This window comes from Gorilla gorilla, chromosome 13 (genome assembly GCF_029281585.2).
Source record: "Gorilla gorilla gorilla isolate KB3781 chromosome 13, NHGRI_mGorGor1-v2.1_pri, whole genome shotgun sequence".
In the NCBI taxonomy this organism is placed as follows: domain Eukaryota; kingdom Metazoa; phylum Chordata; class Mammalia; order Primates; family Hominidae; genus Gorilla; species Gorilla gorilla.
Genome location: NC_073237.2, coordinates 67,996,703 through 68,262,382, shown reverse-complemented (window position 1 = coordinate 68,262,382; position 265,680 = coordinate 67,996,703). Strand labels below are relative to the sequence as shown.

Here is a 265,680-nt window from a genome sequence, read left to right as displayed (position 1 = left end):
CCTCCCAAAGTGCTGGGGTTACAGGCATGAGCTACCGTGCTGGGCCTTAGTTTTGTTTTTGTTTTTTTTTTAAGACGGAGTCTCGCTCTTTCGCCCAGGCCAGAGTGCAGTGGTGCTATCTCGGCTCACTGCAAGCTCCGCCTCCCGGGTTCACGCCATTCTCCTGCCTCAGCCTCCCAAGTAGCTGGGACTACAGGCACCCGCCACCACGCCCGGCTAATTTTTTGTATTTTTAGTAGAGACAGGGTTTCACCGTGTTAGCCAGGATGGTCTCGATCTCCTGAACTCATGATCCTCCCACCTCGGCCTCCCAAAGGGCTGGGATTACAGGCGTCAGCCACCGTGACCGGCTGGCTTTAGTTTTTTTTTAAATGGTACATTATTTACCTGATATCACAGTGCTGGGGAATGACAAAATCACATACACCATCACTAATTCCAGAGTGCTTCCCAAGCCTAATTCACAATCTGGGTGATGTAATGAGAGGAGAACTAGGGAGCAGGTGCTAGTTTTTTGGTTCACTAAGTATTATAGCTGTTGACCTCGGCAAGCCCCGTCAGCCTCTCTGCACCTCATTCTTGGATCACACCATCTCTTACATTTCTTCAAATTCTAGCATTTTATGACTCAACATCGAATAAAACCATTTTCTTGTTTTCTTAGATTAAAAATAAGACCTGGTGCTGAACACAGCCCCTGGGATAGGTCCTGATTAAATGACCATTGTGCACCTGTTACCAAAACACCAGGTTTGGTCCAGGTCCTGCTACTGACTGCACAGAAAGCCAATCACTGAGACGAGTATTGCCAAGGAAGAAGGCTTTAGCAGGGTGCTGCAGCTGAGGAGATGGGAACTCAGTCTCAAACCCTTCTCCCTGACCCACTGAAACGAAAGGTTTACATAGCAGGGAAGAAATGTAACGATATGTAAGAAAACAAGAACTAGGGAGGGGCAAGTAAGCAGTCATGATGAAAGAGGGGTCTGGCATCTCATTGTCAGGACCCTGGTGCTCTGGTGAGTTGCAGTTCTTTGATACCCTTTTGCAGAGGTCTGAAGGTCCTTTCCTGAGGAAGGAACTCAGATAAAACAAAAGTTTCAAACTTTCAGACCAGAAGGATCAATTTCTGTGTTTATCAAAAAGAACAGTCCATGGGACTACTGGGTCAGTTTCACACCCAGCTCTGTATAATCTATGAAAAACAGAGGAGAAATGCCAGCCACCAGAGCAGTGACAATCACAGAAGCAGTTTACCTGCATGCCAGTTTGACCCAGCAGTCACCATGGAAACAAAAATAACTTTGACAACTTTGGTGTGTAGACTGAATGATAGTTCCCCAAAGATGTCCACGATCTAATCCCTGGAGCCTGACAAAAGGAAGTTTGTGGATGTACTTAATTTAAGGATTTAAGATTAGGTAATTATCCTGGCTTATTTGGGTAGGCCCAACATAATCACAAGGATGGAGGAGAGCCGAAGAAAGAGGAGATGTGTTTATGGAGGCAGAGGTCACAGATTTGAAGGTGCTATGCTGCTGACTTTGAAGAGGGAGGAGGGGGTCACAGCCAAGGAATTTGGGCGGCTTCTAGAAGCTGGAAAAGGCAAGGAAGCGGAGTCTCCCGAGAGTTTCCAGTGGGAATGCAGCCCTGCTGACGCATTTCAGACTTCTGACCTCCAGCACCGTAAGATAATGAATTTGCTTTCGTTAGACGTGGTCATTTGTTACCGCAGCCACAGGAAATGGCTTGGTCATGCAGTGGGTGGTGTGGCATTTCTCTTCCCGCAAGGTTAACACAGGCCATACTGGATTTTTGTGGGATCTAATTTCAAGAGACACCTCGGTGTCATATGGTCTTCGTTTCATTCTCACAACCTCTCAGTCATAATTTCCCTCGAAATACACAGATGGCCTACAGACATGCGATCACATCTTTTCAGCTGACACCTCCCACTCAAGCCCCTATCCATTCAGGATTTATTTAGCTAACAAGTTTATTTTTTTCAAGTCCTTCACACCCAAAGACAACGTGATATGAGATTAGCCTGAATGTGATCTATTTATAAGACATCAGCCTGAAGGGCCTGTGGATCCAGGAACCTCCCTTGATCCTCTGAATACTAGGTTGGCTTCCTTGTTGATTACGTTTTTCCTGCAACTGAAATAGAAATGTCAGTGGTTAATGCCTCCTAATTTATTTAAATGTCTCTGCAGTCAATACATTAGGGGCATTTGGAGGATGTGGCACGGAAGAGACTGAAATGATTCTATTAGCAAAGGAGAGATGTAACATTTGCCTGCGAGCACTCAGTTACATCTTCTGAAGTTCCAAGAAGCACACTTTTTACAACTGAGATAGCCATTACCGGCTATCCCACTGTACTGATAAGGAATCTGAAGCTTCCAGAGCTGACAGGTGGCTGAGAGGAACTTGCAGTGATCCTCACTCTTCCACAAATGCCAGCCTTTGAAAGAACCACGTGGGGGGCCAAGAAGCTGAGCATCTGGGATGCTGCTACTCTGACTCTTCAGTGTATGTTTCAGGCCTCTGAGAAATGAGACATAGGGGCTTTTAAAGGAAGCACAGGAGGCCGGGCACAGTGGCTCACACCTGTAATCCCAGCACTTTGGGAGGCCAAGGCGGGTGGATCACCTGAGCTCAGGAGTTCTAGATCAGCCTGACCAACATGGTGAAACCCCGTCTCTATTAAAAGTACAAAAATTAGCCAGGTGTGGTGGTGCATGCCTGTGATCTCAGCTACTTGGGAGGCTGAGGCAGGAGAATTGCTCGAATCCAGGAGGTGGAGGTTGCAGTGAGCCGAGATCACGCCACTGCACTCTGGCCTGGGCAACAGGAGTGAAACTCCGTCTCAAAAATAAAAAATAAAGGAAGCACAAGAGCTAAGAAATAGAAGAAAACAGTGTTAGCAGCAGAACGTATCCGAGTAACACGGCACCAAAATATGTTACTGGCGGCAAATCTGTACGGGTCTGCAGCAACCTCAGTTCTTGCCTCCTCAGAAGAAAGAATTCGACTGGGGGTCATAAGGCAGAAGGAGAGACCGAGGCAAGTTTTAGAGCAGGAGTGAAAGCTTATTAAAAGGTTTTAGGGCAGGCTAGGTGCAGCAGCTCTGCCTGTAATCCCAGCACTCTGAGAGGCAGAGGTGGCGGATCACTTGAGGCCAGGAGTTCAAGACCAGCCTGGCCAACATGGCAAAACTCTGTCTCTATTAAAAATTAAAAAATTAGCCGGGTGCAGTGGCGCACACCTGTAGTCCCAGCTATTTGGGAGGTTGAGGCATGAGAATTGCTTGAGCCTGGGAGGCAGAGGTTGCAATGAGCCCAGATCACACCACTACACTCCAGCCTGGGCAACAGAGTGAGACTCTGTCTCAAAAAAAAAAAAAAAGAGAGAGAAAAAGAAAAAGTTTTAGGGTAGGAATGAAAAGAAGTAAAGTATATTTGGAAGAGGGCCAGGCGAGCAACTTGAGAGATTAAATGCACGGTTTGACCTTTAACTTGGGGTTTTATATGTTGACATACTTCCGGGGTCTTGCATTACTTCTCCCGTTATTCTTCCCTTGCGGTGAGCTGTCTGCATGTGCAGTGGTCAGTGGTCTGCTAGCACTTGCAAGGGGCCACATGCACAGTACTGGAGTTTGCACATGCTCACTTGAGGCCTTCATCCCTTACCAGTCAAATGCTCCTAGAGGAAGATCATATACCAGTTAAACGTCACCATTTTGCCTCTTAGTGCGCATGCCCAACCCCACTCACCCAACACCTGAGATCTCATCAGGAAGCTAATCACTAGTTTCAGGTTTTACCACTTTCAGGTTTTTCTATCTATTGGAAGAATGCCAGTCCCTGGTACCAGCTGCAACCAATTAGTATTTTAGCACAACAGTTAACAACCACCTGACTATCACCTGATGGTCACCTGGCATTCCCAGTAGGGGGTAGGGTGGCCTTCTCCTGCTCTGCTCACGTCTGCCTGACTACCTACTGTAATCATAGGATGGTTGATGATTGACCCCAGAGCTCCACAAACAATTCTGTATCTAACTGAGGACTTTGGACAGAAAGAAATAGTCTGAAGAGCTGAAGGTTGCAAGCTAAGTAAATAGGGAGCCATCTTCTAGTTCTTGATTTTCTGCAGTGAAGGATTCATATGCTAATATCTTTATGGCTAAAACTGCTAGCTGATGTATGATGTTGGCAACTTAGTAAAACATCACCATCTTTGAGGAGGTGTGGGGCCATCCCAGTACGGACTGTTTAAAGTCCTTCCCTCTCTCTCTGCTAGTGGCTGCTCCATGGGGGTGCAAATCCTAGAAGTGCAGGCATTGGAGGTGGCTGTACCTGTTGATGGACACATATTATCTTGCACATTTCATTGACCCATGCAGATCAGCACCTGTAAATCATGCTGTATCTTCCTTTGATTGAACCTCAAATCCTAATTCTCCAATTAGCAGGACAAATACAAAAAGGCAGGTCTAGGCTGGGCGAGGAGGCTCACACCTGTAATCCCAACACTTTGAGAGGTCGAGGCAGGCAGATCACGAGGTCAGGAGTTTGAGATCAGCCTGGCCAATATGGTGAAACCCCATCTCTACTTAAAATACAAAAATTAGTCAGGCGTGGTGGCATACACCTGTAGTCCCAGCTACTCGGGAGGCTGAGGCAGAAGAATCACTTGAACTCGGGAGGCGGAGGTTGCAGTGAGCCGAGATCATGCCACTGCACTCCAGCCTGGGTGACAGAGTGAGACTCCATCTCAAAAAAAAAAAAAAAAAAGAAAAGAAAAGAAAACAAGGCAGGTCTATCTTCTATCCTACACATAACTTCCTGGTGTAAGTATATTTTCCACCCTCCTTCCCCCCACACACTGAATGAAGTTAATAGATCTGCCACCAGAAAGTATTGTGTACAATGGAGTGTCCAGCTGTAACCAGCAATTTTGGTGCCAGGGCAAGCATAAAACACAGCCATCAAATCGACTTTGTGATTCATGTCTCAGCTTGCATATGGGTGCTATTGAAAATCCTTTCCATCTGGTAGCTTCCTATTTTAACTAGTTATTCTCACTTACTAGCTGTTAAATTTAGTGATACTACATGCTTGTGCTATTGAATTAGTTGCACGATCATTTTAAAAACTGGCACACTGTGGCCGGGCGCAGTGGCTCATGCCTGTAATCCCAGCACTTTGGGAGGCTGAGGTGGGTGGATCACCTGAGGTCAGGAGTTCGAGAACAGCCTGGCCAACATGGTGAAAACCCATCTCTACTAAAATACAAAAATTAGCCGGTGTGGTGGCATGCACCTGTAATCCCAGCAACTGGGGAGGCTGAGGCAGGAGAATTGCTTGAGCCTGGGAGGTGGAGGTTGCAGTGAGCCGAGATCGTGCCTCTGCACTCCAGCCCAGGCGACAGAGCTAGACTGTCTCAAAAGAAAAAAAAAAAAAAGAAGAAACTGGCACACTGTAAATTTCGGAGCCCTAGTTACAGCTCTGATTATGGAGAGAGAAGAGAGAGAAAGAAGTAGGCAATGATGGGAAAATTTTGAAGAACATGGGAGTCATTCATTCAATTAATATTTATTGAGCAGTTCTTACATGTCAGGTACTATGGAGGTAAGGAAGATACAATAGTGAACAATTTAGATGTTCACAAAGCAAGCTTCTGGTGTGGGGAATAAGACCACAAAAGGTGGCGTTTTGTAATATAGTAAAATAAATCTGTGCGATTTATTTTAAGTACGAGGAGTCCATGGGGCTCAAAAGAGAGAACAGGAAGAAAAGACTAAAAGGACTAAGAAGCTGGCAAAACTATTTAAAAGGGGGGTAGCTCACACCTGTAATCCCAACATTTTGGGAGGTCGAGGCAGGTGGATCACTTGAGGTCCGGAGTTCAAGACCAGACTGACCAAATGGTGAAACCTCGTCTCTACTAAAAATACAAAAATTAGTGAGGCATGGTGGTGCATGCTTGTAATCCCAACTACTCAAGAGGTTGAGGCAGGAGAATCACTTGAACCTGGGAGGTGGAGGTTGCAGTGAGCTGAGCTCATGCCACTGCACTCCAGCCTGGGCAACAAGAGTGAAACTCCATCTCAAAAAAAAAAAAAAAAAAGAGAGAGACACCTATCCCCATGTTGTCATAAAAGGCTCTCAAAGGAGGTATCTAAGCCAATGTCTGAAAGAAATTAACCAGAAGAGTTCGGAGGTTGGAGGGAAAAGTTTTTCTGATGTGTCAACTTGACTAGGCCACAATATCCAGGTCTGGTCAAACATTATTCTAGATGTCTCTGTGAAGATATTTTTTAGATGAGATTAACATTTAAATGAGTAGACTTTGAGTAAAGCCAATTACCCATCATAAGGTGGGAGACCTCATTCAGTTGAAAGCCTTAAGAGAAAAATGACTGCCTCCCTGAGAAAGAAGGAATTCTGCCAGCTGACTGCCTTCAGACTTAAACTGCGGTGCTTCTCTGCATCTCCAACTTGTCTGCCTACCCTGCAGACTTTGGACTTCCCATCCTCCACAATCATGTGAGCCAAGTCCTTAGAATAAATATCTCTCCCTCTCTATATATATGCACACACATCTATCAATCTTATCTCCCTGGAGAACCCTGACTAATACAGCTTCTAAATAGAGAGGTCCACGTATGCCAGGGCCTTTGAGGTACAAGAGAATCATGGCATGTCTGGTGACCACAGGGAGAGACCAAGACCATGCTGAGCTGAAAAAGAAAATTCATATTGCCTGAGCAAGCTCAGGCGTTTCTGTTGCTTGAGACAGAAGGTCCAACCAAACTAAGACAGAACCTCCCTGAAATGTCTGAAAAGGGCAGCAGACAAACAGTTCTGTGTTTTCAAAAGATCACATGGGCTTCAGCTTGGAAAATAATTGGAACTGGAGCAAAGAAAGCATTTAGACTTTTGCAGAAAGCCAGGTGAGAAATAATGGCCTGTGCTAGAAAAGTGGCAGTGAGCCTCAGAAAGTAAGAAATACTGCTTGCACTTCCTATGTACAAGAACCCTGCTAGGTACCAGGGGGCAACAGTGAACATGTCCTTGCTCTCAGAGATCTTACAGTGGAAGAATGAGACAAGAAACCATAAATCACCTAATTTCAGAAAGCAAATGTTATGGAAATAAAATTAAGTGGGTTAAGGTGATGGTGGGTGTCTATTTGAGACAGGTGGGCACAGCAAGGCGTCTATGAGCAGAAACCTGAAAGGGCTGGGAGGGTCAGTCAAGCACCACATGCAAGGTGAGCACAGCAGGCAGCAGGGACCTCAGTGTTCTCTTTGGACATACTAAGTGTGCAACACTGATTAGACGCCCCTATGAAGATGGCTAATGTGTGATAGGACATGCAAGTTTGAAGCCCAGGGGAGAGATCTGGCTGGAGAGAGAGATATTTGAGATCCATCAGTAAAATCTACGCTTGAAAATGCCTTTAAACTCAGTGAGACCACCTAAGGCATGAGTGAAGGAAAGAGGGATTAGGACTAAGCCCTGGGGCCCTGAGAAATTAAGGGGTAGAACAGAAAAGGATCATGGGAGCCTCTGCACTGGGGAGGTCCACCAAACACAGGCTGGAGGACATGCTGAAAGAGGCTTCCCACAGAATCTGCTACAGCAGCTGAAGTGGTTGGTAAGAAAAGGTGCTTGGAAGTGAGGCCAAGGAATAAAGTCCGGCTAGTTGGATTTTAGTCCCTGTGGAACTGACACTAGGCATTTGGGCATATGGGTTTGAAGCTCAACAGGGAAATCCTGGCTTGAGATAGATTCAGGCATCTGGCATATAGGTGCAAAAAATGAGGTTAGAATGAAGAGTGAGAAAAGAGAAGAGACCACGACAGAACTTTTAGCAGGACATACATTAAAGGGAGTGGGTAGAAAATGAGAAAGAAATCTGTGAAGGATCAATTCCAGATGATTGCAAAAAAAGGAACATATTTTGAGATGCAGCAAATGCAAAGATGCTATGCCTCAACCCTGAGGCTATGTTGAATAAAGTCTGTGTCATAAGAACAGAGGCACTGGAGCACAAACAAAAAAAAGACCAAGGCTAGCAGTTTAATTCCACCGTTTATTAACTGTGTGACCCTGAACACATTACCCAACATTTTAAACTTTAATTTTCTTACTTGTGAAACATGGTCAACAGTATCTACGTCACTGAGCCTTGCAGAATATCCAGTACATGACCAGTGTTCATCACCTCATTCTCTTCCTTCTTCCTCTTGGCTTTAACGTTTGAATCGTGCTAACAGGATAGGATACGAGAAGCAGCAATACTAAAAGTGGGAGTCTCCAGGAGGAGTGAGGCTCTTGTGGTTAGAAGAGGCTATATCTCCCGGGCGCGGTGGCTCACGCCTGTAATCCCAGCATTTTGGGAGGCCAAGGTGGGCGGACCACAAGGTCAGGAGATCAAGACCATCCTGGCTAACATGGTGAAACCCTGTCTCTACTAAAAATACAAAAAAAGTAGCTGGGTGTGGTGGCAGGTGCCTGTAGTCCCAGCTGCTTGGGAGGCTGAGGCAGGAGAATGGGGTGAACTCGGGAGGCAGAGCTTGCAGTGAGCCAAGATCACGCTACTGCACTCCAGCCTGGGTGACAGAGCGAGACTCTGTCTCAAAAAAAAAAAAAAAAAAAAAAAAAAGAACTAGTGTCGGTGGAACTAGTGTGGCCCTTCAGGAAGGGCAGGACTCAGGTCTGTGTTTCGCAAACATTCAGAGCCATTAGACCAGTCAGTGAAGCTTAATAAAATGCAAGTTTTCAACACCCACCCCCATGTAGTCATGAGGCTGGGCAGAGGGCCAGGTGATCCTGCTAAAAGTAGTTCTCAGACCGCACGTGGAAGAGACGCTAATGTAGATACATGGAAAAAAAAAAAAAAAAGAGTGCACCACCAAGAGTGCAGCGTGTTCTTGGGGTGAGACATAGGCATGTACACGGATTTATGATCTAAGCAGAGGGCTCATGTGAAAAGTCACAGGATGTAAATGAGAACAATGAGGCCCAATAAAAAAACTCTGGAATTGTGGGTAAGAATGAGAAAGCAGTGAGTGTACACACGGCTTTGGTTTTAAAGATCTCCATTTCATTTTATGACTAGGAAGAGTCATAGAAGAAGAAAAAGCCATGGAGAAAGAGAGAAGCAGACAGATGTACTGGAAGGAGAATGAAAGACAGACAATGGAAAGGAGCAGGGAAACACTTAGGGAAATGCCTTGCCACCAAAGAGCCATGTGACCTTGGGCAAGGACCAAATGTCACTCCCTTCCCTTCCACCGTCTGCAAAAGACAGGCTTGGTTAATATTCCCTGAGATCCTTGCAAGCACCCGCTTCCCATGGTTCTCAACAGTGGGAGCTGGGCAATGTAGGGGAAGTTGTCCATGAACTTGGATGGGAAAAAAAAATACTATTCCTTTATTTTCGCTCATTTCTAACTGAAACATGGCTTTTCCTTCCATAATGCATAAAAGCAGCAAGCCATGAAAATATTAGAAGTACCTGTGACTTTGTTACCAAAAAAAATAGCAATAAGTTTGTTTTTGGGTTTTTGTTTGTTGTTGAGACAGAGTCTCGCTCTGTAGCCCAGGCTGGAGTGCAGTGGCGCGATCTCGGCTCACTGCAAGCTCCACCTCCCTGGTTCACGCCATTCTCCTGCCTCAGCCTCCCGAGTAGCTGGGACTACAGGCGCCCGCCACCATGCCCAGCTAATTTTTTGTATTTTTAGTAGAGACGGGGTTTCACTGTGTTAGCCAGTATGGTCTCGATCTGCTGACCTTGTGATCTGCCCGCCTCAGCCTCCTAAAGTGCTGGGATTACAGGTGTGAGCCACCGCACCCGGCCAATAAGTTTGTTTTATCACAGTTGTGCAGATACCTCCAAATATCATTTATGCTCACCAACACTTGAAAGTTACAGTAGTTATTATAGGCAACACTTTATCTTATTTAATACATTATTAAAGAAGCACATGTATTATATCTTTAAAAATATTTTTATATTTCTTTGTAATCATATACATACTATTTTATGTATAGGACTATTATTATAGTGGGAGCCGTTAGAATGAAGATTCAAAAATACAGGGGACATTGTCCATTTTATTACTTAGGTCCAATACAGTATGGACTATGTGGAAATATGATTAGACAAAAATGGAATGATCTAATGCCGATAGACTGAGTAAGGCCTGTCTGTCTAGATTCTTCTTGGCTTCTCTGTGCAGTATTCTTTCCTTCTGTATATGGGGCAGGATCATCTCTGAAATGGGGGTCTTATGACCAAGAGTCAAACAAGATAAGCCAAATAATTTATTTATGGCCAGTTTTTATACAGAAAGGCAGAGGGGTAAAATAGAGTAATATTTTTAGGTTTTATGACTAGCTTTAGGGAAAAGGAGTTCTGGTTTCACATAACCCAGGGGTCCCCAATGCCAGGGCCACTGACCGGTACTGGTCCATGGCCTGTTAGGAACCGGGCCACACAGCAGGAGGTGAGTGTGGGTGATCAGACATTAGCGTCTGAGCTCTGCCTCTTGTCAGATCAGTGGTGGCATTAGATTGTCGCAGGAGGCCAAACCCTATTGTGAACTGCACATGGGAGGGATCTAGGTCGCGTGCTCCTTATGAGAATCTACATAATGCCTAATAGTCTGAGATGGAACAGTTTCATCCTGAAACCATCCCCACCTCACTCCGTGGGAAAATTGTCTTCCATGAAACTAGTCCCGGTCCCTGGTGCCAAAAAGACTGGGGACCGCTGCTGTAACCCATGTTGGGGAAGAGGGATGTTCGTTTCCGTGGCTGGCCTCGGGAGAATGTGACTGAGAGATAGGAGGGCAGGAGAGTGTCAGAGAAAAACTTCTGCTTCTGAGGTCTCCATTTTGGGGTATTATTTTCTGAGCCCCAACATATGTGATCCTTCCACATCGTTTCTAACGTGGCAGCTTCCAGGTAGCCTGGCTCCTCACATGGTAGCTCGGGGTTTTAAAGTGAGGGTCCTGAGAGAGAGGAAGCCGTACAGAAACTGTACCGTGTTTATGACTGAGTCATGAAAGTCATGTATGTCACTTTCACTGTGCTCTGTTAGTTGAGGCAGTCAGGAAGCCCTGCCCAGGCTCACAGGGAGAGTACCTAGACTCTACCCCTTGTCGGGGAAGTACTAAGCTTCTGGGGAAACATATGACCCAAAATGTGTTTAGGGCCATTTCTATGAAATACGGTCCGCTACACGGTCATCTATGGGGCAGATGGTCCCAGGCATAACCAAGGTTCACTCCCTTCTGGATGCTCAGCCTACCCTGAATTTCACTCACAGCTCAACCGTGTCTTCGAATGCCAATCACCCGTTCTCGTTCTCATCCTGCCTGCAGAGCGCATCCAGCCTGTTCCCCAGCTTATTTATGTTGTGTTTTGATCTTGAGCCTTTGAAACGTTCTGTTGCAATGATCCCATCTCCAGCTCACTCTCCCTATTTCTCTTTCTGGTAGAACCAAAGTGGGCCTGTTTGAATCTCACCAGCGCATCCCATATTCTAGCTGTCTGAATTATATTTACCTGAACAACTGGCCCTCCCTGCTGAGAACGCGCTAACCTCTGGATCTCGGGCCTGAGGCTTCCCCTAAGCCCTTCAGCACATCCTTTGCCTTCTCGCCACGATTCCCTGAGTGCTTCTGCCATCTGGTGGCCAATTGTGGTAACTGCACTCTACAGTCCAAGCTGATAGTTGCCCTGGCTCTTTTCCTGGACCTATCAGGCCAAGATGTTCTACTTACTGTCTCTTTAAATCCTGTAATCCCAGTACTTTGGGAGGCTGAGGCGGGAGGATCGCTTGAGCCCAGGAGTTCGAGACTAGCCTGGGCAACATAGCGAGCTCCCATCTCTACCAAAAAACAAAATTTATCTGGGCATGGAGGTGAGCGCTTGTAATCCTAGCTACTCAATAACACGGCCTGTGAAGGAGGTCAGCAGTCTGACTGAGGAGGACAAAGTGTAAAATGTAGGTTAAAAAATAAGGAGTGAAGATGAGGGAAGATGATTCCTGAGCCCTAGTAAATTCACCCGACCCAGTAGGCTACATAGCTCTTAAGTTCAAAAAACAAGTGGGAATTGTGTTTGCACTGTTGAGGACCACAGCTGGATTCTATCCTAGCCACCCAGCTGACTAGCTTGGCAAGTTGCCTAACTTCTCTCATCAACATTGTTGTGATTGTAATATTTACTCATGTAATTGTTCTGATAATTAAATAAAATGCCTTATGAAAGGCCAGACGCGTTGGCTCACGCCTGTAATCCCAGCACTTTGGGAGACCAAAGCCGGCGGATCACTTGAGGTCAGGAATTGGAGACCAGCCTGGCCAACATGGTGAAACCCTGTGTCTACTAAAAATAAAAATAAAAATAAATTAGCCAGGTGTGGTGGTGCATGCTTGTAATCCTGGCTACTTGGGAGGCTGAGTTGGGAGGATTGCTTGAACCTGGGAGGCAGAGGTTGCAGTGAGCCAAGATTATGCCACTGTACCCCAGCCTGGGCAACAGAGTGAGACTCTATCGAAAAAAAAAAAAAAAAAGTACCTTATGGAAAACACCTAACCCAGGAACTCATTTCTTGTGAGGGCTTGCTGCCTGGTTCACAGATGTTGGCTTCTTACTGTGTCCTCACATGATAGAAAGGGCTAGCTAGTTCTCTGGGGTCTCTTTTATAAAGGCACTAATCCCCTTCATTACCTAATCACTTCCCAAAGGCCCCACCTTCTCATACCATGACCTTGGACGCTGGGTTTTAACACGCGAATTTTCAGGAGACACAAACATCTATACTATAGCAATCCACATGTCACCAACCTTCTAATATTGCTAGTTTCACACCCTTGGTCAACAAACCATGCCATCCTCCCCTAGCCAGAAGTCTATGCATATCTGAATCTCGGGCCACTTCTTCCATACACAGTGAACAACCAAGTGTGCCGGTTGCAGCTCTGTCCACTGAGAGGATTTCCCCCACACTCTGTCCTTAAGGTCAATACTGAATGAGACTATAATGTGGCAACTGTCCATTTTCTCCTTCCCTTCATATGCTAAGCCAAACCATCTGTGAACCAGATGCAAGAGTTTTCCTCTTCCACCACTGGATCATCCAGAAGCTGTTGTAAGGCCGTGTGTGTGAACTGAGGAAGAGGCATTAGTGCCACAAAAGTGACATACCCTCTGGAGCTGCTTGGGCCTGATCCTTATGAACCATTTTTCATCATACAATAAATTACGAAAGTTCCTTATGATTCAGTGGTTATGACGATGCCCCATCCGTGGTGAGCATCTCCATTCTCATCGCCACTTGACAACCTATAGTTAGATACTCAGTCTCTACAATGGCACAATAGCCCTCATCGAGCTTCTTTTCCTATAGTGCATGGTTCTCTGCTTCAGAAGGCATGACTGTATCCAGAACACTGTGGGTCTGTGCTGTGCCTCCCCTGTTGGAGCTTGCCGGAGACTGAGCAGCATCCTTTCCACCATGGGTACCTCTAGCACCATTGGGCCTGCTGGGTCATTTAGCACAAGACTCAGGGCAGACTGCAGCACGACTCTAACCTGCTATAAAGTCCTTTCTTGCCCTGGTCTCCACTCAAAATTGGCTGCATCTGAAATCCAAAGATGCTCAACAACCACTAATCCTCTTTGTGGTGGAGGGTACACGATGCTATGATTTCTTTCTCTCCTGGAGATATGTGGGTGTCCCAGCATATCTCTAACAACTGGGCCCCTAATAACTTCACCAATATAGCAGCCACTTGAATCTTTTTCATTTTATCTTGGACCCCATATGTCTAACTAGAGCGTCCACAATCTTTGCTACTTTCTGTTCCCCAGATCCAATTAACATAATATCAATGAGGTAACAGACCATCATGATATGCTGCAAAATGTCAAGATGATCAAGGATCATGAAGACTATTTTATTTCAGAAATCAGGATGCTTAATACAACCTTGATCCAATTCAGTGAAGGTACATTACTATACTTCCCACATTCATGTGAACTCTCTTGCTCACCTTTACTGACAGAATGGGGGGAAAAGTATTCTCCAGGTTAATAACCAAATACCAAGTACCAGACCTGTTACAGTAAAGATGCCACATATAGCGGAGCAGCTATAATTGGGGCCATTTGTACAAATCTATCGTAGTCCACCTTTATTGCTACAGCCCATTTGGTTTTTAAAGGGGTCATGCAATTGAATTGAACAGGGATATGATGGCTCTCCTTTAAACTTTGCAGCTGAAATCCTGTATCCAACAGCCCTAGACAGGGTTCATAATAGAAACTTCCCCAGCATGTAGTTCTGTTTGGGGGAGAATTAGAGGACCACGTATTATATATACTTGCTGGAGAGCTGCAGAATCCTCCCTCCAAGGACCCACAGTCCTTTTTTTTTTTTTTTTTTTTTTTTTTTGAGATGGAGTCTCACGCTGTCACCCAGGCTGGAGTGCAGTGGCAGGATCTCGGCTCACTGCAAGCTCTGCCTCCCAGGTTCACGCCATTCTCCTGCCTCAGCCTCCCGAGTAGCTGGGACTACAGGCGCCCGCCACCACGCCCGGCTAATTTTTTGTATTTTTAGTAGAGACGGGGTTTCACCGTGTTAGCCAGGATGGTCTCGATCTCCTGACCTCATGATCCACCCGCCTCAGCCTCCCAAAGTGCTGGGATTACAGGCGTGAGCCACCGCGCCCGGCCCCATAGTCCCTTCTAAGTGGACTTTGGGTCTGAAAATTACTCAAATATGAAAACAGGGATGGAGCGAATTTATAGTGGTAACTAACGTCAGTCTTTCTCTCATCGTTTCTTTTTTTTTTCTTTTTCTGGCTATAACTCAAGCATCACCCTAGTTGGCTACCCATCTGCCTCACCTCTAAGAACACCAAGCTCTGTGAACCATCATTATAGACTCTTGCAGGTCAAGGTGCTCTACTTGACACTCCACTCTTACTGTTAATTATGATAATTATGTCTCCATGCATCTGATGCGGATGCTTAAGCACTGCCACTGGTCTCTGTCATTCTGAAATCTTACTGTTCCCATTGACACCAGAAAAGAGATCAGTTTTGCAATACCACCTAAGATAATCAGCCCTCACCTACAGAGGACAGACACCCCTGAGCTGTCAGTGATTCTGGCGCCCCTCACCAGCACATTCCTTATCTCTTTGATAAAAAGAGTACCCCTGGGCCCTCTTTGAAAACCTAGTAGGCAATAAGTAGTCTTATGCAATAAATCCATTCTATCACGCCATCTTCTCTGAGCCTACTAACCTCCTCCTCTGTACATCTCCACCTCCTTTGCTGAAGCTCATCATGTTCAAGCTTCAAGGAGCCATCCCAGCAGCACATTGGACCAGCTTCATGTTTCCTTGCTAGAACATTTAATCCTGAATCATGAAAGAGCATTCCAGTGTTATTTCACTCTCCCCCAATCAGCTTTATATTTTGCTCTTCCACCCTCCCCTAACCCAGTACTCTCAAAACCATTCCTGCACATGCTCCGCTGGTTCCAGACAGTACATATTTCGCATGCCAAGTTCTGCAGTTATTTTGGTGAATACCTATTTCTACTACAGCAGATATTAAACCTTCCTTTTTGGGTTATGCTGAGACCTGACCATAGTTATTGGTCTGGAGGCAATGAGCTGGAGGGTGGGGTTGAGAGTGTCAGATCACGAGAACAACCATTATCTTTCATTTTATTTATTTATTTACTATTATTATTATTATTATTATTATTTTGAGACAGGGTCTCCCTCTGTTGCCCAGGCTGGAGCACAGTGGTACAATCATGGCTTACTTCAGTCTCAACCTCCTGGCAAGTGATCCTCCCACCTCAGCCCCCCAAGTAGCTGGGACTAGAAGCATGCCCAGCGATTTTTTTTTTTTTTTTTTAGTACAGATGAGGACTTGCTATGGCACCCAGGCTGGTCTCAAACTCCTGAGCTCAAGCAATCCTCCTGCCTCAGCCTCCCAAAGTGCTGTGATTACAAGCTTGAGCCACCACACCAGCCTTTAATCACCATCTTTTGACACAACCACTTCAGGTGAGGTCTTTCTTTGTCTTCAGGCAAACGGAGGCTCTTCCCTTTTAGTAAGAACTGTTGGTTCTGCCAGCCAAGAGGGGTCAAAGGAATACAGCAAAAAGTTCAAGGTTCTCAGACACATCCATGCAAATTTTTTCAAGCTGGCAGCCTAACACAGAAGAGAAGTGGAGGCTACACATTCACTTGTTCTTGCAGCTTAGTCACCTTATTATTAATTCCTAGGCCTGATCTATAGCCCAGGCTGTCCCACAGCTGCAAGAGACAAGATTCTTTTTATATGCTTCCAGGGAAGCTGTCTGGCTTTCATAGATTCCCTTAAGTTAATAGTTGGCTGACCTGGCCAGGCATAATGACTCATGCCTGTAATGTCAGCACTTTGGGAGGCTGAGATGGACAGATCATCGAGGTCAGGAGTCGGAGACCAGCCTGTCCAACATGGTGAAACCCTGTCTCTACTAAAAATGCAAAAATTAGCTGGGTGTGATGGCTCACGCCTGTACTCCCAGCTACTCGAGAGGTTGAGGCAGGAGAATCGCTTGAACCTGGGAGGCTGAGGTTGCAGCGAGCCGAGATGGCACCACTGCACTCCAGCCTGGGCGACACAGCAGAGTCCATCTCAAAAAAAAAAAAAAAAAAAAAAAGGAGTGAGTCAGACCAGGCACGGTGGCTCACACCTGTAATCTGAGCACCTTGGGAGGCTGAGGCAGGCAGATTACTTGAGGTCAGGAGTTTGAGACCAGCCTGACCAATATGGTGAAACCTCATCTCTACTAAAAATACAAAAATTAACTGGGCTTGGTGGAACGCACTTGTAATCCCAGCTACTGGGGAGGCTGAGGCATGAGAATCGCTTGAACCTGGGAGGCAGAAGTTGCCGTGAGCTGAGATTGCACCACTGCACTCCAGCCTGGGTGACAGCGGGAGACTCTGTCTCAAAAAAAAAAAAAAAAAAAAAAAAAGTGCATCAGCAAGATTGTTCCTACCTCCTATCTCGATTCCTCTGGCACCTCTTGAAAAGCGTACAAAATGCCTCCTAGAATTGTCCGTCTAGGGGGTGGACAGCCAGAGCATTTGGTTGAGGACATCCCTTAGGGCCATTAACTCCCCTCACTTGCAGGCTACATTTGGCAAAGTTGCCTTTCAACATTAATTAATAATCTACAGAAATAGTAAAAACTCATGAGTCTTCAGCTCCTTGGACACAAGTCCTCTCTTTAACCCAAAAGACCTACATAATCATATGCTTATAGATAATATTCATGAAGGTTTTTTTTTTGTCTTTTTTTTTTTTTTTGAGACAGAGTCTCACTCTGTCACCCAGGCTGGAGTGCAGTGGCGCGATCTCGGCTCACTGCAAACTCCACCTCCCTGCCTCAGCCTCCCGATTAGCTGGGACTACAGGCGCCCACCACCACGCCCGACTAATTTTTTGTATTTTTAGTAGAGACATTCATGAAGGTTTTAAGTTTTGTTGCCTAAGATTTACTGATGGCCACATGACCTGTTGACTACATGGATTCAATAAAATGGACCTTTTTAAAGTTTCTTTTCAGTTCTTTTCATAAGACTGAAAAGCCCCAGAAAAACAGCAGTAGAAACTTTCAGTGAATGTTTCACAAGATTAAAGATAGATAACAATTTAACTAAGATTTCAATAGGTCTTTTATTCTTTAACCTTATTGTCTAAAATGTCAGTTATCTTGGCACTGAACTCAAGATTTCAGAACGCTGTTTCTGTATTAATTTCAAGGTTATTAAATGCTACAGTAAAAATCCAACATGAGCATGCAGTAGTCACTATAAACACTCTCTTCAACACACAATTACAACTAATAATATATTTGGAAGGATTTGACTGTTAGAAAACAGTCATAAGGGCCAGGCGTGGTGGCTCACACCTGTAATCCCAGAACTTTGGGAGGCAGAGGTAAGTGGAGCAGTTGAGGTCAGGAGTTTGAGACCAGCCTGGCCAACATGGTGAAACCCCATCTCTCCTAAAAATGCAAAAATTGACCAGGCATGGTGGTGGGTGCCTGTAATCCCAGCTATTTGGGAGGCTGAGGCAGGGAGGCGGAGGTTGCAGTGAGCCAAGATCATGCCACTGCACTCCAGCCTGGGCAACAAGAACAAGACTCTGTCTCAAATTTAAAAAAAGAAAAGAAAAGGATAAAAGGAAAACAACCATAAGAACTATTTAAGACTAATGAGAAATGTGATAGTATTCATAGAAGAAAGAGATGAAGCATTTGTATACATACGTGATCATGAAATTCTCTTGGTTAGAAACCAAAGTCACTATATGCCTGCCTTGAGGTCGTTATGAAAGGCAAGAAGTATTAAGTGCATCAAATCCTTGGGAAAATATGAAAAACACAAGACTAGCTGGCTAACAGGTTTGACGCTATGGGTACAGGGACAGGTTCCCCCTGAGGTAAATTCATATCCCTTCCCAGTTCTCTAGTGGTTGCCACTATATCCATCTCTTCCTTGTGGAGAAAATTGTAGCTTTAGGCTTTTGAAACCACATCTTTGGCCATGGTCCTCTGGAAGGGCCCTGCCCCTTAAATTCTATAACTCTCCTCTTGGCAAGTCTCCAGAGCTGCTTTTTTTTTTTTTTTTTTCAATTTAAGCATTTTAGTGGATTAATAACAAGAACACCTAAGATGTTGCTGACCTTAGGTTTGGGCATTTCACTTCAGGTTGGTAAAAGGCCTACTATTTTGTCCAATTTAACAGACAGGATCTTGTTTTTTGTTTTTTGTTTTTTTTGAGATGGAGTTTCACTCTTGTTGCCTAGGCTGGAGTGCAATGGCACAATCTTGGCTCACCTCAACCTCCACCTCCTAGGTTTAAGCAATTCTCCTGCCTTATCCTCCTGAGTAGCTGGGATTACAGGCAGGCGCCACCATGCCCGGTTAATTTTGTATTTTTAGTAGAAACGGGTTTTCTCCATGTTGGTCAGGCTAGTCTTGAACTCCCGACCTCAGGTGATCTGCCTGCCTCGGCCTCCCAAAGTGCTGGGATTACAGGCATGAGCCACCGCTCCCGGCCCAGACAGTATCTTTTTGAAGGTCCTAAGAGGTGGCAGAATGTAAAGCAAAGAGCATGAATTTGGCCACTGGGCTCATCTGGATTGGATTCCCAGCTCACTGAGCAGCCTTGGGGCAGTTTTTTTTTGCTTTTGTTTTTGTTTTGAGATGGAATCTCACTGTGTCACCCAGGCTGGAGTGCAGTGGTGCCATCTCAGCTCACTACAAGCTCCGCCTCCCAGGTTCACGCCATTCTCCTGCCTCAGCCTCCCGAGTAGCTGGGACTACAGGCAACTGCCACCTCGCCCAGCTATTTTTTTTTCATTTTTAGTAGAGACGGTGTTTCACCTTGTTAGCCAGGATGGTCTTGATCTTGACCATGATCATGATCTGCCTGCCTTGGCCTCCCAAAGTGCTGGGATTACAGGTGTGAGCCACCGCGCCTGGCCTCCTTGGGGAAGTTATTTATACTCTCTAAAGAGTATAAATTCTATTAACTAACATATGAGGAGGCTAATAATGGGCACATTGTCCGGCTGGGTCATAAATAATTTGTATAGCACTCCTGTACATGATCCACTCAATAAATAGCAGCCTATTATATGGTTGAAAGTGTGTGCTCTAGAGTTCTTGCTACTTACTGGTTGTATAATCTTTGGCAAATTATTAACCTCTCTAAGCCTCAGTTTCCTTATCTGTAAAGCTGGAATAATGACAATACCTTCCAGCTGTAAGTACATTGACCTCTTTCTATTCATCAGACATACCAAGCTTCTTTTTATCTCAGGAACTTTGTTCTTTCCTCTGCCTGTAATGCTCTCTTAAATAACGTTTTGTTTGCTTATTGGTTTGGTTGGTTGGTTGGTTGGTTGGTTGGTTGGTTGGTTGGTTGGTTGGTAAAACATTTAGAACAGTGTCTGGCACATAGTAAGCTCTCCATAAGCTTGAGCTATTGCAGTAGTCACCATTATCCCTTAACCCCCAAAGCTAGCTGAATTCCTGCTGCATATACAGATCCACTAAGAAATGTTTCTCCAGGACACACCCACATGTGCACTCCAACTCTATCATGCACTTAGAATATTTACAAATAAAATAACACATCCATCTCTCATTCTTACCATGAATCTTACTTTGCTCTGGGCTGGTACACAGGAAAAAAAGCACCTTGGGACTTTGAAGATCCAGCTTTCAGGCTCTGCTCAGACCCTTATTAGGTGACCCTTGAATCCATCACATAAATTTTTAGGATCTTCTTTTCTTTATCTTTAAGTACTAATTACCCCACTATTTGTTTAGAGGATTAAATAAGTAATATAGTTTTTATAAATGTAAATCATATTGGGTCACTCACCTGTTCAATGGCTCTCCTTTATCCTTGGAATAAAATCTCAGCTCCTTATCATGGCCTTGGCCTGAGGGACCTCACCCACCTATTCCCTCCCACTCCCTCCACTGTAAGTACATTGACATCTTTCTCTTCCTCAAACGCACCAAGTTTACTCACAGCCCAGGAATTTCCTCTTGCATTTTCCTCTACGTGTAATAGTCTTCCTCCGGATGGTTTCAAAATTGGCTGGTTGGTTGATTGGTTGGTTTGTTGGTTGGGTGGATGGATGGTTGGTTGTTTGGCTGGTTGGTTGGGCAGGTAGGTGAGTGGTTGGTTGGCTGGTTGGTTGGGTGGGTGGGTGGGTGGTTGGTTGGCTGATTGGTTTGTTGGGTGGGTGGTTGGCTGGTTTGGTGGGTGGGTGGATGGTTGGCTGGTTGGCTCGATGGGTAGGTGGATGGGTGGGTAGCTGGTTGGTTGGGTGGGTGGGTGAATGTGTGGGTTGTTGATTGGCTGGTTGGGTGGGTGGGTGGGTGGGAGAGTGGTTGGCTGGGTGGGCAAGTGATTGGCTGGTTGGTGGATCAGTTGATTGGCTGGGTGGGTGGGTGGTTTGCCTTTTGTACTCAGGTATCTGGTCAAATACGCATCTTCAGAGAGGCTTCCCTTGCCTGCCTGGTTAAGTGGTGTCATCCATCCTCAGTTGCTTCCATCACATAGTCCTCTTCTGTTTTCTGTGCTTATCAACATCTGAATTTATTTTGTTTACTTATTTTTTTAAAACAATTCACTCTGAAGGCAGGGACCATGTCTGTTGGTTTACTGCTCTCTTCCCAATGTCCAGACAGTGCCTGGCCTATAGGCCTCTCTAAATATTTGTGCTTAAGTGTACTTTTTTGGTAATAAATGTGCTTACATAAGGAGGCAGGTATCCTGAAGGATGTATTACAGGGACTGGCTGTCGCCAAGAGAGCACAGCAGCTCTGCAAGTTACAGACGCCTTCCTTCTTAGGGATGCCTGGAAGGAAGTATCACTTCAGATAAAAATGTTACCAGAAAGGAGTCCCCATCCAGGCCCCAAAAGAGGGTTCTTGGACCTCACTCAAGAACTTGGGGCGAGTTCATAGAGTGAAGTGTAAGCAACTTTATTAAGAAAGTAAAGGAAAAAAACAATGGCTACTCCATAGGAAGAGCAGAGGCATGGGCTACTCAACCAAGTATACTTCTAGTTCTTTCTTGATTATATGCTAAACAAGGGGTGGATTATTCATGAGTTTGCCAGGAAAGGGCAGTCAATTCCCAGAACTAAGGGTTCCTCCACCTTTTAGACCATATAGGGTAACTTTCTGACATTGCCATGGCATTTGTAAACTGTCATGCTGCTGGTGGGACTGTCTTTTAGCATGCTAATGCATTATAATTAGTGTATAGTGAGCAGTGAGGATGACCAGAAGTCATTTTGTTGCCATCTTGGTTTTAGTGGGTTTTGGCCAGCTTCTTTACTGCATCCTGTTTTATCAGCAGGGTCTTTGTGACCTGTATCTTGTGATACCAGTCCTGCTGACTTCCTATCCCATCCTGGACTAAGAATGTCTGACCTCCTGGGAATTCAGCCCAGTCAGTCTCAGCCTTATTTTATCCAGCCCCTATTCAAGAGGGAGTCACTCAGGTTTGAACACCTCTGACAAAGCAGGTGAATAGCTGGGTATGGAAAAGTTCTCTCATGAAGAGAAGAGCTGTGAACCTCAAAACAAGGAATAGAGCTCCTCATAGCACCCATAAAGAGACAGCAATTACTGGAGAGAGAAAACAGACCCAGGGGAGACCATGTGGAAGACATCAAGTATAGGTTCAAAGAAGGAACAAAAAGGTATTGCAAATTGGATTTGACATTGTTAACAGCCACCTACCAGGGGGATTTGCTATGGGAAGGGTCTGCCCCGCCCCTGCAGGAAAGGGTTTGTTTGTCTGCTTTTTATCACTTTTTTTTTTTTTTTTTGAGACGGAGTCTCACTGTGTTGCCCAGCCTGGAGTGCAGTGGTGTGATCTCGGCTCACTGCAAGTTCCACCTCCCAAGTCCATGCCATTCTCCTGCCTCAGCCTCCCGAGTAGCTGGGACTACAGGCGCCCGCCACCACGCCCGGCTAATTTTTTGTATTTTTAGTAGAGATGGGGTTTCACTGTGTTAGCCAGGATGGTCTCGATCTCCTGACCTCGTGATCCACCCACCTCAGCCTCCCAAAGAGCTGGGATTACAGGCGTGAGCCACCGTGCCCGGCCTTATCACTTGACTTTTAATCAGCTTTATTATTATTGCTAAATTTTCTACAGAGAGGCAGCTTCTGTTGCCTATATCTAGGGTTCACCTTTCTTCCCCATTCCCCATTTTCTTAGACCACTCAATTGGAAACAAAATATTCCCTGGCATGTTTTTATCAACAGATTCACCCTCACCTGGACCTCACTCATGATTCTTGATATGTCCATAAAGCACCTGGGTATTGGATTTTCCCACTGTAAGAGTGCCATTACTGAGACCGTGACTTGGTTCTTACAAAATTACTCTGAAAAGGCAACAATATAGGGAGATATCTGGTAAACAGAACCCTTTGAGAAGCAAGTCCTTCCTAGACTGTGTTACTCACTTTATTGACTTTTTGGGGAATGGTTTGATGATATTATTTAATGATGACGCTTGCTTTCACCCCCAAAGTCATCTACAAACTTGATTCATTTTCAGACACTGCAATAGTGGCACAGATGAAAATATTTAAAGGGGTAAGAGAATCTGCTTTCAACTCAATCCTGCTTCCTAGATATGGTAATTGACTCACTTGTTTTGGGCCACTCACACCTGGGTTTTGTTCCTTCTTTTATGGAAGCTGTGTCCAGAAAGCACAGCTTGATCCAGGGTCAATTCCACTCAGTGGTTTCTGCATATTGGCTCCTCTGTTGGTCTTCCTAGCCTCGGGACCTTTGCACTTCCTCTTCCTTCCTTTTGCCTGAGACAGGCTCTTCCCAAATCTTTAAATGATGGCTCCTTCTCATCATCCAGGGATTGGCTCAAATGTTATCTCCTAAACAGATTATCTCACTGGAAAGTAAATTCCCTGAGAGCAGAGACCTTGCCTATTCATCCACTCTATCATCCTGCTCCTAGAACAATGCCTGACCCATAGTAGCTGCTCAATAAATATTAATTTATTCATTGACTGGCATATGAGTTCAGGTTTCTTGCTTGTCTGTTTAGATTTGCAATTCTGTTTTGTCAAGATCTCTAATATCTATATACTTTATCAATAATCTATTTAGTTTCAAGTTAAGAGCATTGACTTTGGCGTCTACCAGACCTACATTTTATATTTATTTATTTACTTATTTTTTAGATGGAATCTCACTGTGTCACCCAGGCTGGAGTGCAGTGGTGCGATCTCAGCTCACCACAACCTCCGCCTCCCAGGTTCAGGTGATTCTCCTGCCTCAGCCTCCTGAGTAGCTGGGATTACAGTCACACACCACCATGCCCAGCTAATTTTTGTATTTTTAGTAGAGACGAGATTTCACCATATTGGCCAGGATGGTCTCGATCTCCTAACCTTGTGATCTTCCCACCTCAGCCTTCCAAAGTGCAGGGATTACAGGTGTAGGCCACTGTGCATGGCCCAGACCTACATTTTAATATTGGCTTCAGCCAGGTATGGTGGCATGACTATAGTCCCAGCTATTTGGGAGGCCGAGGAGGGAGGATTGCTTGATCCTAAGAGTTCAAGACCAGCCTGAGCAACATAGTGAAACTTTGTCTTTGACATTTTTAGCTATATAACCTTGGGCAAGCTGGGCGCGGTGGCTCACACCTGAAATCCCAGCACTTTGGGAGACCGAGGTGGGTGGATCACGAGGTCAGGAGATCGAGATGATCCTGGTTAACACGGTAAAACCCCATCTCTACTAAAAAAAAATACAAAAAAATTAGCCAGGCGTGGTGGCGGGTGCCTGTCCAGCTACTCGGGAGGCTGAGGTAGGAGAATGGTGTGAACCGGGGAGGCAGAGCTTAGAGTGAGCCGAGATCGTGCCACTGCACTCCAGCCTGTGTGACAGAGTGAGACTCCATCTCAAAATAAAATAAAATAAATAACCTTGGGCAAATTATTTAACCCCTCTGTGCCTCCATTTCCTCATTCTAAATTTTTACAAATAACAATACCTTCTCCATAAACTGATTTAAGAATTAAATAAAATATAATATGTAAAAAGCTTAGCGCAAGCTTTGGCACATGATAAGATCTTAACCAATACAACTGATTGATATTATACATAAATGTCATTATTCTTATTTGTGCCACTTTTTATCATGTGCACTTTGCCCTAGGAACAGTGTGACTTAATGAACTTACCAGCTGATGACTCTGTTCGATCAAGGGCACGTTCTATACAGTTCAACTCCCACGTGTTTATTAAGCAGCCACTATGAGTAAATCTTAAAGCATGGGTGGGGTTTTGAGAGGCTAGAGATGGACATGTAAGGGCATCTCACATTGAAAGGAACTGCACAAAGGAAGACAGAGGTAGAAAGTTCCAAGAACAGCAAATAGTTCAACACAGCTAGACCGCGCATAATATTCACCCACTTACTCATTTTTAAAACAATTTCCAACCAGCTATGATTAACAGGCACTGTGCTAAATGCTGGGATAAGCAGGAACAGAATGTGGTGCCTGCCCTTAAGAGCTTGGTTTAGAGGAGAGACATAGTTGTCAACACTGTGTGGCCTGCCGCTGTTGCACGAGCTATGCTACATGAACACAAAAGCAAGCAAGCAGCATTTTTCATGTAGGGAGGAAGAGAGAGAGAGCTGAGAATGAGGGCTGGACCCATTGCAGAGGGCTTAAAGACTAGGCTGAGATGACTGTTTAATGAAGAACCAGTAAAAACGTTTTGAATAGGGGAATGATATGAACACTTGAACTGGAAAAAGCAAATAGAACAGTATTTATTTTAGAACACACCCATATTCACCCATGCTGAGAGCCTGGACTATTATAAAGAAAACAAGGCCGGGTGCGGTGGCTCACGCCTATAATCCCAGCACTTTGGGAGGCCAAGCTGGGTGGATCATTTGAGGTCAGGAGTTCGAGACCAGCCTGGCCAACATGGTGAAACCCCGTCTCTACTAAAAATACAAAAATTTGCTGGGAGGCTGAGACAGGAGAATCGCTTGAACCCGGGAGGTGTAGGTTGCTGTGAGCCGAGATCACACCACTGCACTCCAGCCTGGTGACAGAGCGATGCCCTGTCTCAAAAACAAAAAAGAAAAAAAAAACAGCAATATCCTTTAATTAAATCAAGTCAGGATCTCTAAAGTTGACCACCAGAGAAGTCTCTTTGCATGAGAAGGGACAACAGGACTTGGAAACCTAGACTCTTCCTCCTTTCTCTGGATGCAGCTGCTTTTCCATGGCTGCTGTGATCATGTGGCCTCCAGAGGGCGCTGTCCCCTGCAGCTCTTCAGATCAAGCTGTGGTTTTTAACCCTGAGCAGCATCGGAATACCCTGGACGGCTTTCATCATTCAGTCTCACACCAGAGTTCCTGATCAGTAGATGTGGGTGACACACAGGAACCTGCATTACTCCCGAGTCCCCAGGGAGATGCTGCTGCTGCTGCTGCTGGCCCTGAGACCACACTGTAAGAACCCTGCTCCCAAGGATCTAAGGCCCTTCTTTATGTCTTCAGAAGCAGGGCCAGAACTTTAAAAGGAAACCTTACTAAAAATAATGAGGATATATATATATATATATATATATATATATATATATATATATATATCCTCATTATATATATATAATATATATGGATATATATGAGGATATATATATTATATATATAATATATATATAATATGAGGATATATATATCCTCATTATTTTTATATATTATAAAATATATAATATATATCCTCATATATTTTATATATTATAAAATATATAATATATATGTGTGTATGTATATATACATAGACCCATATATAGATTGGGTCTAGCTCTGTTGTGTGTGTGTTTTTTTTCCAAATGTGTTGTACGCATTTGGAAAAAAAACACACACACAACAGAGCTAGACCCAATCATATAATATTGCTTATTCTTTGTGCCTCTGAGCTCTGAGAATCGCCTGAGCTCTGGTTTTCTGATTGAGGATTGGCCTCTCTTCCCCAGCTCCCTGCTTTAGGGCAGATGAATACCCCTCATGAATAGCATAAGAGGTTTTATCCACTGGCCTTCACAGGAACAAAGCCAGTGAGAGCGTTACACAGAATACAACACAAGAACTGTGTAATCTGAATGAGGAACATACATATAAAATAGCAGAAAGCTTTTATTTCCTTAACAGTTGATATAGTTTGGATGCTGGCCCCACCCTAATCTCACATTGAAATGTAATCTCCAGTGTTGGAGGTGGGACCTGGTGGGAGGTGATCGGATCACGGGGGTGGATTTCTCAGGAATAGTTTAGCAACATCCTCTTGGTCCCATCCTCATCATAGTGATTTCTCGCAAGATCTGGCTGTTTAAAAGTGAGGCACCTCTCTCTCTCTCTCTTGCTCCTGTTCTCACCAGGTGATGTGCCTGCTCCCACTTTGCCTTCCACCATGATTAGAAGCTTCTAGAGGCCTCCGCAGAAGCAGATGCCACTATGCTTCCTGTACAGCTTGCAGACCATGAGTCAATTATACCTCTTTTCTTATAAATTACCCAGTTTCTTTATAGCAGTGCAAGAATGGCCAAATACAACAGTGTTTCATTTATTTTGTAGCACCCACCAATTCCTAGGGCAGAGTTTGTACCTGATGAGTGCCTAATAAATGTCTAAAGTGAATTGAATTATAAGACACAACATTTCTTCATGCATAGAAACACAACCTACTTTATTGATGTTATTCATTTGTTCTCATCTATCTATATTTATCTGATGAACTTTGAATCGTTTATTACTTTTAACATTGCTACAGCTTCCCAGATAGCATAGCTTAATAAATACCCATTCATTCTTTCTTATTTCTCTTTTTTTTTTTTTTTTGAGATGGAGTTTTACTCTTGTACCCCAGGCTGGGGTGCAATGGCACAATCTCGGCTCACTGCAACCTCCACCTCTCGGGTTCAAGTGATTCTCCTGCCTCAGCCTACCAAGTGCTGGGATTACAGGCATGCGCCACTACACCGGGCTAATTTTTGTATTTTTAGTAGAGACGGGGTTTCACCATGTTGGCCAGGCTGGTCTTGAACTCCTGACCTCAAGTGATCCGCCCACCTTGGCCTCTCAAAGTTTGCAAACAGCTACTCAATTTTTATTTTTTTCTAATTTATTTGTTTTTGTTTCTCTTACCTGGTCTAGGAACAAGGAAATATTTTCAATGGTTTTATTCCTGGATGAGAATCCCAAGGCCACATTCTATTAGACTCAGCTTCTGAATGGTCTTTTACACACAAAAATGGCTGCATGAAGTTCATGTCACAAATTTGATGTCATGAAAGAGAAATTTAGTTCATTAGTCATCTGGGATGGATAAGACGGGTAGACACTGCATATATAAAGGAATAATCCATGAGCGATTGAGGCTAAAAGTAATCCTCTTCAGAACTAGGTCAAGCAGTTTATATAGGGTTTGGATGGTGAGTCAGCCTGGAGAGGCTTGGACTTCTAGGATGAGGAACTTGTGAGGGGTGTGTGTGTGTGTGTGTGTGTAGCTTGGTTAAAATAGTGATTCATCTTTCTGGAAGAGCCTCTGTCTCTCGCTCTCTTTTTCTCTTCTTTCTCTCATGCTCTCTTCTTCTCATTCTCACACATTTGCTCTTGTTCTCACGCTTTCTAGAACAACTCTTTCTCTCTCTCAGGCCTGCTTTGACTCCTGTTTCTTTCTGGCACCCCTTTTTAAGAACTAGTGCAAGGCTTTTGCCTGAGACATGACAGAGCAGGTGTATTAGTCTATTCTGACACTGCTATAAAGAAATACCTGAAACTGGATAATTTATAAAGAGAAGAGGTTGAATTGACTCATGGTTCCACATGCTGTGCAGGAAGCATAGCTGGGGAGGCCTCAGGAAACTTATAATCATGGCAGAAGGTGAAGGGGAAGCAGGCACATCTTTACATGGCTACAGCAGGAGGAAGAGAGAGAGTGGGGAGGTGCCACACACGTTTCAACAACCAGATATCATGATAACTCATTCATTATCACGAGAACAGCACCAAATGGGAAACCCACCCCCATCATCCAATCACTTCCCACCAGGCTTCACCTCCCATATTGGGGATTATAATTGGACATGAGATTTGGATGGGGACACAGACCCAAACCATATCAGCATGGGATGGAAAAGAAGTGGTGAGCCCAAGGCCACCCCTGGTGGGACTTGATCTGAGTCCCCATTGTTACTCCTCTACCCATTCCACCTGCTATCCTGTCCTGCCCTATTTGGACTCCAAACAGGTTCACAGAGAAGCTTTCATGGGCATCTAGACACTACTGTCATCTCCTGTCATCCACCCTCATTTCTTCCTATGCATGCTTTAGTCTATGTTTTGAGGATCCCTGGGCCTTTGGAAATATGAGGGAGCTTTGCTGGTCCTCTATCTGCACGGGGAAGACAACAACAAAAAATAAATAAATAAGAAGGAACACATAAGAGGATCATAGATAATGTCAAAGGGTAACTGGTAATTGTATAGCTTTAAGGGAGAAGTTTTATGCCTATTTTTCTTTCAAAAGCAACCTATGGTCTTCACAAGCCCTGGCACTGAAATAAACATGAAACTAATAATTAAGCACAGGTTTCTAAGCTGTAGTTTATGATCTTTGGCAAGATAATGATCCAAGGAAGACACGGTACAGAAATAAGAGAGAATAGGTAGGCCGGGCGCGGTGGCTCATGCCTGTAATCCCAGCACTTTAGGAGGCCGAGGCGGACGGATTACCTGTGGTCAGGAGTTTGAGACCAGCCTGGCCAACATAGTGAAACCCCATCTCTACTAAAAATACAAAAATTAGCCGAATGTGGTGGCAGTCACCTGTAATCCTAGCTACTCAGGAGGCTGAGGTAGGAGAATCGCTTGAACCCAGGAGGCAGAGGTTGCAGTGAGCCAAGGTCGCACCGTTGTACTCCAGCCTGGGGGACAAGAGTGAGACTTCATCTCAAAAAAAAAAACTAGGTCAGACATGGTGGTTCATGCCTGTAATCCCAGCACTTTGGGAGGCCAGGGCAGGTGGATCACCTGAGGTCAGGCGTTCGAGACCAGCCTGGCCAACATGGTGAAACCCCATCTCTACTAAAAATACAAAAATTAGCCAGGCGTGGTGGCAGCCACCTGTAATCTCAGCTACTCAGGAGGCTGAGGAAGGAGAATCACTTGAGCCCAGGAGGCGGAGTTTATAGTGAACTGAGATTGTGTCACTGTACTCCAGCCTGGGCAACAGAGTGAAAAAAAATACAAATAAAAATAAAAAGTAAAAATTAAAAATGTAAAAAGAAATTTTTTTTTTTTTGAGATGGAGTTTTGCTCTTGTTGCCCAGGCTGGAGTGCAGTGGCACAATCTTAGCTCACTGTAACCTCTGCCTCCTGGGTTCAAGGCAATTCTCCTGCCTCAGCCTCCCAAGTAGCTGGGATATCAGGCGTGTGCCACCACGCCTGGCTAATTTTGTATTTTTAGTAGAGACAGGGTTTTCACCATGTTGGTCAGGCTGGTCTCGAACTCCTGACCTCAAATGATCCACCTGCCTTGGCCTCCCAAAGTACTGGGATTACAGGCATGAGTTGCTGCATCCGGCTTTTAAAAAAAATTCAAAAAAAGATTTTTTAAATTAAAATTAAAATAAAGAATAAAATAAAAATAAATAAACATGTCATTGGATACCCGTAATACTTTAGTGAGAAAATGGGTTTCATTTTATGCATAAAGAAACTGAAGTTCAGACAAGGTAGATGATACGCCTATAATTACACAACAAGAACCTGTAACTAGATAGAGCCCAGTCCTTCTAACTTACAGCCTAGTATGCTTACAAGTACATATGGGCAAACTGTTGATCTTCATAAAACTTAAGACATATAATCATACCATTCAAAATCTCCCCAGAAGGTTACATCTAAATTTATATTCAGCTATAGAAAACAGTCTTATTATTGAAAAAAAAAAATAAGGGTGCTTGGATTTTCTCCCTACGAAGACAATAACATGTGAAGGTGAAAGAAAGATGACACTCAATAACTAGATGTTTAGTTCAAAAACAATTAGCCAAAGCAAATACTTTTTATACTATAACTTCTTCTCAATCTTTCTTTATAGGATGTTTTATTGGTTTTGAATCAAGAATAGTTAGTTATTTGTGGAAATCTTCGAGTAGAAAAAACAGGTGGGTGCACACACACCCACACCCCCTCAGAGGAAAACCACTATAATGCAAGAAACAGAATAAAATATACATCTTATTTTATTCCGTTTTATTTTATTCTGTTATCTTTTATTCAGTTATTTTATAAGTAACTGTCACTACTTTTAGCAAGACACAAGATATTCCACCCATAAAAAGTAAACAAGATGCTATAAAAAAGACATTGAGAAAAATGAAAAGTTCTTTAAAACACAAAGTATGACTAACAAAATTTAAAATTCAATAGAAGAGTTGGACAATGAAAATTAAGTAAGTCTTCCAGAAGGTAAAACTATAATAGACAAAGAGATAGAAATAAAAGGACAAGAGACTTAGAGGAGAAATCAAAGCAATTCTAGAAAAAGTAAACAGATAAGTTGAAAGGAATCAAATTATCAAGGGCTAATACCCCCCAACAAAAAGCAATCCAGAGTACAAGAATGTAAGTTTCCACTTGGAAGGAGGTCACCAACAGTCCAATTTAAACAAATGAAAATAAATTTTAGAGAAACAAAGTGAATAAAAGATTCTAAAGTCACTTTCGGAAAGGAAAAACAGGTCACACACAAAGGATGGGGGAATCGAAAGGGCATTTAATGTTCAACAGCAACACTGAGAGGTGTTAGGACAATTACTTCAAAATCTTTAAGGAACCATGCCTGCCAAATCCTATATCAAATTACAAATCAAATGTGAAGATTAAATAAGGACACTTATAGACATCCACGGGCTCTAAAAATTTACCTCATGTGTCCTTAAGGAAACCATTGAAGAATATGCTTCAGCAAAATAAAGGAATTATACCCCCCCCCCCAAAAAAAAACCCAAAAACCAAAAACCAGAAAAACCCAAGGCAGCATGAGATACAGAAAACAGAACCTACATAAGGCAGCAGCAAAGGGAAATCTCAGAATTGAGCGATGGGCTCGAGGCCGACTCAGTCCCCGAATGGAACAAGAGGATGGAACACATACTAATTAATCTAGAATCACATACTCGGTAAAACTCTTTGCTTTTTCAGAGAAACAAAGACTAAAATTTTTTGTCATCAAAATAACCTCTCTAAACAAACATTAAAAGACAGTCCTGAAGATGGAAAATATTCATAAAAGACAGAAGGAGATTGAGTGAGAGTGGTGGGGAGTGAGCTCACATGCTGGTGTGAGCCGAATGTGGTGGCAGTCACCTGTAATCCTAGCTACTCAGGAGGCTGAGGTAGGAGAATCGCTTGAACCCAGGAGGCAGAGGCAGAGGTTGCAGTGAGCAAAATAAACTTTCTAAATTAATGGAGATCTGTCTCAGATTTTCTGGGTTCACAACTTAAAGCACAGCTCAGCTATTAACAACTAGAAAACCCTCCCAAGGCAATTGTTGAACAACTGATTCAATTAATGAATGAAAGGATTAATTCATTGAGGCAATCAGCTCAGAATAACTGGGTCAGATTGGCCTTTCTCTTTCTTCTTGCTTTTCCCTCCCAACACCTACCACCCCCCAGCCCCCAAATCCCCGTACCCTTCTTCCCACACTGAGCCATGGCCAGCAAAGGCTTTTAAGAGAGATATTAAAACTCACTGGTTTTCTCACCCTAAGATATGTAAAATACAGGCTGCATCAGGCTTACTGATTTATTTTGTTTGGCCTGAAGAGCACTTTATTTATTGAAAAATTTTAAATTAAAATCCAAGTTTTCAGTTTCTTTAAAACAAAACAAAACAAAACAAAAACACTAAGGCCAGGACACTGGGCCCCTCATTCTTGAATGACAACACGTGCTAGACTGGAGTTTCTGCCCTTCAGGGGCTGAAGTTCCTGCCAATCAGCTCCAGTTCTTTGCCTGTCTGGCCCCTGCCAGCATTTTTGTTTTCTTCTTCTGCCCTAGATCTATGTTTTCTAGACTCTTCGGTAGTGCTTGATAAATATACAATTTCCCAGGCCTTTTCTCTGGAGGTTCTGATTTGGTGGCTATTATGGGCTGAATCGTGTTCCCCCAAAATAAATATGTTGGAGTCCTTACCCCCGGTACCTCAGACTGTGACCTTATCAGAGGTTTAGGGGCTTTACAGAGATAATCAACTTAAAATGAGGTCATTAGGGTGAGCCTCATCCAATATGACTGGTGTGCTTATAAAAAGGGGAAATTTGGACACAGAGACACACAGGCACAGACAGATGATGAGGTGAAGAGATGTAGTGGAAAGACAGGCAGCCATCCACAAGCCAAGGAGAGAGGCTTGGAACAGATCCTTCCCTCACAGCCCTCTGAAGGAATCAACCCCTACAATACCTTTCATCTTACACTTCTGGCCTCTAGAATTATGAGATGATATGTTTCTGCTGTTTAAACCACCCAGTTATGGTACTTCGTTATGGCAGCCTTAGCAAATGAATACAGCGGGTTTGGCACTGAGTCTAGAACTTTGTACACCAACACCCACATGGCTGCTGATAGGAATGACCTGTGGAGATTTACCAAAATACTGATTCCTGGGTTCCGGGTCTAAAGACTCTTGACCTCAGGTGATCCACCCACCTCAGCCTCCCAAAGTGCTGGGATTACAGGCATGAGCCACCATGCCTGGCCCAGAAATTTCTACTTCTAATTAAAAATAGGTGAATAAATTGGATTCTCTCTCTCTCTCTCTTTTTTCTTTTTTTGAGATGGAGTCTCACTCTGTCGCCAGGCTGGGGTGCAGCGGTGCGATCTCATCTCACTGTCACCTCCACCTCCCAGGTTCAAGTGATTCTTCTGCCTCTGCCTCCTGAGTAGCTGAGATGGCTAATTTTTTGTATTTTTAATAGAGATGGGGTTTCACCATGTTAACCAGGATGGTCTCAATCTCCTGACCTCGTGATCTGCCCGCCTCAGCCTCCCAAAGTGCTGGGATTACAGGCATGAGCCACCGCACCCAGCCCTCCCTCTCTTTTTTTAAGTCAGGAAAGCATGATCAATTCACTTAACTCTATTTCAAAGATAATGAAAAGTAAAGCAACATCATAGCATATAAAACAGCTCTGGTGAGATGAGACAACGATGGGCGTAAGCTCCTATGAGTTCTCTTTGACATGTTTAATGAGACACCCTGGGTTAGGGATCCATTTCTCCCAGTGGCTTGAGGTTAATGGTTCCCTGCCATGTACACCATTATTACTTTATTATATATTTGTCACAGTTCCTGCCATTCAGTTTCCAAAAGGATCACATCTCATCTTTGAGAGTTCATCCATTCTTTCCATTTCACATTTACCATGGGCCCAGTATATGCCAGACCCTATGCCAGGCACTCAGGGTGCAGTGGGGACCTGAACAAACTCACTCCCTGCCCTTGTGGAGCCTATAGCCTAGTTCATGAGAAGGTCAGTGAGATCCTATAGAAAATTACATGATTTTACAAATTCCCTAAAGAAAAAACAAGATGCCAAAATGTAGAGTTTCTGGGGAAGGACACTTCAGATACGGTGGTCAGGGATGATCTCTCTGAAAAACGAATATTTGAGTTGAAACCTGTAGATTAAGAAGCCAAAGAGTTGGGGGACAGCAACCCAGGCACAGTTCACTGTTCATGCAGTTCCTCAAATGGGAATGAGCTTTGAGGCCAGCAAAGTCTGGTGTGGCTAAAACACTACAAGTAAAGAAAAGGAGCCTATCAAATGAGGGAGGGGTTGGACAGGCCACAGATCACACAGGCCTGAGTACCTTGGTAAAGAATCTGGTTTCTACTTTAAGATTAATGAAAAACCAAGTAAGTAGATAAACCCATTTCCCATTTAGGAAAAAAAAAAAAAAAGTGCAGCTTGCTGCCAGTGCAGTCTCCTCAGGGCAAACGGGAAATGGGTTAAGCAGACAAGTCCTCCTCAGTCCCTTGTCAAATATCAACCCCACTTTCTCAAGAACCCACTGCCAGGAAGGCCAGGCTATAAGCTGTAAGAATAAGGTATTGGGACTTTTAGCAAACATCATAGGTGGTTCTGATCCACCCTCAGTTAAGAATCACTGTGCTATTAATAGCAGATCAAAATCTCAGGGAGATGGTACATCCCATTATCTGATTCTCCTATGCCCATTGCTTTTTAAAAAAACTCACAAAAATAACAATCCAAGAAAAAAATTGTTAAATTATTTACAACATAGATAAAACAGTGAGTGGTATTAGCCTACCAACTTTCAGAAAAGTCGATCAAAAAATGGATATAACTTCCAGGGTTCAGTTCTAAAACCTGCTTCTAAGTTCTTCCTAGTTAAGAGAGGAGCTATAGAACCCCGGCTGAGTCATCTCCTTGGCTTGGCCTTAAGACACCCTTGGGGACACTGTATCAAAAGATAAAAATCCCCAACAGGACTTCAGAATAAAAATATTCATCAACAGATATGCAGACTCTAATTTTCAGTAAATGTCACGTGGTTGAGAACACATCACCAGCTAGTACAAATTCATGACCCCAAAACTGAACTTTGTAGCCAAAAGAAAGAAAGTAGAACAAAGCCTTCACTGAGACTGGGGATGGGCTGGGGGTAAGGAGGTGAACAATAAAAATATTTAACCACTTGTAGCACGTGGTCACAGATCCATCAGCACAGAGGCCAGTTGCCAATGCCTGCTATGTGTACAAAGGTGCGAGCATAAGAGAGGCGAATGTCATACTAACTTCTTCTATTCCCACTTTCCTACCTACCTGGAAGAGACAGGATAAACCAAAGAAGTGGGCCACCCAAAATCATGGAATCTCTTCTGGGGCAGTTGGGGCCTCTGCCATATCAATAAACCCAACTATTACTTCCTTTCAATCCATTCTGAGTCTACAAGTCCTAGACATTCAAGAAGTCGGCCAGGCACAGTGGCTCATGCCCAGCACTTTGGGTGGCCAAAGTGGATGGATCACTTGAGGTGAGGAGTTCAAGACCAACCTGGCCAACATGGTGAAACCCTGTCCCTACTAAAAACACAAAAATTAGCTGGGCATGGTGGCACACACCTGTAATCCCAGCTACTCAGGAGGCTGAGGCAGGAGAATCGCTTGAAGCTGGAAGGCAGAGTTTGCAGTGAGCCGAGATTGCGCCACTACACTCCAGCCTGGGTGATAGAGTGAGACTCTGTCTCAAAAAAAAAAAGTGCTTGTTCCACTCCAACCTAAGCAAAGAGGACTTCAAGAGAACAGTTTAGAAAACCAGAATCTCCCCCTGCCTCAAATTTTGGGGCAACAAGGACTGGTGCATGAATCCTGACTGGAAGATTTTGGGAGTGAGTCTTGCTGGAGGAGGTAAGCATAAAACACGACAGTGGAGCACCCCATGCTTCTAGAGATGGAAACTCACACATTTGAATTATTTTCACACACCCTTGAAAGAAAGTGAATCATCTCTTTAATACAATTTAAGTATAACATAGAAAAGTGCACAAATCACAAGTGTACGTATTCATGGATTATCACAAAATAAACATCCTATATAACGACTACCTGAGATCAAGAACATAAGCATTATCCCAGAAGTACCTGCCACATCCTTCCTATTTCTCCAAAGATCATCACTATCCTCACTTCCTTTTTTTTTTTTTTTTTTTTTTGAGACAGAGTCTTGCTCTGTACCCCAGGCTGGAGTGCAGTGGCACGTTCTTGGCTCACTGCAACCTCCGCCTTCCAGGTTCAAGTGATTCTCCTGCCCCAGCCTCCTGAGTAGCTGGGACTACAGGCGCATGCCACCACGCCCGGCTAATTTTTGTATTTTTAGTAGAAAGGGGGTTTCACCATGTTGGCCAGGCTGGTCTTGAACTCTTGACCTCAGGTGATCCACCCGCCTTGGCCTCCCAAAGTGCTGGGATTACAGGCGTGAGCCACCATGCCTTGCTTTATCCCCCCTTCTGATAACAGATTAGTTGTACCTGTTTCTGAAGATTTTGTAAATATAATTATTCAGCAGATAAGTTTGTGTCTGATTTCTTTCATTCAACATGTTCCTTCGGATTCATCCATGTTTTCAAATAACAGTAGTATACACGTTTTCATTGCTGTCTAATATTCTACTGTATGAATTGTGAAAGGAAAATAAATCTCAGGACCCCCAAATCACTAAGCCAAAGGAAAAATCAAGCTGGGATCTATGTCAGGCAAACCTGCCTCCCATTTTATTACTAAATAAGATAGCTACAAAGATAAAAAGCTACATACCTCCCTCACAATTTTCCCACATGGAAATTCCTTGTGGAGAAAGGTCAGAAAGAACTCAGTCATCCCTCTGAGGTTCACCTGAGACAAACGCATATTTGATTGCTTCCTCTGCCCATTGTTTATGTTAAAATGCAGATTCACTGAGCCAGATTAAATTGTGTATTTGATATGGAAGGGGGCAGGGAAGTGCTGGGAGGAGAAGGGCAGGTCCCTGGTGAGGGCTCCACCCCCAGGCCTGTGCCCATGGACCTAGATGAGGACAGGCACCCCTGCCTCTGTGACCAAATGTTGCATTTCCCAAGACCACCCTGGCCTGCCATGCCGCCACCCTGTGGCATAGGAACCTCCAGGATCCTAGCGGGTATGCACACAAGCAGCTGGACGTCGAGAGGAACACACTGGTGTAAGAGCACATGGACAGATGCTGGCAAGCCAGCAGGCCATCGACCTATGGAACAATGTGGAGTTTGGCCAGGGTGGTCAGAGCAGAGCCCGGGCTGCTGAGTGGCCTGACTCCAGCGGAAAACCACCTTCCCACTCCATCCCCTTCTGGCTTCCCCATCTGCTGAGAGCTACTTCGACTCAATAAAACCTTGCACTCACTCTCCAAGCCCATAGGTGATTCAGTTCTTCCGGTACATCAAGGAAAGAAACCCTCAGATACAGAAAGCCCTCTGTCCTTGCGATAAGGCAGGGGGTCTAATCGAGCTGACTAACACAAGCCACCTACAGACAGCTAAACTAAAAGAACACCCTGTAACACACGCCCTCTGGGACCTCAGGAGCTGTAAACATTCACCCCTAGACACTGCTGTGGGGTTGGAGCCCCACAACCTGTGTGTCTGCCTGCTCCCCTTAGGGGTTTGAATAGCCAGGCACTGAAGAAGCAAGCCACACCCCATCGCATGCCCTGTGAGGGGGATAAGGGAACTTTTCCCGTTTCATATTCAGTGGAAAGCTGATCAAGGACTCAAAAGAATGCAATGTTTTGTCTTTTATCTACTTATGACCTGGAAGCTCTGGCTTCAGGTTGTCCCACCTTACCAAACCAAACCAATGTACATTACACATATTGACTGATGTCTCATGTCTCCCTAAAATGTATAAAAGCAAACTGTATCCCAGCCGCCTTGGGCACACGTCATCAGAACCTCGAGGCAGTGTCATGGGTGCGTCCTTAACCTTGGCAAAATAAACTTTCTAAGTTGACTGTGGCCTGTCTCAGATACCTTTTGGTTTACAGAATATATCACATTTATGTTTTTTTAAATTTTGGCAGACATCTGGATTGTTTCCAGTTTGGGGATGTTGTGAATGGTTGTGATATAAACATTCTTGTACCTGTCTTTTCCTTTGGCATATATTTCTGTGTCTATTTCATACTCAGGAGTAGAATTCTACATCTATGCAGAATGTGGTGTTCAGCTTTAGAAGACACTGCCATACATATTTGCAAAGTGGATATAAATAGTTTATACTCCTATCAGCAATGGATGAGAATTCTACTTGCTATACACTCACATCAATACTTTTTTTTTTTTTTTTTTTTGAGACAGAGTCTTGCTGTTGCCCAGACTGGAGTGCAGTAGTGCGGTCTCGGCTCCCTGCAATCTCTGCCTCCCAGGTTCAAGGGATTCTCGTGCCTCACCCTCCTGAGTAGCTGGGATTACAGGTGCCTGCCACCATGTGTAGCTAATTTTGTATTTTTAGGAGAGATGGGATTTCACCATGTTGGCCAAGCTGCTCTGAAACTCCTAACCTCAAGGGATCTTCCTGCCTCAGCTTCCCAAAGTGCTGGGGTTACAGGCATGAGCCACCAGGTCCAGCCACACCAATACTTTATATTGATGTCTGTTTAATTTTAGCAATACCAGTGGATTGTCATTGTAGTTTTAATCATAAATTTCCCTAAAGGCTAATGAGCATCTTTTCATATATTTATTGGTATTTCAACATTGTCTTTTGTGAATTGACTGTTCAAGTCTTTTGCCCATTTTTATGTTGGTGAGCTATCTTTATCAAGCTTTCTATGTGTTCCTTTTTATATTCAGATATAGGCATTGCAAATATCTTCTGACTTGCCTTTTACTCTCTTAGTGATGTCTTAGGATTAACAGAATTTTTAAATTTATTTTAGTCCAATTTATCAAACTTTTCCTTTATGTTAGTGATTTTTGTGTCCTACTTAATAAATCTTTGCCCCCACTCAAATACCTCTCTCAATAACTTTTAGGAAAAGCAGGCTGAAAACCAGTAAGAATAAAGAGTATTTGAGCAACACTATTAACAAACTTGAGCTAGCTGATATCTTTAACATAACAAAATGTATCTATCTCAGCCAATAAATAACCAGTGTTATGTTTAATGGGGAAACACTAGAAACACTCCCACTATATTCAGGAAAAAGACAAATATGCTCATTATCATTATTTTTATTAAACATTGTATCAGAGATATTATCCAAAAGATTTGGTGGAAAAAACACATAAAAGAAAGAAAAAGACATAACATTTGCTAGTTGCAAATGATATGGTTCTATGCTAGAAAATACAAAGCAATCAACTGAAAAATACTATAAATAAAAATTAAATTATGCAAGGTGATATAGTATAAAGTAATATACAAAATAAATAGCTTTTACTTAACCAACATTTGGACACAATGGAAGAAAAATCCCCAATTTTAATAGGAAAGAAAAGCCTAGGAATAAGTCTAATAAGTAATATACCAGGTCTGTAGGAAGAAAATCTTGAAACATTATTGAAGGGCATAAAGGAAGACTTGAGCAAGTGAAAGACATACAATGTTCTTAAACTGGAAGATAACATCAAAGGTGTTAATTTTCTCCCAAGGGAATTTATAAATTTAATCTCCTCTTTGTCTAACGAACAGGGTTGTTTTTTTCCGGGCAGGGGCTGGAGGGTGAGGACTAGATAAATCCTTAAGTGTATACTTAAAAAAGCTCTTCCCTACAAAGGCAAGCACGAGGAGCAGCAGGACGAGCATGGCTACATCTCCCGGTGCTTCACGCGGAAATACACGCTGCCCCCCCGGTGTGGACCCCACTCAGGTCTCCTCCTCCCTGTCCCCTGAGGGCACACTGACCGTGGAGGCCCCCATGCCCAAGCTAGCCACGCAGTCCAACGAGATCACCATCCCAGTCACCTTCGAGTCGTGGGCCCAGCTTGGGGGCCCAGAAGCTGCAAAATCCGACAAGACTGCCGCCAAGTAAAGCCTTAGCCCGGATGCCCACCCCTGCTGCCGCCACTGGCTGTGCCTCCCCCGCGCCCACCTGTGTGTTCTTTTGATACGTTTATCTTCTGTTTTTCTCAAATAAAGTTCGAAGCAACCACCAAAAAAAAAAAAAAAAAAAAAAGATAGAAAAACTTTTTTAAAAGAAGAGCAGGCCAGTGCGATGGCTCATGCCTGTAATCCCAGCACTTTGGGAGGCCGAGGCGGGCAGATCACCTGAGGTCAGGAACTCAAGACGAACTTGGCCAACATGGCGAAACCGTGTCTCTACTAAAAATACAAAAAATTAGCTGGGCGTGATGGCTGGTGCCTGTAGTCCCAGCTACTCAAGAGGCTGAGGCAGTAGAATCGCTTGAAACTGGGAGGCGGAAGTTGCAGTAAGCCGAGATCACGCCACTGCACTCAAGCCTGGGTGACAGAGCAAGACTCTGTCTAAAAAAAAAAAAAGAAGAGCAGTAAGCAGGAACTAACTGTAAGAAATATTGAAGCATACGAAAAAGCTTCAGTAATTAAAACAGTATAACAGATAGACCTGCAGAAGAGATTAGAAAGTTTATAAATAGATCTAAATACATGCAAATTTTTACGTTAGCAAGTGATGCATCTCAAATCCGGGAGCAGGGTAATGATTATTCAATAAACGGTGTTAGAATAACTAGTTAATGTCTGGGAAAAAATTAAGTTGGAACCATATCTTACATCTTACTCTCAGAAAATATCAAGTGGATCAATGATTTAAATGTAAAATATGAAGGCATACAACTTCTAAAAAGAAAACCTATAGAAATTCAGAAATTCTTTTATAACTTTAAAGTGAAGACCTTACTAGTTATGTTTAATAGCCATTAAAAAAACGGCTAATTGTGGAAATAAACAAGAAAAGAAATAACAAAAAACAAAAAATGGCTAATTGCTAAATTCCAGTACATAAATACAAACAAAGGAAAGCTTCCTCATGAGGTGGAGTGGGAGACATTGTAAGCCAAGTCAACGAAAATCAGTGACCCTCCTGAAAAATCTTGGCAACGAATATCACAAAAGAACAGTTTATCTCCCCCAGTATTTAAAGAGCTCCTAGAAATTGTGGCTGGAAAAAGTCAGACTTTGTAAAATATTCAAGGAGATTTATTCTGAGCCAAATATGGGTGACCAATGGCCCGTGACTCAGCCCTCAGAAGTTCCTGAGTGCATATGCCTCGGGTGGTTGGTGTACAGCTTGCTTTTATGTGTTTTAGGGAGACGTGAGACACCAATCAACACATGGAAGATGCACATTGGCTCAGTCTGAAAAAGCAGGACAGCCAGAACAGGGGCTTCGAAGTCGTAGGCACATTCAAACATTTTCTGATTGGCAATTGTTTTAAAGGGTTTATTTTCAACAGAAAGTAATGTCTGAGTTATAAGGGGTTGTGAAGACCAGGGTTTTATCATGCAAATGAAGCATCCAGGTAGCAGGCTTTACAGGGAATAGATTATACATATTTCTTTCTTTTTATTTTTCTTTTCTTTTCTTTTTTGTGAGACAAGGTCTTTCTCTGTTGCCAAGGCTGGAGTGTAGTGGCGTGGTCACAGCTCACTGAAGTCTCAACCCCCCAGACTCAAGCGATTCTCCCACCTCAGCCTCCCAAGTAGCTGACCTAACAGGCATGTGCCACCAAGCCTGGCTAATTTTAGTATTTTTTGCAGAGCCAGGGTCTCACCATGTTGCCCAGGCTGATCTCAAACTCCTGAGCAATCTGCCTGCCTCTGCCTCCCAAAGTGCTGGGATTACAGGCATGAGCCACTGCACCCAGCCTTATAAATGTTTCTTATCATACTTAAATAGTTTGTTCTATCAGTAATTCCTAAAGGAATTATACCCAATAGGGCCAAATGAGGCATGTCTGGCTCCCCCTTCTTATCATGGCCTGAACTAGGTTTTTGAGCTAACTTTGGAATGACCTTGGCTGAGAGAAGGGGTCCATTCAGATGGCTGGTGGGCCTTAGAATTTTGTTTTTTTGTTTACAAAATCAAAAAAAGAAATACCAGCAAACCTGTAGAAAAATGGGCAAATATGAAGACACTGTTCACAGAAAAGGAAGTACAAATGACTGCAAATTTATGAAGAGTTGCTTAGCCTTACTCATTATAAAATAATTGCAATTAAAACTAACCTACGATACTATTTTCCCTTGTATTAGATTGACAAAAATGGAAAACAGTAATAATAAATTCTGCTGACAAAGCAATGGGAAGACAGGCACTTTTCACACATTGCTGGTAGGAGTTTAAATAAATACAAGTCCAGTGGAAGGCCACTTGTCCCTATCAAAATTATGAATGCAAATCTCTTTAACTCAGCAATCCCATTTCTGAGAATTTGTTGTGCATCCACAAGTGTATATTCTTAAAATGACATGTGTATACAAGACTATTCATTGTATTAATGTGACAGCAAAAGATCAGACACAAACATCAATAATAGATGAGGGTCTTGTTCTGTTTCCCAAACTGGAGGGCAGTGGCATGATTGTGGCTTACTGCAGCCTTGACCTCTTGGGCTCAGTTGATCCTCCCACCTCAGCCTCCTGAGTAACTGAGACTACAGGCATGCACCACCATGCCCAGCTAATTTTTGTGTTTTTTTTATAGATGGGGTTTCGCCATGTTGCCCATGCTTGTCTCAAACTCCTGAGCTCAAGGGATCCACTCACCTTGGCCTCCCAAAGTGCTGGGATTACAGGTGTCTGCCACCACGACTGGCCAAATGGGGAATTATTCTTGAAGCAATTTGAAAATGTCAGGCCGGGCACGGTGGCCCACGCCCGGCCTGTGCTGGATATTCTTAATGTTTTTTCCTTTAGCTCAAATCTTCAACTTTCCGTTTCCCTCTTCCCCAGCAGGCTGAGTGCTATGCTTCAGGGATGCCCTCTCAGCTTGGGCTGGATTGGGAAGATGGGAGGTAAAGCAGGAGGCGGAGCTCGGGAGAGTGTGATCAGTGGTATTCATTTGGCAGGTTTTCCCTCAGTAGGTCAGCTGCAAGTTGGCAGTGGCTGTTTTTCTGTTTTGTTTTGTTTTGTTTTGTTTTGTTTTGTTCGAGACAGAGTCTCACTCTGTCACCCAGGCTGGAGTGCAGTAGTACGATCTCAGCTCACTGCAACCTCCACCTCCCAGATTCAAGATATTCTCCAGCCTCAGCCCCCTGAGTACCTGGGACTACAGGTGTGTACCACCATGCCTGGCTAATTTTTGTATTTTTAGTAGAGATAGAGTTTCATCATGTTGGCCAGGCTGGTCTCAAACTTCTGACCTCAGGTGATCTGCCCTCCTGGGGCTCCCAAAGTGCTGGGATTACAGGTGTGAGCCACCGCCTGCAGTAGCTGTTTCTCTACTTACAGCCACAGCTACTGCTGGGCAACAGTCTCCTAAAACTGTCTAGTTCTAACAACTGCTCCCTCCTCTTTCCCCTTGAGCCCTAGCACCTATACATTTTTCCCACAGCCCTGCTTTTGCTAGTCCTGATATGCTTGATCATCTTTGTTGCTTTTCCTTAACTATACACAAAACGTTATAAATAGTCCCTCTATTAAATTTTTCTCAGCTGCCCCATTTGAGCTTGCCATCTAACTGCTGGGCCTTTGACTGATTCAGCTATTGAGCTGATGGAATGCGGAAATAAAATGGAGATTTTTTTCATTGTGTACTGCTTTACACTTTTTAGTTTCTGAATCCTGTGAATCTATTGCATACTCTAAAATTTTAACATGTATGTTTTTATTAACTTTTCTTTTTGTTGAGATAGAGTATTGCTCTGTCACCCACATTGGAGTGCAGTAGCGTGATCTTGGCTCACTGTAACCTCCACCTCCTGGGTTCAAGCGATTCTCCTGCCTCAGCCTCCCCAGTAGCTGGGATTAGAGGCACGCGCCACCATGCCGAGCTAATTTTTGTATTTTTGGTAGAGACAGGGTTTCACCATGTTGGCCAAGCTGGTCTCGAACTCCTGACCTCGTGATCTGCCCACCTTGGCCTCCCAAAGTGCTGGGATTACAGGTGTGAGCCACAGCACCCAGCCCTTATACACTTTTCACTTTGAAAATAATCATATATTCATGGGGAATTGCGAAAAATGGTAGAGACAAGTCCCCTGTAGCCTTCAGTCTTCCTCAATGGTTACACCTTATGTAACTCTAGCACAAGATCAAAATCAGGAAATTGACATTGATATGATGTGTGTGCATATAGACCTATGCCATTTTATGATGTGTGTAGATTCATGTAAACCTACTGAAGTTAGGATACAAAACTATCTCATCACCACAAAAACCTCCCTTGTGCTATTCCTTTACAGTCACACCCACCCCCTCACCCTCACCATCCTTAACTCCTGGTGATCCCTAATTTGTTTTCCCTATCTATGATTTTGTCATTTCAAGAATGTTATATCAATGGAATTATATAGTATGTGGCCTTTTGAGATTGGCTTTTTCCCACATAACACAATGCCCTTGAGATCCATGTTGTTGCATGTATCAACAGTCTGTTCCTTTTTATTACTCAGTAATATTCCATAGTATCAATGTACAACAATTGGTCATTCACATAGCAAGAGTCATTTGAAGGCTGAGTGTGATGGCTCACACTTGTAATCCCAATACTTTGAGAGGCTGAGGTGGAAGAATCTCTAGAGCTCAAGAGTGTGAGATCAACCAGCCTGGGCAACATAGTGAGATCATGTCTCTACAACAGCAACAATAACAACAAAAGCCCGGCATGCTGGCACATGCCTGTAGTCCCAGCTACTTGGACGGCTGAGGCGCAAGGGTTGCTTGAGCCCCAGAGGTCCAGGCTGCAGTGAGTTATGATCGTGCTACTACACTGCTGCCTAGGCAACAGAGTGAGATCCTCTCTTTCAAAAAAAGGGCATTTGGGTTTTTTGCAGTTTAGGGCTATTACAAATAAAACTTCTATGAACATTCCTGCATGGATTTTTGTGTGGACATGAATTTTTATTTCTCTGGGGTAAACGCCCAGAAGTATGACTATAGGTCATACGTTAAGGTGTGCTTAGTTCTTTAAGAAACTGTCAAAGTATTTTCCAGAAAGGCTGCATCATTTGATATTCCCACCAGAAATGTATGAAAGATTAAGTTATCACTATTTGGTATTGTTACTATTTTCTATTTTAGCTGTTATAATAGATGTGTAATGATATCTTATTGTGGTTTTCATTTGCAGTTTCCTACTGGGTAATGATGTTGAACATCTTTCATGTGTTTATTTGCCAACTCTATATCCTCTCAGCTCACTGAAGTTCAAGCGATTCTCTGCCTCCTGGGTTCAAGCGATTCTCCTGCCTTACCCCCTCCTGAGTAGCTGGGATTACAGGTGCCCGCCATCACACCTGGCTAATTTTTGTATTTTTAGTAGAGACGTGGTTTCACCATGTTGGCCAGGCTGGTCTCTAACTCCTGACCTCAGGTGATCTGCCCGCCTCAGCCTCCCAAAGTGCTGGGATTGCAGGCATGAGCCACCGCGCCCGGCCCACAATTGTATTTTACAACAACGTAGGTATAAAGATGGATCTGATCCAGACTGTATTCATTTTATATATTCATTATTATTACTATACTCATTTTTTCTTCTTTTGAGATAAATTAAAATTTAAACATTTTTATGGGCTCCTGAAAATATCCTGGGTCCTAGACACTGGACCTACTCTGCCTAATGGATAAGTCACCCCTGTTCCTCCACCAGTCTCATTATTCACTGAGATCTACAGTCTGTGGAACAAAGTCCTAACTTTCTATCCTGGAAAATAGAAAACTCGTTGCCTTCAAAATCTGACTGCCACTTGCCTTGTAAGTCTTATTGACTCTCCTTTCCCAAAAGGATGCTTTTCCTCTGTTGGGCTGGACTGACTCCTGTTTCTCCAACACAGTTGTTCCTGCTACCATTATTAGAGTTGCTTCTCTCCTTTTGGAATCTCCTTCCCCAAATTCTTACATCTGTCATATGGGGCCCAGTTCAATTTCTGGTGAGACACACACACACACACACACACACACACACACACACACACACACACACACGCAGAGAGAGACAGAATGGTACAGGCAGAACACATGAAGTAGATTTAAATAAGGTTAAATCCCTGCTCTGTCTTGAATGAGTTACTTTTCCTCTCTGAACTAAAGTTTTCTCATTTTTAAATTTCTCATTTCTATTTTCAGGATAATAGTACCCTTCTGTTAGGATTGTCAGGAGGATTACCTGAGATAAAGCAGGGGTCCCCAACCAATCCCTGAGCTACAGACTGGTAGTGGTCTGTGGCCTGTTAGGAACCCGGCTGCACAGCAGAAGGTGAGTGAGCATTGCCACCTGAGCTCTGCCTCTTGTCCTATCAGTGGCAGCACTAGGTTCTCATAGGTGTGTGAACACTATTGTGAACTGCACATGCAAGGGATGTAGGTTGCACACTCCTTATGAAAATCTAATGCCTGATGATCTGAGGTGAAAGAGTTTCATCTGGAAACCATCCTCCTTCTGCATCCCCTTCCCCCACCTGCCCACCCCTTAACCCAATCCGTGGAAAAATCCCTCATACCAAAAAGTTGGGGACCACTGAGACAGAGTACAAAGCAAAAAACCCTAGTAAAGTATCTGGCACATAAACCAATTTCTTCCTTTCCCTTGTCACTTCTTCCTAAGGGTGCAAGCTTTCAGTGATCTATTTCTCTGCTGCAACTCCTATACTATGTGTTTAATCAAGCCCAGGCAATCTTTTCCTGGATTGGGTTAAAAATATAAATAAATATAGGGCCGGGTGTGGTGACTCATGCCTGTAATCTCAGCACTTTCGGAGGCCAAGGAAGGGGGATTGCTTGAGGTCAGGAGTTCTAGACCAGCCTGGCCAACATGGTGAAACCCTGTCTCTACTAAAATACAAAAATTAGCTGGGCGTGGTGGCAGGTGCCTGTAATCCCAGCTACTAGGGAGGCTGAGGAAGGACAATTGCTTGAATTCAGGAGGTGGAGGTTGCAGTGAGCCGGGATTGCACCACTGCACTCCAGCCTGGGTGACAGAGTGAGAATCCATTTGAAGAAAAATACATAAATAAAATAAAATAAAATAAAATAAAATAAAATAAATATAAATAAACAGCTTTATTGAAGGATAATTGACATACTATAGATTGCACCTATTTAAAGATACAATTTGGGTCAGTTCCAAGATGACCAAATAGGAACAGCTCCGGTCTGCAGCTCCCAGAGTGATTGATGCAGAAGACGGGTGATTTCTGCATTTCCAACTGAGGTATCTGGTTCATCTCATTGGGACTGGTCGGAAAGTGGGTGCGGCCCATGGAGGGTGAGCCAAAGCAGGGCAGGGCATAGCCTCACCCAGGAAGTGCAAGGGGTTGGGGGATTTCCTTTTCCTAGCCAAGGGAAGCTGTGACAGACTGTACCAGTAAAATCGGGACACTGCCACCTAAACACTGCTCTTTTCCAATGGTCTTAGCAAATGGCACACCAGAAGATTACATCCCATGCCTGGCTCAGTGGGTCCCATACCCACGGAGCCTTGCTCACTGCTAGTCCGAGATCACGCTGTGAGGCAGCAAGCCTGGTTGGGGGAGGGGCGTCCGCCATTGCTGAGGATTGAGTAGGTAAACAAAGCAGCTGGGAAGCTCGAACTGGATGGAGCCCACCTCAGCTCAACGAGGCCCACCTGCCTCTGTAGACTCCACCTCTGGGGGCAGGGCATAGCTGAACAAAAGGCAGCAGAAACTTCTGCAGACTTAAACGTCCCTGTCTGACAGCTCTGAAGAGAGCAGTGGTTCTCCCAGCACAGTGTTTGAGCTCGGAGAACAGCCAGCCAGCCTCCTCAAGTGGGTCCCTGACCCCTGTGTAACCTAACTTGGAGACACCTCTCAGGAGGGGCTGACAGACACCTCATACAGCTGAGTGCCCCTCTGAGACGAAGCTTCCAGAGGAAGGATCAAGCAGCAATATTTGCTGTTCTGCAGCCTCCGCTGGTGAAACCCAGGCAGACAGGGTCTGGAGTGGACCTCCAGCAAACTCCAACAGACCTGCAGCTGAGGGACCTGACTGTTAGAAGGAAAACTAACAAACAGAAAGGAATAGCATCAACATCAACATAAAGGGCATCCACACCAAAACCCCATCTGTAGGTCACCATCATCAAAGACCAAAGGTAGATAAAAATCACAAAGATGGGGAGAAACCAGAGCAGAAAAGCTGAAAATTCTAAAAACCAGAGCACCCCTTCTCCTCCAAAGGATCGCAGCTCCTCGCCAGCAACAGAACAAAGCAGGATGGAGAATGACTTTGATGAGTTGACAGAAGTAGGCTTCAGAAAATTGGTAATAACAAACTTCTCCAAGCTAAAGGAGGATGTTTGAACCCATCGCAAGGAAGCTAAAAACCTCGAAAAAATATTAGACGAATGGCTAACTAAAATAAACAGTATAGAAAAGACTTTAAATGACCTGATGGAGCTGAAAACCATGGCACGAGAACTATGTGACGCATGCACAAGCCTCAGTAGTTGATTCGATCAACTGGAAGAAAGGGTATCAGTGATTGAAGATCAAATGAATGAAATGAAGCGAGAAGAGAAGTTTAGAGGAAAAAGAGTAAAAGGAAATGAACAAAGCCTCCAAGAAATATGGGACTGTGTGAAAAGACCAAATCAACCTTTGATTGGTGTACCTGAAAGTGATGGGCAGAATGGAACCAGCTGGAAAACACTCCTCAGGATATTATCCAGGAGAACTTCCCCAACCTAGCAAGGCAGGCCAACATTCAAATTCAGGAAATACAGAGAACACCACAAAGATACTCTTCGAGAAGAGCAACTCCAAGACACATAATTGTCAGATTCACCAAGGTTGAAATGAAGGAAAAAATGTTAAGGGCAGCCAGAGAGAAAGGTCAGGTTACCCACAAAGGGAAGCCCATCAGACTAACAGTGGATCTCTCGGCAGAAACCCTACAAGCCAGAAGAGAGTGGGGGCCAATATTCAACATTCTTAAAGAAAAGAATTTTCAACCCAGAATTTCATATCCAGCCAAACTAAGCTTCATAAGTGAAGAAGACATAAAATCCTTTACAAGCAAATGCTGAGAGATATAAAACTATTGCCACAATCAAGATACTAGATATACCTATCACCCTCAAAAGTTTCTTTGTGTTCCTTTATAATGCCTGTCTCAATCCTCCCACTCCCCATGCCTCCTTCCCTGGATAAGCACTGATCTGCTTTCTGTCACTATTGGCTAGTTTGCATTTTCAAAAATTGTATATAAATGAAATCATACAGTATATACTCTTGTTTATCACATCTTTCATTTAGCATAATTATTTTGAGATTCATTTATTCATCATGCTGTATACATTAATAGTTTGTTCTGGCCAGGCACGGTAGCCCATGCCTATAATCCCAACACTTTGAGAGGCTGAGGCAGGCAGATCAATTGAGGTCAGGAGTTGGAGACTAGCCTGGGCAACATGGTGAAACCCCGTCTGTACTAAAAATACAAAAATTAGCTGGGCATGGTGGCGTGCACTTGTAATCCCAGCTAGTCATGAGGCAGAGGCAGGAGAATCAGTTGAGCCTGGGAGATGAGGTTACCGTGAGCCAAGATGGTGCCACTGTGCTCATGCCTGGGTGACAGAGTAAGACTATCTCAAAAAAAAAAAAATCATTTATTCCTTTTTATTCCTGAGTAGTATTCTACTGCATGAAAATACTACAATCTGTTTATCCATTCATCTATGTATAGACATTTAGCTTTCCCCACCCCTCAGCTTTGAACTATTGTAAATAAAATTGTCATGAACAACTTTGGGTGGACATATGCTTTCATTTTGGGTGGACATATGCTTTCATTTATCTTGAGGAAATGACTAGGAGTAGAATGACTGGACTATATGGTAGATGAGTGTTTAACTTTTTTTTTTTTTTTTTTTTTTTGAGACGGAGTCTTGCTATCACCCAGGCTGGAGTGCAGTGGCGTGATCTTGGCTCACTGCAAGCTCCGCCTCCTGGGTTCACGCCATTCTCCTGCCTCAGCCTCTGGAGTAGCTGGGACTACAGGCACCTGCCACCACGCCCAGCTAATTGAATGTTTAACTTTTCAAAGTGTTTTCCAAAGTGGTTGTCCTATTTTACATCCCCATGAGCAACGTATGAACATTTAGTAACTACTCATTGTTGCCAACACTTGACATGGTCAGTCTTTTTAGTTTTAGCCATGCTAGGATATTTAATATATGTATGTGTGTTTATATGTATTAATATATTGCAAGGTTCATTGGTCAGTTACTTTGAACACAAGATACATTTCTCCTAGAAGTATTGCCCTGCAACTGACACACCAGCCAAAGGCAAGTGGTTACCCATAGCTGAATTAGTGCTCATATTAATTGATTTTTTATCGGATTTTAAAATAGAATTTCTAAGCCTGAGACTCCTAAGCCCCAAGCTGCAACTTTAGGACTTCTGAACCTAAGTACCATACCCCCTGAGCTATGATTCCCTCTAAGCCCTGGTCTGATTGATAGAGGAAAAGATAAGGAGAGAAAGCTAGGCTTATTAACTACTTTTTTTTTTTTTTTTTTTTGAGATGGGGGGTCTCACTCTGTCACCCAGGCTGGAGTGCAGTGGTGCGATCTTGGCTCACTGCGGCCTCTGCCTCCTGGGTTCAAGTAATTCTGTCACCTCAGCCTCCTGAGTAGCTAGGATAATAAGGGCATGCCACCATGCCCAGCTAATTTTTGCATTTTTATTAGAGACGGGGTTTCACCATGTTGGCCAGGCTGGTCTCGAACTCCTGACTTCGGGTGATCCACCCACCTCAGCCTTTCAAAGTGCTGATATTACAGGTGTGAGCCACTGAGCCCCGGCCTTTTTTTTTTGGTTTTTTTTTTTGTTTTTTTTTTTTTGAGACAGGGTCTTGCTTTGCTGCCCAGGCTGGAATCACTGCTCCATGCAACCTCTGCCTCTCAGGCTCAAGCAATCCTCCCACCTCAGACTCCTGAGTAGCTGGGTACACCACCACACCTGGCTAGTTGTTTTTTTTTTTTTGTATTTTTTGTAGAGAGGGGTCTTACTATATTGCCCAGGCCAGTCTTGAACTTCTGGGCTCAAGTGATCCACCTGCCTCACTCTCCCAAACTGCTGGAATTACAGGCATGAGCCACTGCACCCAGCCCTTATTTGCTTTTAAAATTTTAATGACTATCGCCGGGCACGGTGGCTCACGCCTGTAATCCCAGCACTTTGGGAGGCCAGGGCGGGCAGATCACGAGGTCAGGAGATTGAGATCATCCTGGCTAACACAGTGAAACCCCGTCTCTATTACAAAAATACAAAAAATTAGCCGGGTGTGATGGCGGGCGCCTGTAGTCCCAGCTACTCAGGAGGCTGAGGTGGGAGAATTGCATGAACCTGGGAGGCGGAGCTTGCAGTGACCCGAGATCGCGCCACTGCACTCCAGCCTGGGTGACAGAGCAAGACTCCATCTCAAAAAAAAAAAAAAAAAAATTAATGACTTTCATGTTTTACAGAAACGTCCACATAATGTGTCTATAAGGAATCTGACAAGCAGATGGCCCACTCAAATTGGGTAATTTGAAAAATTTAAGTAAATACACAATTTAGAAGGTCAGAATAGGGTATAGGGAACTCATAAGAGACAGGACAATACCCCAAGCCTAGTCCTGCCTAGGCCTAAAGGAGAGAGGGAAAGAGTGGTTTCTAGTGATTACTAGAACCCAGAAACTTAGCCAATTGTGTGGAGAGGGCCTTCAGTTGAGGGACACTACCAGCCTGCAGCCACCTTTAATGCAGGGAGACAAGGGAATAAATCCTCTAACCTCTCCTTCCTCCAGTTCCCTGTGGATGCTTCCCAAAGACCAAACCCACAGGAAATCAGAAATCATAGAAGGCGGGTTGCTGTGGCCCCTAAATGTCAACCTCTTTGGGAATAGCACTGGGGGAGAAGGGGACAGTGTGTATCTGCAAGGCCAAAAGGAAACTTTCGTTACAATCTCTCCTCTCTTCCCTTAAGCATCCACTCCTGTCCTCCAAGTGAAAAATTCATGTCCCCAACATAAGAGATATGCAAAGGCTCACCAGTAATTGTATCATCTTCTGGCGATGTCAATTCAGTCTTTTTTTTTTTTTTTTCAAGGCAGGGTCTCACTCCTGTTGCCCAGGCTAGAGTACAGTGGTGCGAACATAGTTCACTGCAGCCTTGACGTCCCAGACTCAAGGGATCTTCCCTCCTCAGCCCCCTGAGTAGCTGCGGCCACAGAAGCACGCCACCACGCCCGGCTAATTTTTTGGTATTTTTCATAGAGAAAAATACCATGTTGCCCAGAATGGTCTTAAACTCCTGGGCTCACGTTTTACCATGTTGCCCAGACTGGTGTTAAACTCCTGGGCTCAAGTGATCCACCTGCCTCAGCCTCCCAAAGTGCTGAGATTACAAGCGTGAGCTACCGTGCCCAGTCTCTGTTTTCCTCTACCACCTGTTTCGTGTTTTCTGTCAGAACTCAGCTGGTTGGGATTCTTTATCTTGTGGGTAGCTCTATCATTGATTCCTGGTGAGTCTGAGTTCTTAGTGGTCTTGTTTTATTGGATGGCCATGTTTTCTACTGAGTAAGACTATTAGGTAAGCGAGAACTAAAGAGATGCCCCCGTGAATCCTCTGCATTCCAGCTGTGGTTCTCTTTTCCCTTATTGTGAAGTAACAACCTAATTTCTTCTGGTATCAGGATCAGTCACTCTGGCCAGTAGGATAGCTCTCTTCTCTGCCTGTTTGCTCAGAGGCATGAGAAGCCTAAAATGGTCAGGGCTACCAAGTAATTGGAATCATCACCATATTTCCTGGTGGAGAAACTTCTACAGGTTCTAGCATCTTCAAATCCTTTGAACTCAGGATAGTGGGGAAAGGAAGCAAAATCTTAAAAGGGCTGTTCGGTACAGCTGTGAGAAGGTACTCCCACATCCACCTCTTGTTTCCTATGCATTCTGGCTCTGGGGAAGAGGGCCTCTTAACGTTCACTGATGATTTAAAGCATATACTGGTAAGACAGCAACCCAGGATGGGCACGGTGGCTCACGCCTGTAATCCCAGCACTTTGGGAGGCCAAGGCAGGGGATCACCTGAGGTCAGGAGATTCAGACCATCCTGGCTAACACGGTGAAACCCTGTCTCTACTAAAAATACAAAAAAACTAGCTGGGCGTGGTGGCACATGCCTGTAGTCCCAGCTACTTGGGAGGTTGAGGCAGGAGAATTGCTTGAACCCGGGAGGCAGAGGTTGCAGTGAGTCGAGACTGCACAACTGTGCTCCAGTCTGGGTGACAGAGTGAGACTATGTCTCAAAAAAAAAAAAAAAAAAAGACAGCAACCCAAACTTACAGAGTTGGTTCCGTTGATTGAATCTACAGTAGTCTAGACATTCTACTGTTTATCAAGCCACATTAGTCTAGGTAATAGGGCACATATTAAATCAATGAATTCCTTGAGTGCAAACAGATTTCTTTCTTTCTTTCTTTCTTTTTTTTTTTTGAGATGGAGTCTCACTCTGTCGCCCAGGCTGGAGTGTGGTGGCGCTATCTAGGCTGACTGCAAGCTCTGCCTCCCGGGTTCACGCCATTCTCCTGCCTCAGCCCCCAGGGTACTACAGGCGCCTGCTGCCATGCCCGGCTACTTTTTTGTATTTTTTAGTAGAGACGGGGTTTCACCATGTCAGCCAGGATGGCCTCGATCTCCTGACCTCGTGATCCGCCCACCTCAGCCTCCCAAAGTGCTGGGATTACAGGCGTGAGCCACCGCACCCGGCCGCAAACTGATTTACTTTCCTTGCCACAACATGAGTCCCTTGATTAGAGACAATGTTGTGTAAGATATGGTGGCTACAAATCAGGAATTCTCCAAATCCAAAGACAGTGATTCTGATAGAAGTGCTGGAAGCAAGGAAGAGAAATCACTATTCAGAATATGTGTCAGATCTTGTGGGGGACAAACCACTATTCCCTCCATAATGAAAGAATCCCAGTGTAATCAATGTATCACCCGATGGCTGGCTGCTGGCCCTGGGAATGGTATCATATCAGAGGCTCAGATTTGGCCTTTGCTGTGGGCAGGTGGGGCACTCAGCAGTGATGGTGACAAAATGAGGGGAAGTCTACATCTCTGAGTTCATCACTGGCTCTATTCCTGCCACTATGGCCACTTTGTGCATAGGCTCATTGAGAAAACACTAGAGTGACTGGAGAAAGAGATTACCTGACATCCACGGGACAGGTTATCTTGTCCACCATTTGTTCTGAAGTATCTCTTCTCATGCTTTTGTCCCAAGCCTTCATGACACCAATTTTCCTCAACTGTTTTCTCCAAGTCCCTAACAATCTGGAAAATCTACTTCCTACTGTTTATAAATCATTTGAGATCTGAGCCATCTCTTCTTTCACACAAAGTGGACAATCAGAAGTACCATTCAAAGTTCTGCCCATTGGGAGGATTTCCGTTTGCTATGGTTTTTCACGGCTATCCCTGAATGAATCTATGCTACAGAAGCCAGCATACCTGGAAGACCTGTCAGTAAACTAGACCCATTTTCCTCCATCAAGTGGTCACAGAAATCTTCCCCTGGGGCCATGTGTATGAGGTGAGGGAGGGCAGTGAAGCAGAGGACCAGGCAATGCAGGAGGCCAGGCCTCTTGCTTGTGCAGTTTGCTTCACTCATGTAGGTTCGGGAGCCAAGTAAACTGCACAAGCAGGTTGATTGCATGTATCCCACTTCCATGTGTAATGTAATAAAAGAAAAACTTCAGCCAAATTCAATTTAAAGAAGTTTAATTGAGCAATGAAAAACTGGCGAATCGGGCAACCCCCAGAATCACAGCAGATTCACAGAGACTTCAGTGCAGCCACATGGTGGAAGAAGATTTATAGACAAAAAAAAGGGAAATGACATACAGAAATCAGCAGTGAGGTACAGAAATAGCTGGGTTGGTTACAGGTTGGCGTTTGCCTTATTTGAACACAGTTTGAACACTTAGCAGTCTATGAGTGGTTGAAGTATGGCTGCTGGAATTGGCCAAGACTCAGTTATTGTTACAGGCGCATACTCTTAAGTTAGGTTTTCAATTTTATCTGACTATTAAGCTAGGTTACAGTTCATCCACAAGGACTCAAATATAGAAGTACGGAGTCCTTCTCAGGCCATATTTAGTTCGCTTTAACAAATGGAATGCTGCTGCACATATAAACAGCTTTACGGTTCAGTGGATATTCCCATGCATGGTAGGTAGTCTGGGTCATACAAACATAGGGCAGCCCATGATAAGGCTTTCAGGCTCTACCAGGGTGCAGGAGCAAGCCAGAGCCACCTTCCAACGATAATAATCACCAGCAGGTCATAAGTTTCCTATTGAGGATTGCCAGAGGCTCCATAAGACACCTCTGTTGGTCAAAGGTATTTTGAGTATCATTGAATCTGTGGGGTCAGAAGGCTCAAGTGACAAGACAGCTGGTACCACAGCCTGGATCTGCCTCAGAACCCTTTCGTGCTCTGTATCCCACTCCAAACTGTCAGCTTCGCAGCTTCCTAGGTGATGGGTTCAAGCAGTATGCACAAATGTGGCTTGTTGCCTCCAAAATCTAAAGAAGCCCCAAAAATGTTGTGCCCCCCTGGTGATCAGTGCAAAGCAGGGCAAGTTACTCCTCACTCTTAGAAAGTGAGAGACGTACCCCAGGCTATTGCACCCCTCAAAACATTACACACACAGCAGGCTCCTGAATGTTCATGGACTCTATCTCCTATCCTCTGGCATGAACGTGACTTACTAAGACATCTAGGATACTTGCTGCTTTCTGTTCCCCAGTTCCAGTTAGCATTATGTCATCATTGTAAAAGATGAGAGTGACACGATGTAGGGTATCAAGTTGATTACAGGCCCTTTGGACTGTTTTATAACAGAGACCAGGAGAGTTCATGTGGCCTGGAGACAACTAAGTAAAGGTATAATGTTGCCCTGCCTTGAAAATATGAACTTCTTCTGATTTTTGTTAATTATGAAAATAGGGGAGAAAGGAATATGCCAGGTCAATGACTGTAAATGGACACTAGGGCCGTATTGATTTGTTCCAGTAAAGATACTACATCCAGATCATTGTTATGTTTGCCGTCACCATCTGTTTAAGTTTGCAGTGATACACAATCATTTTCCATAACCTGTCTGACTCTTACACTGGCCAAACAGGTAAGTTGAATGAGCATGTGATAATAATCGAAGCACTGCATCTTCTAAGTGTTCGATGGTGGCACCAACCTCTGCAACTCCCCTAAGGATGGGGAATTGCTTTCAGCTTACTATCATGAAGGAGGGTGGTGGTGCGGTTCCAGGGTCTTCACTTGGCCCTTTCTACCATAGTAACTCTCACTCCATAAACAGGTAACAAATATGGGCATCTGCCTGTTACTAAGTATATCTAGCCCCACTGTATATTTTAAGGCTGGGAAATAACCACAATGTGGATCCAAGGTCCTACTGGACCAACCGTAAGATGAACCTGGGCCCAGACTCCACCAGTTATCTGAATGGTGGACCCCACTGGCATTTTTCAGGTCTCCAAGGATAAATGTCGGTTCAGAGTAAGTATCTAGTAACTCCTGAGAGGGTGTGTTATTTCTCTTTGCTTTATGTATAGTTTCTTAAGTAAATGGCAGTAGGCTCTTCCAGGGAAGAGGAGATGGATCATTCATGATAAACAGCTATGCCTCTACTATAGCATCCGTCCTCAAAGGATCCACCCTTTCCCTCTGTTGAGGGGCTTTGGCTTAGATCTGGGACTTAAGAGGCCAAGATTTCCCATTATGTAGATTTGAGGTTTTCCCAGTATAGCCCCAATTTTTTCACCTGTATATATCAAGAAGAACTTCAGTAGTGACCATAGATTTCATTTCAAGAGATCCTATAATCATTTAGTTATTGCCACAGATGCCTGTGGGCCAAAAATCTCTAATTACCTCTGTCTCTGTGGCTTACTGTAGCTGGTGTACTCAACTGTCTTTGACAGTTAAATGCTGCCATTTGGCCTCAAGCCTCTGGGATCCCATATTCCCATGAGATCAGAAAACCCAGTCCTTTTGCAATTTCCCCCAAGGTTATCTCTGGCCTCTCAAGGAGAGTCATCACCTTTTCAAGCAGGTTGGTATCTTCCCACTGATGCACTTCCTGAGGCTTTGGTGACAAGCACATGAGAGGGTGGCTGAGTAGTTGTTTGTAAAAGAGAAGCACTGCTCTTTGGTATGCCAGGGAAGTTCCAACATTTTGACCTAATTAACTATAGGCCATAAGCAGGTCATGAAACCGACTCAAACGAGATTGTGCATCAGAATCCCCTGGAGAGCTTGTGAAAACACAGATTCCTGCGCCCTACCCCATAACTCTGATTCCAGAGTTGCATTTCTGATTCAGATTGCATTTCTGAGTTCCCAGATGATGCCAACCCTGTTGTTTGGGAACACAGTGTGGAAGCCACTGTTCAATATTTCAACCTCATTATATCAGAGGCCTAGAGAAGTTTTTCTCAATCTTTAATATGCACACAAATCCCCTGGGAGGCTTGTAAAATACAGAGTTTTGCTTCAGTAGGTCTGGGGCGGATTCTGAGATTCTAGGATTCCATTCAGCTCCCAGGTGATGCCACTGCTGCCGATCCACAGACCACACTGAGTTTCAAGGCTCCAGGCCATGAATTCAAGCTCAATTAACCAAGGCCATGAGTTCAAGCTCAATTAGCAGATCATTAATGTCACTCTTGGGTGGCCCATGCAATACATTAAATCCCAGCCCATCTCTGTGAGTGTGGCTCAATAAAGCCATGTATTTTTTCTCCTTGGTCTGACATCCTTAGGATTCACTACCCCTACTACCCCTTAAGGGCTTCCCAGGCTCCTGACAATACAGTTTGGTACAATCCTGATCTAAACTTCTTTCTGTGTACAGGCTATCACTACTCACTTCAGGACTTGTAATTCCTTTCCGTAAAGGCCTAGTAGTAATGAGGGGCAGGTGTTGGGTGGAGGGAGGTCCTGAGGGGCACTGGCCTCAGCTTGTGTGACAACTGCCCCAGGTGCAGGTATTGAAAAATTTTTATGTAGGTAAGAACTGCTTCTCTCAAATAGTGGAGGCAGAGCTCCCTCGCATAGCTAGGGAAGTCCAAGGGAGTCTGGAGTTTCAAAATTCTGCTTTACCCACATTGATCCAACCCCTGTTTTAAGCTCCACTCCTCTACCAGTGCCCTCACCTTGGCAGAAAAGGCCTAGCGAAGTTGGTGTGCAACCCATTTAAATGTTATAATGCTCAGCATTAGGGACTGGACGTGGCCCACAGTGTCATCTGCTCTGTGAGTATAGGAGACACTTCATCCTTCAAAAGCTGCCACCCAGGCTTTCTGATTATCCACTTACAATCTCAACTGCAAACTCACAGTTTCATTTTTCCTTTATTCTTCATATACTTTCTAGCACTGTCAAAAGAAGCCAGGTGGTCCCATGGTCTATATAATCATTACTAATCACCATAATGTCAGTGCCACAGTACTTGATCTTCCAATGCCTTGCCCTCTTCCTGCTCTTTATCTCATGCCCACACAGTGATAATGTGAATAACCATGATGCTGCCCTATGACAGGGGTTATCTGTGTCGCATTTACCACTGACAAGTAAGTAAATGCGCTATCCAAACCAAGATTCCCAATCTGAGTGTCTTTCTCCTGGGGCCACCTGTAGTAGCAATTTCTATGTCAGTCAAGATCCCACAGAGGCTGGATGCAGTGGCTCAAACCTGTAATCCCAGCATTTTGGGAGGCCGAGACAGGTGGATCACGACGTCAGGAGTTCAAGACCAGCCTGGCTAAGATGGTGAAACCCCATCTGTACTAAAGATACAAAAATTTGCCAGGCATGGTGGCAGGCACCTGTAATCCCAGCTACTTGGGAGGCTGAGGAAAGAGAATTGCTTGAACTCAAGTGGCAGAGGTTACAGTGAGCCAAGATCGTGCCACTGCACTCCAGCCTGGGCAACAGAGTGAGACTCCATCAAAAAAAAAAAAAAAAGAAAAGAAAAGAAAAGAAAGGCCAGGCGTGGTGGCTCACGCCTGTAATCCCAGCACTTTGGGAGGCTGAGGTGGGCGGATCACAAGGTCAGGAGATCGAGACCATCCTGGCCAACATGTTGAAACACTGTCTCTACTAAAAATACAAAATTAGCTGGGCATGGTGATGCATGTCTGTAATTCCAGCTACTTGGGAGGCTGAGGCAGGAGAATTGCTTGAACCAGGGAGTTGGAGGTTGCAGTGAGCTGAGATCACGACACTGCACTCCATCCTGGTAACAGAGCGAGACTCCATCTCAAAAAAAGAAAAAAGAAAAAAAAAATTCCAGAAAGAAATAGATGACATACTCTGGATAGCTTAAAGAGAGTTTAATAAAGGCACTATTTACAAGGATATGAGTAGGGCATAGGGAATTCGCTAAGCATGGTACAGTACCCTGGGGCTAGTAACAGCATGGCACCATTACCACTCAGCATTAATATTAAAATAAAGATCATAAGATTGATAGAACAGACTCTTTGTGGCAATAAGATACCAAATTATAAACAGGACCTAGGCTATGCCAGGCAAGCGTTAAGTCATGCACTCCTACACTTAAAGGATAAACTGTGCTCTAACTGCCACAAGGGTTTTCTTTTTCTCTAGCAGCTAAACAAATGCTAGTCTTGAGATAAGCAATAGTAAAAAAAAGTTGCAGCTCATGCCAACCGTGACTAACTGAACCCCTGTTGCACCAGCCACAACTATAGCCTTGATTGGACAAGAGACTGGTTTCAGTAACTTTCCCCTGATAAGACCACCGATTATGGACTGGTTCTGGCTGGTTTACGGAGGTTGTGCATTTATGTGCGTTCATGTCCTGAAAAGACCTTCTGATGTACAGGACCTAATTTTTAAATGTTACGTATAGGGCCTAACATTTAAATGTTTAAGTCTCCACCCCAAAGTGAACATGGGTTGTACATAACATGCATGCTTGTTCAATATGCATGCGTCAGGACCACCTTCATGAATATTTATAATCCTCCTGTAACCTGTTGAATATGTATGTTTAGCCAACCCATTCATCATAAAGCTCTTACCCTAACCCCTCCTCCTTCGAAGTGCCTGTCTCTGGTCTTGCCTGGAGGCTGTGCTTCCCAGCCTGCAGGATGCCACCTTGCAAGCTATAACTCCTTATAAGAAATAAAGTCTCCTCACCTTTCCAAACTTGTAGATTAGTGATTTTTTTTAAGTTAACAGGTGGCATGTGCCTGTGGTCTCAGCTACTCATGGAGGCTGAGGTGGGAGGATCCCTTGAGCCCACAAATTAGGAGTTCAAGTCCAGCCTGGGCAACATAGCAAAACCCCATCTCTTAAAAAACCTTTTTTTATCTAAAAAAAAAAAAAAAAATAGCTGCCCTACGTGTTCTACCCAACTCCAACAGAATGACATCAAAGTAACTGGAACATAATGGCACAGAGCACAGCATTTCAAAAGACGGTATCAGGTAAAACTGACAGCATTTAATACAGTCCCAGCTGAACAAAGATTTCGGCTCTCTTTGAATGATTTCATAGGTAGACATCAGCCAGTCCAGCCCGTGTTTTTGATGAACAGTGCTTAAGATGTGCTCCCTGAAGTGAGATCACCCAGCCTGTGGCTTTAAAGTGATAGCTGAGTGATGGATGGTAATTTCCCATCTATTATGATAAGACTCCCTTTCCAAAGGATTTTTCTGCATTCTGCTAAGTGACTCTGGTTTTCATTTCCCTAACACATTTTTCTTCCCTGAATGCCTTTCTGATATGCCTTGTTTAAATAGTCAGTGGCTTATTGAAATTTGCAGGGACTTGTTTCTGCCTGCTACAGAATGATTTTTTTTTTTAATGTCACCTTGATTTGTTAGGATGCATTTGACCTCCTGTCACTGACAGGAGAAGGGGTGAGGTCTTCTTCTGCAGACAGTAAAGAGCAGGCAGTTTTATTTCTTAGATCCTTTTACAAGATTTGAGGAGTAAGGAAGAGACAGCAGATGGTTTTGAAGAGATTCAATCACCCATGGGTACTGCTGCAGAATGTGGGTCCTGCAGGCACGCAAATATTCAAAACAAACTAAACCTTTAAATAAATAGAGACCATGCCATTACCTTCTCAATTTGGGACCATAGACATTGATATATACATTTTAACTTAATATCAACATGAAATCAAAGTGCTATGTTCATCTTTTAGTGACCACAGATGGTACAAATACCAAGGTAGATGCCAAATATACCAAGCAATGGTGGGCTGGGGTACCGGTTACTCCACCTGAGGATTACATTTTATTTTTTGTAAATCTTTACTACTAACAAGTAATGCATATACAGTAAAGTGTGCAAATTTAAGAGTATGGCTCAGTGTATATATATATTTATGTGCAGTGTGTGTATATGTACTTAACTATCATCAGATCGAGAAGCAGAACATTTCTAGCACTCTGGAAGGTTCCCTTGTGCTCTCTTCTAATTATTACCACCCTACCCTCAAGGGTAATCACTATCCTGACCTCAATCACCATAGATGAGTTTTACCTGTGTTTGATTTTCACTTAAAGGAATGATAAGGTATTACTTCTTTTGTGTCCAGTTCTTTCTGGTTCATTATGTTGTGAGATTCAGCCGTGTTATAATGCGCATCACTAGTTTATTTCTTTTTATTGCTAAAGAGTATTTTATTGTAAATATATATCACAATTCTTTATTCTTTCTGTCATTTATGGGCATTTAATTTCTTTGAATAAATTTAACAAGTTGCAAATGAATATTTAGCAAATTGCACTCAGATTAAAATAACAAAATAATCTCTTATCAGAAGCTAAGAAATACATTTTCCTCCTCCTCATCCATATCCAGAGACGGTTCTGAAAATGCCTTTTCTTCTCTATTATAGCAACACCTAGTGGCTTGAGAAGGCCAGGTCTAGAGGTATGCATTTACGGCTGGGAAACACTGACCTTTAGTTTTGAAGACCTCAGATAGCACCTAGACGTCGGCTATAACCACATAACAATGGTCCCCATCTGAAACCACTTAAGTCAGAATCTTTGGAGGAAGAGGCCAGGATTGGTAGGTTATAAAAGTTGCCCAGATGATTTTAATGTGCAGCCAAGGCTAAGAGCTACTTATCTAGACCAGTGGTTTGCAAACTTTTGTCAAATAATCAGAATCGCGTTTCAAACACAGATTGCTGGGCCCCGCCCACAGAGTATGTTTCAGTAGGTCTAGGGCAGAGCCCAAGAATTTGCATTTCTAACAAGTTTCCCAGGTAATATTGATGCTGCTAGTCCAGAAACCACATGATAAGAACCACTGATCTAGACTAAGTCTGTTATTTAACGCAAGAAAAAAACTGCAGGCCAGACAGTTGAAGCAATTTGCTGGAGTCATGGAGTCAGGTAGTGACAAAGTTGTAACTAGAACAAAGGCCTCACAATTACTTTCCTCTCATCAGATATATCTAAGCTTGGATACTGCTGAATGTTATGCCATTTGAAGCTATGTTAACAGATCACTCCCCCGCAATAAAAATGTAAAACAAATAGATGTTTGGAGAGGTGGGTGAGCTAACTCTTTTCCATAAATGTATTTGCAAAAACGTAAACATCCTGAGAAAGCGGAAGCAGAACACATACACGAGGACCAGTACTTGATGAGGACAAGAGAGATGGGAAACAGGCTGTGGAATTCCTTTCGGCACCCTGAATGTTAACCCCTGCTCAGGAAAGGGTGCATCTGTCTTCATCATGCCTCTCTCTCCTCCCCTCCTCCAGCCACCTCCCAAAGGCAGAGCTGCCGCAACATGCCTGGCCCATGTGGTGGCAAGTCACCCAGTCAGGAGACACCCTGGCCAGTAGTTTATCTCTTTCTTCCACATCTCTCCTATAACACAAGATTTACTGTGTTGCTATATTTTCCCATGACTCCTAAATCTCACTCACACTTGCCCCTTACAATAAGATTTTCCCAAATATGGCTGGCTTGTCTCCAACAGTTGTGGCCCACATCTGCCAGTTAGACAGCCCTGTGCCTGAGTCTGTAGCGCAACAGCTGTGGGGCTGGGTGTGAGCCTGTCCTCCAAGCTATGCTAAGCATGCTGTAATGGCACAATACCCTGGCAGCTTGGACCTTTGCCTGCTGAGCCATTTTGGCCTGCCTTAGTGGCTCCTTGAACTGTATCAGGGTGTCACATGGCAGGAGAGCTTTGCCCGTGGAGCTGGGGAATCTGTATTTTAAATACATGTTACAGGTGATTCTAAAGTACACTTCTGGGAAGTGTGGACATTTTCAGCTCAGGATTTAAGAAGGAACTGATTTATTCTACCAATGGGAACAGAGAAGAGAGAAAGGAAACTGCATCAACCAGAGATTGCAGGTGCAGAGCATTCTCATGTAAGATATTTAAAAAACTGTTTTCTGCAGAAAAAAATTGATGAAGATTAATTTTTGAATAAGGACATATGCAAAGACTTAAGGACTGTCTGCTATGGAATAAAAGGCAGCCAGTCTAGCGGTGGACAAGAGCAACTTGAGGGGGAAGAAACCCCAAACAGAACAAAACAAAGAGGGTCTAGAATATACCAAAACAATCTCTGCAACTACAGTGGTTACATCAACAGTTTCTTAGGAAAAATCGGGCTAATACCAAAATTCACATTTTGGCTTTGATGGTTTGCTGTATAAACAGTTTTCATCATTAAAAGAAGGTCCAGTTATTCTTTTTTTCTTTCACAAAGTCCCTGATTGAATCACCTCCTCCTTCCAGCATGTTTGTTTATTTACATACATACAGAGACACAAGTACATACATACATATATCCTATTACTGGCATCTCACTTTGACTTAAAGATGATGAAAGCCATTTCAGTCACTATCTTAGGGGATGCCACTTCCCTTACCTCCCCTGTCACGTTGGACATACCCACAATAGACCCAATACAGAAGAAAACAAAAATTCTTAGAAGTTCATACTGACTTACCTACTGAGGCAATGTACCAGAGATTATGTGTTCTTTACATGCCTTCCAATTCTAAAAATCTATAAGAAATCACAACTGCACACACAACAGGTGCTCTACAGTTTTGTAAATGATGCAGTATGTGCCCAGGCGTGGCAGCAGATAGTCTTTCAGGCTTCAGGAGTCCAAACCTCTGTCAATACCAGGATTATTATCCACACCGTTAGTTTCTTAACGTGAAGGATATCTTAAAATTGATGTATAACACATTACAGACTGTGAGAAAATATTTCCAAATTATATCTGATAAAGGACTTGTATCTAGAATATATATAAAAGACTCATAACTCAATGGTAAGAAAACAACCCAATTTTTAAAATGGGCAACACATCTGAATAGACATTTCACCAGTGAAGATATAGGATTGGCTAATAAACACATGAAAAGATGTTCAGTCGGCTGGGTGCGGTGGCTCACGCCTGTAAGCCCAGCACTTTGGGAGGCCTAGGGGGGCGGATCACAAGGTCAGTAGGTGGAGACCATCCTGGCCAACATTGTGAAAACCTGTTTCTACTAAAAATACAAAAATTAGCTGGGCATGGTGGTGTGTGCCTGTAATCCCAGCTACTCGGGAGGCTGAGGCAGGAGAATCACTTGAACCTAGGAGGCAGAGGTTGCATTGAGCTGAAATGGCACCACTGCACTCCAGCCCGGGCTATAGAGCAAGACTCCATCTCAAAAAACAAGGAAAAAAAAAAAAAAAAGAAAAGATGCTCAGTCAACATCATGAGTCATTAGAAATATACAAATTAGGCCAGGCATGATGGCTCACACCTGTAATTCCAGCACTTTGGGAGGTTGAGGCAGGCAGATCATGAGGTCAGGAGTTCGAGACCGGCCTGGCCAACATAGTGAAACCCCATCTCTAATAAAAATACAAAGATTAGCCGGGCATGGTGGTGTGCGCCTGTAGTCCCAGCTACTCGAGAGGCTGAGGCAGGAGAATCACTTGAACCAGGGAGGCGGAGGTTGTGGTGAGCCAAGATCCTGCCACTGCACTCCAGCCTGGGCAACAGAGGGAGACCCCATCTGAAAAAAAAAAAAAAAAAGAAATATACAAATTAAAACCACAGTGAGACTTCACACACACTAGAATGACAATAAATCAAAATGCACTGACAATTACAAGTGTTGGCGAGGATCTGGAGCCTCCTCAGTGTGGAGTCCTCACAAAGCTCTAAGATTGTAAAAGGGTGCAGATATTACCACAAGTTTGGTGGTTCCTTAAAAACTAAATATGAATTTACCACACAATCCAGCAATCTAATCTCCCTCTTAGGTACATATATCCAAGAAAAATGAAAACATATGTCCACACAAAGAGTTTGCATGCAAATGTTCACAACAGTATCATTCATAATAGCCCAAAGTGGAAACAATCCAAATTTGAAGGGGTAAACAAAATTAGTATGTCCATACAATGGAATGCTATTCAGAAAAAAAAAAATGATGAACTATCAGTACATGTTTTAACATGGCTCTACCTCAAAAATGTCATGTAAGGTGAATGGAGCTAGACTCAAAGACTACATATTTTATGATGTCATTTATATGAAAGGTTCATAAAAGGCAATTTTATGGACACACAAAAGATTAAGTTGCTTGGGGCTGGGGAGTGGGAATGGGGAGTGGCTACAAATGAGCATGAGGGATCATTTTGGGATGATGGAAATGTTCTAAAACTGGATTGTGATGATAAATGCACAATGCTTGTATATTTACCAAATCATTAAATTATATACTTAAAATTGGTGAGTCTTATGCATGTAAATTATGCCTCGATAAAGCATTTTAAAAATATAGAGACAATTATCACTATGAAAAAAGCTTTCATACAATTTAACTGACTTTACAGCACAATGAAGGCTGGTATTTTTATCAGTAATTCCCAACCATTTCCAGGCCAAGAATTCCTTTTTAACAGCAAAAAAGTCACAGCCCCACAATAGTTAAATTGAACCTTAAGCATAAATTGAGGAAATACATAATTTCAGGAATACCATGATAATTTTAATTGAATTTGGACTTAACTAATCACATCTACTACATATAAAAATAGAATATAAATAGCAAGATATAGTAGTCAGTCTACTAACAATGTTAAGTGCAGATATAGAATCACCAGCTCCTCCATACAGGTGGGGTCTCACTCAAGGGACAGTGACCCCTGAGTTGAAACTCCTTCTAAAGCTTCCATCTCCTTAATGCAGCAGTGAACCAAGAAAAGCAAAATTGCTGCTTTAAGTTCAATTCCATGATGTTTTTAGTCATCTCTGCAATTAGTTTACAGCTGGGAAGAACATGATTTATTTTTTGGACTAGAAGCATGTCCCACGTGTGGGCAAAATTTACTTGAGAAGTGGATCATAGAAAAAGAGGATGCTGTATGACTGGAAAAATATACAAAGGTTGACTGGTTAGATGCTGGTCCAAACATACTATGGAGCTGTTTTGTGGATTCCTGATTTGTCTCTAATCTATCCCCTAGAGCCCATTTCAGTTGTACCTGCTTGTGTAACCACATAGCTACAATGCAAACTTTATATCAAATGTTCATGACCCTGCAGAGACAGCCTGGCCCCTCACTGTGGCTTGCTTCCTCTGGGATTTTCATTTTCTGTTGGATATCCTCTCACATTTAAGGACAGTAGTATAGCATCATTAAGCATTTCCAGCATTACCAGTTGAGGATTTCCCACACATAAATCACTTAATAGGATCTGAAATGTACTATTTCCATGGCCAAGAAAGGGATTCCAAAATTGTTTCCAAATTATTTATGAAACACTTGTTTGTTTCAGTAAGTCTTGTTTTTGTCACTGTCCACTGGCAGCCACTCACACTGCACCTGCCTTGTGTCAGCTGGCAGCCACAAGTGTTGCAGAGATGAGAAACATAGGAGAAACTTATTTTTAAACAGTGTGTAACTGTTTAGTTACACTTCTAAATAGTGAGCTCAGAATGTTTTTGGGTGAAGTATATAATATACTATTCTCCCTGTGTTTCCAGATTACTCATTATCTGTTTTTCCAGAGTCACAATTGGACCTATTGCTTTAAATTTAGAGTACTTAGCCAGAAAACATATTGAGTACAGTACACTGTTTGGAAGTGTAAATAATATAGTTTTAAAAATCAATTTATCTTATGTTTCCTGACTTTGCGGACATGTTGTAATATCCTCTGCTAAGGGATGTCAGTTTTGTCCTGTTCTAGACCATCTTTTCTAACCTCAGCTGGTCACGGCAATTTCCCCAGGGCCAATTCATTTCCTGTTTCAGTTATTTAGGTCATTGTTCCCATGTTATGATTTTTCTTCATAATGGCAAAATAAATAAATAACTCTTAGAGATTAAAGAAAAAATATAGGCCGGGTGTAATGGCTCACACCTGTAATCCCAGCACTTTGGAAGGCTGAGATGGGCATATCACTTGCAGTCAGGAGTTCGAGACCAGCCTGGCCAACATGGTGAAACCCTGTCTCTACTAAAAGTACAAAAATTAGCCGGGCATGGTGGCACGCACCTGTGATCCTAGCTACTCTGAAGGCTGAGGCAGGAGAATCACTTGAACCCGGGAGGTGGAGGTTGCAGCGAGCCGAGATTGTGCCACTGCACTCTAGCCTGGGTGACAGAGTGAGACTCCGTCTCAAAAAAAAAAAAAAAAAAAAGAAAAAAGAAAAAGAATTTGTCACAATAAATTTGTAACTATATTAAACAAGTAAAAATAAAAAGTGGAATACATAAGGTCATACTGAATTATGCTAAAAATGTATTTGTAATTTAAAATGCAAATTTAGAATTTGAATAAAAGTTCAGTGTAATGGAGTATGTTTTTCTAATTCACTATTTTTAGTTCAATTTTGTAATTTTAAAATATCAATTTTTTGATCACTTGATTTACTCAAGTTCCTTGGTGTGTGTGTGATATCAATTACAGTTAGCAATAGTTATAGTTTTGACAAAGAAATAATGGACAGTTTATAAAGTTGTTACTGTCAATATTTTTTCTAAAGCTTGCTATTGCACTCACACATTTATGGGTGGTATTATTTAAGGGTCTATAACTCAACAAGTATTAAAAACTGTGAATAGCAAGCCTGACTTTCCTGTATAAATGTTTTCATTGGAGGGGTTTGCTTCTGCCCTTTCAGTGTAATAGGAATTCCGTCTCCAGGTTTCTTTCTTTTACCTCCATCCAAGAGTTTCAAGCTTACCTGCTTCCTACGCCCATAAAACCCCCTAGGATGATTTGAAAGGAATGTCTCAACCAAAAAGTATCAAGTAATATTTATAAACATCATGAAAAGAGTACCTACTATGATAAGTGTTTTCTACATATTTAATACTCACAATAAGTTTACACTGTAGAAATCACAGCCCTCATTTTTCAAAGAAAGGCACACACAACATAACGTCACGAAGGTAAAGAAATGAGAACAGGGTCACAGCGGTGAGATTCAGATCATTCTGCCTCAGAGTGGTTTTAGCTAATACTCGTTTAAATCAAGATTTATGTTGTTTCATTTTAAGGCATGGATTTCACAACAATACATTACTACTAATTTATTTTTAAAAGTGTTATTACTTTTTAATTGAGGTAAAACTGATGTAAAACTAAATAAGCAAAAAAATTTTTTTTTTCTTGAGACGGAGTCTCGCTCTGTCGCCAGGCTGGAGTGCAGCGATGCAACCTCAGATCACTGCAACTTCCGCCTCCTGGGTTCAAGCAATTCTCCTGCCTCAGCCTCCCGAGTAGCTGGGACTACAGGCACGTGCCACCATGCCCAGCTAATTTTCGTATTTTTAGTAGAGATAGGGTTTCACCATGTTGGCCAGGAAGGTCTAGATCTCTTGACCTCGTGACCCACCAACCTTGGCCTCCCAAAGTGCTGGGATTATAGGCCTGCACCACCATGCCCAGTCAAAATAAACAAATTTTAAGTGCTGAATTTTATATTTCTGTACCTGTGTAGCTACCACCTGGATCAAGATACAGATGATTCCAGCATTCCAGAAGTTCCCCTCTTATACACATTCCCAGTCGATACCACCTCCCCAAAGATAACCACTATTCTGATGTCTATCACCATAAGTTACTTAAAACGATTTCTGAACTTTGCATAATGCGGCCCATAAAGTATATAATATCTTGTGTCTGGATTCTTTTGCTCAAGGCATCTGTAAAAAAAACTATATTTTTAAAAATGTTAGTTACAACTTATGTTTAATTCAAAGACATTTGATCTACTTTAAAAATGAAAAAAAGTGACTGGGCGCAGTGGCTCATGCCTGTAATCTCAGCACTTTGGGAGGCTGAGGCAGGCAAATCACCTAAGGTCAGGAGTTTGAGACCAGCCTGGCCAACACTGCAAAACTCTGTCTCCATAAAAAATACAAAAATTAGCTGGGCATGGTGGCGGGCACCTGTAATCCCAGCTACTCGGGAGGCTGAGGCCAGAGAATCTCTTGAAACTGGGAGGCAGAGATTTCAGTGAGCTGAGATCGTGCCACTGCACTCCAGCCTGGGTGACACAGTGAGACTCCGTCTCAAAAAATTAAAAAGTTCATTTAAAATATTTAAATGATTTACATATAAATGTTTAATATTAAAATTTAATCCACATACTTCAAATTAACATTGCTAGAGGTTATAGAAATGTTTAAACCAAGTTTTGATGAAATACTGTACCACTTGTACCACTTAAAGGTGCAACCACATTAAAGTTTCATGCATGAGATTTGGAAAGGTATGATTTTTTTCAGTAGGTATGATGATTGACAAAATTGTGGGACTCACTAGCATAGAGATGAGTAAGCAATTCTAACCCCCTAGATTCCATCAGCGTAGCCAGTAAAAATTGTGGAAAGTGGTCCTGTAACATTCAGTATTGCTGACAAATCTGAATAATACGACAGAAAAAAATTCTATGCCACAATTACAGGGCAATCATTCAATACAGGATTAATGTTACAAGGAAAGGAAAAGACCTAGAAAGAGGGGTAAAAGGAAGGGACAAAGATGTGTTAAAGGTTAATATTGTTATACATTTCACTTAAGACAAAAAGTTTAGGATCATGGAATATTTATAACTTTGCATAAATGTGACATCTATCAGTTTTAATTTTACTTATAAATGTATAATGTGTATAAGATCTATCTTACATAAGATTTAGGTCTTACATATATAATCTTGTATACATGGTATATCAATTCTTCTTTTGCAGAATGTAATCAAACAACCAAATTGATAAGCCTTCATTACTAATGAATCATTTTTTGATACACTGATCTTTCTCTTTTTGCCATAGCACGTAAGTGCTATAAAATAGGGTTATAAAACTTGCTGAGGTATCAGCTGGGAATGCATTTGACTGAAAGTAACAGAATTTCTAATTAGCAACAGCTTATGCATTAAATGTCTAATGAGACATGTAATTAACTTTTTTTTTTTTACAACAAAAGAAACTTTATTTAAAAACTTTTTTTTACAGATATGGGTGCTTGAAAAAGCTCTGGACATGTAATTATCTTACAAGAATTCTAGAGGCGGGTGAGCCCAGGGCTCGTTAGTTCAGCAGCTTCACAATGTCAGGGCTCTGGATCACTGTCTCTGCAGCTCGTTTGGTATCCCTATCATGGCTGCAAGCTCTAGACATCATGTTTCCTCACAATCATATTCAGGTAGAAACAGCCTGTTAGAAAAGTGCTTTCTTCTCGTCAGTGAGGTAAGTCTTTCCCAGATTGTCTCAGCAGATTCCCCTCATATGCTGGATACTCCTAGTTGCAAGAGAGGCTGTGAAAGAGAAAACGTGACAACGGGGATACTATATTCTAGTATGTAGAGAAGTAAATAGGCATGGGAATGGCTTTTTGCCATATGCAGCTAATTGTTATTTGTTACAGTTGATGATCAGAATCACCTGAGGAGTTGGAAAAAAAAATCCTGGGCTATATTCCAGACCAAATGAACCACAATATCCCAGGAATAAGAATTTTCTTTTTTTTTTTTTTTGAGATGTAGTCTCGCTCTGTCGCCCAGGCTGGAGTCCAGTGGCGCGATCTCGGCTCACTGTAAGCTCCGCCTCCCGGGTTCATGCCATTCTCCTGCCTCAGCCTCGCAAGTAGCTGGGACTACAGACGCTCGCGACCACGCCCGGCTAATTTTTTGTATTTTTAGTAGAGACGGGGTTTCACCACGTTAGCCAGGATGGTCTCGATCTCCTGACCTCGTGATCCACCCGCCTCGGCCTCCCAAAGTACTGGGATTACAGGCATGAGCCACCGTGCCCGGCCAATAATTTTCTTAAAAGCTCCTCATGTAAGTTTTATGATCAGAGCTTTGGCACTTCTATAATAAAGCACTGTAATATTTCAGAATGTGTGAATGCAGTCTTGATATCCTCCTGCCAGATATCAAGGTGCAACAAATCAATGCACTACATTAAAGTGATTCATTTCATTAAAACAAAACAAAGCCTTCATCTCATTTCTGTATGTTATGATACAAACAGCTTTTGGACTAGAAGGGTTAATTCCTAAAAATATATGTAAAGGAACTAAATATAATAAAGTCTGCTTAAAATACAAAACAATCTTTCTTAGCACTAAGGAATGAAATGCAGCTATTAATATATGTCACTAGGTGATGCTCTTTGTTAAATTTTTTTCCTGGTAAAGTCATCTGAGGAATTAGTATTCATTCACATGGGAAAGAATTTATGGTAGGTCCAATAAGACTTTAGTTGGCTCCTTAATCACAAAAGTTAAATAGTCCAGAAAATAAGTTTATATGCAAAAAAGGAAAGCCACACAAATTTATGGGCAGAAAATTTATTTCTTTTGAGACAGAGTTTCACTCTTGTTCCCCAGGCTGGAGTGCAATAGTGCTATCTTGGCTCACCACAACCTCTGCCTCTTGGGTTCAAGTGATTCTCCTGCCTCAGCCTCCGGACTAGCTGGGATTACAGGGATGCGCCACCAGGCCTGGCTAATTTTGTGTTTTTAGTAGAGATGGGGTTTCTCTGTGTTGGTCAGGCTGGTCTCGAACTCCCGACCTCAGGTGATCCGTCCGCCTTGGCCTCCAAAAGTGCTAGGATTACAGGCGTGAGCCAACGCGCCCAGCGGGACAGAACATTTCAGTCAGGCTATATGTTTAGAATACTGAGACTTTCAAATTGTGAAGATAGTATTTCTATTCATTTTTGTCTCCACTTTCTTTTTTTTTTTGAGATGGAGTCTTGCTCTTGTCACCCAGGCTGGAGTGCAATGGCGCGATCTTGGCTCACTGCAACCTTTGCTTACCAGGTTCAAGCGATTCTCCTGCCTCAGCCTCCCGAGTAGCTGGGATTGCAGGCACCTGCTACCACACCCGGCTAGTTTTTGTTATTTTTAGTAGGGTTTCACCATGTTGGGCAGGTTGGTCTCAAACGCCTGACCTCAGGTGATCTGCCTGCCTTGGCCTCCCAAAGTGCTGGGATTACATGCATGAGCCAACTCACCCAGCCTCCACTTTCTTTAATGTCTTGATAAGATTTTATATTTTTGTTGACAGAGTTCTTGAATACTTTTTGATGTATTCCCAGGTAATATTTTCTGATGTCACTGAAATGTTATCTATGTCTGCACTTTTTTTATGCTGAAATATTTTACAGTAAATTAGTATTACATCCTTAAGTATTTCAGTATGGATTTCTAAAATAACATTCCACTTAAATTATTCCCTAATATCACCTATTATCAAAAGTGAAATAGCCAATAAACACAAAAAGGGGCTCGAGCTTATTTGTAATTAGAAATACAATTATTAAGACAAAGAGATACTATTGCACACATATTCAACTGGCAGAAATTTAAAAGTCTGATACCAAGTGTTAGAAAGGATGCAGAGTGCTGAAATTCTAATCCATTTCTATGAACGAGGGGATAAAATCTCTCCGGAAAAGTTTTGTTTTACATAGCAAAAGTGAAGATGCATCGACCTGATTCCCTCTACCACTGCTAGACACATATCTAACAGAAATGCACAGGTCTACCAACAGACACATGTAACAATGCTCATGCTAGTATTGATGTAACAGGAAAAATTTGAGATAACTCAAATGTCTCTCAACGTTAGAAAAAACAAACTATGGGCCAGATGTGGAGGCTCATGTCTGTAATTCCAGCATTTCGGGAGGCCAAGTTGGGTGGATCGCTTGAGGCCAGGAGTTCGAGACCACCTGGCCAACGTGGTGAAACCTCGTCTCTACTAAAAATACAAAAATTACCCAGGCGTGGTGGCACAGGCCTGCAGTCCCCGCTACTAGGGAGGCTAAGGCAGGAGAATCACTTGAACCCGGGAGGTGGAGGCTGCAGTGAACCGAGATCATGCCACTGCACTCTACCTGGGCAACAGAGCGAGACTCCATCTCAAAAAAAAAAAAAAAAAAGTAAAATAAAAAATAAAAAATATGGCCTGGCATGGTGGCTCACACCTGTAATCCCAGCACTGTGGGAGGCCAAGGCAGGTGGATCACCTGAAGTCAGGAGTTCAAGACCAGCGTGGCCAACATGGTGAAACCCCGTCTCTACTAAAAAGACAAAGATCAGCTGGGCGTGGTGGCGGGCACCTGTAATCTCAGCTACTTGGGAGGCTGAGGCAGAAGAATTGCTTGAACCCAGGAGGTGGAGGTTGCAGTGAGCCGAGATTGCGCCATTGCACTCCAGCCTGTGCAACAAGAGTGAAACTTTGTCTCAGAAAAATAAATTAATAAAATAAATAAAATTAAAGAAATAAAAAAATAAAAAAGTAATAAAAAAAGATAGAAGAGTTTAAAAAAAAAAAAACAAAAAACCCAGACCAAGCTAATTTATATTGTTTAGGAGTACAAACATGGGTAGTAAAAAAATTAAGACAATAATGATCAAAATTCAGAATAGTACCAACTATGGGAAGAAAGATGAACTTTTGCTGAGGGAGAGCCTCACTGGGGTGTCCTGATGCTGGCAGTTTCCTCACCGAGGTGTGTAAATGCATGAACTTTCCTTTATAATTATTATAAAAAATGCATACACTTATAAAGTGTATAAATTATATGCACTTTTTCTGTATGTACATTTCACAAGAGAAAAAAGTTAAAATGTGATGAAATATATAAAAGTACAAAGCAGAATTGCTATATGCTTGTTAAACATTATTATTTTGAAAAAATTGCTTTTACTTTGTAAAAATTAAACATAAGTGACAGGGCTTTTGCTATGAGTCATTTATTTGAGATCATTTATCAAAAGGCACTTACTGAGGACCAATTTTTGAGGCAATGTAATAATGTTATTTTATTTTTACATGAGCTAGTTCTTATACAGCCATCAATTCTGAATCTTGTTTAGTTTAGTTAAGTAATATACACAATTTATATTGTTCATGTATGAAATTTGTCTATTTTTTCATACCTTTTTCTGATTTCCTCATTAGGATTTCAAACATCTTTTGGAAAATACTCAAAGCCAAAAAAGGTGGTCAGAATTTCACATTCTAAATTGACTTTCTATTTTATTTTTTTTGACACAGAGTCTCACTCTGTCACCCAGGCTGGAGTGTAATGGCACGAACTCAGCTCACTTCAATCTCCACCTCCAGGGTTCGAGCAATCCTCCTGCCTCAGCCTCCCGAGTAGCTGGGATCACAGGCATGAGCCACCACGCCCAGCTAATTTTTTGTACTTTTAGTGGAGATGGGGTTTCGCCATGTTGGCCAGGCTGGTCTCGAACTCCTGACCTCAGGTGATCCACCCGCCTTGGCCTCCCAAAGTGTTGGGATTACAGGCGTGAGCCACTGTGCCCGGCAGACTTTTAACACAGTGATATTAATTCATTTCATGGTCTCCTCCTGTGTCTTCTAAATCAATATCAAAATCTAAATCATCATCACTTTCTTCATTTCTTCTGCAGCTTCTTCTATGGTTGGAACTTAGATTATTTTCAGTATGTTCTATTTTTTCTGTTTCTTTATTCAACCTAAAGATGAAAGAAAAAATTTCTATTTATTTCCCAGGCTTTCATTATTTAACCATGTAGATTGAAAAGACTTTTACCACTACATTTCTTGAATAACAGAAACCTAATGAAGTAAGTATAAAGAAAAAGATCCACCTGGGAGTGGTGGCTCATGCCTGTAATCCCAGCACTTTGGGAGACCAAGGCGGGCAGATCACCTGAGGCCAGGGGTTCGAAACCAGCCTGGCCAACGTGGCAAAACCCCATCTCTACTAAAAATACAAAATTAGCTGGGTGTGGTGGTGCAAGCGTGTAATCCCAACTACTTGGGAGGCTGAGGCAGGAGAATCGCTTGAACTTGGGAGGCAGAGGTTGCAGTGAGCCAAGATCGTGCCATTGCACTCTAGCCTGGACAACAAGAGCGAAACTCCTCAAAAAAAAAAATCATTGAACACTAACTTGAGATCCAACCAATTATAATACTATTGTCACTAAAGTAGGCTCAAATAAATTAATATATGATGTCTATTAAAAGAAAAGTTGTTAAATAATGTGTAATTCTTTTGTAATGAATATGAATCTCACACATAAATATTTTATTTTCTTAAAAATATAGTTTCACTTTTATTGTAATGATAGAAAAATAATTTTAAAAGTCTATATTAGTTTGACATACAACTTAAGTCTAAGAGTTATGGATCACGGATCATCTCTTTTTTTTTTTTTTTTTTTTTTTTGAGATGGAGTCCCACTATGTTACCCAGGCTGGAGTGCAGTGGCACGATCTCAGCTCACTGCAATCTCTGCCCCCCAAGTTCAAGCGATTCTCCTGCCTCAGCCTCCCGAGTAATTGGGATTACAGGTGCCTGCCACTGTGCCTGGCTAATTTTTTTGTATTTTTAGTAGAGATGAAGTTTCACCATCTTGGCCAGTCTGGTCTTGAACTCCTGACCTCGTGATCCACCTGCCTCGGCCTCCCAAAGTATTGGGATTACAGGCGTGAGCCACTGTGCCTGGCAAGGATCATCTCTTAAAAGAAATTCATGTATCAATCACTAACAGTAAAATTCAAACATAAAAGGAAACACTCACGGAATAACAATGTCTTCTTTCTTTCCACATTTTGCACAAACTTCAAGTTCACAGGCACATGGCCTACACATTATGTGATAAGAATCCTTCACTGTCTTTTGTAAACATTTAACACTAAAACAAAAAATAAAATGTTAACTTATTTATATTTATTTCAGACTTATTTGATAAAATAAGATGTGTCTAAATGTATAGTTAAAAAGCCTAAGAAATCAAAATTCCTAGATTTCAATTTCAGGTGTTTATCTTATGTCACTCTAAATTAATTATATCACATTTCCAGATAACAGTTTACAGCTGCAGAATAAAACTGCTGGATATTTATCCACTCTTAAAATTTTTTAAAGTGTCATTAAAAATGTGTTAAAACAAGATCAATATACAAAACTCAACTGTATTTCTATATACTACCAATAAACAATCTACCAAAGAATAAAGGAATAAATCCAATAAAAGAAGTGCAAGACCAATACACTGAAAATTACAAAACATCACTGAAAGAAACTAAAGACCTAACTATACGGAAAGACATCCCATATTTTATATGAAAATACTTAATATTGTAGGCCGGGAGTAGTGCTCAGGCCTGTAATCCCACCAGTTTGGGAGGCTGAGGCGGGCAGATCACCTGAGATCAGGAGTTCGAGACCAGTCTGGCCAACATGGTGAAACCCCATCTCTACTAAAAATACACAAATTTAGCTGGGTGTGGTGGCATGCCTTGGAGATGTGCCACAGTACTTCAGCCTGGGCAAGAGTGGGACTCCATCTCAGAAAAAAAAAAAAAGACAATATTGAGAATATTGAGAAGATAGTAATACTCCCCAAACTGATCTACAGATTCAATGAACTATTAAAATTCCAGCTGGCTTTTTTGCAGAAATTGACAAGCTAATCCTAAAGTTCATACAGAAATTCTAGGGACCCAGGATAGCCAAAACAATCTTGAAAAGGAACAATAAAATGTGAGGATTCACATGTATTGATTTCAAAACACACTACAAACCTACAGTAACCCAGACTGTGTAGTACTGACATAAGAATAGACGTATATAGGTCATCAGAATAGAATTGAGAGTCTACAGGCAAAATAGTGGAAATATACTATGGATTTATAGAATATGTAAAAGTAAAATGTATGACAACAATAATACAAAATTGGCCGGGAGGAATTGAAAGTATATTATTATAAGGATTGTGAGGTACTTATTCTGTATGAACATTATCAGCCAAAATGACAATTTTAGAACACTCTATACAAGAGCAATACGTTGTCTTCAAGTATACATGGAACATTCTCTAAGATAGACCATATTCTGGGCCATAAAACCAACCTCAACATATTTTAAAAAAGAAAAAACTGGCCGGGTGCCGTGGCTCATGCCTATAATCCCAGCACTTTGGGAGGGCGAGGTGGGTGGATCACCTGAGGTCAGGAGTTTGAGACTAGCCTGGCCAACATGGTGAAACCCCGCCCCTACTAATAACACAAAAAAAATTAGCTGGGCATGGGGGAGCACATCTGTAATCTCAGCTACTTGAGAGGCTGAGGCAGGAGAATTGCTTGAACCCAAGAGGCGGAGGTTGTAGTGAGCTGAGATTGCACCATTGCACTCCAGCCTGGGCGACAAGAGTGAAACTTTGTATGAAAAAAAAAAGAAAAAACCCTGAAATTTATATAAAGTATATATCATCTTGCCACAGTGAAATTAACAAAAAATCAATAACAGAAAATATCTAGAAAATGCTCAAATATTTAGAAAATAAACAAAACACTTCTAAATAACCCACAGATCAAAGAGGAATTCATACACACAAAAAGAAAATATTTTGATTGAATGACAATGAAAATGCATCAAAATTTACAAAACGGAGCTAAAGAAGTCCTTGGGAAATTTATTTTAATACATGATTACAGATTATATTAAACAAAAAAGTTACCTAAACTTTTACCTTTAGAAAATAGAACAGTAAATTAAACTCAAAGCAAACAAAAGGGTGCTGTAATAAGAACAGAATCAATGATATTGAAAACAGAAAAATAAAATCAATGCAGCCAAAAGCAGGCTCTTTGAAAAGATCAATATAATTCATAAACATGTATACTGAAACATCAGGAATAAAAGATGGTACAGCACTATAGATCTAACAGACATTGAAAGAATAATAAGAGGCTGGGTGCAGTGGCTCATGCTGGTACTCCCAGCACTTTGGGAGGCTGAGGCAGGTGGATCACTTGAGGTCAGGAGATTGAGACCAGCCCAGCCAACATAGTGAAACCACATCTCTACTAAAAATACAAAAAATTAGCTGGGCATGGTGGTGTAATCCCAGCTACTTGGGAGGCTGAGACAGGAGAATCACTTGAACCTGGGAGGCAGAGGTTGCAGTGAGCCGAGATTGCGCCACTGCACTCCAGCCTGGGTGCTAAATACAGTGAGTTCTAAGTTTCTCTTCAAAGAATCAGTATGTCAGTATGTTCAGTTCTTTGTTCTCCATTTTAAAGTTTAACTTCCTTGTTCTCTTCATCTCCTTGCCCCTAGTTTCAGTAAACAACCTTCCCGCCAGTTCTAATCAGTAGTTCACATCTGTTCCCCGGTCACCTGCTCTGACCTGAGTCACCTTTAGTCACCTGTTCCATAACCGTCTTTCCTGCCGAAACTGCTCACCCCGCCACTCTGGCTCATATCCCTGCTCTGTTTAAAATAGCCAGTGGGAATTAGCTTAGACTGTGTGGTCCAACCCTAGCCAATAGGGGAACGACACAGCAGTAGAGGCTACCTGCGTCAGGGATAAGAACCCCTTCCCCTCCTTTGTTCAGGTGTACTCTTGCCACTGCTCCATCCGCGAGACACACCCTTCTATAGAAGTAAAATTGCCTTGCTGAGAAAATTTATGTTTGAGTGCTATTTCTTTTGTGGCACCCAAAATTTATTTCTAACAAATGACAAAGCAAGACTCTGTCTCAAAAAACAAAGAATAATGGGAAAATTTTAGTATTAACTCTATGTACATAAGCCCAACAACTCTGTAGAAATAGCCAAATTTTTGCAAAGAAAGAATATCAAAACTCACTGAAGAAGAAATAAATACTCCTCTATCCATTAAAGAAAAATTTAATCATAACTCTAAAAAAATCTCCTAATTTTTTTTTTTTAAGGAAAACTCCAGGCCCAAATGGCTTTACTGGTAAATTCTATCAAATATTTAAGAAATAATACTGATCATATACAAATCCTTCCAGAAAAACAAATGGGAAGAAATATTTTTCAACTCATTTGATAAGGCTCTAATATCAAGACAAAAAAAAAAGCAAACAAGAAAATGACAGATGAGTATTTCTAATGAACAAAGATGTAAAAATCCATGACAAAATGTTAGCAAATCAAATCCAGCAATATATAAACATCTTGCACACACGCTTGCTCACTCTCTCGCATGCTCATTCTCTTGCATGCGCTCTCTCTCTCTCTCTCTCTCTCTCTCTATATATATGCACCAATGGATTTATCCTGGGAATACAAGGCTAATTCAATATATTCAAAGCCAATAAATAATATTCACTAAAGCAATGTTCTAAGAAAAACCATCTGATGATGTTAATAGATGTGAAAAAAGCTTTACAAAAATATAATATCCGTTTATAACAACTCTCAGTAAACTATGAACTGAAGGAAACATTCTCAACCTAAAAACAGATAACTACAAAGAAACTACAGCTAATTTCCTACTTAATGATGAAAGACTGAATACCTTCCCCGTAAGATCAGAAACGGGGCAAGAATATCTGCTCTCACCACTCCTTTTCAGTATGATATTGGAGGTCCTAGGTAGTGCAATAGCAGCCAAAAAAAAAAAAAAAAAAAAAAGGTCATAGAGATTGAAAATAAGTGTCTTTATTAAGAAGAAAAAATCATTGTCTATATAGAAAACACCAATGAATCTATTTTTTAAAATGTACTGGACATAAACAGTGAGTTTAATAAAATCATAATATATGGGGTCAGTAAACAAACATAAACTGTATTTTTATGTTTCTAGCAATGATTAATTACTTTTTATAAGAAAAAGCAAAGAAATTATAACAGCCAAAAGAGTTATGAAAATGAAAAATGAGGTTGGAGAATTCTCACTATGTGATTTCAAGACTTATCACAAGGTAGTGATCAAGGTAGTGTAGTACTGGTGAAAGGACACACAGATCAATGGAATAAAGACCAGAAACAGACCCACGTACATATATGACCAACTGATTTTCAAGATAGTAGAAAGGTAACTGAATAGAGAAAAGACAGTCTTTTCAACAAACAATGTTGGAAAAAACTGACTATCCCTAAAATTAACAATAAATAGAACATAAATTCAAATATAAAATCAAGAATTATACAACTTCTAGAAGAAGAATCCTCAGCTAGGCAAAGATATCTTATCTACAACAACAAAACCATGATCTAGAAAGAATAATTTGTTAAATGGACCCTCTTCAGAATAAAAAATGTCTCCTCTTCAAAACACACTCTTAAAAGAATGAAAAAACAAGCCAGAGGTTGGCACAAAACTTAAGTATTTTGAACATCTTACAAACAGCCAGCAAAGCTGTCTTTTGTGAGGATGATTTGCATCTGCAGAGGAAATAAAGTGAAGTAAACAACAGATATAAACAGGCTTTCTCTGAATCCCGCCCTTATCTGGATCTAGGAAAGATCAACTCAGCTCTAAAACTTAAAAGGTCTGACAGAAACATTTACCAGAGGCCCTGCTGGGCTACCACCTGTGAGGTTTCATCTGCATAACAAGACTGCCTTTGCCCAGGTTTCTCCTCTTCTCGCCCACTCATAACTGTCTTTCCACAATATCCTGCTTTGCCACAATCCGAGCCCCCCATTCTCTCTGTAACTTCAAGATGATACAAAAGCATTAACCATCTTGCCTTTGCGTTTTTTTTTATAGTCATGACTCCTGTGCACACGTATGCACACAATAAAATTTGTACACCCTTTTCCCTTGTTAATCTATGTATTATGTTTGTTTTATAGATTCAAATTACCAAACCTTCAGGGGAAAAATTCAAACCTCCCTACAATGGTAAGCAAAAATTTTAAATTCTCCTAAATAAAAATTTTTCCAAATTTCCCTAAAAAATGGCTATATTGTATTTTATGAGTCCATTGCTAAGAAAACTTCAGAAATGTCAAAATGATGATACTTTTGCCTTCTTTTCATTTCTTTATGGAATACACATGTTAAAAGAAAAAATTCAGCTAAATTACATTTAAAGGAGTTTAATTGAGCAATGAATGATTCACGAATCAGGCAGCCCCCAGAATCACAGCAGATTCAGAGAGACTCCAGGCATGCCTCATGGTCAGAACAAATTTATAGACAAAAAAAGTAAAGTGCAGTACAGAAATAGGAAGGGAGGTACAGAAACAGCTGGATTAGCATTTGCCTTATTTGAACAGTTTGAACACTCAGCAGTGTATGAATGGTTGAAGTATGGCTGCTGGGATTGGCCAAGACTCAGCTATTGTTACAGGCGCATACTCCTGTTAGTTAAACTTAGGTTTTCAATCTTGTCTACCTATTAAATTAGGTTGCAGTTCATCCACAAGGACTCAAATATAGAAATGGGGAGTCCTTATCAGGCTATCTTTAGTTCACTTTAACACACACAATTCCCAGAAACAATCACTCAAACAATTCTGACCATACATATACCACAACTAATCATTTTAGTGGAAACTATGGTCAAATAAAAACACAGGTCACCACTGTTTACATGTTTCTTGATAAAGGAAACAATATACTTCTTAAAAATACTACTATTGGGTGGGCACAGTGGCTCATGCCTGTAAACCCAGCACCTTGGGAGGCCCAGGCAGGAGAATTGCTTGAGCCCAGGAGTTAGATAACTGCCTTGGCAACATAGAGAGACCCCATCTCTACAAAAACCAAAAATTAGCCAGGTGTAGGGGTGCACACCACCTACCAGAGTGTAGTAGTCCCAGCTACTCAGAGGCTGAGGTGGGAGGATCACTTGAGCATTGGCAATAAAATAGTAGCAAAAGAACACTAGTTTGGGAAACTGGAGACCTTGATTCTAGCCCACCCTTGACATGTCCTTGTCATACTGAGAGACAGGACTAGCTGGATTTCCTAGGCTGACTAAGAATCCCTAAGCCTAGCTGGGAAGGTGACCGCATCCACCTTTAAACATCGGGCTTGCAACTAAGCTCACACCCGACGAATCAGGTAGTAAAGAGAGCTCACTAAAATGCTAATTAGGCAAAAACAGGAGGTAAAGAAATAGCCAATCATCTATTGCCTGAGAGTGCAGTGGGAGGGACAATGATTGGGATATAAACCCAGGCATTCAAGCCGGCAATGTTTGGGTCCCCTACCTTTGTATGGGAGCTCTGTTTCCACTCTATTAAATCTTGCAACTGCACTCTCTTCTGGTCTGTGTTTGTTACGGCTGGAGCTGAGCTTTCGCTCATTGTCCACCACTGCTGTTTGCTGCCGTCGCAGACCCACCACTGACTTCCATCCCTCCGGATCCGGCAGGGTGTCCGCTGTGCTCCTGATCTTGCCAGGTGCCCATTGCCGCTCCTGACTGGACTAAAGGCTTGCCATTGTTCCTGCACAGCTAAGTGCCCTGGTTCGTCCTAACTGAGCTAAACACTAGTCACTGGGTTCCACAGTTCTCTTCCGTGACCCACAGCTTCTAATAGAGCTATTAACACTCACCACATGGCCCAAGACTCCATTCCTTGGAACCCGTGAGGCCAAGAACCCCAGGTCAGAGAACACAAGGCTTGCCACTGTGTCCGGAATTGGTGGGTTCTTGGTCTCACTGACTTCAAGAATGAAGCCATGGACCCTCGCGGTGAGTGTTACAGTTCTTAAAGGCGGCGTGTCCGGAGTTTGTTCCTTCTGATGTTCAGATGTGCTCGGATTTTCTTCCTTCTGGTGGGTTCGTGGTCTCGCTGGCTCAGGAGTGAAGCCGCAGACCTTCACGGTGAGCGTTACAGCTCTTAAGGTGGCGCGTCTGGAGTTGTTTGTTGCTCTCGGTGGGCTTGTGGTCTCGCTGGCTTCAGGAGTGAAGCTGTAGACCTTCGCGGTAAGTGTTACAGCTTATAAAGGCAGTGCGGACCCAAAGAGTGACCAGTAGCAAGATTTATTGCAAAGAACAAAGCTTCCACAGTGTGGAAGGGGACCCCAGCGCGTTGCCACCGCTGGCTGGGATGGCCTGCTTTTATTCTCTTCTCTGGCCCCACCCACATCCTGCTGATTGGTAGAGCCGAGCGGTCTGTGTTGACAGGGCGCTGATTGGTGCGTTTACAATCCCTAAGCTAGACACAAAGGTTCTCCACGTCCCCACCAGATTGTCCTCACCAGATTAGCTAGATACAGAGTGTCTACACAAAGGTTCTCCAAGGCCCCACTAGAGTAGCTAGATACAGTGTCGATTGGTGCATTCACAAACCCTGAGCTAGACACAGGGTGATGATTGTTGTATTTACAATCCCTGAGCTAGACATAAAGGTTCTCCACGTCCCCACCAGACCCAGGAGCCCAGCCGGCTTCACCCAGTGGATCCCGCACTGGGGCTGCAGATGGAGCTGCCTGCCAGTCCCGTGCCGTGCACCCGCACTCCTCAGCCCTTGGGTGGTCGAGGGGACTGGGCTCAGTGGAGCAGGGGGCGGCGCTCATCGGGAGGCTCGGGTTGCACAGGAGCCCATGGAGGGGGTGGGAGGCTCAGGCATGGCAGGCTGCAGGTCCCGAGCTCTGCCCCGCAGGAAGGCAGCTAAGGCCCGGGGAGAAATCAAGCGCAGCGCCAGTGGGCTGGCACTGCTGGGGGACCCAGTATACCCTCTGCAGCCGCTGGCCTGGGTGCTAAGCCCCTCATTGCCCGGGGCCAGCAGGGCTGACCAGCTGCTCCAAGTGCAGGGCCCGCCAAGCCCACGCCCACCCGGAACTCCAGCTGGCCCGCAAGCGCCTCGCGCAGCCCGGGTTCCCGCTCACGCCTCTTCCTCCACACCTCCCTGCAAGCTGAGGGAGCCGGCTCCGCCCTTGGCCAGCCCAGAAAGGGGCTACCACAGTGCAGCGGTGGGCTGAAGGGCTCCTCAAGTGCCGCCAAAGTGGGAGCCCAGGAAGAGGAGGCACCGAGAGCGAGCGAGGGCTGTGAGGACTGCCAGCACGCCGTCACCTCTCACCACCATCTTGGAAGTGGCAGGCCACCATCTTGGAAGTGGCCTGCCACCATCTTGGGAGCTCTGGGATCAAGGATCCCCCGGTAACAATGTAATCTCTGAAAGTCACTTTAACTTCTCTGAGTCTCATTTTTTATAATGGGCACTAAAAGTCCTGGCAGCTTAGCATGAACAAAAACAGTAGCATCAAATTATACTACTAATCACTGTATCATCCCTTCCACAACCCCAGTTAAAAAACAAAAAACACTTAAGATTTTTTTATTACACTGTTGTCATAGTAACACAACCTTTTTTTTTTGGTGAGATGGAGTTTCACTCTTGTCCCCCATGCTGGAGTGCAATGGCGCAATCTCGGCTCACTGCAACCTCCACTTCCCGGGTTCAAGTGATTATCGTTCCTCAGCCTCCTGAGTAGCTGAGATTATAGCCACGCACCACTACACCTGGCTAATTTTTGTATTTGTATTAGAGACAGGGTTTCACCATGTTTGCCAGGCTGGTCTCGAACTCCTGACCTCAAGTGATCCGCCTGCCTCGGCCTCCCAAAGTGCTAGGATTACAAGCGTGAGCCACTGTGCCCGGCCAGTAACACAACTTTTTGTATTGTATAATTAAACCTATCAACATCTGGAAAATCTGTTTGAAGGAAGTAAAATTTCTCCTCTATCTTCTTAGGGTTTCCCTTTGGGACTGACATAAAATAGATTACTACTTGCTAGAAATAGAAGACTTTACGTGATTACAACTCTTCTGGCACTGCCTTCATTTCCTGGTTATTACACTTTAACCTTTAACATAATTTAGCTCCTGTCGTACTTTCATGTATGTGATGACGAGGTACTTTCGTAAACAGTGAGCCACAGTACTCCACCCTTGGTGTACAAAACAGAAACGCAACATTGCTGAAGTTTCATAAAGTCCTATTTTCCTGCAATGGCTCTAAGTCATCTGTAGTCAACATAGCAAGATCATAAAACTTTACTATGGGACAACATCATATGTTACTTAGAGAATGCTTTTAAGGAAACAATATCCCCAAATTCTAAGTATCTCAAGTATAAGAACCTATTACACAATTCACTTCCTTGTGTCCCTAGATTACAAGTTTGAAAGTAAATGAAGAGGCTATATATACTACCTTGTCTTAATGCAGTAGACAAGTAGATTACAGTAATTCTTAATTTTATTTTTTGAGACAGGGTCTCACTCTGTCGCCCAGGCTGGAGTACATAGTGCAATCACAGCTCATTGAAGCCTCAACTTCCCAGGCTTAAGCAATCCTCGCACTTCAGTCTCCAGAATAGCTTGGAACTACAGGAGCACGTCACCACGCCTAGCTAATTTTTTCTATTTTTTGTAGTGACAGGGTCTCACTATGTTGCCCAAGTTGGTCTAGCACTTTTGGGCTCAAGGCATCCTCCAGCCTCGGCCTCCCAAAGTACTGGGTTTATAGCCAATAATTCATAATGGGTACAAAATATTTACCTCTGACCAAGTGTAGTTTATGAAAAATAAAAAATAAAAATTATCAATATTTAGGGCAGGCAATTTTAAATCAAAGCATGAACTGGAGTCCTCATGAACTGGAGAGGCACTGAAGGAAGTAATAAAAGCTCTCTACTGCTTTCACCTTTAAAGACAGTAAGACCATGGTTGTGGGCAACAAACGACAATACAGCCACAGTTTACAGTTATTTTATACTATAATGTGATACAAAGAGCTATCAATGACTAAAACTCCACTTTAGAACATTTTAATACTCTTGGAATGTGGTGACACAATTTTTTTTTTTTTTTTGAGGCGGAGTCTTACTTTGTTGCCCAGGCTAGAGTGCAGTGGCGCGATCTCAGCTCACCACAACCTCAGCCTCCCAGGTTCAAGCGATTCTCCTGCCTTAGCCTCCCTGGTAGCTGGGACTACAGGTGCATGCCACTATGCCCGGCTAATTTTTGTATTTTTAGTGGAGACAGGGTTTCACTTATGTTGGCCAGGCTGGTCTCGAACTTCTGACCCTGTGATCCACCCGCCTTGGCCTCCCAAAGTGCTGGGATAACAGGTGTGAGCCACTGTGCCTGACTGTGGTGACACAATTTTCAAATCACTAATTAACGTTCAGAGCCTCAGCCTGTTATAAGAAATGCTGGAGGCCAGGCGTGGTGGCTCACACCTGTAAATCCCAGCACTCTGGGAGACCGAGGTGGGCGGATCACCTGAGGTTGGGAGTTTGAGACCAGCCTGACCAACATGGAGAAATCCCGTCTCTACTGAAAATACAAAAATAGCCGGGCGTGGTGGCGCATGCCTGTAATCCCAGCTACTTGGGAGGCTGAGGCAGGAGAATCACTTGATCCCGGGAGGCAGAAGTTGTGGTGAGCCGAGATCGTGTCACTTTTCTCCAACTTGGGCAAAAAGAGCAAAACTCCGTCTCAAAAAAAAAAAAAAAAAAATTGGAACTGAAAAACGGCCAATGTGTATTGCCACACACTGGTAAACATGAAGGAACAGATAGATATGTAGAATATGGCCGGGTGTGGTGGCTTGCGCCTGTAATCCCAGCACTTTGTGGCAGATCACTTGAGGTTAGGAGTTCGAGACCAGCCTGGCCAACATGATGAAACCCCATCTCTACTAAAAATACAAAAATTAGCCAGGCATGGTGGCGGGCGCCTGAAATCCCAGCTACTCAGGAGGCTGAGGCAGAGGTTGCAGTAAGCTGAGATTGCCGCACTGCACTCCAGCCTGGGTGACAGAGACTCTGTCTCAAAAAACAAAAACATACAAAAAAGACCTGTAAAATGTAACTGTTTACTTTTGTTTGATAAAAGAACAAAAATAATAACCCAGTTTTTAAAAACTAGAAATCCAGACCCTAAGCCAACTTTCCAAGTTTAGTTTTCTTTTCATTTAATGTATACTCAAAATAGACTGAAACCTCCTTTTGATAGGCAACTTTGATTACTGTTCATGGATCACCAAAAGTTATGCAATGAGAAAAAAGAAAAAGTAACAAGAGCAAATGAATGAAGAAATGATAATTTATGTGGAACAAAAAAACAGGACATATAAAGACAGCCCGGGATTATCTGTATTGTCTATGAAAGTCAACAGGATTCTTGTTCATTTTCCCTCCATTCCCTGGTCCCTCCTCACAGGGTTTCCTAGCACTGTGATTATTCATACCACTCTTCTACCTTTAAGTTTTTTCTAGACCTATCTCTCTGGGTTTCATTTCATTTTTCTGCAGCCTTACCTTGTGTCCTCTGCATCTCTTTCTCCTTTTACTCACACGTAGCACTTTTTGCAAACTGCCCAGAATTATCTGTGGAGTCTCTCTCTTCAAATAGATGGTAAATTCCTGGGCGTCACAGATTCATTTGCTATCTTCTTTTGACATACAACACAGTGTCTTGTACATTGAGGATGCTATTTAAAATAATTGCAAATTGAACCCAGTTTCCTATCTGTCATCTTTAACAATCTTGCTTTTGCTCAGAAATTAAGAGCTCTGATTGGAATATCATTCCACAATATAACCATGGACTGTTCCTAGAGACAATTTTGTTCTTAATACAACATGTGAATTATAGTAAATTATCTTTCACATCCAGTCCAGATTCTTGGTTCTTGCAGGTTACAGCAGACCTGGTTACACAAGACAAGGTGTTCTAACAGGTATTATTTTCGTTCTATAAAGGAAAACTCTACTTAAGTTAGGGATCTGACATTAAAATAAAAGCCAGAAATAGATTATGAAACTTTAAAAAAAATCTAGATGCTAGTTTTGAATATACTGTTTACTAGCTTACAGAGTAAGACACCTAATTTTTCTAAGGCTACCTCCTTATCTGTTCTTGCTACCTCTACAGGGTTGTTATTAGAATCCAACACATGTGACAGAGGTTTGAAAATGTTAACTTTGGCCGGACACGGTGGCTCACGCCTGTAATCCCAGCACTTTGGGAGGCTGAGGCAGGCGGATCATCTGAGGTCGGGAGTTTGAGACCCGCCTGACCAACATGGAGAAACCCCGTCTCTACTAAAAATGCAAAATTAGCCAGGCATGGTGGTGCGTGCCTGTAATCCCAGCTACTCGGGAGGCTGAGGCAGGAGAATCATTTGAACCTGGGAGACAGAGGTTGCAGTGAGCCGAGATCGTGCCATTGTACTCCAGCCTGGGCAATAAGAGCAAAACTCTGTCCCAAAAAAGAAAAAAAAAAAGAAGAAAATGTTAAATTTAAAATAAATATCTTATTTGTCCACTCTGAATTCAAATTCTGGGGTTAAAATATATAATATATATGATGTGGCAGCCATTGGCCCTTGGCCCCTTAAAGTTTTGTTAAAAATAATTGACAAGAGGTGGATTGACTAATAGGAGAAAAGGCTATAAATTTACTTAATGTGCATACACAGGAGCCTTCAGAATGAAGATCCAAGTTCTCAATAGTTTCAGAAACTTATATAATATCTTGAGGTTATAGAAAGAATGGGGGCTTAGATTCTGGTAAAGCAGAGCAGGGAAGAGGTTTGGCCAGCAAAAGTGGCCTGGTTATGTAGAGGAGCCTCCCTCAGAGAGACTTTTAAAGGTGTCCTGCTCTCAGTCTCTCCTGGATCTGGGGAAAGAAAGAGAAAGGGGAGGGGGTATGACTGCATTAATGGAGATTCTATACGGATACAAATTTTCCCTACTTAAGACAGCTTTGCAAGGCCACTTTTGTCAGGATGGTGAAGTGGCAGCCATTTCAAAATACATCAAAGAAATATATTTTGAGGGTAAAATATTTTAATTACCGGCCGGGCGCGGTAGCTCACGCCTGTAATCCCAGCACTTTGGGAGGCTGAGGCGGGCGGATCACCTGAGGTCAAGAGTTCGAGACCAGCCTGACCAACATGTAGAAACCCCGTCTCTACTAAAAATACAAAATTAGCCGGTCGTGGTGGCGCATGCCTGCATTCCCAGCTACTCGGGAGGCTGAGGCGGGAGAATGGCTTGAACCCAGGAGGCAGAGGTTGCGGTGAGCAGAGATCATGCCATTGCACTCCAATCTGGGCAACAAGAGCGAAACTCCGTCTCAAAAAAAAAAAAAAAATTATATATATATATATATATATATATATATATATATATATATTAATTACCTTCAATTACCTCCTTAGACAGGCCAGCTTGAAGTACTTGGGATCTTTTCCTTTCCATTTACCCTATTTCCCCAAACAACACCAGCTTCCTGAACATTCTCTGAAGAATTCCAGCAATAATTCTCAAAATTCCCACCAACAGAATATGATTTCTAGTTTTAAGGGACTTAAGTGTTCTGGTTTCAACCTTTTACACTTAAAATTCCACTAGAAAGGATACATCATTCAGACCTTAAATAGTACAAAGACTGCACTTCCAAAATACCAGTAAAGGTTCTATAATACCAAAGCTACTTCTACATCCCAATTCTTACTAATAAGGATTTTATTGATCTAAGACATATTCTCTGCAATGCCATTCCTAATCCTTATTTGTGGAAGTGATGCTGTATCATGGCTCATGGTGGGAAAAACATACACAACTTCAGGGGTTTTCTCAGCTATTTATAGTAGATCTTTACCGTGTTTATGAGGAATGGGGAGGAAGGAGAAAGAAAAGACCTGGACTACTGTTGAAGTATTTACTACCTTTTAATTGTGCTTGGATTCTGGAAAATAGCATTTATGTTTTGACTATCTTCATCTTAATAACCTCCGCCATCACAAACTTACCTGATTTTTCAAATAAACTACACATAGGTACACACTCATCTAAAGAGAGGAACAGGCTAACAATGAAGTTTTAATCATTTAATATCTTTCTCCTGTTGTATTTTAGAACAAATTTTCCTTCCTAATTTATTATGCTCTTTGCAGCAGTAAGTAATCAGTTTTTCACTGAGTAATATGATATTTAATAATTACTTATTTCAATGAAATTGACTGAGATTTCACCTGGAGTTTGGTGCAAAATTTAACTCAATGCTTAAAAATACCAATTCTTCTCTCTTAGCCAATAGATCTTTAAAATGTAATGAATACAACTGATATGAACTTCATCTTCTATTTCCACTTAGTCTGATACCCTAAATTAATAACAAAAATAATGGGTGAAATTTGGGGCAGGATGTGAAGGGGCTTGATAATCTATCAACTGGATAAATAATCACATTGCTATGTTAGTTTAAGTGGTAAACATAAAACTATAGAAAGTCAGTCTTGGCCGGTGCTGTAGCTCATGACTGTAATCCCAGCACTTTGGGAGGCCAAGGTTGGCAGAGGTCAGGAGTTTGAGTCCAGCCTGGCCAACATGGTGAAACCTTGTGTCTACTTAAAAAAAAAAAAAGTCAGTCTTCAGGGAATAAACACACAAATTAAACACTCAATTTTAACCAAGACCTTTTACATTCTATACTGTTTCTTCTTGTCATATATTCTATCATGAAGGCACTTAACTTTGTTCATTTCTTTTTAGCTATTTCTCTTTAGAAAATATCAGCAAGTCAAAGACTCTTCTCTGGCTATGACCCTAGTATAGACTGAGAATCCCTTATCTAAAATATTTCGGGTGAGAAGTGTTCAGATTTTTTTTTCCCCCAGGTTTTGAAATATTTGCTAATACTAAGAGTTGAGCATTCCAAATCCAAAAATCTGAAATCTGAAATGCTCCTGTAAACATAGCCTTTGAGCATTATGTTGGCACTCAAAAAGTTTCAGATTTTAGGACATTTTGGATTTGGAATTTGGGACGCTAAAACTGTATTATAAAATATAAAGCTTTTGTGGGCCGGGTGCAGTGGTTCACACCTGTAATTCCAGCACTCTGGGAGGCTGAGGCGGGCAGATCACCTGAGGTCGGGAGTTTGAGACCAGCCTGACCAACATGAAGAAACCCCGTCTCTACTAAAAATACAAAATTAGCTGAGCGTGGTGGTGCATGCCTGTAATCCCAGCTGCTTGGGAGGCTGAGGCAGGAGAATCAGTTGAACCTGGGAGGTGGAGGTTGTGGCGAGCCAAGATCGCACCATTACACTCCAGCCTGGGCAACAAGAGCGAAATTCTGTCTCAAAAAAAAAAAAAAAAAAAAAAAAAAAAGCTTTTGCATTCCCCTTCCTATTACCAATTGTGATACCCAATGCTTATTAGCATGTAAACAGTTGTTTTATTAGAAGATTCTACAATAAGGCATATAATGTTCAGATGTCCTGAAATAAACATATTCTTTAAAGAAGAAAAAACATGTAAAAATTCTTTCATAGTAATGCACTAAAAAATCCTTTTATTTTTTCCTTGACTACAAATGTATTTATTTGTAAACTAAATGGATTTGTATCCATTTATTTTTCCTTTTCAATGACTACAAATATATCAAAATGGAGGCAAGTCAAAGTGGTTAAAACATACGGACTATAAAAATTAGCCATTCAAATCATAGGTCTCCATTCAGATGCTACAAATTCAGATTGCATGGAGATCAAGGACTCACTTTGTACTGATCACTGCATATAGCATACATTTGTCTTCATTGAAAAATGAGGACAGTGATACTCTATTAAGCAACATTTTAGGGGTATAGAAATTCTTCCCTTTAAAAATAGAGGCTAAAAAAAGGAAAGGGGTTGGTTAATAAAATATTATCTTTAACGTCTTGGTTTGGCTAATTTAGTTACAAGAAAGCTTTGTAGCAAAGAGGGAGCAAGCACATGGTTAGGAAGGCAGCCTTATGGTGGCATAACTGTCAGAGGTGTGTGAACCAGAGCAACTCCACCTTGAATAGGAGCTGGGTAAAATGAAGCTGAGACCTACTGGGCTGCATTCCCAGATGGTTATTAAGACATTCTAAGTCACAGAATAAGATAGGAGGTCGGCACAAAATACAGGTCATAAAGACCTTGCTGATAAAACAGGTTGCAGTAAAGAAGCTGGCTAAAACCCACCAAAACCAAGATGGCCACTAGAATGTCCTCTGGTTGTCCTCACCGCTACACTCCCACCACCACCATTACAGTTTACAAATGCCATGGCAATGTCAGGAAACTACCCTACATGGTCTAAAAAGGAAAGACATGAATAATCCACCCCTTGTTTAGCATATCATCAAGAAATAACCATAAAAATGGGCAACCAGCAGCCCTTGGCTCTGCTCTGTCTATGGAGTAGCCGTTCTTTTATTCTTCTACTTTCTTAATAAACTTGCTTTCATTAGATCCAAGAACCCTCTCTTGGGGTCTGGATTGGGACCCCTGTACTGTAACATAACCTATTTGGCAACATCTCAGCCCCCCATCTCATTTTCTCCCAAACAGTAACATCTTTTTCCCTACAGTCTAGAGGACCCCCTCCCCCCGACCAACCAATCCCCCCAGCCAACTCTCACATTATAGTAGACATATAAAAGCAGAACTTCTCTGGTGACAAAGCTCTCTTAGCCTCCTGCTGCTAGAGTCCCACCCATCACCACTGGAGCCCTTGACTCAACATATGTAAAATACGCTTTTTTTTTTTCCAAGCTGGGGTCTTGCTCTGTCACCCAGGCCAGAGTGCAGTGGTGTGATCACAGCTCACTGCTGCCTTGACTGCCCAGGCTCAAGTGATCTTCCAGCCTCAGTCTCCTGCCTCAGTCTCCCCAGCAGCTAGGACCACAGGTGCGCGTCAGCATGCCTGGCTAATTTTTAAAATTATTTGTAGATATGAGGTCTTGCTATGTTGCCCAGGCTAGTCTCAAACTCCTAGAATCAAGTGATCCTCCTGCCTTAGCTTCTCAAAGTGCTGGGATTACAGGTGTGAGCGACTGTGCCTGCCTCCCTCCCCCACTTTTTTTTAAACCACTGGTTTAGTCAACTCTGAAGCCACAGAGGTATCTGAGTAGAGGTGAGATGAGATGCAATAATCAATTTAAAAGAGGAGAATTTACTTATTCAATGCAATGAAGTATGAATAGGTAAGGGGTACACTTGGGCAATCAGTGGGAATAAAAGTTGAGAGGCAATAAATCTGGAGGGGTTAAACACCTGGATGTGAGGGCCAGAAGAGTGACTCTGTTCAATTAAAATATTTAATGAAAAGGAAACAGTTTTTTAAGGAATAAAGCATCCTCATGACATGAAACTCAGGCCAGACATCTCTAGAGTAATGCTGGTTCCAAGGCAGGTTATATTAGCTTTTTCCTCCTTCACTTGAAATATTTTTATGACGAAATCTTCTTTCAGTGAACATTTATCACACAGCTTGTAAGGTCTGGGCTCCCTTCTCCCCATTTAGGGCAGTTCTGTTTTAGCCTGTTGTATTCATGGGACTCCTGGATAAGCGTTTTATTAAAGAACTTGACAGCTGAAAAGTTTGAAAACCACTGAACTAAGATACAGGATGTTTCAGTGCCTTGGCTTTGTGAGTATCTATCTATTCGGTACAGAGCAAGGCTTCTCAACCAAGACACTCTTGACATGTTGAGCTGGGTATTTCTTTATTGTGGCGGGCTGTCCTGTGAACGGTGGGATGTTTAGCAGCATCCCTGGTCTCTTTACACTATGTGTCAGTAGCACCCTTCCTGGGGACAAACTCCATCCTCAAGCCACCTCCTTAACTGAGAACCACAGATGTAAAGAATTCACAGGTCCAGTTCCAAGCTCAGACCCCAATCTGTTTGAGGACTGTGCTGTTTTATACCAGCTTCTCTTTTCTTTTCTGCTACTATGGCAAGGTTAAACATTGGCTAACATTATAATGCTGGTGATTTTTTTTTTTTAATAGGTAGATAAAAGCAGGCTCGAGATTCTCACATAAATGGGGGTATTCGTCTGCCACATTTCTAAATTAATAGGAGAAAAGGTTGCTTGGTTACCTGAAATAAAAGTCAAAAAAGGTTTCTAGGTACCAGCATAGGCATTTCAGGGCCTGAAAGCAAAATCCAAGTATCTTTCCACAGGTATATGTATTAAAAAATAAAAGCAGGCTGGGCCAGGCACAGTGGCTCATGCCTGTAATCCCAGCACTTTGGGAGGCTGAGGTGGGTGGATCACGAGGTCACGAGATCCAGACCATCCTGGCTAACACAGTGAAACCCAGTCTCTACTAAAAATACAAAAAAAATTAGCCGGGTGTGGTGGTGGGCATCTGTAGTCCCAGCTACTGGGGAGGCTGAGGCAGGAGAATGGTGTGAACCCAGGAGGCGGAGCTTGCAGTGAGCTGACATCGTGCCACTGCACTCCAGCCTGGGCGACAGAGCGAGACTCCGTCTCAAAAAATAGAATGAATAAATAAATAAATAAATAAAAGCAGGGTGGTCCTCAGCAGGATATGTGGTACTCAACAGCAGACAATGTCCATAAACAAGATAGGTGATATTTGTAAAAATTAATGAAGCATTAGGTCCAGGTGAAGAGGAGAAAAGGACTTTTTGAATTGAATAATACAATGCTGAGAAATCACTGAGAGAAAAGGAAAACAAGGCTTGGGAATCCAATCAATTTGCATTTGAATCTTACCTCCATCTTCTTTACTTTTGTCTTGGTAAGAAGTATAATCCCTCTGAGCCCAGAATAAAGAAAAGAACTAATTTCATCTGGCCTTGCACTGCTTGAGGAAAGGGACAAAATCTTTTAAACATTTATATTTCTAGTACCTTGAAAAATATATAAATGTCTATAATGACTTTTAAGTATAAAAATATCAAGATTCCTTCCTTAAGATTTATACAAATTATTTAATATATTTTTACGTTTATTTTTTTCATAGGCATTACTGACTGGGATTGTTTTATATTTATAAGATCTCTTGTTTCTCCAACAATTCAGCTCCATATCGAGATTATTTACAGTGTTCATGAATGACTTGGGATTGACTAGGAATGGTAATGAATGGTTTTCATTTATTTTGGGGTTCTTTTTCAAAAGTAAAAAACAAGGCACTTGAAAAATAAAACTTTATACAAAAACGATTTAGACTTTTCCTGAACCCTAATTCTTATATATATGAATAATCTTAAAGTCTGAACCCTCTTTTTCAAGTCTAACAATGCTTATGCCATTCTGTGTCAAGGGAGATATTGACAGCACCATTGCAGCCCTCCCGCAGGGAGTAGTAGGTACTGGCCTCTTTAAGAAATGGGTAGGGGGATCTTGGTACAGATTGTGCTGACTTCTAATTAAGGGTGGTGGCTGGTCTTGGTGCTTTATCTTTATGAGCTTATCACTTTATTTCTATAAAGACCTAAAGCTTTGAGTAGTCAGAGATATTTATCTCATTACATCAAAGGACAGTACCACTGTCACACTGTTTATATATCGCTGATAAGTGAGATGCTTTTTATCCCCTCATCTTTCATAGCCATCATCCTATCCTCCTTCAGTACATACATAATTTTCAATTCATCTCTCTTCCAACTTAAGTTAGGACATTTATTCTTTTCTAAAAAGTCTCTGGAGATGATCCAGGATTGTATTCAGTAACTGAGAGAAAATTCCATAAAGAACATGTTTATAAAAATACTGCAGCATGTCACCTCACTGAAAAAAGAAAAAGAGAAACATGAAATATTCTGTCAGCTACGAACGCAGTATAATTTTTGTTTCCCATGGTTGAAACAGGTAAGTCTGAAGAGTTTATAGGTCAAACTCTTTTTCTTTGATTTAACTTTTGGCATCGGATCCCATGAACAAATGGAAATTTGCTAATTAACGCGCGGTTTTTGGTGATTCACAAGATAACCAAATGGGAGAAAAAGTTTTAATTTTCCCAGTATCCAGGATATTATTACTTCTAAAAGAAATGTCACTTATAAAAAGCCCCACCATACCCTGTATTTTATGTTGTGCAGAACTTTTCTTTATCTACATCATTTAGTTACACAATTTGTGGCAATAGATAGACACATGAAACAATATTCAACATTTTAACTGATGGAAATACTCAGCATGCCAGAAAAATAAATCTTTATACAAAAGATATATCCAAGGCTGGGTGTGGTGACTCATGCCTATAATTCCAGCACTTTGGGAAGCCGAGGCAGGTGGATCACGAGGTCAAGAGTTCAAGATCAGCCTGGCCAACATGGTGAAACTCTGTCTCTACTAAAAATACAAAAATTAGCCGGGCACAGTGGCATGTGTGTGCCTGTAGTCCCAGCTACTCCAGAGGCTGAGGCAGAAGAATCGCTTGAACCCAGGAGGCGGAGGCTGCAGTGAGCCGAGACCGTACCATTGCATTCTAGCCTGGGCAACAGGGTGAGACTCTGCCTCAAAAAAAAACAAAGACAAAAGGTATATCCAGTAAAATTCATATACAAACCCTAACAAATGACAAATTTAATTCATAAGTGATTAGCTTGAACAAAACATTAAACATTTTAAGTAATGCTACCATCAGCATAAGCAATGGATTCAAATCCCTTACAATGTTGGTCAAGTCTTAATACGCAGAGAAAGTGAAGTGAATGAATATAAGTGAGTTTTACTTTCTATAACACTCTCAATCCTGGATTGGAGTTTGAAAGCTAGGCTTTCCAATATGTCTAATGTGCCATGTGTTCAGGACCTTCTGAAATACATGATGTTCTAGGCCAGGCAAGTAACCTCCTAAGTAATATGTTTAGACTGATGGGATTCAGAACATGCTACCCCAAAATATGGCGCTTTGGCATACTGAGTATTTTGAGCTGAAGAAATGTGACAAACAGCAAATGTAGGAAGGACTCTCTGATCCACCCCTGAAGTAGGCCGTAAGACCCTAATATGAGAGGTGCCCTTCCTATAACCTAGAGGAAAGGACCATGCTTATCTCTAAAAACAGAGGAACAGTAAGAGGAATCTGAATGAACAAGCCCTGCTGTTTAGTTTACTACCCTTAGGTCATTTAGTTTACTATGCTTAGCCCTTTGTTTTTGTCCCCTATCACATTTTTCCCATGATTTTCCACTCCCATCAAACCTAGCATAAAACCACACAGGTTTACCCGTTTCTTTGGGTCTTTGTTTCCTTATGAAGGCTTTGGTGTCACAAAAAGCTTACATTAAATAAATCTGTATATTTTTCTCTTCTTAATCTGGTTTTTGTTAGAGAGCCAAGGGTGAGAACTTAGACTGGTAGAAGGAAAGGACTTTTTTCCTCCTCTACAAGATCTTGTTTTAACTAGCAGTTTCTTTTTTTTGGAGATGGAGTCTTGCTCTGTCGCGAGAAAACAAAATACATAAGTTCAGAAGTTCTACAGCAAAATATAGCATCTGGAAAATTTACAATAACTGATGTGATCTTTTTTACACACTGACACATTTAAAATGAAGATAAACATATAGGATTTAGCACATATTAAAGGTAAGAGATTTAAGTACTGATGATGGATAAGGCAGGAATGTTTTTAAATCATTTCCTTTGTTACACAGCACTAATCTATTAAAATGCTATGACTACATAAATGTTGTTTATTGCCTACACTTCAAATTCTTTTAGGAAACAACACTATAAAGAGAAAATGGAGATGGATCATGAAATCTTAAAATACCTTTATAGGAATAAAAACTTGTTGAAAATATTCAGAAAGCTACAAATCTTGTATGAGGCCTATTAACTAAAACTACATGATTTATTTTGCAATCAACATCTAATTACTCTAGCAGAGAACACAATTCATTCATGGAAATCTAAAATTGGGTAATGCAAATAGTTGCCAAATTTCCTTACTGCTAATTTGGGCCACTAAGCATAAAACTCATCAGACTTGTTTAAGAGTGTTTTCTTTTGGGAGGAAATGCTAGAGAACAGGAAGAAAAGACTAAAAGGAGCAAGAAGCTGGTAAAACTATTTAAAAGGGGGGGGCGTGGCTCACGCCTGTAATCCCAGCACTTTGGGAGGCTGAGGTGGGTGGATCACTTCAGGTCAGGAGTTCGAGACCGGCCTGGCCAGCACAGTGAAATCTTGTTTCTACCAAAAAAATACAAAAATTAGCCAGGCATGGTGGTATGTACCTGTAGTCCCAGCTACTCAGGAGGCTGAGGTAGGAGAATTGCTTGAACCTGGGAGGCGGAGGTTGCAGTGATCTAAGATTATGTCACTGCACTGCAGCCTAGGTGACACAGTGAGACCCTATCTCAAAAATAAATAAATAAATAAATAAATAAATAAATAAAATAAAAGGGGAGTCAACTATACCTGTAATAAACACTAGACTGCTCCAAAACGGGGTACAGAAAAAAAAATCTAAAAAGCTTAAGTTAGTTTATCCTTCCTTAACACTTTTGCCTTTCAGTGTTTAAATATTTTGAAGTAAACAAATTATTTTATATCTTAAGTTTCAGATTTGCAAAAGGCTGACATAATTTTTTAGTAGATATAAACAAAGGTCATATTGTATCTATTATTTAGACTGATTTTCTAAACTGTAAGCAAAACTTTTTCCCATAAAGGAAGAAGGAATGCATTCAAAGATGATGAAACTATTGAATAGTCAGAAAAATAAGGCAACAGAGAGCAAATATAGTCTAAATAGCTACTATATAGATTACCAAATTAAATCTTATAATGTAAAAGGAACAATGCTAATTTTTATTTAAGATAATCACTTTTTTCTTTCATGCAGTAATTACTCTCCAATATTGTCCTTACACAGCTGAGCTGAAGGATGTCAGGGAGCTGTAGAGGATGCACAGAAGGCTGATATAAGAGAACCCCAGAATTACACAAGAGTTAAGTCTGGGCGCGGTGGTTCATGCCTGTAATCCCAGCACTTTGGGAGGCCTAGGCGGGCGGATCACCTGAGGTCAGGAGTTTGAGGCCAGCCTGGCCAACATGGCAAAACCCCGTCTCTACTAAAAATACAAAAAAATTAGCCAGGCATGGTGGCGGGCGCCTGTAATGCCAGTTACTCGGGAGGCCGAGGCAGGAGAATCGCTTAAACCTGGGAGCCAGAGGTTGCAGTGAGCTGAAATTGCATCAGTGCACTCTAGGCTGGGTGACAAGAGCAAAACTCCATCTCAAAAAAGAAAGAAAGAAAAAAAAAAAAGGATTTAGGGATGGCAGGATCAGAAACAAAATCTAGTATCTTTTCATTTAGACCTCTATTCCCAAAGAAATAATAAGTTATCATTCTAGTGATTCACTTCTAATATTTAACCTCAGCCATTTCTGTAATCTCCATGAGTTGAATTAAAAGGTCTAAAGGTCTGATCCGTTTTAAGAATTTATAATTTATGGTGCATAGTATTACCTTATCAGTGGGATACAGAATTGTAGAAAACAAATACTCCCTTCTCAGCCCTAACCCACCTTTCATGAATAAAGTTCTATAAAAATGATGCATATTTATGAAAGAATGGGGCAGGAAATGATGAATTTAACTTTTTAAATCTGTCTGCCTTTACAAACCAAGATTCAGCACACAAGATGAAATTCTACAGGGGAGAATGGAATTTTTTCATTATTTACTTTAACATTTATTTGGACACAATTTTGAAAATCAGGAAATGAAATAATAAACTATGATACATATACCACCAAGTAAGGTAATGAAGAATCTTAACTCACCATTTTTTAGGTTTTGATAATGGTTTGTATTTGCTGTATTTTACACGCCACTCAAGAACTTCTTTACAGCGCTGACATACTCCATCATGAAGTTTTGCATTAATTTTCTTTAAAACAAACAGAAAGACAAATTGAGAATTTCAAGTGTGAGCCAGCATTGCAAATCCCATAAAAGAGTGTATGAGATGTAAGTTTTAAAATATAACTGAACCTTAATCTGCATAACAATTTATGATATATTATATATTTTTATGTATATTACTCAATTTGTTATTTTTTTTTACAAAGGCAATGGTTCTTTTTTCTTTTTTTGTTTTTTTTTTTGAGACAGAGTCTCACTCTGTCGCCCAGGCTAGAATGCAGTGGCACAATTTTGGCTCACTGCAACCTCTACCTCCCAGGGCTCAAGCAATTCTCCTGCCTCAGCCTCCTGAGTAGCTGGGATTACAGGCGCGTGCCACCGTGCCCAGCTAATTTTTTGTATTTTAGTAGAGACAGGGTTTCACCATGTTGCCCAGGGTGGTTTTGAACTCCTGAGCTCATATGATTCACCCGCCTCAGCCTCACAAAGTGCTGGGATTACAGGCATGAGCCACTGGGGCCTGGCCCTCATCTAGAAAATTTTTAACCTTCCCATTGATTCTGATGTATATATGTGTCAAAACTCAAAACTGCACAGTTAAGATATGTGTATTTCATAGTACGTAAGTTATATCTCAATAAAAACATAATAATAGAAAAGAAAACCTTGCTCATATTTGAAGACTATCATTTCAACAATTCAAATCCTCCCCGTGAGTTGGAATTAAACTGAGAAATTGGGCTGTCCTGAATTGTCAGTTTGTTGAAGGCAACAGAGACTGAAATTTGAGGAAGGGGTGCCAGGGAGAAGCAGCTGGAAGCAAAAAGGCATTTCATTTTTCAATTTTATGCTTTTGAATTCTCATGTTAAAAAAGTTTTAGAAAAGTTCCCCCTACTAACTTGGTTTCTTCAAACTTAAATAATATGTATTCGTATGTAAATATCTGTAGTGGAGAAAGGGCTTTATAAGGAAAAGTTTTTTTATTGTAATTTTCTTTTCAAAATGTGTTGGGAAAGAAGGAAGATAGGAAAAATTTAAATGTGTCATGTATTTTCTCTAATAGTTTTATATTTTTGTAACATACTCATTTGATTCAGGACACAGACTATATATTTTCACTGAGTACTCTGAGAATTCTCTAGTTTGTTTTGGTTGTGGAAGCTTGGTCTTTGCCTATTGTTGGAATAATGAGCAGAAGACATTTAAAATTTTCTTTGCTTCTTTTGTTTTCTTTTAAAATTTCTCAAGGGGAGAAAGAAATGCACCACAAGTATGCAGATTCTTTGGGAGGCTATTAGATATTAAGTTAAAAGCACAATGTTTACATCAGATCATCTGAAAGAAACAATTTTTGAACAGCGCTTGATATTCTTGAAAGTTCTAAACAAAAAGATAAAATATTTGATAAAACATTTATTCAATGAGAAAATATTTTAGAAATATTGTGAAAAACCATAAATTAAGCTGTGAATATATTTCATTTTATTTAATTTTTCTCTTTCTTCAAGGAATCTTCACCATCAGGAAGTGTGAATATATTATGTTTAACTTTGTGATGAGAAATACATTCTGTTACTTACAAATTGTGTATGGGTGCACTCCTTCCTTCTGGACATAGATGGAGAGAGTCCCAGTTCTGCATGATACTATATCCCCTGCTTACTCTAGGCCCCTAACTGTTGCCAGAAAGAAGGAAATCTGTGCCTACACACCAAACTCTTCGTCCTCTCAACCTTTGTACTTATTAATAGTTATCATGGACAAAGCTAGCTAAGAAATGCAGAATCAAAGTTCACATTCATCATTTGTCTTCTCTGTTGTCTAGAACATCTTACTAAGCATTACTTATATTTCCTTAACTGAATGACTTTGAACTATGACTTCAATATGAATGTGATATTAACTTCCTAATTGGAATATTCTTAGAACACAGACATTTTACTACCTGCAATTTTATTGTATATAACACATTCTGCTTGTTAACTAGGAAGCATTCTTTGGTTCCTTGTTTGTTTCTGTATCCAATTTCTGACCAGTTCATCTTGATTTACAAAGCTGTGCACAGTTTGGAAACTGGTTTCTTTAGGGTGGATCAACAGTAGAACAAAACAGGTCTTTGTGGGAACTTGTCCTGTGAGTGATGTGTGAAGCAGTATAAATAGATATGTTGTACAGGGTTCACATGACTAACAGGCACTACTATCAAATTAAACTTGATTTTTATGTGTTAAGAAATTAATGAGAGTAAGAATGAGAAAGAATAGTACTTTTCACTTAAAAATAGGTGCAGAAGAAAGAAAAGTATATACCTGTCTTACCATTCTTTGGCAAAACAGAAGTGAATTCCAGAGATGTGAACAAAGAAAGTTAATCCTAGTTCTAGGAATCCTTCTGCCTGGGGGAAAGGAAATGACAATCTAACCTTATTCACATTTATATTTACAATTAACCCTATTTTGGCAATTACTTTTAGTGTATCCCTCATGGTAGAAGATCATAGGTAATTAAGGTTAAAACTTAAGTCTGTCCAAATATAAAATCAAAAGTTTTATAAATACAAAAGCCTATAAAGGTCATTTAGTTTGTTCAACAAGCTACTTTCCAGATTTGTGAAGAAAAAAAAAATCTTCAGTGGAAGAGTCCACTGAACTTAGGAATCAGTGAAAGAAGAAACCCTTACTTATCAAATGAATACTTTTCAAAGTTAGAATAAACTTAAGGAACATCAAAAAACATGCCTACTTAATATATATATAACGTCTTAAAAATGTCTTTGCCATTATTCCTACAACTTTTTTTTTTTTTTTTTTTTGAGACAGAGTCTCGCTCTGTTGCCCAGACTGGTGTGCAGTGGGGCAATCTTAGCTCACTGCAACCTCTGCCTCCTGGATTCATGCAATCCTCCTGTCTCGGCCTCCTCAGCAGCTGGGATTACAGGCGTGCACCAGCATGCCAGCTAATTTTTGTATTTTTAGTAGAGATGGGGTTTCGCCATTTGGCCAGGCAGGTCTCGAACTCCTGGCCTCAAGTGATCCACTTGCCTTGGCCTCCCAAAGTGCTGGGATTATAGGCGTGAGCCACTGCGCCCGGCCCATACAACATACAACAAGAGTCAGTGTTGTTATTGCTGCTTTAAGCATTCTATTTGTTGTCAAACAATATATCTTTAACACAGTAATGCCATACAGAAGTTGGGTGAGAAAGGGCCGGGTGCGGTGGCCCACACCTGTAATCCCAGCACTTTGGGAGGCCGAGGCAGGCAGATCACCTGAGATCGGGAGTTCAAGAACCGCCTGACCAACATGGAGAAACCCCGTCTCTACTAAAAGTACAAAATTAGCCGGGGTGCTGGCGCATGCCTGTAATCCTAGCTACGCTGGAGGCAGAGGCAGGAGAATCCTTTGAACCTGGGATTTGGAGGTTTCAGTGAGCTGAGATCGTGCCATTGCACTCCAGCCTGGGCAACAAGAGCGAAACTCCTTCTCAAAAAAAAACAAAAAACAAAAAAAAGAAGCTGGGCGAGAAAGGACTTCAACTCCCAAGAAGGTAGCAAGAGCAAATTGTAAATATTATATCTGTATCAACATGCTGATGCTGAAAAATATTTTATAAGATATAAAGTATCATTTAACAGAAGGAAGATACTACGGTAGGTGAAAAGAAATTTGAATACCATTCAAAAGCAACTAAAATAATTTTTCCTTAGGTTTTTTTGTATATAATTCTTTCAGAATTGCCAAAGGTAAAACAAAGGCCTATTTACTCCTCTTAACTGAAAACAAAAAACAAACAAAAACAGAATTAAAAAAATGAAATTCTCAAAGAAAAATGCCAATGCCAATTCCAATGCTAAAAATCTATTTCCATAAACTGGCTTTGTTCTTTTCCCTGCAGTACTCTTCTCCTAAAATAAGGTATTTTATGCTACTACTGCTGTAACAATGTTACTCCAGAAATAGAAACTTTTATATCTTATTTAATCATATTTAAAAGTATGTACTTTGAAATTTGCTGGAAAGAGTCCCTTATTCTAAATTTGGCTAGAGGATAAAAGATCCCTGGATTTGGGGGCAACAACTCACGTGACTAATAACAATAACGTGAAAATCTGACTTTTAGGCTGCTGCTTTCTCTTTTTTTTTTTTTTTTTGAGTCGGAGTCTCACTCTGTTGCCCAGGCTGGAGTGCAGTGGCATGATCTTGGCTCACTGCAACCTCTGTCTCCCAGGTTCAAGTGATTCTCCTACCTCAGGCTCCTGAGTAGCTAGGATTACAGGCACACGCCACCATGCCCAACTAATTTTTGTATTTTTAGTAGAGACAGGGTTTCGCCATGTTGGCCAGGCTGGTCTCGAACTCCTGACCTCAAGTGATCCGCCCACCTTGGCCTCCCAAGGTGCTTGGATTACAGGTGTGAGCCACAGCACCTGGCTTTATTTAGCCTGTGAGTTTCAAATCATAAACTACATTATTTAAATTCCTTTAAATATGGCTAGAACATTGTTGGACATAAAGTATCTTACAAAACACAACCAAAAAATAGAGGAGGGAATCAGAATGAGAGAAAAGTAAGGGCAGGAGGGAAATTACAAAGCAGTCAGGAGTGCAGCTGGAAAGTGCACTTGTTAGAGATGGGCCACAAATGAAATCTGAGCTTTCTAGCACCCAGTAAAACATAACTCATCGTCTGTAACATGCCAAAAATCCAGTTTCTCAGAAGCAGCACAAGTATTCTTGTTACCGAAGTGCAAAGTTTCATCTTTCCTATACCATGTGATACAGTAAGCGATGCTCGCAAAAATGTCCTTACAACACAAAGCATTTCACAGAACTGTTTTCTATCCTGGTTCTCAATGTAGGCCAGTGTTATAATGCCAAAACAGAGCGCAGTACAGTTATTCTTAGGTGTACAATGTAGGTACAGATCCCTGATAGTCATAGGATCTACAGGAATGCACTACATATAATAAGGCCATCTTCAATAAACACTATTTCTCTCAACTTAGCTCTAAAAGCATTCCCTTCTATTATGAGAAATGTCAAACTTGCAGAAAACAGTGAAAACAATAATACTAATGCATACATATACACACTCCCAGAGACAACTATTAACATCTTCTTACCTTTTTGCTTTTTGTGTGTATGGGTACAGGTAAAATAACTTATGGATATCAAGACACTTCACTTCTTAATACTCATCATATCCTAGCAATAAAGACTTTCTCGTGCTTAACCACAATACTGTTACCACACCTAAGAAAAATGAAAGATAACTCCTTAATGTCACTGAATGTAGTCAGTTTATATTGAAATTTCAACTGCTCCAAGACAGCTTTCAGAGCTGTTTTTTCCTCCCCAAATCAGGATCAATCTGTATTCAAGTACTGTATATCTGTTATCTCTCTTTTCAGCTATTTATGTTTTATCCCCTATTACATGAATATTTTTTGAAAGTAACAAGCAAGTCATTTTAGAGAATATCCTACATTCTGGATTTGTCCATTTTCTCATGCTGTAATTTAACTCATTGCTTTATTTCCTGTAAAGTGGAAGTTAGGTTTACAGGCTTAACTATATCCAGTTTAAATATTTTTTGGATCAGAATAATTCATAGGTGATGCTGCTACTGTTGTGTACTTCATATTACTCCAAGTCAGGAGGCACATACTGTCCAGTTCTTGCCTTGTCAGCAATGCTGAATTTGATAACTTGCTTAAGGTGGTGACCCAGATCTCTTCAAATTACAACGGCTACAATAATCTATGGAGGCCATGTTAATGTACTGTAGCACAGTAACACTTTACCTCATGGTTTTGGCATCCACTCATGATCTTTGCCTGAATCATTCATTTTACTAAGTGATGAAGAATGCTAACTTGAATTCTTTTCTTTCTATATTAATTTTTTAAAAAAGATCGTCAGCTTAAATCAGTTTTGAGAAGTACATACATACCAAAAAATTCACCCATTTTAAGTATACAGTTCTAATGAATCTGACAACCAAACTTCCAGTACTACCATCACTCCAAAAAGTTCTCTAATTCCCCTTGGTTGTCAATCCTTTCTACTACCTCCCAGGTAATAATGATTTCAAATCTGCTCCTACAGTTTTGCCTTTTCCAGCATGTTGTGTAAATGAAATGGTTAAGTATATAGCCATTTGAGGAGCTCATTCCTTTTTTATTGGTGAATAGTATTCAATTGTATAAATTACCATAATGTTTATTCAATTCACCAATTAAAGGACAGTTGGAGTTGTTTCTAGTTTGGAGTGCTAATAAATATTTGCATACGAGTTTTTGTGTGGACATATTATTTATTTTAGGTTAATTACTAGGAATGATATTTTTGGGTTGTATAATGGAATGCTTAATTTTATAAGAAACTATTAGTTTTTCAATGTTGCTGTACCATTTTGCATTCACACCAGCCATATATGAAGACCCAGTTTTTCTACATTATTTCCTGGACTTGAAATTTTATTTCTTACTTTAGCCATTCAAATAGGTATGTAGTATTGTTTCATTACGATTTCAATTTACATTTCTCTAATAACTAATAATGTTGAACATCTTTTGATGTGTTTACTTGCCATCGTGGGTTTTTTGTTTGTTTGTTTCTTTAAGAGACAAAATCTCACTCTGTTGCCCAGGCTTGAGCGCAGTGGCATGATCATAGCTCACTGCAACCTTAAATTCCCGGGCTCAATTGATCCTCCCGCCTAAGCCTCCCATGTAGTTGGGATTGCATGCATAAACCACTGTGCCTGGCCCCACCCTGTATTTTCTTTGGTTAAGTGTCTATTCAAATCTTTTGCGTCTTTTTTTTTTAAATTGTTCATTTTCTTATTATTGAGATGTGAGAGTTCTACATATTAATATATTCTGGATTGACAGCCCTTTATCAGATGTATGCTTTGCAAATATATTCTCCCAATCCATGCTTTCATTTCCATTATCTTAATAGTTTTTCCTAAGAGCAGATCTTTTTAATTTCAAAGAACAATTTACCAATTTTTTTCTTTCATGAACCATACTTTTTGACTCCTGAATAAAAAAGATCTTAATCTGTTTTCTTCTGCAAGTTCAGTAATTTTACGTTTTACATTTAGTCTATAATCTATTTTGAGTTAATTTTTGGTTGTACATAGTGCAGAATCCAAGTAGATGTTCTTTTAAAATTATATACAGATGCACAATTGTTCCAGCACCATTGAAATGCCTTTGTACCTTTCTCAAAAATTAAGTATGTGTAAGGTCTATTTCTGGATTCAGATCCTGTCACATTCATCTATGTGTCTAGTCTTTCACCAATACCACCCTGTGTTGATTCCTGTGGCTTTATGGTAAGTCTTGAAATCAGTACTTCAATTCTTCCAACTTTTTTTTGTTTCCAAAATTGTTTGGCTATTCTAATTCCTCTGCTTTTCTATATAAATTTTAGAATCTGTTTGTTGATTTCAACAACAACAAAAAACCCTGCTATGATTTTGATTAGGATTACACTGAAACTGTAAATCAATCTTGGGAAGAACTGACATCTTAACAACATTCAATCTTTCAGTCCATGAACATTCCATTTCTTATTAGATAAACCCCAGTCATTTGTAATATATTGTCCTTTTTATAGATTGATGAATTCCATATGCTAGTATTTGGTTAATGATTTTGGAATATATATGCATGAGGAATTGTACTCTATAGTAATTTGGAGTTTTTTTTCCAATGTCTTTGGTTTTGGTTTTGTCTGTTTTGGTTCTCAGGTGCTGGAGAATTTATATAACTTAGAAGAGCACAAGAGAAGAAAGTCATACAATAATAAGAAAATCACACCTAAGAAAATCATACAATAATATAGCATTGTATATATATTATTTTTTACTGGACTTTATTACTTTTATAGATGAAAAATACCTCTACAGATCAATTTTATAGAGCTAAAACAATATGAGTCTTTACATATAAATATTCAAAATATAGAAATTTTATAAAAATACAGATTAAAGACAAGTCCTATCACTCAGAGATTCTGTACTTTGCAGTACTTCAAGTATATATTTACATAAGTTCACATTTTTTCCACATATGTTGTTTTATAACTTATTATTCATTTTTCCATATTAATATATATACTTTCAAAGCATGTCTTTATTGTATGTATTATAGTCTCTCAGAGTAATACCATCATTTAGTTAACCTATTATCTACTCTTTGACAGTTTAAATGTTTCCAATTTCTGAATATACACATTTTAAATATACTGGCCTATAAATATGAGAAAACTTCTAATAAACATGTAAATTCTCATCCCATTATATTTATACATAACAAGTTCTGGTTCCATATGAACAACACTGTAAGAAAATACAAGCAATTTTATTAGATGCAAAATCTCATAGTAAAAAATAAATGTCCCCTTTCTTTGGTCAAGTGTGTACTACTTCTTTATTAAGCTTCTCTAAAAAGAGTTTACATGTATGGATAAGAAAAAGAGAAAAAAATAGTTCATGTTCTTGTTTTATTTGCCACTGTATCAATACAGAAATCATTACAAAATGATTTTATTTTGTAAACATTGTTGCTATTATAATAAAGTATACAACAAGTCTCAAATTTGTGCATTATTACTCAACTCAACTGACTTATATTTTTAAAAAAATGACCAAACTTAGAATGAGTACACATAATTATTTGGATAGTGAGGCAAATGTTTCCTACTACCGTCCGTAAAAACTTGCTTTGCTTCTTTATCCTGGCAGTTAAGATTTTTTAAAAGAATAGAAGACACTGACAGTTCCCCTTTTGAGAAAGGAATTAAAATTCTTGCTATAATCAACTTACTACATTTCCTATAGACAGAACACCCCTACTATATGAAAACTTTCAAACCTATAAGCCCTTTTAAAATGTGATATGAAGTAATAATTTGCATGTGTACTATCCTCAAAAATACCTTATTTGGACAAGTTACTGAGCCTTACTATTTTTATGTATTTTATTATTTCACAAAATGAGCTAGTCATACAAATAGCCCAGAAATACTTTTGAAATGAGTTCTGGTAGTAAAATTGGTTTGTCATTTAAGGAGAAATATAAAATCAAAGTTATTACTAGCTTACTTCTTTTTAGGAAATTATGTTTGTTCCACATAGCTAATTAGAGAGAAATCAACACTTATAAGAATTCTTCACAAAAACTTAAGTCCAAGTTGAGCAAATTTATTACCCTAAAAAACCTGATATGCATACATATATCAGTATTTCAGTAATATTTGATTTTTAATCTATAAAAATTTAATTAAAAGATATCTAAAGTATAGGTGATGTAGATCTGCACTGTGAGCTAAAATAATATTCTCTGAAGTTTAGTCCATCTTGCTCCCATTCACTCTAAATTCATCACAAGTTTTTAAAACACCAATAACAAACTGAGAAGTGAAAGTATATACTAGAAATACTCAAAATGATCCTCTTGTTCAATATACTCACAATATCTTTTTCTAGTCAAGAAATAATATTTCCCTCCTCCCATTTTCCTTGTTACTGCTAGAATCTTTAACAAATGACATCTACAAAAATGAACAATCACATTTTTATCCAAAGATTGAATATAAAATGAGTTCTGATCATCCCAAACAGAGAACCATTCTTTCAATAAGTGGGTAAAGCTATTCAGTTGCAATTATGCAGACAGGGTCTGTGTACAAACTAACCACTGATTTATTTCAGCAACCAAGCAAACTACCTAGATTTTCACTGACAAACCTAATGCATACACAAAGTGGAGCCACACCTACCTACAGGCAGAAACATGCTGTGGCAGTACCTTTTTCTGGCAGTTGAGAAAACCTATTTAAGCAACTTTATTTTCCCAAGTATACTTTTCTCACTTACTTTTAAGGAAATTAAAATAGGTTGGCATTGTATTTTAACAAATAAATATTTGCGAAGCATTCTAACAAACACTGCGCTGATAAATCTATCGCAACTTTGAAAGTTTCAACAGGCCAGGTACGGTAGCTCAGGGCTATAATCCCAACACTTTGGGAAGCCGAGATGGGAGGATCACTTGAGTCCAGGAGTTTGAGACCAGCCTGGGCAACATAGGGAGATCCTGTTTCTACAAAAAAAATGAAAATTAGCCAGGCAAGGTGGTGCACACCTGTGGTCCCAGCTACTCCAGAAGCTGAGGTGGGAGGATCGCTTGAGCCAGGGAGGTCAAGGCTGCAGTGAACTGTGATCATACCACTGGTGACAGAGTAAGACCCTGTCTCAAAAAAAAAAAAAAAAAAAAAAAAAAAAAGCTTGAACAAAGAACTCTAGTATGAAGATTTTTAATTTTCTCCATTCCAGTTCAGCAAGGCGTGTTATGATCATTAGAAAATATTTTTAAGAAAGGACCTACAATGCAATGTTTTAAAATTATCTTTGAACTATCTTCATTATTAACTATGAGTCACTCGTAGTAAATAATAACTCAAGAAAAACTCATGTAAATGGAAACAAATAGCTATATTGTTGCAGCAGTAATATGGGAAGCACACCTTTCCTTCCTCAAAATTTTGAAAGCCAATCGCTTTATCTAGAAATAATATGTCTTTCCTGAAAAAAGACTCTCTACAAGTAGGGTAATACTTTCAATCCCATTTGCTCCTTCTCAAGATGTTCTGCCAATACATCTCCTTCTTTTAGTCATCAACTTTCTCTCTCAACCCTGTTCAGTCCCTTCTTTTGACACTATTTTCTCCAGGTCAACTGAATGCATAACTACAGCCTCAGCAATGAGCTCAACGAAGATTACATCCAAAACTATGTCCCTAGTGCTAACTCATGTCTCTGGAAGTTCTGATGTCTCAGATTGCAGGCAAGATACCCATTCTTCTCCTCACAGAAATCCTTGAGACACCTCATATTCAAAGACCAGACAGCAATCACTCAATTAGCAATACAATCTGTTCCTCCTGTGTCCCAAACCTCATCTTTAAAAATCTTTAGATAAAAAAACTTAGGTCACTTTTTTTACTTCTTCCTCTTTCACCTGTATATCTCTTTACTTCCTTATATAATCTGTATTACTGAAGTGGCCTCTCAAACAGAAGATGGGTTACAGAGTAAAGACGGAGGGAGTGAGACCAAACAGCCAACAGTTATTTTTTTTCTATGTTTCTCCCCTGGTAAATACACAGAGCATAAAATTTACCAACTTAACGATTTTTATGTGTATAGTTGAGTGGTATTAAATACATTCATATTGTACAACCATCACCACCATCCATGTCCAGAACTCTTTTCATCTTCCAAATCTGAAACACATAACTCTCATTTTCCCTTCCTCCTAGCCCCTGGCAACGATCATTCCACTTTCTGTCTGTATAATTTTACAACTTTAAGTATCTCATGTAAATGGAATTACAGAGTATTTGTCTTTTTTTTTTTTTTTTTTTTTTGGGTCGGGGGGCAGGGTCTCGCTGTGTTGTCCTGGCTGATCTCAAACTGCTGGCCTCAAGTGATCCTCTTGTCTCAGTATCCCAAAGTATGGGATTATAGGTGTGAGCCACTGCGCCTGGCTTTTTGTGACTGGCTTATTTCACTTAGCATAATGTCCTTAAGGTTCATTGATGCTGTAGAATATGTCAGAATTTCCTTCCTTTTTAAGGCTAATATTACACTGTATGTATATAACATATTTTGCTTATCTACTCTTCCCTAGATGGATACTTCAGTTGCTTCTAGGTTTTAGTTATTGTAAATAATGCTGCTATGAACATGGATGTACAAATATCTCTAAGACCCTGCTTTCAATTCTTTTGGGGATATACCCAGAAGTGAAATCATATGATCATATAATGATTTTGTTTTTAATTTTTTGAGGAGCCACCATGCTGTTATCCAGAGCGGCTGTGCCATTTCATATTCCCACGAAGAGTAATAAACAAAGGTTCCAATTTTGCCACAGCCTCAAAACATGTTACTTTCTGTTTGTTTGTAAATAATAGTCATCCGAATGAGTATGAGGTGGTATCTTGTAGTTTTCATCTGTAGTTCCCCATTGATTAGTGACGAGCATGCTTTTGTATGCTTACTGACCATTTGCATATCTTTGGAGAAATGTCTACTTAGGTCCTCTGCCCATTTTTGAATTGGGCTGTTTCTTTTGTTGTTGAGTAATAGTTATAGTATTATATATTCTGCATATATATATTTTTTTCTGAGACAGGGTCTTGCTCTGTTGCCCAGGCTGGAGTACAATGGCACCATCTTGGCTCACTGCATACTCTGCCTCCCAGGCTCAAGCAATCCTCCTACCTCAGCCTCCTGGGTAGCTGGGACTACAGGCACAAGGCACCACACCTGCCTAGCTTTTGTGTTTTTTAGTAGAGACAGGGTTTTGCCACGTTGCCCAGGTTGGTCTCAAACTCCTGGGCTCAAGTGATCCACCTGCCTCAGCCTCCCAAAGTGCTGGGATTACAGGTGTGAGCCACTGTTCTCGACCATATATTCTGGCTATTAGTCCCTTATCAGATATATGATTTGTATACATTTTCTCCCACTCTATGAGCTGCCTTTCTACTCTGTTGATAAGTGTCTTTTGATGCAAAAACATGTTTAAATTTTCAGCAAAGCCAAATACTGATAGCAGAAAGAGAAAGTGAGGCATTTATTGCAAGACGCCAAACAAAGAGAACTGGGCAGCTCATGCCTGAACTCCCAGATGGCTTACAGGTAAGGATTTTTTGTTTGTTTGTTTTGAGACAGTGTTTGTTTTGTTTGTTTTGAGACAGTGTCTTGCTCTGTTGCCCAGGCTAGAGTGCAGTTCAAGTGATTCTCATGCCTCAGCCTCCCAAGCAGCTGGGATTACAGGTGCCTGGCACAACACCTGTCTAATTTTTGTATTTTTAGTAGAGTCAGGGTTTCACCATGTTGGCCAGGCTGGTCTCAAACTCCTGACCTCAAGTGATCTGCCCACCTTGGCCCCTCAAAGTGCTGGGATTACAGGCATGAGCCACCATGCCCAGCCCAGGTAATGGTTTTTAAAGGCGGGTGACAAGCAAAGTCATAAATCAATATATGGAGATTATACATTGGCTTGACCTAAAAAGGAGGGACATCTTGAAATGGGAGCACACAGGTCATAGGTGGATTCAAATATTTTCTGGTTGGTGATTGGTTAAGGAGGTGAAACTTTGTCTAAAAATTGGGGATCAGAAAAAAAAAAAAAGTTAGCTCTGGCTTATGGGCATGACCTTCTGAAGGCTCCTCAGAAAGAAAATTAGAACAAACAATAGCAGTTAGAGTTTAGTTCTCAGTTCCCCCTTATCTGAGGTCTATGCGCCAGCAGATCCATCTAGCGGGAGTCCAGGTTTCCAAAGAGCAACTCAAAGACATATGTTATGATGTTACCTTTAGTTTCCACAGGGGACAAAGTATCTCCTGAATATAACTTCCTTGGCCATGTGTTAAGTTACTATTACACGTAACATGGCCCCAAAGCCCAAGAGCAGTCTAGCGATTCAGATATGCCAAAGAGAAGTTGTAGAGTGATTCCTTTAAGTGAAAAGGAGAAAGTTCTCAACTTAGAAAAAACAAATTGTGCACTGAGATTGCTAAGATCTATGGTAAGAACAAATCTATCTGTAAAATTTGTGTAGTAGGAAAAAGTTGGAACATTTCCTCCTGCAGATAACAGGGGGATTATTCTAAATGATGAGTCACTTCTCTCTTGCTGCCTTCAAAATTCTTTGTCTTTGGTTTTCAACAGTTTGATTATAATGTATCTCAATGTGGGTCTCTAAATTCACCTAACTTGGAGTTCTTTGAGCTTCTTGGATGTTTACATTCGTGTTTTTCACCAAGTTTGGGAAGTTTTCAGGCAGTATTTCTTCAAATATTCTGCCACTTTCTCTCTTCTCCTTCTGGAATCCCCAAAATATGTAAGTTGGTCCACTTAAGGGTATCCCACAGATTCTTTAGACTCTGTTCACTTTTTCCCAATCTTTTCTTTTATGTTTTTCATACTTGACAATTTCCATTGTCCTATCTTCAAGTGTACAAATACTTTCTTCTGGCTGCTCAAAAATGCCTTTGAATCCCTCTAGTAAATTTTTCACTTCAGTTACTCTACTTTCAGCTCCAGAATTTCTTTTTGGTTTCTTTTTAGGATTTTTCCTTATTGATATTTACATTTTATTCATATATCATTTTCTTGACTCTCTTCACATCTTTCTTTAGTTCTTTGAGTATCTTTTGGACAGCTATTTCAAAGTTCTAATAGATCCACCATCACTTCTTTTTCAGAGGCAGTTTCTGTTGATTTACTTTTTTCCTTTGAATGAGCCATATTTTCCTTTTCTTTTATGCCTTATGATTTTTTTCTTGAAAACCGAACATTTGAATGAAATAAGATAGTAACCCTGGAACTCAGATTCTCTTCTTTCCCCAGGGTTTGCTTCTTTTTGTTTTGTTTTTTATTATCATAGATTGTCTCATAAAGATGAAATGATCTAGATTCAATAAACGGTTACACAGAAAATGATTAGTACAGAGCTGAGGCAAAGTCATGACTCTGTAGAAGAGCAACTGTTAAGCCAGTTCTCAATCTCTAGTGTCTATAAGACCCTACTGAAGACTATATCAAAAATCAGATTTCCAGGTCCTACCTTCTGAGATTGTGGTTTTATGACTCAGGAGTTTCTGTTGTATAGACAACACTTTGACAACCTACAGTTAAGGGATGGGGAGTGCACTAGAGCAAGCAAGGTATGATTAATGCCAAGAAAGAGTTCAGATAGAATGAGCTTCTATGAAAATAATCTCTTCCTCCCCCGACCATTTCCCAAGGCAAACTGAGTGTGTACAAACTGTACAAACTGAGTGTGTACAAACTGAGTGTGTGTGCTCCTTGGAAAGCTACTCATGTAGACTGGAGTATCAGATCTGAGCATCAAATACAGGAGAAGGTAATTACTAGAATAGTTTCATGTATGATTTGAGGAGCACATACATCAGAATCACAGATGAGTCTTGTTAAGAATGATCATTCCTGGACTCAACCCTAAGATATACTGATTAAGAATGTCTGGCACCTGGGATTCTGCATTTTAAACAAGCTTTCCAGATGATCCTTAAGCACACCAAAGTCTAAGAACCATTGCCCTAGGCAGCTAAAGCAAACCGACATTTCTAGAGAAATGTGTTCCCTATCTCACCTCTGCTACTGGGAATACTATTAAGGACGTGATATACTTTTCCTGAAAAAGGAAGTTATGATTCTTATAGTTTAAACAACACTGGTTAGTGTAGGTGAGAAATAATAAATCGCTGACAAGTGTATAGTACCTTCTGCTTAAAAATCAATTTTTACAATTAATTAAATCATTTCCTTACAACTATCTTGAGGGATGAATAGTACTATTCCTATCTTATATAGGAAGAAACAAATCCAGGCAGGTTTAATAATCTGTCCAAGATCACACATCTACCAAATATTACAACCAGAGCTCAAGGCCATGCCTCTGACTCCAAATTTCATCATTTGTCCCACTATTCCATACTGCCTTCTTTTGGAAACTAAATCTTAGACTGATTTTTAATTTCACCATTGAGAGCACTGATTCTTTGGGGTGATGAATTCTGAGCTCCAAACAAGTGACTTAAAGAAAGCTTTGAAACATACAGTGTTTACAGACTAAACACTGTTTAGTTACAGACTAAACATTCTGGAGACTGTTTCAGATATCTGATATATTAGTCTAGCATATGCAGAAACAGTCTCCAGAATAATCTCTGAACTGACAGGAAAAGATATGGTAGAGGCATAAGTCAGGAATCCAGAAGAGCTTTCACTTAAGAAGCTTTTCCAAAATCATGTATCAAAAGGCATCACCCCCAGATGTAATTTTTCCCAGATTCTCACTCTGTATGACTAAAGTCCCTTAATTCAGACATGGATTGACATGGGTACTGCACTGTATAGAAATCAGCTGTTTTCTGGATTGACTTCCTCCATGGTCAGAAAAAATAAAGTTTACATCAGTAGTTTCTGGCCTTTATTCCTATTCCTGAAATTTAAGCCAAATCTAAACACCTCGAAGGCTGGGAGACTATTCCTTCTTCCTCGCTCTTCCCACTGAATTACCTCTGCCTTAGTTATAAGTTCAAAGGTCAGACCAAATGTGCTAGTGAATCTAAAATTAGGAACATGCTAAGAAATGTGGGTAATTTCTAGATCAGTGATTCTCAACCTTTGTTTGTGTCTTCTTTTTTTTTTTTTTTTTTGAGACAGGGTCTTGCTCTGTCACCCAGATAGAGTGCAGTAGTGGGATCACGGCTCACTGTAGCCTCCACCTCCCAGGCTCAAGTGATCCTTTCACTTCAGCCTCCCTAGTAGCTGGGACCACAGGCATGTGCCACCATGCCTGGCTATTTTGCTCACTATGTTGCCCAGGCTGGCCTCCAACCCCTGGGGCTCAAGCAATCCTCCCACCTCAGTCTCCCAAAGTGTTGGGATTACAGGTGTGAGCCAACATGCCTGGCCTGTTTCTGTCTTTACTGTCCACATAGCCATACCTTCATCATCATATACAGAAAGTGGCAAATCATAATTAACGGGAGAGTAATAAGTATTTTGGGGAAAAACAGGGAAGAAAGAACCTGGAACATTATCTTCCAACAGAGAATATCCACATGAAAATTAAAGGAAATATAGCTACATGCATGAGTTTCTGTCTTCTCAGATCTTCTAGTATCCTTATCATTTAGCTCCCTGCTTGGTTGTTTATGTTTCTGGTCAATGTTCTTCTGCTTACTCAAGTCTGAGTGATTTTATGTGCATGGAACATGGCTGTACTTTGGCCAGGTGTCCAGACAAAAGTATTGTTAGGGAAGAATTATTTATCTACAAAGTTTATTATAAAATAAATCTTTTGGTTTTTATTATAAAAATAATAGCAAACTAAATAATTTTTATTCAAAAGACTGCTACCATAAATCTACAAACCACATGTCTAATTCTGTATAAAAATTCTCCCTGCTATTTTTACAACATTCTTGTGGCTACGAGTAGGTATAATTATCCTCGTTTTGCAGATGAGAAACCCAAGGCTCAAAGAATTAAGAGATTTGCTTGAGGTCACAAAATTAATCAGAAGCAGCAGAGGCAGAATCCATAAAAAGATATCTTTAAGTTTAAGGCATGCTATTAAGTTACAAGTGGAACATGTGTTCCTATAGCTTTTTAGATCTTCTAAATATTAAAATAAAACACATATACTACTTGGAAGAGCACACATTTTTATTGGTACAGTGTTTTGACTTATTCTAACACTGGTATATTAACTGCTTTGTAAATAAGGCCAAACATGCTGGCTTGTTCCTAGAATAACATTAGAGTATTATACATTATTTAAAAGTCACAAAATTTCAAAGTTGGAAAAGTTCATTTAGAGAACAAAACATAATTTTTGCTAAGCAATGTTCTAAGAGAGCAGGATATAGCTTTCTATGATGCTGTTCCCAGATTTTCAACATACTGAGATCTAAACAATGAAGATCTAACTAAATGGTGAGCAATATGGGCCAACCTATGTACAATTCAACTGGAATGCAAAAAGCACCACTAAAGCAGCAATTGCGTAGTGTCATGAGGCAACACACATGTTTTTATAAGCACTCATTAAAAGTTAGTCACCATTTGAGATCTTGTCCAACCAGTACGGTATGCCCCAAGTTAGTGATCTTAAAAGAGACAAACCACTGATGGACTATTGTTTAACATGTATTAAACAAAAAAGAAGAATGAGATTTCCTAATAGGGATGTATGGAGTTAAGTCTTTCAAACATAATAATTGGTAATGTCCACAAACCAAATGATTTTGTCTTTTAAAAAAATCTGCTTCGTAAGTCATTTACTTGGGGCAGGTGTAAGAGGACAATGACCATCTTAAAACTAACTTCCTCAAAGATAGTTAGTTGCCTCGCTCTGGTCATATTAATATGTCACAAGAATAACCTATTTATGGTAACAATGAATTCAGGAGTCAACTCACATCAGGAAGAAATTAGATTGTACCATGATTCATTTGGTTTAAAGCTCAGTATTCACATGTGACCTGCCTAACTTCAGTTGAGAGCATTTTCTCACTCTTAGAAACAGCAGAAAGAGGATTTTGATGATAAGAATATAAAAATCTAAGGGATAAAATTAATATATACTCTTAATGAAGAATGCAAATTATCCGTAATAAAATACTATCTTTTATTTCCATACTTTTGCTGTATCTGAATTTGTCCTATAATTCTTTTCATTTTATTCTCAAATCATCCTTGTGTGAAGGAAAATAAGTGGTACTGTTATTTATTGATATTCTAACTTATAGAGAGTTGGTATAACTCACCCACAGTTATATAAAGAGTGACTCAGTATTCATGTGAAGAGTCTACTCCTGGTGTGGCCCTGACTCCAAGTTTAGGACTCCTTCCAACATATTAAACTATAAAATGTGTCACAGGTTAGAATTAAGTACAGTCTGTATCATGACTATCTCTTTATTGTCTACAGGAACAATCCAAAAAAATATGAGCTAGTATGTACTCCGCACTATGCTAAGCATCTCAAAGATTCAGAAGATTCATGATGCGCGGTCCCTTCCTCACAGTGCATTCTATAAATCTGAACAGCAAGCAATATATTCTTAGAGTTAAAATAGTGTTTAAAATAAGAAATTAACTAACTGATTTCTTCAAAGTGAGCTTTTAGAAAAATTTGCATTGAGAAGGAGGCATATAGATACAGGGCTAATTGACAGCTCGTGCAGATATTCACATAAGCCATTGCCTTTTTTTTTTTTTTTTTTTTGAGACAGAGCCTCACTCTGTTGCCCAGGCTGGAGTACAGTGGCAGAATCTTGATTCACTGTAACCTCCGCCTCCTGGGTTCAAGCGAGTGTCCTGCCTCAGCCTCCCAAGTAGCTGGGATCACAGGAATGTGCTACCACGCTCTACTAATTTTTGTATTTTTAGTTAGAATCGGAGTTTCATCACGTTGGCCAGGCTGGTCTCAAACTCCTAGCCTCAAGTGATCCACCCGCCTTGGCCTCCCAAAGTGCTGGGATTACAGGCATGAGCCACTGTGCCTGGCCATGAAATGCAAGTAACTTGATAAAGGATAGAAAATAAAGTAATCCAGTTAACTGTTTTTTACAGAGAGGAGAAACCCCATGTTTTCAATGTTATATTATATAAATAATAATACAGTTCAAATATCACTTTACTAATGAACTAAAAATCTACTTCAAGAACTTATCAGCTATTTTTAATTTTAAGCTTTTTATCATAAGAAGGTCTTAGTAATACTACTAGATTGCTTACTATTGCTTCTTGTACACTGGTCTTATCTCCCAGCTAGACTATTAACACTACAAAGGCCAGAATGATAGGCACTCAGACTTTAAAATTTTGATGGCAATACTGATTTTTCTTGTTTGTGGCTTCTCCACCACCCAAACAAGACAAGATCGTTAGCTTGCATTTATTTTTAATCCCTAGGTTTGGTTGAAACCTGGAACTATGAGTTTACTTTTTTTTCTTCTAAAAGATTTACCTCTTCTATTTTTATAATTCTATATAACAACAGCATTAAATTTCACTACCATATTGTCAAACATTTTTAAAGTTAACCCAGTTTTCCTAAGTTCTTGGTTCATCAATTTCTTCTCTCGCATCTTTTTATATTCTGGAGTACATCCCTAAATGTATACTTTTTTTTTTTTTTTGACAAACTTTCAGCGTGGATGATTTTTTGCCCTGACGTATGAGCGAGCCATAGCTTAGCTCTATAAGAAATTCTAAATTCAAAATACTCCTTTACAGTATTTTGTAGACCTTACCCTACTTTTTATGATAATAGATGAGAAGTCTGATGCCTACTTACAGTTGCTTTGTAGTTAACCTCTTTTGTTCCTCTGAAAGCGGGTAGCAATTTCTCTTTACCACTGGAGTTTACCAACCTCACCATGATATGTCTAGGTAACATCTTTTTCCCACAATAATCCTAGAAAGCACTTGATAGAACCCTTCTACTTGAAGGCTTAAGATTTTCCTTAACTTTGGAGTTTTTTTTTTTCTTTTTATCATTTCTTTCTTACCTTCCATGTCCTCTGTATTTCCTTTAGACGAGCAGCTTTCTTAGCTTGAGCCTCCAAATATCAAATTTTATTTCATAATTTTTATCACTTTGACCTTTTTGACTAGGTTTTAGACAAGCCCATTGGCTTGATCTCCCAAATCACTAATTTAGTCTTTAACCTTGTCCTATTCAGCCTTTCTATTAAGATGTTTACATTTCTACAACCACAGTGGTAGTTTTTAAGCAATGTCACAGGATTCTTTTTTTTTTTCAACAGCAGTGTTTGCTGGTTTTTGGACTTTGAAAGCTATTTGAATCATTAAGGATATAATTTAGGATACTTCGGGTTTCAGGTTTTTAAAAGTACTCTTCTGTGACTTATATTACCTCTCTTAACTGGGCATGGGAGGGTTTCTAGCATGCGTTTCACGGTTTCTATTTTCCTAAAAAGTTTAGTCTGCTTAGCTCATATTTATAAATGAGGGCCTAAATCTACATTATCCAATATGGTAACCAGTATTCACATTTGGTTATTTAAATTGAACTAAAATTAAATAAAATTAAAATTCCCCAGTTGTGCTGGTTGTGTTTCAAGTGCTCGATAGGGACATGTGGTTACTGGCTACCAAAATGGATAGCAATTATCGGGCATATTTCTATCACAGAAAGGTCTAATGGACAGTGCTGCTAGTGATTAAAGAGCTGTAGCTATAGAATGCATTACTAAAGCAGAATTGGGAATCACTATTGCTTTGGAAGTGAATTCAGATATTAATTATACAATCCCTGGCTCTGTTGATAGACTAAAAATTAACAGCTATGGCTTTGCTTTAGTATACACAGGAAGCATTCTGCTTCTAAGCACAAGGGTTTCTTTGTTAAGCTCTAAGACAAACAGGGATCAGATATACTGCTCTGCCTTTCTCTTTCATGGCATTTCCCCCACTTTAGAAAGTTGTTCTTCTGACTATCTTGGCATTATTCTAGAGTTTTACTGAAAAAACCTTAACCTCCACCGATATTATATTGTAAATTCATACACTGTTTAGTTGTATAAATCTAATCCTCTCCATATCTTTAGTTTTCTTAATTTTTAAAATAAAAGTAGAACTTACTTTGCTTTTTTGTTTAACTGCTCAATGTATATGTTACAAAGTTCGCTACATTCAGATATACAAAAAAAAAAACAGCTTGTTCATTTCTTATAGATAATCTGGCCTTTATCAGAAGCTACTGACTGATTAAAACAGTCTCTTTCAGCTATATGTTCCTTTTCTTCGAATTTTGCCTCCCTATTTTTTCCCAAGAAAGTCTGATTGGACAACGGAGTCCACCGTCTCCTCCAGCTTCAGAGAAGGGACCTGTCTTTGTCCTCCTCTCCTTAATGCTGCTTTCTGCCGACAGAACCTTCTTCAGTTTTTTGGTATCATAGTTCTTTTTTTCTTTCTTTTTCTTCTTACTGAGATTTGGGGAAAAAGAAAACTCCTGCCTCAGCCTCCCAAGTAGCTGGGATTATAGGCGTGTACCAACATGCATGGCTAATTTTGTATTTTTAGTAGGGATGGGGTTTCACCATGTTGATCAGGCTGGTCTTGAACTTCTGACCTCAAGTGATCCACCTGCCTTGGCCTCCCAGAGTGCTGGGATTACAGGCCTGAGCCACCGTGCCCAGCCAAGAAAAGGAAAATTTTAAGTACATGTTCAGTCAGCCATTTTGAATTAGAAAAATACCTCAGTTAAATTTGACTGACTTTTCTTACTGGGCAGTGAAAAAAAGACCTTAATAAATGTGTCCCTAGAGACACATTAAAATTAGAATTAACTACCACAGTAAGCCAGGAATTTTTTTTTAATATACTAAGGACTAGCTGATATTGAATCATCATATGAGAGTCAAAGAACTGCTCATTGTTCTGTATTGGTGCGTTTAAATTCAAGCAACAGTGTTACCTATGTAAAAGTAACCACAATACTATTTTATATCAATAATAGATGACAACTTACCACACATGACTATTCTAGTTTTACTGAAAACCAGATTTAGCATTATTATGTCATTCAAGTTTATGGGAAACATGACATCCTATTACTATAGTGCCTTATGATAAAGATTAATGATGGTATATTGAACATTCACATATATAAGTATATACCATGATGTCAAATATATTACTCAAATTGATGACTTCAGTGGCATGAGTCATTTAAAAATAAACAAGACAGACACCTGATGTAAGCTACCTATATAAATATTCTCAGAACAACAAAGCATTTAAAATAATCTCTAGCTTAGCTTGGCATTTCATATCCATGATGCTGGGAATGGCCTACAATATCAGCTGACCTCCAAAACTGGGTCTGATTAGTGTAAAGTTGTAATTGAATTCTACTGCTGATGGACCATCATTTGAAAATTATTACATATACATAACTCCATCAACTACAAGAAGAAATACTTCTTTATGACATAAGACTCTGCAAAAACAAAAGCAAAACAGAAAATGCGTCATACAAGTTAGTTACAAAAGGACAATTTGAGTTATTAACATTTTAGAATGTAGCTCCAACTCTTCTAACTAAAAATACATCTGAGAAAATATCAAAGAAAATGTTTGCCATAAAGTTCTAAAAATGTCATTGCACCTCATGAATAAGCAGATAAATTGGAAAAGAATTAGGACTAAGGTTGAGAAAATCAACTCCAAAGCTATGGGAAAGTCCAAGTTCACTTGATATTTTTAGAAGCCAAAAAACCCTACAGGGACCAAATTAATCACTGTTAGAAAATCAAATCACACTGATTTCTTTCAGCCCAAAGAAGGATTATCTGAAGTTGCTTTGTATATTTAAACAGTTAAGAGGATCTTTTGGAATGCTTTTTCACATCCACTAATACTATTTCTGAAAAGAGCCTGGTCATCTGGGTACCTGTATCTGTCCCCAAAAGCCACGACTTAAAGGTTAACATTTGTTCTATCTAGGGAGTGTTTTAATAGGAATTGTAATAACCCATTAGAGATGGAAAGATTGAGGATGCAAGAAAGCATGAACAACTAAGGAAATTTACACATTAAATCCTTAGGTAGGCAAGATGGGCTCCAGGGTGTTGTGGAGCGGCTAGCCTCAGGGACAGACAGGCATTTCATCTACGGTAATAATAAAATAAAATATATGGGTACAGACATTGGTAGTTTGATAGATGTGGTGGTGGTTTAATAAAAAGCTGAATCTAAGCAGGGTGAGGTTCTGTCAGCTGAGTACCACAGAGGGAAAGATGGACAAGGGAGCTGGGGTATATGCAAAAGAACAGTTACACTGATGAAACATAGGCTCCAAACTAGAAAAGCAGGGAAGGGCTGGGCGCCGTGTCTCGTGCCTATAATCCCAGTACTTTGGGAGGCCGAGGTGGGCAGATCACATAAGGTCAGGAGTTCGAGAGCAGCCTGACCAGCATGGAGAAAACCCGTCTCTACTAAAAATATAAAATTAGCCAGGTGTGGTGGCATATGCCTGTAATCCCAGCTACTTGGGAGGCTGAGGCAGGAGGATCACTTGAACCCAGGAGGCGGAAGTTGCGGTGAGCATTGAGATCATGCCATTGTACTCCAGTCTGGCAACAGGCAGAGACTCTTGCCTCAAAAAAACAAAAATAAAATAGAAAAGCAGGGAAATCAAGACATGAATGAAGTACAGTAAAAAGTAGAAGGGATAATGGACAGGACTACCCAATGGGGATAATAAATATTATCTGAGGCATATGGAAACCAGATGGATGGTGGTCAGTCTTTTTTTGAGACGGAGTCTCGCACTGTTGCCCAGGCTGGAGTGCAGCGGCGCGACCTCAGCTCACTGCAACCTCTGCCTACTGGCTTCATGCAATTTTCCTACTCCAGCCTCCCGATTAGGTGGGGTTACAGGCGTGCGCCACCACGCCCAGCTAATTTTTTTGTATCTTTAGTAGAGACGGAGTTTCACTATGTTGGCCAGGCTGGTCTCAAACTCCTGACCTCGTAATCTGCCCGCCTCAGCCTCCCAAAGTGCTGGGATTACAGGCGTGAGCCATGACGCCCGGCCCAGTCTTTTAAAAACTTTGTAAGTATAGCAGTTACCAGTGAGGAGCAAGTCTGTGGTCTGACCATGAGGGTAGACTTCTGAGGTGGCGATGAGATGTCAGATGTTGGACGGATTATCCATGTGTATGTAGCAATTACTAAGTATGATGACAGGAACTGTGGAAAGGTAGCAAGCCCAGGTGCTAATGAGAAGGTGTAACTAGGAGTTTAGTACAGATCTGGAGAGTATAGTAGTCTGACAGCATGTATTCCCGAGGAGCTACAGTTTTTGAGTAAGGAGAAACAAACACAGCAAATGGGAGAAATGGTTCTACATGGGAGAGGGGTGGTAAAGATGTGGGGTGAAAATACATCATCACTTAAGAGGATTACAGGGAAACAGTGCTCCCAGGAATAGCCAGGTAGGGCAAGAAAGTGAAAGACATTTTATATTCAACACTATGTCTCTATTTCATGACAACAGACTATAAATTGTAGAAGGCAAAGTGGAAGCATTAGGGGAGGGAGCATTGAAAGGTTGGAAGATTGCATCAGGTTAGGGTATGTACAAACCAAATAGGGAAAAGTAATAATGAATGATCTGGGAATCTAGGACATTAAAACACCAACCAGCCAGGCACGGTGGCTCATGCCTGTAATCCCAGCACTTTGGGAGACTGAGGCAGGTGGATCACGAGGTCAGGAGTTCGAGACCAGCCTGGCCAAGATGGTGAAACCGTGTCTCTATTAAAAATACAAAAATTAGCCAGAAGCCGTGGTGGGTGCCTGTAATCCTAGCTACTCGGGAGGCTGAGGTAGGAGAATCGCTTGAACACGGGAGGCAGAGGTTGCAGTGAGCCAAGATTGCGCCACTACACTGGAGCCTGGGCGACAGAGCAAGATTCTGTTTCAAAATAATAATAATAATAATCATAAAAAAATAAAAATAAAAAGCCAACCAAAACAAATAAATGCCTTTTGGAAGTTTCAAGAGAGTAGCTCAGTATCTTTCCAATAAATTCCCTTTCTGCTTAAGTTAGCAACTAAAGAATCCTAACGCTAATTACCTTCATGGACAGTGCCTTGCACACATCAGACCAGTAAAAAAAAGGAATGTTTATTTACTTCATTTGTAAACCAAAAAGAATCTGAGACAGGTCTCAATCAATTTAGAGGTTTATTTGGCAAAGGTTAAGGACCATGGCCCACGACTCAGTCTCAGGAAGTCCTGGGAACAAGTACCCAAGATGGGCTGGTTGGGATACAGTTTGGTTTTGTACATTTTAGGAAGACAGAAGTCACAGGCCAACACATAAATCACTGTATGTAAGGTATACATTGGTTTAGCCTGGAAAGGCAGGACATCTTGTAGGGAAGGGAGGTGGGGGAGGCTTCCAGATCATACGTGGGTTCAAAGATTTCCTGACTGGCAATTGGTTGAAAGAGTTCAGCTCTGCCTGAACAGTTGAATACAGCATAAAGAAATGCTTGCCTTTAGATAAAGGAGTTGTGGAAGTCAAGGTTCTTGTCATGTAGATGAAGCCTCCAGGTAGCAGGCTTCAGAGTGAATGTCTCTTAAAAGACCTTAAAAGGTGTCAGACTCTCCTAAGGGGAAGGAGATTCTCTACAGAATGCAAATTTCCCCCCACAAAACACAGCTTTGCAGGGCTATTTTAAATATGTCAAAAGAAATATACTTTCCGGAAAAATACTTTGATTTCCTTCAGGGCCTGCTATCTGTCATGTGATACTACACTAGAGTCAGGTTGGAAGTTGGTATCTTACTACTAGAGTCTGTTTTGTTAGTCTTAAGATCTCTATTTTAATGTTACTGCTGGTCAGTTGTGTCTAGACTCCAAATGGAGAAGGGTATGATGAGGCATGTCTTGACCTGTTCCCCACTTCCCATCATGGCCTGAATTAATTTTCTAAGTTTCCCTGAGGTCCCCTTGGCTGAAAGGGGGGGTCCATTAAGTTGGTTGAGGGGCTTAGAATTTTTTTTTGTTTTACACATTCTATATATTTAAGTGCTATTTGGTCTGGAGTGATAAGAAAAATCTAAGAAAAGAATCTTAGGCATGTCAGCTATTCCTTTATCCCCTCCTTATTTCATTTCTTCCTTTCACAAAAGTGAAGATGTGAAAAACAGCACCAGCCATTGAGGTTGAAGTGAGCTAGCAGTCAGGGTGTTCTGAGGACATGCAGGATTCACTGTATACCTGCCTGTGACCTCACAGTAACATTTTTGCAGGTGTGGAGAGTCCTGAGGCTTAAAATAACAAATGCCACAGCTTGTAACTCTCAACCCCAAGGTTTTGTGTCTAACTATGCCCCTCCCTACTATAGTGTTTCTCTAAAAGGAAAATGGCCCATTTGGGGGTGAACTCATATTAATTACAACTTTCTTTTAGATGAATGAATTTACCTGAATGAAGAATTTGCAGAATAGTCTGTTTCTAAGCGTGAACTTATGTAGAAACAAATACTGGTGATACAACTATAAAATGTCATAATTAATCCAACAATAAGTATAATACTATTCCCTAAAAACAGTAAGTATAGTACTATTCCCCATAGTAGAGCAAATCAAGACAAATTAATTTCAGCTGTCATGTATTCGACATAAAATGAAGTACCTAAAATATATGATTAATGCACACAAAAAAATTATATTATATCAGGCCTCAACATTAAGAAACATGCTTTAGGCTGGGCATGGTGGCTCACATCTGTAATCCCGACACTTTGGGAGGCCAAGGCAGGCAGATCACGAGGTCAAGAGATCGAGACTGTCCTGGCCAACATGGTGAAACCCCGTCTCTACTAAAAACTACAAAAATTAGCTGGGTGTGGTGATGTGCACCTGTAATCCCAGCTACTTGGGAGGCTGAGGCAGGAGAAGTGCTTGAACCCGGGAGGTGGAGACTGCAGTGAGCTGAGATTGCACCGCTGCACTCCAGCCTGGTGACAGAGATTCAGTCTCAAAAAAAAAAAAAAAAAGAAAAGAAAAAAGAAACATGCTTTATTAGCTTCAAGTGGAAGCAACCTGGGAATCTAAGTATATGGAACATCCCCAAGCATAGATGAAATTATGCTGTGTGAAAGAGAGAAGAGAAAATAAAAGGTAAACAATAGTATGGATTACAATTCTTCAAAGCATTGAAAAGGGCACAAAGGAAAAGTAAAGACCTTCACTAGCACTATTAGGTATAATATTATGTATATCATAATGCCTAGCACACCACAAATTATCTTGTCACTTGAAAAAATATGTTAAATTTAAAACAAATCAATGGAGGAGGGAATACATTTAACATAAACTCATTTAATAGCACTGGGAAACATATCAAAGAATATTTCTCAATTTGGAGAAAGATAAAAGAGGGTGACCTCTATAACACCAGAATCATCTGTAGAACGTCAGAGATGGTCAAATCAGATCTATGGTAGATTCTATGTCTGGCCAACTGCTTTGCTCAGTGGCTACCCTTAATTGCTGATGTCCATTGGCTGAGAAATAACACTTATTCCCATGACTGGCACTTCACCACTCACACTAAAATTCCTCACACCAGGGATTACATGAACCAATCTGGGACTATTCCTTAAAGCTCAACATCTCTGGGCATGGGGAGACAGGACAAAGACCCTAACAACTGATACCAAGCTACCTGGACAAATAGTACAGTAAAGGTTTTTCCCACAGCAAAGTTTATTCATTCATTTTACAGTGTCAGGCATCACAACCCACGAAATTAGGATTACAACTTTATCTGAAACTAGAAAAAAATCAGTATCCAGGCTCAGTACCTTATATACAAAATCTACTTTGTAATGATCATCTTTACTCAACAGCAGCAGTCCCCAACCTTTTTGGCACCAGAAACGGGGTTTGTGGAAGACAATTTTTTCATGGGCCAGGGTGGGGGTGGGGGATCAGGGTGGCTTTGGGATGATTCAAGTGCATTACATTTATTGTACACTTTATTTATATTATTATTACATTGTAATACATAATGAAATAATTATACAACCATAACGTAGAATCATTGGGAGCCCTAGCTTTTTTCCTGCAACTAGACGGTCCCATCTGGGGGTGATGGGAGACAGTGACAGATCATCAGGCATTAGATTCTCATAAGGAGCACACGGCCTAAATCCCTCCCATGTGCAGTTCACAATAGGGTTCACACTCCTATGAGAATCTAATGCCAGAGCTGATCTGACAGGAGGCAGAACTCAGGTGGTAATGTGAGTGGCTGTAAATACAGATGAAGCTTAACTCACTCACCTGCAGTTCAACTCCTGCTGTGTGGCCCAGTTCCTAACAGGCCATGGACCGATGCGGGGGTTGGGGGTTGGGGAACCCTGCTCCACAGGGAGACAAACTCAAACATCATGACTACAGTTTGCAGATAAAGACTTACAAAAAGGTAAAGATGAAAAGACAATTAGAATTATTGTGACTTGTGGTTAGCTGAGATATTCAATATCTGTTAGAATGTTAACTTGTTTTTATTTCTGAAGAATAAAATAGTTGTCTTTTAAAATAGGAACACTAATATAATTAGTGTTCCTTCAACTTTCCCAAAACAAAAGACAAGCAAACAAAAACAGAACTTTAAAACATCTAGGTGGTTCATCAGTCCTTTGCCTGTAATACCTATTTTTTTTCCCTCCCTGTGGCCCAGGCTGGAGTGCAGTGGCACGATCTCAACTCACTGCAACCTCTGCCTCCTGGGTTCAAGTGGTTCCCCTGCCTGAGCCTCCCAAATAGCTGGGATTACAGGCGCCCACCACCACGCCTGGCTAATTTTTGTATTTTTAGTAGGGACGAGGTTTTACCATGTTGGCCAGGCTGTTTGCAAACTCCTGACCTCAAGTGATCTGCCTGCCTTGGCTTCCCAAAGTGCTGCAATTACAGGCATGAGCCACTGTGCCCGGCCTTCTTGTTTTTGTTTGTTTGTTTGTTTTTTTGCCTATTTTTGACTGAGGTAAAATTTATATCAATGTCATGCACAGGCCTTAAACGTACAATTTAATGAGTTTTAATATATTTGCTTTTATAATCTTTACTGCTCCCGCCACTCCAGAAAGTTTCCTTGTGCCTTTCTGGTCTCTATAGATGGAATCACATAGTATGCTCTTTTGTATCTGGTTTGTTTCCCTCCACATTAATGTTTCCAAGATTCATCTGCTTTGCTTGTATCAGTGTTTCTTTTTTTTAAAATAGCAGAGTAGTATTCCATTGCATGCATCTGCCACAATCAGCTTATATATATTCTCCCATTCATAGATATTTGGAGGTTTTCCCCATTTTTGACAACTGTGAATAAAGGTGTGTGTAAACACAGAATCCTGTTCTGCTGTATAAATGCAATCATAACTAATCTTAAACTTGACAGCTTTCTGCCTAAATCAGGAGCCAAGAAAATGGACTAAATTAGTATCTACTTTCACATTAAGTCAGCAAAAGGAGCCTCTGCTACAGAGCCCAGGCTAATGAGATGAGATCCACCCCAACCAGCCCACATGTATGGCATGTGATACTCCAGGGGCCACACCTCATGAGGAAAGACTCTCCCTAGAACATTTCAAACAGGCAATGTTTAGTATCGGTGGCAATAAACCACACTCATTTCTGTTCTGACCCTAATCTGGTGTCACACTGCTTCTATTACACCCAAAAATACAGTATATATATATTTTAAAATCACACATACACATGGAGGGCTTTTGATTTACTTGCCCTTTGAATTGTCCTCCCACAGATCCCATCCAACCAATGAAGAGGCATGTGCTAATTATGTAACTCTGGGCATGTCATTCACCTCTAAGCCCTAATTTCCCAATATGTAAAATAGGATCATTTTGCATCTATCTTAGGGTTACTTTGAAGATGAAATTATTATAGATAATGTATAGCAAGTATACATAGTGCCTAAACATAGTGCCTAATACACTTAAGTACACAAATATTAGCTATAACAGGTTGAGTATCCCTAATCCAAAAAATCTGAAATCTAAAACTTTTTAAGCACCTATATCATGTTCAAAGGAAATACCTGTTGGAACATTTTGGATTAAAGAGTCTAAACTGATATAATGTAAATATTCCAAAATCTGAAAAAATCTGAAATCCAGAACACTCTGGTCCTAAGCATTTCAGATGAATAATACTCAACTTGTATTAATAAAACTACATTTCCAAAATTATTTAGAGTACACCCATGGACTTCCATTTTCCATCTCCATATCAGGATGAAGACTATAGTTTCCTAAAATTAGTGAGCTCCACAACAAATTAGTTCAATAGGTATTATGTAAATCAAAGCGTTCCATAGCCAAGCAAGTTTTGGTTGAATAATTTTTTAAATGCAAAACATTGATTTATTCCAATGTATACTACGACCCACCTCTAAAAGTGAGATCTAGTATACTGTATTTCCAAAGTGATTTGATCAAGAAATTTTCTCCTGCCCTATGAAGAAGATACATGACCTTGGGGCTCTAAGAAATGTATTTTCGGAAATGCTATTAAAAACAATACTGACTGTATATATATTATTAATAGCATCCTCAAAAGGATGACAGATGCTCCTCCATTTAGTTTAATGTTACTCATTCTTCTGATTTTTGGGGCGCCTTCCTTAACCCTCCAAACGTAATCAAGACTTCATGCTATTATAGATACTCTCAGGGCTCCCTAGACCGTTCTTTCATAGCTCTTACTGCTGTAGTATTAACATACTTGAAAGATTATTTGATTAATGCCTGTCACTTCTCCCACCAAATCACAAGCTTCAATTAAGTCTGTGACTGTATATTTTGCTCAACCCTATACTTCCAATATCTAGCACAATGTTTGGTACCAGATAACACATGTGGAATACAGACAGGAATACCAGAATTTCACTGCGGCCTTTTTGGCATACTGCAAAACTGAAAACAACACAATGTTTATTAATAGGAAAGTAGTTAAATAAGCTAATCCACATTTTTGCTGTATAATATTACACAGCCATTTAAAAAATAAGCTTAATCTTTCTGTTCTGACACATCCACTTACTGAATGAGAAGGGAAAAGATGTATTTTATTACATATGCACTGTATCATAAAGAGATATCTAGAAATGTACACATCAAAGTGTTAACAGTGAGTATATCTGAACAGGACTAAAACTGGGAACAGAGACTTTCACTTTTATACAGTACCTTATATACTTCTCTATTGTTTCAGTATTCTTCAACAAGCATGCATTTCTTTTCTAATTAATTTTTTTAGGCTTTGATCAACTGCAGGGCCACATAAATTATTATGGGCTTTATTCTTAGTTCTTATTTTCATCCCTATTTCTTAAAAATATTTTTGTAGCTGGGTACGGTGGCTCACGCCTGTAATCCCAGCACTTTGGGAGGCCAAGGTGGGCAGATCGCTTGAGGTCAGGAGTGACCAACCTGGCCAACATAGTGAAACCCCGTCTCCACTAAAAATACAAAAATTAGCCAGGCATGGTTGCGTGCCCCTGAAATCCCAGCTACTTGGGAGGCTGAGACAAGAGAATCACTTGAACCCGGGAGGTGGAGGTTGTGGTGATCCATATCACACCACTGCACTCCAGCCTGGGCGAGAGAGCGAGACTCTGTCTCAAAAAAAAAAAAAAAAAAATAATAATAATAATAATAATTTTTGTAATGATCTCTGTAGCAATCCTCAGAGGAAAGTAAGACAAGAGATAGTACTAACCCAGTATCATAGATTAAAAGCTATAGGTAAATTGCCTGACATCACCAAGCAAAACAAATGACAGAACTGGGGCTAAGGAATGGCTCTTTTCTCTTAGTCCAGTGCTCTTTTCGTTGGACATCACTGCCTTTCCAGTAAGGGAAAGAAGGCTGCCTTGATCTGCTCAACATCTTAGTACTAAATGACTAGAAAAGATTTAAACCTATTCCCACTGCCGACCCTCCCAATCCCCGTAAGTCATTTGAGGGTACCGGTGACCAATGGCCAGAGGGACCTCTTTTAAATAACCCCAGGGAAGAGGAGGTTACAAATCCTGGCGCAAGCCCCTTCACCGTCAGATAATTCCCTCATATTGAGCTGAAACCTATTTTTGTTACTTTGATTCCCCGGTCCAAGTTTGGCCATTTGAAATGGCACAAAATTTGAATATACTCTCCTTTTCTAGAGTATATTCAAGCATATGAAGAAAGCTATCATCTGTGTCCTTTTGAGAATGAGTGCTTTACCTACATAAACTTCCAATAAAACATCTGTAATTATCCAACTTCTAATTGCAGTGAGTCCTAACAAACTGCTCGGCAGAGGAGGAAAAGAAAAACTATCATGTAGGACCCCTACCAAATCATAAAGTATTTAATACAAGTAGTCAATTGTTACTACAGTCCTCTAAGGCAGGGGTGTCCAATCTTTTGGCTTCTCTGGGCCATACTGGAAGAATTGTCTTGGGCCACACATAAAATACACTAACACTAATGACAACTGATGAGCTTAAAAAAAAAAAATCACAAAAAAATCTCATAATGTTTTAAGAAAATTTACAAATTTGTGTTGGGTTGCATTCAAAGACGCCCTGCACCATGTGTTGGACAAGCTTGCTTTATGGGGAGTTACAGAGAACCGTGCATTTTTTATCACTCCTTTGTTAGATGTCACCAGATCAAATAGCTTTCCAGTGTAAAGAATAGGCACAAAGTTAGGATCAGATGCTTCTGACAAAGTCTTGGCTTTAGATGGCTACTCATAGCAGATGCAAGAATCTGTTATGATCACAGACAATTATTAGCTATTCGTTACACAGATGAACAATCAACCGAATGATTTTTCCTCAGTAAAATATTTTGTGTTGTTTTTGTCAGAACCTTCAATAATGAAGTGGCCTGGTGGTCCTCCTGATTAACAAATGAGACTTTTTCATAACTTAAAAGAGGGAAAGGAATTAAAGATAAAAAGATAAAAATGGTCAAATGCAACTTAGTGACTGAACCTGAGACCCAGGAAAACATTTAGGACCAGAATGACATAGTTATTAGATAACACCAAGAAAATGCACAATGAAAAGTACAAGTAGGAGAAGCTACACTATAGTTAAATACTCATTAAAACTGCTTTTTACGAAAACAGTCATGAAAAACAATCAAAAGCAAATGTTTGTGCACAACCTTAGGGTAAGAATACACAAGACGCAGACATCTATTTGGAATAGTGCAGCTTTTTATTTTTATTCTGGTTTACCTATTGATAATAGGAGCAAACTTGGGAAAGTCTTCCCAAATGTTGCTTCAGGTTTTCATTCTGAAAAACCTCTCAACCTAAGTGGGGGAAAGGAGAGCACTTAATTTAAAATATTCTTCCTTATTCTCCCTTACTGAGCTGTGTTGCCCTTCACCAATATTTATCATAATTTGTATTTACTTATCTTTCTGCTTACTTTTTGCCCATATCACCTAGAAACTATAAGCTCCGTGAAGGGAGAGTCAGCTCTTTTGAACACGGTATACCTATGAACACAGGGCCTTGCACACGGAAGGTGCTTACTAAATATTTGTAGAATAAGCAAAGAAAGAAAGAGGAAAGGAAAAGGAGATCACAGGTTACCAAAAACAGATGACTTTGCTTTCCCAATCAATGTTGGGAAATTAATCACTTATTGAACACTTACTATGACCTAGGCCATTTATGCATAATCATATAGTTTCGCCTCCCAACAATCCTGACAAATTTGCATTTGAGACCAAAGTAAGGCTCAGAGAAATTAAATATTATACAACTCACTCAAGCCGCACACCTAGTAAATTTGAGCTCCATAACTTTTGTGAATATTAGGTTTATCTGAGTGATGCTGGCCCCTAATATGCCCCTGTTGTCAATGATTTTCTCTCCATACAGCTATGGAGACAGGGAGAGAGATTCACAGCAAACAGCAAATTAGTAGTTTTTTGTTTTTGTTTTTTGAGACGGAGTCTTGCTCTGTCGCCCAGGAGTGCAGTGATGTGATCTGACCTCACTGCAACCACCGCCTCCAGGGTTCAAGCGATTCCCCTGCCTCAGCCTCCCGAGTAGCTGGGATTACCGGCACCCGTCACCACGTCGGCTAATTTTTGTATTTTTAGCAGATTGGGAGTTTTGCCATGTTGGCCAGGTCGTTCTCGAACTCCTGACCTCAGGTGATCCGCCCACCACCTCGGCCTCCCAAAGTGCTGAGATTACAAGCGCCCGCCACCACGCCCGGCTAATTTTTGTATTTTTAGTACAGATGGAGTTTCGCCATGTTGACCAGGTCGTTCTCGAACTCCTGACCTCAGGTGATCCACCCGCCTCGGCCTCCCAAAGTGCTGGGATTACAGCACTTTGAGCCACGGCGCCCGGCCTGCAAACTAGTACTTATATACAACCCAAGTTCTCTGGCTATCTAGACAGTCAGAATTTTTTTAGCAGGACTTTACAGAAGTCCTGCTAAAGATAAACAGCAAAACAAGTATTTTTACATAAACCAAATATTTTTATCTTCAAAACAATTGTTACAAAACAGAAATTTCCCACAATACTAGTGAGGATAGCCTAAGACAGCTTAATCATTCACATTTCCCCTATGGGCTTGGGGTTTTTGGAAAAAAAAAATCGTAGCTGCATAAACTTGGTGTAAAATTTGAAAGAGCCACTCATGCCACAATCCTCGTTTCCCTCTGCTAATGTGATCCAGATGGGAACGCTGAACGACGTAACTGCCCCATCTGCACCTTAGATTTCATTAGGGTCCTGTTCACTCTGTGCAATTAGTTAAGTGTGCTGACCATCAAATATTTACCAGGAGACAACATGTCCAGGTCAAAGAAAGGGCGTGAGAATAACATTTTAGAAAGAGTTGCACTGCAGCCAAGACTAACTCTGGGCTGCGGTCCACACTCGCCCCAGCCGACTCCTCTCATTTCCTCTCTCCCCTCTCCAGTGAGCCATTCCTTCCTGGAGTCAAAGACGGTGCAACAGGCAGGTTCCTACCTTGGTCTGCACACTTTTATCGAACTTGTCATTTTTGAAGCTAAACGTATTCTGGTGCTTCTGAGGTCTGGAACGAGCCACGTTGCCTTTCTGGGAGCTCATCGCCGAAATCAAAGCCACCCCTCGCCGGGAGCAGGCAAAAGGATGAGGGGAAATAAAACCAAAGAACTACTCCCAGGAATTGACGCTTCTGTCAATGACCCGGAAGAAACTAACGCAGCCTTTCCGCCCCGGCTCCGGGTCAGCCCACGTGACTCTTCTGGGAGGTCAAAGAGCATCGCTCTGCCCTCCCTGCTGTTAAGCCAAGCCACTCCACTCGGCGCAGCCTCGACCCCTCCGGCTCCGCGCAGCCTCTTTCTCAAACCCGGAGAACAAGTCCCGCTTTCTTCGAAATGAGAATTCCCCCATTGGCCCGAATGTGTAGTCCATCAAATCAAAGGGGCGGGGAACCTTTGTTCCTATTGGTTCTTCTTTTCCGCAATCCCCGCCTCCTGCCGAGAGAGCTCAGCCTCTCCTGGAGCTCAGAGCGCCTCCGACCCTGCCGGGCGGCCTGTGATTGGTGGAAATGAGGCAAGGCTGGACTCCGTCCCTCCCCCAGCCCGCTAGCAGGCTGGAGCCGGGGTCAGCTTTGGCACCTTCCTCCAGTCAGTGGCCAACTCCTGGCTCAGTGAGGATTGTGCTCGTCCCCTCGGTTCCCCTCCAGTCTTCCTCCCGCTACCGGAACGCGCCTCGCGCTTGGCAGGCTGAGGAGGAGCAAAGAAAGCAGGATTAAAGAGAAGGAAGACCTGGCTGGGTCTGGGTGGTGTCTGCAGTGCCAGAAAGGGAGGCGGTGGCGGCGGCGGCTGCGACCACGGCCGCGCGGGACGTGAGGCCCGAGAGCAACCGACGGGCAGCGGCGGCCGCTCCAGCGCCCCGCACGGGGGCCGTTAGTCAGCAGAACGCGAGCTCTTGTGGAGGAGCAGGGCCGGCGCGAGGCAAGACTCGGGAGCGCGAGCGGGGCCCCTGGGGCGCCGCCGTCCTTCTTCGTCCCGGCGCCGGGGGCTGCAGCCCTGGTCCCCGCTCCTCTGTCGGGCCAGTCTGCAGGCGGAGAGAGTCGGACGGCGCCCGGAGCGCGGATCTCGCCTTGTGGAGGACAGCGCGTCGGCTGCGGTTCTCTCTCGACCCCTTCTGCCCGGCGCTTCGGCCCGGGCCGCTCAGGTGCAGGTGCGTGCGGCCTCTGGGTTTGGGGACGCCGCAGCCCGGCTCGGGGAGGGGGCGCTAGGCCGGGAGCCGCAGCGCGGGAGGGACGAGCCCGGGCCGGCGGGGGGAGGGGAGCGGGAAGCGTCTTTGTTGTTGGCGACCGGGATCCCTCTCGGCACAGGGGAAAGGCGGGGAAGCCACTCCTGATCGGGTCTGTGTTTTTGAGAGGATTCTCTGATGGTTGCGTGAAGGGGAGCGGTAGGACAGTTCCTGCGGTCCGTGGAGCGGCCGGAGTCGGGGTGGGGGAGGGAGGACCGACCGACACTCTAAGAAGGTCTTTGGTCCTCCTCGTTGAAGAGAAGGGTTCCATTTCATTTCCTTTGCTTTTCTCTCAGTGGATGAAAAGATGGGGTCAGGTTCCCATTCCCCTCACTGGCGCACTGAGAGATTCGCGGGTGCCTAAAAGCTTTCTCCTGAATGTCCTTATATCTCTGTCAGGCGCGATTTTAGATTGAATCTGCACGGGGCTTGGCGATTTGTGTATTCTGGTGGGGCTGTCGTAGGGTTCTTTTTCTTTAGATGGTTGGACTTTAATCTTATTTGTTTTCGAACTCTAAGGTAGGCTTATCAGGAATCGTTTTTGAATTGGAAAATTTAAAGGTTTTGTTTGGGATTTTTTTTAACCCCGAAACAAAGTTATGTCAAATTAGATTGTACTGTGTGGGGGCTCTCGTAAAGGAAAGAGTGTATTTAACCTGGGGTTTTTGTTTAAAAAAAAAAAAAAAAGTTCAGATCTTTGATCTTTGGTGAGATTTCTGCCAATGCCAGAAGAGAATTTTTTGTAAATGATGCTTTAAGTCAGTGTGAAGTAGATTTGGTAAGCAAAAGGATGAATAACGGAATACAGAGGGTGACCTTTAAATTTCGCTGTTTATGAAATGTGTTCCTGCTTAATACTTTTTGTGATATATGATGCTTGATCTATAGATGATTCATTTGGAATTTTTTTATGCCTCTAATAAATCTTTGGAGATCTTGTGCCAACATATGAAACTATAATACCTAATGAGTCGGAGTAGAAAGCCAGATACATGTTGTAATAACGTTAATCTGTTTAGATTAACAGGGAAATTTACATTAAAATGAACTTTTTTCCGTAAAGAGTTTCTCTACATATGTTTATAGCATGAATTTCAGTTGGATGACATCTAATGATAGCCAGTATCATTTTCAATTGTCGTGATTGCTAGTATTCTAATTTGAGACTGCCCAACTTGTTGGTAAGTTTTTATTTGGAGAATAGGGGTCGTGTTACTTAAGGAACAGCAGAGGTAAAAATCTCTGTTGTGCAGTAATTGTCATATCATTTGAAATCCAGAAGGAAATGAATGGCACCTTCACCTATATTTTGACCTCTCTTTTCTCCTACTCTAGTGTTAATAAGGTTAATTGGCAAGGACAGGATTAGATTTTTAGCAGGCTAGGCAGTTTTAATTTTGTCCCTTAGTGTGCAGTATTCTAGTTGATGAGTAGCTTGTTTCCTTGAGTATCTTTGCCCATTTTGAAATGTTTATGAAATGACTGCTGACAAAGAATTTTCTGTTTCCTGGGACAAACAAAATCACCAAAAAACATCATGAAAAAATAATGTTTTTAGTAGCTTAATGAACACAGAAGAATTAAGCAATTAGTGTCTGTTCCAAGTTTGACACTGAATTGGTCTACAACTCCAGGCACGCTATCCCACATCTGAGTCAGTTTTCTCCATCTGTAATATAGGGCTCATAAAATGTGCCACCTGCTCACTTTATAAAAAGGGGAGTGAGAACCATATAAGCAACAGTTACTCTGGTTATGTGACATTGATATAAGTTAAATGAGAATACTTTTTAATGCAGTGCTCTTACTTTGTTTTGATGTTTTGATATTATGAATTTCAATCCTTTGATGAACAGTTAGCATAAAGATAAGGAGAATGACTCTCCCTATGCCATCATTTAAGAATTAAAATTTCTTCCGTATTAAGATTGGTGTTAAGATCTTTAGAAGCAATGGTGGTGTACCCCTGTAGTTGCAGCTACACTAGAGGCTGAGGTGGGAGGATCGCTTGAGCCCGGGATGTTGAGGCTGCAGTGAGCCTTGATCCTACCACTGTGCTCCAGCCTGGGCGACAGCAAGCCCGTGTCTCAGAAAAGGCGGGAGGGGTGGAATATTATTGATGATAGGCCTTCTGACGTCTGGCAATAGATTCCAGAGTAACATCGGTCGTGGATAAATTTTTTTTTTAACTAAGTGACTGAAACCAAAGTTAATTGTCTTTTGAGTGATTTTGCACAGTATCTCAAAATGAACTGTACTTTTTTTCTTGTGTCAAAAAGAAAAAAAGATCTTTAGAAGCAGTGATGACAAGAAAATAGAGTGTATTTTATTGGTTGGTTTATTTACTGGTAGATTTTACTTCTGATTTATCCAAAGTTTTGCTCTTAATTTTGAAAATTCCCCCTACCATTCCTACTCTTTAAAATTTCTCACATACATTGCCCCATTTGCCTGTCGAATCCAGCCTTGTGAGTTGGAGAGAGGGAAGGTGAGTTTGTGGCTTTTTTTTTTTTTTTTTTTTTGAGACGGAGTTTTGGTCTTGTTGCCCAGGCTGGCGGGCAATGGCGCGATCTCGGCTCACTGCAACCTATGCTTCCCGGGTTCAAGTGATTCTTCTGCCTCAGCCTCCTGAGTAGCTGGGATTACAGGCACCCGCCACCACGCCCGGCTAATTTTTTGTATTTTTAGTAGAGATGGGGTTTCACCATGTTGGCCATGCTGGTCTTGAACTCCTGACCTCAGGTGATCCACCCGCCTTGGCCTCCCAAAGTGCTAGGATTACAGGTGTGAGCCACCTCACCATTTGTGGAATTTTTACAGATGAAATAAATAAAGCCCAGATAAGTTAATTATTTCAATTGCCTAAAGCTAAGCAATTAGTAAGAAGTAGAATTGAGGCTTGAACCTGGGTCTTCTCTAGTCCTGAATCCTTTGCTTTGGAGCAGTGTTTTCCAAACACCTGTTCATGCCCAAGAGTTTTGTCCAAGTGAAGTGAGAACTAACATAGCAATATAAATGTTGGTGCCATACAATATAATGAATATCCATGTACCCATCACCCAGTTAAACAAACAAAACTACCAATTAAAACGAAGTGTCCGGCCAGGCTCGGTGGCTCACGCCTGTAATCCCAGCACTTTGGGAGGCCGAGGCAGGCAGATCACCTGGGGTCGGGAGTTAGAGACCAGCCTGACCAACATGGAGAAACCCCGTCTCTACTAAAAATACAAAATTAGCTGGGTGTGGTGGTGCATGCCTGTAATCCCAGCCACTCAGGAGGCTGAGGCAGGAGAATCGCTTGAACCCAGGAGGCAGAGGTTGTGGTGAGCCAAGATAGCACCATTGCACTCCAGCGTGGGCAGCAAGAGCAAAACTCTGTCTCAGAAAAACAAAAACAAAAAACGAGGTTTCCTTAGTATGTTAATACCTCTCTTAAATGCTGTTCCCTTTTCCCCCTGATATCTAACCAGTGACCCAAAGTTGACATGCATCCTTACTATATCCATGTGTTGATACTTAACTACATACCTTTATCCTATGAACATTATATATATAGTTTTATTTTGATTGTCTTAAGACTATTTAAATACAGATATCTTTATTTAGCTTGCTTTCTTCACACAACTTGGCCAAGATTTATCTATGTTTATTTAGGTAGCTCTAGTTTATTTACTTTTACTGTTAGGTGGTATGTGCTCTGTTATATAACTATGTCAGGTTTCTGTTGATGGTCATTTTTGTTGTTTCCATTTGTTTGCTATTAAACAGTACTATAAGGAATATTCCTGTATATGTTAGGTATCTGTTGTGTAAGACTTCTAGAGCAGTGGTTCTTGACCCTACCTACATCCCATGTTCATAGAAAATATTTTACAGTACTTTAAAGAAAGCAATGGCCTTAATAAAATAAGAAAAATTTGTAATAAAGTAATATGTGTTTCACTTTGTAAATACTCGAGCTCAAGACTACATTCAAGATTAGCCACCAAGTGTAATGGTCGACCAGCAACATCAGAATCCCTTGGGAGCTTGTTGGAAATGCAGAGCATCAGACTTTAACCTACTGATGCAGATGCTGTTTTTTTTTTTTTTGTTTGTTTGTTTGTTTTTTAATAATGTAAAAGACAGGATCTCTGGAGCCATACAACTCACTGTAACCTCAAAGTCCTGGGCTCAAGGGATCCTCCCACTTCAGCCTCCTGAGCATCTGGGACTACAGGTATGCACCATCACGCCTGGCTAATTTTTAGATTTTTTACAGAGGCAGGGTCTTGCTGTCTTGCCCAGGCTGATCTTGAACTCCTGGCCTCAAGTGATCCTCCCTCTTCAGTATCCCAAAGCACTGGGACATTGGGATTACAGACATGAGCCACTGTGCCGGGCCAGATGCTGTATTTTATCAAGATTCCCAGGTGATGCATATATGCATTGAAATATAAGAAGCACTGTTAAAAGAAATAGTAGTAATTAGACGCTTTGTACCAATGGATGGTGTCTCCATCAATACAACAGCTACAGATTAAAACAGGTATGTTAGCCATTCAGTTACCAATGCTGGGCCTGTCATTGGTGGAAAAGTGGAAAATGATTTTTTGAAATAACAAACTATCCTCAGAAAAGTTTAAACAGAAATAAAAGTGCAGTCTTACCTCTTTACACAGTGATTGCATTCATAACAAATCATCTATGTTAAAACTATACAAATAAACTTGGTATTAAATCCTGTTTAGAATTATCTGACATTAGTGGGTTTTTTTTCCTCTTTCTGTTCCCCTCTATGAATGTCCAGCAGAATATTCAAGTCATGAGACATGGAGCAGCACTATTTATTTATTTATTTATTTATTTTTTGAGACAGATTCTTACTCTTTTGCCCAGGCTGGAGTGTAGTAGCATGATCACTGCCCACTGAACCCTCGACCCCCACCAAGCTCAAACAATCCTCCCACCTGGGCTTCTCGAGTGGCTGGGACTACAGGCGTGCACCACCACACCCAGCTAATTTTTGTATTTTTTTTGTAGAGACAAGGGTTTCACCATGTTGGCCAGGCTGGTCTTGAACTCCTGAGCTCAAGTGATCTGCCTACCATGGCACCGCACCCCGCCTGCCCCCTCCAAAAGTACTGGGATTACAGGTGTGAGCCACTGCGCCCAATCTGAGCAGCACTTTCTTTATGCAAGAAAAGTGCCTGGCATTCCTGGCCTCTATTTAGTAGTGCCCCTCATTCATTATAGTAGCCAAAAGCTGTCATTGAGAAAGATTGCCCTGGTTTATAAATCTGGTAGTAGGTTGCTAGATCACAGCGTATGAATGTCTTCAACTTTATTAAATAACTGTCGGTTTTCTGTACAAAGTATACCTTCCAGTCCATAATGCATGAGAGAGGGTCTGCTTGTCTGCATTTCAGATATTTTAGAAGGTAGAAAAATATTAGTAGTAATATTTTATTAATTTTTGCCATTCTGAGGAGTATGAAATGGTACCTCATTGTAGTTTTTATTTGCATCTTGTTTTAATGTATTCTTTGTAATAATACTTGGTAGGCATTAAAAATATCTTCCAGCCTGGGCAACATGGTGAAACCCCATCTCTACTAAAAATACCAAAACTTAGCCGGGTGTAGTGGTGGGCGCCTGTAATCCCAGCTACTCAGGAGGCTGAGACAGGAGAATTGCTTGAACCTGGGAGGCAGAGGTTGCAGTGAGCCGAGATCATGCCACCACACTCCAGCCTGGGGGACACAACGAGACTCCGTCTCAAAAAAAAAAAAAACGAAAAACTTCTTCCACTCTTTAGCATGCATTTTCACTTTAAATATGTTGTCTTTTAATGACTAGAAGTTTTTTAATTTTAATATCAAATGTATCATTCTTTTGGAGAAAGCCTTCTCTATACTGGGGTTATAAAAATTCTTTCAGAGCATCTTTTAAGGGTTCACATTTAGATCTTAAATTTTTGTTGAACTGTTTGTATATAATGAGGTGCTCATGGATCTAAATTTACTTAAAAATAACTGCCCTTTATTGTGAAATTAGGTAATTTTTTTATGTTAAGATGTTCTGATGAAATTACAGTGATAGTAATTGTTTTTAGTTCTTAATATCCCTTTGTGTCAAAATTAAAATTTGACACCTCTTTCATTCCAACTTTTCTCTTTTTTACTTTACCTGTTTTTTGAAATCCCTAAGGTTTAGGAACTACTACTTTAGTGTACTGTGATTCTTATGTTTCATCTGTGTCTCACGTTTACCCACTACAGCATCATCAAATGTGAGTAGACACTCTTAAATACTAATCATTGATCCTCATCTGCATCTTCCACATTTCGGAGTTTGCTTGACATGTCTTTTCACCACTTTTATTATGGCTAGGATTTTAAAAATGATACTGATGACCCTAATTTTTTTTAACAGAATAGAATTTCAGGCTAAATTTAAATGTTACTTGAATATAAATTTTTCTCAGCTATACGGTCAAACTTCTTTGTTTTCCTAGTAATTAAAAATGAGAATGATTAAACAAGTTCTTGCATACAGCTAAAGCTGAAAAACAGGAAAGGAAAATTGGGCCAGTGTCCACTGGGTACCAGTCACTATTCTGGGAATGGGAGGGTGGGGATGACATCTATGAGCAAAACAAGCAAAGCTCCCTAACTTCCTGGAGCTTATCACCTACCAGAGGCCCACTGATACTATGCACAACAAATAATATATTAGAAAGTGATAACTGCTTTGGAATAAAAGAAAACATAGAGAGGGGTAAGGTGGACCAAAGGAGTTAGTTGAACCTGTTAAATAGGGAAGAAGAGAATGGGCAGAGATGTGCAGTCAGTGAGAGTATTAGCAATTCAGATATTAGCAAAATACTGGAAGAGTGGATAGAATATGGTCTCTAAGTGAAACCTGTGTTCCTGGCTCTCTCCACCTTTAAGTTGTGTGAACTTGACAAGCTAATTAACTTAACCTGAATTCTTGATTTCTTCATGATAACCTGGGAAAAGTATTATTAAGATTAAAAGATACAACAAGTGAAAGTGCCTACTTCCCGCCCCCCACCTTGTTCTCATAGCACTCTGTACTTTATTTTCATAACATTTATTACGGTCTATAATTATCTGTGTCATTATTTGATAAATATTTATCTCACTCATTCTAAAACGTTGATGGAAAGAACCAGTCAGTGCAGTAAGTCTATTTTGTTAACATACAGTCATTTGTAGACAAACCCTAAACCTTTTTCATGTAAAAATCATCTCATGCAGATTTATTGAGAAAGTGTTTTGTACTTATAGAATGTCTTTATGCTAGAGCTTCAGATTATATTACAGGTATTAGCCCATTAATTACCACATGTCATCTTTGTGATGAAGGCAATGGATATGTATCATCTTGCAGTTGAAGGAACTGAGGTTGCTAATTGCATAGAGACAGAAAATTAGAGAATTTGGATCAAATCTGATTATATTTGATTATATTTTCCTTTCTTTTCTTCAATAGTGTTAAAATGGACTCTCTTTAAAGTATAAAAGCAAAAATACATAGATTGTTGGAAAATCACTAGCAAACAAGCAATTAATATTTTAGTTATGACTTTACTTTTCAGTTTTTTCCTCATGAGAAGCTTCTTATAGTGTCTGAGGTGATGTTAGAATTCTATGCATGTAGCAAACACATGTACCCCATAAATAGGTAAAATATTATCTATCAGTGAAAAAAAAAGGATGACAATAGTTAGAGGCCTTTACACTTAAAAATACTTTATACAGATAAATACTTTTTAAAATTATGGCTTATCAGAGTATTTAAGATTTATGTTGAGGATGTAGTCACATTAAAAGGGTAGGATTTAGAAAATGCATAGCACATGCCTAATGTAGATCAGAGTGAAGAAAGGGGGTTGAAATAACTTCATTTACTTGGTGCAGCCAAGTCTCCATTCCAATCACAAGAAACTTGAAGTAAAGCAAGTGCCTCCAGGAACAAAAAAGACATTATCAATCATGTCAAACTTGTTTGGCTTCTGAATTTAGATTTTTTTTTAAGTTTGTTTTGAAAATTAAAATCAATGGAAATAATTCGTATAATAAACTTTTCCCAAAAATGTCATCTGCAGATTGTGACCTAGATATTTTGTTTCTGATTACTGTCCTGCTTAGTGTGCTGATAATTTTTCACTCTAGCTCTGTGGACCCAACCCCTAAAAGTAATGATTATTCTCTGCATATCAGTTATTAGCAAAGAAAATGTCATTTAGTAACTTGTGTTGGCAAGCCTACATCTGAAACACTACAAGTTACATTTTCTTCCGAGCTTTTTAACAGACCTCATTGTCACTTTTATTAATCAAATAGTTAGGGGCTGATGACAGTCCCTTTACAACTAATTGATAACAACCTGCTACAGACTTCTTTGTTCCTTCTCCAGTTCCACTGCTTCATTTGACTAGCCTGAAAAAAATAAAAAAACTAAAAGGGTGGGGGTGGGGTGGAAGGTGGGGGTAATGAGATAATAGCCAGAAGCAGGACTTTACATATATAAGGGGCATTCTGATACAAACCCCTAGGGTAATGGCTTTCCATTTTTCATTAGATTCTATAAAAAATACATTTTGCTTCATAACCTAATTCATACATATGCACCCAAAAACCAAAATAAGTCTCACTAAAGAGATTATCTAAATTAATCAGCATGGGCACGGGTCAGGGGAGACTGTTTTTGCCCCCTACGGAAGGAAGTACAGCTTAAACAGAGGCTTAAAAACTAGTAAAAGTTTCATTTATTTGAAGGGGGAGTGATGAGTTGGGGAGATTTTATCAACAAAAAAGGAACGATATGTGATAAGGCACAGAAGCAGAAAAGAACCTCTCTTAGTGAGGAACAGCCTGTTAAATAGAATAAATGAATAGGACAGTGCTCAGAAATAAGGCTAGAGACCAAGGAGGGTAGGGGGAATCATGTATAGCATGCCAGAGAATTTAGACTTATTTAAGAGGGCTTGAAAGGCCCATTGGAACATTTTAAACAGGAAAGTGACATCACCTGGTGGCAGTGTAGAGCATGGATTAGGGGGGTATGAAATAGATATTAGTGAGTGATTTTATAACATTCATTGAAAAGTGGTTGAGCTAAAAATGTGGCTAAGAGGTTTGGAGAGAGGTCCATAGGAAGTAGACCTTGATTGAATGAGAGGAATGAAGAGGGGGATGGGGAAAGAGTGAAATGCAGATGGAGATATTTCAGAGTCTAGAGTTTAAGGGGAGAGACCTGAAATCTTAGAGATTTAGATTTTTAGATCTAGGTAACATTGTAGTATAAAGGGTAGTTAAAGCATTAGGTTTGGGTGAGATAAAAAGAGGAAGACAAAAGACCAATCTATAAAAATAAATAAATAGGTTAAAAAAGAGTTTGAAGAAACCATCAGAGAAACCAAGATTGAAGGTTAATTTCAAGAAGGAAGGAAAGGACAACGATGTTAAATGCTATAAAGTGATCCTGTATAAGTTGAAGATTGAAAAATACCTGTTATACTTCGAAATTGTGAAGAGGTTGTCAGTGATCCTACAAGTCGGTGATAGATGTTATATTACAATTCATTTTGGGTCTGACAGGGAATATTGGTAAGTGAGAAGTAAAGAGGTTTGATTCTGAAAAAAGAAAAACAAAAAACAAACAAAAAAAAAACAACTCAGGTACAGTAGGTAGAATCTAGATACAGATAAATGCAAAAAAAATTTTTATTTATTTATTTATTTATTTTGAGACAGAGTCTCACTCTGTCTTCCAGGCTGGAGTGCAGTGGCACGATCTCGGCTCACTGCAAGCTCCGCCTTCCGGGTTCAGGCCATTCTCTTGCCTCAGCCTCCTGAGTAGCTGGGACTACAGGCGCCCGCTACCATGCCCGGCTAATTTTTTGTATTTTTTTTAGGAGAGACGGGGTTTCACGGTGTTAGCCAGGATGGTCTCGATCTCCTGACCTTGTGATCCACCCACCTCGGCCTCCCAAAGTGCTGGGATTACAGGCGTGAGCCACTGCACCCAGCCCATGCAAAAATTTTTTAGGCAAGTGCATGAACTCTGATGTGGAAACAGCTTCATGCTTTCAAGATACTGAAAGATGGTGAGTGAGAGAGGCTGCAACTATAGTGATGAGGGGGGGATAGTATCAAGATATGGTTGGAGGAGTAAGCAAAAGCCACTTGACACAAGGCCTTTAAGGACCTGTGAAGAAGTTTGACTTTTTTTTTTTTTTTTTTTTTTTTGAGATGGAGTCTCATTCTGTCGCCCAGACCGGAGTGCAGTGGCATGATCTTGGCTCACTGCAACCTCAGCCTCATGAATTCAAGCGATTCTACCACCTCAGCCTCCCGAGTAATCCTGGGATTACAGGCACACGCCATCACGCCTGGCTAATTTTTGTATTTTTAGTAGAGATGGGGTTTCACCCTATTGGCCAGGCTGGTCTCGAACTCCTGTCCGCCTCAGCCTCCCAAAGTGCTGGGATTACAGGCATGAGCCACCGTCCCTGAACCTTGATTTTTTTACAAGTAGAGAGAGAAGCCATCAAGGAGTTTTTAAGCGGGAAATCACCTTGTAGGCCATCTAGAAAAGAAACTGTAGATTAGGAGAACATATGAATGGAAGAAATTCACATTTACTCAAATATTTTTCTTTGTGTTTACTCTCACATTTTGAGTTGTTCTTTCTGTTTTCTTATTCTGTATAACCCTAGTTAATCCTTTCATTTCCTCATAGTGAGAAACTAGTACAAAAAGGATAGAAAAGGCAATCTTAATAAATTCAGAGAATTGCATTTTTCTTATTTACAATTAAAGATGACATAAATTGACTTTTCAATTGAACTGTCTTTTTTGGGGTTTAGACTTTTAAGATATTAAAGTCAATGAAAATTTCCTGCCTATCTGATACTGTTCTGGCTTGTTTTTAGTAAGGCTCCTAAAGAATTTACTTTTCTTTTAGAAATGTCATTTAGAGGCTTTTAAAATATTCTCAGTATTTTTAATGGAATGTAGAATTAAAGTTTTTTTTTCCCTGTAAGAACAAGGCAGGAAGAGAGCCATATTTAGCTGCATAAAGATAATGTTAACATAGGATATGATGTCCCCGAAATAGGCAGTTTACAGAGAAGAGGGAGGATTTAGTATAATTTTGCCAGAGAAGCTCTATGTCTCATAGTGCATTATTTTCACATTAAAATTGAGGCAGTAGGGGGCATAGAGCTCATTTAAATAGAATTATAGCCAGAACCTTCATTTTCCAACTCTTGGGCTAGTGCTCCTTCCACAATTCCTATATTTCCTACAGGTCCAAGTAATGTTGTCAAAGATATATTTAACTCATCTAATAACAGGGTCCGTGGGATCCCTGCCTAAAAGGGTATGCAAGACCATTTAGTAACCTGATGTGCAACATTTGTAAGGGTGAGCCAACCACCCGTCTTAAATGCCTGCTTTCTTCCTTATCACAAAGAAGTATTTACACCAAAGATACCCTAGACATATAGACTACCAAATAAAAACTACAGGCTCAGCCTATGAGATTCATCTCAAATAAAGGATTTGCCTCAATGTTTTTACAAACCTCTTCTGCTTTCTTCCATCCCACTCTTCCCCAGTTGCATTACTTGGCGTACAGCTTTGGAAACATTGTTCTGTCAGCTTTGGCTAAAATACTTTTCAGACCTACCCTAGGACATTTCTTTGAAAGAAAAAACAAAAACAGTATTTGCTTGTATTGTTGCTACTCAGCTCTCTCTCTTTTTTTTTTCCCGGAGAGTGTTGCTCTGTCGCCCAGGTTGGAGTGCAGTGGCACAATCTCGGCTCACTGTAGCCTCTGCCTACTGGGTTCAAGCTATTCTCATGTCTCAGCCTCTTGAGTAGCTGGGATTACAGGCACGCACCACCACACCTGGCTTATTTTTGTATTTTTAGTAGAGATGTGGTTTCACCATGTTGGCCAGGCTTGCTCTGAAACTCCTGACCTCAGGTGATCCATCCACCTCAGACTCGCAAAGTGCTGGGACTACAGGTGTGCACCACCACGCCTAATTTTTTTGGTAGAGACAGAGTTTTGCAATGTTGCCCAGGCTGGTCTCAAATGCCTGAGCTCAAGTGATCCACCTACCTCGGCCTCCCAAAGTGCTGGGATTACGGGTGGGAGCCACCACTCCCAGCCAGAGATTTGTTTTTAAATTTCTCACATGTCTAAACCCGCCCTTTCCCATGTGTGTTTTTTGTTTGTTTGTTTGTTTGAGACGGAGTTTCACTTTTGTTGCCCAGGCTGGAGTGCAATGGCACGATCTTGGCTCACCACAACCTCCGCTTCCTGGGTTCAAGCAATTCTCCTGCCTCAGCCTCCTGAGTAGTTGGGATTACAGGCATGCACCGCCATGCCCAGCTAATTTTTTTTTTTTTTTTTTTTAGTAGAGATGGAGTTTTGCCATGTTGGTGAGGCTGGTCTCGAACTCCCAACCTCAGGTGATCTGCCCACCTCGGCCTCCCAAAGTGCTGGGATTACAGGCGTGAGCCACCATGCCCAGCCTCCCATGTTTTTACTTCCTTTCCACCGTGCACCCTATGCTTTTCTTCTTTCTCACTTTACACATTATCCTCCTAGCCTGGAGGATTTTCCCTCCGTTTTGGGAAGTCATATCTAAATGAAGTTCTAATTCTCTCACAAAGGCTTTCCTAATTCTTGATCTCTGCTGTCTTCTGATTTCTGAAAGCTTAAAATCGACTCCACATTAAATAGCCCTTAATTTTTTATTGGATGAAAAGACCCTACAGAACATTAATTCCCAATCTGTTAAATACATTGTTCTTATTTTCTTATATTAGGCATCTAGACTATTCTTTGAAATCTTTATTCCATTTCTTCTTATGCACTACTGAAAAAAAATGTATGAAAAGACAAAATTTCCATATTTGAAGAAGGTGGTGAAATGTAAACTTTTTGAGGCTGGAAAAGTTTTATTAAGCACAAGTAACAAGTGTTTGTTACACATCTAAGAGTAGTGCTATTTCTTCAAACCTTTACTTACGGATGCATATGATTAAGGGAAAACAGCTGCAGCCAGAGGAAAAGGAAGTGGTAGAGATGACAGTTTATGCAGCTAGCCAAACTGGGTAGACAAACTGAAGGCCACATTAGTAAGGATTGACTGACATGTTACAACATCTATGTAAAGAGAGTTAAAGAGTATTACATTTATATTGAGAGTGCATAAATGTTATAATTCCCCCATATCTCTACTAAAAAGGTATTATATATAGTATATGGAAAAGGGATTGATAGTTAAATGAGGAATATAACTTCCTTTGGGAAATACTTTGCAAGATGGCTTCATTTTAATTTCATTTTTTATATTTTTTGAGACAGGGTCTTCCCCTGTTGCCCAGGCTGTATTGCAGTGGCACGATCATGGCTCACTGTAGCCTCGACTCCTGGGCTCAGACACTCCTCCCACCTCAGACTCCTGAGTAGCTGGGACCACAGGTGTGTGCCACCACACTCAGCTAATTTTTATTTTTTGTACACACTCTGTTGCCCAAGCTGGTCTTGAACTCTTGGGCTCAAGTGATCCTTCCACCTTGGCCTCCGAAAGTGTTGGGATGAGCCACTGAGCGTGGCCTGCAGAATGACTTTATATCTCATGTAGAGCAAGGTTACAAGAAGTTTAATGATATGGAGTGGTTGAAACCCTCTAAGCCAACTGTTATTAATTAGTTTTATAGGTTATTCTTGGAGCTGCCACTTCTGTAACTTTTCTTGGTTAATCTTTAGGTAAAAAGGGGACAGATTGATTTATTAGCCATTAGTTGGCACCTAAAATTCTTTCTAGTTATAAATTCATGTGTCTCCAATGAGAGACCTAAACATTTTCTTATTGTTCTGTACTTCCTCTTGGGCACTCACCACTGAACATCTTAACCCTTATTCTAAGAGGTTTTGTGTATAATCAGCCCCAGGGCTGCTAGAAGAGAGAGATGACATTTCCTAACCAAATTCAGCTTCTTCAGCTCAGAAAAAAGGATCTTTTTTGCAACAACATGAAAACCTATACAGGGGTTTAATCAATTTTCTCTATGTCCATTTATCCCATTTTCCCTTTTAATTCTGTCATTTGCCTTTGAAAAGGTGAGGAGAGGGACACTCCTATGTCTTGAAGAAGGTATATATGTGTGTGTGTGTGTGTGTGTGTGTGTTTTGGTAGAAGATAGAACTGTATATATACATAGACCCCCTGTTTATTTGCTTGACTTTGCAATAACCATCAGAGGACTTTTTAAACAGCGTTTCCACTAGGAAAAGCTGAAGCCTTATGCTACAAATTTGGCATCTTTTTTATTCGCAGGCTGAAATTCTAACCCTCCTCCTTCACCAGTATCTCTAAGTTACCAAGAACTCAAGATATTTTTTAGAAGTTTGATATCTTGACCAAGTTCTCTTGAACCTCCACTGGATAGGTGACAGAACTAGGGATATTCCTTAATGCCTGTATGTAGACATATTTTCAGGGCAGGGATAAGAAGTCTGCTACTACATTTGTAGTCTGCAATTTTATGCAATTCTAAAAGGTAAAAAAAGAAATTGAAGTCAGGAGTACAATGTAGAAATTCCTATCTACAGCTGAGAATGTTAATCATATAGAAGTGAAGTTGGGGACAGAATGAGCATTCACTGAATCAAGATATGAGTAGATTAAGATTCAGCTTGGTTTATTTTGTAACAGAAATGTCTTACACAGCACTGGAAATATCCATCTTAACCACAGATTAGATAGGTGCAAAAAGGAAGGGTTCTTTTAGCTTTCTGAATAGAAATTAAGATATTATAGCTGTTCTAGATTGGGTGAGTGGTAAAGCCTGAGAAGCTTAAAATGAAAATGTAATATATCTTAAGAACCTCCAGAGTTTTGAGAAAGTAGTTTTCAAGTCAGTCTGTTATTAAATATTTTGGACCTTTTGTCCCAAAATTTTGCATGTAGTTTCAGGAGTTTTCCATGAACCACAGACTCTAAATAGTCCTGTTGCATTCCAAAGTAATTTTTAGGCTTGACCCCAAGCTGTTGGCACATTAAGTGATTTTGCATGGAATTGATTAAATAGTACCTAGCTCCGAACCATCCAAATAAGGGTTTGTCCAAAGTCAGGTCTGAGAGCAATATGCAGTATAATGTTATCCTGAGACATTGACATTTTCTGGTAGAAGATATTAATAAGAAAGTTAACTAAGTATTAGAACATTGACAGATTGGTGTTTCAGAGGCTGAACAGCTTGATGCATTCTTCAAATTGCAGACTTTACAAAGTAAGGTAATGTAGTACTTCTCAACTTTAAAAATCTATACTGGGTCATAGCCTCCTTTTTCCATACTGGTATTCTACAAAAGGCAGAAGAATCTTGAGAGTAAGTTGCAAAGACAGATAATTCAGCCTGAAACACAATTATATACCCTATTTGGCCAGGACATAGGCTTTAGGCAAGTAAGTACTGGTCTAGTCAAATTCCTTAAGAAGTTATAACTTCTTGGCTTCCAGGTCTAAGAACACTTCCTGATGACTGCTGAATATGAAACCTGGCTTTACCATTTACTAACACTGTGGTCTTGCATAAGTTAAACTTATCTATGTTTCTGTTTCCTCATCTGTAAATGGGGTGGGAGGAGGGAGGAAAAAATAATATCTATCTCATAGGATTGTTAAAGTACTTGGAGCAAGACCTAGTAAGTGCTGCATAAGTGTGTTTTGGTAAATTAACACTAGCCTGGCTTTTCTAACCTAGCAAAGTTTTAAACCTGAAAGTTTGGATTTGCCAGTCAATAATAATACTGTTTGATTTGTTTTGACAAAATTCAGCTCAGCCAGCAGTAGCTTTTGAGTGATTTCTGTGTGGCAGCCATTGCTAGGTGTAGGTATACTTGAATTTAAGTATGTGCAGTGGGGAGGGGTATGTTATATGGTTCAAAACTAATAAGGACAAACATGACCTTATAGTTAGTAAATGATTTATGAAATGGTTCATTTGATTACTTGTACAATCAAAAGAAACTTTTTTTTTTTAGGAGACGTGTTCTTGCTTTGTCACCTAGACTGGTAGTGCCATGGTGTGATCATAGCTTACTGCAGCTTCACATTTCTGGGCTCAAGTATTCTCCTACCTCAGCCACCCAAGTAGCTGGGATTATAGGCATGAGCCACCACACCTGGCTAAAATGAACATTTTTAAGCCCAAGAAGTCTAGTTCCTTTTGAAATAAGACTTTCTGGGCCCTTTGTATACATGTCCATGCTTTTAGAAGGTAGCTTTTAATAATATGTACAGACTGCAATTTAATTTTTTAGTAATAATGCCCCAAGTGCTAAAGATAAAACTTCTAAAAATTTTGGCAGCTGGGTGTCGTGGCGGGCACCTGTAATTCCAGCTACTTGAGAGGCTGAGGCAGAGCCTACTTGAACCCAGGAGGCAGAGGTTGCAGTGAGCCCAAGTGGTGCCACTGCACTCCAGCCTGGGCAACAGACTGAGACACCATCTTTAAAAAATCTAAAAAATTTGAAATTTAATGTATTTATTACCTTAATCCAGTTTTATATGTATACACAAATTGGTTATAGTATCTATTTTGTTACCAACTGATAAATAAGAAATAAGTCAAACATCAGTAGATGAAAGGACAAGCAAAATGTGCATTATATTGTGAAATATATATTTGATCTTCATTCTTGTGTTGTGTCATACAACTCCAACAATCCTTAGAATCTCCAAAGTGAAGTATCCTTTTTTTTTTTTTTGAGATAGAGTCTCGCTCTGTCGCCCAGGCTGGAGTGCAGTGGTGCGATCTCAGCTCGCTGCAAGCGCTGTCCTGGGTTCACACCATTCTCTTGCCTCAGCCTCCCGAGTAGCTGGGACTACAGGTGCCCGCCACCACACCCAGCTAATTTTTTTGTATTTTTAGTAGAGACGGAGTTTCACCATGTTAGCCAGGATGATCTCCATCTCCTGACCTTGTGATCCGCCCGCCTCGGCCTCCCGAAGTGCTGGGATTACAGGTGTGAGCCACTGCGCCCGGCCAGTGAAGTATCTTTGTATGCTAACAAGTTGACTGAAAGCCATGCACCTCTAGGTAGCTATTGGATGGATGTTAGTTACCCAGAAACAGGCAGGATTAGAGGGTTGGGACTGACAGTCCTGCCTGTTAATCTCTGGGGAGGAGAGAGGGCGTGAAGGTTAAGTTGATACCAACGGCCAGTGATTTAATCAATCATTGCCTACTTAACAAAGCTTCCATAAAAATCCAAAAGGACTGGATTCAGAAAGCTTCCAGATGGCTGAGCACATGGAGGGTGGCATCCCCTTCCTACATGCCTTGCCCTGTGCATCTCTTCAACTGTATCCTTTGTAATATCCTTTATAATAAACTGGTAAATCTGTCTCCCTGAGTTCTGTGCGTCGCTCTAACACATTAATCAGACTGGAGTAAGAGGTTGTGGGAACCCCAGTTTATAACCAGTTAGTCAGAAGCATAGGTAAAACAACCTGGGGCTTTAGATTGGGATTGGAAGTGGGGAGCCCTCAACCTGTGGGATGTGACACTGTCTCCAGGTAGATAATGTTGGAATTGAACTGGGTGGGAGGACACCCATCTGGTGTCCGCTGCAGAAGTGAGTGCTTGCATTGGGGGAAATCTCTCATACATCTGGTCACAGAAGTATTCTGGTGATTGTTGTGGTGTGAGTGCAAAGGACAAAATAGTTTGTTTTAGGTACAATGGAATATTTTTCAGCCTTGAAAAGGAAGGGAAATTCTAAGACATGCTACAATGAAATAAGCCTGTCACAAAAGGACAAATATTGTATAATTCCACTTGTATGAGGTACTTAGAATAGTCAGATTCATAGAGACAAAATGGTGGTTGCCAGAGGCTGGCAGGAGAAGAAAATGATGTTATTGTTTGGTAGGTATAGAGTTACAGTTGGGGAAGATGAAAAATAAAATCTGGTGATAATTGCACAATAATGTGAATGTATTTAATGCCATGGAACTGTACACTTAAAATAGTAACTTTTATCTATATTTTACCATAATTTAAAAAAAACAACATTATTTCCCTACAGTGACCAAGACACAAAAACCACTCATTTTGGAAAACCGCTGTAGGAAATGACAACCTCCCTTACTCTCTCACCTCTGCACTTCCCCCACCTTATCACCTGCCTTCCCCCCCCAAATTAATTTGCTAAATGTAAATTTATGTTTATAAATTTTATATTAACTAAATTTTGGTAAATATAGTGTACTTGTTTAGGAGCTTTGTGTTTTTTGTTTGTTTGTTTTTGTTTTTTTTTTGAGAGAGAGTCTCACTCTGTCGCCCAGGCTGGAGTGCAGTGGCGTGATCTCCTCTCAGTGCAAGCTCCACCTCCCGGGTTCATGCCATTCTCCTGCCTCAGCCTCCCAAGTAGCTGGGACTACAGGCGCCTGCCACCACGCCTGGCTAATTTTTTTGTATTTTTAGTAGAGACGAGGTTTCACCGTGTTAGCCAGGATGGTCTCGATCTCCTGACCTCGTGATTCACCCACCTCGACCTCCCAAAGTGCTGGGATTACAGGTGTGAGTCACTGTGCCTGGCCAGGAGCTTTGTTTTTAGTAGCCGGAACAACTTTGAAAACCTAAAGTTTTTCAAATTATAAATTTCTTCATTCTTTTTATATACTATGGAAGATTGTATCTGAAGCTTATGAGAACATCTTAGTTACAAAGTTTTAGAACTAGAAGAAACCTTATTATCAGTTTATGTTTTTCACTTTGTAGAAAAGGAAAATGAGGTATAAAGAGATTGACTTCCCTAAAGTCACCAGCTTTTTAATAGTAAAACTAGAACTGAAAGCCATGGCTCTTTTGATTCTTAGTGCTCTTTGGACTACACTGTGCTATCGTGCTGTCCAAAGGCTTCATTGGCATCTCACTAGAAGAATTTACTGGGTAAAATTTTTAATTACATTATTGGACCAAGTAGTTAAAGCTGTACTATGTTCTCAAATATTTGTAAAGTATCTTCTGGTCCCATTGAAGAGATAAACAGAACATACTTGTTTGCCCTATAGACAGGGTATGGGTGTGTGTGAGAGAGAGAGTGCGTATGTGTGTGTTTGTGAGAGACAGATTGACACTGACTACTCTATCTCCAAAATCCTCTTTATTCTAGCACTTACAGGAGTTCCAATTCCAATTCTGCAGTCAGTCCTATTCAGACTATAAGCCTTCTGGGTCAATAGGCTTACACAAATATAAAGGAAACCCAATTTAGTTCTTTGCTTAGAAATATCAACAGTCAAGAAAGAAGCATTCCAACAGCATGAAACCCAAGATGAACAAGCATTACCTGAAAAACACAAATGAAGAGAACAAAAAGAAAAGCTTTATAGATATAGTGGATAGTCCTAGGATTCCTAAAAAGGAATTCCACATGGAACAGAGAAGATGGAGAGGAAATAGAAGAAAAATTATCTGAGCTAAATAAAGACTCAGGGCTTTAGATCAAATGGACCCATTAAGTATAAAACAAAATGAACAAACAATAACACACATTTAGATAATAGGCTTATGAAATTTCAGAGCTAAGGATGTAGGGAAATCTCATAAATATTTTTGAGGGAGAGATGAGAATCACTTTTAAAAAATCAGATTGGTAGACACTTTGATTACTTGGTACTAGAAAATGTGGACCAATGATTTAAATTTCAAGGAGAATTTTGAGAAACAACCTATAATTCTGAAGCAGACCTAGTTTGCTGTAAGTGTGGACGTATACATAACAGTGTAGTTTACTTCCCCAGACCTTTGGGTAAGGGGGTGGGGGGTAGTGCTTGGGAGTTGTAGTACAGCAAAATCAAACAAAAAAATCTTACAAAAAGGAGCTTGAGATTAAGAATCAACAGAGGTATGTGATGAAAAGAAGTACTAGGTAGGCAGACAACTGGGCTGTGAACTAACCCAGAACATAATTATTTCAAATTAAAACAGAAATCACTGGGTTCTAAACATGTCTTTAAGAACAATATGGATTTTGTTGAACAAATTCTAATAAATTGGAATATGTTAAGTGTAATAAAAAGGCAAAAACTTCAGAAAATTAAAGCCTCTTCTGAAAGTCCAAATGTGAAGCAAACAAAAATGTGCCTTATATTTGAACAGTGAGGTGTAATTGAGTATCAAGAACGTAAACATCTTGACACTTGGAATTTAGTGACATAAAATTGCTGTTTATTCTCTGAGTTTTACCATGCCCCTTGGATGGGCAGCGAATGACACTGTAAGTACTTTTTATTATCCAATGAATGACAATCAACCAATAGATAAAAACTTAATAAATTGCAAATGATATAAAACTTAATGTGAAACTTAACTGTATAGTCAGCAATAATGGTATATGATTACATGGGGGAGCCAGAAGAAACTTCCTAAAGTTGATAGAATAAGAAATACAGGTTCAGCTATAATATCTAAAGTTATAACTAATACAAACTAAAATAAATCAGAATGAGCAGAGAAGGCGGGAATTAGGGTAAATCTTCTCAGTCTTTCGTGTGTGTGTGTGTGTGTGTGTGTGTGTGTGTGTGTGTGTGTGAGACAGAGTCCAGCTCTATCACCCAGGCTGGAATGCTGTGGCACAAACTCGGCTCACTGCAACCTCTGTCTCCTGGGCTCAAGCTATTCTCCTGTCTCAACCTCCCGACTAGCTGGGATTGCAGGCATGCACCGTCACTCCCAGCTAATTTTTTATTTATTTATTTATTTATTTATCTATCTATTTATTTATTTATTTATTTATTTATTTATTTATTTATTTATTTTTATTTTTAGTAGAGACAGGGTCTCACCATGTTGGCCAGGCTGGTCTTGAAACTCCTGACCTCAAGTGATCGACCTGCCTCTGCTTCCTGAAGTGCTGGGATTCCAGGTATGAGCTACCTTGCCCGGCCCGCTCAGTCTTTTATAATGAGGCTACACTGTGATAAGAAATAATGGATTTTTTTTAAAAATGAGTATGGTAGTAAGCACTAGAAGAATTAAAAACAAATGACCCAAAATTGTAATTTCTGAGAACAAGGCTGAGGTTTGGGTTGGGATTAGGGAAGAAACTAAAGAAGTTTTAAGTGTTTTTTGGTTTTTTTTTTTTGGTCGTTTTTTGTTTTTTATCAGTTTTGTACATGTATGTGGTCAGGAAGCCAAATAATTCTACAAATTCCCAGGGGCATTTAGTTATTTTTGAATGATTCTTTTGGTGTTTACTTCCATGTCGCTAGATAACAGTATTATATTACTACTTCTTACATGTTGACATCCCACTTACAGTAGAGAGCATAGCTGTCCCCCACCAGTATCGCACAAATACTCTCCCAGATCCCCCAACTTCCCTGTGTAATTTGCCATATCAGTATCTTTTAAGATATGTCTTTCAGATTAGTCTGATTCCTCAGAGGAGGTTTTCCCAATGTAAACCTCTACTCTTATGAGTTGGAGACAGTTATCTAGGGAACTTCATTTTTTGAAGTGGACTTTTAACCAATCCTAATTTTAGCCTGGCGAGGAGACTTTTAAAAAATAGTGTAACGTGCGATTTGATTTTTTTTTTTTTCTTTAGACGGAGTCTCGCACTGTCGTCCAGGCTGGAGTGCAGTGGTGCAATCTCGGCTCACTGCAGCCTGTACCTCCTAGGTTCAAGTGATTCATCTGCCTCAGCCTCCCGAGTAGCTATGATTACAGGCGCCTGCCACCACACCTGGCTAATTTTTTGTATTTTTGGTAGAGATGGAGTTTCACTATATTGGCCAGGCTGGTCTCGAACTCCTAACCTTGTGATCTGCCCGCCTCAGCCTCCCAAAGTGCTGTGATTACAGGCGAGAGACACTGCACCTGGCTGGTTTGTTTTTTTTTTTAAACTTTGTCTTGTAATACTTTCATGATAGCAATGTTATTTCTTAAAATATCAAATCCCTATTGTGGAACTTGACTAATTTATTTGCATACAGTAGTAGTATTATCACCATTTACGTTTTTGTCTTTTCACTGTAGCTCTAATATGTTTTACAGCAGTTTCAGTTGCCTAAAAAACAAAACCTTTGTTGTTGTTTGGTGAAGTTTTTTTAACTTTATTGAAACACCTTATTTTATTTACTGCTTGGTAAATAAGGGTTGTTTGGGTCCATGCTCATATGCTGTGTTGACCTGTAAATGGTTTTATAAACTTTTTGTATAAACTCTTAGAAATAATCTTTTTTGTAACTCCTAGAAATTCAAACTGGGGTACCCATAATATGAACCTTTTTTTAAAAAAGATTGTATTCATTATTTATAATCCTAAATTTTGTGAGATTTGTGACTACATTGACTAGATAATATTGAGGTACATATGGGTGTTCTATGGTATGAAAAATACTGAGTAGGTACTCACCTGAAAAGTTTCTCAGGGACTTATTTTACTTATAAACTAGGGAATAATGTGCATTGTGGAATGTTTCTGGAACAATGTAATATGACAGCTTTTCTATGAACTTTGAGTTTGAGGATAAGCATGATTTGGATTCTTAGAATAGAAATGCCAAAAGCTGATGATTAGGGAGAGAAAACATGTGTCTGTTCATGTCTAGCTTACGCTCAGCAACAGGTAAAGGTGTAACTTTTAAAAGCCCTGAGCTAATTGTACTTTCCAGTCACCAAAAGTTTTATAGGAATATGTGATACTAGCATATGCAAAAACCAACAACCTGTTTTACTGCTGCATCAGTAAGACTTTGTTCACTTGTTAGGACATTGCTCTGGTGGATCATCAAGATTGTAAGTGTTTAGGATACTGTTTTGGACTATGTTCAGAAATTCATTAGCTAATAGTCACAAGTGTTTTTTACACTTTCTCATGGTTTACTGGCAACTTCAGCTTACAAGAACCTCTCAAGAACATGAATCCTTTTGATTCATCAAACCGTGGATTAAAACATATAGATAGCCTAATTGAGTTGCACTGGTCATTTTTAATAAAATGGCTTTTATGTTAGAATTGGGTTAGAAATAAGGCTGTGTCATAAAGATAAAATTTTCCAGAATAGTCTTGTGTAGGCAATCTCACTTAGTTCTGTGTGTTTTATCAGTGTTCAACAGAAAGATCTATGAGATTTACGTATATGTACTTTGATGGAAAAGCCAGGAAGGAAGGTGCTCTTTAGCATTTGAAGCTAGTATGAATTTAAAGCATGGAACCGTTTGTTCTGGATTGTCTGGGTTTCAAAGGTTTTCGTTCAGCACTGCCCATTAGGGCTTTCTGTAGTGAAAGAAATATTCATACTATGCTGTGTAACTTGTAGCCACAGTGGCTGGTGGGACTGAAGAAGTGAATATTTAATTTTAGGTAATTTAAATTTAAATAATCATGTGGAGAGTGTGTGCTTAGCTAGTGCAGTGTCTAGTAGTATCAAGAAACTGAGGGAAAACAAAAGTAATAAAAAGCACTGCATTAAACTAAATAGGACTTCTGACCCAAATTAGTTTGCTTGGCACAGCTTATAGACTCTTTTTACCCTTAATTTTCATCTTCTACTATAATGTCATCATAGATCTAAGATCTTCATTTCTGAACCTTACTAGCTTTTTTTTTACTAGGATAGTAAGTTCACAACTTACACTAGAACTGACACTATTTTGATGTCTCTGGTTGATGCCTCCTATCTTCACCTCAACTTTCTTTTTTCGTCTAACTCCAGTACTTTCCACCAGTGAGAAAGGACTCTTATTTGCACATTGCCCAGTACATTTTTTTTTTCATTTGAGAAACTCCTCTAAATTTTTCTAAACTCAAATTATTAAGGCGTTTGTTCAGTTTACCCCAACAAAACCCGCACTTCTAAGGGTGTTTTCAAGTGACCCATTGGCACTGTTACACTCTATATCTAGAATCTTATTGGTATTTAAGAATTGCAGCTTTACCTTAAAAGTACCAGACATGATTCTTTTTCAAAGAAGAGGTTTTGAAAAAATTTCTTCTTTTAATTCAAAATATTAAAACATTAATATTTTTAAAATTTTTTCTCTGAGTTTAAAAACTCATGTAGCATGCAGTTCATCCAGTTTGTGTCTTCAAGCAGAGTTGACTTTTTCCTGCAAAGTCACCTGAATTTTGAGCCCTTTGATCTCAAAATCCCGTTTCATCCGTGAAACCCTGTCTCTACAAAAAGTACGAATAATTAGCCAGACATGGTGGCACACACCTGTGGTCCCAGCTGCTCGGGAGGCTGAGGTAGGAGGATCGCTTGAGCCTGGGAGGCGGAGGGTGCAGTGAGCCAAGATCACGTCACTGCACTCCAGCCGGGGCAACAGAGTGTGACGAGCTATGGTCCTGCATAAGGCATGCCCAGATAAGATAGAAAATGTTTTAAAACATTGATACAACTAAGTACCTCCTGTCCAAGTTGTAGTTAGTGAGTTAGTGGATTTTTTTTTTTTTTTGAGACAGGGTCTCCCTATGTTGCCCAGTCTGGTCTTGAACTCCTGGCCTCAAGAGATCCTCCTGACTCGGCCTCCCAAAGTGCTCAGATTACAGGCATGAGCCACTGTGCCTGGCCCAGGAAACTTTGATACTGTGTTTTGGATGCTTCATCTTCTTTCAAGGTGAATATTCAGCTTCTCTGTATGTACTAAACTCTGTAATGTGTATGGCTTTCTAAAAACCATAACACTCAGAGCTTAGAGTTTCACATGTAGCTATACTTTGAATACTACTACAGATTACATAGAATGATATTGCATCCCCAGATTTATCCATAAATGGAGTAATTCATCTTGAATTTTAGACTATAGTTCTTAACATGAAATCTAATATATCAAAATTTAAATGGTTTATCATATACAGTGTACTGAGCATAGTTGTCAACATATCACACAAAATGAAGAAAGATATAAGCATTCTTTTAAATGTTTTCTCTAAACCTGCTTTTAAAGACTTTTAATGCTAGTTCAGTACAACAAAAATCTTAAACCTTATAATAATTAGTAGTAATGTGAGTTGGTCTGCATTACCAAGAAACTATTACAAGGAGATAAAAAGGAGATTTTTTTTCCCCTAGTAAATTGTTATTATATCAAAAATTGACAGGAGTCATGTCAGTAATTTCTTATGTTAGAAGAGAGGAAGGAGATACAGTAGGTCATTCTATTTAGGGACTTTTTTTTAACATTAGTCTTCCTGTTTTGCTGAGAAAGAATCAGTTATTCATCTTTTTTCTTTGTCATTGAGGAGGAAAACGTTACCAGGAGAAGCAGATTCTTAAATTATTATTTCATACAATTTTAGGAAATTGCTCTTGCTGTAAGTGAAGAAACTGTTGAATGCCCTGCCAAAAAGAAAACCTTAATTTTCACAATGGGCCATCTGTTTAACATTGAGGTGACCCCTTTTTTTTTTTTTTTTTTTTTTTTGGAGGCAGAGTCTTGTTCTGTCACCCAGGCTGGAGTGCAGTGGCGCAATCTCGGCTCACTGCAGCCTCTGCTTCCCGGGTTCAAGCCATTCTCCTGCCTCAGACTCCAGAGTAGCTGGGATGACAGGTGTATGCCTCCATGCCTGGCTAATTTTTATATTAATTGTTATTATTTTTTTAGTAGAGATGGGGTTTCACCATGTTGGCCAGGCTGGTCTCGAACTCCTGACCTCAAGTGATCCTCCTGCCTTGGCCTCCCAAAGTGCTGGGATTACAGGCATGAGCCACCGTTCCCGGCCTGACCTTTCATTTTGTGTATTTATTGCAAGAGGGGCAAGATTCCCTCCTCCCTGGAATAGGGTCCTTCTCTGTGTTTCATAACACATTGAATGATTTGAGTAACTTGCAAGGCTTTTTCCACCTGCCCCCACTTAGGTTCATAGATTTTTATTTGACTGCTTCTCTTTTGCCCCCATATGAAAAAGCTTCTGTTTTGCCCCCACATGAAAAACCTAAGTAATAGTAACAAAACATTTTTGCATTTTTTCTTGACATGTAAATTTAGTGAATTTCTTTCTTTTGTAGGAGCTTCTTGGGTGCAAAGAGTTGAATCAGTCTTAATAATTTACTAACTCATTCATTTAAGAAATATTAGAAACCCTACTATATGTCAGGTATTCTGCTTGATACTAGATGTCCAGTTGTAAGCAAACAGATGTGATTGTTACCCTCTGGAATTTCTAATCTAGTTCATAGCACATTATCACCATCAATCTATGAGCATAGGCCCTGCTCTTGTTTTACTTAATTTCTATTTTTTTTTTCCCTTCAACCTCCATCCCCATTACCCCTTCGGTAAGCATATACTCTGACATACGTACCCTTAGAAATGTATTTGTCCTCAAAGATAATGTTTATGTCTGTTTTGCATGTATGTTAATGGTATTATAGATCTGTTCGTACCTTACTTTTTTCACCCAATACCATTATATTTAATCCCTAGTCATCAGTCATTGCTTCTGACTGTGTTAATTTTCTATTATCTGCATCCAACACATGCTTACTCATTTCCCCAGGTATGGAACCTATATTGCATCTCAGGCCCTGACACAAATAATACTTCAGATACACTTAAAGGACCTGTGCAAGTATTTCTTTGTAGTACTTACCCAAGAGAGAGATTCTGGGTCATTGGTAAACACAATGGCTTACCAAGCAGTTTACAAAGATTTCCATTTTCCCCATTCTCACCAGCACTTGATAATAATCAGCTTTCTAATTTTTTCTTTTAGTTTTGATGTACTGTTTCTTGATTTCTCTGATAGTTGGTGAGGTTGAGCCTTTTTTCATATACTTCTTAGCCATATGAATTGCCTATTCCTATCTTTTGCCCATTGTTCTTGAGTTACCCAGTTTTTTCTTGTTTTTGCTGAAGTTCCCTACATTTTAAATATTCTGACAGTTTGGGATGATGAATTCATCCAAAAAAGGAGATTTATCTTTTCTCTTCCTTTTTTTTTTTTTTTTGAGACAGAGTCTTGCTCTGTCACCCAAGCTGTAGTGCAGTGACGCAATCTCGGCTCACTGCTACCTCTGCCTCCCGGGCTCAAGTGATTCTTCTGCCTCAGCCTCCCGAGTAGCTGGGATTACAGGCACACGCCACCATGCCCAACTAATTTCTGTATTTTTAGTAGAGATGGGGTTTCACCATGTTGGCCAGGTTGGTCCTGAACTCCTGACCTCAGGTGATCCACCTGCCTTGTCCTCCCAAAGTGCTAGGATTACAGGCGTGAGCCACCACGCCTGCCCTGACATTTTTCATGTAAGAGAAATCCTTTATTTGAATGAAGCTAAATCTACCAATGTTTGTCTTTTGTGGATTGTGTAAAAATTAGTTTTGCTCTTTAAGTCTGTGATCTGCCTGGAATTTGCTTTCTGTATTCCATGATGTAGTGATCCAACCACTTTACCCATGTGGTAAGTTTTCCCAGCACAATCTACTAAAGAATCCATCCTTTCCTACTGCTTTGAGAAACTAGCTGTGTCAATCCCTAGTCCCATTCACATAGGGGTTTATTCATAAGCTCCGTTACTAGGTCTATTTGTTTCTGTACCAGCACCACTCTGTCTTTATTACTTGGACTTTGTGCAGTGTGTCTTAATATCTGGGAGGGAAAATTCCTATCTACCCCACAAATATATGTATATACCTTTGCTCTTTATAGACATTTTCTGGTAACTTCTTTATTGATATATAATTGACATACCATAACACTCAAATATTTAAGATACAACTCAATTTTTGTTTGTTTGTTTGTTTTGAGATGGAGTCTCGCCCTGTCGCCCAGGCTGGAGTGCAATGGCGCAATCTCAGCTCATGGCAACCTCCGCCTCCCAGGTTCAAACGATTCTCCTGCCTCAGCCTCTGAGTAGCTGGGATTACAGGTGTGTGCCACCATGCCTGGCTAATTTTTGCATTTTTAGTAGAGATAGGGTTTCACCATGTTGGTCATGCTGGTCTCGAACTCCTGACCTCGTGTTCTGCCCACATCGGCCTCCCAAAGTGCTAGGATTACTGGTGTGAACCACTGCGCCCAGCAATGTTTTTAATATATATATTCACAGAATTTTCACAGAACTGTGCAACAATCACCCAAATCAATTTTAGAACATTTTCATTACCCTGGAAAGAAACCTGTTATCCTTTAGTTATTATTCTCCATCCCTCCTGTTCTCCTCATCCCCATTTTATGGATATATATACTACCTTTTGTTTTGTTTTTGTTTTCTTGTTTTTTTTTTTTGAAATGGAATCTCAGTCTGTTGCCCAGGTTGGAGTGCAGTGGCGCGATCTCAGCTCACTGCAACCTCCGCCTCCCGAGTTCAAGCAATTCTCCTGCCTCAGCCTCCCAAGTAGCTGGGATTACAGGCATGCACCACCACACCAGCTAATTTTTGTATTTTTAGTAGAGGTGGGGTTTCACCATGTTGGCCAGGCTGGTCTCGAACTCCTGAACTCGGGATTCTCCCGCCTTGGCCTCCCAAAGTACTGGGATTACAGGCGTGAGCCTCCGTGCCCAGCCTACATTTTATTTATCCATTCATCAGCTGGTGTACATTTGGATTGCTTACGTTTTTCAGCTATTGTAAATAATGCTGCACATGCATGTACAAGTTTTTGTGTGGACATGGGTTTTGCTTTCTCTTGAGAGTAGAATTGCTTTGTCAAATGGCAACTCTTTAAGTTTTTGAGGAAATATCAGATTGTTTTCTAATGTGACTACCATTTTTCTTCCTATCAGCAGTGTATGAGGGTTCCAATTTCTCCACCTGCCAAATAACCTTTATTATTATGTCTTTTTGATTATAGCTATCTTAATGGAGATGAAGCTGTATCTCTTTGTGGTTTTGATTTCCATTTCCTTGATGACTGATGATGTTAAGCATCTTTTCACATGCCCATTGGCCATTTGTATATCTTTTGGAGAAATGTCTATAAATCCCTTTGCCTATTAATTGGGTTGTCCTTTTATTGTTTTTTTTTTTGGTTTGTTTTTTGAGACGGGAGTCTTGCTCTGTTCCCCAGGGTGGAGTACAGTGGCGTGATCTCAGCTCACTACAACCTCCACCTCCCGTGTTCAAGTGATTCTTCTGCCTCAGCCTCCCGAGTAGCTGGGAATACAGGCACATGCCACCATGCCCTGCTAATTTTTTGTATTTTTAGTAGAGGCAGGGTTTCACCATGTTAGCAGGATTGTCTCGATCTCCTGACCTCATGATCCGCCCGCCTCGGCCTTCCGAAGTGCTGGGATTACAGGCTTGAGCCACCGTGCCCAGCTGTCCTTTTAAAATTGTTGAATTGTAAAGGTTATTTGTATTTTCTCACATTCAGTAGGTTGTCCTTTCAGTATCCTTGTGTCTTTTGAAACATGAAAGTTTTTAATTTTGGAGTCTGATTTATCTATTTTTTTTTCTTTGTTACTTGTGCTTTCAGTATCTTTTCTAAGGAAACATTTTATAACCCAAGGTCACAAAGATTTATGCCTATATTTTCTTCTGAGAACTTCATAGTTTAGATCTTACATTTAGTCTTTGACTCATTTTGAGTTGATTTTTGTATATGGTGTGAAGTAAGAGTAAAATTTCATTCTTTTGCATGTGGATATTATGTTGCCCTAGCACCATTTGTTGAAAACACTTCTTTCACCATTGAATTGTTTTGGCACTCTTGTCAAAAATCAACTGACCATAAATGTCAGGTTTATTTCTGGATTCTCAGTTCTATTCCTTAGATATATTTGTTTGTCCTTATGCCAATAGCATTCTGTCTTGATTACTGTTGCTTTATTATGAGTTTTGAAATTGGGAAGTGTGAATCCTCCAACTTAGGTTTTCTTTTCAAGATTGATTTGGCTATTCTGGGTTCCTTGAGGTTCTGTATGAATTCTCTGCATTTTGTTTTTCTTGGTTATAAGTGGAGGAGTCTTTTTTCTTAGTTTTATTTTTTTATTTTCTATAGATCTTTATACTTTTATATAAATTTTATAATCACTTTTGAGTTCCTCAAATTTCTGCTGGAATTTTGATGGGAATTACCTTGAAATTTTCATTCTGGGAGAGTTGACATTCTCAATGCTATTAAGTCATTCTTTCCATTTTTTAATGTTCTTATTTAAAATTTTTTTGCATAAAGGTTTTCTGCATTCTATTTTATATTAATTCCTAGATAGTTGTTTTGGTTGTGGGTGCGATCTTATTTATAATTTTTTAAACTATTTTTAGTTGTTTAATGCTAGCTAACATTGAACTGTACCAACTTTACCTAAGTTCATGCATTTGCCAAAATTGCTGAGAAGTCTCATTTGTTTTAATACTTTCTAGATTCTTTTGGTTTTCTATCAGGGTAATTATATCATCTACCAAACATATTGTTTTGTCCCTGTATATCTATTAAGAAAACCATGTGTTTTTTTTCTTTAGTTCACTAATGTGAATTACTTTGGTTTAACATTGGAAGATTTGTCATTCTTGTCTTTCAGCTTGATTTTGTATTTTGTATTTATATACACTTTACATGTTGTTTCTTTTTTTTAAGGTTTTTTCATGCATGTTCAAAGTGAAGTGGACTTACAGTTTTATTTACAGTTCTAAGTTTTGGGATAAAGGTTATAATAGCCTCAGAAAGCAATTGTTGAGCAGCATTCATTTTCTGGAATAACTTCACTTAATGAAAGTATTTTAAGTGAAGGTGGTCTTTGATTTCCCTTTGAAGTTCTGATGGTTATTTGCATATTCTAGCCTTTGTGCCAATTTTGTCCTTTTATATTACTCAAGAAATGCGTGAGTTTTGTCTAGGTTATTTATTGACACATGATATTCTTTCATTTCTAGAAACTATGTCTGTAGCTCAAAGTCCTTTTTCCTTTAGTACATTATTTCGTTTATTTTGCTTATCTCTTGTGATCAGTCTTGTCTGAGTACCCTTTCCACAAAACAGTAGTTATGAGTTTGGGTTACAGAGTCATTCTGTCATGTATCAGTTCCATTGATCAGATTTGTGACATTAGGCAACTTATGTAACTATTCTATGCCTCTGTTTTCTCAATTGCAAAATGGGTGTAATAATAGTCCCTAAAGCAGAGGATTGTTGAAAGGATTATTGTGTGAAAAGTGTTTAGAATAGTGCCTGACACTATTGTAAGTGTTCAGTTAATGCTATTTGCTATTAGTAGTAGTGGAAGCCTTTTCTGAAATCAGCTGTTGGTTCTCCATTGCTTTTTGTTCTTTGTTTTGTTGATATCTGCTCTTAATTTTCTTTTTCTTGTTTTCTTTTTGTTTACTCTCTTCTTAAGTTGGACACTAATATTTAAAGCTAGACTTTTGTAATGGATAATTGTAACTCCTTTAGATGTGCCCTATACTATCATTTTTCTGATGATTATATCTGACTTATTAAGAGTCATGCTTATATTCAGGCTTTTCTTCTATGTCTTAAACTTATCAGTATCAGTAGCATCCTCAACAAGTCAGGTACCCCAGCACATTTTTACCTCTTAAGTAGTCTCTCTTTTGTCAATCCTCTTTGTATTCATATTCACCAAAGTTTTTGTTCTGGATTTTTAGGGATATACTTTGTTGTCTTTACCCTCCTTGCTCCCATTGCTCACTTGTACAAAAAACATTGTATTAACTATTCTCCTTTATTTCTCATATCTCAGATATCTCATAGAAGTCCCTTGGGGTTTGGGGGGTTTTTGTTTGTTTTGCTGTTATTGTTGAGACAGGCTCTCACTCTGTAGCCCAGGCTGGAGTGTAGTGGCTCTATCATAGCTCGCTATAGCCTCGACCTCCCATGCTCAAGCAGTCCTCCCACTCCAGCCACGCCGGTAGCTGAGATTACAGGCACACACTACCATGCCCAGCTAATTTTTGTATTTTTTATAGAGATGGAGTTTTGCCATGTTGCTCAGGCTGGTTTTCAATTCCTGGGCTCAAGCAATCCTCCTACCTCGGCCTCCCAAAGTGTTGGGATTACAGGTGTGAGCCACTGTGCCTGGCCTTCCCTTGGATTTATCTCCTTCCCTCCTTGCTGGAGTTTTTCAAAGAGAGACTTGATTTGGTTAAGTCTTACGAGTTTTTGTGGGCCTGCAGATCTCTCTCTCTCTTTGTTTTTTTTGATAGAGACAATGTTTTCCTATGTTGCTTAAGTGGTCCTCCCATCTTGGCCTCCCAAAGTGCTGGGATTACGGGAGTGAGCCACCACACCCAGCCCAGATACCTTTATCCTTATATTAAAACTGTATTTTTGTTCTATGTACAATTCTAGGTTAAAAGTTTGATTTCATCTTTAGCTTAAAATTATCTCTCCATTGTCTTTTGGCTTCCAGTGTTTATATTAGAAAGCCATATGTTCATCTGATCTTGTTCATTTTTAAGTAGTTTGTTGTTTTTTGGTACACTTTGAGGTGTTTCAATCTGACTTTTTTTCCCCCTTTAACTCTGAGAAATTCTTATATAGTCTTATCTTTATTTTCTCCTGGAACTTCTATAATATGGATAGTGATATTTCTACTTCTATTTCTATCTATTAAATTTTGTTGTTTTCTATCTCTTAATTCCCACAAAAAAATTCCATATTTGCAAATTACTCAACCTGATCTTTTAGCTCACTGATGTGTTTTTCAACTGTTACTGCTCAAGCAATCCACTGCGCCTGGCATGAGTTTTATAAGAACAAGTTGGACTTGAAATTATCTAAGTTTAACAAGCTATTTCAGTGATTTTTTTTTTTTTTACAGAATAAAATGTTTTTCCAGTAACTTGCTCACACTATACTAAAACCTAGATTTATTTGTTTTGTTTATAGTTTTTGTGAAATTTTTCAGACTTAAAAAGTATTCAATTAACTTTTGAAAGTAGGTCTGTGTTGCTGCCCTATACCAGGCCTCCTATTAGGAAAGTGATCATTTGCAAGTTGTTGTCATTAAATAAGCCCCAGTTATCTGGCTTTTGGGCAGTGGAAGAGGGGAGTCATTCTGTCAGCATTAAGGAAGTGAAGTTGTCATTAAACTAGACCCTGGCACTGCAGTTTTTCTCCTTTCTGCTTCTCTCCTTTGGTGTTCATCCCCAGAAACTTCTTCACAGCATTATATATGTTCAACCAGCCAGGTTTATTTCAAAAGTAGTTTATTATAGTGTATGAGAGTTTTTCTGCTGGGTGCGGTGGCTCATGCCTGTAATCCCAGCAGTTTGGGAGGCCAAGGCAGGCAGATCATTTGAGGTCAGGAGTTCGAGACTAGCCTGGCCAACATCATGAAACCCCATCTCTACTAAAAATACAAAAATTAGCTGGGCATGGTGGTGTGTGCCTGTAATCCCAGCTACTGGGGAGGCTGAGGCAGGAGAATCGCTTGAATGTGGGAGGCAGAGGTTGCAGTGAGCCAAGATCGCACCACTGCACTCCAGCCTGGGCGACAGAGTGAGACTTCGTCTTGAAAAACAACAACAAAAGTTTTTCTGGCTAAGAGATAAATTATAGGACTATAGTCTAGATACGTACCATTTACTTATTAAGCTTTTTAAAAGGCTATTGTGGCTCAGCAGTCAATGGTATATGAGGTAATCGGGGTTGACAAATAACCATAGACAGATATTAAACAGACAGCACTGATATTATACCTTGTACCTCATCATCTTTCTGCAGGTCATTTCCTCCTCTGGAACAGATCCTTTGAGTTCCTTCCCTTTCATCTTCTTCAACAGACACTTTATCCTCCTGACCAGGATAGTAAATTTGTAGCCAGAGTCTATAGTAAACATCACTAATTTATCACATCTTTTGCTGGCTAAGCCCTGTGTATGCCTTAGAATCATTCTCAGCACAACACTTCAGGAAGCCCTCAGTTAAAGTTAGCAGATGACACTTAGTTGTTATTTCTGTCCTATTTCTTGTTCCAACCAGAGTAAGCCATTAACTTATTCAGGCTGTATTTTGAAGCCTAAAAAGGAATAAAGGTAGAAAGCGATTAAAGCATTTCCTAATATCCAAGATGTTTTTCTGCCCTTCCCTCACCTTTCGAAGTCTTTTATGTTATACCTACCCTTGTTTCTCTCTTCCTGTGCTTTTTTCTGCTGCTTCTTATAAACACATTTATATTGAGCATTATAGGATATATTTGATTCTGTATTGAGTGAAAAGGGCATTTTTTCCCCCAGATATTCTCAACCATTTAGTCACTCTGTTGAGTTGTTTTCTTCCCATTTTTGGTGTAATAGGGTACTTTTTTCCCCCTATTCTTATATTTAGATTTTTTTTTTTTTTTTGGAGAAAATTGGATGCCACCAAACCTGTAAGGTGTTGGTTTTAAATGCCTTTTCTCTGGAACTAAGCAATGGCCTAATTCTGCTAAAAAGAGACAGGAATTTGAAAAAGGACAAGATAGAAGGAAATACTGATAGAACTAACAAGTATTACTTTATTTTTGTCCCTAAGTTAAAGTGTGACAATGATATGGCCATCACTCACCGTCTGTTGTATGTATGATGGGCCTTCACTACACCAACATTTGATATTCACAACCAGGTCCTTCAGTGTAGGTATTGGCCTTGTTTACTTATGAAGAAAATGAGAGTCAAAGAGATAGTTTGCCCAAGGACATACAGCTGGTAAACGGTAAGTGGTAGAGTTAGAATTTTACCCCAGCTTCCTAACTTTAAACCTTGTACTCTTTCTCTTCCAAACATTTAGAAAAGTTTACCTTTAGTAGATTTTACCTTTTTTCCACAATAAACTTTATATTATAGCCTTTTTAGTTTGGGCAGTAATTACATACATACATACATGCATGCATACATACATACACTTTAATGTTCTATAGGTTATTTGGGCCACTGGCACTGTGACCAAAGTGATAGTCTTCTGAGCGTGTTCTGAATCTGTGAGGCAGTGTAGCCCGGTAACATAGTGTAGTGACAGCCTGGAGTCAAATCCTGGCTCCACCACTGCCTCATCTTGTGCAAGTTTCCTTTCTCACAACAACTTACACAGTTGTTCTGAGAATTAAACCAAGTAACACACATAGAGCACTTGGCACAATGCCTGACAAATAGCTTCATAAATGCTATTAGTATGTATTCACTTTATGTTACACAGTTGTTCTGAGAATTAAACCAAGTAACACACATAGAGCACTTGGCACAATGCCTGACAAATAGCTTCATAAATGCTATTAGTATGTATTCACTTTATGCTAAATTCGTAGCTTCTCCATGAGGTTCTAAGAACTTTTGCTGAGTTACATAGAAATTACAGACTACACTAAAGATATTTCATACCTTCAGGTTATTTGTAAAGAAATGGCAAATATTACCTTTATCATTTTTGATATTTTTGTTAAATGAGATAATAATCACTGCTATTTGAAACCTGTCATATAGGATTTGAGTCTGTCTGCTGGTCAGGAATATTTGCCTCACCCCAGGATTTAAAGTACTTCTAGAAAGAAGCCAAAGGCCGGGCGCGGTGGCTTACTCCTGTAATCCCAGCACTTTGGGAGGCCGAGGTGGGTGAATCACCTGAGGTCAGGAGTTCGAGACCAATCTGATCAACATGGAGAAACCCCATCTCTACTAAAAATACAAAATTAACCGGGTGTAGTGGCGCATGCCTGTAATCCCAGCTAATTGGGAGGCTGAGGCAGGAGAATCACTTGAACCTGGGAGGCGGAGGTTGTGGTGAGCTGAGATCGCGCCATTGCACTCCAGCCTGGGCAACAAGAGTGAAACTCCATCTCAAAAAATAAAAGAAGCCAAAAATCTGTTTGGAATCATACCTAAAATAGTAATAGTCATTAACCACCAATAAAATTTACCCATGTCTGTGTTTTAACTTTTTATTGTATGAGTCTACATTCAGTTATTAAAATATTTGCTATCTCCTTTTCTTTTTCAGAGCATGAATAATCTTTCATTTAGTGAGCTATGTTGCCTCTTCTGCTGTCCACCTTGTCCAGGGAAGATTGCTTCAAAATTAGCGTTTTTGCCACCTGATCCAACTTACACACTGATGTGTGATGAAAGCGGAAGCCGTTGGACTTTACATCTGTCTGAACGAGCAGACTGGCAGTATTCTTCTAGAGAAAAAGATGCTATTGAGTGTTTCATGACTAGAACCAGTAAAGGCAACAGAATTGCTTGTATGTTTGTACGTTGTTCACCCAATGCGAAATACACTTTACTTTTCTCACATGGAAATGCTGTTGATCTTGGTCAAATGAGCAGCTTTTACATAGGACTAGGATCACGGATTAATTGTAATATATTCTCATATGATTATTCTGGATATGGTGCCAGTTCCGGGAAACCCACAGAGAAGAACCTCTATGCAGACATTGAAGCTGCTTGGCTTGCTCTTAGGACAAGGTAAATTGTGGTTGGAATTTATTTTTCATACTCGTGGTGGTTAGCTAAAAATATCTTGTGTAAGAATAGAATAAAAGCTGTTTTTATTATACATAACTGCTATATAGAGGTTATATTTACTATTATATACCTGTGAATAAATATTTTAGACAGCAATTTTAAATTTCACATAATAGCAAAACAGTTTTTAAAGACAGTTTCAGGGCCGGGCGCGGTGGCTCACGCTTGCAATCCCAGCACTTTGGGAGGCCGAGGCGGGCGGATCACGAGGTCAGGAGATCGAGACCATCCTGGCTAACACGGTGAAACCCCGTCTCTACTAAAAATACAAAAAAATTAGCCGGGCGTGATGGCGGGCGCCTGTAGTCCCGGCTACTCCGGAGGCTGAGGCAGGAGAATGACGTGAACCCAGGAGGCGGAGCTTGCAGTGAGCCGAGATTGCGCCACTGCACTCCCGCCTGGGCCACAGAGCGAGACTTCGCCTCAAAAAAAAAAAAAAAAAAGACAGTTTCAGGTTTGTTTGTCTACATTAATACACGTATATATGTATGATTTTTTTAACTTAAATTCTTAGCTGGAAGTCCATGGTGCATGCCTATAGTCCTAGTTACTTAGGAGACAAAGTCAGGGGAATCACTTGAGGCCAGGAGTTTGAGGCTGCAGTGAGCTATGATCGTGCCACTGCACTCCAGCCTGAGTGACAGCGTCAGACCTCGTCTCTTAAAAAAGTTAAAAAAAAAAAAAAATTAAATCCAGTGACAAATGTTTGGTTTTTGTAAGCTTTCTTATTGGAGTGTGATATAAAAAATGTTTATTCAAAGCTGCAACCTTTCAAGGAAATGAGAGAAAATACTGACATAGCTAATTATTCACTTGATCTGTCATTAACAGTATGAGGCTGGATTGCTTTCTATTAAAATCTTAAGCCAAGATTTGCATTATTTTATGTAATTACTTCTTGGGAAGTACAACTTAAAGATACCTTATTGGAATTATTTTTCAAGTATTCATTCTGTAAAACTGAGATTTTACTTTGTATTCTGTGTTCCTAAAATTGGGAGAGATGATATCAAGTTTAAAAAAATTTTTTAGGCTGGGTGCGGTGGCTCACGCCTGTAGTCCTAGCACTTTGGGAGGCTGAGGCAGGCGAATCACAAGGTCAGGAGTTCGAGACCAGTCTGGCCAACATGGTGAAACCCCATCTCTACTAAAAATACAAAAAAAAAATGTCTGGGCGCAGTGGCTCATGCCTGTAATCCCAGCACTTTGGGAGGCTAAGGCAGGTAGATCACGAGGTCAGGTATTCGAGACCAGCCTGGCCAAGATGGTGAAACCCCGTCTCTACTAAAAATACAAAAATTAGCCAGGCACAGTGGCGGGTGCCTGTAATCCCAGGTATTCAGGAAGCTGAGGCAGGAGAATCACTTGAACCTGGGAGGCGGAGGTTGCAGTGAGCTGAGATCACACCACTGCACTCAAGCCCAGGTGACAGAGTAAGACTCTGTTTAAAAAAAAAAGAAGTTTTAATGTTATGATAAATTGTTTAATAAAATTTTCTTACTATGTCAGTTATTCTTTGATTATAGCAGCATACATTTTGGGCAACTAGAAATTGCATTAATCTTTTCTAGTCACCAAGATACCTAAACATTTTTCTTGAAAAAAAAATCACAATTTGGTAGACTTCAGTGTATTACTAGTCAGGTTAGTGTACAATAAACAGATGCCTTAATATAGGCTATTCTTTATATTATATGAAAATAAAATATCTGACTTCCAGGATGTTTTAGACTGAAGCTATAGGATATAAAGAAAACTTACTGTTTCTAATTTAATGTTTAAATATTAAAGATTTCATTTAGTCAGGAAAAATTTCCTCAATTTTAATAATAAAGTAGTTAATATTATTAAAGATATTAAAAATATCTTTAAAACTATTTTTCCCTCCAAAGAAATGTAATAAAGTTATGCTGTCATAGCGAAGTTCTACATAAAAGGGATTCTTAAAATCAATTGAAATTATATAAAAACATAAATACGGGGAATAAGGAAAAAAAGATGGCAAGTAGTAGGTAAAGAGTTGATGGGGGATGGTAAAGTTATTGTTTAATTGATAAATTAAAAACTGCTTTAAATAAAAATCTTTTTTACATATATTGATATCAGTTCCATCAAGCCTTAAAACAAACAGAAACTGAGTGCCCACTTTTAGAGTCAGCCAGTTGAATAACTTATAACAACTATAAGAAAGTATAATTTAAAAAATAGCTTTATTGAGTGATAAGGTTCACACTTTTAAAGTTTAACTTCAGTGGAATAATGAAGTTTTAAAGGGTGCTAAGTTAAAACTGATAGCCAGCCTTCATTATTAGTGCTTCCCAGTAACACAAAAGGGTCACTTTACTCAAACAAAACATGTTAGTATTCAGTTCAGTGTTCTGTGTCTGTATGAAAAAATCCCATTTTTTAAGTGGTCAACTTTACTGTTTTTTTCTTTTTTTTTTTAATCTTGGCATTTATCAATTTGAAGAAAACTTTCAAAAATGATTTTCAGCCTTAATTTTTTTAACATATTTGATAGCCAGTGTTAATGAGGAATGGGCAGATTTCATCAATAATCCCACATACTATTTTAGCACTTATATTTTAGAATTTTAGACCTCTGTTTTCTTTCATGTTGAAACCAAAATATAGTTGGAGGAGTTTCATAAGTGTAGGTACTTTAGGAAATATTACTTCTCTGCGCCTGTGTTTCCTTATCTGTTTAATGAAGAGATTGAATTAAATGATCCCCAAGATCTTTTCCAGTTCTGGAATTCTGTCATCTAATGAAATGTGTGTAATTAGAATACATGCCTTTTATTTTATTTGCCTGATTAAAAGTTAGGACTTAAGTAACCAGGAGAGAGAAAATAAATAATGAACTTAAATAATTATTATTTGAATGTCCTTTTTGGGAAAATTGGATATCCATAATAATTCCAATTTCTGACCTTCTGATGGACCAAAAGAAACTCGGGGCCTGGCATTCACTATGCACCTTTCCCACAAAGTCCTTGAGTTCCTCATCTGTGTGCTTCAGAGGTAAAAAACACTGAACTGGGAGTCAGTATACCTGGGTTCTAATTATAGAGCTGTCACCTACTGGTGACTTTGAAGATCTGCTCATTAGGCAGCTGGACTCTAGATTAGATGGTCTCTAAACTCCTTTCTAGCTCATACTGTTAGGCAGTTGTTACTCTTGTGAGTCCCCTCATGCTTAATTGTCAGCTACCTCTGCGACTCTATCCTTGAGCATTGTCATTGCTAGCTGTAGCCCAAATTTCATGATTGCCACCAACAATGCTGATATTCAGCTGACAGCAACAATGCAGCCTCAAGAACTGTGGTTATGCTGCAAATGTTCATTCTCCTAATTTCTTCATTCGTATGAAATATGTGCAACTAGGTCTGTTGTAAAGAAAAAAGCTTTTCTGAGTTTGCTAATATTTAGAGTCAATTTCAAGTAGACAGAGCCCCACTTTCTGTGTCCTATACAAATGCTTGTGTAGTACTGACTTGAAGAAACTATATGGGGAGAGCTGTGTTACTACCTGTATAGTTGAAATAGTATTATGCCCCTGGAAGAGAACACACGGACAGTTTCCCTCGCTCTTTCCTGGTGAATATCCAGATTCTTAGAAAGATATTTTACCTTTGCAAAAGATTTCCAAAAGAAGCTGTTATGTTCTTAGCTGCCAGAGTGACTGCTGTCTGCCTTCTAAGTGGAAAGGTGTATTTAATGTCACTATAACCTTTAACCCCACATTCATTAGCTCAGGTAGCACTGCGCTTACACTTGCAGTAGTTTACATTTGGGATGATTATACTGTAGACAAGTAGCAAGCAGTTCCTTGAACATACTAGGTACCCGATAAATATTTATTGAGTCAATGAGTTTTCATCTATTTAAACCTGTGGCCATTTTAAAGGGATTAAAATAGTACCTTGTAATTTTAGCGTAAAGTCTATTCATAAATGATTGGACCATGTGGTGTTTGGAATTCTTTTTTATCTTTTCAGCCATTAGTCCATTTCTACAACTAAGCGAAGATAAATTTTAAGAAAAATCGTAAAATCATAATTTGCCCTTTACTAAAACCATACATATATTCATTTCATACCATAACTATATGTAACAGTTCATCAATATGACCAATTTTGGAAATTAAAATGAGCCACTCTTGATGTGTGGAGAAATAAATAACTTTTGTTACATTGAACGGAAAATAAATATGACCTATTCATTCAACATCAGTTCATTAAAATATTAGTGATATGCCCCAAGTTTAGTCAGCAGTATGCTAGGTTGAAATATTATAGTGTAATAAATTATTTAATAAATTTATTTCTTAAGATTGAAATCTTAAAATACCTCAGCAATTATTCTTCCAAAAGATGAAGTAGAGAAACACATGAAATAAACTGATGATACAGACTTTATTGTAACGTTAAAACTAACAGTATTTAATAGCTAAGAAACTTAAGTTTAAAAAATGGATTAGTTGACATTGTCTTATTCTAAGATCAAATCCTTTGGAATGATGGAACATTTCATACCACTCCAACTTTTTTGGTTTTTGTTTTTAACGTCTGAACTTTGTAGATATGGCATTCGCCCTGAAAATGTGATTATATATGGCCAAAGTATAGGGACAGTACCGTCTGTGGATCTTGCTGCTCGATATGAGAGTGCTGCTGTTATTCTTCATTCTCCTCTGACTTCGGGAATGCGAGTTGCCTTTCCTGATACCAAGAAGACCTACTGTTTTGATGCATTCCCAAAGTAAGTAGCAATATTCAAAATAGTTAAATTCCAAGAAACTTGGGAATTTTTTCATCATTTAAAGTATTCATGACACAGTTCACTCAACCGTAAACTTCATTTTATATATATTAGCACGTAGAAATTATGAAAAATTAATTTGTAAAGAGGGTATTAGCAGGTGACCAGTCAGAAGGCTGAAATGTTTGAGGAGTAGTAATCCAGATGAAAATTGCTGAGGGCCTTACACCTCAGGTGGTGGCACTAGTATTGGAGACAAGGGAATTAATTTGAAACGTAAATTTGACAGAACTGAGTATCAGACTGGGTGTAGGATGCTAAAGAGAAAAACTTGAACATGACTACCATGTTTCTGCCCTGAGGTGCTAATGGATAGTGCCATCCAGTGAGACACTTGATGTTAGAGAAGAACAGGTAGAGGCTAAAATGAGTAAATATCTGATTAATGATATCTAACTTACAAAAGAAGTGAATTGAAAAAAAGTTGAATCTTAAATTAACTAGATTAGTAAGTATTGCTGCCACAAAACCTGCAAACATACTTAGATGTATTTGAAAGGAAAGTAGCTACTTTTGCTTCATGCTTCTCAAGACAGGAGGTAGTTCCCACCTACTCTTCATAGTTGGAAAAAATTAATGGCCTATTTTTCTCAAGGAGAAGACAAGAAATAAGTTGGCAAATTTTAGTTTTCTCTCCTTTCTCCAATTGGCAGCAATACAAAGGATTTATTTTGTGAATGGCCGATGGGCCAAAGGCAAAGTCATCACATGGTTCAAGAATTATTTTAAAAACACAGAATTTTCATCATTAGCCAGTAATGGATCACTTTAGTAGGGAAAGTATGTGAACACATGATCTTATCACAAGGGCAAGCTGTGGGCATGTTTGAGTTTTTATTTTGTTTTGGGTTTGTTTTTGTTTCAGGTAATGTGGGTATAGGCATTATACTGCCTCTGTCTAGCTGAATGGTAAAAATGATAGGGATGTATCTGAGTATCCCCATATCAGTGTTGTTGTCAACTTATGTCTCCATCTAGCTCCCTCTTTCATTTCTGGTGCACCAACAGAGAGCAACACTAAAAATAAACTGTTTGGCCAGGCGCAGTGGTTCACGCCTGTAGTCCCAGCACTTTTGGAGGCCATGGCGGGTGGATCACTTGAGGCCAAGAGTTCGAGACCAGCCTGGCCAACATGGTGAAACCCCGTCTCCACCAAAATTACAAAAATTAGCCAGGCATGGTGATGCGTGCCTGTAATCCCAGCTACTCGAGAGGCTGAGGCATGAGAATCCCTTGAACCTGGGAGACAGAGATGGCAGTGAGCCAAGATGGTGCCACTGCACTTCAGCCTGGGCGACAGAGCGAGACCCTGTCTCAAAAAATAAAAATAAACTGTTTGAAAAAGATAATATACTTCTTTTTATTTTTTATTCAAGTTTTAATTCCTCTACCGCTGAACATCTTTCTGACAACAGATAGTAAACCCAAGTATTTATTCTTACCAAATGCAGCCTTAGATTATTTCATTGATGGTTTTTTCATTGTCAACATTCCATTTTCATTTTATGTTTATTATAATACCTTTCTCTAAAGATTCTTAAAAAGAATTGTCTGTGTAGTTTCTGTGTCCTCCAAGTTGCCTTTTAAAAAAGTGTTTGTTTTGATTCCTGTGTTATTTGAAGTGTTCTCCTCTCATGTCTGATAATTCTTGGTCGCCTGCTTATATGTAAGTAAAGGAGCTGATCAACTCTTTACTCTTACATATAAGCAGACAATCAAGATTTAGCAGATCAACTAAAGGGCTGATCTGATAATAATCTCCAAAGAAGGCTCTTTCTTTCTTTCTTTTTTTTTTTTTTTTTTCTGAGACAGAGTCTCGCTGCGACACCCAGGCTGGAGTACAATGGTGCGATCTTGGCTCACTGCAACCTCTGCCTCCAGGGTTCAAGTGATTCTCCTGCCTCAGCCTCGCGAGTAGCTGGGATTACAGGCACGCGCCATCATGCCTGGCTAATTTTTTTTTTTTTTTTTTTGTATTTTTAGTAGAGACGGGGTTTCACCATGTTGATCAGGCTGGTCTCGAACTCCTGACCTCAGGTGATCCACCCGCTACGGCCTCCCAAAATGCTGAGATTACAGGAGTGAGCCACCGCACCCGGCCCAAAGAAGACTCTCTTAAAAGTCCCTCCTGGAGGACAGTGGCCTGACTACCAGCATTCTGGGAGCCACATAGGGAAAATGGGTTCATAGTAGCCAGTATGTAAATGTATATGTTTCTGTTGTCTCTATGATACCTCTGTTCTAAACTCTGGCAGTCTTCTAGTTCACAGACATTCCAGTCTTGGGGGCAGGCAGTTTCTGGGTATATGAACAGGCAAAAGGAACTGGGAAGGGGAGGCTAACTTTCTTACACAGACTTTGCAAAAATCCTGTATATTTCAATCACCCCCATCATCACCATGGTAATTCCTTAGCTTTCTGGGGTATTCTGTTGTATAAATTGGTTTCGTTCATCACTTTACCATCTATCTGCCTAAAATTGTGTTTTCTTCTTTTAATAAATTGTTTCACACATTAATCTTCTTTCCAGCTCCAACATTTTATTATATTTTAGTACATTCTCCTTGTTTTTGTATCTTTATCCTCAAACAAGAACAAAAACATAAAACATTTTGCTGTCATTTTAGTAGGAGACTAGGAGAAAGAATATAGTGAGTGCAGAAAGTGAAATTAGCGCATACTTGAAATGGTTCTTAAGTTTTCTCTTCTTCTGGACACCTAAGTTTCTCTGTGCCAAAAGTCAACACTGTAGAAAGGTACAGTAGAGTGACAAGAGCATTGAGTGATTCCAGCAAAACCATCAAAACAAGTGCATGAAAATAACTTCTTCAGATAATCTTAAGGTAGGGAGTATGTAAAAGGCAATTTTTGAATCTTACTGGAAATTCAGGAGACATTCTTACCTTCTGAACTGATTCATACAATTCTCATATTTGAATTATCTGTCTGATATAGCACAAGAATATGTTCCTTTACATAGTTAATTTATTGCATTTTTCCCCCTTCCTTTTTCCCTGCAGCATTGACAAAATCTCTAAGATAACCTCTCCAGTATTAATAATTCATGGGACTGAAGATGAAGTCATTGACTTTTCACATGGCCTCGCATTGTTTGAACGTTGCCAAAGACCTGTGGAGCCTCTCTGGGTTGAAGGAGCAGGTCACAATGATGTGGAACTTTATGGACAGTATCTTGAAAGGTTGAAACAGTTTGTGTCACAGGAACTGGTAAATTTGTAAAATATTCTGTAAATTTGCTACTGGGTTTTCCTTTCTTGCTGAACTGCACTCTTTGGTAAATAACATAAAACCTGAAGGTTTTGTTTGCAAATCATGTCAGTTGCCTTCATAAATGTACAGGTAATGATTTGTTAACAGACTTAATGAAGGTTTTAATTACCAGAACTAAAAACTGGAAATAACAGTACCATGCAGTCAGGCTGTGTAATTTATATTTTTTCTGTGAATTTTTTTTTAACATCAAGATGAGTACTGTATGAGATTTTAATTCTATAAAATCAAATGCTGTAAAAGTATTGCCAAATGCTTTTGCATACTAGAAACAAATTTATAAATATTTTTAAAACATCTCAATATATTAAATCTTATCCTGGAATACAACTGTAATATTTTGAAAAAAGCTATGTATCTAAAGCAATTTAAGTACTCATAATAGAATGAACTGTAAAAGAGATTTAAAACCATGCAAGTTCACTAGAATTAACCTAAACCCTGTTGTACAGGGAGAGAGGTTTAAAGTTATATTATTGTAAAATACATTGAATTTTCTCTGATTACATACATTTATCCTTTAAAAAAGATGTAAATCTTAATTTTTATGCCATCTATTAATTTACCAATGAGTTACCTTGTAAATGAGAAGTCATGATAGCACTGAATTTTAACTAGTTTTGACTTCTAAGTTTGGTACTGTGAGGCAACTACTTAAAATTTTCATGCTGGTTATTTAAAAGGCATTTAGAGATTTCAAGAATGATTTTGTATGCGATGTTTTAAATTTTGACTGATCTCATAGTCTTCATAGAATTGCAGTAGTCTTCATTGTATGAAATCCCGAAAGTCCATGAGTTGATCTTAAAGACCACTAACAGACTGGCTATCAGATCCCTTTTCACTTTGGCTATTTTTTTCATTTTTTGAGATGGAGTCTTGCTGTGTCACTGAGGCTGGAGTGCAGTGGCGCAATCTCGGCTCACTGCAACCTCTGCCTCCCGGGATCAAGTGATTCTCCTGCCTCAGCCTCCTGAGTAGCTGGTATTACAGATGCTTGCCACCACGCCTGGCTAATTTTTGTATTTTTAGTAGAGACAGGGTTTTGCCATGTTGATCAGGCTGGTCTTGAACTCCTGACCTCATGATCTGCCCTCAGCCTCCCAAAGTGTCGGAATTACAGGCGTGAGCCACTGCGCCTGGCCCACTTTAGCTATTTTTAAAAATAGGACCTATTGTTTTGGATTACTATCTGAGAATTTCATGGATTCACTCCTGGGTATAGGAGATAAGAATACGTTTAATTCATAACTTTTATATTAACCAATATAGTAAAAAAATAAAGCTCACACATACAAAAACTAAATTGCCTTTCCTTGAATGAACCCTGTCTGAATAAAACAATGAAAAATAAAAATAAAATTAATGGTATGTAGTCTAATTTGTAAATGAATGAATATGGAAATAATACACACTGTGGATATATTTTAAGGCCTTATGTAGTTTTAATTGTTCTGCTCGTTCCGTGGTTATGTTTAAGACTATAGTATATGACTCTCTTCAAAGTATATCAAGTATTGTGAATGCTTTGGTTCAGATGTGTCAAATTAACAGTAAAACAACAAATATACCACTGACCTGTGCTTATTTGCCTTTTTCCATGCTCCCCACCCCCACACTAGAAAGAGTGAAAAAAAATTACCCTTCGTTTTTATAGGACATAGTTTGAAAATTTTTTAAATTATATCATCACTTTTTTGGAGAGGTCTTTCTTTCTCAAGATTGTCTTGTAACCTATACAGTTTCTTCTTTGTACAGCATACAACCCAGGGCTTAGCTAAATGTTTTCTTTGATTACCTGGGGAAGTCTAAATATTGATCCTATTCATTCAGTGTTCGTTCATTCAAAAGACAGTTACTGAATGTATAAATCATGCAAAAACCTGTGCTAGGTAAAGACAGACTGTGTCCTCATAGATTTCATGGTATAGCTAAGGAGACAGGCACCTCATTGCACAAATATTACTATTTTGATAAGGGCTAAAGGAGATTTGTAAGGTATTGTAACAGGTAAAAGGTACTTTTGGGAAGGAAACATAGGGAGCAGGGCAAGGAAGAGTCCCCCAGAGAAGTGGTATTTCAGCTAAGTTTTGAAGGATAACTAAGAATTGGGTAGACCTGGGTGACCCAGGGGAAACATTCCTAGCAGAGGGGAATGAATAATATATGGAAGCCTAGAGGAAGGAAGGTGCAGTTAAATATGAAGACTGGGCCAGGGGCGGTGGCTCATGTCTGTAATCCCAGTACTTTGGGAGGCTGAGGCAGGTGGATCACGAGGTCAGGAGATCGAGACCATCCTGGCTAACACGGTGAAACCCTTTCTCTACTAAAAACACAAAAAGTTAACTGGGCGTGGTGGCACACGCCTGTAGTCCCAGCTACTTGGGAGGCTGAGGCAGGAGAATCACTTGAACCTGGGAGGTGGAGGTTGCAGTGAGCCGAGATCGCACCACTGCACTCCAGCCTGGGTGACAGAGCGAGACTCTGTCTCAAAAAAAAAAAAAAAAAAAAGAAAGTTTGGCCTATGCATGAGGCTGCTAATTAGGAACACAATTACAGATGGCATCGTGAACCCTAGTCTTTATCCTAGAAACAAATAGGCCATTGATAGAAAAAGGAAACAGCACCTGTCAAGAGTATAGAAGAAAAAATCTGGAGATTTTCGCTTGCTGGAAATAACGTGTAAGTCAGTTGTGTAGAAACTGATCTAATTTTAGAGTGGTGAAAAATACATCATGGGAAAATGATACACAAAGTGCTGTTCAAACCACATTTACATTACTAATGTTATTCCAGGATGCAGTGAAAGGATATTTACAAATTAGAGCAAATCCTGAGGTATTTGCCAAGTTGGAAAAGGTACCGTAAACTGAAACTCCCAAACCAGCTGAAAGATGTGACTAAGGAGTAATAGCTACCTTCAAATATTTGAGAGGCATGTACAATGTATTCTATCTGGCTCTCAGAGCAGGACTGGCTGAAAATTACACAATACCAGATTAAAGCTCAGTATGAGAAATAACTTTATGGCTATTTGTCCATAAAGGAAAGGGATTGCTTCCTAAGCATTAATGAGTATCTTATCACTAGAGACAGAGCAGAAGCTGAATGACATCTGTCATAGGTGTCACAGAAGAAATTCCAGATTTAAATGAAAAGTCGAACTAGATGTACTGTGTGTAAGGTCGTTTGAGACTTTGTATTCCATTTTGATTTCCCCTACTTACTCCTGAGAGCTTACCTATGGTTTTTAGAAGACAGTATGATGTAGAATTAAATTGGCAGTCAGATCTGGGCCTCTTGTCAGCTAACAGTGATTAGATCTGCAACATTGGGCAAGTTACTTCTGGACCTCAGTTTTCTCACTAGAAATTAATGGAACTAATTGAATAATAATATCCCTTACATTTCTAATGTAATGTGAAAATTTCAGCCCTACTCACATGTAATGGCTCATATCAGTTTTTAGCCTTAACTGATGACTAAAATGGTCCCAGTTTGTTTGTTTTGATATTTGGCTTTTGTACATACTAACATAGTGCAATTTCGATAGTAACATAAATCCTTGGTCTCGTGCCATATCCTCCAAGTACAAAAAAGAATGATGAAGAAGAACTATTATGAACTAGTTTGTCATCTTCATACTTTTCCAGGTTTCTTACACAAATTTACCAGTTCTGTATCCTACATGAATATATACCATAGATTTTTTTTTTCTCGGTGATTTCTATAAATATATAGGTAGTGTTCACTTTAAGAGAGCTTCATAAGTGAAAATGAATTTTAAGCAGGGAGAGGTGGCTCAAGCCTGTAATCCCAGCTACTTAAGAGTCTGAGGTGGGAGGACCACTCGAGTCCAAGACTGGAAGGCTGCGGTGAACTGATTGTGCCAATGCACTCCAATGGAATGAGACCCTGTCTCTGCAAAAATAATTATAAAATGAATTTTAGAAATTGTAGACTGACAGCAATTACCATGTAAATAGTGGTATTCTTGCATTTAGACATACATGACAAAATCTTGAGAGTGATTTTTCATAAACAGTTATGGAAAGCCACATAAACTCAGATCATGAAAACTGCAGAGATGATATAGCCTAATCCCTTTATTTTACAGGTGCAGAAACATAAAGAAGGGAAGTGATTTTCTCAAGGTCTACAGTTTTCAACGACGGTACTATGTATTCCATTATCTTCTCTTTACCAAACTTAACTGGATTAATATACCAATGATCCTTTCAAATTATATGACATAAACTTATTTGCTCTCCAATGTTAGTCACAATTGTATTTTTTTAATGGGTAGGTTCCTCCTTGTCAGCTAGTTATTCATTGAGTAGTAAATTGGTAGATTGTGCCAATTAATTCTCAAGTTAATGATTATTTAAAGAATTTAATACTAATTCATTTTACTAGGCACAGTTACAGTTATTTAGTTATGTTGAAACCTAGTGAGGATGGTAGCCACAGACACATGAATAAACAAGTGTTTACTTCAGAAGCTGATTTACTATAAATTGTAACACACAGAATAAGCAATTGCATTGAAAAAAGTATCAATATAGTTATTACGAATTAGCTTTTAGCTTGTTGCTTTGTTTTAAAATAGGTAATTTATTCAAACATGATAACGTTGCATTCTGATAATGTGCACCCCAAATGTCCAGTAACCAAAAAAGTAACAATTTATGCTTACGATACTTGTAATTAGGCTTTGAGTTTGAGCTTGCAGAATGGAGAAGACATTTGTCTATCGTATCTCTAAATGGATTATGCCTCTGACTGAATAGTTGAATGAGTAATGCTAAGGAAGGAAGCAAACACCTCTATGCTGGAAATGACCCACTTGGCATTAGAGTTGTGTGTTTTTCTTTTTCTTTTTTTAGGGAAAGTACAAAGGTCTTAACAAATGTCAGTGAGCTGAAAGCTGTTAAACTGGCTTTTTCGTATGAAGCCAGATGGACATGAAACTATTTTACTCCCTCTGTTTCCTCTTGTAGGCCGTGTACTAAATTTGCATAATATGACACTTTTAGAAAAAAGTTTTAATAGTGTGCTTTAAAAAATGACGTTATATTAGGAAAATGGGGAAATGCTGTTTTTAGATAATTTTTATCTCCTAATAAAATGCAGGTTTCAGCCACTGTAGTACTTGATTAATTCAAAATTTGGATTTCTTTTCCCTCTAAAACAACTACTTAAGGCAGTATATTGAAGTAGATTCAGTCTTCTGGTTTTTGAAGAAGAAAAGAAGTAGAGTAGCAGGTAGGTTTACGAATATAGGGGCACTATGTATGGTGAATTCATAGACTATAAATCAAAACTTATAATTAACATTCTCATGTTATGAATCTTAAATGAAACTTGTGTTTCTATTTGAACACCTAATAACTTTGGTAAAGTCAGAGACCATCTATATTACTTCACCAAAGTGAGAATCTGCTACTTTTTGAGCTCTTTTAAGTCTAGAAGTCTGGGCTCCAAGCCTTCAAGGCCCATCCCTGGGAAATAGAATGGGCAGAAGGGAGGGAGACAAAAGAAAATAGTTTATATATCCCTAAATATATCTGGTGCTGTCAAAAATGATAATTAAACTTGCTAAAGTATTCAGTGTAATCCTAAATGAAAAAGAGAGTATAAATGATTACACCTCTGTAAAATAAAATGTAAGTGTCTATGGAATAAAAGCAGAAGGAAATAAATACAATGAAACAAATGATTGTGTTGAGGCAATAGGATTATGGGTGAGTTTTTTTCCTTGACCTACTTAGAAAGGTATCTTTTATGTTGGTGTGTTATTTTTTATGGTAGAAAAGAAGGGGGGAAACCTATTTCTTTGCTGTCTCCTGGTTTTCACTGTCAGAAACTGGCTTCTGGACTTCTGAAATCATAAGACTCAAGAATAGATAAAGGAGAAGTAATTCTCAAATGTGTTTTTAGCCTGGCTATCAGAGCAGCAAATAAAAGTAGCTGGAGGAGGGGAGGATTCCTTTATTTGGGTGAGCAATATTGAATTTTGTGTTTTGTTTTGGTAGGGAGTGTAATGAATAGGATAATAATATCTGAAACTTACCCTCACTGAGTAACAGGTCTAAAGTACTTTTTAGGCAATGCCTACATAATATATTAATGTTAAAAACTCAACAATGCATTGTTATAGTTACTACTTTACCATCTGCAGTCATTTCCTTAGCCCATTACAGCTTTGTTTTTACTCACTTCCTATGTGCTATTATACTACACATACATTACATTTCTATATGTTATATAGGCCCAACAATCCATTATATACATATTATTTGAAATTGCTTTTTTAAATCAATTAAAGGAGGAAAAATATGCATTTATCATTACACAATTATCAATGTTGTTTGTTCCTGTAGATTCATATTTCTGTAGGGTCACTTGATTTCAGCCTGAAGAACTTCGTTTAGTATTGTAAAATGAGTCTGCTAACAAATTCTCAGTTTTGCTTATCTGGGAAAGTATTTATTTCATCTTTGCTTTTGAAAGATAGCTTTACTGTATATAAGATTCTTGGTTGCCTACTTTTTTCTTTGAGCATATGAAATGTTTTCCCATTGCCTTCTGGCTTCCATGGTTTCTGATGAGAAGTAAGGTGTTAATCTTAAATCTTATTGAAGTGCCTTTGTAAATGATGCACTGTTTTTCTCTTGCTGATTTTAAAACTTCTCCTTGTCTTTGACTTTCAGTATTTATACTATAAAGTATCTGCTTGTGGGCATCTTTGCTTTTTTTCCAGAGCATTCATTAAGCTTCTTGGATGTATAGGTTATTGCTTTCTAATAAAATTGGAAAGTTTTCTGCCATTATTTCTCCAAATATTTTCTTTTCTCTCCTGGTACTCAGCACAAGGGCTACAGGATTACAGCTGCTCTTATGTTAACGGACCTCGGGCTGCTTTGCTTTTTTAGATTCGTACGTTTATTCTCTGCTTTCCTCTGTTGTCCTTTCATATTGTCAGCTGTTGCTACTTAACTACTGTGAGTTTGTTTCTTTTGCTCCAACTTGCTTTTTGTGTATTTCTACTCAGATGATCTAGGAAACTTGATAATTAAACTTATTACATTATGTCTAAATTAAGAGCAAAATAGCTCTGCTTAAATCTGTGAAAGGCTGTGCTGTGAGCAATAGCCAGATAGCCAAGACTAAAGTTGCCCCTACCCTGAAGTAAGAAGTAGTAACACCAGGCGCAGTGGCTCACACCTGTAATCCCAGCACTTTGGGAGGCTGAGGCAGGCGGATTACTTGAGGTCAGGAGTTTGAGACCAGCCTGGCCAACATGGTGAAACCCCATATCTACTAAAAGTACAAAAATTAACCAGGTGTGGTGGCATGCCTCTGTAATCCCAGCTGCTTGGGAGGCTGAGGTACGAGAATCGCTTGAACCTGGGAGGTAGAGATTGCAGTGAGGCAAGATTGTGCCACTGCATTCCAGCCTGGGTGACAGAGTGAAACTCCATCTCAAAAAAAAAAAAAGTAGTAGTTACTAGCTGCCCAGTTGATTTGGTTCTGTCCAGCAGGTAAGGATTACTAGGGCTGCTTGCTAGGAGTCTACTTTTCTTGTGAATGTTACTGCTGTTATTTTTTGTATTTCTTTTTTAAGAAGTCATGAATTTTCAAGAACCAGAGCAATATATCCCCAAGTTTTGCTAGTGTTGAGTCAGTGGTTTCTAAATGACTCATCAGCAATGTGAGAAATTGAGGGGGAATATATGAAGTGGTAGTATGCATCAATCAGCCTTGAGCTTAGTGTAGTTTGATAACCATCATTGACTGAGATGATGAATATGGAAGTGTTCCCTTTGAAAACAAAGACAAAAAGTTGAGCAGTTGCAAACATTGGGGAGATACAGAATAGAACTTAGAGTGACTTTGAAAATGAAGGAACAGGTTAATCAACACCAGAAACAGAATAGGAGGAGACATGCAATAGTTTAGGTCTAATAAATCCTTCCAGACAAATACATACATAATTAGAAGGCAGTGTAGATATAAATGTAGCCCAAACACCCAGTTAAGGAACATTTCAAGTCATGAGATACTCTGAGCATAACATTAAAAAAAAAAAAAGATTCTGGGTTAATAGTTAATTTGAATATGAAGAAATAGCGTGGAACTGTTGTTTGAAATGCTGGAAACAGGCTGTATTGGTGGGAGTATGACTAGGGTGTCTTTAGCACTATTTAAGCCCTTATTTTGGTCACGTTTGGACTTGGCATTCTTGTGCTTTAGAGAAGCCAGGGTCTTCCGAAGAGAAAAAAGGCAAATAATAATAATAATGATTAAAAGAATATAAAAGAATGTAAGAAAAGCCTAACAAGAGCTGTTTGCACCAGTCGTTTGGATCTTTCCCAGTGTTTTCCCTCAAAGCCTCACTCCGGTACTTGGAGTGAGACATGAGAGATACTACTGTGTACTGTCCCTTTTAATCCTCCCAGTTCTAGGTAGTTCTCTCAACAAAGAGTGCCATGCAGAGTATTGTAAAGGAAGGAGATCCCCCAGAAACAAAGGCCCTCTGCATTATAGATCTACCTTCTAAGAAGCTATCTGTTCTCTTATCTGTTAGATTGGACATCTCTGAAGGGCAGAGAATATGTCTTTCATTTTTATCTCTGCACCCTTCCCTTCCTTGGTAACTGAAAGCTTCCTGAAAATTGAATTAATATAAAGAAAGAACATGTTCCAAAAAAATAAGACTTTTCCATTTTGTTGCCTTATTTGAAAGCAATCAATCCTATCAATAGGATAGCCTTATAATTCAAAGCTGTGACTTTATGTTTTCCTCATGTATCTTTATTATATTAGAGAAGAAACTAGTAAAATTAACAGTACAAGGGGGATATGAAGGGTAGCTTTTGAAATGTTAGACATTAATCCCTGAGCCACCGTTTCATCACCAGTTAAAGGTAGATAATTATCCTTTCTTTTGACCTTAGAGGTTTACTATGAAGATTAAATAATAATCTTAATTGGGAATACTTAGTGCCCTAAAGAAATGTAAAAAAAAAAAAAAAAAGGAATTGTTTATGTTCTATAGGTGGATCTACACCTATCAATTAAGTATCAGGCCATGAATTACTTTTTTTAATTTCCTCTCTTTTTTAGAGACAGGGTCTTGGTATGTTGCCCAGCCTGGACTTGAACTCAAGTGATCCTCCTGCTGCCTTAGCCTCCCAAGTAGCTGGGACTTGTAGATAATTTTTGAGGAGTTTTTATTTTTGATAATGTGCCAATTTATAAGTGAATTAGCAGTGAACACTTGAGTCTGTGGAACTCTGATTAAAGTTGGCCCATTTCTTTTCTTTGGCCTGTAGTACCTTAAAGTGATGGTTCTCCAGGAAGCTGGCACACCTGGTGAACCACAGCAAATGAGAGCAAGTGCACCTTTTGTCCTGTCCAATACAGCCTCATTCTCATGACACTTTCGGTCCACATGTATTCTATTGTCCCCAAACATGCTGCCTTTGTGTTTTCATTTTGATATTTAAACTAGAAAGGATGAAGGCAAGACAAACAACAAAGGAACAGCTGAAAGGAAAATCCCATGGTTTCAGAAAAGATTTAATCTGTAGTGCAAATCCTTGGTGCTCAGTTTTCCTTAAAAAAAAATCCTGATTGCATTTTTTAATCACAATGCTTCTCCACTTATGTCAGAATTAATTATTCAAATTTAGTTTCTTAGAGGTTTGCTGTTTAACTTTAGGTGAAACCCCATCTCTACTAAAAATACAAAAAGTTAGCCGGGCGTGGTGGCACCCGCCTGTATTTCCAGCTACTCGGGAGGCTGAGGTAGAAGAATTGCTTGAACCTGGGAGGCGGAGGTTGCAGTGAGCCGAGATTACGCCACTGCACTCCAGCCTTGGCAACAGAGCGAGACTCCGTCTCAAAAAAAATAAGAAACTTAATAAATTACTAACACATGGCTGGGTGTGGTGGCTCACGCCTGTAATCCCAGCACTTTGGGAGGCTGAGACGGGCAGATTACTCGAGGTTGGGAGTTCAAGACCAGCCTGACCAACATGGAGAAACCCCATCTCTACTAAAAATACAAAATTAGCTGGGCCTGGTGGTGCATGCCTGTAATCCCAGCTACTCGGGAGGCTGAGGCAGGAGACTCACTTGAACCCAGGAGGCGGAGGTTGCAGTGAGCCAAGATTGTGCCATTGCACTCCAGCCTGGGCAACAAGAGCGAAACTCTGTCTCAAAAAATAAATAAATAAATAAATAAATTACTAGCACATTAATAAGATTTAATATCTTTTAAAGAAGATTTTTAAATGTAAAAGTTTTAATGTCTTAATATTTTATTTATCTTTATGATAACACAAAAATATGACATACAGGAAACTCTGTATCTTGACTAAATTCTTATAATCTGTGTCATTAGTTTCTCATTCAAGTGTAGTGGCAGCAGAGTCACTCCTTTGCATTAACCAAGAATCAATGAATTTAGATAGGAGGGTTTTTTAAAACAGTCTAATCCATTAGGGATAATCCCTTGAAAGTGGTTGTCCAGAGTTGCCATTCATTTAGCTGCCCTGAAAAACAAGCTAATAAACAGAAAATCTCCTACTTATGACTTTCCTGGAGCTTTTCCATACTTTTCAGTGGTGGCTGCATTGAAGTAAGTTCATCTCACCAGACCTTGGAGAAGGGGAAGGAAAAACACTTTGATTTACACTACTTTACGAAGAAAATATTTATTCTACTGTATAATGTGATGTAAAATGTACATAAGTGAACAACTGAATAGCAATTGGCTTATTGATTTGAATTGATTTGACTTAATCCATACGTTGTTTATGTTTTCTGATTCCAGCAGCTAATTAATCTTTTTTTAAAATGAGGTTATAAAGTGCTATACTAGCTTGTATAGTTCTGAAAAAGAGGTTTTAGATTGGGGTCTTAAAATGCTCTTCATCAGGCCGAGTGCAGTGGCTGATACCTGTAATCCCAGCACTTTGGGAGGCTGAGGCAGGTGGATCACAAGGTCAGCAGTTTGAGACCAGTCTGGCCAACATGGTGAAACCCCGTCTCTACTAAAAATACAAAAATTAGCCGGGTGTGGTGGTGCACACCAGTAGTCCCAGCTACTCAGGAGGAGAATCACTTGAATCTGAGAGGCGGAGGTTGCAATGAGCCAAGACTATGCCACTGCACTCCAGTCTGGGCAACAGAACCAGACTCCATCTCAGAAAAGAAAAAAATGGTCTTCATCACCCACAGCTCCTGTTTCCCTACTCCCTTGCCTGCCCCACCAAAGAAAGGTCTGAAAATTCTCAAAATAAGGAAGACAGTAATTTAGAATAATTAATTTGGTGTAAGAAAACAAGAACTTTTAAATTTATGATAATCCTCAGGAGATAAAATTTGTACTTTCTAGAGAGCATTCAATGCAAGTGACCGATTTATTTTTATCCCTGATTTTTCCATATTCATAATGCTGCTTATATCAAAGGACTTTTTAATAATCCTATAATATATGTGAAAAGGCTCTTAAAATTGTAAAGCTATATTCTATTCCAATTATTTATTATTAGAGAAAAATGAGCATGATGTCTGTGTATAGGCTGTTCCATTGAAACTTCCACGAAGATGCTTTAGTGCCTCACTCATATTCCTTAATCTGTACCACTTCAGTGCACATGGGCCCACTTGCCAGCTGCCAGCACTTGTATTTCTTCCCTGAGGGCTTTCTCTCACTACCTGAGCCAGTTTTGCTGTCCAGTCTGCTGGAAGTATTGGCAGAATTACACTCACTGGGAGCAGCCATTAACCAAAGACTGGCTGGAGTTTTGGCACACCCCAGCTCCCTCGCCTTTCAGGTGGGATAACTGAGCTTCGTGTCCTTCACAGGCTCACAGAATTTCCCCAGAGAGATTACAAAGATTATGCTTCAGTCACTTAGAATCTTAGCTATCTTAATTTCAGACTTTATTGGTTGCCTTTTCCCCCCTTGACATTTCCCCATTCTCCTGGATCTTCTTCACCTCCTAAAAGAAACTGTAGACCTCCTAAAATAAAGTGTAATGAGACAACTTATTTTATTTTGCTTTGCTTTATTGTGCTTTGCAGATACTGCTTTTGTTTTTTACAAATTGAAGGTTCGTGGCAACCCTGCGTCAAGCAAGTCTATCGGTGTCATTTTTTCCAACAGCATGTGCTCATTTTGTGTCTCTGTGTCACATTTTGGTAATTCTTACAATATGTCAAACTTTATATTATTACTGTATCTGTTATGGTGATCTGTAATCAGTGATCTTTGAGGTTATTATGGTAATTGTTTGGGGGTGCCATGAAACACGCTCATATAAGATGACTAAGATGGCAAACTTCATGGATAAATGTGTGTGTCCTGACTGCTCCACCAACCAGCCATTCCCTCATCTCTCCCTCTCCTCAGGCCTCCTTATTTCCTGAGACATAACAATATTGAAATTAGGCCAATTAATAACTGTGATGGCCAGGAGCTGTGGCTCACGCCTGTAATCCCATCACTTTGGGAGGCTGAGGCGGGCAAAACACATGAGCTTGGGAGTTTAAGACCAGCCTGGGTAATGTGGAAAAGCCTTGTCTCTACCAAAAACCCAAAAATCAGCCAGGTGTGGTGGCACACACCTGTAGTCCCAGCTCCTTGGGAGGCTGAGGTGAGAGGATCACTTAAGCCTGGGAGGCAGAGAGGTTGGCAACAACCAGCCTGGGTGACAGAGCAAGACCTTGTCTCCAATATATATATATATATTTATATATTATATATAATATATATATTTATATATAAATATAATATATATTATATATAAATAATATGTATTATATATAATATATAATATATAAATATAATATATAATATATAAAAATATATTTTATATATATTTATAAATACAAATATAAATATGTTATATATATTTATATAATATATATAATACATATAAAATATATATAATATATTATATATAATACATATAAATATATATAATATATTTATAAATATAATATAAATATAAATGTATATAAAATATATATATTATATTATATAAAATATATATTATATAAATATAAATATAATATATTATATTATATAAAATATATATTATATAAATATAAATATAATATATTATATATAATATATAACATATATATAAAATATATATAATATATAACATATATAAAATATATAATATATAACATATATAAAATATATTATATATAATATATAACATATATATAAAATATATTATATATAATATATAACATATATAAAATATATTATATATAATATATAACATATATAAAATATATTATATATAATATATAACATATATATAAAATATATTATATGTAATATATAACATATATATAAAATATATTATATATAATATATAACATATATATAAAATATATTATATATAATATATAACATATATATAAAATATATTATATATAATATATAACATATATATAAAATATATATATATTTTTTTGAGCCAGCAAAACTGGCTCAGGTAGTGAGAGAAAGCCCTCAGGGAAGAAATACAAGTGCTGGCAGCTGACAGTTGGGCCCGTGTGCACTGAAGTGGTACAGATTAAGGAATATGAGTGAGGCACCAAGGCATCTTCATGGAAGTTTCAATGGAACAGCTTATACACAGACATCATGCTCATTTTCTCTAATAATAGATAATTGGAACAGAATATAGCTTTACAATTTTAAGAGCCCTTTCACATATATTATAGGATTATTTTAAAGTCCTTTGATATAAGCAGCATACATATATATTTTATATATATATTATATATTTTATATATATATATATAAAATGTAAAAACCCCTGCAATGGCCTCTAACTGTTCAAGTGAAAGGATGAGTCATTAGTCTTTTATGTTAAATCAAAGGCTGGAAATTATTAAGCTTAGTGAGGAAGGTATGTGTAAGGCTAAGACAGGTTAAAAGTTAGGTCTCTTGTACCCAACAGTTAACAAGTTATGAATGGAAGGCAAAAGTTCTTGAAGATAATTAAAAGTGATACTCCAACGAATACATGGATAAGAAAGTGAAACAACCATATTGGTCATAGGAAGAAAGTTTTTTAAGTGATCTAGAAAGATCAAACCAGCCACAACATTCCCTTAGGCCAAAGCCTAATCCAGGTTAGAGACCCTATTTCTACAAAAGACAGAAAAAATTAGCCAGGCACAGTGGCTCACGCCTATAATCCCTGTCTACCAAAAATACAAAAATTAGCTGGGCATGGTGGTACACACCTGTAATCCCAGCTATTTGGGAGGCTGAGGCAGGAGAATCACTTGAACCCAAAGGCGGAGGTTGCAGTGAGCCAAGATCGCGCCACTAACTCCAGCCTGGGCAGCAGAGTGAAACTCTGTCTCAAAAAAGAAAAAGAAAAAATTAGTTGAAGGTGATGGCATATGCCTGTAGTCCCAGCTACTTAGGAGGCTGAGGCCAGAGGATGACGTGAGTCCAGGATTTCAAGGCTACAGTGAGCTATGGTTATACCACTGTACTCCAGCCTGGGTGACAGAACGTGATCCTCTCTCGGGAAAAAAAAAAAAAAAAATATATATATATATATATATATATATATATATACACACACACACACATATTTATTTATATATGTATATATATTTATTATATATATTTATAGCTATATATATAAAGCTAATATATATATAAAGCTAATGTAGCTTGTCACTTTCAGTTGAAGCCAGTGTTCATTTACCATTCAGTTGAAGCCAGTGTTCATTTACCATTCAGTTGAAGCCAGTGTTCATTTACCATTCAGTTGAAGCCAGTGTTCATTTACCATTCTGGAAATCTTAGGGCACTTAAGAATTATGTAAATCTACTCTGCATATGTTCTGTCAATGGAACAACAAAGCCTGGATAATAGCACATGTGTTTACAGCTTGATAACTGGATATTTTAAGCCCATTTTTTGAGACCTACTGCTCAGAAAAAAAGAATTCTTTCAAAATATTACTGCGCATTGTCAATGCACCCTAAGAGCTCGATAGAGATGTACAAGGAGATTAGTGTTTTTATAGTGGCTAACGCAACATCCAAGCTGCAGCCCATGGATCAAGGAATAATTTTGACTTTCAGGTCTTATTAAGAGATACATTTTATAGGGCTATAGCTGCCATAGATAGTAAATCTTCTGATGAATCTGGGCAAAGTAAATTGAAAACCTTCTGGAAAGGAGTCACCAATCTGGATGCCACTAAGAACATTTGTGGGCCCTACATGGTGGCTCACACCTGTAATCCCAGCATTTGAGAGGCCAAGGTGGGTGGATCACCTGAGGTCAGGAGTTCAAGACCAGCCTGGCCAACATGGCAAAACCCCATCTCTACTAAAAATATAAAAATTAGTCAGGTGTGGTAGCAGGCACCTGTAATCCCAGCTACTCAGGAGGCTGAGGCAGGAGAATTGCTTGAACCTGGGAGGCCGAGGTTGCAGTGAGCCAAGATTGTGCCACTGCACTCCAGGCTGGCCAACAGAGTGAGACTCCATCTCAAAAAAAAGATTTGTGATTCATGGGAGGAGGTCAAAATAGCAACATTAGCAGGAGTTTGGAAGAAGTTGATTTCAACCCTCATGGATGACTTTGAGGGATTTAAGACTTCAGTGGAGGAAGTAGCTACTGATGTAGTGGAAATAGCAGGAGAATTAGAAGTGGAGCTTGACAATGTGACTGAATTGCTGCAACTTCGTGATAAAACTTGAACAGGGCCCGGTGAAGTGGCCCTGCAATCCTAGTAATCATGACTGTAATCTCAGCACTTTAGGAGGCTGAGGCAGGAGGATCACTTGTGCTCAGGAGTTTGAGACATGCCTGGGCAACATAGTGAGACCTTATCTCTATTAAAATAGCTTTTTTAAAAAAATTAGCTGGGTATGATAGCATGTGCTTGTAGTCCCAGCTACTTGGAAGGCTGAGGCAGGAGGATTGCTTCAGCCCAGGAGATGGAGGCTGCAGTGAGTCATGATCATACTACTGCACTCCAGCCTAGGCAACAGAGCAGGACCTTGTCTCAAAAAAGAAAACACAATCTTGAACAGTTGAGGTGTTGCTTCTTATGGATGAGCAAAGAAAGTGGTTTCTTGAGATGGAATCTCCTCCTGGTAAGGATGCTATGAACATTATTGAGATGACACAACAAAGGATTTAAAATATGACATAACCTTAGTTAATAAAGCAGCAGCAGAGTTTGAGAGCATTTACACTAATTTTGAAAAAAGTTATATAGATAAAATGCTATCAGACAGCATCTTATACTTCAGAGAAATCTTTCCTGAATGGAAGAGTCACTGATGCAGCAAACCTCACTATTACTTTAAGAAATTGCCACAGCTATTCCAGCCTTCAGCAACCACCATCCTGGTTAGTAGCCATCAACACTGATGTAAGAGCCTCTACCAACAAAAAGATTACAACTTGCTGAAGGTTTGGATGATTGGTAGCCTTTTTTAGCGACAAGATTTTTTTTTTTTTTTTGCAGCAAGATATTTTAAAATGAAGGTATATACATTGCTTTTTTAGGTACAGTGGTATTGCATACTTAATATAATACAGTATAATAGAAACATAACTTTTTTTGTTTGTTGATTTGTTTTAATGTGCTTTCTATACACACATATCTCTTAACATATCTCTTAAGACAAGTTTCCTGGGCTCTATTTTCATCCAGATTGCTGTCATAATCCCTCCTGATAGAAAAATTCTAGAGGTACTTCAGGGTAGACTGCATGCTGTGAGGACAAAAATAGATTTATTTTTAAAATTTTATTTAAGTTCTAGGATGCATGTGCAGAACCTGCAGGTTTGTTACTATCAACCTGTCATCTAGGTTTTTTTTTTTTTGAGACGGAGTCTCGCACTTTCACCCAGGCTGGAGTGCAGTGGTGCTATCTCGGCTCACTGCAAGCTCCGCCTCCCGGGTTCATGCCATTCTCATGCCTCGGCCTCCTGAGTAGCTGGGACTACAGGCACCTGCCACCACGCCTGGCTAATTTTTTTTTTTGTATTTTTAGTAGAGATGGAGTTTCACCGTGTTAGCCAGGATGGTCTCGATCTCCTGACCTCGTGATCCACCTGCCTTGGCCTCCCAAAGTGCTGGCGTTACAGGTGTGAGCCACCACACCCGGCCTTGTCATCTAGGTTTTAAGCCGCACATGCATTAGGTATTCGTCCTAATGTTCTCCCTCCCCTTGTGCCACACCCTCCCAACAGGCCCAGTGTGTGATGTTCCCCTCCCTGTGTCTATATGTTCTCATTGTTCACCTCCCACTTATGAGTGAGAACATGTGGTGTTTGGTTTTCTGTTCCTGTGTTAGTTTGCTGAGAATGATGGCTTGCAGATTCATCTGTGTCCCTGCAAAGGACATGAACTCGTCCTTTTTAATGGCTGCATAGTATTCCATGGTGTATATATGCCACATTTTCTTTATCCAGTCTATCATTGATGGGCATTTGGGTTGGTTCCAAGTCTTTGCTATTGTAAGTAGTGCTGCAGTAAACGTACATGTGCATGTGTCTTTATAGTAGAATGATTTATAATCCTCTGGGTATATACCCAGTAATGGGATTGCCAAGTCAAATAGTATTTCTGGTTCTAGATCCTTGAGGAATCGCCCCACTGTCTTCCACAATGATTGAGCTAGTTTATACTCCCACCAACAGTGTAAAAGCGTTCCTATTTCTCCACAGCCTGGCCAGCATCTGTTGTTTCCTGACTTTTTTAATAATCGCCATTTTAACTGGCGTGAGATGGTGTCTTATCATGGTTTTGATTTGCATTTCTCTAATGACCAGTGATGATGAGCTTTTTTTCGTATGTTTGTTGGCTGCATAAATGTCTTCTTTTGAACAATGTCTGTTCATATCCTTTGCCCACTTTTTGATGGGGTTGTTTGTTTTTTTCTTGTAAATTTGTTTAAGTTCCTTGTAGATTCTGGATATTAGACCTCCGTCAGATGGATAGATTGCCAAAATTTTCTTCCATTCTGTAGGTTGCCTGTTCACTCTAATGATAGTTTCTTTTGCTGTGCAGAAGCTTCTTTAGTTTAATTAGATCCCATTTGTCAATTGTGGCTTTTGTTGCAATTACTTTTGGTGTAATATAAACATAACTTTTATATGTACTGGGAAATGAAAAAAAAAATGTGTGACTTGCTTTATTGCAATGGTCTGAGACTGAACCTGCAATATCTCTGAGGTATGTCTGTATTTGCATTCAAACCCTTGCCTCAGGGTCTACTTCTTGAGGGAGGGTCCCTAGAAAGATACTGCCATTGCTTAAAACATATTTGTGGCTCCCAAAGTCACCGAATCATGGACTATTTAGATCCACGTGGAAGGAGACTTAGAAAAGCAGTATAATGGAAAAGGGAGGCTTTTTAACATTAAATATCTGGATTCAAATTCTGGCTCTACCATTTACAGCATGACTTTATACCATCCGCTCAAAACTTAAATGTTCTCATCTATAAGTGGTTGCAATATTAATACTTGCCCTGCCTGCGTTACTGGGTCTTTTCGAAGATAGTACATGGGAAATAATTTAGGTAGATATTCATACAAAGATTACTATTGTTATCATTAATTGAAGAAAGCTTCAATACACCAGTTGAAATTGGAATAAGTGAAGAGATAAGGCATTCTGGGTCTGAGACAGGTGGTTGTTTATGAGAGCCATGCCAATCAGTTAGTTTTAAAAACAAGGATTTGTTTGCAGAATGGGAAAAAGTAATGTATAACACTTTCTCAGCCCAGTCTGAAGAGTGGTGTTCTATGTGATTGACCACTGAAACCATTATATCCTATAAAGGAGGTACAAAGGAGGAGAAAAGATATATTAGCAGAATTGCACTAAAAATTGCATAGAAGACAGAGGAAAACCCTGGAAAGCAATGTAATTTCTTGGTGTCTCTTCTTTATTCTTACCACTGTTTCACATCTCCATACGTGACTCTATGGGTTGGCAGTGGTTAAGCATGAAGACCTCGTAGCTGAAGTCAATCTGCATTGACCCCAGGAAAGCTAGACAAAATGGATCCAATGCTCTCATTGCACAATCTGGAATTTCCAATGCCCTCCCCAAGGTTTCTGTGAATTCCTGGGTAATTATGCTCTCTAGTGACCACCTCTGGCTCGGAACTCCTGTTTCTACAGAATTAATTCATTTATGAATTGTCTTTCTTTTCCTGCAACAATGTCCCTGTTTAGTATCTTTTTTTCTGAAACAGGGTTTTGCTCTGTGCCCAGGCTAGAGTGCAATGGCACCATCTTAGCTCACTGCAGCCTAGGCTCAAACAATCCTCCTTCCTCAACCTCCCAAGTAGCTGGGACTACATGCATGTGCCACTGCACCTGGCTAATTTTTTAATTTCTTGTAGAGACAGTCTTGCTATGTTGCCCAAGGTGGTCTCAAAGTCTTTGCCTCAAGTGATCCTCCTGCCTTGGCCTCTCCCAAAGTGCTGGAATTATAGCCATGAGCCACTGCACCTGGTTTTGTATCTTATTGACCTACAAATAGAACAGAGCCTTTTTTCTTGACTTAAACACACACATGCACATACATGTTCCCATGAGGTGTTTGTACACATATAAGATTTTACTGGTGGCTTGCAATGACACAAAGGATTCTATTGGGACACAAAAAAAATGTATCTCTGAATATTAGATACCCCTGTTTGTAAAAAGTCAGTTGGTCATTTCCTGCCATGTTTTTTGCTTGTCTCCTTTATTCTTGAATTGTGCTCTCAAATTTCTGATTCTATGAAGGTGAAAATGTGAACACGTTTTTTTACTTCCTTTTCCCTTGTGGGATCATGCCTCACAGTCCCACTTTGTACCCCAAAGCAGTGCCTCTTGGTATTTTTCTAAAAACATACTTTCCTGAAAAATGGCAGACATGGAGGTGCACCTCTCGGATGTCCCTTGAAGGCACTTGCTTCAGGAGCAGAGCTGACTGACAGCTTCCAGCTGCCAAACTTGTTTCTTCTGTGGCTATCACATTGAGATTGTGCTTCCCCTGGGATGCTCCCAGCCAGTAACTACACATAGTAAGGCTACTAGAGGGAGCCATTCTTGCCGGATGGGGACTTCTCTATAGAAGTCCCATGGGAAATTTGCCCAGGGACTCCCCATTGACCTGGCCAGACTTTCTCAGAACTGTGTTGCAGTCCGAGGCCCATCCTACAAATTTAGCTCTGCTCTCCTTTCAGAGATATCATACCTTCATCACAATCTGAAGGCTTTTCTTCCCTACTCTGCCCTCTCCATTTACTTTTTACACCTTACCCTCTCCCAATAAATCTCTTGTACATACAATTTCATCTAGCTTCATGGAGAGAGATTTACTGAGGAGAGGGCAAGATATAGAACATTCCCTAAGAACTATGCCAGTTTCTAAAATCATTTTTTCCTACCCTGCCACAGAGGTATATCATAGAATCTCTTTGCTTATCATATTGGAAAGTATTAATTATTTGTATATAATGGGTATACATTTCTCCATGACAACCAGATTTTGGTCTGAAGCCCAGTTGCTAAAGTCAAATACATTCATCCATTGGTATCCTTGGGGAATTGATTTCAGGAGCTCCCTCAGATACCAAAATTCATAGATGCTCAAGTCCCTTATATAAAATAGGGTGATATTGCATGTCACTTATGCATATCCTCCCGTATACTTTAAATCGTGTCTAAATTACTTACAATACCTATTACAATGCCTATATATTCATTCATGTGTCTTTCATTCATGCGATTCAACGTGGTACTTGGTCCGCAATATATTCAAATTTTACTTTTTCTAACTCCGGAAATTTTTCTGAGTATTGTCTATCCATATGAATCCATACAGATTGTCTATCTATGAATTGTCTATGAATCTATAGATGCCTAACTCATGAATATGTAGGACCAAATGTAACAGTCTTTAGAACTCAATCCTCTTTCCTCCTTAGTTAAAGAAAATAGGGAAGTCTTAGTCCTCAGTCTGTGGTTACTCAGAAATCACTTCTCAGTCCACTCAAAGGCTGGTGGTTGTACTAGTGGCTCTATTCTGCTGGTGCCCCATTATGAGGAACTTTGCTGAGCCCTGAAGGCCAAGGCGCTTAGTACCTGGTCTCAATAACATCCCTGCAGTTTTCCCCATAAACAACCCATAAATTCAGTCCTCTGAAACTTATAAGCCTACAACTTTTCTCCCAGATTTCAGAAATATTTTCATCCTCTAAAATGGGATTTCAAAATGAGACCCCATTGCCAGGCATGGTGGCTCATTCCTGTAATCCCAGCACTTTGGGAGACTGAGGCAGGCAGATCACTTGAGGTCAGGAGTTTGAGACCAGCCTGGCCAACATGGTGAAACCCTGTCTCTACTAAAAATACAAAAATTAGCCACGTGTGCTGGTGTGCGCCTGAAATCCCAGCTACTTGGGAGGCTGAGGCCTGAGAATCGCTTGAACGAGGGAGGCAGAGATTGCACTGAACCAAGATCTCACCATGGCACTCCAGCCTGGGCGATAGGGAGACTCTTCTCAAAAACAAAACAAACAACCTCCAAAAAACCCCAAACACCAATGACAACAAAAACCCAAAGTAAGACCCCATCTCTACAAAAAAAAAATATATATAAAAAATTAGCTAGGCATGGTGGTGTACACCTGTAGTTCCAGCTACAGGAGGCTGAGCTGGGAGGATCACTTGAGCCCAGGAGGTCAAAGCTGCAGTGAGCCATTATTGCACCACTGCACTCCAGCCTGGGCAACAGAGCGAGATTCTGTCTCTAAATAAATTTTTTTAGAAAATGGGAATATTTCCCTCTTCTACCTTTGAAGTAGTCCTTCATTATTTCCACTTTTAATCTCCATAAAGAATCATTTGAAAATAAAGATCTACATGGTCCTCAGGGATAAAACCATCAATGAGACAAAGACTTGGTTATCCTTCTGGGACAAGAGTGGTGGTGAGTAACTCTCAAGTCTAAAGCTGAGAAAAACAAAACAGGTAATTTTACAGTAAGTTACTGTTCTCTGTCAAAAAACCAATAAGTCAATCCACTACACACATTCTCTTTATTGTATTTCCTTGATGGTGGAGATTTGAACAAAGCAAATTTGGTGGTATCATAATTTTAAGCACCAGGCAGTGGACAGCAGAGACTGCTATATCCAAAAGAGACCCTGGGATTAAGTAATTCATGTTCCCAACTTGACAGCTGAAAGGACAATCCAGGGTGGGAATGGTCAGGTTTTGGTCCAAGACCATATAATATTAAGGCAAAAACTTGGCTTAAGTCAAAGGCATAAGAATGTAAGTAGAAAAGCAAGGAGATACATAGAATTAGTTTCATTACTTGTTCTCTGGGTAAATGTGGACTTGTTATTTATGTAATCTGAGTTTTTTGGACTTGTTATTTATGTAATCTGAGTTTTTTTTTTTCTATCTTTAGACTTTGCATTCTAATATGCACCTTGTAGACTTGTTTGGAAAATAAACTATGAAGAAAAAGGTGACAGTGGTGTACTGGTTAATATATATATATAATATATATACACATATAAATACATATAAAATAGATATTTAATATATATAAATATCTATATTTATAATATATTTATATATATAATATATATATATTATATATAATATATATAATATATATATATTATATATAATATATATAATATATATATATATATTATATATAATATATATAATATATATATATTATATATAATATATATAATATATATATATTATATATAATATATATATATATATTTTTTAGATGGTGTCTCCCTCTGTCACCCAGGCTGGAGTGCAGTGGTGTGATCTTGGGTCACTGCAACCTCCACCTCCCAGGTTCAAGTGATTCTCCTGCCTCAACCTCTCGAGTAGCTGGGATTACAGGTGTGCACCCCCACGCCTGGCTAATTTTTGTATTTTTAGTAGAGATCGGGTTTCACTATGTTGGCCAGGCTGGTCTCAAACTCCTGACCCCAGGTCATCAGCCCGCCTTGGCCTCCCTAAGTGCTGGGATTACAGGCGTGAGCCACTGTGCCCAGCTGGTAAATATTTAATAATAGGCTCTTGGGGTTGAGGGAAAAGCCCTAATTTGTAGTACTTGGTTATTTCTGTGGTGTAAATATTCATCCAGTGGCCAGTTCCAAGCTACCAGTGGTTTAGCAACCAGCTGGTGAAATTCCTGAAAATTGCCTATCATAATCCTGTATGAGCCAGCAAGGGCCAGCTTCAGCACACCACTGAATGTGTAACACTTGACATATAGCAAATACTCAATAAATAATAGTTGCCTTCTCATCCTCACCAGGCCTGAGTTCTTTCTGCCATGCTATATAACTATTGTTTGATGAACACTATTTGAATTTCTCAAGATATGAGAGCCATCATTGTACTTATTCATATAAATAAAATGAACTCTGTTTCCCATATGAAGATGCCTGCATTTCACAGATTTTCAAGGTGTATTTGGGATGCACTTTCCTTTTTTTTTTCCGAGACTGAGTCTTGCTCTGTTACCCAGGCTGGAGTGCAGTGGCACAATCTCAGCTCACTGCAACCTCCGCCTCTTGGGTTCAAGCAATTCTCCTGCCTCAGCCTCCCAGATAGCTGGGATTACAGGCACGCACCACCACGCCCAGATAATTTTTGTATTTTTAGTAGAGACAGGGTTTCACCATGTTGGCCAGGCTGGTCTCGAACTCCTGACCTCAGGTGATCCACCCTCCTTGGCCTCCCAAAGTGCTGGGATCACAGAGGTGAGCCACAGTGCCCAGCCAGGGATGCACTTTCTAACAATGTTGGATCTGTGACCTGCACAGAATTCACCAGGCATAAATTGTGGCTTCCCAGAGAGGTTGACATTCTTCAGAGCAGCTGAAACTAAGGTACATTTAAAGCCTGATGAGACCATAAAGCAGAAGAGAAATGGTGATTTCAAATAAGAATATTGAATTAAAGGCAGATGCTCTGAATTATAATTTAGCTCTTTCTCAAACAGGCAATTCTATGTAGCATACCCCAGGATGAGTAGAAGTGACACATTTGTTTATTATTTTCTTCAATAATTCCCTGAACAATTCCAGCTATCCTATTTGTTTGCTTGCTTTCTTTAAATTTAAAGATGTACTATGGACTTCAATTTCTAGGCAAGAAGGAATGACTGGTGCAGAATTACCCTCCCACTATAAACAACTAGAAAACTGTAAAACATATATGAAACAACTGTTTTCAGACACACTGGAATCACAGTATATTCAACATTTTGATTCCTGAGAGAAGTGATATGATTAAAATGAGCCCTACAATTGTCCTGGCTTTTGGTCTTGAGGTGGGGTTGTGAGACGTAATACAGGAACATCTAGTTAAATTTCACATATACAACACATTTCAGATTATAATGAATAATTTTTAGTATAAGTATGTATACAATACAATGTTGTATTCTTATTTGTTAAATCCGGCAATGCTACCTGGAGGCAATTTTTGGACTGTGACACAGGGAGAGAAAACTCAAATGGACTATCATTTCATTAGGATGAGGAGATAGAAATTCTAGTTTGGTGAGTCTGAGGCAGGTAAAATTTCCAGGGCAGAAAACTGTAGGGGAGCAAACTACAGGGAAAGAACTCAGAAAATCTCACAAGGACCTCCTTGATTTCTTGGCTGCATACTGTCATTCTGTATGCATAGGGTGAAACTCCACAAGGCCAGCCTGTAAAGGAAGAGTTCACACAGGGCTTGGGGACATTTGAATTCTGTCCACCCAGGGCAGAAAGACTTTTCTGAATATTTATGGCCATCAGAGGGGATCTGAGGGGGTTTATACCTTAGTAGTACTGCTGTATTGGTCCTAGGATAAAGGCAACACTAAACTCAATATAACAAAATTTTAAATGAGGCTTCAAAAGAAGCAAGGTGATCTGAAAGTAGCAACTGCCTGCCAAAACTAATTTCAACATTTTTAAAAGAGGACAACAAAATCTCAACACTATACAGTGTCAGATCTGGGCCGGGCGCGGTAGCTCATGCCTGTAATTCCAGCACTTTGGGAGGCCGAGAGGGGTGGATCACCTGAGATCAGGAGTTCAAGACCAGCCTAGCCAACATGGTGAAACCCTGTCTCTACTAAAAATACAAAATTAGCCGGGCATGGTGGCACATGCCTGTAATCCCAGCTACTCAGGAGGCTGAGGAAGGAAGAATCACTTGAACCCAGGAGGCGGAGCTTGCAGTGAGCTGTGATTGCGCTACTGCACTCCAGCCTGGGCAACAGAGTGAGACTCCATCTCAAAAAAAAAAAAAAAAAGAAAACACAGATCTGAAAAAAATTTTTGGCCCTAAGCCACTCCATTTTAGAGATTGTAGAACCAACTTACATTATGATATCACAGGATATGGGGAGGAATGGGATTTATACAAAAATGCTGCAGACATTTTTTTTTCTGTGTTTTTTTTAGAGACAAGGTCTTGCTGTGTTGCTCAGGCTGGTCTTGAACTCCTGAGCTAAAGTGATCCTCCCACCTTGGCCTCCTAAAATGCTGGGATTATAGATGTGAGCCACTACACCCAGCCTCTGCAGGTAGGCTCTTAAATATTTTCACCTTGACGTCATGTGCAACCATAATGATCTATTTTGTATTTGGATTAGTCAGCTATTCTACTTGCCTGTTAAGAAAGCACTAGGGCTTTTCAAATTGTTTTTTGTCTTTTTTTTTTTTTTTTTTTTAGAGACAAGGTCTTGCTATGTTGTCCAGGTTGGTTTTGGACTCCTGGCTTCATGTGATCCTCCCGTCTCAGCCTCCCAAGTAGCTGGGATTACAGGTGTGAGCCACCATGCCTGGCTGATGCTTTTTGATAAGAATAAAAAAGGAAACACGTTTGCTGCTGAAGGAACTTAATTTGTATTAGGAAGTTTTTGCTTACGTTCTATACTAGTCTCTATAGCTGTTTTCTCTTCTTTCCACATATGAAAAAACATGTGTTTCATCATTAGCCTCTCACTTTTACCCTTCATCTCTCCCATTCTTCCTCTTCTTCCCTCTCCTTGTGAATCCCATTCAAACTTTCCCCTACTAAGTCAACAATAGATAATTTTACCAAGCTGTTATATCATTCTAACTTGGAAAATAAAAATAAACAGCAACCACTAAATAACTCATGCTTACTATCGCATGTTGAAAAGTGAAATCTATCAAGAAATAACTGGGATTCATCAAGAAGTTAAAGAGTGTCCAACTTGCTCTAACACAGCAGTGTTGGATAGGGTGGGGCTAGTCAGATTTTATTTATTTAAATTAACTGACTGAATCTGGGGTACCCCAAAAAACATATTGTAAGAAGCATGTATTAGGCACATTGCCAGGATAATACATTTTTTTTCTACTGCCAGACTTCAATTTGGTGGATGAATAAAGTAAGAGAGCATGCAAGGATATTCCCTTTTCACTATCATGTCAATGTGACATTGAATTACATTATATTTTTAATTCAAACACAACGGACCATGCCTAAGGCATAGCATTGTTAAACACAACTTCAGAGAACAAAGAGATTCTGAAGAAGATGCCAAAAAATAAAATCAAATTCAAATCAAACTGTTTGCCACAGCCTTCTCAGATTCAAGTCACACTGTCTTGGAAGAGACTAAAGGCTTTCCCAGATTTTCTCTTGTGAACAAGGTACAAAACTAACTGAACCCATGCTGAAAGTGTTTTGCACATACCCTGAGGATTATAGACTATTCTCATATTCTTGCAATCAAATGGGGTGTGGGAGTGGGGCAGGAGAGAAACACCAGGAAAATACTAAATGGCAAAACTTATTTGGATAAGGGAAGAGTGTCGAGAGAAAAGGAAAAAAGAAGAAAAAAATAGACATAGAAAGGATGCTGTTCTGATTTTTTTTATTCTTGGGGGAAGGGAAGTTAATGGATTGATATATTTTTGCTCAATCGATTTTTGCTCAGATTGGCCTTTTTGACTGGCTAGGGAAAGAAGGACAAGATAAATATGTACCTTCCCAGAAGGTCTTACACGCTGTATACAAAGACTTATTTGGAGTAACTGTTCACCAGGTTTTTAATTGAAAGTGTAAGGGAGTATTCTGGGTGTAAAGTAAGGATCACAGTGAGAGGTTGATTTTTGGGGCTTGGAGGAAAAACGTAACAGTTAAAGGCTGGGAATCACCTCATCAATTTTCTCATTTATGAGATTAGAGTAAAACTGAACAGGGACCATTCTTGTGCCTGGTGCATATGTTAAAATGAGGGAAAATAATCAAGAAGAGCAATCTTTGAAGCAATTAAATATTGAATAAGACATAACTTTGAACCGGGCATGGTGGTTCACGCCTGTAATCCCAGCACTTTGGGAGGCTGAGGTGGGCGAATCATGAGGTCAGGAGTTCGAGACCAGCCTGGCCAAAATGGAGAAACCCTGTCTCTACTAAAAATATTAAAAAATTAGCTGGGCATAGTGGCAGAAGCCTGTAATCCCAGCTACTCAAGAGGCTGAGGCAGGAGAATCACTTGAACCCGGGAGGTGGAGGTTGCAGTGAGCCAAGATAGCGTCACTGCACTCCAGCCCGGTTGACAGAGTGAGACTCCGTCTCAAAAAAAAGACAAAAAAAAGACAAAAAAAAAGACATTATTCTGGCCTGTCGCGGTGGCTCACACCTGTAATCCCAGCACTTTGGGAGGCCAAGGCAGGCGGATCACGAGGTCAAGAGTTCAAGACCAGCCTGGCCAATATGGTGAAACCCCGTCTCTACTAAAAATACAAAAATTAGCCGGGCGTGGTGGCAGGCGCCTGTAGTCCCAGCTACTCAGGAGGCTGAGGCAGGAGAATGGCGTGACCCTGGGAGGCGGAGCTTGCTGTGAGCCGAGATCGCGCCACCGCACTCCAGCAGCCTGGGTGACAGAGCGAGACTCCGTCTCTAAAAAAAAAAAAAAAAACAAACAAACAAACAAAAAAACTTATTATTGAACACTACATGTTCTCATTTATACTCTACATCACTTAAGAAAAGATTTTAGTTTGATTGACATAAAGTCAGGTGATATTTTCCCCCATACATTGGTAGCTAAGACCTCAAAATGAGATGAGGTTTCTATGCTTTATGAGATACCTAAGTGGAAAGAATATCAGATTTTTGTGTCAGTTGTGTGACTGCTTCAGCTGGGAAGGACCCAGCATAAACCTTAATTTTTCTGAATCTCTTTGTTCTCTATAAAGAAGTTAATGTCTTCTTGTTGGGTTCCTATAAGAACTAAAGGAGATAGTGTTTGAATAAACAGTCTTATAAACCAATAATCATTTCCCCCCCCCTTTTTTTTTCTAACAACCACTTTTCACATGTCATTTTTATAAGAAAATTAGCGACATTCTTTTTTTGGAGTGGGGAACGGGGGGCGGGGGAGGGACGGAGTTTCACTTTTGTTGCCCAGGCTGGAATGCAATGGTGCGATCTGGGCTCGCTGCAACCTCCACCTCCCGGGTTCAAGCGATTCTCCTGTCTCAGCCTCCCGAGTAGCTGGGATTACAGGTGCATGCCACCACGGCTGGCTAATTTTTGCATTTTTAGTAGAGACAGGGTTTCACCATGTTGGCCAGGCTGGTCTCGGACTCCTGACCTCAGGTGACCCGCCCGCCTCTGCCTCCCAAAGTGCTGTGATTACAGGTGTGAGCCACTGTGCCTGGCCTGAAAATTAGCAACATTCTTTGCTATACATATTGACAAATATTCAAGTTTGTCAGAGGAGTCTCATCTGTTTGGGCCATTTGATTCTCGAAGCTGACAAAAAAGCCAGTTTTATTTCCAGATGAAATTAATGGTATATGTGGTTATTGTATTTACATGAAACTAATAATTCTGAATTTTATTTTCACTAGGATGTTAAATTTAAACCATTTTAAATGCTAAATACATTAAACAAATAACAATGAATTCATTTTCAAATACCTGCACTCTAATTTTGCTGCCAAACTGATCAGAGGGTAGAAAATAAATAAATTTGAAAACCATGAAGAGTCATACTGGTAGGTTATGAAAATCAAAGTCTCTCCTTAAAAATCACCTCCCAAATCACTTTGGTGCTTCACTAATTGAATATATTATCAGCTATTTGCTTAGCAGATGTAAATTTCTCTGAAATTAAACTATCAATCCCCAAGTCATGGTTTCTTTTTTCTTTTTTCCTTTTTTTTGAGACAGAGTTTTGCTTGTTGCCCAGGCTGGAATGCAATGGCATGATCTCAGCTCACTGCAATCTCCACCTCCTGGGTTCAAGTGATTCTCCTGCCTCAGTCTCACTAGTAGCTGGGATTACAGGCAGATGCCATGACGCCCAGCTGATTTTTGTATTTTTAGTAGAGATGGGGTTTCACCATGTTGGTCAGGCTGGTTTCGAACTCCTTACCTCAGGTGATCTGCCTGCCTTGGCCTCCCAAAGTGCTAGGATTACAGGTGTGAGCCACTGTGCCCAGCCAAGTCATGGGTTTTTTTTTAAGCTTACTATGCTTAACACTATGACAGTGATGCTATAAAGCAATATTATCACATTTTTAAAAAATGTGTTTGGCCGGGGGAGGTGGCTCATGCCTGTAATCCCAACACTTTGGGAGTCCAAGGCAGGCTGATCACTTGAAGTCAGGAATTCGAGGCCAGCCTGGCCAACATGGCAAAACCCTGTCTCTACTAAAAATACAAAAATTAGCCAGGCATGGTTGTCTGTAATCCCAGCTATTTGGGAGGCTGAGACAGGAGAAATGCTTGAACCCAGTGGGTGGAGGTTGCAGTGAGCTAAGAGCATGCCACTGCACTCCAGCCTGGGTGATAGGGTGAGACTCCATCTAAAAAAAAAAAAAAAAAAATTGTTTTACCTGACTGTGCAGTTGACATCTGTTTTACAGCTCCCTACAAAGGGAAGGCTCAGTGCTAGATTCTCCTATTTGGAGTTGGCTCAGTTTCTTAAATTTATGTTTACGTCTGTTGCCAAATGCATGACATTTTTAGCAATTATTTCTATTGTTTTTCTTTCTTTCTTTTTTTTTTTTTTTTTTGAGACAGGGTCTCACTTTTTACCCAGGTGATGAAATCTTGGCTCACTGCTACCTCCACCCCCTGGGCTCAAGCAATCTTCCCGCCTCAGCCTCCCAAGTAGCTGAGACTACAGGTGTGTACTACCATGCCTGGCTAATTTTTGTATTTCTTGTAGAGACAGGGCTTTGCCATGTTGCCCAGGCTGCTGTCAAACTCCTGGGCTCAAGTGACCCACCTGCCTCAGCCTCCCAAAGTACTGGGATTACAGGCTTGAACCACTGCTCCCAGCTCCTTATTTCTTTGAATACTTTTTGAGCCCCATCTTCTTTTTCTTCTTTTTTTGGGACTCTGATGACATAAATATTGTATCTTTTATTTAGTCCCACAGGTCTCTGAGGTTCTGTTTATTTTCTTCCAATGTATTTTCATTCTGTTGTTTAGACTGGGTAATTTCTATTGCTCTGTCTTTAAGGTCCTTGATTCTTTCCTTTGACCTTTATCTTCTGCTATTGCTCCTGTAATTACCCTTGTCTGCTGCAAAGATAGAGCCAATTCACTCTAATAGTAGTATTGCTGTAAAGAAAGAGGTAGCCAGGCATGGCGGCTCACATCTATAATCCCAGCACTTTGGGAAGCTGAGGTGGGCAGGTTGCTTGAGCCCAGGAGTTTGAGACCAGCCTGGACAACATGATGAAACCCCATATCTACAAAAAATACAAAAAGTAGCTGAGCATGGTGCCACACACCTGTAGTCCCAGCTACTCAGAAGGCTGAAGTAGGAGGATTACCAGAGCCTGGGAGGTCAAGGCTGCAGTGAGCCATGATCATGTCACTGCACTCTAGCCTGGGTATCAGAGTGAAACCTTGTCAAGAAAGAAAGAGAAAGAAAGAAAGAAAGAAAGAAAGAAAGAAAGAAAGAAAGAAAGAAAGAAAGAAAGAAAGAGAGAAAGAGAGAAAGAAAAAGAGAAAGGAAGAAAAGAAGGAAGGGAGGAAGGAATGAAAGAAAAAGAAAGAAGAAAGAAAGAAAGAAAAAGAAAAAGAAAGAAAGAGAGGAAAAGAAAAAGAAAGGAAGAAAGGAAGAAGGAAAGAAAGAAAGACAGAAAGAAAGAAAGAAAGAAAGAAAGAAAGAAAGAAAGAAAGAAAGAAAAAGAAAGGAAGGAAGGAAGATTAATGCAAAGCAAGGAAAGCAGGAGGATAGTTCTCAAATCAACCTCCTTGAGAACTCAAAGATTAGGGTTTTTATGGGTGATTTGGTGGGCAGGTGGATAGGGGATGGGTGCTGCTGATTGGTTGGGGGTGAAATCATAGAGTTATGGAAAATGATCCTTGTGTGCTGAGTCCACCTTTGGGTGGGGGACACAGGACTGGTTGAGTCATGAGTCATGGATCTAGATGGGTCTATTTTTAGTTTTTTGAGGAACCTCCAAACTGTTCTCCAAGGTGGTTGTACTAATTTACATTCCTACAAACAGTGTACGAGGGTTCCCTTTTCTCTACATCCTCGCCAGCATTTGTTATTGTCTGTCTTTTGAATAAAAGCTATTTTAACTGGGGTGAGATGATATCTCATTGTAGTTTTGATTTGCATTTCTCTGATGATCAGTGATGTTGAGCACTTTTTCATATGTCTCTTTGTCATTTGTACATCTTCCTTTGAGAAATGTCTATGCAGATCCTTTGCCCTTTTTAAAATCAGATTATTAGATTTTTCTCCTATAGAGTTGTTTAAGCTCCTTATATAGTCTGGTTATTAACCCTTTGTGAGTTTGTAAGTATTTTCTCCCATTCTGTGGGTTGTTCCTTCACTTTGTTAATTGTTTCCTTTGCAGTGAATACACTTTTTAACTTGATGTGATACCATTTGTCCATTTCTGCTTTGGCTGTTTATGCTTGTGGGATATTACTTGAGAAATTTTGCGCAGACCAATGTCCTGGAGAGTTTCTCCAAAGTTTTCTTTGTAGTAGTTCCATAGTTTGACGTCTGAGATTTAAGTCTTTAATCCATTTTGATTTGATTTGATATGATGAGAAATAGAGGTCAAGTTTCATTCTTCTGTATATGGATGTCCAATTTTCCCAGCACCATTTTTTGAAAAAACTGTCCTTTCTCCAATGTATGTTCTTGGCACTTTTCTTGAAAACGAGTTCACTGTATATGTATGGATTTATATCTGGGTTCTCTATTCTGTTCCATTGGTCCTTGTCTCTGTTTTTATGCCAGTACCATGCTGTTTTGGTTACTATAGCTCTATAGTATATTTTGAAGTAAGGTAATGTGATTCCTCCAATTTATTCTTTTTGCTAAGGATAGTGTTAGCTATTCTGAGTCTTTTGTGGTTCCATATAAATTTTAGAATTATTTTTTCTATTTCTATGAAGAATATCATTGGCATTTTGATAAGGATTGCATTGAACCTGTAGTTTGCTTTAGATAGTATGGACATTTTAACAATATTGATTTTTCCAATCCATGAACATGGAATATCTTTTCTTTTTTGTGTGTGTTCCTTTCAATTTATTTTATCAGTGTTTTATAGTTTTCATTGTGAAGATTTTTCACTTTTTTGGTTAATTCTGTGAAAGGAAAATCAGTCTTGGGACCCCAAAATCACTAAGACAAACAGGAAAGTCAAGCTGGGAACTGTGTCAGACAAACCTATCTCCTATTTTATTCCTAATTAAGATAGCTACAAGATTTTTTTTTAAGCTACATACCTCCCTCAAAATTTGCCCACAAGATCTTGACCCTAAAACAGTTCTGTTGAATTTCACCCTGGTAATATAAATTGATAGCTTATCTTCATGGATGAGAGATAAAGGACAGAACTAAAAGTTATCCTGCTGCTCAGCTGAGACAAATACTTATCTGATTACCTCCTCTGCTCTATTATTTATGTAAAAAATGTAGATTCACTGAGCCAGCCTAAGGCATAATTGACTATTCCTCTACCCACCTCTCACATGTAACTTGTGTGTTCAGTGAAAGGCTGATCAAAGACTAAAAGGAATGCAACTATTTGTGTCTTACCCACCTATAACCTGGAAGCCCCCACTTCCAGTTGTCCCACCTTTCTGGACTGAACCAATGTACATCTTGCACATATTGATTGATGTCTCATGTCTTCCTAAAATGTATAAAAGCAGGCTATACCCTGGCCACCTTAGGTACATGTCATCAGGATCTCCTGAGGTTGTGTCACAGGCATGTCCTTAACCTTGGCAAAATAAACTTTCTAAATTAATTGAGACCTGTCTCAGATACTTCCAGTTCACAATTCTTAAGTATTTAATTTCATTTGTGGCTACTGTAAATGGGATTACTTTTTAAATTTCTTTTCCAGATTGTTCGTGTTGGCATATAGAAATGCTACTGATTTTTGTAAGTTGATCTTGTATCTTTCAACATTACTAAATTTTTCAGTTATAATAGTTTTTGGTGTAGTCTTCAGGTTTTTTGAAATATAAAATCATGTCATCTACCAACAAGGATAATTTGACTTCTCCCTTTCCAATTTGAATGCTCTTTATATCTTTCTCTTGTCTGATTGCTCTAGCTAGGGCTTCCAGTACAATGTTGAATAATGGTGGTGAAAATGGGCATACTTGTCATGTTCCAGATCTTAGCGGAAAGGCCTTCCGGTTTTCCCCACTCAATATGATATTAGCTGTGGATCTGTCATCAGTTATATATGGCTTTTATTATGTTGAGGTATTTTCTTTCTATACCTTGTTTTTTAGGGTTTTGTCTTGAAGAGATGTTGAATTTAATTAAATGCTTTTTTTGCATCAACTGAAATGTCATATGGTTTTGTCCTTCATTCTGTTGATGTGATGTATCACATTTATTCATTTGCATACATTGAAACTTCTTTGCATCCCAAGGATAAATCCCACTTGGTCATGGTGAATGATGTTTTTAATGTGTTGTTGAATTTGGTTTGCTAGCATTTTGTTAAGGATTTCTGCATCAATATTCATCAGAGATATTGGCCTATAGTTTTCTTTTTTTTTTTTTTTTTTGGTGTGTCTTAGTCTGGTTTTGGTATCAAGGTAACGCTGGCCTCAGAAAATGAGTTTAGAAGTATTCTCTCTTCCTCTATTTTTCAGAATAGTTTGAGTAGTATTGATAATAGTTCTTTAAATGTTTGGTGTAATTCAGCAGTGAAGCCATCAGGACCTGCACTTTTCCTTACTGGGAGCTTTTTATTACCCCACATGATCTTTACTGACACCTTGAGCAGAAGCTGGGGAGTGTTCCCATTACTTAAGGTGGGGATAAAAGTCCCAACTCCCCACTTGGTCTTCTCTAACACCATGAACAGGGGGAGGAGAAGGGGGTTGCTTTGTTGTAACTGGGCAAGAACATAAATCTAGGCTCCCTCTTGGCTTTTGGTGCAGGTTATGAATGGGTCACATTTTTTTTCAGTGGTATTAGGCTGGGGTAGTTGTTTTAAAAAACAACCTTTTAAATTTCATGTATGAGAGAAATCACATATGTGAAATTTAAAAAGTCGTTAAATCCTGAATTTAACGACTTTTTAAATTTACTGAATTAAATTACTTTTTAAATTTACTGAATATGCAGTATTCAACATACTGATTTTATTTCCTTTGGGTATATACCCAGTAGTAAGATTGTTAATTATATGGTAATTATATTTTTAATTTTTTGAAGATTTCCATATTGTTTTTCATAGGGGCTGTACTAATTTTCCTCTCTTTTATTTATTTATTTATTTTGTCTGAGACAGAGTCTCACTCTGTCACCTATGTTGGAGTGCAGTAGCGTGATCTTGGCTCACTGCAGCCTCTGCCTCCTGGGTTCAAGCGATTCTCCTGTCTCAGCCTCCCGACTAGCTGGGACTATAGGCCAGTGCCACCATGCCTGGCTAATTTTTGTACATTAATTTTCATTTCTATCAGCAATGTGTAATGGTTCCCTTTTTTCCACATCCTTGCCAACACTTGTTGTCTTTTGGTTTTTTGATAGTAGCTATTCTAACTGGAGTAAAGTCACATCTCATTGTAGTTTTTATTTGTATTTCCCTGATGGTTAGTGATGTTGAACATTTATTTCATATATTAGTTGGCCATCTGCATGGGTATTTTTTTGAGAAATAAATATCTATTCAGGTCTTTTGCCCATTTTTAAATTGGGTTATTTGTTTGTTGTTGTTGTTGAGTGGTTTGAGTATCTTATATATTTTGGATATTAACTCCTTCTCAGGTGTTTAGTTTGGAAATACATTATTCCATTCTGTTGGTTGTCTCTTTGCTCTGTTGATTGCTTATGTTTGTCCTGTAGTTAGAGAGAGCAGACTTTTATTAGGCCTTTTTTGTCTGCACCTGTTAGCATTTTCTAATTGCCCATTTCTCTAGCACCCAGTTTGGGCTATATGAAGCAAGAAGAAAATCCATGATATCTAGCCGAGCCCATCTTCTCTCTCCCTTTTAGAAACTTCTTATACCTGTTTTATATACAATATCCAGGGCCTCTAGCTGTACTTAGCAGGAGAAATAAGAAGATGTGTGTGTACTCCATTGTGTCCTGAAACCAGAAACTCAGAATTAGATTCATTCCTGTGGTTCTGCTTTCACTGCTGTGGCATTATAATGGTTCTAGGAAGGAAAATTGACATTGAAACCCATATACTTTTTATTGCTAACACTCACCACTCCTAAATTCCAGTCCATCTAGGCATGTGTAAAGAGTTTTAAAGCCACACCCAACACAACACAGCTTTTCTCTTCCTGTGTCACTGCAACAGGTGGCAAATGAGGCAATTCTGGTGCCAAAAATCTAAGTTTCCTAGATGTTGAGTTGTTTGCCTCTGGCTAAGGAAGTGTGCCCTCACCAGCTGTGCTTTTTTCGGGAAATATATCCACCATGACAGATCTCAATTCTCTATCATGAAGGCACCACTTGCTTTCATGGTATTTTAGAACTGAACTGAAACTATCTCTTGCAAATAACATTCTGTGTTGGGGTAAGAGAAGGAACCACTTACTTTTACATATTACTTTTCTTTTTTCTTTTTTTCTTTTTTTTTTTGTTTGAGACAGTGTCTGGTTCTGTTGCCCAGGCTGGAGTGCAGTGGCATGATCTCGGCTCACTGCAACCTCTGCCTCCCAGGTTCAAGCGATCCTCCCACCCCAGCCTCCTGAGTAGCTGGGACTACAGGCATGTGCCCCCACATGCGGCTAATTTTTGTATTTTTAGTAGAGATGGGTTTTCACCATGTTGGCCAGGCTGCGTCTTGAACTCCTGACCTCAAATGATCCACCTGCCAGGGCCTCCCAAAGTACTGGTATTACAGGCTTGAGCCACCGCGCCTGGCCTACATATTTCAAATGTACTTTCTAACAACCAATGCGAGCACTTCAAGCCTTTACATCTTTTCTGCTGGCACACATTTCCAATAGCAACTGGGGCTGCTGTTGAGGGAAGCACAGTTTGTGCATTGCAGAAAGGCACCCAGCCAATGGAACAAAAGGGAGCAAAGACCCAGTTCAAGCTCTACTAGCCAAATCATGTACCCACAGGGCTGCATCACCCAGAGGGGGTGACTTTTTCAAATTTGCACAAAGGCTTTCTATAAGCAATCAGCTGGGCCCTGAATCTAACAATAGCAGTATTGCAACATCTCAAAAGAAACACTCTCTTGTATTCTATAAACTCATTATACTTGAATATTCAATTGATACTCATGCATAATTTATATCGTCACTTCAAAATAATTTATTTTCAGATTTTCAGGCCTATGAAGAAGAGCTACAAATCATCTGAGGAAAAACACATTGTAAATTTTGACTAGGATCAAACTGGCTTTTTAAAAAGATTTTCCATTCTCTCCCTGGGAGGACACCATTCTACCAGTGGGTATTGTTAAATATCAGGTACTGGGTAGATAAAAGAGGTTTCCTGATATGCACAATTCGCTGCCCCATAGCTGTGAACATGCCCCCTTTTTCACCCACTGATCTGTTACACATCAGTATGTCCTTTCAAGGCTGTTGAAAATTCTTGCCATATGGGATTATCTGTATCACTGAATAAATCTTGATACTGAAGCTTCAAACAGGTAACTAAATAGTTGTGAGAAGAGGTCTCTTTCTTGTCTACTTAGCCAGCTGGCGGCCACTTAATGGGAATGTTTTTTCTCAGAATGAGAGCGCTGTGTTCCTTGGATCAAAGTAACTTATAAAATATATCATTGGTCCTACTCTTAGTATAAACCAAGTGTTGACTTACGTGTGACAAAGACTCTCTCCTTTGGCCAAAACTTTAGTCAGTCTCTTCTGAGTTCTCTGTTTGACTAGCTCCAGTCTTGGGCTTCCCTCTCTGTCCTTGTAGAATCCAGTTTGAACAAGAATTAATCTAAATTGGTTTATCAAAAATGTCCCAACCTTGGTGTGTCTGACCACCCTCAATATCTCACCATTCTGACCTGCCTTCAGCAATAATCCTATCCAGTCAGTTTAGCCATGTACCCTTATGTTTGATGTTTTCTCTTAGTAATTTTCCATCTGCTGACTGCCACCCTACTCCTTGGTTGTAAATCTCCACTGGTCCTTGTTGGAGTTGAGTCTAATCTCTCTCTCCTGCTGCAACGCCTCATTTCAATGGTCCCTTTGTCTATCACCATGGCCCCCTCTTGAATTTAGTCTGCCTTCCCATCTTTAACAAGTACTTGGATAATTTTTTTCTTTAATGGGTGTAAAACAGTTGGCTCATTTCAAAATAAATAATAATAGAGCATCAAGGCATACTACAGTCGCTTAGTATATAACAACGACCCTTTCTTTCATGGCTTCTCTAAAATATTAAACTCAAAAATGAAAATGCTGATAACAAGCTGGTCACAGTGCCAAAAGCACCAAACTAGAGTTGAGAAGTCCCGGGCTTCATCCCCCTCTCTGCCATTATCATTTGCTCAATTCAGCGTAACTCTCAACATCTCTGCACCCCAGGGTCTATGTCTGCTAGATAAGGAGATTTACCTGAGTCTAAAACACTCTCATTTTATTTTACTTTTTTAGAGATGAGGTCTTGGTATGTGCACAGGCTGGATTCAAACTCCTGGGCTCAAAGGATCCTCCCATGTCAGCCTCCCAAATAGCTGGGACTTAAAACACTCTAATTTTTATTCTTCCCAAACAAGTAGAAGTACAGCTTGAGTGAATCCTTTAAGTTGCATTTTTTTCCTTTCAAACATTTACTTTCATTTGACCAACACATTTAAAACTTTTTCCCCTTCATGTAGAAATTGTTTCCCCATCTACTAATCTCTTCTTTCTCAAATGTAATCATTTCTAACAGTGTAGACAATAATTCTATAAATAGCCATACCCCTTTTTCAATATGCTATTATGCCAAAAAAAAGACCCCTTTGAAAATCTATTGTAAAGAAAAAAAATCAATTTACTTCCTATAAATTTTCTTTTAGTAGTTAGGGGTGAGCAGAATACATGTTTTATTATCTTACTACTAATAATGTACAACAACATTGTATAAGGAATGGTGTTATGAAAAGTAGATTAAATCATAAAATTTAGCTAATCCAGCTCTCTAAAATGCTTGTCATAAGCCCCAAATTTCCACCTTGCCACGTGAATAAACATCCACTATCAAAATGTTTAGTTTTGAAGTGTCTAGTTTGGAGATATTTATCCAATGTGAAGGAGTAAAGCAAAACAAATCCCATTAAAAGACCAGGTTCTGGTCCTCATTCTGCCATATGCCATGAGATCCTGACTGAGACATTTATTTTCCCTAGACCTTTGTTTCCACATCTGAAAAATGAAGATTAGTAAATGCTAATTTAGATGCTCTGTTAGTTAAATGTTTCCAATCTTATAACTCTATGTCAAATAGTTCTTAGACTATCCTTCAGAAATCTCAAATATTCAGAACTAATAACTCCTAATACACAGATTAAGAAACTGGGACTCAAATAAACTAAGTAATTTGTTCAAGGTCACAAAGCTAATCTGTGGACTGCCTGATTCCTTATCCAGATCTGTCTGATTCCAAAGCTCATCCTTTTAGCTCTACCTTCAGTGAAATTCTCCCCTTTCAGGATGTCAAGAGAAGAAACCCTTCCTGTTGTAATGGCACAAGTATGGCTTTTATAATCTTAGCATAAAATCTGTACCCTAAAGAAGAGCCCCCTTGGAGAAAGTACGGGACTGTCTGAAAGTTGCCTTCTATACCTTGTCCTACAATTAACTAAGACAGTGGCTCTCAAAGTGTAGTTCCTGGACCAGAAGCATCAGTAATACCTGGAAACTTGCTAGGAATGCAGATTCTCAGACTCTACCCATTGCATACTGGATCAGAAACCCTGGAGATGGGCCCAGCAATCTATGTTTTAACAAGTCCTCCAAGTGATTCTGATACGTGATACAGTTTGAGAAGCACTGAGCTAAGTTATGTGGCCTTGAGCAATGCATGCAACAACTCCCAGCTCCAGTTGCCAGCTCCAAAATCCTATGGTACTTCTATGACCTAACATCTGAATTATTAATAAGAGAATAGCTGGGCGCGGTGGCTCATGCCTGTAATCCCAGCACTTTGGGAAGCCAAGGTGGGCAGATCACAAGGTCAGGAGTTCCAGACCAGCCTGGCCAACATAGTGAAACCCCATCTCTACTAAAAATACAAAAATTAGCTGGGTGTGGTGGCACACACCTGTAGTCCCAGCAACTCGTGAGGCTGAGGCAAGAGAATTGCTTGAAACAAGGAGGTGGAGGCTGCAGTGAGTCGAGATCATGCCACTGCACTCCAGCCTGGGTGACAGACAGAGCAAGACTCCTGAAAAAAATAAAAAATAAAAAAAATAAGAGAATAGATTGGATTCTTATCCCTAATTTTGAGAACCGATACCCAATAAGGTGAAGAAGGAGAAAGCAGATAAGGAGGACAAAGAGGACATCCTTCACACAGCCCACAATTAGTCAAAGCGGCAATTTTGTTTGTGATGATTTATGTCACTGATGCTGGTGACATCCCAAATTAGAACATCTTTTTTGGAGTCACTCTGAATGCATCTCTTTGGAAATTTAAAAATTTATTAGGCGACTTGGAGCTCAGCTCAAAGAAAGAGTCAATTTAAAATATGCTGTTTCCTTAGCACTGCCTTAAGTCATTCAGGAGACAGTTTCTGGGAATGAAGTCCAATAGATCTTTTTCATAAACTGGAACAAAGTAGTATCTCATTTTTCAGGAGTGAAAACCTTTCCCTCCCCATCCTGGACATGACATATATACTGGGATCTATTTCAACCAGAGGTCACATAACCAGCCTTCCAGGTACCTTTAGGAACTCATGTTTCCCCAGCTTAGCAATGACTCAGCAGACAGCAGGGAGTATTAATGGCCTTAAATGCCATACTGGCGCCAAGGGTCATGTTGTCATTATTTATTAAACATTTTATTTACCCAGAGCCTAAGTTGTTGTAACTACATTCTTATGTAGGGCATGGCTTGAGTCAGAAATCTTGTCATTAGGTTAGAAGAGATACCATTTTTCATTTATGAGGTTGAAGCTACAGATCTATCATGAAAATATCGGGTACATAGTAAGTATTCAATAAACATCTGTCAAATGAAATAGTGAGTTCACTAAACTAGTGCACAGGCTTAAATTTGGTTTCTAAGTAACTGTGACAGTTCTACAGCATTTTGAACACAAACTTACCTATTTCTTTTTTTTTTTTTTTTGAGATGATTCTCGCTCTTGTCACCCAGGCTGTGGTGCAGCAGCACAATCTCTGCTCACTGCAACCTCTGCCTCCCAGGTTCAAGCGATTCTCCTGCCTCAGTCTACCTAGTAGCAGGGATTACAGGGGCCTGCTACCACGCCTGGCTAATGTTTGTATTTTTAGTTGAGATGGGGTTTCACCATGTTGGCCAGGCTGGTCTTGGACTCCTGACCTCAGGTGATCCGCCCACCTCGGCCTCCCAAAGTGCTGGGATTACAGGTGTGAGCCACCACGCCTGGCCAAACTTACCTATTTCTTTCATGGTGGGGAAGGAAATTAACATGTTCTGAATACTTACTATGTCCCAAGCACTTGGTACCTGCTTTTCTCATTTTGTCCTCACAACAACCCTGTGAAGTTGGAGTTGTTACTCCTGCTTTGTAAGTAAGAAAACTGAGGCCAAGATTCTTAAGATTGAGCAGCTGGTAAACATCATGACAGAGCCAAAATTGGAACATAGTTCTTATCCTCACGCTTTTCCCCCATGTGGGCAAAACAGCTCCTCTGAATTGGGGCTCGGATGGTTGATATTTAGCATTTGCATCCAAACTTGTTTCTCTGTCAAACATTTCTATTCACTGAAATAAAACAGCTAATGGCCAGGTGTGGTGGCTCACACCTGTAATCCCAGCACTTTGGGAGGCTGAGGTGGGTGGATCACTTGAGGTCAGGAGTTCAAGACCAGCCTGGCCAACATGGTGAAAACCTGTCTCTACTAAAAAAATAAAAATAAAAATAATTAGCCATGTGTGGTGGTACAAGCCTGTAGTCTCAACTACCCAGGAGGTTGAAGCAGGAGAATCGCTTGAACCCGGGAGGTGGATGTTGCAGTGAGCTGAGATAGTGCCACTGCACTCCAGCCTGGGCGACAGAGCGAGACTGTGTCTCAAAAACAAAACAACAACAACAACAACAACAAAAAATAGTGCTGGCCAAGCACGGTGGCTCATGCCTGTAATCCCAGCACTTTGGGAGGCCGAGGCAGGTGGATCACGAGGTCAGGAGATCGAGACCATCCTGGCTAACATGGGGAAACCCCGTCTCTACTAAAAATACAAAAAATTAGCTGGGCACGGTGGTGGGCGCCTGTAGTCCCAGCTACTCGGGAGGCTGTGGCAGGAGAATAGTGTGAACCTGGGAGGTGGAGCTTGCAGTGAGCCGAGATAGCGCCACTGCACTCCAGCCTGGGTGACAGAGCGAGACTCCGTCTCAAAAAAAAAAAAATAAATAAATAGTGCTTAACTATCTGAAAGGATTCTTAGCTGGTGAGCCCTGCAAAAATAGATGGTGATTTGGATTTGACTGAGTCTCAGACCACAGTTTGCCAACCCCTAGGTAAGACAATAGTATTGGTCATTGTACTCTGGTTATGTAAGAGAATGTCCTTGTTTTCAGAAAAATACTACACATGAAAAATGTACAGGCAATATGGCTAGCGTTATCTGCAGTTGTAGACAGGACAGAGGCCAACAGTAGGGGAGGATTGACTTTTACGTTTGGTGTGGCATCTTACCAAAACATAGCCAGAAAAGAGCTTTAGTTCTTTCCCCACTTCCAATCTCTTCCTCTGCTTCAACACCCTAGTGGGGTCAGAAACCAGATTGTGCATGACAGAGGAGGTTGAGGAAGTTGAGAATACCAAGTGGGAGCAAAAGAGAAGAAGAGATCATGACTCACCCCTTGCCTCCATAAACTGCCAGTCCACTTTCGGTCCTAGCATGGAGATGGGCACAGTTTGAGATCAAATTTGGTATTTTGATGGTTATATAGGACTAGATATTTTAAAATATTAGACCAGGTATGGTGGCTCACGCCTGTAATCTCAGCACTTTGGGAGGCTGAGGCAGGTGGATCATGAGGTCAGGAGTTCAAGACCAGCCTGGCCAAAATGATGAAACCCTATCTCTACTAAAAATATAAAAATTAGCTGGGTATGGTGGCTAGTGCCTGTAATCCCAGCTACTTGGGAGGCTGAGGCAGGAGAATGGCTTGAACCCAGGAGGCAGAGGTTGCAGTGAGCTGAGATCATGCCACTGCACTCCAGCCTGGGAGACAGAGCAAGACTCTGTCTCACAAAAAGATAAAAAATAAAAAATAAAATAAAATAAAATATTAGACTGAAAATGTGCTTGCTACTTAAAGTGACTATAGTATTTTCTGTTTCCCCAAAAAGAACCAAAAAGTCATTAAAATTGCTGACATTGGCTGGGAGTGGTGGCTCACACCTATAATCCTAGCACTTTGGGAGACCAAGGCAGGTGGATCACCTGAGTTTGGGAGTTCGAGACCAGCCTGACCAACATGGAGAAACCCCGTCTCTACTAAAAATATAAAATTAGCCGGAGTTGGTGGCATGCATGTAATCCCAGCTACTTGGGAGGCTGAGGCAGGACAATCGCTTGAACCCGGGAGGCGGAGGTTTCGGTGAGCTGAGATTGCACCATTGCACTCCAGCCTGGGCAACAAGAGTGAAACTCCATCTCAAAAAAAAAAAAAATTGCTGACATTTTCATCCAAGTGTCAGAGAATAATTAGTCAGATAAAGGGTTAAAGGAACAGTGGGAGATAGATTTAAGTTGTGTAGAGATGAAGGGAATTTTCTTCCTTTGCCCTTCTCAAGGTTTGATCATTTGAGTCTATAAAATAGACTGACAATAGACAGATTAACAAGAAAAAAAGGATACAAATGTAATAATGTGCACATGGACATGGTGTCCTGCAAATATGAGACTCAAAGCAAAGCCAGATGACCGAAGCTTTTATACTATACAGAAAAGAATAGAGTCTTGGAGCCCAGTGACAGGTTATGGGCAGGAGTGGGGAGGAAATACAGGGTGAGCAAAGAGTGTCTTGTTATGCAGATGAAGTCCCTCAGGTAGCAGAACTCAGAATAATTAGATGGGGCCAGGTGGTGACTCTTGCCTATAATCCCAGCACTTTGGGAGGCTGAGGCAGGAAGATCACAGGAACCCAGAAGTTGGAGACCAGCTGGGCAATATAGTGGGACTCTGTCTGTACAGAAAACAATTTAAAAACTAGCTGGGCATGGTGGTGCATGCCTGTGGTCCCAGCTACTTGGGATGCTGAGGTGGGAAGATCATTTGAACTCAAAAGGTCAAGCCTGCAGTGCAGCAGGATGGTACCACTGTACTCCAGCCTGGGCAACAGACAGACAGACAGACAGAGAAAGAAGGAAGGGAAGGGAGAGAAAGAGAGAGAAAGAGAGAAGATTAGATGGGAGCGCTTGTGGTAAAAGTTTCTTTGTCAGACCTTTAAAAGTGTCTGACTTTTAGTCTGCTTCTCCTGTGAGTTAATCTTTCCTAGATCTGGATAAGACACATAAGGGAGGCCTCAGAGACAGACTGTTTGCGTCTGCTGTTTCTCACTAATGCAGATTTCCTCTACAGGTACAAATCTCCACTACACAAGGACAGCTTTGCAGAGCTATTCCTGTGGTCTGCAGCCCCTCTGAATAGCCATATCAGGATACAACAAATAAATATATTTTGGGGTGGCATATTTTGGTTTCCTTCTGTTTCCTGATTATGTTCTATGAGTCCTGATTTTCAACAGCGATATAACCTAGAGGGTGGCAAAAGAAGATATTGTAGAGAAGGTGGCAAGGGCCAGATTTGAAGGCAGAATAAGTCATATGAGAGTTTGGGACTTTTCCCTAAAGGCCTTTGAAAAAAAAGCCTTTGAAACCAGGCACGATGACTCACGCCTATAATCCTATCATTTTGGAGGGCCAAAGCAGGAAAGTCACTTGAGGCTAGGAGTTTGAGGTCAGCCTGGGCAACGTAAGGAGACCCTGTCTCCTCAAAAAAATTTTCAAAATTAGCCAGGCATGGTGGCACACACCTTAGTCCTAGCTAATCAGAAGGCTGAGGTGGGAGGATAACTTGATCTCAGGAGTTTGAGCTGGAGTGAGCTGTGATTAACCAATGCACTCCAGCCTGGGCAACAGAGTGAGACCCCATCTCAAACAAACAACAACAGAAAAGCCATTGAAGAGTTTGAGATAGGGGAATTTTGTGACTGAAGTTGTATTTTTTTAAAAATCCTTCTAGTTTCAGGCTAAATGATTATTTGAAGAGCAGTAGAGGCAGGACTCACCAAAAGGAGGACATGGTTTAGGCAAAATATGATGGTGGTTTGGTCCAGAGTAGTGACAGTGAAGATAAAAGAAATGGAAGGCAAGAAAGAAAATAAACTTTTAATCTGAGGAACTCAAGCATTTGAAATGTCACAGCATGGCTAAGTATGATGGCTCACATCTGTAATCCCAACACTTTGGGAAGCTGAGACAAGAAGATTGCTTGAGCCCAGGAATTTGAGACCAGCCTGGGCAACATAGTGAGACCCCATCTCTACTAAAAGTAATAACATTAGTTGGGTTGGGGGCAGTGGCTCACACCTATGGTCCCAGCTCTGGGGAGGCTGAGGTGGGAGGAACACTTGAGCCTGGGAAGTCGAGGCTGCAGTGAGCTGGGATTGCACCACTGCACTCCAGCCTGGGTGACAGAATGAGACCCTGTCTCAAAACAAAACAAAACAAAAATAAACATTAGCTGGGCATAGTGGCACTCACCTGTAGTCCTAGCTACCTGGAAGGCCAAGGCAGGATGATCGCTTAAGCCCAGGAGTCTGAGACCAAGCTAGGCAACACAGCAAGATCCCATCGCTGCAAAACAGAAAAAAACTTTATTAAAATAAAATGTGACAGCAGTCATGTCTCATTCCCTCTTTGAGCTAAACAGGGAAGCCACTTGCTCTGTGGACTCTATACTGACTGATGCCAAGTAGTCATGAAATCCTAACAATGTCATATGCTGGACACATAATTCATACCCTATAGTTCACCAATGTATACCCAATCATTAATCCATATTATTCCTGTAAACCAATGAGAATTCCTGTCAAACAATTTTGTATTAGCCCATTCTTTGTTTCCTTTTGCCTTTAAAAAACCTGCTTGTGGCAAAGGCTGAACAGAGCATTCCCCAAAGTTGGAAGTGTGTCCTGGGCAGCTGTCCTCACTTTGGCTTAAGTAAATTCTTCAAAATTACATTGTGTGCCTCAGCTTCATCCTTTAGGTTGACAAAGATTTTGAGAGAAGCGATAAGCTTGATCATAATTGGGGATGGACTTGTGGGAAGTCAAGGGCACCCCCACATTACTGATTTGAGCCACTTATTAGTCAGCAGCACCATTTCTGGAGACTGGGAACTTTGTTGATCTTGGAAGAGACACAGGGCAGACAATATTGTCTCCTTCTTATTGATATAGTGACTAATATTCAAGAAAACCAGGTAATTTGCTGAAGTCCACACATATTATTTCTGAGAGCCGCTGCCTTGTTTTCTACTTCAAATGACAATGCTTGAGCTGTTTGGTGTTAGTTGCCTTTGATTGCATTTGGAAACAAATGCACCCCCATAGGTGAAGTTAACTGTGTGATTTAAAGAAAGAGAGGAAGAAACTGGGTTCTGATCTAATTCTCAAAGTATGTATACATTCAGCAGTTTCAGCAAAATATCATTATGCTTCTTGGAATCACAGAAACATCCCATGAAATCTTTGATTTCAATACAGTTGAAAAATCTCTGAACTTGCGCAAGTAACATTTTGTTTCTTACCCTGCCACAGGATTCTGAAACTTTTCTTTTAGAGCAGCGTTTCTCAAGCCTTAATGTGCAAGGTTGGGCCCAGTGGCGCTCACCTATAATTCCAGCACTTTGGGAGGCTGAGGCAGTGGATCACCTGAGGTCAGGAGTTCCAGACCAGCCTGGCCAACATGGCGAAACCCCGTCTTTACTAAAAATACAAAAATTAGCCAGGCGTGGTGGCGGATGCCTGCAATCCCAGCTATTTGGGAGGCTGAGGCAGGAGAATCGTTTGAATCTGGGAGGCAGAGGTTGCAGTGAACCGAAATCAAGATCGCGCCACTGCACTCCGGCCTGGGGAACAGAGTGAGACTCCGTCTCCAAAACAACAACAACAACAACAAAACAACAAAACAAAACAAAACAAAACAAAACCTTAATTTGAGTCACTTGGAGATCTTGTCAAAATGCCAATTCTGCTTCAATAGGTCTGGGGTGGGGCCCAAGTTTCTGCATTTTTAACAAGCTCCCAGGGGATGCCCATGATGCTGACTGACTTTTAAGAAATCAGAGTTTTCGATGTACTTACTACTTCTCCAAGTACACATGGGCACTGAGACAGGACCCAAAGGAATTTCAGAAATGTAATTATATTGGGGATAAACAAAACTAGATCTTGCAAAATGATGAGGCAGACAAATGTTGTCAGGCCTATTTTTCTACTTTCCAAATTCCTTTCCTGGCTCAGCACCTTGCTCGGGCCTTAGCCCATCTTTCTGCAGCTGGTTAACTAATCCTTGCCTACGGGTAGACAGAAAGGTGGTTTTTCCTGTTACATCTTCCCCATCCCTCCCTGGGAAGCTTCAATTTCAGATGTACTTTCAAATTTCAAGACCCAAAGAAATAAATGTTTAATGTGGAATGACAGACAATACTTCGATATTTCTGGGGAAGGGTCCTCGCTCAGCACTCCTCCAGTATCAGTTCTAGACAGATCTTGGAGAAAAGAAGAAACTCAGCTTGTTCAAGTGGCTCATCCTATAGGAAATACTTTCTCCAGCTTATTTCTCTGTGCCTCCTTAAAATCAATCTATGATATGCCAAATATTAACAGGAAAAAATTATCTCCGAAGAAGACACTGACAATTTTGCCTGTGCCCTCCTCAGTCAGAGGCGATGTGGGGTGTAGGGAGCATTGTAGAACTGTCAGTGAGTTAAGGGATAAACATGTTGAGATAGATTGGATTAGACAGCATTGTTCCAATTAATCATGCTGAATTTAGGGCCAGGAGACATTAGATTCTGCTCTTGATTTTGACATTTACGTTCTCTGTGACCTTGAGCAGGCCATTTCACGTGTTTGGTTGCAGTTTTCTCATATGTAAAGGGCAACAACAGGAAAAAATGAGTCCTAAGTTTCCTCCTGATTCTACAGTCTTTGTTTCTGAAGTTATTTCAGTGCAGGCTGGAGTGCAGCGGCTTGATCCCTGCTTACTGCAACCACCTCCAGGTTCAAGCAATTCTCCTGCCTCAGCCTCCCAAGTAGCTGGGATTACAGGCGCGTGTCACCACATCTGGCTAATTTTTTTGTATTTTTAGTAGAGATGAGGCTTCACTGTGTTAGCCAGGATGGTCTGTATCTCCTGACCTCGTGATCTGCCTGCCTTGGCCTCCCCAAGTGCTGGGATTACAGGTGTGAGCCACTGCGCCCGGCTCTGAAGCTGTTTCAGAAAAAAAAAAAAAAAGAATTTTTAAGCTGCAGGTTTTCACAGTCGCTGGTCATCAAAATCTCTTTGGAGAGCTTTCAGAAATATGGATCTCCTTCTACTCTGTTCTGATTATTTGTGGATGCAGCCTTGGAAACTATTTTCATGAAGTTCTCCAGGTAATTTCTGTCCATTAGACAAATTTGGGAATCATTAATCCAAGCCACAAGGGGGCGCCCAGAAGATGCTGCTTTTCTTCTCAGTGATTTTTAAAATCCTTTTGAAAATTAAAATAGAAATAAAATTGATTTTCTATTTCCACATCTAATTTTGTTTTATCTCATTTGAAAGAAATGTCTGATTGAAAGCATCTCTTTGGTATTTTAGGTTTAATTATTTGCTGGGTGAGCTAAAGTTATATTAATATAATGTGTACATAATCGCCAGCATTATAGACATAAAATTACATATAAAATGAATGTAATCTTCAGTATTTAAGCTAAAGTTGGAGGTTTGGAGCATGGCAAGCTATATCCTGATGTGAATGAAACTTAAATGTTCCAAATTTTCCAAGACAATTCCTTGACCCATGGCCCCACATTTCCCTTGATCTTTTTGGAGGAGCTTCTAGAAAGAGTAGGTTATACTTTTCGTCCCCAAAAATGACTCTATCATTTTTTTCCTCAAAACATGCATATTTATTTATTTGTTTATTTTGGGAGACAGAGGCTGAAGTGCAGGGGCATGATCTCTGCTCACTGCATCCTCCATCTTCTGGGTTCAAGTGATTCTCATGCCTCAGTCTCCAGAGTAGCTGGGATTACAGGTGCATGCCACCACGCCCAACTAATTTTTGTTCTTTTAGTAGGGACTGGGTTTCACCATGTTGGCCAGGCTGGTCTCGAACTCCTGACCTCAAGCTATCCGCCTGCCTCAGCCTCTGAAAGTGCTGTGATTACAGGCGTGAGCCACTGCGCCCGGCCAAAACACGTTTTTTAATTAAAAAAATATTTTTTCTGTAAACATGTTTTGTTTAAATCATCTGTAAAATGAAGTTAATAAAAGAACAAACCTGTTAGGATTGTTTTGAGGATTAAATGGATTAATATACCTAAAGTGTTAGGAACTGTGCCTAGCATATAATTAGCATTCAATAGATATAAACTATCCATATTTTTCTTACATTGTATTTATTATTCTCTGTCTTGACAGGGTCTCCACCACTCAGTTACCCAGTCCCAAAACTCAGATTCCACTCTTTTTACCCCGTCCCTCAGATACCACATGCAACGGGCAAAACTTATTTCTCTCTTGAATGTACTCTCTCCTCTCCATTCCCACAGACATACCCTTCATTTGATTTCTCATTAGTTTAGTTCCAGGCCTCTGATATATATTCCTGAAGATCTCCCTACTCCCATAAGAGTGACTGTTCTAAAACACAAATCTGATCATGTTCTCCCGCTGATGAAATCACTTCAATGGCTGTACGCGATCTACTCTCAAAGGGTTCAAAAATTACATATATATATGGAAAGAAAGAGAGGGGGAATGAAAAATGGGGCAAAATGTTAACAGTAGATAAATGGTACGCAGGTATGTTGTATAATCTTTTTTATTGTGGCAACTTTTCTGTAAGCTTATATTTATTTTCAAAACAAAGTTAAACAAACAAACAAAATGCTTCACTGGCTTTCCTCAGAATAATATCCAAAGCCCTTACCTACTTCTCTAGATTTATCTACTCTCTTTCCCCCTTGATGTTTAAGCTTCAGCCATAATACATGATTTTAGTTCATTACCTGTGAGCTTGCTCTTTTCCAAATTGAAATGCTGTGGTCTTTCCAAGTTGTCTACCTGGAAAACTCCTGTTTATACTTCAATACCCACAGCATAATCCCTTCTGTATGACACCTGTGTTATTGGACTGAATTAATCATCTGCCTCCCTACCCGGGTTCACGGTGTTCCTCATTTTGACTCTTCTCCCCTTTTATCACATTGTGTAATTCATCTATTTCCTCTTCTAATCTCAGAGTTCTCCAGAACAGAGGCCCCATGTCTTATTCACTGTTGCATCCCCAAAGGCTGAAATCCTGATTTCTGCCCGCTCGTGTTTGCAAGTTCATTTTTAGTTGCCAGCTGTGCTGGTTTCTCACCTTCTGCCATTTGAAGTGGCCACAATGGCACTCAGCTCGCGGCTGCTTCCTGTTGTTCCCAGCTGAGCCTTGGCTCCTAGCTACTCTCCCTATTTTTTTTTATTTTTATTTGTTTCCCCACGTGAAGGAAGTGAGCCTGTATCGACGCAGAGCTGAAATCTAGTGATCATCATTCTTTGTTGTAAAGCTCACCCCCGCCCTTGCCGCTCCAGTGACCTCCTTCCCTTTATCCTAATTCTGTGTTTTAGAGCCAGTTGCTTTACATCTAGGAAGTCTCAGTTTTCTCCTCTAGGAGAGTATGCTTGAGTCCAACATTCCTTGTTGGAGAGGATTTTTTTTTTTTGCTTAGCCCTCTTGTTCAGACAGTGCATACAGTTCATTTGATCTGATTCTTCGTGCTAATTTGTCAAAGTTCATCAAACATTAACAGAAACTAACTAGTTATTTCCTTAGAGTTATGTAAGTCAAAGACCAGCGTGCTGCACTCTTGGCGAATGTGTGTCTTTTTGGATTATGTTTTCATTCTACAGATATTTTAGGAAAAGGTAAGCTTAGCCCATTTCTAGCAATAAACGGCTTTTCTAAAAGTTCCAAGTTTTCATTGCTATCTTTCAAAAATATTTGTTTTGTGACTAAGAAATAAAGGGAGCCTCTAGAGAAGAAGAATATCAATATTGGTTATAAAACACATTCACTCTGAAATACCAATACCACTTCACTGGTGTGTGAACATAAGAAGTATGACTCTGAAATCAATGCTTCATGACAGCAAGGATCATGTCTTTCTTTCTTGTTCAACACACTATGTCCAGTGCCTTGAACAGTTCCTGACCCATGGTAAGTGCTCAACAAATATTTGGTGGGTGCCTTAGTGAAGGAAGTCAGCGAACCTATTTGGGAGGATGTCATGGTTCAAGGAGCTTAAATATATTGAAGCAAGTGGAAAACAGGATCCTGAATAGCTTCTTTGGGCCCTGAAATTTGTCATAAGAATACCACATGATGCTTCTGCTGTAGCTATAATGAAGATGTTCAGCCACGCCTGGTCAAGGCCATCTCGTGGTGGGTCGTCTCTAAGTGTTTCTGGAATGGAAAGTTGTAACAATATTTTTTGGTCACTTTGTGTTCCCACTGTTGTACGTTGCAGTATTTTGAGCCATAGGTTTTCTGGAGTAGTTTTACTGTAATACGGGGCTGAGTTACTGACAGCCATCCCCTTTCTTATCTGCTTTTTACCAACACAGTACAGTTTCCTATACCTATCAGTGATGGGGAAATGATACAGCTGACATTAGTACACATGAGTAACCCAAAGTTGTTTTGTGTTAATCTTGCAGGTCATATGCTCTAACTTTACTCATGTTTTAAATGATTTGCTGTTATTTTCTTAAAGACCCATTTTATTTTCTCTTTGAGTTCATGTTCTTTTTCTTGGCAGCCATGTCTAGATATTCTTTTTTTTTTTTTTTTTTTGAGGCAGGGTCTCACTCTGTCGCCCAGGATGGAGTGCAGTGGTGCAATCTTGGCTCATTGCAACCTCCACTTCCCAGGTTCAAGTAATTCTCTCTGCCTCAGCCTCCCGAGTAGCTGGGATTACAGGCACCTGCCACCAAGCTGAGCTAATTTTTGTATTTTTAGTAGGGATGGGGTTTCACCATGTTGGGCAGGCTAGTCTCAAACTCCTGGCCTCAAGTGATCCGCCCGCCTCGGCCTCCCAAAGTGCTGGGATTACAGGCATGAGCCACTGTGCCTGGCCCTATGTGTGTGTGTATATATATATATATATATTTTTTTTTTTTTTTTTGAGATGGAGTCTTGCTGTGTCGCCCCGGCTGGAGTGCAGTGTCATAATCTGCAACCTCCACCTCCCAGGTTCGAGCAATTATCTGCCTCAGCCTCCTGAGTAGCTGGGATTACAGGCACCTGCCACCAAGCTGAGCTAATTTTTGTATTTTTAGTAGGGACAGGGTTTCACCATGTTGAGCAGGCTAGTCTCAAACTCCTGGCCTCAAGTGATCCGCCCACCTTGGCCTCCCAAAGTGCTGGGATTACAGGCATGAGCCACTGTGCCTGGCCGTCTATATATATATATATATAGATAGATATATTTTTTTTTTTTTTTTTGAGATGGAGTCTTGCTGTGTCTCCCAGGCTGGAGTGCAGTGTCACGATCTGCAACCTCTACCTCCCAGGTTTGAGCAATTATCTGCCTCAGCCTCCTGAGTAGCTGGGATTACAGGCGCCCGCCACCACACCCAGCAAATTTTTGTATTTTTAGTAGAGACGGGGTTTCACCATGTTGGCCAGGCTGGTCTTGAATTCCTGACCTCATGATCCACCCACCTCGGCCTCCCAAAGTGCTGAGATTTCAGGCATGAGCCACCATGCCTGGCTGATATTCTTGATCTATTGTTTGCTTCAGATTTTCTGAAAACTTTACTCCTTTGCTGCACTTCAAGTCTGCAAAATTGACAAATGAAAATGTCGGGGCAGTTGGGGAGAAAGAGGCCTTCAGATATACTCTATAAATCATCAAAATATGATGTGCTATATATTCTCGGCATAAACTGGAAATGAAAAAAACTTGCTACAAATAGGAGTGACTCCTTTGGGCTTAAATTGGATTGGCAGCAACACAGATTCTGCTGTGGATTGAAGTCATTTTCTACCTCGGCACTACTCAGTCCATGGGGAATGGTGAAGTTATGATTTTGCAGCAAGACTCTGGGAGCAGGCCAGCATCTACATCTGTTCTAAACTGTAAGTGGGGCTGGAAAAATGCTTTGAAAAAAAGCCAGGGTAGGGAGGTGAAAGAGAACACAAAACCTTTACTCTCAAAAAGGCCATGGACAATGAATCGATCAATTACAAAGACATTAGATTTAGAGAAAAGTTCTTATAGAAACAACATGTATATAATAATCCTGTCTTCATCTTCATCTGTTAAGTTCCACTCTCATTTCTGACTGTTCAAGAGTCATAATACATAATACAAGAAAACCGTATTAGGGAGGACTGAAACGTGACTTACGATACTTGGGATGAGTCTTTAATGAGTGAAATTCAGTGCTTTGGTAACACTTAGTAGACATTCAACACATTTTAGTGAATTGCATAATGGATCTCTCTTCTCCAAATATGTGACTATACCATCTTACGGGAACCATTTGTTTTCATTTTTACATTTTTTCCACCAAGCCGTTCTGTCAATTGAATCACATTAAGACCATGGGAGGAGTGTGGCCCACTTACCGGAAAGAGTTTGGAAATAGTCTGGCCTGGGTTCAAGTTCCCACTCCATTTCCTGGCTATGCTGCATCAGGCAAGTTGCTCTCTGACCCTCAGCTTTTCCACCTGAAGCGGGGAGAGTCATGACTAATTCACTGGGTTGTTGTGAGGACCAAGTGAATCCTTGGGAACACAGAAAGCACAGGATAAGTGTCAGTTCCCTTTCTCTCTAATCTCTGTGAGTTCCATTTTCTTCTATCTTCTTCTTGTCCTCCAGACACAGGTGTATATCCACAGTCTTGATTTCTGGAAAGGTATCTTTGTCTGATTGGAGGCAGTGAAACAAACTTGGCTTGTACAAACTTTAAATTATTTTTTTCTGATAGCCAAAAGTAGCTAGAAAAAAAAACCAAGATGGAAAAACAGATAAGTGGCATCTATGCACAAGGAGGGAAATTCTGAGCCCATTTGGATCAATCACAATGGATTTTGGGAAGCTGGGGCAAGGGTCAACTGGGCTATTTAGCCAAAATGCCAGATTCTTGGAAAAACTTTGAAATGGCGGTTAAATCTCAGTAAGCAGCAGATAGAAAATTCAAAATAATAGTAATGATTGAAATAATTTCTATATGACTTGCAAGTATGTACAAGCATGTATACTTTCAGTTTCTCAGAAAAGCACAATATATTTCCTAATTAACAGAATATACCAAAAAAAAAAAAGCTCGAAAGGGTCCCTGGGGCCTTACTCAGCCTCTTTCAGTCCGTGGCTTCCCTACGTAAAATGGGAGGATCAAAGGATTGAAATGGAACTGATTATTTCTAAGGTCCCTTGTTTAATCTAACATTCCAAGATTTTGTGCTTTTTAAAAACTGATATTAAAATTATTTTAAACTTCCTATATTAACAACAGATAATAGGGATTTACTGAGACTTTATCTAATGTAAATGACTCAGGTCATTCATTTCCTACAATAGTCCCAAGAAGTAAGTACTATTATTATTCCCATTTTACAGATGAGGAAACTGAAGCTGAGAGAATTTAAGTAATTTTTTGAAGATCACTCAGTTAAGAAATGGTGGAGCTAAGATTTAACTGGGACTTTCTGAGTCTATAATTCACGCTTTTAACCTAAACCTATACTGTCTCCCAGTATACAGCACACACATTGTTCATCGAAAATGGAATTAACTTTATTGGCAACAGAGAAAATTCAATCTTGAGGAAAACATTATCTTAAATAAATAGCATAGTGGATAATTATACATATTGAAACCAAGAAATTTTCCAGTGCTTTGGACAGTGAGTCCTGAGGGTGGCCACAGTGTTTTATTTATCTGGCTCCTTCTTGCCAGACATACTAGGTATTGAGTAAATTTTTATTGACTGAAATCTATATTGCATGACTTCATTATTAATCAGTATAAGGTCTTGAAGGCTGGAAGCAACTTTTATAGCTCATTTCATCTATTGACTCTCTAGCCCACCCCCAATATTTTGTAGAAGAAGGAACTGAAAAGAGGGGAGACTGTGAGATGTAACAAGCACCCAGGGCTCCTAATTCACAGTCCAGGCCTCTTTCTACTTTGCTGTCATATGGAATTCTTTGCTTCCTGAAAGACTGTTACTTCCTGACAGTGTATTCACGGTGTTCAAAGCCCAGCTCTGCACTGGTTGAGATACTCAGTCCTTCAGTTTAAGCCCTCTCCATTTTTGTCCATTATCCACCCTTGAAACAGGCTGGGAGCATGGCAGGAAATGCCAGCTGGCATAGCAGAGCACTCCCTTGAGAAAGGACTAATTTTGCCTGGCCTTGGAGAACTTGCTTGCCTTTTTGCAGCTGTGTCTGCACCAATATGTCTGGATGTACAAGAGCCAAGGGGATGTTTCACCATCTGCCGGTTCAGTGGGGAATTGGCCTTTCTGCTATGCTCACAGGGTGCTGGAAGGTTTAGTGGCTCAGGAACAGCCTGCTGAGGCACTCCTTTTTGGATAGAATGTTACTCACAGAAAGGAAACTGTGCTGAGCTCCAGAGCGAAGGGTGTGCTTGAAGCTTGACAAATGGTTTGCACACAACTGCAATAGCAAGCGTGCTCTAAACACATTGCAGCACTGATGCATATTTTCTCTTAAATATACGCCCTTATCACATTTGGACAATCAACTGAGAAGAGTCTGGCTTAAAAAAGAAAAAGAAATAACTTTTTCTTAATTACAAAAATAGTACATATTTATTGTAGAAAATTTAGGAAGTACAGAAAAATACAGAGAAGGAAATAAATACTCTTCATCATATTACCATTCAGGGAGAATCGTTGTGGCATTTTTGTTATATACTCTTTACAGCTTTAAAAATGATATTTGTGGCTGGGCACAGTGGCTCATGCCTGTAATCCCAGCAATTTGGGAGGCTGAGGCGGGTGGATCACCTGAGGTCAGGAGTTTGAGACCAGCCTGGCCAACATGGTGAAACCTTGTCTGTACTAAAAATAAAAAAAATTGGCCAGGTGTGGTGGCTCACGCCTGTAATCCCAGCACTTTGGCAGACCAAGACGGGCGGATCACGAGGTCAGGAGATTGAGATTACCCTGGCTAACACAGTGAAACCCCGTCTCTACTAAAAATACAAAAAATTAGCTGGGCGTGTTGGCGGGCGCCTGTAGTCCCAGCTAATCGGGAGGCTGAGGCAGGAGAATTGTGTGAACCCGGGAGGCAGAGGCTGGAGTGAGCCAAGATCATGCCATTGCACTCCAGCCTGGGCAAGAGAGAAACTACGTCTCAAAAAAAAAAAAAAAAAAAAAAAAAAAGATATTTGTATGGATCCTATGTGTTTGTGTGTGTGTGTAGATATTCTTTTTTCTTAAAGTACATAATAAACATCTTCTCATACCATTAAATCTTATTTTACAATATTTTCAGCAGCCTATACTATTCCATCCTATGCTTTTACCATAATGTAGTTAACCAGTTCCCTATTGTTGGGTACTTAAATGTTCTTCAGGTTTTTTTGTAATTATAAATAATGCCGTGATCAAAATCCTTTTCCCCTAACTCTGATTGTTTTCATAAGCAAATCCTTTTTTTTTTTTTTTCCCAAAGAGGGTCTTGCTTATTGCCCAGGCTGGAGTGCAGTGGCATGATCATAGCTCACTGCATCCTCGACTTTGTGGACTCAAGCAATCCTCTGCCTCAGCCTCTCAAGTAGCTGAGACTACAGGCATAAGCCACTATGCCCGGATACTTTTTTCAATTTTTATTTTTGTAGAGACAGGATTTCAACATGTTGCTCCAGCTGGTGTCAAACCCCTGGCCCCAAGCAGTCTTCCCACCTCAGCCTCCCAAAGTACTGGGATTATGAGAATGAGCCACTGTTCCCAGCTGTATGCAGATTCTTAAAAGCAAAACTGTTGAGTCAAAGGTCATGACTATTTTCTACTTGGTATTCACTGCCAAATTGCTTACCAGAGTTACGCCAATTTACATTCCTACCAATGGCGTATTAGAAGGCAAATTTCCTAGTGTCCTCACTAATGTGGGGAGTTAGCTTTTAAAATCATTGCCAAGGTGAGAGGTGAAAAATATTAGCATTCAACCTCTACACTTAAATGTAGGTGATTTACCACAAATGTTCTTAATTTATTTTATTTTATTTTGTTTTATTTTATTTTGAGACGGAGTCTCGTTCTGTTGCCCTGGCTGGAGTGCAGTGGTATGATCTTGGCTCACTGCAACCTCTGCCTCCTGGGTTCAAGCAATTCTCCTGCATCGGCCCCTGCTAGTAGCTGGGATTACAGGCACCTGCCACCATACCCAGGTAATTTTTGTATTTTTAGTAGAGATGGGGTTTCACCATGTTGGCCAGTCTGGTCTCGAACTGCTGACCTCAGGTGATCTACCAGCCTCGGCCTCCCAAAGTGCTGGGATTACAGGCGTGAGCCACTGCGCCTGGCCAAATGTTCTTAGTTTAAACCAAAGTAGGTTGCAAAGAATCACAGACAGTCTCTTTTGTTCCCAGATAAAGACAATCACACTTGAGCTAGTTTTGCACATTTTATTTTTTTTTCCTGTTAATTATACCAAAAACCATGACACCATCCTGCACTCAGTTTGCAGATGAAAATATTGTAGAGCAGATAACCATATATGTATGGGATTAGTTTTATTGGCAACAGATTCATAAATAATCATCCCTTGATATCTGCAGGGGATTGGTTCCAGGACTCCCCACGGATAACAAAATTCAAGGATGCTCAAGTCCCTAATATAAAGTAGAGTAGTACTTTCATATTACCTATACATATCCTCCTTTATACCTTATTTTTTCCCTTCTTTCTTTTTTTCTTTTTAAATAGATGTGGGGTCTCCCCATGTTGTCCAGGCTGGTCTCGAACTCCTGGGCTCAAGTGATCCTCCCACTTTGGCCTCACAGGCACGCACCACCATGCCCTGCTAATTTTTGTATTTTTAGTAGAGATGGGGTTTCACCATGTTAGCCAGGCTGGTCTCGAAATCCTGACCTCAAGTGATCCGCCTGCCTTGGCTTCCCAAAGTGCTTGGATTACAGGCGTAAGCCACCGCACCCGGCCTATATATATATTTTTTGTTTGTTTGTTTTGGAGAGAAGGAAAATGGTTATTCTGCCTTTTGCAGTGATGATAAAGAATATTTCTGCTGGACGTGGTGTCTCACACCTGTAATCCCAGCACTTTGGGAAGCCAAGGTGGGAGAATCACTTGAGCATAGGATTTAGAGACCAGCCTGGTCAATATAGGGAGACCTTGTCCCTGTGAAAAATTTAAAAACTAGCCAGGCACGTTGGCATGCATCTGTGGTCCTAGCTACTCAGGAGGCTGAGGTAGGAGGATCACGTGAGCCTTGGAAGGTGAGGCTGCAATGCACTGTGATCATGCCACCGCACTCCAGCCTGGGCAACAGAGCAAGACCCTGTCTCAAAAAAAAAAACAAAAAACCAAAACAAAACAAAAAACAAATAAAAAACAAAAGGAGTGAGTACAGCTAGGTTGTTCTACTAGACTGAGGTGCTCAAGAGAATGACTTACCCTTCTTTGTATTGCTAGTTCCTATGACAATGCCATTTACAATATGTTCTACTCAGAATTTAGTATTTCTCCCAAAGATTTGTACTTGATCTTAGCACAAAACCAGAGGTGATAAAGGAGAAAAAAAAGTTCATTTTGTTTCTTATCAAATAAATGGAGTGGATGAGATAAATTTCCAATTTTAAGAAAGATTTGTAGTTGTGTTTTATTTTAAGTAAACTAGTGTAATGTTACCTACATATGATTTTCTCAACATATTTGCAAAATCACCCTTTATAAAAATACATACACTGTATTTCCGAATTATTTATAGTGTATCATTTAGATGAAATAGGCAGAAAAGTTGTTCCAAAATAGCAATGGGAAAAGAAAACCCTATGAAAGACTATTTTATTTCTATTTTAAGATTTCTTATAGTAAGAAACACCTCATTATAATGAAAATGTAGCTTAAAACTTAGCTCAAGGCAGTGTGCTATAATGGACAAAGCAGGTCAGGGTCAATGAATCTGCATTCTGATCCCAGCTTTGTAATGAATCAGGGAAACTTGGACAATCCAATTACCCTCTCTGGGTCTCAGCCTTCTAATCTGTAAAATATGAGATTTGGACTTGTTGATCCTTTCCAGGTCAAAGGGTTTCTGATTCCTTTAAAAAATATATATGCATATATTTTTTTTACAGAGACGGGGTCTCACTCTGTTGCCCAGGCTGGAGTTGAGTGGTGTGATCATTGCTCACTGCAGCCTCTAACTCCCGGGCTCGAGGATTCCTCCCACCTTAGCCTCTGGAGTAGCTGGGATTACAGGGGCAAACCACCGCACCCAGGTACAGAGTTTCTGATGCTATTTGTGATTTTAATAATGCAGTGTAGCCAGGTAATGTCAAATTCTGTTAGTAATTTGGCTGATGTCTTATTTAACAAAAGAAAACATCATTTGGAAAAGTATCTCTTTGTAGAAAGCTGAATTACTGTTCTCTAGAATCAAGGGCAAGGAGCTACTCAATGAAAGAAAAGAGTGAGGGGCAAGAGAATTGAGAAGAAGACTGGAATGGTGAGTGTTTTAAGGTGAATGAAGGAGTGAGTAGCTGACATGGAGAAAAGGAGAGGTGGGTGTTCTCTAAGGAGGATGTTTATGAAGATTTGCTCTGTGTTGTGCAATGAAATTCCTTTTGTTGTTGTTGTTTTTTAAAGAGACGGGGTCTCACTATATTGCCCACGCTGGTCTCAAACTCCTGGGCTCAAGCAATCCTCCCACCTCGGCTTCCCAAAGTGGAAATTCCTTTTTTGTTGCCTCATCAAGAGACCCAGAGTTAAGACCTAAATAATCTATATAACCCCTTCATTGTTCTTTGTGGCAAGATGTGGTTCTTTATAGATATGACAATGTGATTAACCTGAACATGAGATGTCCATGTTATTTTCAGGTTAGATTTATGACCTAGAGAGATCTACTTTAATGCAGCCTCACTCCTAAAATAATGTTATTAAAAAGCAGACAAGGAGATCATTTATTGAGTATGCAACAGCCACTTCACATATATTGTCTCTAACATTTTGGACAATTCTACATTGTATATCTTTTCTTTTCTATATAAAATCTGCCTCTGGGAAGTTGGGCACTTTATTTGCTCTTAGGAGAGTCTCAAAGAAATCTTTAATGAAATAAGCACAATTTTGCACATTTCTGCAATAATCTCAGCCATTGCTAGCTGTTCTTTGCTATATTAAAAATTAGTTAGATTGCTCTAAATTACATAAACATTACAGAGTTAAAATAAATATTAGCCAAAGTTGAATCTTTAAACATACCATGCATAAAAAATATGGTTGTATTCTTCCAAACCAAATATTTTATAAATATTTAAATGAGTGGACATATTAATTTCCATAATTATAACAGCAAAGTAAAAAAAAAATAATTATCATGTTGAGCATGTGTAGTAAAAGCAAAAGCAAAGCTTGTAAATGTATTTGGAACTTCGGTTCCTCCTCTTAGTTTGTACAGAGTGACCCCCAAATTGATATAACCAGGTCTCCTGACCCCCCAGCTTGGTCTGATTTTTGCTACATGGACTACCTCAAACACAAAAGACCTCAACCTCCACTTCCTCTTGTTTGTCCATTTTGCCAGCAATCAACCTCTACCAACAGCCATTTGATTATAATTACACCTTGTTTTCCCATTTGGGTCAAGGCTGAAATCAGGCTCTTCTGGATGGTGAACTGCTGAGGGACATCATAAGAAAGTTTGAAGTTCTGCATAATTGCTGTAACAACCTGCCCTTCAGCTCTGATCTCCAACCACACTCACACTGGCTGGGCTATTCCTTTGAAGACAAAGAAAACAGTGCCAGAGGCTGTCCTACTTAATAATAAGCCTTTGGCCCTCTCTGCCCAGTATGCACATGGTGCCCTCTACTGGCAAAGTGGAGCCACATCCAGGAAGGGGATGGAGAATTGGATTATTAATGGCTTTGGGCATTCAGCGAAATCAGACCACAGTACCTGCTAAGGCCTTCCTGATAGCTTTTTGTTTGCTGATTATAAGCATTATTTGAGCTAAAAGTAGAAAGCAGTATGCTTTTATTTGCAATTTAATCATGCACGTTGCTATGGTAATGTAAAATACTTTACAGTAATTTGCATGCACTTTATTGCATTATCGTTTTAGACATTTTTTATATGTAAACAATAAGTTTAATTATTTATTAAGTTTAACAGTAATCAGGCTGGTAGCTCACTCCTGTCATCGCGGCACTTTGGGAGGCTGAGGCGAGAGGATCGTTTGAGATCAGGAGTTCGAGACCAGCCTGGGCAACATAGGGAGAATCCCCACTTCTTCTCTACAAAAAATAAAAGAAAATTAGTTGTGCATGGTGGTTCACAGCTGTAGTCCCAGCTACTCAGCAGGCTGAGGTGGGAGGATTGCTTCAGCCCAGAAGGTTGAGGCTGCAATGAGCCATTAATGTGCCGCTGCACTCCAGCCTGGGAGACAGAACAAGAGACATTGTCTAAAAAAAAAAAAAAAAAAAAAAAAGAAAGAAAGAAAGAAAGAAAAAAAGAGAAACAAAAAACAAACAACAATCAGAAAATTTTCTTCAAAATAATTTTCTTAGTATAATTGCCAACAACCTTATATTAAGGGGATGAACCCAAATTATTAAATAAAATAAAAACACATCTGAAAAAAAAAGGCTATAGAAGAAAGTGCACAAGAACAGGCACTTATACATACTTTTCAAAAGGACATAAACTGCACTTTTCTTGGGTGGAGGGGCGGGGACACAGTGTCTCTCTGTTGCCCAGGCCAGGCTGGAGTGCAGTGGCACGATCTTGGCTCACTGCAACCTCTGCCTCCTGGGTTCAAGGGATTCTCCTGCCTCAGCTTCCTGAGTAGCTGGGATTACAGGCATGGGCCACCATGCCCCACTAATTTTTGTATTTTTAATAGAGATGGGGGTCTTACCATGTTGGCCAGGCTGGTCTCAAACATCCTACCTCAGGTGATCCTCCTGCCTCGGCCTCCCAAAGTGCTGGGATTCCAGGCGTGAGCCGCTGCACCCGGCCAAACTGCACTTTTAGGCACTGTTTCTCTTCAGATTTCCTTTGTCAACAATGTATGGCAGGACTTTTGATGCCCAGATGCTAACACAGAAAGATGATTAAGTCACCTTTATGCAAAAAAACTTGTGTCTAATGCACAGAAAATAAGTAGATAGCATGTTATAAATAAAGGTTTGCAAAGATAAGTTATTTGATACTGAAAAGGTTTGCTGTCTCTTCATGTAATTAAACAATACAAATCTATGTATATTATGCCACTGGAGTCAAACTCTTAAATGGTACTTGGTGTGCAAAATCTTCACCTTTAAAATAATTTTTGAATTTTTTTTAAAGAGATAGAGTCTTGCTATGTTGCCCAGGCTGGACTCAAACCCCTGGGTTCAAGGGAATCCTCTCACTTCAGTCTCCTGAGTAGCTGGGACTATAGGCACACACCACTGCACCTGGCTAACTTTTACAATTTTAAAACAGGCAGATATTTCATTTCTGTGCTGTTTTATAGGCTGGCTATGTATAACAAAGTTTATTTTAAGATATTTATTTATAATAAACAGCTGGTCAGTTGTGAGAGCCAACTATGTCTCCTAAGCCCTTGTATTAAATAGACACACTCTAAATATAAAATGTTTGGCATATAGTCATTGGATTTTTTTTTTTTTTAGATGGAGTTTTGTTCTTGTTGCCCAGGCTGGAGTGCAACGGCACCATCTCAGCTTACCACAACCTCCACCTCCCAGGTTCAAGTGATTCTCCTGTCTCAGCCTCCTGAGTAGCTGGGATTACAGGCATGTTCCACCACGCCCGGCTAATTTTCGTATTTTTAGTAGAGACGGTGTTTCTTCATGTTGGTCAGGCTGGTCTCAAACTCCCGACCTCAGGTGATCTGCCCGCCTCAGCCTCCCAAGGTGCTGGGATTACAGGCGTGAGCCACCGCGCCCAGCTAGTCATTGGATTTTTAAAACAATTACAACCTCCAGAATTCCCCATGTTCTATCATATTGAGTAGTTAAAAAATTATTTAAGTATTTTATTCTTTCAAAGAGAATTTTACTCCAATCGCCTTCAATTTCATTCTATCATACTCTGGAGTGGACCCACAAGTTTACTGTGCATGTTCGTTAAACCGTAAAGTGTTTCACAATTTTCACTGTTAGTTCTAAAGTAGCACCTTCAGCACATAAAAAAATAGTTTGGGGATGCTGCTGGAAAGCTAAAATAATCTTTTCCACTTTTGCTTTGTACAGGGAAAATGCCTCGTGTCTGTCTCTTATGAGGATCATTCCTAGCAACAGAAATATTTATTCCTCCAGCTTTTAGAAATTTATTTTCAAATCCATCACATTCTGCTTGTAAACTTGCAGCACACTCATCAAGATTATGAGCATGATTAGGATCTATAACAATATACATTAAAAGGTTATGAGCATGATTAGAATCTATAACAATATACTTTAAAAAGTTACTCATACAGTAATGGTAGCTTTCAGGATGATTTCTGGGCAGTACTCTGCATGCTCATCCATGTTAAATGTCTTCACATATTTAAAAGAAAGGCTTCCATTCTTGCAATAGCCTTTTAGTTTTTTGTGGGGTTTTTTTGTTTGTTTGTTTGTTTTGTTTTGTTTTGTTTTGTTTTTAGACAGGATCTTGCTCTGTTGCCCAGGCTGGAGTGCAGTGGAGCGGTCTTGGCTCACTGCAACCTCCACCTCCCGGGTTCAAGCAATTCTCATGTCTCAGCCTCCCAAGTAGCTAGTACTACAGGCGTGCGCCACCATGCCCAGCTAATTTTTGTATTTTTAGTAGAGACAGGGTTTCACCTTATTGGCCAGGCAGCTCTTGAATTCCTGGCCTCAGCCTCCCAAAGTGCTGGGATTATAGGCATAAGCCACTGCGCCCAGCATCTTTTAGTTTTTAGTAGCATCCTCAAGTCATACTCCCGGTTGACTGACCAACTCTTCTGATGCTAAAGCAGTGGGAGCCCCGATAGTTTTTTCCGAGAGAAAAGTCACTGATTTATGCTGTGGTATTAAATACCTAACTATCATGTTTCCATTCTTTTCCCTTGAAAAGAGAGCTGTGACCACTTACACAACATTAGCTTTTGAACTTGCAGCTATTTACAGAGTAACTTGGGTGACACTACAATTTTAGATGCAATGACCCAAACTTCATTTTATATAAAGATACAGATGTCACTTTTTATTTTCAAAAGTTAAACTATTCTGTTCTTCTTGATCATTATGATTTCCTAGCTCTTCTGTGCTGGCGTAGACATATAGTAGCATAACAGCCAAAGCTGATGAGCCATTTGACAATGAACCGGTTTTGGAGAGGCAATCTGAACCAGACTATCATAATAATAGAGAATGTTGCACGACATCGATCTTCACTTTATATTCTTCTTTTGTGGTGTCATTGCCAATAAAGGCTTGAAATTATCCCACAGTCAACTGCTGAGGACTATCGTGTTTGGAAACATGAAGAGTTTGACACAAACAGTTTCATGTCATGGGGTAGGATAAACTGCTTATCCTCTTTGGGGTGTCCATCTTATTATTTTTATTACCAATACATATTATGAAACATTTCTTTTTTTTTTTTTTTTTTTTTGAGACAGAGTTTTGCTCTTGTTGCTCAGGATGTAGTGCAATGGCATGATCTTGGTTGACCACAACCTCCGCCTCCCAGGTGCAAGCGATTCTTCTGCCTCAGCCTCCCGAATAGCTGGGATTACAGGCAAGCGCCACCACGCCCAGCTGATTTTGTATTTTTAGTAGAGACAGGGTTTCTCCCTGTTGGTCAGGCTCATCTCAAACTCCTGACCTCAGGTGATCCGCCCGCCTCAGCCTCCTAAAGTGCTGGGATTACAGGCATGACCCACTGCACCTGGCGAAACATTTCTTTTAAAAAAAAGTTTCTTTTTAAAAAGAAAAATTATTTTAGGTTCAGGGGTACATGTGAGGGTTTGTTACGCAGATTGTTTTTTGTACATATTTTTTCATCACCCAGGTATTATCCCCACTATCCAATAGTTATCTTTTCTGCTCCTCTCCTTCCCCCTACCCTCCCCCATCAAGTAGAACCTAGTGTCTTTTGTTTCCTTCTTTGTGTTCATAAGTTCTTATCATTTAACTCCTACTTGTAAGTGAGAATGTGCAGTATTTGGTTTTCTGTTCCTGTGTTAGGTTGCTAAGGATGATAGCCTCCAGCTCCATCCATGTTCCTGCAAAAGACATGATCTTGCTCTTTTTATGGCTGCATAATGTTCTATGGTGTATATGAACCATGGACATATACTTTGGTACACATACGTGGTACATATACGGGGCATATATGTACCATGGACATTTTCTTTACCCAGTCTGTCATTGATGGGCATTTAGGTTGATTCCAGGTCTTTGCTATTTTGAATAGTGCTGCAGTGAACATTTGCATGCTTGTGTCTTTACGGTAGAATGATTTATATTCCTTAGGTATAATACCCAGTAATGGGATTGCTGGGTCAAATGGTAGTTCTGCTTTTAACTCACTGAGGAATCACCATACTGCTTTCCACAATGGTTGAACTAATTTACACTCCCACCAACAGTGTATAAGTGTTCCCTTTTCCCCACAACCACAACCTCACCAGCATCTGTTATTTTTTGACTCTTTAATACTAGCCATTCTGACTGGTAGGAAATGGTACCTCATTGTGGTTTTGATTTGCGTTTCTCTAGTGATCAGTGATATTGAGCTTTTTTTCATATGAAAAAGCCTCTCTTTATCTATGTAAAATATTCTAAACTAGGAGCCTAACCACTACACATAGTGGGTGACCTAGAATGCAAGTTCGGTTTAAAAGACTTGAAACTGGGCCGAGGGGGCCTCCTTTTCTCACTGTCAGCACCTCTGCCAACCTTTCTAAAACACTATATTGAATTTCCTCAAAGCAGGCGAAAACAAAAGCCTTTTCTATTGCCATGTAGTTTTAAACCAATGGCTTGTTTTGCATACTTCTATTTATTGCTTAATTAGGAGAAAAAAATTATTTTTGTTGAGAGGAAAATTCTTTTAAAAATGTTGCAAACTTTGTAAAATACAGCACATTGTGAAAAAAATTTAGGTTTCTTTTTCATGAAGACGACAATTAAAAAATGATTAAAGCTTAATACAGATACTCAAATAATTTTAGAACTAATAGTCTATGTTGAATCTATGTATCAAGTTTCAATGAAGTGAAAAATATTCTGCAGAGATGGAAATATATCACATTTTATATTTTATTCATTTTCTTTGCAAAGGATATGACATCTTGGAAGACAGAACAGATAGAAAATGGAAACATGTTAAAAAATGATCTTACATAATTATGACTATCACATATGCTGAAATTTGGCTTGCTCTGCTATTGCTAAAGGGCTTAGGCAAATTATGTACCCCACATTTTAGAATAAATATTCAAAGATAAAAAATTAATCTTAATAGAAATAAGAGGCTCTTTGGCTTTAATTTCCTTATTTTAAAAAAAACCTCATCAAAGCTAGAAGATGGGGAAATAGTTCATTTATGAAATTGACAGTCACACTGTAAGAGATACATATAAAGATAAAAATCATAATCCTAAGTACAGAAATCTCAACCTTTGGCTAGAAATAACCCAAAATACTAAGTGCAAGGAAATGGAGGTATAACCTGTCAAACGTTTTAATAGGTTAAAAAATCGGCTTCCTCCCAGCACTTCGGGAGGCCGAGACGGGCAGATAACGAGGTCAGGAGATCGAGACCATCCTGGCTAACACGGTGAAACCCCATCTCTACTAAAAATACCAAAAAATTAGCCGGGCGTGGTGGCGGGCGCGGTGGCGGGCGCCTGTAGTCCCAGCTACTTGGGAGGCTGAGGCAGGAGAATGGCATGAACCCGGGAGGCGGAGCTTACAGTGAGCCGAGATCGCGCCACTGGACTCCAGTCTGGGCGACAGAGCGAGACTCCGCCTCAAAAAAAAAAAAAAAAGAAAAAATCAGCTTGAAAAATATTTAGCAACCTTATCCATACTTGCTGATGATATCTTTTATAGAGTTAAGCCTCAGTATCTTATAGATCGTACCATTATTCCAATAGATATTTTCAAACTGTCATCAAATGTTACAGCTTGGTTCTTTCTGTTTAGGTAGGGTCTGAATGGATTTGTACTAATTTCAACCTGTATTTTATTTTAAAAAAATGGCCAGGCATGAGTTATTGTAAGCATTTGGTAAACTTTTCATTTTACAGTTTTAATTTTGGTTTTTCTTTTTTTTAGAGACGCGATCTTGCAGCCAGGTGCAGTGGCACATGCCTGGAGTTGTAGTTACTCAGGAGGCTGAGGCAGGAGGATTGCTTGAGCCCAGGAGTTCGAGGCTGCAGTGAGCTGTGACTGTGCCACTGAACTCCAGCCTGGGTGACAGAGCGAGCCCTGTCTCTTAAAAAAAAAAGAGAGAGAGAGAGAGATGGTCTTTAATTTTGTTTTCTACTAAGAAATTTTTGGGAGAAGGTAAACAGGTTTAAAAGACATTTTGTTCAATGCAGTGCTTTTCCAAAGCTCTTATTTGGGGTGCTCATTAGGTTGGTGGTTTGTTGGGAGGTGTCACCTTCTAATTCAGCTCATTAACCTTATTCTGGGAGACAGGAAGCAACTTCTCTGAAAACGTTGCATGGAGCCTCACTCTAAGGCAGTCATTTGGATAGTACCAAAATACCTTTATGATGTGTGACAGTTCATAAACAGTTTCCAAGTTTGTTAATCCATTTGATTATCATAACAACGATTAAGTAGTGAGAACAGACACTATTGTCCTGTTGTATAAGGTTCTAGAGGTAAACAAACATCCAAGAACACAGAGCTATTAAGTGGTGGTGGGAAGCTTTGAAAGCTAAATTTTTGTGACTCCAAATCTCAAGTTCTTTTTACAACTTTATAGTAAAATCTTTTAGATTCTTGTGTGTGTGTGTGTGTGTGTGTGTGTTGTGTGTTTAGATGAGGTCTAACTCTGTATCTCTGTATGCCAGGCTGGAGTGCAGTGGCATGATCAAAATTCACTGTAGCTTCAACCTCCTGGGCTCAAGTGCTCCTCCCACCTCAACCTCCCAAGTACTGGGAGTACAGGTGTGCACCACCACACTGGCAAATTTTTTCTAGTTTTTATAGAGATGGGGCTTCACTATGTTGCCCAGGTTGGACCTGAATTCCCGGCCTCCAGTGATTCTCCTGGCTTGGCCTCCCAAAGTGCTGGAAGCACAGGTGTGAGTCACTGTGCTCAGCCTTTAGATCCTTATATAAGCATATGCTTAACTGCTACCAAATAGCAGTCTTTAACCCTCACCAAATCATATTACTTGGCATAAATGGTGGCATCCCTGGGTTACAAGGACATATAGGGAAGACAGAGGCCAGACTAAAGTCATGATGCTTACTGGCATCTTAGCAACTAGGTATGTGCTGTCACAGTTTTACCTCAAAGGAATAAACTTTAGTAAAGTTTAAATAGATTAGGACCATCTGTTGCACAGTTTCTTCCCATTATCCCATCACCATAGCAACCCACATACCAAATAAGCAAAATTGATTGGGAAAGATTACAAGAAAGTGTCAGTAAAGGTGGCTTCCATTCCTAGTTCCAAAGTTATCTCAGGGTTTCAGCTGGTGCTCTATCTTCCTGTTGCCTGGCACCTTGTGACTTTTAGCTCACATTTAGTCCCTGATGGACCCCTATACTCTCAACATTTGGCACCAAAGGGTTCTCCTGGGTTTTTGCATGACTTTCCCAATACCCAGTCTTCATAGATAAGAACAATACCAACATTACATAAATGCTTCAGGTCGAAAAAGAAGAAAATAAAATAATTTCTTTTTTGTTGTTGTTGAGATGGGGTCTTGCTATGTTGCCCAGGTTGGCCTCAAACTCCTAAGGCTCAAGCAATTCACCACCTTGGCCTTCCAAAGTGTTGGGATTACAGGTGTGAGATGCCATGCCTGGCCAAAGGAATTTCTGTTCTAATAGATTGTACAGACTTTTCAAAATGGATTATCAATGATCACCGAGTGGCCTTTATCATAATAAAGAAAAATAAATAAAAAAATTTTAAGCATTTATTAAGTATCAGGCAGTATGCTAAGGGCTTTGCATGCATTGTATAATTAATTCTTTCAGCTACTTCAAGAGATGAGTATTATTATCATTCTCATTTTACAGATGAAGAAACTGAAGCCAGAAAGTTTTAAGTAGCTGGTCCAAGCTCACTTCACTTATAAATTATGGGGCTGAAATTTTCACCTAAGCTTAGAGAGGCATATTGATCATAAAAGCACGGTTTGGGGAGAAAAATGGAAGGGCATATGGGCCAAGAGGTGGTTGAAATAACCACTGACTTCATTCCTTAAGGCTAAACATGCTTTTATTTATACAAAGCTTCTAAGGTTTGAAAATAAACAAGAGAGACTGAAATAATAAGTGAGGTGATCAATATGTTAATTGACTTGATTTATTTATTTCATTGTATACATATGTCAAAATATCACACATTACACCCCATAAATAAATTTATTATTTGCCAATTAAAACATTTAAAAGGCTGGGCACAGTGGCTCATGCCTATAATCCCGACACTCTGGGAGGCCAAGGAGGGAAGATTGCTTGAGTCCAGTTAAGGACAGCTGGACAGCTTGGGCAACATAGTGAGGCCTCATCTCTACAAAAATAAATAAAACTCTTTGGGCATGGTGGCACATACCTGTACTCTCAGCTACTCAGGAGGCTGAGGTGGGAGGATCATTTGAGCCCGGGAGGTTGAGGCTGCAGTGAGCCATTGATTGTACCACTGCATTCCACCCTGGGTGACAAAGCAAGACCCTGTCTCAACAACAACAACAGCAACAATAACAATAACAACACAATTTGAAAAGAGAAAACAAGTGAGACTAAGATGAACCATAAATAGGAGTTAGTTTTATTAGTATTGGGTAGCTGACCAAAGTATTTGCTGTGCTGATACATAAATAATGCCCTATGAGAGGATTCTTTTCTGCTGTGCAAATCAAATTCAAGAAACTTGCCAGAAGAAACAGCACAGTGTAGACCGAGTTGCACAGTAGTTCCTTTGCAATGCTGAAGTGGGTAGGAGTAGACCAATTTATTGATTTATTTTTAGACAACATGTTTATCTTTTTGTATTTGTGCTTTAATACAGTTAAGAGAGCCAATTAATAGTTGTCATGGGTAGCCTGGTTTTAGGTCTAAAAGTCTCACAGATACACATATCTTATCTCTTGATTCATTTTGACCTGATAGCCATGTCAGGGATTTTTTTCCCATGTGAAGCTACTGAAGTGAAAATAGCTGTATATCCTGTAGACACTTGGAGGGCTGTGATTCAGGGGAAGAATCTTCCCATTTCCTCCTATGAAGAGATGGAAAGAGGAAGGCTTGCATCTCATACAGAAGCTTTGATGGATTACTCATCTCGTGCTTTCCTTGGTGCCTGTCCTTGGGACATTTTTTCACATCAGGTCAAAGTCAAAACCAACAATCACACAAAGAAACTAACAGAGACAGCTACATAGATGAACATCCTTACTTTTCCTTTATAAATCTTTTAGAAATGAAAAATACTGAGATTAAAACCACCATCCCCAGTAAAAATTCTCAGCACTGAGGCCCTAATGGGCTTCCCTTTGATGCAGGGCAGGTAAGCCCCAAAGTTGGGGCTTAGCCAGGGAGAGTTCTTGCCTTGCCTTTGCCCAGGAAAGAATTCAAGAGCCAGCTGGTTGTGTTAGACAGCACTTTTTTTTTTTTTTTTTTTGAGACAGAGTCTCAAAGGCTTGGGTGCAGTGGCATGGTCACAGCTCACTACAGCCTCAACCTCCCAGGCTCAAGTGATCCTCCTACCTCAGCTTCCTGAGTAGCTGGGACCACAGGTGCATGCCACCATGGCTGGCTAATTTTTGTATTTTTAGTTGGGACAGTATTTTGCCATGTTGCCCAGGCTGGCCTCAAACTCCTGGGCTCAAGTGATCCGCCCACGTCAACCTCTCAAATTGCTCGGATTACAGGCGTGAGCCACTGCGCCTGGCCTAGACAGCAACTTTTATTGAAGCAGCAGTGTACAGCAGCAGCAGAGGTACTGGTCCTGTGGAGAAGGCCACCCCACAGGCAGTGTGCCCAGAGTGGCAGCTCAGAGGCAGTTCTGCAGTCATAGTTATACCCACTTTAAATTACATGCAAATCAAGGGGTGGATTATGCAGAAATTTCTAGAAAAAGAGTGGTAACTTCTGAGTCATTTGGTTATTGCCATGGAAAGGGGCAGAAACCTCTGGGTGTTGCCATGGCAAAGGTAAACTGACATGGCACTCTTGTGGGCATGTCTTACAGAGAGGTATTTTTACCTCTTCCCTGTTTTAGCTAGTCCTCAATCTGGTCCAGTTTCTGAGCATCACCTCCAGAGTCCCACCTCCTATCTCACCTTGTAGATAACATTTCACATGTGTTGTCACAACTCATTGCTGGAGGAATCAAGCATGTCTTTTGGGATTCTACTGGGAGGGGACTGTACTGGGAGGGGACCATACTGGGAGATGGCTCTTGGAAGCTTGTGCCTGGTTACTTCTGGACCTCGCCCATGTGCCTTTTCCCTTTGCTAATTTTTCTTTGCATCTATTTACTGTAATAAATTTTAGCCATGAATGTCATTATATTTAGATTCCTAGCAAATCAATGAACCTGGGAGTGGTCCTGTAGATCCCTGACACAGCCTCCTTTACTAGATTTTTCTAAGAATTAAGTGTGATTATATTGGCATTATATTATAATAATAAGTAATTAATAATAAACACTAATAAATGAAAGATAGCAAAATTACCTTATGATAACATGGAAAACTTGAGTCATATGCTAAAGGACTTGAGATGGAAAAAGAGCATTAGCCAAGCCTGAAATTTTCTGCACATTTTCCAAAGTGGATTTTTAAAAAATAACCACAAATAAGTGCAGAGCTTTTTTTTACACTAGAACAATTAGGATGCCGTATTATTGTCTGAACTCTTCTGCTTGCTTGAGTCAATGAAAACTTTACACATATTGGCTAGACATATTCTCAGATATCTTCTGCATGTAAGCAAAGGGGAGAAATATTGTGCCGTTCTGAGCCTTTGAGAAAATTTGCCTTACCCACTTCCTGTGTTTAAAGAAAGGCAATGTATTAATATCTGGCAAGAGCACATTTGAGATCGAGACAAGAAGACAACAGGATGTACTTTCTTCTTGTCAAGATAGAACTTCATGCCTGGCTAATCAACTAGAAAGTCTGATTTTTGCATGCCTCAGGAAAAAGCGATCACAGGTGGTTTTGAGAGGAGTGTTCTCTAGTGTTTCCTTCCCCCAGAGCCGAGATCTTACATGTAAATTGATGCACTTCTTCCTGGGGCATCCAGCTTTCAACCACCTTCACATTATGTTTAGCAAAAATAGATGAAAATTTGAAGCCATGTGTATATTTTGATTACTGCTCCCGCTCATATACTCAGTGACATGAAAGACTGCCAAGTTTACATAGGACCTAGCGCAAGAAAAGGCTCCGCAGCAGGTCTGGGCCCTGTCACTTGGGCCATATGATCCTGCAGATACACTTGCATTGGAGGTATCAGTTATGAGAAAAGATGCTATGTGTTCAGTGTGCAGATAGGTAGATTAAAAAGAAAGAAAGATGCTATATGGGTTTCGTGGCAAGTGCCAGTGGAAGAATCACAACTCAGGGCCTTGGGAATTTGGAGCAAGGCTATGCCATCTCTGGTGGAGAATCACATGCCTTTGGAAAAACTGCTCCTACCATGCTACAAGGCTCTGGTAGAGACAGAAAGCCGCCAATGGTTGCCAAGTGACCAGGCAGTGAAACTTCTCATTGTGATCTGGGGCAAATCAACCAAGTTATAAGATAAGGGGACACCAGCAGGAATTCATCCTAAAATGAAGGTGCTGTGGGACTGAAGAGAAGTAGGACCAGAGGGCAGAAGTAAGCTGCATGAGCAGCAGCCCAGACTGCCAATGTACCTACCACTGTTTTCCCAGTGCCGCGCCCTCATAGCTGAATGGGGGATTCTTCACTGCAAGTTGAAAAAAGAGAAATTTGAGCTTGCTTTGTAGATTGCTCTGCCCTGTGTATGAGTGCAAGCTGGAAATGGATGGTAGCTTCTCTACAGTCTGCTCAAAGGTGGTCTTGAGAGACAGTGGCAGGGGAAAATCCTCCCAATAGGTAGTGCTTTGAGGAGGGCACTCGGCTAACCACTTTGTGTGGAAAGAGAAGTAGCTTGAGGTTAGGATACATACAAGCTCATGAGCAATGGCAAATGGTCTGGTCAGCTGATTTGGGACTTGGAGGGAAAATGATTGGAGGTCTGGGGGAGAGGGATGTGGATAGACATACGGGAATGAGCATAAAGTGCATAAAATGTGAACATCCACCAGAGAGCACCCTCAAAAGAGGCACTAAAAACCAACTAGCCAAAATGTCCTAGCCAGTTGACTGACAGACATCCCTGTCATTGGCCACCCCAGTGTTGGCATGATAGACACACGAATCAAGTGACCGTGGTAGCAGAGATTGAGGTCACTCATGGAACAAGCATTGTGGATTCCCATTTACCAAGACTGCCACTACCAAATGTGCAGCTGCCAGCAACAGAGACTAGGGAAGAAGTTGACTACATTGGGCCCCTTTCATTCTGGAAGGGCCAGCAGTTCATTCTCAAGAATGGAAACATTTTCTGTGTCTGGATTTGCCTTTTCCTGAATTCTGGGCCTCAGGCAGAACCGCTGTGGTCTGTATCTCAGGACAGGGCTCCCAGGCCAATGCATTCTTCCTTGTTCACTGCATTCTTTCCTGGCCAATGCATTCTTCCCAGGCCAGTGCATTCTTCCCAGTTCAGTGCATTCTTCCCTGGCCAGTGCATTCTTCCCAGTTCAGTGCATTCTTCCCTGGCCAGTGCATTCTTCCCAGGCCAGTTCACTTTTCCTTGGCCAAGGCATTCTTCCCTGGCCAATGCATTCTTCACTGTCAGACCCTGACATAGCTGGTAGTTAGAGACTATCTATTGACTGCAAGCCTTAAAAGGCAATCTGGGCAGTGGCACCACTGTCTACTCTCCAGAATCAGCTTTTTTCTTGTGTTTTCTCTCCCATTTCCCTCCAGTACTCAGGTTCCCACTCTCTCTCCCATTCCTTTTTCTCTTTCCTGAAAAATCTTAGCCTGCCCTCTGGCTGACCATCTCCAGAGCTAAGTGCAAGAGAGTAATGGGAGAAATATTTTTTTCCCCATCTTCTTTCCTTTAGTGATTGCCAGGTCTGAGCTGGGTTAAGATTTAACAGGAGCTGAGTCAGGCTTCAGTAATCATTCTTTCCGTTTGCATAGCCCTTTGCAGTTCTCAAAGTTCTTTCAAATACAGTTTTGAATTTTACTTCTCATAACTTCTCTGTGAAAAGTTTAGCATTATTTTTCATCTTATGAAGAATCTGAGGTCCAGAGAGGTTAAATGACTTACCCAATCCATACAGGTTTTTGTTGTCAGACCAGGTCTTCTGAATCCAAGTCCAGGGCTTTGTTGGCTATATCTTAGCTACTATCCCTACCTTGCAGTGGGAAGATTGAGGAAAAGACAAGAAATTACTTGCACAAAAAAGATAAGAGCTAGGCTGGTGTGGTGGCTCACGCCTATAATCTCAGCACTTTGGGAGGCCTAGACGGGTGGATCACCTGAGGTCAGGAGTTCGAGACCAGCCTGACCAACATGGTGAAACCCCATCTCTACTAAAAATACAAAAATTAGCTGGGCGTAGTGGTGGGTGCCTGTAATCCCAGCTACTTGGGAGGCTGAGGCAGGAGAATCACTTGAACCCAGGAGGCAGAGGTTGCAGTGAGCCAAGATTGCACCATTGTACTCCAGCCTGGGCGACAAGAGCAAAACTCTGTCTCAAAAAAAAAAAAAAAAAAAAAAGCTAATGTTGAGTGGGGTGATTGCTGACTGGTTTCCAGGACCTACCAGCTGGATGTTCGTAACATACTGAATGGAAAGAACTGGACTAAAGAACGCGGTTTTATCCAAATAATTTTTGTATCTATGTCCTTTTCCTAGGGCCACCAAAAATCACTGGTTACTATCTGGAAATGGAAAATAAGCATTCTTTCCTGTCCCTCAGCCTTCACTGTCCTCCTCTGATGGTCTTCTCTTCACATAGCACCAGAGTGACTCTTCATAAAACATAAGTCAGATCATGATACTCCCTTGCTGAAAGCCTTCTGATGGCTTCCCACAACTCCTAAAAGACAACTTTTTTTCTTTTTCTCTTTTCTTTTTTTTTTTTGTCCCACATGGATCTACCTTTATTTCTTGTGACAAAATATAACATTTATGCTTTTTTTTTTTTGAGACAGAGTCTCACTCTGTCTACCAGGTTGGAGTGCAGCATCGCGATTTTGGCTCAATGCAACCTCCACCTCCCAAGTTCAAGCAATTCTCCTGCCTCAAGCTCCGGAGTAGCTGGTACTACAGGTGCCTGCCACCACTCCTGGCTAATTTTTGTATTTTTAGTAGAGAGGGGGTTTCGCCATATGGCCAGTCTGGTCTTGAACTCCCAACGTTAAGTGATCCACCCACCTCAGCCTCCCAAAGTGCTGGAATTACACGCGTGAGTCACCACACACGGCTGAAGACAATTTTAAGTCCTTCCTGTGGCCTGCAAACCTTTACATGGTTTGACCCCAGGATACCTCCCAGCTATCTCCCTACTCCGTTGCTCACCTACCTCCAACCACAGCAGACTCCTAGCTGTTTCTCAAACACATGGGATACATTCCTTTTCCAGAGCATTTGCAATTCCTTTTTTTTTTCTTTTCCTGGAAAATCCTTTCCCCAGATGCTTGCACGGCTCATTCCTTCACTCCATTCTAGCATCTGTTCAAATGTCTTTCTCAGTGAGGCCTTCCCTCACTGCTCCCTGTCACGCAGCCTCCTGGTTGCTCTCTTTCTCTTTACCCTGTTGTATTTTTCTTTTGGGCACTTATTACACTATGACATTATGTAACGTAATTATTTGTTTATTGTCTTCCTCCCCCTACCTCAACAATAAAGTGAGCTCCACATGGCAGACACTGTGTCTATTTTGTTCTTTGTTATGTCTTCAGCTCCTGGAATGGGGCCTGGCACATAGTGAGATTTCAATATAGATTTGTTGAATAAATGAATACATCTTTAGTTTTATTTCTTCCATTTCTTTGTGAGGAATCATGGACTCTTGTCCTTAATTCAACTCTTGGGATTGTGGTGAATTATTTATTCTGAAAGGTATTGTTATAACTCAAAGTATTTACCAAAAAAAAAATTAACTTCCAGCCTCTTCCTTCTAATTGGAAGTATCCAGTTACTTCAGCTCCATTCAAGGTAGTCGGGATCCTCTGTGTCAAAGAGGAATACATGGGCTTGACCTCCAAAACATCCATGGCCAGTTCTGCCTGTCATTACCAGCTCCGGTCATCTCTTACTGCAACTTATCTTAGGAGTCCTTAACATAGAGTTCATGAACCTCAGTGAAATCAAAGGACGGACTCTGGGGTCTCATGAGTCTTCTGAATATGCCAGAATATAGTGCTCATTTTTTCTAGAGGGATGGGCCCTAGCTTTCTTCAGATTTTAAAGAGGCCCAGTGCCTTCTATAGAGGCTAAGAACTCCTCAAATAGTTGTAATTGTCACCATTTACCACACCTCCATCCATTCTTTGAAGCCACAAAGCTGGGTGAGAGCATTTTATCATAGAAGAGTATTGACTTGCCGGGCACGGTGGCTCACATCTGTAATCCCAGCACGTTGGGAAGCTGAGGTGGGTGGATCACCTAAGTTCAGGAGTTCCAGACCAGCCTGGCCAACATGGTGAAACCCTATCTCTACTAAAAATACAAAAATTAGCCTGGCATGGTGCCTGTAGTCCCAGCTACTTGGAAGACTAAGGCAGGAGAATAGCTTGAACCTGGAATGTGGAGCTTGCAGTGAGCCGAGATAGTGCCACTGTACTCCAGCCTGGGTGACAGAGCTAGACTCCATCTCAAAAAAAAAAAAAAAAAAAAAAAAGAAAGAAAGAAAAAAAAAGCATATTGATTGGACAGAGGTTCAGAGGAGCAAAGCCCTAAAGTTCTCCATTCTTTCTCTAAGAGGGTGTTACAACACAAAGAAATATGATTACTGTCAAAGTTGGCTATGAATACTAAAGGATGAAAACCTAGGGTCATTCTAGCAATCCATCTCTCCTTCCAGCCATCTCTAGTCATTTAGAGAATAATATGTGATGTATGTTCATAAATATTTAAGCATATCTATCCATCCATTCATCCAGTCATCTGTCCATTCATCTCTACATCCATCCATCCATTCCTACATTCCTACATCCATACAAAAAAACTCCCTATTGCAAGTATTTCTCGAATGAATCAGACACATTCTGCTTTCTTTTCAGATTTGAATCCCTGTGGTATAATTCCGTTGCCAAGTCCACTGTTGTTCTCTTGTGTTTTATTTATTTATTTATTTATTTATTTATTTATTTATTTATTTATTTATTGAGATAGTCTTACTCTGTCACTCACTGTAACCTCCGCCTCCCAGGTTTAAGTGATTCTCATGCCTCAGCCTGCCGAGTAGCTGGGGTTACAGCCATGTACCACCATGCCTGGCTAATTTTTGTATTTTTTTGTAGAGATGAGGTTTCACCATGTTGGTCAGGCTGGTCTCGAACTCCTGGCCTCGAGTGATCCACCCGCCTCGGCCTCCCAAAGTGCTGGGATTACAGGTGTGAGCCACCTCACCTGACCTTCCATGTTATCATTAATGGAGTTCTGATCTTGGAAATTAAGAATAATGCTTCCACAGTTTGGGAGACCAAGGCGGGTGGATCACTTCAGGCTAGGAGTTTGAGACCAGACTGGGCGACATAGTGGGACCTGGTCTCTACAACTTATGTTTTTTTAAAAAAACATTAGCTGGGCAGGGTGGCGCCCCTGTAGTACCAGCTACCCTCCAGAAGCTGAGGTGGGAGGATCACTTGAGACCAAGAGGTTGTAGTGAGCCACGATCACACCACTGTACTCTGGCCTGGGCAATGAAGTGAGACCTTGTCTTAAAAATGAAAAGAAGAGAAAAAGAAAAAGAAAAGAATAATGCCTCTAGTAACAATTTCAAAATACTGTCCAACACACTTTGTTTCCTTTTTTGAGACAGGGTCTCACCCTGCAATCCAGGCTGGAGTGCAGTGGTATGATCTTGGTTAACTGCAACCTCCTCTTTCCGGGCTCAAGTGATTCTCCCACCTCAGCCTCCTGAGTAGCAGGGACTAAAGGCATATGCCACCACATCTGGCTAATTTTTGTATTTTTTGTAGACATGAGGTTTTGCCATATTGCCTTGGCTGATCTTGAACTCTTGGACTCAAGCAATTTGCCCACCTCTGCCTCCCAAAGGTGGGCATTCCTGCCACCTGCAGGAATTACAGGTGTGAACCACCATGGCCAGCCCCAACACACTTTTGATGGTGGTTAATATTTATCAGTGAGAGTCAAAATAAAAATATTTTTGCTTCTTGAAATGAAAATGACTTTATTTTTCCTGTTTAAGAATTGATGTAAAAATTCACACTTTACTAAGATTTTTTTAAAAGTCAGTTAAAACCAATTCTAGTTTTGCCTAGATGGCATCACTAGTGATATTTTAGTAATTTCTCTCTAGACATTTTTCTGCAGTCACACACACCCGTACACATTTACTTTTAGAAAAATGGGATTATATTATACATGCTATTTTAGAATTTGCTTTTCTATTTCATATATGATTAGTAAGTTTCATTAAACATACATTTACATCATTATTTAATGGCTACAGATAATCTATTGTATTGACAAAATAATTCTCTTTACTTCTCTTTTCTTTTTTTTTTTTTTGTTTGGGACAGAGTCTCGAACTGTCACCTGGGCTGGAGTACAGTGGCATGATCTTGGCTCACTGCAACCTCCATCTCCCAGGTTCAAGCGATTCTCCTGCCTCAGCTTCCCAAGTAGCTGGGACTACAGGCACCTGCCACCACGCCCAGCTAATTTTTTGTATTTTTAGTAAGATGGGGTTTTACCATGTTGGCCAGGCTGGTCTCGAACTCCTGACTTCGTGATTCACCCTCCTTGAACTCCCAAAGTGTTGGGATTACAGGCGTGAGCTACCGTGCCTGGCCAACAAAATAATTTTTAAAACAACTTTCCATGACGGGATATTGAGATAATTCCCCTTCCCCTATTATTATAAACATTGTTGGGTGAACATCCTAGTGCAAAACATCCATGCTGACTTCTTCAAATATTTCCTTTGGATATAGTCTGGGTCTTGTTCTCATTTTCTATAAAATAAGGAGTTGAATTGGATGATCTCTAAGATTTCTTCGATGTACTAATTCAATTCTGGAAGATATCTTAAGTTAAATTTGGTTCTCTTGCTTTTGTATATACATACCTTGCACATCCTAGATAAGAAAATATTTATGCTATTCTAAAAATTAAAAATAAACAGTCAGGTGCGGTGGCTCATGCCTGTAATCCCAGCACTTTGGGAGGCTAAGGCAGGTGGATCACTTGACGTCAGGAGTTCGAGACCAGCCTGGCTAACATGGTAAAACCTCGTCTGTACTAAAAATACAAAAAATTAGCCAGCTGCGGTGGCATGTGCCTGTAATTCCAGTTACTTGGGAGGCTGAGGCAGGGAAATTGCTTGAACCAAGGAGGCAGAGGTTGCAGTGAGCTGAGATTTTGCTACTGCACTCCAGCCTGGGCAACAGAACGAGACCCACTTAAAAAAAAAAAAAAGATAAACAGACCCAGGGCTGTGGCTCATGCCTATAATCCCAGCACTTTGGGAGGCCGAGACGGGTGGATCACCTGAGGTCAGGAGTCTGAGACCAGCCTGGCCAACTTGATGAAACCCTATCTTTGCTAAAAATACAAAAATTATCTGGGCTTGGTGGCACGCACCTGTAATCCCAGCTACTCAGGAGGCTGAGGCAGGAGAATCACTTGCACCTGGGAGGTGGAGGTTGCGGTGAGCCGAGATCACGTCATTGATTGCATTCCAGCCTGGGTGACAAGAGCGAAACTCCGTCTCAGAAAAAAAAAAAAAAAAAAAGATTAATTAATTAATTAAACAAAAGAAAACCCAGACTTTTAGAGATCACTAGAGATTCTCTTGGTAATAGTTTTGTTTTGTTTTTGAGATGGGGCCTCACTCTGTCACCCCGGCTGCAGTGCAGTGGCACGATCACAGCTCACTACAGCCTTAATCACCCGGACTCAAGCAATCCTCCCACCTCAGCCTCCCAAGTAACTGGGACCACAGGCACACCACCATGCCTGGCTAGTTTTTTAAAAAATTATTATTTGTAGAGATGAGGTCTATGTTGCCCAGGCTGGTAATATGTTTTAATATCAAATTATAGCTATCAGTTACCTTTTGCCAAGCTTAAACCTGATATTGTCATGTAAATTTATTTAACAAATTTCACTTATTAGCAGAGCATGTCTGAAACTCCACCTGGAGAATATACTTTATGTGTACTTTCACAGCTTAACAGTTCAATTTTTCTCTATTGCTATAAAAACAGTTTTAGTTATTCTTGGAAAAGAGAAAGGTTGAATTGACAAAACTTTGGAATTATAAGATAGAGTTATGAGTTTTTCTGCCTAAATTAAGGGACATTGTACAAAATGACTGTCCTATCCTGTTGAACATTCATGTCACAAAAGACAGAAAGGCTGAGGAACTGCTCCAGATTAACAGGAACTAAAGAGACGTTACAACTAAATGCAATTCCTGAATTCCGCTTGGGTCTTGAATTCTGGATTTTGGGAAAATTCTATAAAGGCTATTGTTGAGCCAACTGAGTTTGAAATATGGACTGTGTGCTAAATTTTCTGAATTTGATGATTACGTTGTGGTTATGTTAAAAAAATTCTGTTTCCAAGAGTTACACGCTGAAGTATTTAAGTGTTAAAGGGAGTGACGTCTGCCATTTATTTTCAAATAGTTCGGAAAAAAACAACAACAACGTATAACTGTGAAGACAGACAGAAAGAGATCAATTTAGAAAAGTAAATGTAGGCTGGGCACCATGGCTCATGCCTGTAATCCCAGCACTTTGGGAACCCGAGGCAGGTGGATTGCTTGAGTCCAGGAGTTCGAGACCAGCTTGGGCAACGTGGTAAAACTCTGTGTCTACAAAAAACACAAAAATTAGCTGGGAATTTTGGCATGTGCCTGTAGTCCCAGTTACTCAAGAGGCTGAGGCAGGAGGATGGCTTGAGCCCAGGAGGCAGAAGTTGAAGTGAGCTGTGATCGTGCCACTGCACTCCAGCGTGGGCAACAGAGTGAGATCCTGTCTCAAGAAAAAACAAACAACAAAAGTAAATGTAGCAAAGCATTAACAACTGATGAATCTGAGTGAAGGGTACACGAGAGTTTTCTAACTATCCTTGCAACTTTTGTAAGTTTGCAATAATTTCAAAAAAATGAAAAGAAAAAAATTGTAAAGTCTCTTTTAGAGCACATTTAACTTTTCTTTCCAAATGGTGTGGAGTGGGATATGATCAAAGACAATTATAGCTGTTAAATTTCAGTCAAATGTGAGATGAGACCCTTTCCACAATTTATGTCTCTCATATACCACATTATCTGTTCAGTGAAAGGGAATGAATGAAGGAAAAGATAAAAATGCAAAAATAAAATAGACAAAGGCATTCAAGTGAAAAATAAAGAATTAGTGACTGTCTTCTAACAGATTAACTCCGTACTAAGAAAAATTTAACTAATAAAAAATAGAATAGTAGACACCGGGTGCGGCGTCTCATGCCTGTAATCCTAGCACTTTGGGAAGCCTAGACGGCTGGGTCACTTGAAGTCAGGAGTTTGAGACCAGCCTGGCCAACATGACAAAACTCCATTTCTACTAAAAATACAAAAATTAGCTGGCGCGTGCCTGTATAGTCTCAGCTACTCAGGAGGCTGAGGGACAAGAATCTCTTGAACCTGGGAGGTGGAGGTTGCAGTGAGCCGGGATCATGCCACTGCACTCCAGCCTGGCAACAGAGTGAGGCTCTGTCTCAAAAAAAAAAAAAAAAAAAGAATAGTATAATGAACACCCACTTATCCATAACCTAGAGTTAACAATTGCCAATATATTACCATATTTATTATTTATTATTCATGTATTATTTTTTGCTAATGTATTTTAAAGTAAAGATGTTGCCAGGTATGGTGGCTCAGGCCTGTAATCTCAGCACTTTGGGAGGCCGAGGCAGGAGGATTGCTTGAGCATAGGAGATTGAGACCAGCCTGGGCAACATAATGAGACCCCTGTCTCTACAAAAATTACAAAAAAAAAAAAAAAAAAAAATTAGCTGAGCATAGTGACTCATGCCTGTGGTCTCAGCTACTTGGGAGGCTGAGGTGGAAGGATCGCTTGAGCTTGGGTGGTTGAAGCTGCAATGAGCCATGATTGCACCAATGCACTCCAGTGTGGGTGACAGAATGAGACCTCATCTCAAAAACAAAAACAGATGTCATGATCTTTTGCCCCTAATACTTCAGTGGGAACATCTAAAAACACACATTTTTTTCTTCTTTTTTAAAATTTATTTTACTTTTAAGTTCTGGGAGACATGTGCAGAATGTGCAGACTTGTTACATTGGTATACATGTGCCGTGATGGTTTGCTGCACCTATCAACCCATCATCTAGGTTTTAAGCCCTGCATACATTAGGTATTTGCATTAGGTAATTACATTAGGTAATGCGCTCCCTCCCCTTGCCCCCCACCCCTGACTGGCCCTGGTGTGTGAAGTTTCCTTCCCCGTGTCCATGTATTCTCATTGTTCAACTCCCACTTATGAGTGAAAGCATGAGGTGTTTGGTTTTCTGTTCCTGTGTTAGTTTGCTGAGAATGATGGCTTCCAGCTTCATCTATGCCCCTGCAAAGGACATGAACCAACTCTTTTTTATGGCTGCATAGTATTCCATGGTGTATATGTGACACATTTTCTTTATCCAGGCTATCATTGATGGGCATTTGGGTTGGTTCCAAGTCTTTGTTATTGTAAATAGTGCTGAAATAAACATATGAAAACACATTTTTTAAAAAATATTTTTTCTTTTTTTTCTAAACAATTATGTGGATTAAAATTTTTTTCTTTATATAACATCATTAACATTCCTAATATAGTTTGGATACTTGTCCCCTCCAAATCTCATGTTGAAATTTGATCCTCAATTTTGGATCATGGGGGTAGATCTCTCATGAAGGGCTTTCTGCCGCCCTCACGGTGGCAATGAGTGACTTTTCCCTCTATTAGTTCCTCTGAGATATGATTTCTAAAAAGAGCCTGGCACCTTCCTTCCCTCTCTCTTGCTCCCTGTCACCTTCCACCATGAATGAAAACTGCCTGAGGTCCCCACCAGAAGCAGATGCTCAATGCCATGCTTCTTGTACAGCCTCTAGAAACATGAGCCAAATAAACCTCTTTTCTTAATAAATTACCCAGCCTCGGGTATTCTTTTATAGCAACCCCAAAATGAACTAAGACAATAGCTAACAAGATTAACAATAATTCCTTAAAGCACCTGATTCCTTGTCCATATTGAAATTTCTTCATTTGATCCCAAATGTGTCTTCCATTGATCCACTCAAATAAAGATTCAGTCAAAGACTACGTGTTGTACTTGATTATTGTGCATTTTAAGTCTCTCGTGGTCTGAAACAGTTCCCTTCCTTGCTCTGGCCTGTAACTATTTTCCTCTTTTGACCAGCAAATAATCTGTGGTGGCAGGGTGGGGAGGGTGTCAATACAAAGTTTGACTAAGGTTGAGTCTTTATATATAACATGGGCTAATCATACAAAAATATTTTACTTATTTATTTATTTATTTATTTTTGAGACAGAGTCT

At 40.2% G+C, this 265,680-nt stretch overlaps 3 protein-coding genes across 14 annotated transcripts; 2 read left to right on the top strand and 1 right to left on the bottom strand.

Moving 5' to 3' along the window:
* Positions 1–40,026: 40,026 nt before the first annotated feature.
* LOC101133686 (heat shock protein beta-1-like) lies at positions 40,027–40,444 on the top strand. Its single transcript, XM_055350789.2, has one exon. It carries the CDS (start codon positions 40,063–40,065, stop codon positions 40,288–40,290), a length of 228 nt encoding a protein of 75 aa, XP_055206764.1. The 5' UTR covers positions 40,027–40,062; the 3' UTR covers positions 40,291–40,444.
* A 21,679-nt stretch (positions 40,445–62,123) lies between these two features.
* Positions 62,124–136,128, bottom strand: C13H9orf85 (chromosome 13 C9orf85 homolog). Of its 9 annotated transcripts, none has more exons than XR_008668487.2 (5): positions 135,591–136,128; positions 100,313–100,419; positions 76,566–76,679; positions 74,931–75,494; positions 62,124–65,526 (listed from the first exon to the last, which is right to left on the bottom strand). XR_008668487.2 is itself a non-coding variant. In XM_055350788.2 (5 exons), exons 1-5 carry the CDS (start codon positions 135,690–135,692, stop codon positions 67,849–67,851), a joined length of 618 nt encoding a protein of 205 aa, XP_055206763.1. In that variant the 5' UTR covers positions 135,693–136,128; the 3' UTR covers positions 67,834–67,848. The 9 variants fall into 9 exon arrangements, 7 of the variants coding, with proteins under 7 accessions (XP_030870617.1, XP_055206763.1, XP_055206762.1 ...); XM_055350788.2 differs by lacking the exons at positions 62,124–65,526; positions 74,931–75,494 and adding exons at positions 67,834–68,119; positions 73,883–73,906; XM_019034138.4 differs by lacking the exon at positions 62,124–65,526 and having other exon boundaries at positions 74,787–75,494.
* Positions 136,129–136,663: 535 nt separating this feature from the next.
* ABHD17B (abhydrolase domain containing 17B, depalmitoylase) lies at positions 136,664–185,718 on the top strand. 4 transcript variants are annotated; one of them, XM_055350783.1, is made up of 6 exons: positions 136,676–136,793; positions 172,286–172,410; positions 172,800–173,269; positions 177,915–178,094; positions 181,175–181,382; positions 185,563–185,718. In XM_055350783.1, the coding sequence occupies exons 3-6, from the start codon at positions 172,803–172,805 to the stop codon at positions 185,587–185,589; spliced, it is 882 nt and encodes a 293-aa protein (XP_055206758.1). In that variant the 5' UTR covers positions 136,676–136,793; positions 172,286–172,410; positions 172,800–172,802; the 3' UTR covers positions 185,590–185,718. The 4 variants fall into 4 exon arrangements, with proteins under 4 accessions (XP_004048169.1, XP_055206758.1, XP_063552521.1 ...); XM_004048121.5 differs by lacking the exon at positions 172,286–172,410 and having other exon boundaries at positions 136,664–136,793; XM_063696451.1 differs by lacking the exons at positions 136,676–136,793; positions 172,286–172,410 and adding an exon at positions 161,372–161,543.
* Positions 185,719–265,680: the final 79,962 nt, after the last annotated feature.

Bases quoted from the DNA above. Each gene is read 5' to 3' on its own strand.
- LOC101133686 (XM_055350789.2), top strand. From the start codon at position 40,063: ATGGCTACATCTCCCGGTGCTTCACGCGGAAATACACGCTGCCCCCCC.
- C13H9orf85 (XM_055350788.2), bottom strand. From the start codon at position 135,692: ATGAGCTCCCAGAAAGGCAACGTGGCTCGTTCCAGACCTCAGAAGCAC. The intron at 76,680-100,312 runs GTGAGTTAAGAT...TTTTTGTTTTAG, and splicing joins TTATCAAAACCTAAAAAATG to TGTTAAATGTTTACAAAAGA. The intron at 73,907-76,565 runs GTGAGTGTTTCC...TTTTTTTTTGAG, and splicing joins AAAGAAGACATTGTTATTCC to ATGGAGTCTCGCTCTGTTGC.
- ABHD17B (XM_004048121.5), top strand. From the start codon at position 172,803: ATGAATAATCTTTCATTTAGTGAGCTATGTTGCCTCTTCTGCTGTCCA. The intron at 178,095-181,174 runs GTAAGTAGCAAT...TTTTCCCTGCAG, and splicing joins TGTTTTGATGCATTCCCAAA to CATTGACAAAATCTCTAAGA. The intron at 181,383-185,562 runs GTAAATTTGTAA...TTTATTTTACAG, and splicing joins AGTTTGTGTCACAGGAACTG to GTGCAGAAACATAAAGAAGG.